The sequence below is a fragment of the Cydia fagiglandana genome, chromosome 1 (assembly GCF_963556715.1).
Source record: "Cydia fagiglandana chromosome 1, ilCydFagi1.1, whole genome shotgun sequence".
NCBI classification, from domain to species: Eukaryota; Metazoa; Arthropoda; class Insecta; order Lepidoptera; family Tortricidae; genus Cydia; species Cydia fagiglandana.
In genome coordinates, this window is record NC_085932.1 from 29459944 (window position 1) to 29748301 (window position 288358).

General features: G+C 37.8%; 4 protein-coding genes across 5 annotated transcripts; 2 read left to right on the forward strand and 2 right to left on the reverse strand.

Annotated features, from left to right (window-relative positions):
* Positions 1 to 2080: 2080 nt before the first annotated feature.
* Positions 2081 to 144649, reverse strand: LOC134669525 (hemicentin-2-like). The gene is made up of 17 exons (XM_063527125.1): positions 144497 to 144649; positions 64780 to 64927; positions 48785 to 48993; positions 46408 to 46518; positions 34896 to 35102; positions 30504 to 30649; positions 28567 to 28714; positions 27356 to 27486; positions 25387 to 25546; positions 24112 to 24273; positions 23636 to 23770; positions 11610 to 11783; positions 10560 to 10709; positions 9929 to 10034; positions 9499 to 9638; positions 4747 to 4850; positions 2081 to 4050 (listed from the first exon to the last, which is right to left on the reverse strand). Exons 1-17 carry the CDS (start codon positions 144609 to 144611, stop codon positions 4036 to 4038), a joined length of 2361 nt encoding a protein of 786 aa, XP_063383195.1. The 5' UTR covers positions 144612 to 144649; the 3' UTR covers positions 2081 to 4035.
* Positions 20232 to 21482, reverse strand: LOC134670054 (uncharacterized). Its single transcript, XM_063527723.1, has one exon. The coding sequence runs from the start codon at positions 21480 to 21482 to the stop codon at positions 20232 to 20234; it is 1251 nt and encodes a 416-aa protein (XP_063383793.1).
* Positions 144650 to 236112: 91463 nt separating the features above from the next.
* Positions 236113 to 249188, forward strand: LOC134668960 (Bardet-Biedl syndrome 5 protein homolog). Of its 2 annotated transcripts, XM_063526474.1 has the most exons (8): positions 236113 to 236257; positions 236940 to 237088; positions 237432 to 237528; positions 238648 to 238728; positions 245979 to 246069; positions 246951 to 247097; positions 248133 to 248321; positions 248828 to 249188. In XM_063526474.1, exons 1-8 carry the CDS (start codon positions 236193 to 236195, stop codon positions 249047 to 249049), a joined length of 1041 nt encoding a protein of 346 aa, XP_063382544.1. In that variant the 5' UTR covers positions 236113 to 236192; the 3' UTR covers positions 249050 to 249188. The 2 variants fall into 2 exon arrangements, with proteins under 2 accessions (XP_063382544.1, XP_063382552.1); XM_063526482.1 differs by lacking the exons at positions 236113 to 236257; positions 236940 to 237088 and adding an exon at positions 237286 to 237368.
* Positions 249189 to 270750: 21562 nt separating this feature from the next.
* Positions 270751 to 280292, forward strand: LOC134669542 (uncharacterized). Its single transcript, XM_063527149.1, has 8 exons — positions 270751 to 271340; positions 271952 to 272351; positions 273039 to 273208; positions 273618 to 273834; positions 274780 to 274917; positions 277085 to 277251; positions 278457 to 278939; positions 279839 to 280292. The coding sequence occupies exons 1-8, from the start codon at positions 271314 to 271316 to the stop codon at positions 280154 to 280156; spliced, it is 1920 nt and encodes a 639-aa protein (XP_063383219.1). The 5' UTR covers positions 270751 to 271313; the 3' UTR covers positions 280157 to 280292.
* Positions 280293 to 288358: the final 8066 nt, after the last annotated feature.

Genomic DNA, 288358 nt, shown 5'->3' on the forward strand with positions numbered 1-288358 from the left:
ACCGTTCGCGACGCGTCATCTTGAACCTTGTGGGAATGCACGAAGGTTGATATTCGGCTGTAGCCACGCATGTCAGTTGACGTCTTTGTTGATCAAAGGGTTAATTGTTTCTGTCTGTATTTAAATTGCTGCGGGTTCGTTAGAATGATTGCTTTCAAAAATGTTACATTGTGTACAAGATAATATCCTGCTCGCCTAGTAGCTCTGTTTTTATCCTGTGCCGGAGAATTAATAGGTACTGAAATTGTCTGTTTGCTTATGTAAAATATTCAGAGGTCTTGTTTTTGAAGAAAGTTAAGCTACATATTTATAGAAATTAGCTAAGTATTGCCTAAAATACTCAGAATCTTAAAGAGCACGACAGGTGGGGTAGCGTTTGTAATAAAGAAAAATGTTTGTTTTTTAACTAGTATTAGATAGGTTACCTTCATTCATTTATATATTTTCTAGTAGGTATCTTGTTTTTTTACGTTCGTCAGTTACGTTTGCGATAATTTCAAATTAATATTTTCTTACTTTTGTCTTTAAACCATCTATTTACACTTTTTTTAAGGGTTACCCCATTGTTGACTGGTAGAGAATTTTGATTAGCCCTCACTTCTCATGGACGCCATATTAGATCAAAACAGAATCAAAATTTAAGCCCCCTGCGAACAGGCCAGCCATCCATTATTTGTACATTTCTCCATTTTCTGCAATCAAGTTGAAGTAGGTAAATAAATAAGCAGGTCTAAATATGTAACACACCAATACTTTTAGGCCCTGTTTTATTCTGCCCTCCATAACGTATGGTCCGGTTCAATCATGGCAGGGCCCCAGAGGACCACAATTCAATACTCGAAGACGCGAGAGAATGCCAATAGGCCTATGGAATTATTTATTTGAAATGGACGGACAGATAGAAATGAGACGTGTAGAAATTGGACCATTTTTGGAATGATTCTTTTACTCGTAGGTGATAGTGGTATGATAAATGAGATCGTTTTGAACGCCGATAAAATGTTGCGTAACATTTGTCACTATCGCAGCTGGGTAAACTTAGGCAATTACGGACCGAAAAATGTGCCTTCTTTGCTTCGCACTGGGTAAAATTGTACTTCAACAGTTTTTTAATACATTAAAACTACAATCACAATTTCATTTAAAAGTATTAGAACATGATAATATATAGTGAGTGATAAATCGATATGATATACCTATAATAATCATCATCATCTTCTTCGCGTTGTCCCGGCATTTTGCCACGGCTCATGGGAGCCTGGGGTCCGCTTGGCAACTAATCCCATGAATTGGCGTAGGCACTAGTCTTTACGAAACCGACCTGCCATTTGACCTTTCAACCCAGAGGGTAAACTAGGCATTATTGGGATTAGTCCGGTTTCCTCACGATGTTTTCCTTCACCGAAAAGCGACTGGTAAATATCAAATGATATTTCGTACATAAGTTTCGAAAAACTCATTGGTACGAGCCGGAGTTCGAACCCGCGACCTCCAGATTGAAAGTCGCACGCTCTTACCGCTAGGCCACCAACGCTTTTTTATGATATACCTATAATAATATTACAGGTTTAGTGCTTAATTATTTTCCATCGTGTTTTCACGGAAACGCACGAACGTGTCTTGCTTTTTCAGTCAGTCTCGGTTCAAAAAGTACGACAATTACCTACGTACTGAGGTTGACTGAAGTAGAAGGACAATGCGAACGTTTCTGAGAAAATGCGATAGAAAACAATATTATTATGCGCTACATTTGTACATAACAATAATATTAACATTTTATTCGGATTTCATGGTGTAATAATCAATTAAATTCATTTCAATAGGCGACTATACTTAAAGCTTAGGTATATGGCAATTTTTGAGAAAGTTATGGATTTTTAAGATAACTTTGTTAGGTATTTTGCTATTATATACCTATACTTACTCATCTTAAAAAATACATCTGAAAACCAGATCACTTTGTAATTTTAATTTCTTAAAGTGATTTCTGCAATTCAACAACTTACTACGTTATTTACTCTATGATAAATGTTATTTAATATATACGTTAAATGAATTGTAAATAAAACGTCGATTTTATGAGTCAACATTTATTTCTATAATTACAATAATTTACATTAAATACTATGTCAATATTTAATATTCTTTTTAACTAGTTTAAATATCAATATTATATGGGGTCCATCCGAATTCGTCTGACTTATATTTAGTATAACGCATATCTTACTTTTATATTAGTAAAAAACCTATTTCTTACCGAATAAGTACATTTCCTTAGATATTGTTAGAGGGGTAAGTATTTTACAGTGACGGGGCCCAATAACATTTGTTAGAGCCAGAGTTTACCGCCCAATTCGGACAATGCTTATAAAATGTCATACGATACCGACCTGTAAGTGTCAAAAGTGACGTGTTTGGTTGAAGAAATGTCACTTTTGACTCTGTGACATCTTATAAGTATTTTTTGAATTGGGCCGAGAGTAAATTTACTCTGCTTTTTTAAATCCCAGTCGCAAAACATGGGGTGTTATAAGTTTGACCGCTACATGTGTGTCTATGTCTGTGGCATTAAACGCTCTCTGGTGGCTCTTAAACGGGTAAACCGATTTGGATGCGGTCTTTTGCAAAAAGCTGGTTTTCTAGTGGTGGTTACTAAATATGTTTTATTAAAAACAATTGATTGCTTTCTCCGTCTTCAGATTAGACAAGCGTTTAGTAATTGATTTTGTATGGACGCCCCACCACGGTAATTTTGGAAACACCATATAAAAGGGTGAATGCGGACGAAACCAATATTTACATATATTTCAAAAGAGTGGTCTCGTTAGGAAAGAGGCATGATAATTATTACATTAATAAATTTCAGAACCCTAATTTATACGAAAATGATACCAAACCTAACCTGATAGTTACAGGTGTGAGGAAATAGAGCGGTAACTGGACCTCCGGAACAAACTTTTCCCTCCTCCCTTTCTGCTGGGTGGTAACCACGAGTTAATCTCGTGGCTACGGCATTAGATCAGCTTATATTATGACCTAAGGCAGGATCTTTCTCATACATACAAAGTGCATACTCACTGCACTTACTTCCCCACTATGTCATTTATATATTTTTTTCTTATTGAAAACAATTTTACTCGTAACATGACATGTACTCTATACAATATTCTTCTTGTTGATATGACCACTCTGTTGAAATAATTAGAATATACGTATTACATGATATGGAAGAATTCTTTAAATACCTAAATACTAATGCTATGGCATGATATCATTTATAATATTTCTTTTTAAATGTTTGTCTCTATTTTTAGCGAATAATCTCAAGATTATACAACAAAGCTCACTTTGATAACTCAAAGAAATATTATTCAAAAGCAACCTTTGATTTTTTTAAAGAATAATATTTGTGCGTGACGCTAACGAGTCTAGAGGGACGGCGAAATTGTAAATAAGAGAAAGAAAAGTCTAGAATAAGAAATATTATAAAAATATGGCATGCTGGTCTCGCACCAATCCCACAATGGCCATTTTTTATACGTGAATATTTTGATACCAAACGAAAATTCATTTTGATCAGAAGCTAGATCTCGTATAGATATCGTGACCCGCTACACATACACTGTTAGTGCTTGAAAATAAAAATACGCAAGTTAAACCGTAAATTACCTTTATGTTAGTATGACTCACGACAGTTTAAATTCAATTAAAATTATATTTAAAATAAGCGATTTTGACTTTTTCACAGTGTTAGTGATAGTGCTTTAACTGTTCACAATTTTAGATACCTAATACATCAAACCGTCTTTGTGAATAACGCATTTACCTAACTGATTTGCAAGACCGAAGTGATCCGACTCCGTGAACAAAGTTTTGTACGGAGCTCTAAAAAATGACGATACCATACCGATACATGTCGCTTCGATGCGACACATAAAAACGATACCATGCCAAAGCCCCTAAATTACAATTGGCAATTTGGAATTTACAATAAACATTTTTCATTTATATTTACAAGTGCCGCTATTCCTTTTGTTATCTCTCCGGCATCTGTAAGGGAATAAATTTGAATTATTAATGCAATAATGGTATTTGAGGCGGAAATAAATGCGTCGGTGGACGGGTTGCGAATGTTGCGATATTGTTTCGGAGGAAGGGCGATAGGAATTCAATGGGGTCAAAAAGGTACTTAATGTTTTCAGGGTTCATGTAGAGTCAGACCGAGAAAAGTTTGCAGCGATTTTGATGGCCCTAGTGAAATTTTAAACGTCAAACTTCTATGAAATTATGATGTGTAAATAACTCTTGCACTGCGTGAGCTATCAATGTCGCTGCAGACTTTTTTTGGTCTAACTCTAGTATTGATTCAATTTGTCCTGAAAGTATGGACAGTCAGCACCAAAAGTAGCGGATTAAATTACGCGTCAAAAGACAGTATCTGCCATTCTCTAATAACTTAACAAAGGTTACCATTGCGTTACCATTGCGTTACCTTTGCGTTACCATTGCGTCGTGTGTGGTGGGCGCCGCGTATGCTCCCTGATAGTGTAGGATTATTTAAATTTCAATTTATTTTATTTCCTTCGAATACAATTTTAACATTACAGCACGTTGTTCGTAAGAGTAGGAAACGATTCCTCCGTATTAGTAAAAACTGTATGACGGCAGGGAGCATCGTCACCTCTCCCGGATATTTGTTTTGGACTCTGTCCACTATGTTACGTTTTGTCCACTGTGTTGCGTTACCATTTGATCGTGTGCGGTGGTCGTCGCGTATGCTACTTCCTGCTCTCTGATAGTGTAGCTCTTGTTGTCGCTTGATTCCAGGACTACACGAGGCGGCTCGCTTTCTGTTTAACAAAAAATATAAGATATAACGATGTCTTCCTTAATTATGTTTTCACCACACCAGCTCGGAAAGGCTTACTTTGCACTTCAAAAACTGATAGCAAAGTTGCATTTTATTCACATGTGAGGCAAAGTAATCAAATGCATGTTTTGAGTTCTTTTCTTATGTTTGCTGGTAGAATTGACTTTTAAATGATGATTTTGGATAATACATATTTAATTACATTCATTTGGATTTGATTTGGTTTGATTTTGTTTGATATTATACATTTAATATTTGCTTCGGGTTGGTGTGGTGAAAAATTTTGCGTTTCACTCGGGGGCAAATTTGTTTAACCCTCGTGCTTTGAAACCCTCGCAACGCTCAAGATTCCATTTTAAGAACCACTCGCTACGCTCGTGGTTCAATTTTGGAATCTTTCGCTTGCTCGGGTATCAATATTAACACGAGCGGTTAAACAACAACTTTGCCCCCTTGTAAAACAAATAACTATTATGTACCTAACTGTGGTCAACTCTGGCCAACGTAGAACTAGCTATCAATTTCGCAAAAAAATGTTAGTAATAAGAAATCGTCGAATCGAAACCAGACGTCTAAAACTGAGTTTCTTGAATCTTGTGTACGAAATATCATTAAATATTATACATATTCAGTCGCTTTTCAGTGAAGGAAAATATCGTGAGGGGACTGGACCTCATTCCAATAAGGCCTAGATTCCCTTTTGTGGTAAAAGGTTAGCGTAGAGATCATTGAATATTTTCCAAATCCCGTAACATTCAATTTAGGTACATCCCCTTAATTTTGATTACAATTTGAATTTCAAAAAATAGTTTCGTAGTAGAGCTTTATCACATAATGTTTCAAATTGAAGCTATATGATTGGTTCAATATAGAGTCTTTAAATAAATGAAAACGCTAATTGATTCGCAAATACAAAAAGAACGCTTTGTGTTAAAAACGTTCTGACCACACAATCTATATGGTGCACATTTTACCGAATTTAAATAGGTAGGTAGGTACCATTCGTTTGCGCTCGCGGACCGCAATATAAAAAACAGATGCCACAACATAACAACATAAATGATTGTTTCATTATACGTATTTGTACTTAGTGTACCTACTACCTACTTTATTGATAAATTAAAAACAAAAAACAAAGCATAACTAGGTCACGAGTTTATCAACTACGATGCAATTGATTTTACAGGGAAAAATAATTTATATAGAAAATTTTATAAAACTTCCTCCAACTTTCTTTCAACAGAATCCTTTTTAAGCTTCAAAGTTCCAGTAAATTAACGTGGAAAGTAATTTTGTGCAATGTACCCGAGGTAAGAGTAAACTTAAATATTGCCGAAGATTCATCGATGCCAATATGGAGGCTTAGCCCAAATATCGGGTATAGTAACAGCACCAGTCATGGGACATTTAAGAGGGAATTTGGAGTATTTGTGATATTTCCCTAATACATGTGAATGGTCTACCGCTTAGCGTATTGAAAGATGAAAGTCCTACCTGTCTTTCATGTTTCAGGCGTGTTGTATCAAAGATACTGCAATGAGTTTCCACATACTTAACAAATTAAAACTATGCTATTTTTCTCCAGTCATGGACACCAAAGCTCCAGTAATGGGCCCCCCAGTAATGGACACTACTCTATCAGTATAAAATATTGAAATAGGTCATCAGATCTGGTCCATGTTATCATAATATTGCATTATCATCCGATTTGCATATTTAATTACGAATACAAAATTTCAACTCAATCGGAAAACGGGAAAGTGGCTCAAACTCGGCTACCAAGATTTGACCCACACTAAAAAACGATATTAATTTATCCGAAGTCCGAGCATACCTCCTGGTTGACATATTTCGTAACTACATTTTACTTCTGTATTGTTTAAACATGAAATGATGGCATGGCAAGCATCATTATGTAAATTTCCCATTATAGGAGGTATGCAGTTTTACAGCTCCTATAATGGGATTGGGCCAAATACCACTATTTTTTTACATCTGTGGACTCACAACATAGTATGTTGTATACCTTATCTCATGGTAAATGCAATTAACAAAACACATTTTAGTTTTCATCAAGTATTAATTAATTAAAATTTAATAAATTAACTCACCTCTCTTAGCGAAGTTGTTAAGAATTCGTAGTGGTATTTTTTTTTCAGTGACACGACAACTTTTGGGTTGACGCCAATTTCTTAAAAAACAACCAAATTTAATAAAAATTCAAACTGAAACAGCTCTAGGACTCTTATTTATGATAATATACAGGCAGTGTTTATAAACTACTTTTAGACACTTATTTTACAGGATTTGTGGTTTTTTGTCCCATTACTGGTTCCACGCCCATCATAGGGTACACTACTATACCTACTTAGCAAACTTCACCTTTGACTAACAGTGTAAAATATTTAAGGGAAAATACCTTAAATTTATGTTTTACATTTCTACATTGGCGTTTCAAAGTTAAATTATTTGATATAGGTATTAACCTTTTAACCATTTGACATATTCCTTTCTAGCCATTCGATTTAGAACCGTAGTTCTTATAGTAGAGATGCGTTTTTGTTTTAAGTATGATGGCAAGTATGTTGCCGCTATGGACGGGTTAAATGATTCATTTGCTTTCCATGGTGGTGCGTAAATTAAATGCTCTCTTTGTTATGACACGAAAGACACGAAAATGACAATTAAGGCTGAATTAGACGGCGCGCGAACTCGTTTGCGATTTTAGTTACATTGCGGACTGTTAATTACGTCCAATTCAACCGACCGATCAAAAACAATGTAATGAAACTCGCATGCAACTACTCGCATCGTCTAACTGAGCCTTGACAATATTTTAAAAAGCTTTTCGTTTTGTCATGAAAGGTATTGTAGTGAAAATTATTTGGTTTTGATAAATAAATGTGTATTTTTAGGGTTCCGTACCTCAAAAGGAAAAAAACGGAACCCTTATACTTAGGATCACTCGTGCGTATGTCTGTCTGTCCGTCTGTCACAGCCCATTTTCTCGGAAACTACTAGACCAATGAAGTTGAAATTTGGTACACATATGTAAATTAATGAACCAAAGATGGACATGTTTTTTTTTCATAATTTTAAAATACGTATACATAGGTTTGAAGTTATTTAAGAAAATAACCGAAAAATTACCAAAATGACAAGCTCTCCCTTTATCTCCGAAACTATTGGGTCTAAAATTTTGAAAAAAATACACAAAATAGTTATTTTCCTATAGATGACCGAAAAACCTATTAGAAATGTGCAGTCAAGCGTGAGTCGGACTTAATGTACGGAACCCTTGGTACGCGAGTCCGATTCGCACTTGGCCGGTTTTTTTTTCAACAGGAGGCACTGTGTCTATTGGATAGTAATAATATTAACTAATTACCACTGCGTTACCAGTCTCCATGTTGGTTACACATAATTCAAAAGTGTTACGGTTAAATTTAGATTTCCCGCCTATAGTAAGTAGTACTAGTAATGTAAGATCTAATATAAAATCTGTTGAGAGAGTTTGGTATTTATTCATTTAATTACTTATTTAAACAGGACTAGTTTTGTGATTTTTTAAAGTTTTGTCTTTAAACTTTTATGATAATAAAATTTGTCTATTATGTTTTCTTTTCAAAACAGTCGTGTAAAAAGTAAAAGGATTGATCAGTTTATTCTTCGTCATTCTTTACTATTGGTAACGTGTCACAGGTTACTATTTAAACAATAGGTAGTCTTGTGATTTATGAGTTTTATGACTGAGACATTGAATGGTAAACAGAATCTTCAAAAATATTCAAAAGAAAAAAGAAAGAAGATGAAAAAAGAAGGAGAGAGCAGTTTTGGTTTTGGCAGGTTTCGGCATAAAAATCTTGTGCCGGTCGAACCTACTTAGATCACAACCGAATCTTCGGTTCCGGTCCAGGAAAACCTGGTTTTCGTCGGACATTGCTGCATGGCGATCTTCTAAATAATCTACTAGTATTGTTCCTATCTCATAGCTCTAGTCAACGTAACACAAATAGACACGCTAATAAATGGAGTGGACTCGCCACGGCGAGAAGCGTCAGTTTCAATAATTAACGAATGAATCTACATAGACAACACAGCGGGCGGTGGCGAGATGTATTTCACATGTTGTTTTGGTTCTAATTTATTTTGTGATATGATTTGACTCTTGTATGTACATTCCATATAATGTGTAGTCAGGAATGTGTGTTGTGTAGTTCAGGAATTCAAGAAAAGGGAAAGGAAATTTTATTTGAATTGATAATATCGATTTTACACAAAAAATATGGGAAATTTTTTGTGTAAAATCGATATTATCAATTCAAATAAAATTTCCTACCGATTTTTTCCAAGTGGAAATTTCACAATTTTGTTACTTTCCTGCACATCAGGAATTTAAAGTGTCCCTATCAGTATCTGGGGGTCCTTGTGACGTTAATATTGCTTTTGTCTCTGCGTCAATTTTCGTCATTCGAATTTGATTACTATTCCTGCGGCTTAGGGTTCAAGATGTCAGGTTTAGTTTCCAACTTGTCGGCTGGCGGGTACACGTTGAGGTACCGCTTGCCTTGTGCGTCTTGCACAACAAATTGGGGTACACATGCCATTGCAATGTGGACCGTACTCACCAGGCTTAGGGTTCAAGATGTCAGGTTTAGTTTCCAACTTGTCGGCTGGCGGGTACGCGATGAGGTACCGCCTGCCTTGTGCGTCCACTTGCACCACGGATTGGGAGGGGCGCTTGCTGCTTGATGTGTTCTCGTTTCGTCTGTGATCAAAATAATAAAAGTTAAGGGACTTTTTCCCTTCGATATGTTACTGAAGAGTTATTTGGTAAGTGTGCACACGCGTCTTTCCAACGCAGTTCTTATACCGATGCGGCGCTATGAATGGAAGCACCGGAGTTGCGTGCTAATCGGCATGACATTTAAAGATCACACCTGTCAAATACTTTATAAATCACCGACTTAGCATCGCTAGGTAAACGAGACTTTAAGTCAATAGCTCAGAAGTCAGATGTCAACTGTATCCGCAAGTGTTCCCGATAAGATAAGATACCTGCGTACAGCGAGCACCACGATAGCACCAATGGCTGTAACGAGCGCAGCTAGAGCGGCCAGCGCCGCTGCGGCAGGAAACCTCGTCGTGATGCGAGGCGTGGTTTCTACTGAAAACACAAATATTGCAGTATTTCAAGCCCCAGCTGACTCTGAGAAGTGAATGTGAACAACTTTCAATCATCCCCAAATAAGTCACGAAATAAATTTTAGTCTCGCGAATAAGTAAATGAATGAAATAGCCAATTTTTTTCTCGAGTTTGTGCTTAGTAGGTACTATGAATAAAAAAGTTTCCGTATGACCAATTATAGACTTGTAGAGTATAAAGCTAAGGATTGAAAAAAACACCCTTACCTATACCTACTATTCAACGTAGAGGTACAAATCAAGTCATTAAATTGGCTACACTGAATTAATAGAGTATAACGACGAATTTGAGAGACCCAAAACACTGGCGTCTCCCGAGCGTCGGTGTCTACTCAATTACAGGCTGCTGCTCGACGAAATGTTGACGCAACTGCGACGCTATTTTCTATAGCGCTAACTATTTAGACGCCGACGCTTAAAAGACGCTAGTGTAGGGTAACTGTACGGTAACGGTAGACATAGTTAATTTTATGCATAGCGTTACCAGTCCTCTTGGCTGCATCTCGGAAGACCAGCTCCCTCAGCAGCGCCGGTTCTGAAGCACCCTTGCTGTTCCTGGCCACCACGCCGAGGATCTCGTCTTCTGTGAGGGCATCTAAAGCTGACCAGCTGATGTTCAGCCACACCACCAAGTCTGGGAGACGAAAAGTTGGAATTTAATCTAAATACCTACTTATTGATAATATTCGGCTTCATAATAATAAGACTAAAGCAGGAGTTATTGCATCTGATCGTACAAAGAGGAATGATTTTTTTTTATAATAAATTTACGGTTTACACGGACGGTACGGTAAGATACGGTACGGTTTTACGGATGTATGGTTCACGATAATTGTTGTCATTATAGTCATAATTATCATCAGATTATTGTTGTCATGGGCCAAATTAGTGCTACAGCGATATACATACATGAGTGACACGCGATGCCTAAATATAAATAAGTAAGTAGGTAATAGGTGGTGTTGAATTCTGATTTATACTATACGGATGAACCCCTATTTCTGGTGGTTATAATTACACAACTAAATATAAAAAATGTCTTAAAATTGTCTATTTCTGAAGGCTGTGTTTTGGAGACCAAAGAAATCAAAAGTTTGCTGGCTTATTATGGACACTGTTTGATAGAAAAATGATTATGATTACCACATAAATCTTTTACAACCAATGTAGATTTGTGCCAAATGAGTTTCATCTTCTTGACAGAATCAGAGCATCCCCTACACTCTCCAATGCTCTGCGCATGTAACATGGTTGGGGCGTCTACCAACCGTATGGCTAAATACTATCTGTAGTATCTGTTAGCCGTAACGACGTTTTATTTTATGCCAGATGGATCCTTCTTATTCTTCTTCGTTACACTCTTGACAGAGTAGTCGTGGCCATTATATAGACTTTTGAGCGACCCGTTTAACGACACGTCGCCATTCCTCGCCATTCAAGCTCCTCAAGAATTGATGCGTTGGTCCGGAACTCAGTCCATGATATACCCAGCATTCGTCTCCAGCACCACATCTTCTACAATACGTGTACTTACCAAAGTTGGACGCTGTGGTGTTAGCCAGCGTCCTGATGTTGTCCCCAAGGGCGTCCAACGTGAATCTTTGACTCAGCCCACCGTCGTAGCCGGCCAGGCACCGCACTGACAGGAACGCTTCCCCGCTCTTGAGGACTCTGTTCGCCGTGCAATTGCGAGGCGGAGACGGGCGTGCTAGGCAAAAAGAAAATGTTTAAATACAATTTTAGTGGTAGGGCAAACTAATTACAATCAATCCTCAAATACATATATATGCAATATATACTCGTAGCTGACATTTTTAGAAAACGTTTCATTGTTTTATCGTTTTTGTACCTAGTTTATCTAGTACTGGAGTCAGTTATGTAACGCTGCCATACATGACCCAAAAAAATTTTATTAAGCTATGAGCTTCATCACATCTGATATTTGAGTAATTCTAAGCATTTCTAGCGTGAAGTGGGGGGGAGGGTGGGGTACAAAGACGGCCGCCATCCGTCATCTTTAAAAAAAATCTACTCTGATCCTGGTGGGTACTAGGGCAAGTTTGGTATCATTTTCGTATAAATCAAAGACGTAGAATTCATTGCTGATATTTGTTTTTTCAATTTCATAGTAATTTTACAAGAAAAACGTAAAAAGGTGAAAAATTTGGTTGGAGATTTTTGCTACGCGGAGCCGAAACTACAAAAGATAGAAAGTTGAAATTTGCACACTAGATTACATTTATAAAGTGTACAAGAGATAAGAAGCGATTTTGAGAAATTCAACCCCTAAGGGGGTTAAAAAGGGGATGAAAGTTTGTATGGGGTTCAAGTTTTATTTTAAGCTAGGAATTTGAAACTTCGTAAAACGATATATTATTAAAATACAAGAAAACTAATTTCAGTGTTTTTGAAAATTCATCCCCTAAGGTGGTGAAAAAGGAGTTGAAAGTTTGTATGGATATCAAAAAAATTTTCGAACGCGGGACTTGAATCTTTGTATTTGGGGATATTATTAAAAGACAGGAAAAGTAATTTCAGCGTTTTGTAAAATTCATCCCCTAACAGGGTTAAAAAGGGGTTGAAAGTTTGAATCCATTACAAATCCGAGTAGACACACATTTCTTATTGGCTCCCAGGCTTGAAATGCTTAGAATTACTCAAGGAACATATGTGATGAAGCTCATAGCTTAATAAAAAATTTTTGGGTCAACTTTATAACTGCTTCCGCTATAGTTAATGTTAGCGAATTAATGACCGGGGTTCGCTATACGTGCGTCACGCTTATTACTCATATAATATCTCGCTTTGTCTATCTAGAGTGAAACTTTATAAATAGGTACTAAGTACAATGTGTTGTTCGAGAGCAGAATGATTAATTGATAAATAACTATTAACATAATTGAAGTTAACGTTTCGAAAAATAATAAACACATGACGATATGAAACATTGCAAGAATTAAACTCGGCCGCACATAAATGCAGGCATTCATTAATTTTCAGTTAGCGATACCAGCCAAATTTAATTCGACGAATTCATTAAATCTGCGCTCCGATTAGTCAGGGCAAAGCGCGAAACAGGCCAGTGAAAAATACGGCAAGTGCGAATTGAAGTTCTGGGTAAATTGAGGAGAAAGTCAAATATACCAATTTATTTGCTTTTCGGATTCGAGACTATAAGATATTTAGATCTTTTGACAATAAATATGAGAAATAAATGATTACATTATGGATTTATAGCATAGACCGGATGAATTGACACAGAAAATTTGGACATAGGTACCGTCTTTATGCGACGATGGTGGATGTAGTCAGTACAAAAACTATTAGCTTAGCACCCCTGCATACATATTTGTATGATACAAATAGGGCTACTGAGCTAATAGTTTGGCTGACTGTACTTAAGTAAAATAACTGAAATACACTTTATTTTTGGATATCGCTTGAATTGATAAAGATTTCTTAGGTATCGACCCAGGAAATGTAAAATACCTTTTTTTCTATAAAAACTATGCTACTTTTTTAATTTTACAAAATACATCCAGCTCAACCGCCCCAACCTTTCTCACTCCGGTACCCTAAAAAAAACTACCGCTCCATTTTATCGCGACGCGTTCGCGCGGCCAAAATCAAAATGGCCGCCCGTAAAAATGGCGCTCAAAAACCGAATGGGCTAGTGCGAAGTTCCCCTATATAAGTTTCCTCGTTACTTCCATATTGGCGGGATTGCCGGCGAAGTTCGCTCGTATTTTAAACGTACAAATATTCGAATTTTGATTTCGGTATGTTTTAATTAGGTTGGATATTAATTTACCGTTATCTGATTTGTGATTCGATCTGATTGATGGTATTAATTTAAAACGATTTACTGAACGTAAGTTTAGTAGTTAACTTAAACATTAGTAAGCACTGGTAAAGGAAATACAGTTTAGTATTATATTTTTCCTACCGTTAGTTTTGTATTTATTAAACGAAGGTTTAAAACACTTCAGAAGTCATAAATTCAGTGTGGCTACTTTTTTGCAAACTTCCGTCTTTTACAAGAGGTTATTTTAATAAAAGGAAAGGATTATGGGTTATCCACATGAAAAGGTTAAATAAGAAATTTAACCTTTATGTCTGACGTGAACACAGTTTTTTGTTTGACCCTTTGGCTTCAAAGCCGTGATATGATATCAGCTATGCCATTGCTACAAGCGTAGCATAGACAAATTATACATTAGTATATATATTTGAAAAAATTATGACAAGTCACCATAAGTACTTCCACATCTAATAAACTGTAACATAATGCTGTTATGATTAAAGTGCAAAAGATGTAGCAATTTTAGAACTATGAACTAGGTACTCAACTATGCTTTTAAGGAAATTGGAAAATTGAAACGACCTGACTGGCTAGACGCTGTTATTTTGGTATATGGGTCTAAAACTTCGTTGCATTACTACATTATATACACGGGTTGTAAATTTGCACCGATTTGGCAGTGACAAATCACTACACATATTTAATTACACAAACGGGTCAACCGCGATATAATTTCATTGTTTTACCTTTAAATTCCTGTTGTTGGTGGAAAAACAGCTGGTGCAACTCAGCTGAAACGTCAGAATTTAAGGTAAAAACAATGAAATTATATCGCGGTAGACCCGTTTGTGTAATTAAATACCTATGTGTACAAAACACGAGAGATTGAAGTGTTAAATCACTAAACCTTATAAAACAATGTCCCTCGCCTCTATTTGTGTGTATGTAATATGTATGTTCGTGATAAACTCAAAAATTAAAAATTGAGCGCGCGAGAAGCGCTGGTGGCCTAGCGGTAAGAGCGTGCGACTTGCAATCCGGAGGTCGCGGGTTCAAACCCCGGCTCGTACCAATGAGTTTTTCGGAACTTATGTACGAAATATCATTTGATATTTACTAGTCGCTTTTCGGTGAAGGAAAACATCGTGAGGAAACCGGACTAATCCCAATAAGGCCTAGTTTCCCCTCTGGGTTGGAAGGTCAGATGGCAGTCGCTTTCGTAAAAACTAGTGCCTACGTCAAATCATGGGATTTATTTGTCAAGCGGACCCCAGGCTCCTATGTGAGCCGTGGCAAAATGCCGGGATAACGCGAGGAAGAGGAAGGTCAGTAAAACACAAAATTTATGAAACCTGCCCAATTTATTTATTATAACAAAAGGAACTGAAAAAAAAAAACAACTCACGCTCCATAACACAGCGTTACGCGAAGTACACCTGGCAACGTTTTTTCGTGCCCACGGCAACGTTATAAGCTTTTAACGTTAACGTTGACAAAAACTACGAAGTAACGGTACGCGGACTGTTTCCACGGAAATTCATTTAAAATTGTCACCGGCACGTTGGCATAATATATGTTGTAACAGTATTTTAACTGATACTAAACATTAAAATTGGCTTATATTCTTAAACCTACAATGATAGAGAATATGATACCAGTCAGTAGACAGCAATAAGTGCTAGACATAGTGCACTATATAATGAAGTAAATATAGTGGCAAGCGTAACTCCAGACTCTAAAGATGTCACAACCGCGTTGTCGTATGTGTTACGTAATCTATTGTAGGGACGGAAAGCTCTACCTTCATTGATGGAAACCATCGTTAAAAAAAACAGAGTAATCCTAATGTGACTTAGGGTAACTAAGACTGAGTTGGAAGGTCTAATGGCAGTCGGTTGCGAAAATAATTGTGCCTGTGACAATTCCCTAATAAACTATGTGCATGTGCATTGTGGTGCACCCAGTTAGATCACACGGGGCAATTAAGTAAATCGTGGAACTGACTTGTCAAACGGATTCCACATACTCTCTTAGCTTACCAGGAAAGTTCTACACGTGAGGCAGAGGTGTAGAAGTGAGTTTCTGTGTTTCATAAGACGCGCTAAGTTGTTAATCCTTGTTGTTTACGATAGAAGTCAACAACGTCTCTGTATTGTGGGAATACAGAGAAGTTGAGGACGCCACTAAGAGTAAGTATTCAAGCAATAATATACAGATTGTTCTTTCAATCCTTAGGTAAAGTTTGCAAGATGAATCATACCGAGAAAATTTGATTATGGGGCTTACCCCGAATTGGTTCAGCCAAAATGTATGAAACAGCCAACTTTGCGATTGGTCCCAAACTAAACGATGCTCAGTATAGACCACGATCTTCAATAAATATTTCAATTGCAAGTTTAATATGTATTTCAATTACCTATAATTATTATTCACTTCGCAATACATGGTTAAAAGTTAAAAAAACGGACAAGTGCGAGTCGGACTCGCCTACTTTTTAGTAGGTATTTGTTGTTATAATGGCAACAGAAATAGTTACATCATCTGTAAAAATTTCAAAGTTTATTTATAGTTTACTGTTATGTGCTGTGTGATCTCGTTTAGAAGAATCTTTAGAAGAAACTATTTTTATTGTTGTTGTATTTCTGATTTAATAGGTAAATAAATGGTGAAACTTCTAATTAGCCTAACACTCAATACTCGACGACCACTTAGTACGTAATTTAACCCGGTTAATTAATTAATTTTGACTTAATTAGTGAGATTCCTTGCTTAATGAGGGAATAATGAATGGTTATCATGTTAACCTAATGAACTCGTAGTGCACTAATACAATAATTATAGACCGGGAAGCCAATTCTGATTCTAATAAGTACAAGTTAAGAATTCTATCTAAATTTGTTATGGATATGATCTGTCTGTGTCAAAAGTGACGTTTTTGGCTGAAGAAATGTCATTTTTGAGAGTGATACATCCTGTAGAATCGTCCAGGCCAAGTGTTTTTTTAAATCTAAGCGCCAGTTGCACCATCTCACTAACCCGGGATTAACCGGTTAAACCGTTAATCCAGTGTCAAATTGTACTGGTAACCATGGTAACTCCAGGTTTAACCGGTTATCCCCCGGTTTCGTGAGTGGTGCAAGTGGCCTTAACTATGATATTTTTTATATCATTTGCAGTTTTCCTTCACAAAACGCAATCACTCAAAATTACGCTTTTTTTTATAAATAGCACATGTATGTATGATTATAAAGTATTTTTTCTAAATTTTTTTTCCAATTATCAATTAATAACAACATTAACCCTTATGACTTTCTATAAATTAGTAACTTTCATAATGTTAGAGTACTGATAACATTGTTTAAACCGCGCGTACACTCGACACTTGTCTCCACATTTTACCGCGAGACTGACTCGTTGCGACCCGAGTGTCACTCGTGTATAGTAAGCGACAGAATAGATTTGCACGATAAAAACTATATGTGAAAGGAAGTTTTTTACTGAAAAATTTTGTAGATATATGCAAAATTAGAAGGTATTTGCTTAAAACTGCAAAAAACCGGTCAAGTGCGAGTTGGACTCGCGTTCCAAGGGTTCCGTACATTACCCAATTTTTAACAATGTATTTTTTTATGTGGAACGTGAATGAAATGTCTTAAGAAAACCCGTATGGGTCGGATCAAAAACTAAGTAATTAAGTCCGACTTACGCTTGACTGCACATTTCTACAAACACACGTTTGAACTTCGGATTTGTCCCAACTAACCCCATTTTACGGTACCGCTAGGTCACCAGCGCTTGTTCTGTTCACAAACTATGAAAACGGGAACCTTAGTTATTTCCATACAGTGACCTATTTTGTTCTTTTTAAGTGCACATGTCCGATTTAAACAAAATAAAAATGATATAAAATTGAAGTCACTTGTTACCGTACGCGCGTTGAATAATTACCGGGTCACGAAATGTGGCCGAAAAATATTTTATGCCGCCGAAATTTAAATTTGAATGCAACTCGAGCGTAATAAAAATATTTATCAACCATTTTCATAACGTTATGCTTATGTAGGTACCTACGCCAGCATCAAATAGTGATGGCTAAAGTGGCCATATAATAATATATCAGTACCATACCATAGTGACAAATTTTAACCAGGTAAGTTACTTATAATTTATAATGCTACTGATTGAAACGAAGCTGTATTTTTTAGGAGCAAATTTTCTGAAAATATTGTACCTATATAGTAGTGGACCCTATAATGGACGTGGAACCAGTAATGGGACAAAAAAACATAATTCCTCTAAAATAAGTATCTAAAAGTAGTTTATAAACACTGGCTGTATATTATCATAAATAAGAGTCCTAGAGCTGTTTCAGTTTGAAGTTTTATTAAATTTGGTTGTTTTTTATGAAATTGGCGTCAACCTAAAAGTTGTCGTGTCACTGAAAAAAATACCACTACGAATTCTTAACAATTTCGCTAAGAGAGGTGAGTTAATTTATTAATTTTTAATTAATTAATACTTGATGAAAACTAGAATGTGTTTTGTTAATTGCATTTACCATGAGATAAGGTATACAACACACTATGTTGTGACTCCACAGATGTAAAAAAATAGTGGTATTTGGCCCAATCCCATTATAGGAGCTGTAAAACTGCGTACCTCCTATGATGGGACAAATGACAGAATGATGCTTGCTATGCCATAATTTCATGTTTAAACAATACAGAAATAAAATGTAGTTAAGAAATATGCCAATCAGGAGGAATTCTCGGACTTCGGATAAATTAATATCGTTTTTCCAAACTTTTATTTAACTTGCCCTGTAGTTAGTGTGGGTCCATTCTTGGTAGCTGAATTTGAGCCACTTTTCGATTTCCGATTCAGTTGAAATTTTGTGTAAGTACGTAATTAAGTATGCAAATCGGATGATAATGCATTATTATGATAACATGGACCTGATCTGATGATGGAGACAGGAGGTGGCCATGGGAACTTTATCGCATTAAACCCTAACTAAAGTAACTAATTGTGTTAGGGTATATTAGAATTGTCTCGATGGATCTAATACAATAATAATTGGCTGTGGAAAGAAAAATACATTCAGCGATAAAAGCTTATACCAAAAATTGTTTTATTTTGCCGTAATTTATTCCCCATTTCAATATTTTATACTGATAGAGCAATGTCCATTATAGGGGGCCCATTACTGGATCCACGTCCATTACCGGGGGCCCATTACTGGAACTTTGGTGTCCATGACTGGAGAAAAAAAGCATAGTTTTATTTTGTTAAATATGTGGAAACTAATTGCAGTATCTTTGATACAACACGCCTAAAACATGAAAGACGGATAGGACTTTCATCTTTTAACACGCTAAGCGGTAGACCATTTACATGTATAAGGGAAATATCATAAATACTCCAAATTTCCTCTTAAATGTCCCATGACTGGTGCTGTTACTATAGTTCGTTTTTTTTAGCATTAGAAAGAACTTGGAAGAAGGTAAGCGATCTTGACATGTCATTTAATTGAAAAATGCTTCTTAAAAATCAATAACTATTACTTATGAAAACAGAAGAATATAAATAAGAATAAGAATAAGAATAAGAATAATTTATTGAGAAAACCTTATTGCTAATGTTGCATTATGCGTGAACTTTTACATTTTACGTATATTGTTACGTGCGCCTGAACTAGGAATATCCTGTATCTCAGGCAAAGAGATAATATACTAATTTAAAGAACAATAAACAATGAAACAAAATAAAATCATGAACATAGAGACATAAAATAGGTATTGAATTATCTTACACTTAGTAACCAAGTATTGCTGTGTCAGTGTCTGTAATGTCTATAAAGTAGGTCAGTCGTGTTTATTTTATTATTAAATACGTTGTTATTAGTTTACCTTAAAAATAGTTACAAGGCAAGAATTGCATTTCGATAGGTTTACAGGTTAGTAGGGCAAGTTAAACATAAGGTTGATGGGTAAATAAAGCACTTATTGATGACAGTTTTATACAAGCATTAAATACTTAGGTATGAAAAACATTATCGATCTATACGTCGATTACTAATGATAATAACTACAAACCAACTAATTAGGTATACTTAGACAAACAATTAAAATTAACAGATAATCTTTTAACATGTAAGGTACTTGCACCTAATAAGGCCCAGTTTTAAAACTTGCTCAATTTCAAAATTTCATACTTTTATAAGGGTAAATGAGTTTAAATTTCTCGCTCATGTTTGGTTAGTACCATAGACATTATTGCAAGTTCATATCAAAAATGAAAAAAATAAAAAATAAAATTAAAAGTGGGCCTTATTAGGCGCAAGTACCTTACTTATTAGTCCTCCCCATAATCAATCGAGTTTATGTACCGTCGTTCGGCCATTTTCCTGACGGGACAGTCAGGGTCCCCAGTTATATGGCCATTGGGTTTTTTGAAGAGACTACATGATGCGCATTTGGGATGTTCTGATTTAAATAGGCAATCCTTGTCCGAGTGGCCTAGATTACTGCAATGTCCACAGGTGGGCTCCGATTGCTTGCATGTTTTGGCAGCATGGCCGTAAAGATGGCACTTGAAACACTTTGTAACAGTTGTGAAGTCTCTGACAGGACACGATGACCAATTGATGAAAGCTCGGTTCTGAGATATGAGAGCTCGTCGTATGTAGGCTGGAACTTCTACCACGTAGTTACAGGACTCTGCATCTTTCTTACCCGACTTATGGCTTAATTTGATAGACGCTAAGAAATTTTCCCGAGTTAGGTCTGGAAACTTGTCGGCTATATTCTGTTCATATATACAACTGTAGACCTCTTGTTCCCGTAGAGCCGATGGTACGCCTATTATTACAACTCTGGGCCTGCGCTTGAAGGGTTCATCGATGGTGAGATTCGGGGATGTGTTTTTAAATGTCAATTTCAATTTTTCTATGTCGTCCTTAGTATCAGTGCTGATGATAACACCGCCATTTTTAACTTTACGCAGCGCTCTTACGTGCAGTTTCATTTCTTCAGGATTAATAATTTTTTGTACTAGGTTTTTCGTTTCCTCGCTTGACTTCGACTGATCTTTAGGATAAATTGCGACTGAGCTCAAATTATTAGGACGAATTTCGTTTTTGTTACTAGTTTTCACCATATCGGCAAAAGAAAGTGCGTGTGTGGCCGGTCTGTTAGTGTTATCGATACTATCCTTTAGGGCTCGTAAACTGTCTGATAGGTCTTGTTTTCCTTGAAGCGTCTGAAGAGTGCAGTGGTTAACGAGTGCCTTTGCTTTAAGGCCTTGGTAAAGAACTGCCAAGTTTGCGGAACCGTGGGAAACCTTTCGGCAAAGATTGTGGATCCTGAGTTTTTGGTCGGAGTTCAATTTGCCTTCCGTCGATATGCTGCAGATTTCACTAAGAGATTTATCTATAGTGCTCATCCAGTTCTGAATTTCTGATGTTGGTACCGGGTCTAGACTAGTCTGGTCTTTTGCGCTCGTTGGTTGTGCATTTTCATTTCCGGTATTCGGTGGTATTGGTGTTGATGGCGGGGAACGCTGAATCTTGGAACTTCTTCCAAACGGGCTGTTATTAGCACTCATATTGATTGAAGTTGTTTAAACACTTTGACGTCATAACTACTTGCACTACACAAGCAAAGAACATCGCATGACACAGTTTGTCAGTATCGAGGTCAATGCATATTGCACACGATTTTAATTTGTATATTATTTAATTATAATTTCAACACGTCTGTTCGCATCGGCGGTCGAATGCTTCCTCAAATGATCGTATTAGATTCATAATTGGGTACTTTCCTCAACTCAACAATAAATTATTTCACACCGTGCACGAAACAGCCTTCTAAGAGGTCGCGAAACCCATGATAGGTCCTGGTTTCAAGACTTGGCCCGAAAACGGGCAATGAAACACATGCGCGATGAGGGTCGCCTCGATGCGGATCCTCAATGCACTTTTATTTGTCACAAATGTGGGCGACTGTGCCGTTCAAGGATCGGGTTATATAGCCACGAGCGACGCTGTCGCTAGTTAATAAGTCATAGATGCTGCTTAAATCATCTGTAAAGATGCACAAGGCCTAATGATGATGCACGAAATAAAGCACCAGATAATAATTAGAAAAACATAGACAGCAGTTATTTTTAAACACAATTTCTATTTAATAAATCGGATGGAAGTATAAAAAGTAGATGAGTTGACTGTGACGTCACTACACACGTTTTCATATAAATTCCATATTAGTAAATCGTTTTGACAGTTCTAAAAAAGAAGCTGATTTGACTAGTAGGAATGTAGCTAATTGTTACATAAGTATTTGCCGTAACTTATTTTTAAAATGTGTTTTTCAATTAAAACACACATCAAGATTGTTTACCTTATTTCTAATGCTAAAAAAAACGAACTAAACAGTAGGTACTGCCTACTTAGCCCAATCGCACCCCCAATCCCGTATTCCATGCAAGTGCAAGTGCAGTAACCTCGTGCACATCTTGTCATTTATTTCTATGAACCGCTCGGGAACGTCTGGCGCATAAGTATTAAGGGTAGTGCACAGTCATGGCAATATAATATATGTCATGGCAATATTTCGTGGACTACTTTATCTTTACCTATATTTGAAATGTCGATGTTGAAAGTCGTCCCTTATCAAATTTAAACTATTAATTGACCGGAGCGTTAGCGTCTCCATTTCTGCTAAGTCCCGTACTCCTGGCGAGAACTGACTGACTCTCACCAAATACCAATAATAATGATAAAAAAAAACTTGGGCAAAAATGCTTGCGTTTGTCCGAATGTTTTCCTCTACAGGTCGCAATAATGTTAGCTTTATTATTTATCACCAAATAGGTATAAGTAATACCTATAACTTTTCCTAGACCATTGAAGCATGAAGTTTCGTTTGATACTTATCAAAGTTTATTATGAAAGAGCACGCTGAGAACCCGCACTAAGAGCACATTTAGTCGTTGCAAGAACTCGCATGCGAGTTTCACGACAAAGACATTGCGTTATTAGATCGGTCAGCTGAATTGATGTAACCTTAATGGTCTGCAATGTAACTAAATTCGCCTGCGAGTTCGCGCGCAATTTAAATGAGCCCTAAGGCTATGAGTGTGCACCAGCCTTTACAATAACGTGCGCGAAGTAAATCTCTGCATATGATGTCACGTTTAACTGCCGCTGTTTCATAAATTTCGCAATATCCTTGCTCTTTCATCGTAGTCAGATTGTTAGAACTTTGTTCGCTGTTAAAGTTAACTGCTAATGTACTAGGTAGTAAAGGTGTGATATGATCCGTAAAAAATCATACCATTAAGGCTTTGATCACGTGTACCCAGTACAGTGGCGTGAGTCTGCCCTGGGTCGAGTGCTCAGTAATATCTTAGATGTTGTGCATAATTATTTTCCATCGTATATTCCATGTTTATTATTTTATGTAGTATTATACCATGTAGTAAAGCAGCCTTAAAACAGGCCCTTTTGCGACGCGTTGAATATATTTTTCTTTTCATGCACCTTCAAACGGCAATCTAATCATAAAATCTGACTAATAAAAGTTATAAGCTGTAATCATCATTCTTGTATTTTCGATGAAGATACGAACAAACATAAAAGTAGATAGCGCTGACGTGAAACGGTGCGGTGTCAGTAATAAAGGTGCCTATTAGTTTGTGAGTTGAAACGCCAGGGCCAAAATTATTTATCTTTTAAAAGCATTAAATGTAAGACTTACCTGCTGGCACTATTTGGAAGACACACGGCCTCTTCTGTCGGCCGACAGCGTTCGTCGCGCGACAAAGCAGCGCGCCGTAGTCGCGATCGCTTGCCGCGCGATAACGCAGCTCGCTCGCGGTGCCGCCAGTGGATACTGTTTGAAAAATGTACTTATTATAACGTTACAGATCTTTCCCAACTTTTGTGCTCAAACAGTGTGTTATTTTTTGGCAAAGATTACAGCGATACAGACATTATCTTAACTGACTCAGCGCGTGCTCTAACCTATAGGTACTATGTTATCGACACGCGCTGATAATATTTTGCTGACCGCCATAGACTGGATACATCTAAATAATAAATAATATCAACTGAATGGGGGGAGGAGTGCACCTATAATAGGTAATAACCAAATATGCATAATACATAGAAGTATCTTTTATAAATTTACTCTTGTGGTAGATAAACAATCTGAAGAACGAATACAAAACTCACCATATCTAGCTGGTGACACTTGAAAACTCTCCCCGCTATTATTAAACTGCCAGGAGAACGTCACGTCAGCTGGGTCTGCGCTCACTGTGCAGCGCACGCGCAGCGGCTCGTCTAATCGAGCACCAATCAGGAGGGGTGATAGCTGCGCGCACACTGGGGTATCTGCAAAACAAGTGGTCTGGTCAATGGAAGTTTAACGGTCTATTTGAACCTGGGACCTGCTTAGTAAGCAGGGTCACTACCGACCCAGCTATTGCTGCGTCTTACGTTAGCGAACAACACGCGAAAGCGACGCAACGCGGCGCGGCAGGCCCAAGGCGTTCGCGTTCGCAACAAGATCGCCCACGTAGGACACTTCTATAGGTGGGGTCCCTTTGTTTCCCATAAAGTTTTAAGTCATAAAGTATTGTTTGTCATATCATCGTTAGTCATAAAACTGAAACCGTTAATTTTTCAGGATTTTCGTAAGGTTATTCTGTAGATAGGTTCGGTTAGGTTAGGTTTGTTTTATGGCAATCCTGAAAAGTTACGCGTTTCTGAGAAAAACCAATTATGACTAACGAAAATTCGGACAAACAATACATTATGACTTAAAACTATTTGGGAAACAATAGAGACCCTTCTATAGGTATCAAAGGATTGATTCACCACAAGGATTGGTTCGTGTGTTGTTCGCCTACGTAGTACGCTGCGTATGAGGCCGTATTTGCTTGCTTAAATTACTTCTTCTCCCATTCATTAGGGCCGGCGTGCATGTACCTATTTTTTTCCATACCTCTCCATCCAGGTGCTTTTCTTTTCATATCATCTCTCACACAGACAGCCCATCCACCTTTTTATTGGTTTATCTTTCCTATTACGTCCCTCCGCATATCATTCTTAATCCCTTTATCGTCACACGTTCACATGACCATACCACGATAAGCGATAATTGTCTATGTAGGTACACTGGCATTCAAAAGTGCATGGAGATGTTTCAACCCTACTACTAAGGCATTACGGTCGACGTCTATCCATGCACTTTAAGTAGAACGCCACTGTACAATAGCGAGTAAAGTTGTGACAATGTTTGTTGCTTACATTACACCCTCAAGTACACCGCCTGGCTGGTCGCCTCCCCTATCTGGTTGGCGGCGCTGCAAGTGTATAACCCGCCGTCTCTCCTCGTGACGCCTTGCAGCACCAGTGACTTGGTGCTGAAGATGACGCAGGAAGACATGTTGCTGTCTGTGAGTTTGTCTGTCTTTGGGTAAGATAAGTAGAGAGTTTCCTTACATTGCACCCTCAGGTACACCGCCTGGCTGGTCGCCTCCCCTATCTGGTTGGCGGCGCTGCAAGTGTATAATCCACCGTCTCTCCTCGTGACGCCTTGCAGCACCAGCGACTTGGTGCTGAAGATGACGCCGGAAGACATGTTCTGGTTTATTTGCTGGTCCTGGACAGAAAAAGATCAATATATATTTATCTTACTTTACAGTAAAGGAAAATGGTAAGGTCACGCAAAAGGAAGTTTTTCGATAAGTTGCCATTTTTAAATAAAAATAGTAACGTGTTTGGTCGCGTCCCATTTAAAAAATACCTAGTAGTTTTGTATATCGTCACCTGAGAAATGGTTCACGCAGTCTTTCCACTGAAGCGGAGATGAGCGGAGGTGAGGGCGAGGTGCGGTAATCAACCAAGAGCACTGGTGTAATCCACATCTATTCTCCGCTGCACTGGATTACATTATTTGATTCCCGCATTTCTCCTGTTATATATCTGCTCATCTCCTCCTAGGTACCCTTACTTCATTTATAGGCAGCCAACCGACCGGCGGCAATAAGTGGAATAGCGAATGGCTATTCTCCCGTAAAATAATAGAATTTACCTACCTACTAATAGGTTCCGTGTAAATCAAATAATTTTCTATATTATTTCTTGATCACTGCCTGTCTTTACTGTCGACAAGTACTTTTTCTAATAGACAATTTTCTATTTTAAACTTTCGCGTTTTGAATACATATTAACTCACATTATACCACCTGTGTCGAAACGTCGGTAGATCAAGGTAATTGAATATAATTCGCGTTAGACCCGTCTATAATGTGAGGTAATATGTAGACAATTTTCTACCGCGAAGAAACGCACGTATCTATACTATACACTCACTTCAGGCTGGTTGCTGACGGTCGGGGAGTATATACCTAGCCATAAGTACTTAGGTAATATCTCTGGATGGCTCGACATAACCTCTACATAAGTCAAAAGTAAAATGAACCGCCATATTCACGTCGAAAGCTATAAAAACACCACTTTCTATATATCACATGTGATGCGGGTAACTGTACGCACTTGGGCGGCAAACTTTTTAAGGACGTTTTTAAGCACCAATTCGACCCTCCATTCTCCTCCCAACGTTTACGGGACGACGTAAATAATAAACATGTTACAGTATAATCGGAGACAAGTATGAAATAATGAATGCTAATGCGCCTGTGCTCAACAAAATCAACTTTCAGCCACGCTTGGCTCTTCAATGCTGGCAGGATTGTGTCTTATAAGTAACATGTATCGCGATATTGAAAGTTTCGGGGTCGGATTCTAATTTTAATAAACGTCAAAAATTAGATCTCGATACGATATGGATCGGATTAGTCAGTGTCAAAAGTTTAATTTTTGTTTGAAGAAACGTCACTTTTGATACTGAGAGATCCAATCCATATCATATCAAGATCAAATTTTTAAAGTTTATTAAATTTAGAATCAGGTTGTTTGGCACACAGATTTGTCACAACTGAAAAATCTAACTTAAGATTTCAGACTCAAGTAGACTAGGATGCTTAACTAAGTGACATAAAATATGCCGATACTTAAATAATGTATGGAAGCCTCTAGTCTATATAATATCGTCGGGTGGCAAGCAAAAGTCACTAAGTACTATCAAAAAATTAAAGTAACAATGCACTTTATTACACTTGTAACACGGTTTATTGTCCAATAATTTTAATGGTGTTAGTTAGTGACTTTTGCTTGTCACCCGACGATATAGTCTAGTCCCATTCTGGTACGTTTTTTTTTCCGTTGCCGTTTGTCGAATACAAAAAGAAAAAATGTGTCGGGATGACTGAAACCATAAATAGTCAAGTGACTATTTCCAAAGATAATTTAAGTTTCGATTGGCGTTTTCTATCAACGTTTCCCATCTTGATGGTCTCCAGTTTTTATTTCCCACTCGTCTCCATTATAACGTTCGTGACTCACTCACGTTATGGAACCACGTAATGCGGTGTTCCTTCGGGTTCGCTCTGATGTTGCATTCGAAGTACACGTCGTCCCCCTCCTTGATGTCGTTCGCGTTCAACGTGCTACCCAGCGACATGGCTAACACTGGCTTATCTGCAAAAAAAGACTTTATTACTTCAGAGAAAAAGTTCTTATTACATTAGCATTAATAGAAAGAAGGGTAAAAAGCAAAAATGCACTGACGGGAGAGAGCGTTAAAGTTCAGAAGAATTGGCTGATTGAGTTAGGGGGCTGGTTGATAAAAACTACTCACGTAAACTTGCGTAATATGGATCTTATTTTAAACGCTGCAAAGTTTAAAATTGATTAGAAAGTTGCAGCTAGTTTAAAAGCTACGGCGTTAATGTAAATTAGATCGTATTATTAATACTGTTGGGTGCAAATTGAATTGTAGAAGGAAGAGTAAGAAAGTTTATACGTGCTTAAGATATTATGGTGCCCTTTAGCTGATGTTTAGTGTTTTTTAGGGTTCCGTACCCAAAGGGTAAAACGGGACCCTATTACTAAGACTTCGCTGTCCGTCCGTCCGTCCGTCCGTCCGTCCGTCCGTCCGTCCGTCTGTCACCAGGCTGTATCTCACGAACCGTGATAGCTAGACAGTTGAAATTTTCACAGATGATGTATTTCTGTTGCCGCTATAACAACAAATACTAAAAACAGAATAAAATAAAGATTTAAATGGGGCTCCCATACAACAAACGTGATTTTTGACCAAAGTTAAGCAACGTCGGGAGGGGTCAGTACTTGGATGGGTGACCGTTTTTTTTTTTGCATTATGGTACGGAACCCTTCGTGCGCGAGTCCGACTCGCACTTGCCCGGTTTTTATTGTTTGTTTTAGTGTAAGTACCCATGTTTCTTTACGTAGTACAGGCGTTTATTATGTTTAGAATGTCCCCTAATAGTGAGTTATATGCGGACCAAATAAAAACGAGTAGGTACTTGCTTAAATTTAATTGTGTACACCTACACCTATACATAACCTGCCAATTTTACAAGGTTATCTTTTTTACATGATTGACTGAATAATTCGCTCGAGAGTGTGTAACTATTTTTGCAATAAAAGATATTAACATGAAAAGATTTTAGAAGCTAAAATACCTTAATGACTTGACGCTAACGCATATTTCATCACGCTATCGAATAAAATTTACACTGGGGGTTCTGAACTTACAAACGACGCTCATTTTGAAGGAGTCCTCCAGCGCTGTACGCAGTATGGCGTTGTCGGCGCGACACCGCATCACCGCGCCGTCGTCTTCCGGCTGTGGGACGATCGTCAGCCGACTGACCGATGTCGTGTCGTTGGAGAAGTCGTTGTGCTGGTGAAAATGAGGACTTATTACAATTTATGTGATTTTGTGACATAAAGTTACTGTTGAACTGACTAACTTAGACCATTTCCCCGCGCGATTGGCATCTTAGGGCCACTTGCACCATCCCACTAGCCCGGGGTTAAGTGGTTAAACCGTTAACCTAATGTCAAATTGTACTGGTAATCATGGCAACACCAGGTTTAACCGATTAACTCCGGGTTAGTGGTTTGGTGCAAGTGGCGCTTAGTGTTTTAAAACACCATGACACGAGCTTCCATTGGACCAATGCCCACTGAGGGCTCATTATTGTTACGGTCTACTAAAGATTTGTAATGAGGAAATCTCTGTTTAAAATTCATGTACCTACCTATCCCCAATACTGGAGTCAGTTATGTAACGCTGCCATACATGACCCAAAAAAATTGTATTAAGCTATGAGCTTCATCACATCTGATATTTGAGTAATTCTAAGCATTTCTAGCGTGAAGTGGGGGGGGAGGGTGGGGTACAAAGACGGCCGCCATCCGTCATCTTTAAAAAAAATCTACTCTGATCCTGGTGGGTACTAGGGCAAGTTTGGTATCATTTTCGTATAAACCAAAGACGTAGAATTCATTGCTGATATTTGTTTTTTCAATTTCATAGTAATTTTACAAGAAAAACGTAAAAAGGTGAAAAATTTGGTTGGAGATTTTTGCTACGCGGAGCCGAAACTACAAAAGATAGAAAGTTGAAATTTGCACACTAGATTACATTTATAAAGTGTATAAGAGATAAGAAGCGATTTTGAGAAATTCAACCCCTAAGGGGGTTAAAAAGGGGATGAAAGTTTGTATGGGGTTCAAGTTTTATTTTAAGCTAGGAATTTGAAACTTCGTAAAACGATATATTATTAAAATACAAGAAAACTAATTTCAGCGTTTTTGAAAATTCATCCCCTAAGGTGGTGAAAAAGGAGTTGAAAGTTTGTATGGATATCAAAAAAATTTTCGAACGCGGGACTTGAATCTTTGTATTTGGGGATATTATTAAAAGACAGGAAAAGTAATTTCAGCGTTTTGTAAAATTCATCCCCTAACAGGGTTAAAAAGGGGTTGAAAGTTTGAATCCATTACAAATCCGAGTAGACACACATTTCTTATTGGCTCCCAGGCTTGAAATGCTTAGAATTACTCAAGGAACATATGTGATGAAGCTCATAACTTAATAAAAAATTTTTGGGTCAACTTTATAACTGCTTCCGCTACAATCCGCAATGCATTATTGTAAAAAGGTTATTGCCATGTCTAACAATCTATTGATGGACTCGATTTCAATTCAATTAGTAGAATTTAAATGCCTAGTAGTGGAGATATTATTTAACGAAATACACGAAATCGAGTGGTCGAATTTCAAAAAATCCCTGAGTGACTTCGGTGTCTGCTGACATCTGCCTTTATTTGTCCATTATATCTAGATACTGAGTAGTTCAAGGGTTTCTTTGTCAGTGATGGCTACTGAGATTACGGAATGCATAGGTAAATTGTCTAAAATCGCTTTGAAATTCCTCTTAAACTCACCTTCCCCCTAGTATACCGCCTGTTTTCCCTAAACCACGTGATCTGAGCCGGCGGCCTGCTGCCGTGGCTGACGCAGACCAGAGTGACTTCGGTGTCTGCTGACCATCTGCCCTGATTTGTTCTTTATATCTAGGTACTGAGTAGTTCAAGGGTTTCTTTGTCAGTGATGGCTACTGAGATTACGCAATGCGTAGGTAAATTGTCTAAAATCGCTTCGAAATTCCTCTTAAACTCACCTTCCCCCTAGTATACCGCCTGTTCTCCCTAAACCACGTGATCTGAGCCGGCGGCCTGCTGCCGTGGCTGACGCAGACCAGAGTCACTTCGGTGTCTGCTGACATCTGCCCAGGTTTGTCCGTGATCGCCACTGAGGTTGGACGTACTGTGGACAAATATATTATATGCATCACACCTGGGTGGCTACCGCGAAAACCGAAATTCGCAAATTACGCGGATCTTTCTCTTTTACTCCAATGAAGGCGTAATTCGAGTGACAGAGAAAGATGCCCGCAATTTGCGAACTTCGATTTTCGCGGTTATAGCTGTGCACCGACGAGGCTGCGACACAATGCTGTAGCACCAACACAAACGTCATATTTTTTTAGTAATATGACGATTCTGGTGGTTCATTCTCTGTCGCTTGCCAAGTCAGTCAGTGAAGACTTAGAATTTTAAAGAATTTTAACAATTTTTAAGTAAATAAAAAACTATTGTTACCTTAGTTACCTTAGGCCCACTTGCACCACCCCACTAACCCGGGGGTTAATCGGTTAACCCGTGAACTTAGTGTCAAACTGTACTGGTAACCATGGTAACTCCAGGTTTAGCGTTAACTCCGGGTTAGAGGAATCGTGCAAGTGGGCCTTAGTATGATAACTTTTAACAACAAAAAAAAATCAACATCACAAAGCAGTAACTATGCTACAATTATATGGTATGCAATAGCAGTTCAAAACAAAATAAAAGCGACGAATTTAGAGGTCTATTATAATAAAATCTACTTTTGCGTGACTATGGTTTTGAGTAACACAAGTGTGCAAAACAGTTACTGAGTGAGTTATTTTTGGATTTAAATTATTCGCAATACTTAATATAACGAGAAATCACAAAGATACTTCAGACAGTTGACGCCAATCAAAATATTAATCAAAAGTTACATCACATTTATTACAGTCGCGATAATTACACCTAAATAAATCTATTAACTGTTTTGCTTCAACAGAAATACAGCCAGATAAATGGCTAGACATAATTAATCTATAAGGTTGTTCGTTGAGATAATTTGCCAGATAAATTGTTTCGAGGTGAAACTCGTTAGTTTTGGTTGTGTTTAAGTCTGGCGTTAGATATCATAAGACAATTTTAACTATAGTTAAAGGTAAGTAGTAGATAAAGTTAGATTCTGTTAAACATTTTTTAATAAAAAAATTGAGCCCGATTCTGAATTGCTGATTGCTGATTGGTGCAAGCACCAAGACGATCTTCAAAGTCATGTCAAAACCAGTACAAAACTATAACAACTTGTTAAATTAGGATCGAGTTTATTGATACTTCCCCGCCAATAAACGGTTGCTACCCCGTATACCTTACAGTTCGGCAACGGTGGCGGCGGCAACCATAGGTTGGAGCGACACACAGCGGTCGGACCTTTCGTTTCCTCCTATGATTGCCGCAGCCGCCGTGACCAGTCGCGGAATGTCGTGGCCGGGCCGTTAGGTCTTAATTGGACACTTAAACTTGACATGTATCTACACCCTACACCTCCCGCAAAAATACAAAGGAACTCCTGTGCCTACTGTTCATTGCACGCTCCCTAATCTCCCTATGGGTATTATAAAACCTCAACACGTGTTTCTCCTTCAGAATTGGGTTATATTTTATTACGTGTCCACAATCAAAGGGTCGGGGACTGAGTTATTTTTCTTTGTTCTTTTAAGTATCTGCAGAGAATGTTGATACTTAGGACAACCCTACAGATCACTCACCACTAGACGGGACATGGGACTAAGACGATTTGTGGTCAGCAGACTGGCGCGTCCATTTCCACACTAATTTAATTGGTACCCATAGATCGGACCCCTCATTCCTTGCACGTGTAGCATCTATAATTATCTAAATTACAAACATCGACAACAATTTAATTCTAGAGATAAACATGGCTGCAGCATACCGCATATAGTCGGGCCGCGCCGGAGCGCATTTTTAACGTGGCTATACATATATGTAGAAGCGATGGAGTCCGATCGAAGCCGTCCGCGTCCTCGAGCAGCCTATCGGCTTGCGGCCGAACAAATGTGAATGGCATAACTATCACGTTTGACTGTACGTGCAAGAGTCAGCGTCTGATCTCGGCTTACTTCAACTAGGTCTTCGGCCTCGCACAAAAACTTGCGATACTTCGAGTTTTCAGCTATAAAGATCGGCTGGTCGTCATTCTACTCAAATTACTCATTCTTTGGGCTTCAAAGCTCACCGTCGGGTCTACGGCCCACCGGTTCGTATTTTTAATGCACTTTGAGCTCTGTTATCCTGCAGCACACCTTTCTGCCTAGTATGAGAGCGCCTTTGAGCTCTGCTCTCCTGCAGCTCAGTTTCGGCCTCGCATAGCTTACTAGGACGCTTCCTAAAATTGAGTTAGACCATCGCTATACCCATCTGTTACGCTCTGTGTCCGTGCAGCTTCGTTTAAAATACGGCTGCACAAATCGAGTTAAGTCGTTATTCTGAGAGCGCCATAAATATGGCACGATTGTACGTTGCGACGTTATTGTTGCAAGAATGTATGGGTTTTAAAACTAAATACTTAATTTTATAGTGGACAGTCGCAATATATTCGCAAATAAACTTTAAATAAAACACATACACCAATGGGTAAGTGTGTTGAGGATATCGATTGTTTAGTAAAAGTCAAAGAGGTTAGTTTCTACTCACAAATCGATTTTATTTTGACAACATGCGCCTGTGAATCTCATTCAACATGTTACTCTATATTGGTGTCAGCGAAATGTTGTATGTTTTTGACATAAGTATTTGTAACATAATTTTAAACTTTGAACTAAGTAAACAAAGTTTCTAAAGAAATTAGGCGTTTAAACGCTAAGAATGGTATTTAAACCTGTAACTTAAAGCAAATACATCGTCTTACAACTTAACGGCATCACCAAAATCGTTCCTTTTCTTTGAATTATCTTAGAATGAGCACAGTAAACGTCTCGAAATCTGAGAACACATGCATAACCCAGATAATGGAACTTTTAATAGGAACACCTTAACCAAACAAATGTCACCCGTGAAACTTTAAACCCATTCCAAAACAGGTTTAAATCGTTATTCCTGAGAGCACCATAAATTCCCGCCATCGCGAGGCCACTTAAGAGATTTAAAACTCCCGTATATCGCGGAAACTACTGACTTTCAAAAGGATTTAACCGCCATATATGTCGCACGGACATGTAATCTTTTTAGACAATAATGATCGTTTGTTTGCTTTCTGTGTTAGTGATGTGAAATTGCAAGTCATTTCTCGGAATATGGCGATTAGTATCACAGCTTTTTGTTAGAAATGCTGAGGCCATCTTGAAAAACATATTTAAAAGTTAACGGATACTTGTTTACTCTGCGCCAGATTACTGCGACTTCAACATAAGTTCTGGCACTACAGCAAAATATGTATCAAAATATTTCGATTTCCTACAATCCCAAGACTTTCAATCTTGAATTTAACATTCATGAACCGTTGGTGAAATTGTCTTTGTCTAAGGATATATCTTGATACTCAATTGAGACACTAAACTTGTTTTTATCTACAAGATATCTTGGATCAAGATAGATACTAGGTACCTAAAGTACCTATATCAGTTGGGACATATCTGGTTCTTGTTTCAAAATTTGTAAGTAAGCATTGGTTTCCCGTTTTGATCGACATAACCAGCTGGCACTACAGCTGCATATCTCTGGGATTTTTTTTTAAATTTAACAACATACATGGGAAACCCCAGAAGGGGTTAACACATCACTACGTTTGTTTCGTATTCCGAACCATCGAGCCCTTTGTGCGAGTATCTGCGCCCAAATCTGCTGTTTACGCAAATGACGCGCGCTTTTAAATGACTACGCCGATGTGGTGTGAAGATTGGTGACTAATAATGTTGTGGGTTTGTTTATTTCAATGGGGAAATCCCAAGAATGAAAGGAGACGGGGCTGTTTCCCTTGAATTTGAATTAGAACTATTTTTTTGTTATTGATTGATAAAACAAGTTGATTAAATTCATAAAATTTTAAGGACCTGATATCTAAAGCCTATTTTTTGTTCGGTAGACTAGAATTACATTTCATACTATGAAAGGATATTTATTTTAGGTTCATACTAGGAAATGTCATTTTAGTCTACGGAATAAAAAAATAGGCTAGTCACTAACAAATGAATAAACATATTGAGACAGTCGTCGAAAGAGCCGCAACCAAAAGACGAGGGCTACAGAATAAGTTTGCGAAGATCCAAATGGTTTTACATATTAAGAGACATAAATAAAGGTAGGACTCACAATGCATTTAGAAACTCACAGTGTTGTTCAACCACTGGTTCTTGAGGTGAGTGTGGTAACATAAGACACAAAGTGGTACTTACAGTGCATCTCAACTCTGGCCGCTCTTTCATGCGGACTGAGTAAAGGAGTGTTAGCAGCTTGGCATCGCACTGTGTGGTTCAACCAGCTTCGCTCTGCACCACTGACTGTGATGCGGGAAACCATGACTTTCCCGTCGTTCTTGAGGAGGGTGTGGTCTTCCACTGGCTTGTTGTTGATCAGCCAGGTTAGGGTGGGTTGTGGGCGGCCTGGAACAAGGGTATTACTGTAAAAAGTTGGCCCTTAAATGGAGGCTATGTACTTTTTTTTGAGAAGGAATACAACAGATTCTAAGAACCTTAAAAATTCCGAACTTTTAATCCCGGTCAAGGCGCTTTTACGTGATGCGCACGAATACTCTCCTTGAGTAGTTTATTGTTTATTATCTTTGCTTCGAACTTTAACAACATTAAAAACTTTATTCAGTTTATGGCTAAATATTTCTTTATTTTCATTTAATTACTGGACGTTTAGTTGTAGTGAAAATGGCGTAGAATTATCTACAGTTTCAGTCAAAATGTTTGAAATAAAATTCATCAGTCAAATAAGGTCATGTACAAAATATTATGTATACACAGTCAGGTTAAAATATTATGATACATATCATCCGATATCATTGGCAAAAAATTCTAATCGACGTATTTTAATTTTTGTTCAATGGATTTACCTTGTATATATTTATTAAAATCTGTTTTATATTTTGCAGGTGTAACGAGACTAAATCTAATAAATTAATCTCTGCGGGGCAAATTTAATTTAAGTAATGTTATTTTACTGCGAGCCAAAGACACCAATGTTTGCCAGTAGAACTATTTTTATTTTATACCTATTTAAATTACTTAAATCTTTTACTAAATGTCAATTAAAATTAAAACAAAACGTAATATTATCTTCAAAATACTCTCATTTCGCTTTAATACACAAACGTAGACATCTGTTAAAATTATCAACAACATGCCGCATTATACTTACAAACAAATACTTTTGTCAACGTATTTTTATGCCATCCTGTGTTATACCTAATAGGTAATAGACTAATAGTAATTTGTGAATTAATACAAAATAAAATCTTCATTAAAGGAAAAAACAATATAAAATAAATATTTATAGTAAAGGATAAAACGTCTTTCATTTATCAAATTAAACACTCTAATTTTAATTTTAATTAAAATTCTTATTTAGACCTGTAGTAATTATTAAATTCAAACTTTTTATGACAAGCGATTTTTAACGACATTAACTCAAATATGCCCATTGGGTCGTTTTCGACCCATTGAATAAAACTCGCTTCGACTCATTAAAAGTAGCCTGTAACCTCAAGGAGTTCAGAGCGAAAATAAGTTTAGGTCATATATGGGTTAAATAATTAAATAATGACAGCCACTTGTGTATATCATAGCGTGCCTTTCTCATAAACCAGCAATTCCCGTTCCTCCATAGTTGATATCCTATCACAGAATACTTGGAGCGGTCAACTGCATATTTTCCTCCCGGAATGCATCGTCCACGTCCCTATAGGCTTCGAAACTAGTTTCCGACGTTCTTTGATCAAAGCTATTTATATTTCCGATAGTTGTATTTTACATCAAATGGGTTTTCATAAATTGACTTAGCTTTATGATTATTTATTTACCATATCAGTGATGTAATAAGGGTCCCCTAAGCCATACGGTAGTGGCCTACTAAGCAGGAGGACCCGGGTTCGAATCCCGGTAACAGCCCACCAATACCACCATACAAGAAAAATTTACAGTCAAATTTGAATCAATGGTAGGTTCCTATTAGAAAATAGAAATGAATTCAACTTGTTTTAAAATCTTACGAAATAATACAAAAGCGATTCTGTTCCGTTTAACAATGAAATGAAATGAAAATATTTAATTCAGGCAACTATTGGCCCCTAGATAAATATTTACCTTAAACTAGCATATAATATTATTATAAAATTGCTTAAAACTTAAAACACACAATAATGCCTGCGATGCAATTTGCAACCCCGCAGTGTCAGGGAGCCGGCCGCGGAACCGCCGAATAATGATTCAAATTTAAAATTATCTAGAATGAAAAAGGTTGAGATTAACCTCAAGAGGGTAAGTATGTTTGTATATAATAATATGTATCGTCACTCAGTTATCAAAACACAAGCCTTATTGAGGTTATTATGGGACTAAGTTGATTTTGTAAGATTGTCCCATATAATATTTAGGATTATTTATTCATAAGTATTATTATTAACGCTATTGATCTACCATATTACCAGTGACAAAGCTATTAGTAACCCATCGATAACACGCACTACCTGCAGCGAGCGTATAATTCAGACCTGTATAATGACGGGCCACATAATCCGCCACCGACCTGACAGCTTGATGCATCGCGCCATTTGCTGAACATGCGAACTGTCCAAATGGCGAACTGATTCAACTTGCGCATTGGACAATGATTATGGGAGACAATGGACGTGTTATTAATATGTTGCATTTTGTTTTAAAAAGATAATGTGTCGTGACGTGTTTTAGTATTAACTAAAACACGTTACATAATTTTTCAAATTGCGCCCCACGTTGGGCGCCATTTTAAATTATTCCAAAAGAAAAGGATTTGATAAAATTAAGAAAGTACGCAGACAATGTCATGAATATATTAACGGTTATCCATTTTACTTGATTATAGCAAAGTATATTCCTTTAGATTATGGTTCTTAATGGTTTTAGAAACGGAGGTACCTAATAAATTACAGTTCTTATGGTTTTAGCAACGGATGTAGGTAATAAGTACTAGATGTTTGTTTGTGTCATGTACCGCAACGCAACGCCAAAAGTACTGAGTCGATTTCACTTGTTGAAAAGATTATTATAAATTTAAAATGGCTGTTATTAAAGTAGCCAAAATCTGAACTACATTTTGATAATTGTAGAGGATCAAACGGACACAGAAAAAATAAGAGTACCTAAGTACCTATATTCTTTCACTTTCGAAAATTAATTGACGAAAGTTAGGGGGGTCAAAAAGAAAACTGTGTTCGCGTCTTTCCTGTAGACATACACAAGAGTTAAGGGCTATAAAGGTTGATTTTCTTAGTTAACCCTTATCCACGTGAAAAGGTCCTCCTTTTATTTATAGAACTATGATGAAATCATTACTTACATGCCCACAAGCTGTTAACTATTGCCCACAGGAGAGAAAACTAGCATGTTCGCGCGAACTGTACATTTTTCTCTTCTGTGGGCAATATTTAACAGCTTGTGGACATGTAAGTACTGATTTTAGCATAATTCCCTAAATAAAAGGAGGACCTTTTCACGTGGATAAGCGTTAAATAAGAGAATTAACCTTTATAGCCCTTAACTCTTGTGTATGTTAGCAAAGTTCTCAATATTTATTGGCAAAAAAGACAAATTAGAGAAACTTTAATCCGTATACTTTGAACTAAAACACATGACAATAACGTAAGAACAACATCACATATTCAAGCATAGATAAGAAAAAGTAAGTTATAAAAAACGTTTCTTTTTTGTCCTCGTACAAACGATAACACTATACAAAATAACACAGGATATTTTATACTAAACAATGCAAGATCAAACGCAAAGAAAAATTGTGTTCAGGCGTCAATTGTTTCTTCTTTGTGTGGCAAAACAATTGCGTTATGGGGTAAGCCTGCCTATTGTCAGCACCCTTCCAAGATAATAGCTATTCTGTGATATGTGTGTGTGTGTATGTAGTGGCGACGATGTGTTGTTCAATGTCTATACTTAAGTAAACCTTGATGTTTTGTTAATCTACGCATTACAAACGAAATGATTACCTTACATAAGTATACCTAACTAATGAAACCATATGAACATTTGTCCTTGGAAATTTGTTGCTGAATCACGCAAAAATGGTTGAATGTCATAGATCCTCGATTATAAAATAGAGCTCATGATATATCTAAGTTAAGTTGCGGTCATCTAACCACTCAATTAATCTCGGCGCTTTTATTCAAATGTGTCCACTATTACGATCTGTACTCGAGAACTTTCGATTGAATTTCAGAATAGTGAAGTCGTTTCGAGAATATTTTTTGTTTTTTGCTCCTTAATGTGGTCGGGCTGTTTATAAAAAAATGGAAAAGTAAGTTCTACTCGTCTCGTAGGTTAGTATTTTACAAACGAAATTTCACCAATGACTTGATGACCTCTAATGCGTCACCAATGTCACCATAATGCGGTATCTGTTATGTACCTATTCAAATCTTGTAGGTAGCTTTAATTTTACGAACTCCACAAGATAAAATTTACGTCTTACAACGAAACGTATAAATTGAAAATCAATATGAAAATAGCGTGAAATCACAGGCTAGCGCGCAATCACTAGGTTTCTGAGCAAAAAAAAATATTTTGTGACTTTTATCGGGTACAGTCGAAAGAAGAAATGCAGGCGAAGCGTTTACTGTAGCTATTTTGGTTGATAAAAATGTTTTAGAGTGGGTATAAAATAAGAAATCGAAATCGAGGACGAGTCGACGATATGGCGAAGTGGAAGCGAAAGACACGGAAAGCTGACCCCGTCACCATGCTGCATGCATATACAGCTCGGAAGAGAGAGAAAATAAGAAATGGATGTGTGAGTTTTCATCATGGCATTCAAGTATTTAGTCTACCAGATAAATAGATCATCGTTGACAAGTTGACACAGTCAATGACCCATGCGTAAAGGGTAATATAGTACTTAAGCGACAGGTGATGATGATGAAAGTCAAGTTTTTTGTCAGTATTTTGACGTGTATGCCTAAATACTGCATACCTCTTGGCTATGTGCCAATTTGAAGGTGAATTAACCGGTAAATATTTTCATACGACTTAGGTAGGTGCCTAAAAATTCATTTAAGGAAGCATTTCACTAGTCACTTTCCTAAGTGACTAGTGAAATCCTAAGTCCTCTTAGGCAAGATAATATCTCTTTAAAAGTTTTGAAGATGGATGATTTTTCGTTTAATCATGTGAAAGGCTTTAACATTATACAATCAAAAACCGCTTAAAAATAATACAATTCAAAACCAAAATTCGACTTTTATTCGAAAAAGGAAAAAGAGTATGGAGCTCAGAAAAACAAGTAAGCGAAGCTTTGGTGGAATGCTCCAATATATTAAAAATGGCGTCAGACTGTACTTCCGCATTAAGCCAATCGGCGAATATTTACGAGGTCTCGTTAAAATTTATTTCCCCTGTTTGTCGTGGTTCCACTGCCTGACGAATGTGACCCGACTTCTAGCTGAATGAATTAGAAACCCCACTAAAGTTTGTATATAAAGTTGTTTCTTTTCATTTTGATGTGGGATACGTCCACCCTGTATTTCATGACATGTCTATAGAGCTAGATCAAGAAAAGTCTGCAGCGATTTTAATAGCCCCCGCAGTGCAAGTGTAATTTTTAAGCGCCAAACTTTTACATAAAATAAATAACACTTGCAATGCGTGATCAAAATCGCTGCAGACTTTTTTCGGTCTAAATCAATTTTATTTTGTATCGTTTTTGCAAGGAAAACTTCTATGTCTGATAATAAAATATTAAGAGCAGATTTTAAAAATTCGAATGCTGTTCCAGCCTATACCTGTACAAGTGAACATGTCGTGAAACTTTTACAGAATTCCTAATGAATTTGACTTTGTTGAAATTAAACAGTTGGACTAGTGAGTTCGTATCGTTTCCGGTCAGTTTAGAGTTGATTAACCGAAAGCTGAGGTGGTAGCATAGTTGTAGTTTGATCGCCTGTCACTATGCCTGTCACTTTCGCACTAACATGCTTGTTAGAACATGACAGGCATGGTGACAGATGGTAAAAATGTGACCGTGCTACCTCCGCTGAGCATAGTAAATTAATGTACTTCATAATTTGGAAAAGCTTTCCAGGGTGGCTGATACGTTTGGTACGTTGTTTCATTAGCTACAAAATTTTGGTTAATGGTGAATGTACAAATAAAGTGAATGAAAAGCACAGGCGGCGTATAAAGTCGTTCTTTTTTACTTCTGTTAAATATGGGCGGCATAAATAAGTGCTACGCATTCACAGTATTCACACCGCCAATCGGCAGCGCTGTGGTGACACATTGACAAATAGGTCGAGACAAGTAACACGGTTTTTGTAACAACTTCATATAGGTCATCAATTCTACCGTGCGTGTAATATAAAACTGTTAAGTGTGAGAAATTGAAGGCTATTCATATATATAATTACAGTTATATGTATAAGTACCTACCTGCTTCATTCAAATTTTCAAGAACCATTTGTTTTTTTTTTAATTTCAATAACTACTTTTTTTCTCATTTTCGATAGGTAGGTATAATGTTTTTAAATGAATCAATACTGTGAAAAGAAATAACAGAAATTTGTTTTACGAATACGTAGTTCATTTTTGTGATTACTTCGGCTGTGGCATAATATCTAAACTAAAGTGTATATATTTCAAGAAGATATAAGTATTAGTAGACCATAATTCCCTAACAAACTATTCAGATGCCTCCAGAAACGTTCCGGAATCTCCAAGGACGCACAAATATCTAAGATAATCATTACATTTTTCGCCTTATCACAAAGGAGTAAGGTTCATTTTCTCCGTCGACTGAACAGAAACAGAGGTCCGACGTAGTGTTGGCAGGAACTCGAGTATCGAGTCTTTAGAGTCTTGAATATCTCGACTTGTTTTTACGAGACTGCGCTAAAAAATCTTCAGTTTTTTAAATTCCGAGACGAGACCTATATTGAGCTTTTTAAACGCAACTCAAAAAGAAGCGTCAAAAATTTTGTAGGTTTTATGTAAATACCTACTAGTAAAGAAAATAAGCATTATAATATTGTATGGTGTACCTAACCCCTGAATTTTACATGAAGATATTTTATATATTTTATTTGTATAAAAAATTGTCATTTCTGGAAAGGACCTAGGAGTCAATCGGGTCTCTAACAAGTCGAAAAGAACTCGAGTTTCGTCTTAAGTACCTAAATGAATCAGAAAACACAGTCGAGTCTTAAAGCAGAGGACTCGAAAGACTCGAGCCTTAACCAACACTAGTAACCTCCGTACCCTACGGGACACATCAGGAAGCTTTGGCTTATCGCTTAAGGAAGGTCATGGGCGAAACAACAACACGCACCACTTGGAATATACGCGACTTTACCTTATCTTGGATTTTGAGATGTTTCTGTACCCCTAGTGTAACTTTCATTCGATAGCGTGACGTACGCGTTTGCGTTAAGTGTCATTTCGTATAGGATTTTGAGTTTTCAAAACGTCCCGCTTGGCGCGCTGTTCACATTCCCATACGAAAATAGACACAACGTTCGTCACGCTATCGAATGATTCGCTGGGGGTTCTGTGGGTAGTCTTTATAATGTTGAAATTGATGTCTCGAAATATTTACCTACAAATTCCAGAAAAACAAAGATCGACGGCAACTTGTAACTAGCCATAAGCCTTAATTCTTATTTTTTGTAATAAATTTAGTTTTAAATTACATTATCTGTACTCCAATATAAATATCTAAGTATGTAAAAGTAGCTTTTCAGGCTACATTTTGGTGCCGTGACCAGGATGTTTAACTGAGTTACTATGATTTTTCAAGACATATATCTAAGTATGTAAAAGTAGCCTTTCAGGCTACAAAATTTATTGGCATCAAGACGATCTGTCTTTACGTAAAATTTTGAAGAGAACAGAAAGTACAGGCGGTGTAGGCGTATCAACATAGATTGATTACGGCGGGGGAATATCGTTGCCTGTAAGCCGATGTAAAATGTAGGTTTTATTTTAGTCCTTATCTCGGTATACGGGTAGGTTTAATACACGGTGGCTAAAAAATAACTACATTCCTGTTGCTATGGGTTTTACTACAGGACCAGCCCAGAAATCGATAATTTTCACAGACGATGTATTTCTGTTGCTGCTATGACAGCAAATACTAAAAAGTACGAAATTCTCGGTGGGCGAGTACGACTCACACTTGTTTGTTTTTGTCCCTTTGTTGTAACTACTCGTATTGTTTACGCCTAATGACGCTCTCAAGTGGAATCGGGCCATGGTAAATGAAATGGGGTACCATTAAGTATTTTATACTCTAATTTAATGTTCATTATCATAACGAATAGTTATTTATCAGCAAATTAAAATCTAGGTTTCGTTTATTTACCGATATCACTGCTCCTACCTTCAATAATTACATTACGGCTAAAATATATTCCGCTGATTTGAGCGTACATTGTTTATGGCAGGAAATTAATAAAAATAAGTTTACTCCTGATTCAATTATTTATTACAGTGAGAATGTTATTTATGCCGCTTAAACTAAGACAGCACCAAAATAATACCTTTGTAAAAGGAGCAACAACGAGCACAAATGAAAAAGTATGGAACCGAGCCGCACCATTAAACAATTTAACTTAATGCAGACGAATCATCTCGGGTGCTGTAAATCACCTGAATATGCGGCTTATATAGACCCAGAGGCACAGAATAAATAATAGTATTCTAGAGGCCTATTTGAAGACAAAAGATCTAAACTTTTTCTTAATGGATATGATACGAATATGACACGAAATAGCACTGTGAGCATTCATAGTCATATTAATATCAAATCGATCTGGTCCTTGCTCTAAGATCTGGTATTAAATATGACGATAGCGTCTAGTAATTACTCCTTATTTATTATTTATTTATCTATAGATCAAATAAAGATCAAGGTGAGTTGGAACGATCAAGATGTAGGTACCTTATCGATTAAGCCTCCAGAATCTTACTTTGTTTATTTAATTTTTTATATTATAAAGTCTGGGTAGGTACGGTTTCTATATGATTAGATTAGAATATTACTAATTATACTTTATTATACCAGTACATTATTAAAAATAACAATAATCTCATAGTATATCTTAAACAATTGTCGACGAGAAAGTTACTCCGTAGGTACCTACTTGTTATTTCAGAAAATAAATTATCTGTGTACAAAATTGGAGCATCAAACAGCCAAATATCCAACTATACAAACTTTCACATTTATAATATCAATGGAAGAACAGTGGAAGAAGCTGTCAGCGAGAAAAATGTTCCATACACAAACGTAATTTGTAACGCTAATAGTTTGCCGGTTATTTGCCGACAGAGTGCGCCTTTGTGCGCCTGTCGGGCTGACGGATGGGGTTTGATTCGAACATTATACTCGTATACCGAATTCCGAATTGAGGTATAGGTGTTGATATTGCGAAATAAAGGAACGACTTCACAAAACAGGTTAACATTTTATCATTTTATGATCTTCATCAACAGTGCTGTTCTACTTTATAATGTTTAAGGCGTTTCGGTTTACTAATGTAAGTAGATTTAAGGATGAATAGGTAGGTATATTATTTTCGTTGACATTATCCATTCAAAATTTGTTAGTTTATGACTAGGTATTTTAATTTTGTTTGTATTCACTTGAGGATATTTTTGTGTATTTCTGCTATTTTAAAGAAATTATTTAAATTTATATGTAAATTAATGAGAAATAAATATTATCTATCAATTTATCGCAAATCGTTAGTTCTTAAATACTTATCACATAGTCTGGGAGAATCGTTAAATGTTTGTAACTTCATTTCGCATTCATGTATTGTTCGCAAATGATTATTTAACATTAATTACTAAGTATAAGTACTAGCCTATTCACCGTACATAATATTTCGCCCATATGAACGTTAGTTTACGATCTAAACTCACCCTGTGATTATTTGGAAATGAAAAAATGTGATAATTGATAAAATTCGACAAAGTAGTTGTTAGTACGAGAGAAAACTTCCCTTAAAACAGCGAAAGTGCGTTTTGTACTAAATTCCTTTGAAAATACACGAATTTTGATACAAGCTAAAATAGTAATAGGAAATACTTTCGTGCAGTAACTACCAACAATAAAGTTGCATGTTTGACTTAGCGCTAACTTCACTTTATTATGCGTTTATACTAATTTTAAAACGACCTATCGACCATCTACTTAAGAGTGAGCTAAGCTAACGCAACATTACACGTCTTGATCAAGGGCAAATGCAAGGGCGAACTCCAACCGATACCTTACTAACAAGGAAAGGTACCCAACTGTCCTCTCCGATTTGATTTATTTTTATATATGTTATTAGTAAAATAACAGACACGTATTTTTTGGCTACCCAAACTCAACCTATCGGGAGAAACAAAGGAGGATAACCAAAGTACTGATTAGTGACCAAACCCTCTAACTTTTGTAGAGAGTTTTGTAGCAAATTGCTAGTTAATTACTGGTTTTATTATATGTTGGAGAACATGAAAGAATGAAAAATTAATGGACATGTGTTTTAACACATCAAAGCTTCATACTTCTCATCGTTTCATTCAACTCAAAAAATCACCAAAACATGGACATTTTTATTAAATTTCAAGTACCTGCCTATATCGTTACCGTGCATAACATAGCAGTTTATATGTATAGTATGAAATAACTAATGATAAAACCGAGCAACTTCACTACCAAAATTTTAAAGACTTAATTTTTCAGAGTAGTTATTGTATAAAGTTTGTAAGCTAGTACCTATATTCTTTTTATTTTGTATGCGTCTCGTCGCAAATTTCGCTCGGCACGCCATATCATTTTTAATTCCCTTCCAATTACCGTTGTTTTTTATTTATTTCTTTAGAAAACCATACAGGTATATTTCATTGTTGTTCCCATGGCTGCACCCTCTTAAAGAGACATACATCTATTCGGTTCTGCGCGTGAATTTCTAAAATTAATTTCGGTAGGGCACCGTGTCACTTCCATTGTTTAATGGAAGCAGATAGAGCTACCCTGTTTGTTTTCCTGTTAAAACACGCTCAACTAATTAGTTATGTTAATTGTTTGACTGTTTAGTATGTTATTTTACAAGGACGAAGAGTTTGGAACTATTTACATACTGTTCTAAGTAGTTTCCTGATATATAGAGCTTTGTATGACTATTCAATTCATTCTTGCATTTTGCGGTATAAAATCAATATTTCTTTATATAAATTATACATGTATAATTATATAAGGTCTTTGTCTATATTGGTGCAAAACATTTAAAGTTTTCGTTAGTAGGAAAAGGCGGAAAAAATAATAATATAATTAAAAACCGGACAAGTGCGAGTCGGACTCGCCCACCGAGGCTTCCGTACTTTTCAGTATTTGTTGTCAAAGCGGCAACAGAAATACATCATCCGTGAATATCAACTGTCTAGCTCATGAGATACAGCCTGGTGACAGAGAGACGGACAGTGGAGGCTTAGTAATAGGGTCCCGTTTTTAGAGTTCCGTACCGTAATGAGGCTTCAACCTTTGAAGGCCACTCTTATCATGTGCGACACGACATTGTGAATCTTGTCGCAATGCACAAAGGTTGATATTGGGTTGTAGCCGCGCGCGTCAGTTGATGTATTTCGCGGTCAAATGGTGAAACGACTATTTTATTATGTATCTATTTTGATATACATATATTATGTTCCAACTCACCCCCTCTAAGCTCGCAGAGAAGCGTGAAGTTTCCGCCCTCTTCTAAGGGCCCGACCACACCGGCGACGTCGCGGCCTTGCTCGTCGTACAGCAGCAGCTTGTGTGGAGGCACTGGAACAACGTAAACAATTATGTATGACACACACTATACACTGAAAAGTGCTCGAGTGGAGACCACAGACTAGCAAGCGTAGCATAGGACGTCCACCCACAAGATGGACGGACGACCTTGTTAAGGCCGCCGGTAGACGCTGGATGCGGGTCGCTTCCAACTGGTACGAATGGAGGTCCAAGGGGGAGGCCTATGTTCAGCAGTGGACGTGTTATGGCTGAGATGATGATACTATACATAGGTCATAAACATAACTAGGCAATTAGTTAAGTGTATCCATCTACATTTGAAGGGACTTCCCTCTGCCAACAAACTGTCCTGCAGTTTGGCAGAAGAATAAAAAGTAAAATTGGGTTTACTTCTCCTTGCGGTCACTTCTAGGAAATAAGCTCAGGACCGGGACAAGTGGCGTACTAGAAGAGAGGCCTATATTACCTACTCAGCAGTGGGTGATTAATGGCTGATAAGATGATGAAGATGATGAGGTTGCCGAAAAGGGGTCCTTTTTGAAAATCGCTAAACGAGGACTGCTGGACCACCCCAGGATTCAAGACACATCGGTGATCGATGCAACAAGAAATGCCGATCGGCCATTGGCCTATACAGTCATCGCAGTCGATGTAGGCTGTAGACTACCTCCTCAAAATACCTCTTTAGTCGCTGCAACTATCAATCACAAAGATGCTGTGGCCAATGGTGAAACGAGGACTTACCAACGACAGTGAGTCGTATCTGAAAGTTCCTCGTCGGCGAGTTCTTGAAGTCGACTCGACACCGATACACGCCCTCGTCGTCCAGCTGCACCGCGTGTCGACGCAGCGTCGCTGGTCGTCGGACCAGCGACGCTGGTCGAGACATGGTCACGAAGTAGGCCCGCCGGCCGAACTATGCCTTGTTGAAACTTGGAACTTTTGTAAGAAATATCATACAATATTTACCTGTTGCTTTTAGTGGAGCAAAACATCGTGATGAAACAAGAATCATCTTAATAATGCCTTGATTCCCACATGGGTTGAAGGGTCCAATGTCAGTCGCAATCGTAAAAATCTGTTGTTCAAATAACGTTTCTGGGGATCATGGAGTCGAACCAAGCTAACTCTGTATGGCATTTGCGATAATTAAGTGTGGGAATGTCATCATTAGTATAATTTGTTTAAGAAATTATGACGTATAATGCCACTACCTCACTTTAGTATATGCAAGTTGGTGCAAAGTTAGTTCAGACGGACTCTCGTTCTAACATAAAGCGCTAAAACGAGGACTTACCAACGACAGTGAGTCGTATCTGAAAGTTCCTCGTCGGCGAGTTCTTGAAGTCGACTCGACACCGATACACGCCCTCGTCGTCCAGCTGTACCGCGTCGACGACCAGCGACGCTGGTCGAGACATGGTCACGAAGTAGGCCCGCCGGCCGAACTGTGCCTTGTTGAAACTTGGTACTTTTGTAAGAAATATCATACGATATTTACCTGTTGCTCTTTGATGGAGGAAAACATCGTGATGAAACAAGAATCATCAGCCTTGATTCCCACATGGGTTGAAGGGTCTAATGTCAGTCGCAATCGTAAAAATGTGTGGTTCAAATAACGTTTCTTGGGATTTTGGAGTCGAACCAAGCTAACTCTGTATGGCATTTGCAATGACTAAGTGTGGCAATGTCACCATTAATATCATTTGTTTAAGAAATTATGACGTATAATGCCACTAGGTACCTCACTTTAGTATATGCAAGTGGGTGCCAAGTTAGTTCAGACGGATTCTCGTTCTAATATAAAGCGCTAAAACGAGGACTTACCAACGACAGTCACCGCGTCGACGACCAGCGACGCTGGTCGAGACATGGTCACGAAGTAGGCCCGCCGGCCGAACTGTGCCTTGTTGAAACTTGGAACTTTTGTAAGAAATATCATACGATATTTACCTGTTGCTCTTTGATGGAGGAAACCATCGTGATGAAACAAGAATCATCTTAATAATGCCTTGATTCCCACATGGGTCGAAGGGTCCAATGTCAGTCGCAATCGTAAAAATCTGTTGTTCAAATAACGTTTCTGGGAATCATGGAGTCGAACCAAGCTATTTATGGCATTTGCGATGACTAAGTGTGGGAATGTCATCATTAATATCATTTGTTTAAGAAATGTTGACGTATAATGCCACTACCTCACTTTGGTATATGCTCTTGTATAGGGAGTGGTTAGGGGGTGCAAAGTTAGTTAAGACGGACTGTCTTTCTAATATAAAGTGCTAAAACGAAGACTTACCAACGACAGTGAGTCGTATCTGAAAGTTCCTCGTCGGCGAGTTCTTGAAGTCGACTCGACACCGATATACGCCCTCGTCGTCCAGCTGCACCGCGTCGACGACCAGCGACGCTGGTCGAGACATGGTCACGAAGTAGGCCCGCCGGCCGAACGCCAGCGGGTCGGACCAGTGGAGGGCCTTGTTGAAACTGCGCCCGCGGACGTCAAAACTGGGGACAAAAAGTAAGATGCGATTTTTCAGTAACAATTTATAATCATGATACTTCTCGGAGTATTGAGTGCGGGAATGATTTTGTGTAGTTTATTGTTAAACAGCTACCGAACAGTAAGTTCAAAATGTTTCTGTTTTACAATTAAGTATACAGGGTGTGCCAAGACTATGGGACATCAAGGGAAAGTACCTTAAATATCGTAGATAGGATATTTTGCTGAAAGAATACATGTATTTAATTTAAAAAAACAATTTAAACTGCATTCATAGATTTTTAAATAATTAAATGGTTGAACCGGGAATCGAACCCGCTACAGGAGAAAAAAATCCACCCTGTACTTTTATCATACCAATCAAATAGCTTCATCATAAGGATTATTTTTTGCTAAATAACATAGTGTCAGAAATAAAAGAAGGACCATGAATTTTAACATTTGATGTGAAATTTTGCGAAATAATCAAAAGAATGCGACTTTTTGTATTCAACAGAATGGGACTCATTTTGATAATTTGATAAATTAAATTGATTAATTTTGAATTAAAATGTTAAAATTCGTGGTCTTCCTTTTATTTCTGACACTATGTTATTTAGCAAAAACTAATCCTTATGATGAATCCTTTCGATCGGTATGATAAAACTACAAGCTGATTATTTTTTCTCGTGTAGGTAGCGGGTTCGATTCCCGGTTCAACCATGCAACTATTTAAAATCTATGAATGCAGTTTAAATTATTTTTTAAATTAAAATAATGTTTTCTTTCAGCAAAATATCCTATCTACGATATTTAAGGTACTTTCCCTTGATGTCCCATAGTCTTGGGACGCCCTGTATATCATCATCAATAGCCACTGCATCCCTGACTGATTGTTGCAACGCTGTGTCAAGAGCGGTTGAGACGGCCAATGCATTTCCGCACTTGGCTATACAAGCCTATCGCTACACGGCACTTCTTAAGTACATTTCCAATTTGACATTGTGTACGGTGAGTTTTATCAGTAGTTGCTCTCATAGAGTACGTCTGAATGTCTGTCAAGTTAAACCAGTTTGACAGCACTGGCTTCCCTCGAATGCGGATGACCCAATAATCCCAATATAACTATAATATAATACAACATATAAGTACCTATTTTTTATTAAAATATTCCATTGAAGATTACTTACATTGATGTTCATTATGTTAACCGTAACCATTGGTTCTAAAGGGCTTTCAAATGTAGATTTATTTAGATCTAAGTACAAGCATACTTCCTAAAGTATATCCAATTGAGTCTCCATTGCGTTTTAATTAAGTTGAAAATCCCACGACGCCTCATTACTGTAGTGTAATTAAATACAGGCTGTTTGCTTCGCACATATCGTGTAGTCATATAGTCATTAACGTTGGAAACTGAGCCTCGTAGCACCGTAGCGTCTCCGTAGAGCGTCTACGAGCGTAGCGACACCACAGATAATTTTACTTACCAGAGGAAACTGCATCGAACCAAAAATTTTGGCCAGAAATTTAATTAGCAATCTTGAGGATGAGGTAAAATACCTATGCTAAAAGGGAAAACAGCGGACAGCGTGAAAAAATTGAGAGACGGGTTCCCTTTAGTGACAGAGCGCCAGCGAAGGTCTCCGATTCAGCTTGGGCAAAATTGCTTTCGTATGTTCGGATGTTCTCCTCTGTAGGTCGCATTTCTCAATCGATTCCCGTGAAACTTTGTGAGCAGGTTCAATAGTTAGATTTTTTTTTGATTTTTAGAATTTTGGGAAAAGTTTAAATGGACGAAATTAGTGTAAAAATTTTGTGAGTTCGCTGTGAAAATGTCTCATAGACATCGGTTACACGTTCTGGCGTCAGTTCAGTCCATCATTCTGGTTAAAATGACGCCAGAATTAGCGTGTAACCGATGTCATAGAAGTAAGTATTTTTAATTTTTTTAAGCTTATCAGAGGTCTACAGCTCACAGAACCACTTGACTAGTACTGCCGCGAGAAGCCACTGAACACATAAAAACAATGTTGATTGAATCTGAAACTCTGTTTGGTTCCATTCTCTGTGACCCTGCGCCGTGGGTCTAAACCAACACAGAACAGATTGTCTCGAATTTACTCATTTTCAAGTACACTTTGATTACTGCTCTGTTTTAAAGCTACTCTCGTCTTAGTTAGTAATGATGTGAAAAGTTTTCCTCAAAAAATTAACTTAACAAGTTTAAGTTGAGTCTCGCGTTTGTACTAACTAAATTTAGTTTAGATAGAGAAGAATTAGTTTAGAAAAGAACAATGTCAAAGTCGCTACATACCTAGAGTAATATACAAGTAATTGTATATTACATAGACATAGACATAGAACAATTTTATTCAACATCACATGAAATGACAGAGTTAACAAATAGTGTAACACATATTACAGATAAATCTTAAATTTACACTTAAAAACTAAGAAATTGAGTTGTACATCTAAGGGAGAAATATTCACGAGTGTTAAATAGGAGCTTGCCTCAGCATAATGTTGCAGTGTATTAACTACAACGCTGGTTTTCAGGCAGACCCTTGATACATTATCCCTTGCTTCTGTTAGTCGGAAACTAAATGGCTTAAAGTTATGTTAAATATGTACCTATGAGTGTAAGTAAACTACAAGTATTAGAATTTGGACAGAATAATTGCTAGTACCTATGGTGTAAGTAGAATTGAATAGAAAATAAAGAATAATAATATGGAAGGAAGTATATGATCTTATAAGATAGATTATGAGTGTAAATATAATTAATAAAGGTAAAAATAAATAAATAAATATTCGCGTGCTGTTTAATTTTTAAGTTATTAACATGTTTTTATTGTATTAGAGGACAAATGTCATCTAGTGATAAAAGCCTGAGCTACTTGGAAATAAAGCGTAACATATAGCGGGCGTTTCGAGCAATCATATTATTGAAACAAAATACATAGATATTTACTTTCGTTCCTGATAACAGTGATAACGAACGTAGGACTGACGTGAATAAAGAAATAATTATATTCTATGCTAGAATTCTATGCGACATAAAGTAGTAGAAATTAAATAAAATGGAACTGAAAAAATACACAAGTAGGTACTGAATTGTTGCCATGTTAAAGCATTTTACGTCCAAAATGTGACAGTTACATAAGGAAGCGGCGCCCTCAATAATTTTCTACAATTACTATAAATATTTGCGAATGCTGGCAATAAAACATTGTTCAATTTGTTCTTGTTGAAGTGTACCTCTCTCCGCATATTGTCAGAACTCTAATATAGAGTATATTTTCCGAGTAATGATATTTTATTTTTATTTATTTTATTTTTATTACATACATGGAAAACCAACAGCTATAAACATTTCTAAAAACTAAAATAGGTTCACAGAGCCAATTACAGGTTCTCACTTATAAAAATTAAGTAGGTAAATAAAGAACAAATATAATCACAAATCAGTTACACACACAAGTTAAGCAACAGCACAAGCCAAGGTTCCTGCGTACAACTAGCTGCAAAACTGCATAGGCACATTAGGAATGGAAAACATTCATAAAGTGGCCATGCACTTCCACCGCCGACTGTACAAAACTTCAAGAAAAAACCGAAATACAGAAAATACAAATATATATATATAAATACAAGTGTACCCATGTAGTACTCGTATAACTTCAGTAAGCCAAGCCCGAACCCGCGCTAGAAGTATCACCCATAAAAAATGCAATTAATTTATTTCTTATTACCGATATGCTATCATATATGAATAAACAGTTTCCCTGTAAAGAGAAATATTTGAACACTGTCTCTTCATTTATTCTAACGTAATAAGTACGTAGATTCGTAGAAAAATTTAAATATTACAAGCATGAATAAATTAAATGAATTCAGTAGATGAATCACTTCACGATATGGTTAGGTTAGGTTTGACCTTGTCTTGGTGGCAAACCGGTCATTACTTTAAAATGATTGCCATGAAATGATCAATTCTAAAATCTGACCGCGACATATGTATAATCGACGAGAATGATCCAAATTATCTGAAACGCTAGGGACAAACTAGAACTAAATAGCGTAAATTCGACTTTTTTTTTATAAGTTCTTTATTTAACATAATGTATTACAAGGTAATTACTAAATCTAGTGTACATTTGCATCCTAGACAGTAATATCAATAAATTAATATAGTTTAGTGGGCTATAGGCGCTCATTATAAACTTTTTAACAACTCAGTGTTTATGAAGTAAATTCGACTAATCCACATGACATGACATCTCCGTTGCCTCAAAACTGTTCATTAGTCAAGATTTCCAATACCCATTTGCAACTAGGAGCCATACTGTACCCTTACCATGAGTAATAGTATTTCATACTGAATAGGCAGGGTCCAATCCGACTTGAATGGAATACCTCACCATTCGGCAGCAGATTGTCTTTGACAGAATCTCATTTCGATTAACAGCGCGATGACGGAATGGACAAAATTCTAGTGTAGGTACTGTGCCATACCTATCTATACGGTTGCTTGTCAAATTTTCCTGGAACCACGCTGTCACGGTTACGCCAAAATATTTCTAAATGAGTAGGTACCCTAAGAGACCTACGGCCCGATCCGAACTTTAAGATACGTCTATGATATGGATAACTGTATTAGGTATGTCGTACGTTTCTTCATACAAAAACGTCACTTTTGACTGGCATATCTAATCCATATCGTATCTAGACGTCATTTTTGACGTATCTTAAATTTCGAATCGGGCCGTTAGAGCAGTCTCAGATTAGCGTATTTTTCTGCGCGTATATGGCCATTTGGCGTTACCAGCTTACACGCGCGTTCCATTTGCCTACATTTGGTTTTTACGTACGCTCGTATAAAACGCTTGTTCTTATACCGTTTAACATTGATGCTTATACAGACATGTCATTTCGTGGTCACACCTAGACATTAAAATATACATTATTACTTGAATGTTCATATGAAATTTCTTATTACCTACAGTCAACGGTAAAAATATAGATGTACATATCATTTCAAAAATATGTCCCATAACTCTTATGTCAGTGAATTAAGAACTATGGGACATATTTTTGAGTAAGTTGTCTAACACCCATATTTTTACCGTTGACTGTACCTATTTCATAATGTCGTTTTAAAATGAGAGCGTAATTTCGATTGTATGATTTGAGTGACAAACTCATGGTAAGAGCACTATTCATTAGTCTGTCAAGATTCCCAATACCCGTTTGCAGCGATTTCACGTGTCAATTACTATTCCATTGCTCAACGGATGACGTCTGTGCAACTGCAACAACAATCCTTAATTCAACAAGATCGTATGTCGATACGAAATTAATATGGAGAGAAAACTGAATGACTCAAGACGCTCTCAATTGAATGAAAATGGCGAAGATATAAGGCACCATTCCACTAGCCCGGGGTTAACCAGTTAAGCCTTTTTTTTCTCGTAGGGGTAAATACATCTAGGTACGTACGTATCTCACCCCCGGGCTGCGAAGGCCCGTTGGGGATGGGGTGGTATGTGGGACTCGCTCCTCCCGTATTTCCTATGTTACTCAGAGGGAGGGGAGGAGAATACCCACTAACTTCCCGTTTTTGGGGACCATCATGAGGTCACTAGTATTCTACCTACCACGATGCTCCCCCTAACCAGTTAAGCCTGAAGTTACCATGGTTACCAGTACAATTTGACACTGAGTTAACGATTTAACCGCTTAACCCCGGCTTAGTAAGAAGAGTAAGACTGGTTTGGGGCTATTCATAACTTACGTCATTTCAAATTAGGGGGGGAGTCTGGACATCGGATGATGGTAGCATGAAGTAGAAGGAAACGGGGTCATTCGAAACATGATTTTTGGATGATTTTAGGGGGGAGTCAAAAATCGCCAAAAAACGATGACGTAATTTATGGACAGCCCCTTTAGCACGGCTGCCCGTTCGTTAGGTGCAGAGTAACGAAGCATGATGTGTCTAGTCATCCCGGTTAATCTTACTCGATACTGTGCCATAGCTTAGTACTACGTACAGATTTCCCACTGTGATGTCACGTCACGAATAATGCTGTCTTTCTCTAACCCATAAATTTGAGACCTCTGGCCTTTCAGGAGTCTCAAGACCATATACTCACCATGGAGATAGATCGCATATGTACTATAAAATCTAAGTAGTACTTATATTTCGAATGCCCCAGGTTGTTTATTTACGAAAACCTAAACTCGGTTTTTATTTCAGGTGGCGTCTTTATTAAGTACGTAACGCAATTATCAATTTCCTCATAAAGTTTAAAGTATCTTATTTATCCTCTTTGCTCGCGAGGATTATCGCAAATCGGCTCAGCACGAGACGAGCAAGCGTAAATTGTGGGACAAGCCACAAGCGGTGAGCGGGAGCCGATAGCGATGATCGCGCGGCTACAGCCCAATATCAAGTAAGAGTATAGTATCAACCTTCATACATTCGTTAACCTAGTCACGATGACGCGATAGACAATAACGGTTTAGTCAGGAAATTAGGCTATATTAGCCTTTAACTTTGTGCACAGGAGAGACATGAACTTCGTTGTTGTGTATGACCCAAATACTTATAATTATTACCCATAGTAGTATCTAAAACTTGCGTTGACGAAAAGCGAACTATATATTTTATAAGAAAAAGTTCTGTTTATGTTTTATGGGGATAGTAACTGCTATCTGAAATTGACACAGCATCTGTTGCTGTTCTTTCCTGAATAAGGTGTCATGTGAAGTTAGTAAGCTAACTTCATATCTTACCTAATCCGATAAAATAAAACGCAATACGTCATCAATGACAGAGAATCTGCTCTGCTAATCACATAAATAACAATCGAATAAATCGGTTATGACTTGTCCACGATTTAACGCTACTTTAAATTTCATGCGAATCTTATTTTCCGACTTGGATTACCTACGCATTTTTGAGGAACGCTTTCGCTTATGGCTTACAGTGCCGCATTATTTAATGTCTTCGAGCTAACGAGCCGTACTTCATATGGAGTTTTACGCCTCAGACATAAACTCGATAGACATTTATCCGCATTTTATAGATTCGCTACCACGAGCCCTATGGCGAACATTAGGTGAAGTTTTTATGATACTGAAAAGTTTAGTAGTTTAGGTTATCTCCTTTTCAAAATGTGATTTAAATTAAATGTCTACAATTACTTACCATAATAAGGGGTCCAATTTCGTTATCTAAATCCATCTAGGCGGTTTTCTGTGGCAAAATACTTAAGAGCTAAAACTGCACGTTAGAACCGCTACCGCTTAAGACTGACACTGCAGCCTTAGTTTATGTCAGAGCCAACGATGCAGGCATCATTAGCTATGTACTTCTGATAAATATATACCTAGCTTAAAATAGCTTATGTTTAAGAATCGTTAAATTTGATAAAAGTGTTAGTTAATATCGTTAAGCTAACAATAAGCCAGGCGTCGTGACCTTTATGCTTTTGATAAACATAAATATTAAAAATACAACCTACTCCGCTACCGCTTATATCTTTCAACGCAGTGTTACTAAATGTCGCAGAGCAAACGAGCCGGGCGTCATGAGCAAATATTATTATTAAACTTCAGATAAATATTAAATATTCAAGATTAAATCAGCCTGCAATCGCTCGTTTAAGAAACGCTACCGCTTGTAACTTGCGACGCAGTGTTAGTGTATGCCGCATATGTAACGATCCGGGCGTCATGAGTCATGAGAAGCTTTGTGCTTCTGAACATAAGTATAAAACCTAAATTAGCTTACAATCGCTACCGCTCATGACTTGCGACGCGGTGTTAGTTAATGTCGCAGAGCTAACGAGCTGGGCGTCATGTGAAGCTTCGTGCTTCTGATAAATACGAGAGGGATTTAGCGGGGCCGATAACGGCGTGTTTTAAAAAGGCCACGGTCTAGGGTGCGGTCGGGAGGCAGCGATTTTCTTTTAAGGCGCTCCTTTTTATACATTTTTCATTCCATTTAAGCTGTGTACCGTATAACCATTGCGATGTCTTGCAAATTATTTGAGTCGATTTTCACCTACAACTAAATCAATGTCCAAAAGTTTATATACGATGTAACATTTGCCTTCTTTTGCATCTGTTACTATCATTTTTCGTGATCATTGAGCTTTAAACACTTAAAAAATGTGTTTACAGCAACGAGAGGCATCAACTAAATAATTACTGATAATGTATATTTTGATGTCAAACTATCTAGCAATGTAGCTGTACAGTTGAACCGATTTCAAATAATATTGAAACATACCTCAATCAGACTGCGAATACTGGTATTAGGATAAGCGATCATAATGCCTACGAATCGCCTCAAATATTCCTAGGTCTCAAAAGCCACGAAAGCTTTTCATCAGCATGAAAGCCGTATCTTTGCAACAAACGTTTCTACTGAATCGACATTTGATTCTCTATGCATATAAAAGCGCTTGTGAAAAAACGCTGCCTAAAAGGCCACAGCCTGATCCCACCGATAGCGTATTAACGACGCTGTTTGGAGAGCTCTGAAAAATCGCTGCACCGACTACGACCGACGCATTCGGGGAACCGCTAATTGGTCCCGAAAATCGCTTTGCCGAAAACCCCCTTTATTTTTGGGGTCGAACCTCACGATTTTTCAACTGGACGGCGTTATGTAAGAAGTAAACAAGCGGCATTGAGCTAGAAGTAAGAATGTGAACTATACATTTTATTTGGCTGTTATTTCCTAGCCTATTTGAGTGTCCCACTGCTGGACAAAGCCCAAAGGCCTCTCCTCTTGATTTCCACGACTCCTGTTTTGGTGTCTCCTCCGGCCAGTTGTTCAGGAAGCTGTCCAGGTCAACCCGCCATTTCCGTTTAGCTTGTTAATTGGTAACATTTAAAATAAGGGTTCCTTTTGTACCTTTTTGATACGGAACCCTAAAAAGTCAACTTATCAATTCTTGCCTTTTTCCCATTCTCAATTTTATTGAGGTCGAGTATCCTCGTACGTAGGCGCCAGGATCGTCTGTCCTGGGTTGTCGATGGCAAAATATTCAGGGCTTTGAGAGACCCTTTTTTATTCTGGTCGACCAGTTATATTCTCTTTCTTGACTACGAGGTCTTGTTGGGATATTTGATGCTGCCTTAACGACCTTTACGTATACAAGGAAGTAAAAATTATTTCAGAAACACATAAGTAGAAACTTATAAATTGTCTATATACTTGGTCAAGCAGATCTTGTCAGTAGAAAAAGGCGGTAAATTTGAAAAATGTAGGCACGAAGGGAAATCATCCCATAGAAAATTTGAATTTCGCGCCTTTTTTTACTGACAAGATTTGCTTGACCAGCTATAGTTTATCAATTATAAGACCTAGCATCGAATTGCATTAATTACTTATATTCGATTTTTTCCATTAATTTGTTAAATGTCACTTATTACATAACGCAATCCAATTTCGTGCTCTAGTTGGATGGAAGCGGAGCTTTTTAGAAGCTGTGAGGAAAAATGGTGAACGGTGTCAAAGATTGAAAACCTTTCGTATACACGGTGTCGCGTTCAATATTTTACAGAAGAGGGAACTCTATGCCTATATCCACCAAATTTAATAGAATTTTGGTGAAAACCATGTAATTAAATAAAAAACGGCCCACTGGCGACACCATTGATAACCATCAGAACAGTTTTCAGTACAGTTTGATTAAAATGTAGTAAATTCTGGTCTCTTGACCATTGTTTTCTTCAGGGGTCGGAAACCGGTATTTGCTCCATACAAAAATACCGGTATTTTTAAGTTCTTTTTCGTTCTTTGGTTTATTATTTAATTTTTAATTGGACAATCTTATATAATACAAAGTCGTTAGCTAAATTAATGATAGTCTTACGTAAAGAGCATAAAATAATTCAAAATATTGGTCTATTTGGGGGTTTTATAAAAATACCGGTTCCGAGCCCTGGTTTTCTTACGGCACTGGTATGATTAAAAATAACAAAATCTATGATTATGTTATGAGCTAGAATCTAGATGTACACCTTTAACTAATGATAAAAAAACGAATGACAGAGTAGTGATGACATCTATTGACGAACTCTAAAATGTTACTTTTCAAAATTTATTACGTAAAGTACCTACATCAAAAAAAGTTCAACTGGACGGCAAATGCTACTTTATAAATAATAATACTAGTACAACTGTGCAAAAACATTGTGAAATTACGCTCTAATTCTCTCTTATTAGGTGAGGAAAATATTATTAGCCGCCACTGTAGTACAAAGCAAATCCATTAGGAACAAAACTTTAAAGTTGCCAAGCGAAAATATGTGTTATGCCATAGTAATAAGCAAAGTTTCTAACGACTGTAACGGCCAATAAAACTTGACAGGTTTATTAAACTGTCGTCAACTTCACCTGCAAGAAAAACCGAACTAGGCTAACTTGGTAAAATTGCGAACAATCCGAGTGAAATTCGAAAATTCGAGCTAAATTGGGCCAGCGCTTGAAGCTGGGAGAGGTTGCTAGTGCTTGTATGTTGAGTCATTCAATCGTGCAAACCAGTTTAACCTCTTATTGGTGTAAGATAAGGATAGGTAGAGTCAGACCGTGAATAGTCTGCAGCGATTTTGATAGCCCACGCAGTGCAACTGTCATTTTAAACGTCAAACTTCTATGGAATTATGACGTATAAATAACACTTACACTGCGTGGGCTATCAAATCCCCTGCAGACTTTTGTTGGTGTGACTATATACTGACCGAATCATCCGTCTTCAATTTCATAGAAAGAGGAGGTTCTGTATTCGGTTTGGTGTTTTTTAATGTATGTTCAGTTCACCGATTATTCCGAGACCCGTGGTCCGATGTGAATAAAGTCTTTTTTTAACTATCTTTTCGCATTTTTCCGAGCACAATCTTTCTGCTCTATACAACAAAATTTACGACACGATTTTCGACCACGCAGATTATGAAAGGTTAAAAAGGTATCAATTTAAACTAAACTTTGCTCATATAAAGGCATCAGGGTGGGAGTGACTCTCTTCATACTATTGTATCTGTTAATGCAAATAAATCAAAATCGAGTTGCTGCTCGAATTTTTGACATTTTCTGCAGTAATGTCTCGTTGCAATACTGCTGCAGTAATGTTGATGTAGTCAGTATCAAAATGGTACCTAGGTAGGTACCTCAACTTTTATTTGAAACATTGCGATTAAATAGGTACCTACTCATAATTCCCACATCTTAGGTCCATCGTTCGACTCCTGCCTCCAATAGCAACGTGGAGCCCTAATTGCCTCGTTCGAACGGCGACATTCGGGTGCTATTGATTTATAAATTAACTTCCTTAGTGTGACATTGGCATAGCTAAGTAAGCTTGGTGCTAGGAGGCATCGTAATCAATGTACTCGTACTTAATCATGGACTGTATGGTGACCACACGACATCGCCCATGGATATATTTGTCACTCGTCTAATTATTAGTTAGGAGAAGTTGCTAATACGGTTTACTAACGAATGGGCCAAAATCGTTTCCCAAAGTATCACATCCCAAACTATGTTTCCCAAATTATCATTTCCCAAAAAAATGTTTGGCAAAACAACTTATCGCAAATTTTCAGTTAGCAATAGTCTTTTTTGGCAAGTTATTGTTTAGCAAATAATTACTTGGACAAGTTTCATTTTACCAAATATTATTTAGTCAAATGTATCATTAAGCATAACTTACATGTCCCAAAATATTGCATGGCATACAATTTACATACCAATAAAGTGGAGGCTGCAGAATTTTATTTGTCTAGTATTTAACTGATCATTACATATACATAGTAAAATGTAACGTCAAAAAAAAAAACATTCTTACTGCCAAAAATATGTAGTAAATGATCACTAAAATCAAAACTCCATTTTAATGTAAAATGACAACGAAATTTGTTACATCTTGCTATTCTATTAAAGCAAATAACACCAAAGTAATCATTGTAACCCAAAAATAGTAAATAACCACCAATATTCAAACCACATTTTAGTTTTAAATGTCATGTTATTTTTTTACATCTCGTTATTCTATTAAATTAATTCATCCACTTCGATGACCTTTTTTTAGTACATAGAATTTCGTTTCTGTAAGGACCGCAGTTCTAACCTAACCTAACCCACTTTTCTAATATCATTTCGATTCTGTGAGGGTGACAGTTCTAACCTAACCTAACCCACTTTTCTGATAGCGGTTCCGTTTTGTGAGGATCGCAGTTCAAACCTAACCCAACCCACCCAAATTACGTAGAATTTAACGTACCTATTACATATAACATAACAAAAAGTACTTTAAATAGAGATGCCTATTTGTCAAATTTGCGAAGTGACAATTTTGACCAAACATCTTTTTGGAATATAATATTAGACAATAAAAAACGTTTGCTAAATAAGTTTTTGTCCTAATAACATTTGACAAAGTAAAATCATGCCAAATGATAATTTGACCAAATAAATTATATGCGAAGTGTAACTTTGCTAAAGGTTCCTTTGGGAAATGAAACTATTGCGATAAGTTTGTTGGGAAGTGAAATTTGGCGAAATGTATTTGGCCGAAACGAAAGTACACCTGCTAATACTGATGATAGATGGCTGATTTGTATTTTGTAAAAATATACATTTGCCCTTTTAGGTAAGGAACGGAACGGAAGGAAAAAAATCTATGAAAATTTTTGTCAATTTTTTTCTATTTGGATCGAAAGGTCGTTATTCTAGAAATAACATAAAAATACCTAAATCTAGGAAAGCTTAGTGTACAACTTTTAAATAAAATTGCCTATTTACGTAATACTAGAAGACATCGTAATTTAGCTTGCCAAGTAAATTAGACCAAGGTCTAATTAGGGTTCCGTACCCAAAGGGTAAAACGGGACCCTATTACTAAGACTTCGCTGTCCGTCCGTCCGTCCGTCCGTCCGTCTGTCACCAGGCTGTATCTCACGAACCGTGATAGCTAGACAGTTGAAATTTTCACAGATGATGTATTTCTGTTGCCGCTATAACAACAAATACTAAAAACGGAATAAAATAAAGATTTAAGTGGGGCTCCCATAGAGCAAACGTGATTATTGACCAAAGTTAAGCAACGTCGGGCGTGGTCAGTACTTGGATGGGTGACCGTTTTCTTTTTGCATTTTTTCCGTTTTTTTTTTGCTTTATGGTACGGAACCCTTCGTGCGCGAGTCCGACTCGCACTTGCCCGGTTTTTATTTTTTTATCTCCGAAACATGTCACAATTAGTAATATTAAACCGTAGAATTCATATACTGTGATTATTATGATTACTAAAATAATTGTTTATGGCATACAACTTTTTATGAGATTTACAAACATTTTTGTAATCTTCTCAAAAACTTCGCATACAGATTTTGCGTTATAAATGTTATAATACTTATTCGTTCTCTCTACAGAAATAAGAAAAAAAACCGCCGAACGAAACGAGACAAACGAAAGCGAGTAACCCTCAACAAATTCCAATATAGGTGACACAACCTTACCAATTCACGTGCAATTTCCATCCGATCTTCCAAAGTCAAAGCTGGGTTTATTTCGGCAACGGCATAGTTAAGTTTGTAATCTAAGCTTTGTAAATGCAGGAATGTGACGGCGTAGGTTAAATGGTGTTGATTGAACAGGGCTGCTGTTCGTCTTGCTTGGAGACCTCGCCGCCTCGGCCGGCCGGTTAACTCGAAAATATTATATTGAAAACGACAATACGATTTTTAGAGTTTATAAGGAAAAAAACATTAAAGGATCACCTTGTGCGTCTATTATTGTATTATTTTAAACGGGTTGTCGCTAAAGAGGGAAGTACGGATCGCTGGTACTCCCCTGGCGATGGTGATCGGCACTAACGAACGGTGTGGAGGTCCCGGGAACCGAGCTTCACAGCTTGATGGCTCCTCTACACGATGGGCCAGCGCCGGCCACTCCAAGCAGACGTATTTATGCGTTAGAGGGAGCAAGTTATATTGCTATCTCATTCTACCGCATGGCTGCGTCCCTTGGAGTGGCCGGCGCTGGCCCATCGTATAGAGGAGCCATCACAGGGGGTGGGCGGCCGGCCGCCGAGTAGGGTGTGGAAACTCGTGCGGGGCGAGAGGCTCTAGATGAGTATGTACAGCCGACATTAGATCAAGACTCGCAAAGTTCCAATGTGCCTCATTTGTTTTTTGTGAGGTTCTAACCAATATTTGAGGCGATGAGCTTTGTGAACAATAGCAACAGATAGCCAGAGGTTGTGTAATTGTGTATGCCTGGCGGCTCCGCGGTCCGGACGCGGCGATGCGTACAAGTCTGTGATGTGTCTCTGTGATCCCTTTGAGCGGTCACCATAAACAGATGTAGGGGATCGAACCGCAAATACTGTGGTTTTTCGATAGCGTGAATATTACGGTGTCTGAGCGCTATTTCACCTGGATTTTTCGAATTTAAAGTGTTTTGTGATACTAACATCAAATTTTACGGTACCTTTTTAAGCGAGCTAGCTCTCTGAATGCTTGAAAATGGAGGCCTAGGCTCTCTAATACCTACATATAGTGCCACATCAAACTCCTGGCTATCATCCATATTCGAGAATACAATACTTTACATGTAGTGCGTAGTAAAAAAAAAAACTTTAGTTATACCGTAATTATAATATCATTTTATCGTGAATTTTCATATCCTCATATAATTTTTTTTCGTGAATTGTATGCTTTCAAGGAGTACTTTCAATAAAAAGTTAACGTTGCTTTAAAGACAGAGACGTTAAAAAAGGACTTAACACAATACCTTGTGTTTTACGCGTCCATACCTAATACGGTGACCACGTAATATCAGGACTATCAGGCAGGCCACCGAAAGATTTTTTATGTAACTGTTGTGATTCAATGCTCGATGAACCGCGAGCGAACAAACGAGCTACGACTTTGCAATGTCAAGATTCATTAGGTACCGTGAACCTGGGGTGTGAATTCATATCTAGAGGGATAGAAACTAGGAATTCAATTTACTTCATAATTTTGTTTAAAACCATTTATACAAATCGTATCGTGCGATTGAAAATTTTAGTAGATTTTAGATACTACAATTTGTATCGTTTTTAAAGAATATCAGGAAAATTGCGTTCCCGTTTTTTTATTACTATTTACCCCGCCGTCCCTGTTCACCCCAGTTGATAGTACCTTCGTAAATTGTTAACTTACTGCAAAGACATAAAGTCCACCGATCGACAAATAGTGCATTAGGACTTTATACATATAGCACTATTACCTCAAAAATTCCGGTATCGTATTATTATTTTATACCACTATATATCTCCGCCCAGTCCGCCCCACCACGGCCGCCACCTCGTCCATGTTATAATACTAACCTGTATAGAGGCTTCCCTCCAGAATGCCTGAACCACAGCACCATGTACACTCGGTATTCGTTGGTGTCCGGCTCTATGTCGCAGGGCAGGGAGGCGCTCCGCCCACCACGGCCGCCACCTCCACCATGTTATAATACTAACCTGTATAGAGGCTTCCCTCCAGAATGCCTGAACCACAGCACCATGTACACTCGGTCTTCGTTGGTGTCCGGCTCTATGTCGCAGGGCAGGGAGGTGCTCCGCCCACCACGGCCGCCACCTCCACCATGTTATAATACTAACCTGTACAGAGGCTTCCCTCCAGAATGCCTGAACCACAGCACCATGTACACTCGGTCTTCGTTGGTGTCCGGCTCTATGTCGCAGGGCAGGGAGGTGCTCCGCCCACCACGGCCGCCACCTCCACCATGTTATAATACTAACCTGTATAGAGGCTTCCCTCCAGAATGCCTAAACCACAGCACCATGTACACTCGGTCTTCGTTGGTGTCCGGCTCTATGTCGCAGGGCAGGGAGGCGCTCCGCCCCACAACGGCTTCCACCTCCATCGTGGACACTGGAACAAAGTCGACTGTATTTTAATTAGCTTGCCACTTTGCCAACAAATATACGGATTTTAAACTGAAATAAATGTCATATACTAAGAAAAAGTATTGATTGGCAGCGCCATCTCTCTCGCTAACTCGGTATCACCTGAGATGATCCAGTTAAAAGGTCCGAACCGTACTGTTCTACCTTAGGGATGGCCAGGGGGCGCCATAAGCCTTCAGTAAGAGATGCATATAGTCGGAAAAATTCGACCTATGCCGCTGTGTCCTGGTGGCCGGATGGCACAGGCACCTGCCGCGATAGCAGAGGACGCTGGTTCGATTCCAGCCTGGGGCACTGGAGGCCTTGGTCAATTTTTATTTATGACATTTATTTCAGTTTATAATTTATATAGTAGTGTTTCTACTCACAGACTAACCGCTAGGCGGTTTTCTGTGGTTTCTACTTGATTAAATTAAAACAAATTAAAATATTTTCTGAAAATAACTTCATTTGTTCTAATACCTAGTAAATATACGGATATCCGGAATTAGGAAGAGTACAATTAAAACAGCATTTTTTTTTATGCGGGCGTATATATGAAATACCTTTAAACGAGCAATTCTTAAGTACCGATATATATTTCGGGGATCTCGGAAACGGCTCTAACGATTTCGATTAAATTTGCTATATCGGGGTTTCCGGAGACGATAAATCGATCTAGCTAGTGTAACCGGCTAGTGTGCGCGGAATAAAATATTTTACTGCAAAACTAGCGCCTAAATTTGTAAAATGTACTGTATTAAAAAAAGTATCTCCTCTTGTATATGAACTTGCCGATTCTAATGGGCGTGCCCTGGGTAGATGGCACATTAAGGATCTGAAATTGTAAGTATTGTATAATATAGGAATTTTAAAGTTTTTTTTCTTTTTGGAATTTTCCTTCATGTTGTATTCTGGAAAATTCTCCTGGGCGCGAGGGGTACTGTAACATGGCAAACCTGCATGTATAGTCAATGAAATCGGCAAGTTCATATACAAGAGGAGATACTTTTTTTAATACAGTACATTTTACAAATTTAGGCGCTAGTTTTGCAGTAAAATATTTACCAGCATCACTATATCTGGGTCTTATCTCTGGGAAAACGCGCATTTTTGAGATTTTAAATGTTTTCCGAGCAAAGCTGGGTCTCCCAGATATTTTATGTGAAATTATGATTCAGAACATAAAGTACAACATTTGTAAAATAAATAACCTCAATAAATAAGCGCCATCAATTATCAGTTTACTCTGAAACGAGTATGAATGACTTCAGTTACACGAACGGGTCTGATTTCATTGTAATTAAATATGTGTACAGTACGTGAGATCTTAGAAGAACCTTCGTAATTTAGAAAAAGACTTCGGTTATCGGCGGTAACGTACGAAGGTGATACTGCTGTTCTGCTTTCTTAATAGCTGATAAAACTTTTTGAAGTTATCGTAAAAAGTTAAGTGGACAATTAGCATCAACATAAAATAAACCCTAATCTAAAGGCACTTAAATTAAATTTCGCTAGATAACTATATTGCGATTAGACTTATTGTCATAATTTAAATAAAATGGAATCAGAATTTGAATTTCGACCGGAGGTAAATTTGAAAACAGAATGTCATCTCACCATGTATCGCTTCTGGAAGAAATTATATAGAGCTGAGAATACCTATCGCATATTGGATTTTCTTCGACCATACAATCAGACGTGGCACGCACACGCATTAAAAGACGTGCTTGGAGTGTCGATGGACGAATGAGTAGAGGGCGTGCACCCAGAAGATGGACAGATGTGGTCCAAGACGTTATACCAGGACTTCACTCCAGGCAACTATACAAATGGCTGAAGATCGAACGGCCTGGAGAGCAGTGACAGAAAGAATAGCCCAATAAAGTCACGTCCCTCAGTCATGAGGTCACGACCAAGAAGAAGGAGAAGTAGATTTGAATTTATAATATAAAAGTAAAACTTCAAGATTAGAAAATTGCGTTAATATTACCATTTTTAATGCTAGGGTGTGAGCCTATCATCATCACTATCGGAGTCATGTGTATCAATTATAAATTGGTCACTGTAGTTATCAATTCTATTTTCGTATTTACGGAAATTTTCTTCACATTTAACTGCGTGCTGACAAACTTTTCGCCAGTCTTCCGGACCGATCATATTAACCTTTTCTTGGAGAAGATTCCTGATGCTTGTCATGTTCATATCAACATTACGCTGGGCTACATATTGTTTTATTTGAGCCCATATATTTTCAATAGGGTTAAAATCTGGGTGATACGGAGGTAACCGCAGAACAGAATGACCATGTTCAGCCATTATTTTATCTATTGAATATTGAATATGTTCTGGTTTGTGTTTTGAGATAATTTCGTAAATATCGGGTTTGTTTAGTCGGGTGTTTACTGGAATGTTGCGAGTTTTCAACCAATCTATCATATCTTGTTTCCGGGTATTAGAATTTGGCATCTTTTCGGTATGTTTGTTGTGATATGGGGCATTATCAACTACTAGCACGGAGTTTTGCGGCAAATTTGGAATGAGCTGATTTTTAAGCCATTTCTCGTAGTTTTCGCTGTTCATCTCCTTATGATAATCTCCCATTGTGTCCGTAGATTTGTACATAAGCAACGCACCAGGTATAAAACCATTTTCACTGCCGGCATGAGCTATAATAAGACGTTGCCCTTTGGAAATTGGTTTTTTAATCCCTGCGTTGCTCGAGTCTGACCAGCCTTTGCCATTAACGTGCGAGGTGTGTATGTACGATTCATCCATATACACTATTTCTTTTCCTTCTTCTCTACATTTTTTTATTTTAGATAAAAATTGTGTCCTTTTAAGTCGCACATCATGTTTTTCCATTAAAGTTTTTCGGTTATCTTTGGTTTTGCAATACCGAAATCCCAATTTTCGTAAAATTTTTCGTAGCGTGAACGTAGAACCCTTGAAATTTATCGCTTCTATTAATTTCAATCGCAAATTTTTCAAATTAGGGAGTTCTTTGAATCTATAATGAAAGTCATATACCATTCTCTTGATTACGTCGTAATCAAAACTATCTAAATTTAATAAATAATCTTTTTTCGGTCTCTTTCTCTGTGGCGTTTCAAAAGGCATAGATGGAGATTTTTGGTTGGCTTCGTTTAAAATTCTTTTTAAAGTACATTTGGAAATGCCTGTTGCTTCTATCACCCGGTCTTGAAGTTTATTAAAATATTTACAATTATCGCTCTTCTTGAAAGTTGCCGCTTCCTTCGCAAAATATTTATATACATTATATACAATTTCCCGCGATTGACTATTTACAGATATACCCTTTTTGAAACGTGTCTCCATTAAAATCAATTTTTTTAAATATCTAATGAAATAATAACGAATATATTATGGTGGTATTAACTGCTCTATATAGTTCAAGACGCGAAAAACGACTGCACTCTTTGGGTGTTGGACTGCCACTAATTCGTCAACCAAAGTAATTGAAACTGTCATTTTCTATTACACGATTACATCCGATTATAGCCGAGACCCGAAGGTTCTTCTAAGATCTCACGGACTGTACAAAACGCGAGAGTTTAAAATGTTATATACTTATATATATGAATAAATGGATATGAATAAATAAATAAAAATTATGGGTTTTGTGGAACATTTTCCTGTCAGTTGTCACTCATTGCGATGTATTAAGTAAGTACGTTCTCCTAGGTCACTGTTTAACCCATAGACTAGGAATCCTCTAGACCGAGGTTAGAGCAATTATTTCATGCAACCGATGGTGCCAAAAATGCGGTGGTGCGCAGGACGAGGTGAGTGAAGTCCCGTGCCATGATTGGTCCGTTCAAACACACGGACGTCACACAAAGACACTTTCGACTCGAACATGGAGTAAAATTACCGTATGCGTGGTAGAGGGGGTAGCGCGACTATGCTAAGTCTGGAGGAAGTATTGTTTGTGGTTTAACCATTTGCATTATTGTAAATAACTACAGTGATATACAGAACCCCTAGTTTAAATTTCATTTGGAATCGTGACGGACGTACACGTTTGCGTTAAGTCTCATTTTGTATGGGATTTTTAACAGCGCGCCAAGCTGCATGTTTTGGAAACTCAAAATCCCATATAAAATGAGACTTAACCTGAATCGCTTGTTACGCTATCGAATCAAAATGTACACTAACTAAGGGTACAGAATTAGAAAAACCGATACGAATGTGGTCGTTTCGGTTTTTCTAGAATTGTTAGTTTTCTGTGCAAAAATTAATGAAAAGGCGAGCCTTGAAAGTATACGGAACTTTAGGTCATAAAATAGTATACAATATCTACCGTTTTGAGATAGTCTCAATTAATATATGCTCGCAAATGTAAATTTTAATTTTCAATTCTGAATAAGTAAACGCAGTGTATTTTTGTGGCAGTTATAAGCCCTTACCAAAATAGGCAAGAAAACATTTTTCGGCACCTACTTTTTTATTTACAATTAAAATATTACGCGTTCATTACATAACATTATCCACAGACAGATTATTTACAGACGTTTTCTTGTATCATTCCAATTAACTATGATAAGATAGGAATATAATTTCTTACTAACCAGAATTACCTACATTCAATTTAAACCCGCAAACAGTTTCCAGATGCGAAATTAGTGTCTATTCTCGTAATGAACTAGTTTATTCTGTAGAAGCTCACAACACGGGCTCTTACAGAATTCGGAGTCTTTTAAGACCTCTAATTGGCAAGCTGTTTGCATTCAGGGAGGCTTTAGGCACGTTTGGCTCGTTAAACGGAAAAACCGGCCAAGTGCGAGTCGGGCTCGCGCACGAAGGGTTCCGTACGCAAAAAACGACAAACAATCACGTTATGTTGTATGGGTGCCCCACTTAAATATTGAATTTATTCTGTTTTGAGTACTTATTTGTTGTTATAGCGGCAACAGAAATACATCATCTGTGAAAATTTCAACTGTCTAGCTCTCACGGTTCATGAGACAAGCCTGGTAAGAGACAGACAGACAGACGGACAAACAGACAGAGATAGGAGTTTTAGTAATAGGGTGATAAGTATACATATAAATACCCTAACCGGGATTCGAACCCGAAACCTATTGCTTCATAGGCACTGACTAGGCTAGGTATGTACAGGGTGTTACTGACCATGGGGCTTTAAATCCAGGGCTCGATTCTACTCGCTAAACTGAGTTACTTTTATTATGGCACCAACCCCGAAATCACGAAAAAAATTTTTACTTTTTCATACATTTTGGCTGATCAGATGTCGACGTTTTCTATGGAAAAGCCAAAAAAAAACCCCGTTTTTAGGGTTGGTCCCATAGTAAAAGTAGCTCAGTTTAGCGAGTAAAATCAAGCCCTGGAATTAAAGCCCCATGGTCAAACACATACTGTATAATTGTTTATTATGCTCTGAGTAAAAGTGCGTACTTTAAAAACGGTTCTCAAGTATTTTTACCTTCTTTGGCAGAAACAAACTGCAGAAATACTCTTACTAAGCTATATTTCCGATGACTCTACAAGTTTCTTTGCTCTATCATTACTAATATCATAAAAGCTCAATCGTGGAAGCTTTTCCCGAGATATTGAGCTTTAAACCCCTTAAGCTCAGTAACGAGCACCTGTTCAGTTTCGAACTGAAGCCAATAAAAAGATTTAACAGTGTCCTACTTGTAGCAGAAGTAGTAGAGCGGACGAAGCGGTCAAAATTATGTGCACAAGTGCAGTATCTTAGTTTTTGGATACACAATTTACTGCCAACTGTAATTAAATTGAATTCAATGAATGAAACAGTAATTGATTACCGAGGAATCACGATTACACTTGTAGTTTGATATATCAATTCCATAGTAATTAATTACATATGCAATCATCGGGAATAATTACAGTATAATGGACAACTTTTATGTTTATCCTACTAAGACACAGTTCATAATATACATAATATGACTGTGTCTTATCCCACAACGGTTTTCTTTTTGGCAGAAAAAATATAAGTAGTTTTAATAACGAAACCTCGGTGAGACACAGACATATTACATATATTAAGCGTTCTTAACCGTATCCCGTAGTAACCCGTAGGTTACTCACTCATTTTAAGTCGAAGAACTCTCGATATATTTCTCTCCGTACCGAGGCGTAGTCTTAATATATGAAATATGTGTGTGATGTGTGTGTCGTACCGAGGAGTGTCAGCAACACAAGGACCTGATGACACTCCTCGGTACGGAGTGAAACATATCGAGCGTTTTTCGACTTAAAATACGTGAGTGACCCGTTTTAATATATTTAAAATTATAGTGTTTCACACAATTTAATTCCATCCATAACTAACATCAGCTACCGTCGACCTGGGGCCTGGTGAGATATGGCTGCGGTCGTTGATCGGCTCGCAGGTGTCGTGTCGGTGCGGGATTGAGATAACTTCCTACACATAGCTCGAGGCGATGGACAATAAATTTATTTATTTATTTATTTATTTATAAAAACTTCAACATTTATTCAACAAATAGGCCCCAAGGGCACTTTTACACGTCAACGTTGAATTTACATATAAGCAAAAATAACAATACATCGACAATTTAAAATACTGCAACTGCAACTGTCAATTCAAACTACTCGTATTACTTAGAGATGTATATATATGGTCTCTTAATGTCGAATTACTTACATAAAAAAAACTACTTATAATAATAATATAAAATAACCATACCATAACCATTATAATATATTCTACTTTTATACTCACATTGTAAAATCCTACTCGTAACCTATAAGACCCTAGTTGAATAAAGGGCATATAAAAAAATAAAGATACAAAAACACAAAAAAAAATCTATAATAGTTAGAAAGAAAACTGAAATATATGTCATATACGAAAGATAAAGTGACCAAGGCTGGAATCGAACTGTCGTCCTCTGCATTCGCGAAAGATTACTAGACCACTGGGCCACCTAGGTCATAGTGGCATGTGTTGAATTTTCTCAAGTACAGTGCGTCCTATACAACTAGGAAGACAAATCAAATTATTAGTCAACATATAAATTCTTCTTCTTCCTCGCGCTATCCCGACATTTTCCACGGCTCATGGGAGCCTGGCGTCCGCTTGACAAATAATTCCAAGAATTGACGTAGGCACATTTTTTTCTATTTGTCTATTTCATATTACATCTATTTCAGTTTATATGCAATCTCGTAGGACGTGTTTTTTTAGAGACAACACCAATTAAAATATTTACATAAAACAAATTGATTTATTTCCTAGTAATATAATCTGAGATGGATTGTTCTCAAACCCCGTATGTAGCGACCAAGACAAATTCCTGTAACCTCTCTTTTATTGGCGGGAATATCTAGCAACTATACCAGTGCACCATCTCAAATCTTTACACCCCGCGACATAGGATTCATTTTCCACCGACCAATGCAGAATTAAGTTTGCACAGTCCCGATGGGTTACGAGCGACTGGAATAGATTTCAAGGAATCAATTCTAGATTTTGTTGCAATCTTTTGCGGTTTAGAAGTTTCTGGAAATTGCATTACACTTCTAGATCGTTGTTTGTAAACGAAAGGTATTGGAGTTGTCTTGGATCTGTGTATAGGTCGGAAAATCCTAACGTTTTGTAATGGAGCGCAAGTACAATTTATAGCGAAACGAGAATTGCTTCTGCAGCCTTTTTACCTATAGATTTATGACGAAATAGATCTGTGGACAAAGTCGCCCTGAGAGTACTCAATTACCTTTCCAAATGTTCCAAAACAGCTCAATTAAAACAAGTATAGAAAAAAGTGTTATGAGTTAGGTATGTACGAAGAAGTTAGGTTATACGATATGAGATGATGATGTGGTGGTTCAAGCAATGTATTTTTCAAAATTAATGAATGTAAATTACCTATAAGATGTATTGTTTTGAAAATATGTCTCACGCTAAATTCAGCGGGACACATCTCCTCTCCGTCTCCCCTATTGGGATACCCTCTTCCAATGTACCAATCATTCTCTTGCCCTTGTCCCATTCACTTGGGGTCGGCGCAGCATGTCTCTTCCGCACCTCTCTGTCGCCCGTCATTTCATCATTCACTTGCGTTCGTTTCATATCATCTCTCACACAGTCTATCCACCTTTTCCTCGGTTTTCCTTTCCCCGTACTTCCCTCCACATTCATTCGTAATATATTATTATATTATATTATATCCATATTCATGTACGAATGTAGGAGGAATTTAATTATTTTCGGCCAGAGGTGTAGGGTTAGAGCCGGCGTTATCTTTATCTAAATATATTTTTTTCATCACACTTGCTCGAAAAAGATCTTATTTCAGTAACATCGTAGCATCTGTAACTAAATCATCTGTAACACTATAATTATAATTACCTCTATACCAGCTGCTTTCAATGCGGCCGCTTCTCACATAAATGCCTAGGTTCATTTCACAGAACAAAGCACTACACTACTAGCCTTTCTAGTGATGCTGACGGGCATATTTCCGATACCTATTCTACTCCCGAGCTCCCGACCTTAGCCTACATTCTCAATGCTCAAATGCTGTTACAGATGTACCTACTGTACTAATTATGTTACTCGTAACTGGTGTGGAAAAATCAAAACTGAGTCGGTTTTCAGGATAGTTTTGTGATGTTTTGAGATACATGCAGTGGCGGAATATGATTAAGGTATGCCTAGTCACATTTCTAGGGCGCGAGATTACTAAAAGCATTCAGTTCCGAGCGCCTTAATCATCATCATCATAATCAAAACCAGCTGAGGGATGCAGTTATTTTGACATCACGATAAAGTTGTCCTCCGGATTATGATCGCAGCAGTGTTGCTAATATTGCGTTGACGCGGTGCAATCCCAAGAATCAGAGTTTTTTTTATTAGCCTATAAGGCTCACTTGCACCATCCCACTAACCCGGGGTTAAGCGGTTAAACCGTTATCCTAGTGTCAAATTGTACTGGTACCCATGGTAACTCCAGGTTTAACCGGTTAACCCCAGGTTAGTGGAATGGTGCAAGTGGGCCTAAGTGTCCCACTGCTGGGCAAAAGCCTCCCTTCTTTCCCGCCTTTTGGTCCTACTATCTTATGTACACTCCCGCCACTCTTAACAATATGTATAGAGTTAATTAGACCAAGATAAGTCTTCGAAGATTTTGATAGCACACGCAGTGCAAGTGTTATTTATAGGTCATCATCATCATCATCATCATCATCATTAGGCCTTGTGCATCTTTACAGATGATTTAAGCAGCATCTATGACTTACTTATTATCTATCGAGTTATTTATAGGTAAGTACGTAGTACGTAGTAGTATAGGGATCACATCCGGAACACCACGCTGCGCTCTAAAACTCAAATAATAGATGTAGCTCGAAAAGCGGCCAAGTTAAAGTGGGACTGGGCTGGTCATGTCTGCCGCATGGCGAATGACTTATGGGCCAAGATAACCACGGAGTGGGTGCCCCATGAGTCGAACCGGAGATGCGGCAGACCTCGTCGGCGATGGCGGGATAACTTAGACTCCTTTTTGAGAGACTGGCCAGATGCAGCTCAAAATCGGGAAGAATGGAAGAAGAGGGGGGAGGCCTTTGCCCAGCAGTGGGACACAATGGGCTCGTAATAATAAGTACGACATAATTTCAAAGAAATTTGACGTTTAAAATAAGTAACACTTGCACTGCGTGTGCTATCAAAATCGATGCAAACTTTTCTTGGTCTAACTTTAAAAGGTTTTTCCGTAGAATTAGAGATATTTTATCGTATGCCTTTTTCTGTTACTCTACTTCAGAGATTTACAGTTTTTAAGTAGTACCGCTTCTGTGGTTAACGTGGTAAAATCCTCCACTTGCCCATGGTATTTGGTTAGAGGACAGTCAAATACCATGGGATACGGTCTGCTCGGCTGCTCCACACCGACGTACTGGTGATTCGCACCAGTTCCATTTGTGCCACAAATAAGCAGTTTCCAACTCCCGTCCTTATTCGATTCAGCATGCACCAAACGCGTCAGGGCTCCTCAGAATTAGAGTAATCATTAGTAATTACAAAGCAACTGTTATATACCTTTTGGTTACAACATTCCCTTTTCACAGAAATGTAAAACACCCCATAGAGTCCGTGTGGCTTAAAAACCTATAAAGTTTTGAATTGAACTTTAAATGGTATTTCGATTTGCCAGACAACGAACAGCCCATTAGCCTGGCTTCGTTTAAAATTCAACCCAAATGCATTTCATTTAAGTTTCATAAAGCGGTGGCTTGTATTTTTAGTTAGGCTTGTTTTGTTTTATTGAATAATGATAAAAGCTTGCTTGCTATTGAAATAACTTAAAAAAAATTTAATTAATAAATGACCTCTTCATTCATTAAACTTTCCAACCTCTTACATAGCAATTAACGATTAGGTAATAACGACTTGTTAAATTTGACAGACGTTTATGAATATAGTGCAACGAGGGGGAAACAATATTTTGTAAACGAGGTCTATGATTCAGCCTGGCGGGAATTAAAGACTCGAGTTTACAATATTCTTAATTTCTTACCCCCGGAGTCACATCCAATGTTTTCCATCATTCTTGCGAAGAAAAAACTAAATAGCGGTTACTTATTTACCAATACACAACAAAAAAAAACCTATAGGTAATTGCTGAATAATATCGTCGGGTGACAAGAAAAAGTCACTAACTAACACCATTGAAATTATTGGACAATAAACCGTGTTACAAGTGTAATAAACTGCATTGTTACTTTAAATGTTTGATAGTACTTAGTGACTTTTGCTTGTCACCCGACGATATTACTTAGTTTTACACCTTTCCCTGCCTAAACAAATTTTCGGTGACACGCAAATCACAATCTGTATTTTATTAGTACGAGCGTGCAGTAACGTTTACCGAACTTTTCCCCCTAGTGCACTAGCCGCCAAAAAGGCATTAGCAGTAAATTCAGGCATTTCCTTCGATTCCATGCATATGAGAGCTATTTGGACGATATCGGCGCGAATGCAACGTGATTTGGTAAAACGAGGCATATTTGCTTTTACAGTGAGCGCCATTTTTTAGCAATTGATGAGATATTTCAAGAGACTTCAAAATTTCGGATCGTTGGGGATCTTTGTTTAATTTTTATTCTATGATTTTTGATTTCCCGAAGATGGTTGATGAAATTATATGTTATTGTTTTTGTTTGAAAAGTATACGGAATTGTGTGATGAAGTTGATTGGTCTCGTTGTCTACATTTTCAAATTTCAGAAGGACTTTTCTTATACTATTAAAAATAAAATACACAATTACAGATAAACTATTTTAAAGTCCGTAGCTACTGTTATGTCATTGTCCAAATTATATTAACAAAATGTTATAAAACGTCAAATATAATAGATATAATAGGCCTTTCATCTGTGTCAGATATTTTAAGCAGCATCCCGGTAACGACACTTGCGTTCGTGGCTGTATAGCCCTATGCGGGAGAGGATTAGATAGGGAGAGGATAGCCCTTGTCCACACACGCGGCAGGTGTATGCTCCCCCAGATGGGTGGGGGTTGGAGGCCTGCTCGTGGCGCCTCAAGCGTTTTTCTTTTAAAGAGGAAAACCAGGCATCGTCGTGCATAACGTCAAATAAACACAACTTTTAAGCTATAGTGCGACATAAACTAATATAAATTAAATATAAATAGACCAAAAAAAATCATACTAAGTTTCCAAGTTAAGCATTTTACGTAAAAAATGTGACAGTTACGTAGTGGCGCCCTCAATAATTGTCTACAATTTCTGACTATACAAAAACGTTTCATTGCGTAGTCTATTAATAATTTCAAACCCCCCCCCCCCCCCGTAGGTATCGCTGGATCTGTCTCGAGTCCCTAAGGGCGCAATCAGGATGCTCTAATCGTCATAGCACGATTAAGGGCAGATAATGGCGGAGCGGCGATAAACGGGACAAGATTACACCTAATGTAACCACTTTGGAGAAGCTTTTAAACTGTTAGTGCGGTGCGGTAAAATTACCTGGTTTGAAATGGAAAAAAAAATCAGAGGGTGATTTTTTGTTTGAAAAAAAAACTATGTTGACGCTTTAAACTTATCTAGTCTAGACAGACAGTAAATTATCTTTCAACGCTGACGCAAAAAAAACAAAAACATAAATAAGAACAATACTTTGTTGATATAAATAGAAATAAACTTAGACTCCTTCATCAAAAACTGGACGAAAAAATCACAACAACGGGAGTTGTGCAAATCAAGGGGAGAGGCCTTTGGACACTATAACGGGCTAAGGAGAAATAGAAAAAGAAAAACCGACTTTAAAAAGGGTAAAATAAACTATTATCCCCTTCATATACGCTAGCAAGTGATATGTTTGAAGACGGCGTCAAGCAAAGTCTTAAAAGCGTCTACACACTGTCGAATCGAAAGCCAATCCTGGTGCGATTCTACAAGCAAGAAAGCAGTCTTAGTTGCTTGGAAATATTATTGGTCAGTATTATAACTACTTGGCTTGGCACCGACTTAAAACGTATCAGTCGCTAGCTGGCGCCTACATTCAGAGGCAAAATCGACTCATTAAAGTGACATCTGTGACATTGCTAACATTAGGTAGTTACCTACCTAATGTAATTTTAGTAAAGTACGCGTGTTTTACGGTAGCCAGATAGCTAACTAACTTTAAATTCAAATAATGTTATTATTTAATTTGCTACGAAATTATAATAATTTGTAGATATCGTCATTTAATTTGCAAGCCTTACCTCTATTTCCCAACAATATTAATGAATCCAGTTACATACAATTTCAAACTACTATACTATGTAAGGGGGGGGGGCTATGTTAAGGGGGAGGCCTATGTTCAGCAGTGGACGTCTTATGGCTGAGATGATGATGATGATGATGATACTATGTAAACGCATTACATACGCTAGTATTAAACTATGTAGTTTCCACCACATGAAACACAATGTATGGAATTTACAATACTTTTACCTCGTAACCTCACCACATACGCAAACTTCGTAAAAACACCGTCCGAAAACTCGTTTTTACGATTTAATGCATAAAACAAGTCATTTCGTCGTCAAAAAATACGCAATACTCATGAGTCTCGGTCGTGGTAGTCGCCATTTTGTTGAGTCGTAAAATGTTACGAGCAGTCGCAAATGACTGCGGCGGCGTAGTGTGCGCGCGCCCTAATGCTGGCGATATGAGTGGCTAGTTGTCAGGTTCATTAACTTGAACAAAGCGGAGTTCGAATTAAAAAAACCGGGCAAGTGCGAGTCGGACTCACCCGCCGATGGTTCCGTATAAATTTAACTATTTTTTTGACAGACGGGCAGACGGACAGACGGACGAACGACAACAGTGATCCTATAAGGGTTCCATTTTTCCGTTTGAGGCATGGAATGTTTGATCTCAATTGTCATCATCTGCTATCGCTCATTCGCAACAATATATATACATATATGCATATATATTTGTAGCGAAATACATCAAGTAAGGTTTACTGGGTTAACTTCGACAACAGGGTAATTTTGAAAAAAGCTGATATTTTCTAGAATGGAAGCACTTCATACTTTGACAACAATACTGTAGTAAACAAAAAGTAACTTGAAAATACCGGTATTTCTAATTCATACATCAGACACATTTCTTCAAATAAATTTCAACAAAATAGTGGCAACAAAGCCCCAAACCTCGAGCTATTCAGCATTTCACATTCCCAGAACCTAAAACCGATTCCATACCTAATGGTTTTAAATAACAATTTGTACAAACGACACATTTACACGGCAACCTCACACGACAGTGCTCTTACCACGAGATTACAACAATACAATATAAGTAGTAGTACTTACAAAATGTTTTAGGTAGGTACATCTTAAATAATAATTAGAATAATTAATAAATATTTTAAAACATTATTTCACAATTAACTTTTAATTTTAGCTAGTTCGATTCCTGGGTGAGGAAACTGTACCGATTTTTTAAATCTTTGAATGCAGTTTCATTTCTGCTCAAAAATAAAGGAATGTTTCTTTTCTTTAAGTGAAATTTGTTATCTCCATTATTTAGAGTACTTTCCCTCCAGGGGGCTGTTCATAAATTACGTCATCTATTTTTGACCCCCCTCCCCCTAAAATCATCCAAAAATCATGCTTCGAATGACCCCGTTTCCTCCTTCTACCCCCCCGAAGCCTTCTTACCCCGTTTCGCCATGCTACCATCATCCGATGTCCAGACCCCCCCCCCCCCAATTTAAAATGACGTAATTTAGAAAATCCCACCCTGTATTAGTTATTCTGTGCCTGTATACTTAGATTTCAATTAGAAGCCAAATAAAAGCTCGAGTGTTGGCACACTAGCCGCAATAAAGCTGAACAAGGAACTAATAGAGCTAATATGTCGTAATGGGAACGGCGGGCTCTTAATCGATGTGTATTAGTGGGCGATGCAATCTCGGATGGGGGGTTTTGTGGATATTAGTTGGCTTTGGTTTGATTATAATAAAACCCCATTATCAAGTGGTGGTCGAGTGGATATGACGTCCGACTTTCAATTCGGAGGTCGCAGGTTCAAATCCTGCCCAATGAGTTTTTCGGAACCTATGTACAAAATATAATTTAATATTTACTTTACTTGATGTATGGAGTCACACGTGAGAACGCAACTCATTCTAGCAGGTATTATTAAGGTCTCTAAAGCGTCAAGTTTTGTATTGACGCCATGTTGAATAGGTAAAGTACGCAAGTTTCTGGTTTTGGCGTCTGCTTCGTGAACAAGCTAGTTTCCGAGGAAATCGTACGATTTCCGTCAGCTAATACTAGGTACGCCACTGCTTTGAAATGTGTTCGCGAAGTCATGTGTTGATGAGTTGTAAGCAACGAACTAAAACAACTATAGAAATCTAAATAGAGCTCAAAAATGACGCGCGAGCCTAGCCTAGCCTAGTTGGTATAGTTACATCATTAAAAGTCTGCAGCGATTTTGATAGTCCACGCAATGGAAGTGTTATTTTAAACGTCGAACTTCTATGAAATTATGACGTATAAATGACACTTGCACTGCGTGGGCTATCAAATCCGCTGCAGACTTTTAATGGTGTAACTCTACTCAAGTTAGAGTTCCTGGGTTCGAATCCTTCTGAAGACATTTATTTGTGTGTTCAACTGTGTATTTATTCCGGAGTTAGAAATGATTTCTTAGTATTTAATTGTTTATCTAGGTACATAACATTATACATATCGACGTCTAGTACCTACCCACGTCGAGGTATATATCGACGTTTCGCGATTTCGGGGTTGGTCCCATAGTAAAAGTTGCTCAGTATAATCCTAAAATCTCCCTGGCCTTTGGAATGTAGTTATTTTTTAGCCATCGTGTACCTATATTAGAAACCTCACTACATATTATTTCTTAGGTCAAACACTTAGTTTTAAAAAACTAACCCCCCCCCCCCCCCAACCCCCCCAACTTCATCTTCACAGAACTTTATATGGTCTCAAGCTTGCGCTACGCCTGGTTGCCTAACATTCCCAGAATCAGCATCAACTTTATAACCATGAAAGTTCATAACGAAATCGTATGGATTCCTTCAGCTAACGGCTACTTGATTTGTTTAAAGTTAGTTATTTTTTATTTGTTTTTTTGTTTTATTTATACTTTATTGCAAAAAAAAGAAATAACTTCGTGTACAAAAGTCGAACATACTGCTATGAGGCATGAGGCATTTATGTTCTATGTATTTAGGGGAGGATGGGGAAATTGCGGACGCTGAAAGAAAATATGTAATGTACAATTAGTCTGACTTTATTAAATATTAAACTCCGGTTATACCAACCAACCAATTAGTTGTCAAGCGGACCCCAGGCTCTCATGAGCCGTGGCGAAATGCCGGGATAACGCGAGGAAGATGAAACTCCGGTTATACCAACATTAATTATTATACGAGATCAATCAACAATTATAAGATAAGTTTTAAATAAAAATCAAAATGTTGCCTGTCCGTAATTACCCGTAGGTTTCGGGGTAAACACGTCGGTGTTTACCCTTCCGTCGGGAAGCTGGGTTAATTACGGACAGCATGGGATATTTATTTATTTTTTGCACGGCATCCTCCTCTAAAATACACAATCATCGTGTCTTAATAAAACGCCATTATGAATTTCTTAGGTTTTGGTCCGATTGCATTAAACATATCTTTACTAAACAAACATCGCTAGACGCCGCCATGTTAAAATATTCAGAAAATATACATACAACTTTCGTCTTTATATTTATTTAGCAGTTCCTAGTACATACATTACGCCAAGTAGCTGTTTAACATTCAGATCCAAGGCATTTCCGAGCTAAAGAAATGCATCTAACGTTTACATTACTTGTACAGACCGCAAAACAACTGAATTTTGTCGTATAAATTAGTTATAACCTTTAGCCGCCCAGAAGCCTGTAGGGGGCAGCACAGGAGCCGCCAGATTTTTGGCGCGAGGCCACAGAATAAATAATAGTACTAAGTACAGAAGACTCACTCTCTAACAAAACGCGTCTGTTACGATAAGCACAGATATGGCCGCTAGGTGGCGACAGCGCCAAGCGACGAAATCGCGGAGTGAAACACGCCTGGCGAGGCGTAAATGTGAAGGTTAATATTACGCTTCCGATGGAGCTCACAAGATGGCAGAACGGTAGATGGTAGCACTTGCTTTGGCAATGTATGTAAAGGTTTATGTTTCCGATTCAGGCCACAGGATGGCAGACCCTCCAGCACGCACGGTCACTATAAAAAGTTCACCATTTCATTCTAATTTGAATCTTTATAATATAAGTTTAATTTGGTGTCAAGTAAGTTTTTCGTGTACCTAATATTTCAGTATCCAGCTCTTATCTAGTAACAGGGGCCTGTCGTCTCAGATCCCAGAGAGATGGCGTTTCGATGTGCCCTAGCCCTCTCCAAACACTCAAACTTGAAAACTCGGATCTGACATTAGCATTTGATCACTGTATTCACTATCAACATAGAAATAGAAACTAGTCTTAGGCAGGTGCCTTTAAAGGTTGAAACGTAGTGGCGGGAAAATTTAATTTACATATGTTTGCAGGAAATCCTAATTTCTACTCAATCTATGTTTAACTAAACTACTAAACCACTTCTAAAAATTTTGTGAACGCTCGACTGAATTTTTGTGTTCATTAATATTTAACACATTGAGTAGTTTTTAAGGACTTAGAAGTTTTTTCCGACCGTACATCTTAGCGTTGCTTAGGCCAAGTGAAATAAGAGGCTTTAAAAAGCCTGAGGAAAGGCAAATCGTACGATAGAGCTTTTTGCCAGGCTAAAGTAAGGTCGAGGCTACAAAGGAACTTGAAGTTTTAAGCGGGCCTTTTAAGTTCAAGAGTACGCAGAAAGTATCAAGAAGCATGTTGTAAAATTGTAATAAAGCGTTAAACATATTTAAATGGGTCACAAGGGTATGCCTCATTTTTTTTAACAAATAGCTACTACATTGAAGTCTTACAAGTATAATTATCTAGCTGCAGCATTTTGGTGGCATCAGCTATACCCACCTCTAGTTTTAATAAAAATCCCCACTAGTTACCATAAAAGTGAGTTGGTGGTAACTACTGGGAATCATTTTTCTTCGTTGTTACCACTGGGGACAGGCCGCGTAGCCAAGATGCCAATCGCTACGCTCCGTAGCGTAGCGATCGAAACGCAACTGTCAAAGTCGCGCTCATATGGAAGAGCGATAGAGAGACATAATGTTTTTCGTTGTCGAAGCGATAGCTATTGTAACCTTGGCTAGGCCGGCAGGAGAGAAATAAGAATAATTTGTCACCACTGGCAACAACTTGGAGGTAACACCCTTTGCAGTCGCTTGGCCAAACATGCTCCAAAATGCAAAACTAAGTTAGCCTTGTGTATGTATTTATTCATCACTTCGCCAGCCTTGAGGGCACATTATGCATTGCACTCTGATATAATGGCCGCTGCATCTGGGCAGCCATTTTCATTTGCATAAGTGATCTTCAGCGCGAGGACCAACTTAGGCTGTCTAGCTAGACAAATCAATTTGTTAGTTGAAAGATATGGTCATAATATTTTGCTAAAAATGTATACTCATATCAACGGGGATATGAACGCGTGATTACATTTTGTATTGTTCATATCCCGGTCGATACAAGTCTAATGAAAATAAACCATGAATCATTCAAAACTGTTATACCTAAGTTATTAGAAAGAAACTATACCTATTTAACTGATTTTAAAATGGGGAGTTCAGTTGTTAATCGAATTTAAACTGTTGTGAGACATACTAACATTGAATAAACATGAAACATGTCGCGCGAGTGTCTAAAAACAAGTGAGTCTAAACCGTAAAATTATTATAAGTTCAGTTGTTATTCACAAGAGTATATTTGCTACAAAATAATCTGCCAATTATAATCTGCCTACAAAAAAAAATCAAGAGCAGGTTTGAAATTGAGGACCAGGCCAAGATCGCAAAAGTAGCGTGGAATAAACACGGGTGTCCGCGGGCGGATATTGTGCGCGTCTCGGCTCGCCTTTGACACGTTTGACTGTTCTACCGGAAAAGGCTTAGGTATACTTACTTACCCTTGAGGATATATTAGTGGTCATTTTTCCATACAAACGTTCTCGACATTTTCCTCTCTGAATTTTGGCCCTAGCTGAATTATTTTTATAAGAGCTCAATATTACCAGTATCTGTGTCTGTACGTTTTGCTTTTTCTGATATTCATGTTTTTATAAGAACTAGGTTAGGTTAAGATAAAAGGGATGAAGTGTTAGTGTTTTTGGCCAGGCTGAAACGGAGACCATCGCTAACGCTCGGTCAATTATTAGTTAAATCTTAAGGTGATTAGTGAGTCTTAAGGTGATTTGTGTGATGAGCACAGATATTTGTTCTTGAGTCATGGTTGTTTTCTGTTTATTTTAAGTATTTAGATATTATATATTATCGTTGTCTGAGTACCCACGACACAAGCCTTCTTGAGGTTATCGTGGGGCTTAGTCAATTTGTGTAAAAAAGTCCTATTATATTTATTTTATTTAAGGTTAACTATTATTTTCACATGCAACCTAAGGCGATTAAAATATTTACCGCAGCACTGTATATTTACATATTTGTTAACCTTCATTGTGCACGCAAGTGTACTTCTAAGCTCTTTAACCCTTTACCAGGCTAAGGGATATATATTTCCCACATACGGCAATTCAAACATGCGTTCTATTTTCGATGAGTAAGACTGACATTCGATTGACATTTTTGATCTGTCAGCCTGGTAAAGGGTTAAGTAAAACTAATCGTGCATAACTTATCCTTTTGGTAAATAAAATTGGGGTTCCACAAAGAGTTTACAGTCTAGCGGTTCCCGACAAACTATACAAGTTTAAGCCCTCAGGTCAAAGACTTCAAATATTTCGATTTAGAACCTTATTAGAATGTAATAAGGTTTTTATTTCTATGGTAAGTTTGAGGAGTAAATATCCACTTTGTGGCTGTCTGGACTGACGCTTTTAGTTCAAAACAGTTCAAATGGATTATTTAATTACCTGACAGTAGGTACTTGGGTACAAATATTTTATAAACTGAGTACTTCAATTAAAAATTGATGGCGTGTTGTAGGTTAGTCGCATTTTGTACGATGCAATAGAAATATGTATGAAAAGTACACTTGATACTTATTAATAACAAATATTATCTTTTCTATAAATCCTAACATGAATGAAGCAAAAAAACAAATCGCAACTTATTAAATAATAGTCCGCATTTACAGCGGGTGTCACTCACGAATTTGAGCTAATCCATTTCCAACGACAGCAGCACTACCATTCATTTTACTATGGAATATACAATAACACCGACGCATTCGTACTATAATACTTATAGTAGTGCAGCTGCGGTCAGAAATGGAATGTTACCCTAACGCAACTTAGCTGCGACCAATCGTGCGCCTGATGCAGACTCATCAACCAATCGCGTTGTGTCAATGGTTAGGTACGCCCGTAGCGCGTAGCTCGCGCTGGCACTGAACGTGTTAAAGTGACAGCTACGGTGACACGATAAAGGACTAACCCATTTAAACAAGGAATTTATTTGCCATATCTGTATCCCTTAGCTTATCTTCCTAATTTCGTGTGCGGTATTAAATAGCTCCTGTTAACGCCTCAGCTGATTCGTCAACGTCCACACGCATTATCGCAATTATGAGCGCCATTACCCGTCGCAGTCGGCTAAAGTAATGCGGGCAAGTTCGATTCGGAGTCACTTATCGAAGGTTTTGTACCGAGACGATTAAAAAATGTTGGGAGTCCCTGATTTAAAGTCAGACGGAAACCACAAAAAAACACGCTTCCTTCAATAAATATGATAATGATAAGGCTTTATGAACCCTAGCTACGCTACGTCAAGGATGCGCGCCCGACTTTCAGTAAATAAATTAAATAAGTTGAAAAAACGTAATAAAGTATTTTTTGGAGGGGTAACTCACACTACCTATGTTTCATAATATTTTTAGTTAGGTATATCATGAAATTCATACGGCCAATTTGGGTAATCTGAATGTAGAGACGCACCCTGATATGATGAAATTTTGGGTTTTTTTTTCCAATTTAGGTACCCAAATACACCTTACGGCTTGATTCAGGAAATGAATTAGAGATTCACTAGATATGAAATATTAAAGATATGTGACGTTCCACGGCAAAAGGTATCATTGCCCCGGCTGAACATTGGAGCGATGTTAATAATAGCGTAAGCGCCAGCCGCCATAAGGTACTTTTTGTCGTGGAACGTCACATATCTTTTCTATTTCATATCTAGTGAATCTCTAATTCATTTCCCGAATCGCGCCGTTTCTAAGTTACGACTATAGTTAGTTAAATATTTACTATATTTCCCATTTTCAAGACAAAATAGTACATTTCGATGCTAGTGCGGAAGGTATGTCATTACTTCACGAGTACCGAGATATCTTGCCACGAGCCGCAGGCGAGTGGCAAGACTCGGGACGAGTGAAGAATGACATTTCCGCACGTGTATCGAACGACGTTTTTTAATACAGTTGCGAAAAAATAAGAAAAACATTGTTAATCGTACACTAAACAAAAGTGGTAACAGTGACAGCTCGGTTAGACGTCGTCTTTAAGTATATTATATCTATGGGCATTTGGCAGCTATTCCGTTCCATTCAGTCAACTTATTAAGAACGGAATTTTCAATATTGAATATTAAAAAATAAACGTGTTATAATGATGAAGAGGTAAGTATTTAAATATGAAATATGTAATATTTTTCGTATTCTTACATTAACGGTAGGTTTTTATGCTAATTACGACGTTTAAAGGAAACTAATATTAACACTCATCAATAAGTAGTCGTGAATTGGAACATGTATAAATTTAAAAAAATTGGAAAAGTAAAAAGCACTAGTTCGAGATAACCAACTTTCCGCACGCTAAACAGCTACGTAAAGTAGCACTTTTTGAGCAACTGTATTAAAAATATATTTACAGTACATATGGTCCTATTTTCCCGCACTAGTGCGTAAAATAGCACTTTTCGTGCGATGTCAAAAGTTTAAAGGGCCATATGTACTGTAAAACGTTGTACGATACACGTGCGAATAGGTAATTCGCAACCCGTGTCGATTTAAAACACTCCCTTCGGTCGTGTTTTAATTTATCGCCACTCGTTTCGAATTTCCTCTTTTCCGCACTTGTATCGTAAATAACTATTTTGAACGCCGAAGACACCTCAAAATTTACGTAATAAAAATGTTCATTTGCCGTTACGAAGTCATAATTTATCCCTGCCCAATGCCCATTCTAACTATCGTTATAAACCAACTTTCAAGCTAACCCAATTTCGATAAGAGTTTTCACGGGTACACCCTTGTAATTTCATGTAAAAGTGTAGTGACTACGGAACCCTAACTACGCTCAGTTACGGCACGCGAATATAACACTAACCCAGTTCTGGCTTCGGGGTGAAGTGATAAACCAACTAATAAAGCGTAGCGCTCCCATGAAATTTAACTTTGATATTGTCTATGAAAATATTTACCTAACCGACCGATTTTATATAAACCGACCGACGACCGGTCTGGCCTAGTGGGTAGTGACCCTGCCTATGAAGCCGATGGTCCCGGGTTCGAATCCTGGTAAGGGCATTTATTTGTATGATGATACAGATGTTTGTTCCTGAGTCATGGTTGTTTTCTATGTATTTAAATATTTATATATTTTATATATTTATATATCGTTGTCTGAGTACCCACAAAACAAGCTTTCTTGAGCTTACCGTGGGGCTTAGTCAATCTGTGTAATAAATGTCCTATAATATTTATTTATTTTTGCAATAAATGTCAAAATAAAATCAATGTGTGAACGAATGTTCTAGTGCAGTAGTCCAGAAAAATATTTGATATTGCCAAATTATATACTGTATGTGCGCGTAACATGCACCAGTGGAAATATATTATCAAAATTGGATTTTAAGTTCAAATTGCGCTCGTGTCTAGTTTATACATTAATTGCAAAGCAATTTCAGAGTAGGTACTTAGTCAAAATCCATTAAAAACACAAGTAAAGTGCTCTAGATATAATATTAAAACATTAATTAAATTTAGAATAGGTACATTGCATACTACGTGAATTTGTTTAACGGTTTGCATTAATTAAAAATACTTACGCAAAAACTCAAACGCTAAACGTTGCAAATTGGCTGAAATATATTAAAAACAAAATACACAAATAACACTCAAAACATATAGGTAAATCTAATAATCGACGTTTCACGTTTAAACATAAAACAAACTGTCTAGTGTTCATTTAATAATTTCAACCTACATACGTCCCACGGCTGGGCTCATACACGAGAGGGCTTGGGTTATAGTCTCTATACTAGCCCAATGCGGATTGGGGACTTCACATATCTTTGAATTTCTTCGCAGACGTATGCAGGTTTCCTCACGATGTTTTCCTTCACCGAAAAGCTAGTGGTAAACATCAAATGATATTTCGTACATAAGTTTCGAAAAACTCATTGGAAGCCAGTATTTGAACCCGCGACTTTCGGATTGAAAGTCAATGTTCATTGCATTTATTTATTTAGAAATTTAATTCAGGCAACAAGGCCCATATTACAAATACCTTACAGACTAACATACATAATGTATTTTATAAACTTAAAACTAAACACTATTTAGTCGACAAAACGGCGTGGCTCCGTTGCATCGGCTGCTCTTGTGTCGGATTCGGCAGTATGACATAACCTGTGACTCATGACTAAACCTGTTCAGTCCAATAACAGTATAATCCATCTTCAACACAATAAAGATAAATAACTAACAATGCAGGCGTGAAAAAGTATGCAATCCCGCCATTAAAACACCGGATCGATGCACTCTGTGAGAGTAATAAATCAAAGTTAGCGCCGAGGTAAATCGTTCCCGTAATAATGCGCGATATGACGTTGCCACGGAAATTGCTTTCCGGAAGTCTTTCGAAACTTTAGATACAATGTTATAAACACACATGTAAGATATGTACAAAAAAGTACTTGAAAAAGATTTTTTTTTATTCGGACTAACATTAAATTGAATAATATTTCAAAATGTTACTGTCAATAATGCCATAGTCAGCTACTGCTGCTATAGACAGTAGACAAGATGGCGCCGGTCGCCGCTGCAAAGGCTGCGTTCAGCTTATGATAGGGCCGCGTCGTACGGCTGCGATTGATTAATTGATTATCTCTTCTTCTTTAGTAGTGTGAAAAGTATGCATTTTTGTAATTATAACGCAGATAGAGATGCACTCTATGCGAGTAATAAATCAAAGTTAGCGCCGAGGTAAATCGGTGCCGTAATAATGCGCGATATGACGTTGCCACGGAAATTGCTTTCCGGAAGTCTTTCGAAACTTTAGATACATAGTTATAAACACACATGTAACAAGATATCCATAAAAAAGTACTTTTTTATTCTGACCAACAATACATCGAATAATATTTAAACCACTTTCTTAACTAACATAAAACGAATCAAACAACTAGTCACTAATATATAGTCGGTAAACATGATCCCATCAAAAACATTACATGTAAAAAGGTGCAAGTCTCGCAACACTTCTACTACAAAAAAGTTTTGAGATGTAATGTGAAACCAAGTCGGTTATTTTAATCAGTGCCAGGGGGTGTTAAAACAGTATCAATAAGATATCTTTAATTTGTAATACTATAATAATTTAATGCAGGTTAAAAGATAACTAGTTAAAATGTTGTTATGAAATGACAGACTAACTCAACATAAGTAAATATATCATTGTTGTATAAATGTATTCCGCTATAATAAGTATTTTGTATATTTTATTATCAATTTGTATGGCAGTGCGAAGTCACGTTCAGGTATAGTCTGTCCGTTTTTCTAAGATCAAGTACGCCATTGTAAATGTATGGTAAACTTGATCTTAGAATTCGGACTGGCTATACAGCTTGCAAAATTTACATGGGTACACGAATCGGGTCAAAAATATTTGAATAGGCGGAGTCACAATAAATCCCCACTTTCAGTTCCAATGGAAATATTTTATATAGCCGGTCAAGCAAGTTTGTCAGTAGAAAAAGGTGCAAAATTAAAATTTTGTATGGGACTACGCCCGTTCGCGCGCTTACATTTTCTAAATTTGCCGCTCTTTTCTACTGACGGAAATGGCTTGAGAGAGAACCTACATATATGTGACGGTAGAGGGTGGATTCGAATGATCAACATTTTCAGATAATGTGTGTATTTATTAAATTAATTCAGTGGAAGTGTATCTACATATAGGAGACCGGGTATGATTATCTCACGAGTTATATCTCATGAATAGAACATATTCTAGATATCTTTCCAGGCCTCCACTTAATTTCATGTCTCTCTAATTGGACAGCTTTTTTCCATAGTTCTCTGCGAATGGCATCTTGTGGGAATCTGAATGGAAAGTAATGTAAAATGATAATATCAAATTTGATTATTAATTTGAAATAATTAGGTAGTTTTTTTACAGCTCCATCTCATGAAATAAAAAAGGAAAATACAAATCTGTAAGAAAGAAATCATTACTACATTTATAATTATATAGAAAATACCTAAACCAAGCACAAGTTAATAAAATAGTCTACTTCATTTGGCATAACACCATCCCTATTATCCTCGCAATTTAAAAAGTCGTATGTTGTTATGAAAGTCGTATGCAGTTGTTACGTTTTAGCTTAGCACGGTAGTATTGAAAACAAATCGTCATGTTTATTCCAAATTTTACTGAAGTTATCTGTTTACTAGAAGTGAAAAGTGATTCCACTATCCTTGGTATGAACTAAAATAACTTCTTCACTACTTCACGACACATGAAGACATTTTTAATTACAAAAAAACGTTGTTTTTATAAATCAATTTAGCCATCCGTCACTGACTGTCATCTCGGACGAACTGATGTTGCGAATCGAATAGTTTGTAAGCACCGCCTACAATCGAATAGTTTACGTTGGGTCATAACTGAGCGGACAGAATACTTCCATGTATATCAGTTCGCTGCGTAAACATGATTATCCCGTTTCCTAGTAGTGTGAAAAGTATGCGAGTAATAAATCAAAGTTAGCACGAGGCGAATCGTTCCCGTGAATCCCTTAATTATACGTAATATGATGCGATGCAGGGAAATTGCTTTCCGTAAGTCTTTGGAAACTCTGTATACATGAGAAATACTAGTAAACAACTGAGGTAAGACCTTAATACTTAATACCTATATTATTTCCACAATTCAGAGAAAAATAATAAAGTAATGATATTTCACACGTTGAAATCCAACAACGAATTCTGGATTTAATGCCAAATAAACTCGAAAAACATTATATATTTTCACAATTTAGCTGTATTAAAAGTATGCATTTTCGCTATCTAAACTCCAATAGGTGCATTATGTGAGAGTAATAAATCAAAGTAAAAAGCTGAGCAGCGCGAGGTAAATCGTTCCCGTAATAATGCGCGATATGATGTTGCCACGGAAATTGCGTTGTGAATTGCCTATTTTTCGCACTTGTATCGTAAATACTTAAGTTATTTCAGATAATAATTATTCGTTTATTATGCATTCCCTCACTTCATGAGGTCAAAACCGTATCATTAAACGTTCCCTGTATGTATGGAATCCTAAAACTATTAGGTACTTAGATATCATTCGATACACGTCGTTTGAGTGAGGTCAAAATAGGCTTGTCTCGAAAGATTAGGCACAAACAGCAACGCTCTTAAATGTCCATTGGTGGACCTTAAGAGTGTGCCTTATGCCTTTTGTAACACGGGGCCCGATTTGGATTATGAAATAGACATCTATTAGACATCTTTTAGACATCACCAAGATACGATAACGATATGCTTAAGATCTAACCTGTCAAATGACATTTGCGCGATTCTGGAGATACTCTTGAACGATTTCCACAGGATATGACTTAGAGATCCAATTCACATCTAATAGATATCTTACTCTATCTAACGTAAAAGTGACATTGGTTGCCCGAATTGCGCTGCAAAAGAGAACTAGTTGATATCTAAAATATAACGTATTTAGAATGGATCTAGTACGTGTCGTCTCTTGTGAATATCTTGAAGTTCGAATACGGCAGTAGTTGATATCTAAACTATAACGTATCTAGAATGGATCTAGTACGTGTCGTCTCTTGTGAATATCTTGAAGTTCGAATACGGCGGAAGGTTAAGAGTGTGGGCGATGGTACGTATAAATAATCTTAAATACTTACAATGACTCCTGGATTTCTTAATATTGATACGGAAGGATTGCGAATTCTTACCTGAAATAAGGAAAATATAAAATTTATTAGTGTTATAAATTAACTCTCAATATGAAAATAAATAAACTACCAGGCAAGGAATGAATCGTCGTTGGCGAGAAACCTAAATTTGTACTTTAAGGCTCTAAGAGGAAAGGGATAACCGATTCTCAATACAAACGTGGTGCCCACTTTCCTCTCTGAATATTAACATTATAGAAAGTATGATTAAACATTTTAGGTATTTATTGTTCATAGTAACCATATTAGCTATGACCTTTCGTTGGATGCGTTTTCTGGCTCGGTTGACCTCCTGAGACCCAGAAGCATATGTTTTGTTTTTGAAATTGTAACCCTTAATTACACAATGAAAGTTCAAAATAGATTTTGGAATATGTACAAAAAATTTTACGCAGGGATTTAGGAGGTAGAGTCCCTAGCGAGCTCGGTTGTCCAGACAAACGTACGCTCTCATTTTAAAACAACTAGCTAGATTACTCTGAAACTATGTACTTACAATAGTATAAGGTATAGGTATCTAGTCCTGTAATTAGTTTATGTAGATTCAGATACCATAGTTAATAAAATACAGCGAATTTAAGTTCTTCATACAAAACTGGTTTTTGCTCTGTTTCGTTTGTTTTATATACTTACCTACTGGAAGTATATAAACTAATTACAAGACCAAATATACCTCATGTTTGTATGTGCAAAGTTTCATTACAATCCAACACGTAGTTTTAAAATGAGAAACTCCGTTTATATGGGAAGATGAAATTCTGCCGAGCTTGCTGCGGACTCTTTAAGCTAAATACCTACACGCAAACTCTGGTACTACTGGTAGTGAACCTAAATTAAAACGCCCCTTCATCATGAAGCGGCCAAATAACATGCCCTAAAACATATAAATGCACTCTGCGGGCCGGAAAATATGGAGAAATTCATATTTAAAAATGACCGGCGCATAAAATATGGAAATGTTCGTATCACGGGGTCCGGCGTGAGATAACCTCCTATGTTATTGTTGAAGCTTGACAGGCATTCGAACCAGGATCTAGTATAAAGGGCTGCGTACGGTGCAAGGATACCTAATGGATTGTATTAATTACACAAACGGGTCTACCGCGATATAATCTCACTGTTTTTTACCTTAACCAGGCCACTGACGAGCCTTCCAAATGGATGCCGTTACAATGAATTCATCCAAATGGACGGCATCCTAAGTAATATTAAACATTGGACGTTTTTGACATTCTCGGACCGATTTTGGATTGCAGCCACGCTATTTGGACTGTTGGAAGGCTCGTCAGTGGCCACCTTTAAATTCCGACGCACGTTTCAGCTGAGTTGCACCAGCTGAGGTCACGGAAAAACTGACGTCCCACTGCCTCCTGGCTGGCGAAAATGCACTGACATCAAAATGATGTCATTAGTCATTAAGTTGTCGTGCATTTTGCTCGTACTTGTCCGTACATAATTGACATCATTCACATATACCTAATTCTCATTTCAGTGTTGAAATTGGCCTGCTAGTCTAAGGCACTTAAAGGTTCTGACAAGCCTTCCAACAGTCCAAATAGCGTGGCTGCAGTCCAAAATCGGTCCGTGAATGTCAAAAACGTACAATGGTAATATTAGGATGCCGTCCATTTGGATGAATCCATTGTAACGGCATCCATTTGGAAGGCTCGTCAGTGGCCTGCTTTACATCTGCTTATTTAGACCCAAAAAAAATCGCGCACTGCCCGAAAAAAAAATACAGACTGTTCCATACATTTCTATCACAATTTAAGGCAGTATATATTGGCTGGCCTCAAAAGAAGGACCGTGCTACTAGGTGCATAAGCGATGTGAATACATGCCGGGGTCATTATTTACTGACGAGATACCCGTACCCCGATTATGACCAGTGTAATGGTCCCCGGGCTCGCCAGAATAACTTCCGTATTCATAAAGCATTAGAGTTCATATTCGTACGAAATATCAGGCATGTGACACTAATGTAGGGTTGCCATACGTCCCGGTACGCCGGGACATGTCCTGGTTTGAAGCATGATGTCCCGGTGTCCCGGCCCATAAGCAAATTGTCCCGGTTTATAAATCATAGTTATTTAGTAGGGGGCATTGAGACAGACAGACGGCCGGACGGTCAACAAAGTGATCCTATATGGGCTCCGTTTTTTTCCTTTTGAAGTACGAAATCCTAAAAATCTACCTACTATTATCTCGAAAAAATTTCGCGCTCGCTTCGCTCGCGTTTTCATTTAGGTACCTACATTATTTGTGATAGTTAAGTTGAAATTTGGTACACATATATTATGTCAATCTATAACCCGAAGACGGACATGTAACGTAAATAAAATGAATTTTAAACATAGGGGGCACTTATTGGGGGGTAAATTAGACAGTTAATAAACAAAGTTTAGCAAACTATATGGTGTTATACATCAAGTGATAGAGCTGTGGGAATCTCAAATATATTTTATTAATAATTTTAAGATTAATAGTTTAGAAGTAATTTAAGTAAATAGACAAAAAATGACCACTTCCCCTCTTTATCTCCGAAACTACTAAAATTAAAAGAAAAATACTAAATAGTTCCTTACCTATAGATGACAGAAAAACCTATTAGAAATATGCAGTGAAGCGTGCGTCGGACTTATTACTTAGTTTTTGATCGTCCCTTACGGGTCTTTTTTAAACATTTCACTCACGTTTCACATCAAAATATACATTGTTGAAAATTGTGTAATGTACGGAACCCTTGGAAGGCGAGTCCGACTCGCACTTGGCCGGTTTTTCCGCCACATTTGTAAATTTCAACTTAATTGGTCCAGTAGTTCCGGAGAAAAACGGCTGTGACAGAAGGACAGACAGACAGACAGCCAAACAGACGCACGAGTGATCCTATAAGGGTTCCGTTTTTTTCCTTTTGAGTTACGGAACCCTAAAAATGACGTGATGATTTACATGCATTATTAGAGTGTGGCTTTTTCTACAAACGGTGGCACATGGCCGCATATAAAAGTTAAAATGTGTCGAAGACTAGTCAAAGGTCCAAATTTGTCGCTTATCATAAGAACGAGATTTGCTTGTATCTTTATACGAATAACCTGTTAAAGCGTCCTTATGGCAAGCGAGAAAGTGGGACATTTGCTTGGAAACGACACAATTACTCGGTAGGTATAGACTGACTAATCGTAAATATTACAAGAAACGATGTTTGTAGCGAAATAATGGCTGTCTGTAAAGTCGGGTTATGGACGATAATTTTATTTTGCGTGATAACGTCATAAGAAAACATTACCATTACATTACGTAACGTTACCATGGAGATCTGTCCACAACGTTACCATGGAGATCCGTCCACAACGTGATACTTTTTCGTGCATACTACCGGTGTTCATCTATTTATAAGACGCTATCACGTCAAAAAGAATTTATCCTCAAACAAATATCATTCAAGTGAACGACTATTCTTGTTGACAGAATCGGCCACCGGAGGGTTTGGTCACTTTTTCCGCAAATGACATCTATTTCATTTTATAATCAGTAATAGTGTGTAAACTAGCTAAATATGTAACACGCTACGCTACCTCCAAAATGCCATCAGAGTTACCGATGCGTGAAAAGTTGTGTACAATGTACAAAATTAATTAACAAAATAAACAAAATTAAACAATGGTAATACTCGCCACTATTCTCAATTACGTTTACGTTCAGAATAATCCTAACACGGGAAACGTGATAATATTCCAACAAGCGAGCGAAACAATAAGCGTTGTGAAAATCGGCAAAGTTTGGACAATGCAACTGATACTCGTACTGCTCTACCGCTACCGCTAATTTTGGTATTTATTTACAAATGTTTCAACTGCTAGTATTAGATGAGAACACTTTTGTACTGCGTATATTTTAGATATGCCACATTATAGCACTTTCATATGTTCTACAAAAAAAATATGACTTTATTTTTATCAAAACGTCACACTTACTGAAACGGCATTTCAATAATCACAAGTGATGACTTTTATACGCAATTACTTCCATCACCGACATCATCATTGGCCTGTACATCAATAAAATGATGGTTGAAACAGCGTCCATAAGAGTGCGGCACTTCCGTAAATGACTAAGTCCAATGCGAGAGCGGCAACCGTGACCGCATAGCTGGCAGGAGAATGCAGTACTACTTGTCCCGTGACGAAGGTGGGAGAGCGGCGCGCTGGTGTCTCAGTTCTCACCTAGTGTGAAGAAGATTAAACCACGCTTCATCGTGTGTAACTACCCCTTCACCCAAGGTCTTCCTCCAGTGGTAGCGATCTTCAGACTCCCAGTTGGTGGGATCGATCTGGAAGGACACGTTTCGCTTTGCGCTATCCTTAAAACAAAGTATTGGTCGCCCAACCAGTCTTTTACCAAAACAAATACTTCCACAGCTACAACTATTAGGTAATCGATGTTTGCATTAACTTCTCAAAACCCGAACTCAAAGGTTCGTAAACATGCATGAACACACCGCTCAATCCATATCCGAACGCATCTGTACACAATCCAACAGTTACTCTTACAATCTATCCCAATACGGTGGAACCTCGATAACTCGAACCTCTTTAGGCTAAATCCTCGCTGACACTAAATATAATGCCCTTTCCATCAAAGCCCAAAACTAATATTAAGATGAAATAACCCTCTTCGTTTCGTGATTATACCTCCTTAACTCATCTCAGTTATTTATTAAAATTTGTAATTCGAAAACAAAAAGACCGTACACACTGTATAATGACCACTAAAAAATTTTCATAATTTGTGTTAGCTCTCTAAATCGAAGCCTCTTTAACATGAACAAAAACATGTAAGAACTTCTAAAAGTCTCTTTCTTATTTTCTAATAAGAGGTAATTCACTCATTGCGTCGAAATAGGGTTTAATACAGGCAGCTGTGTTGTTCATATTTGATATATGATACCTACCTACCCAAGTCCTGCTGTTGTTTTAGCTTAGTTGAGCGCAATGCCCACAAACTGTTTTACAGTTTGGCTAAAGTTTAAATATAGATAACACTGTACTTTGTATTTTATTAAATAAATTATTTAAAAAAAAACTCTTTCGATAAGACGAAAACTCCTTAATACGAACTTTTTGTAGTTTAAGTTCCAGCTATCGAGGTTTCCCTATATTTGGTATTCACGCCGCGCCACGGAGCCACGACGAGCGTGAAGAATGGAGTGGTTATTTATCGTCTTATTTATTTCACTGCGGCGTCGCCTCCATGAATATATTACGAGTTCGGTTCGTAGCTCTGTTGCGGTTTGCGGATGCCGATTATAAAATATAAGTATTATATTTAAAGTGGGTACAAATGTACATAATGCGTGTGGATACGTTTTTGAGCAGAGTCAGAGAGCAAGGGCAGTCTTTTCGCTTTAACTACGTAGGTACCTATCTCTCATCTTGGGGAACTTAGGGGCTTTTTATGTGTTTGAGCTCTTTTAAACTAGTAATTCTATGAGCTGTAGACCTCAAAAATCCCGCCAACCATCATTATTAAATAATTCCGAAACCTAAATTGACAAAACAAAAATCGAACCGGCGCACAATATTTGACAGTCAAAAAAGTCTGTACCTAGAAAAAACATCTGGACAGACTTATGAAATTATTTTTGTCCAAGCTAAAACGTAGACCTTTGCTTCGCTCGAACAATTACTTTCAGGCTACAAAATTACTTATTACACTCTAGAAATGATCTGATTAATGACTTCTTAGGTAATTAATGGCATTTGTATGGCAAAAAAGATATCACGAAGCTATATTTAATTTTTAAATTTGTAGAGGAAAACATTCCTATTATATTTATAAGTGCGAAATTTTTTAAGGTCCTAAGGTTGATGTGAACTATTTAGTTTAGGTACAGTTTAGGGACTAATAACTAAATAGTTTAGGATCTAAAAATTCGAGTCAAACTCCTAAATACACGTGAACTAAATAGTTCACATCAACCTTAGGACCTTAAAAATTTTCGCACTTTTCATTTCATTTATTCCTTGCTTAGTGTGTGTACAAAAGGTCTTATGTGTAAATCATTACATGTCTCATCACCACCCTGTGAGGGTATTGCAATACATTTATAATCTGTATCTTTATAATTTCTATCTTTCGGTATTTAAATAAAAGTAAACAAAATCTACCCTCAAATGGCTCGTTAAGACAGTTGAGGGTAGATGAAAACATTACACCATCAAATAATGTAGGTTAAAGCACAAAATAGATAAGTACAGAAGTCAATCACATGTATGTACTTTACTTTTCATACCTACGCTCGGCGGTCGCTCTAGGGTTGCGATTGTTGCAAACTATGACTTGTGCACAAACAACTATCGTGGTAGTGGCACTCGTATCTAATCATATCGTATCTCGTATTTAGTTGTTTGATTTATTGTTGAGAATGAAACGGGAAGAATGGAAATATAAATTAATAATAACATTAATAACTCAAATAGGTATTTTAATTTTAATGTCATTGTTATATTACAAATTTGCCACAGAAAATATCTTGCGATGATTCCGAGATTGGCGAAATACACGATTATTATATTTTTAAGTGTAATAAATTCGCATTCTCATGTACAATGTAATAAATTCGCATACGCATTCTCTCTGAAACCACTGGTAGCTTAAAAAACGACAATTCACCGTTTAATGTTGAATTTAAACAACCGTCCACTGTACAGTTATAATAACTTTTTGTTTTGTTTATCCATTATTGCACAAAAAAGTTCACAGACGCGTGTCTCAAGCGGATGGCACTCACGCTCGCAGTGGTCCCAACTGGTCCGAGATATCGTGTCCGTGAGCAGTGTCTATGTGTGCGTTGCTTACTAACTAAACGACCTGACTTGTGGTTAAAGTCAGGTCGTTTAGTGACTGATCCAGGCGGTTTTGTAATGGTCTGTTAACCAATAAATGTTATAACTACCCGAAAATATACAACTTGTGTGTTTACTTTTATTTAATTACCTAAAAATACTGACTATACATATCTCTTTCCGAACTAGTGCCGGAAGTTAGTACTTACCGTTTTACTATAGAACGACCTAGTTTCCGAACGATTGCCAAGTTAAATAACGACTCCCAAAGCAGCATTCAGATTTCAGAAGTCAGTTTTTTGATGTGATGTGGCATTACACTTACGTATTGCGCTCGCATCCATACTCGTAAATAAGGTTGAGTGAGATACAGTGACAGTGAGTCTTACAGGGACCTAAAGAACCTGGCCGAGGACCGCGAAAACTGGCGCATACTCAACCGACATAGAGCCATGCTCTTAAATTATGATGAGATACAGTAACCCGGGGACCACGACCCACACATTGAACGTCATATATTTATTTGTTTTAAGTTTAACCAATGTATAACACTCGGCGTCAGCGTCAAGCGTGCACGCTCAGAATAGCCTACCGCGAACACCGAAGCTCGCAAATTACGGGCATTTTTCTCTGTCTCTCTCATTACGCTTTAATTGGAGTAAAAGAGAAAGAAGCCCGCAATTTGCGATCATCAATGTGGTAGCCTCAGAGCGTGCGTTTCGTGGCCGAGACGTAAGAAAAACGTCATTTTTATATCAAATCGGTAACATATTTGTAAAATCTGAACGCCACTCCTGTTTCAATACCACAACTCGCAGATTCAAAGTTGCCGCAGATTCATTACGGCAGGATATCTCCAAGTTACATGTTAGTTCATTTCGTATTTCTAGGACAATGCAAAGAAAACACGGAACTAGAAGCAGTGTTAAGTAAATTTAATATAATTTCTACTAGCGACCTGCCCTGGCTTCGCATGGGTTACACAAAACCGTAACAAATTATATAGGTACCTACCTAAACCTTCCTCAAGAATTTTTCTATTGATAGGTGAAAATTGCATGAAAATCCGTTCAGTAGTTTTTAGGTTCATCGTAAACATACATACACACAAACAGACAGACGCAGCGGGGGGACATTGTTTTATAAGGTGTAGTGATAATAAAGCAAAGTATTCACATAAACCGTAAACTGGAGTGAGTTGGGGCCGGTGGGATGCTTTGATACGCGGGGTAACATTATAATCAATTTTTACAAGCTTTTATTTAGTTTCACCTGACCGTTGTCTGTCTGTCTGTAATCAAATCTTGCAAGTTAAATTTGATCCACTTCCCGGTTTCCGATTGAGCTGAAATTTTGCATGCATATATAAATCGGATGACAATGCAATATTATGGTACCATCGAGCTGATCTGATGATGGAGACAGGAGGTGGCCATAGGAACTCTGTGATGAAACAACGCAACCTAATTGTGTTAGAGGTTTTAAGAATTGTCTCGATATGTATTAGTTGTCTGTCGTAAGAAAAGTACAGTCAGCGATAAAAGCTTGTACCAAAAATGAATTTTTTGCCAAAAACTTATTTAAACTATAAGTAATACGTTTCTCAACGCTCTCATAATTTATTTATGTTAATGTTGCAAATGCAAACCCCAACAAAAATACTTAATCACGCGTTTTAAAAATCAGTGCAGTGCTTGGAAGCTTTCGGGTAGTTTCAAACTTTAAGATACGTCAAATATTTGCTAAAGATACGACGTTTCTACAAACAAAAACGTCGCTTTTGACGACACATCTATAGCAATTTTTTGACGTATCTTAAAGTTCGGATCAGGACTTAGAAAATATCGGTTCCGTTGGTTCGGATCAGGCCGTTTATCAACCATCGAGAATCTTGAGAATAAATTATACAATGTAAAAAAAACTGTTTTAAAACGATTTGCTCTTCACCGTACCGGCTATATGCAAATAGGAACGAATATGCTAATCCGCAGTACTGCTGTATGGAGATAACGGTCGAATCCGGTAGGTAGGTACTGTCGGGAACATTATCATGAGTAAAAAAACGAGATTGCCTAGTTTTTGAAATGGGCTTGATATACTTTGGGTTTTTTGCATTGTCTGGAAAATTATATGTACTAACTTTAATATAGTTTATCAACACATATAATTATATATGTATATCATACAGTATATGATGCGTTCAAAATCATTTCTTATCTCGTAATAATAACGTCAATATCGATATAATAATGAAATTCAAATTTCGAATATCAGTGAAAAACAAAGGAATTTGATTTGAAGACCTCATTTCTAGTATGTCGAGATGACGTTTTCTATAGCAGTGTATTGAACGGTACATATTTAGACATTAAGATACGAGTATGGGCTTATGAAACTCTCAGCTCGTGTTTTAATGCCTTTCATTATGAACCTATTAGCATCAGCAGCCACATAAACTACTAGGTACCAAAGAGGATTTGAAATAGAGAGTTACTGTCATGGTAAATTATGTAGCTACAGTTCATTTACTGCCATCATTCGACAGAAGATTAACACTGTTTGAACGCCATTTGACTTTGATCCTTATTCTTTAACTGATGTGTTAACTTATTAAATATTTATATTAACGCCATCTACTCGAGCATAGGCTGAAGGTTGTGGCGCCATCGCTCGAAAACATTGAACCATACCTTTGGCCAAAAAGAATAGATAGTATAGAGTGTAGAGGGGTCCTGTCATAGTAAATTTTGTAGTCACAGTAAATATACTACCATCTATCGACACAAGACTAAAACTCAAAATGAAAACGTATAAAATTATCAAAAAAATGTACTTATATATATGGATAAATTATTTTATTATTTTTATATCTATTTGACCCATGTTCATTCACTGATATCTATGTGTTAAAATTGTTAAATATGAAACGGTGTCGTCATGCCATCTAGCCGAGCATAGGCCAAAGGTGTGTGCGCCATCTATCCGAGAATGACTTTTTCTTAATTTCCGAGGCACGTCTTTTTCTTAGACTTTATTCATCTTATACGAAGTTACATATGTCTTTGCTATAATTAAATAGATCAAAAGTTATATCCAGTTAATCCAGTGCAATATCCAGCTCAAAAGAAACACACAATTCAATCAATTTACATATTGATCATGACTGCCTCTTTGTTCAGTATCGCTTTTCCGATATCAATGTTGTCGGAAGTTTAAAATTTTAAAGATGGAGATTTTTATTTGAATACGACGATAAAAAAAAGGATATGCTTATAAGAGTTAAGTTAGAAAAGTTAGTTCAGAAAGGCGAACCCAAAGTGAAGTTCTATACAGACAGGATGACCAAAAAATAAGTGCATTCCCGTTGCCAATTAGGTTTTGAGATTATACTGAGCAACTGCTCGTTTGCTGACTGTCACATAAAAAAAAACTTTTACTATGGGACCAACCCCGAAATCGCGAAAAAAAATTACCCTCCCATAGAAAATGATAGATTTTGGGGTTGGCCACAGTAAAAGTTGCTCAGTATAATCCCAAAATATTCCTGGCAACGGGAATACACAAATTTTTTACCACCCTGTATATTTTTTATCTTGACCCTTCAAAGTGGTTGATAATTTATTTAAATAAACTCACTTAGTTTTCTTTCTAGGGCCAGGTATTTCTCGAATAAAAGCTAATGGAAAAATGTATTTTATTTCGTATTTAGGTTCATTAGGGACTTGAAAAACTTTTATCCCATCAACTTATTTAAAAATAATGCCTATTCAATCCATCAATTTTTACTACATTAATAATCTATAATTTAATAGTCAGAAAGTAATAAATCATTTTCTTCTCAATTTCAATTTATTCTCAAACACACAAAGTGTAACTACAAATTTTTTTAAAGACTTAAATCGCTTTCAAATTCTTCGGGATTACTCTTCAGTTAATCATAAAGACACAGACAATGTTCAAAAAGGCGTATGTTTCTGACGACTCTTTATGAAATACGACATTGTGTAATTTTAAAAGCACTGGGGGCCGATTTTTGAAATTCGACCACTCGTTTTCGTGTATTTCGTTAAATGATATCTCCACTACTAGGCGTTTAAATTCTACTAATATAAATGAAATCGAGTGGCCAATACCACTAGATTACAAATTTCGATCACTTGTATTCCAAAAAATTTGCATTTCGCCGTTTTCCACCGATTTTCGAGCGATCGAAATTAAAAAATCGGCCCACTGGTCATGTTTGCACGCCCACAAAGCAACTCTTTCATGCCGATAACATCAAACAGAAACGGAGATAGGCTATTTGAGTGATTCACCTACCTACCAACCTGTTAATACCCAATTTCTACAAAACTAGAAGAAATCTGTATACTCTTATTTTGTTCGTTTTCGAGTCAACATTAAGTATTAAATTTAATACAATTATATTATGTAATACAAGATAGAACTACAAAAGCCATCTTGCAAATATGTGACTTACCTACTATTACAACTCGTATAAAAACTTATTATTCTTTGGGTCAGAAAGATAAAAGCAAAGGTAAAGTTAGAAATACACAGCAAAATCGCAAAAGCAACAAGCAAACAAATATCTACTCATTGGATACCAATACCGCCACCAATATCAGACCACCCTATCGGGATAAATTCTTTAAAAATCCACGGAAATTGCTTCAAATAAAATTTCCTCTGAGCCACTTTCATTTTTCCCTTCGTATCTCGACTTTGAAGTCGCTTTAGCATTCCGATCCTGTCCTTTAGTTCCCTTGGCTGTCCAAGCTGGCCAATTTAATTCAGGCCTTGAGATTGGCTATAAGTATTAGCAATGAGAGGTCAAGCTAAAAATGGTTTGTCCAAGCGTGCCTACAATTGGTATGCGATGGAATTAGCAATGCTGCGGTTAAGCCGCGAATCGAGTAATGTCGCACGAATCTAACCTTTTATGAACACATATGACATTTTTCTACTGAGGCTACCTTACTGTGTATTCCATTGGTCGCAATTCTGAGGCGACAAATGCAATGTGGCCTTTTCATTGGTTAATACATATTTAAACAATAAATTCTGTAAAAATATTTCACATAATGCCAATATCCAGAGAGGAAAATGGGGACTACGTTTGTTTGTAAAAGTAAGAACGTATATATCAGGATGACAGATGCTGCGAAAAGTCACTTGAGTATGTCTATAGATTATTTAGGTTTCTATTGGCGTTTTCTATTAGAGATTGTCACCTTTGGCTATAGGCTACCTGGCGGCCTAGCCGAGGTGACAATCGCTTGCGCTTCGCCATCGTATCGCTTTGTGTCTCTTTATCACTCTTCCATATTTGTGTGACACCGACAGTTGCGTTTCGTTCGCTATGGAGCGTTAGCGATTGGCATGTTGTCTATGGGGCCAGAGGGTCTACCGCGAACCACGTTCGACGTGTTGCCTCCCTGTAACACTTACCTACAAATTTACAAGTGCGACAGAGAGGCAACACATCAAACATGGTTCGCGGTATGTCCTCTGAACCCATCGCTCGCTTACGCTTCGTTAGCGATAAGAATATCGTAGATATCGAACTCAATTTTTATATAAATTAGTTGAGACATAAACAAGAAAGGAATTTGCCGGATTAACAATGTTTATCATAGTTTGGAATCCGCTTTCCGGTCATTTTGTAGAACAAAGGCGGTATTTGGAAATATTATGTGAATTACCATTCTCGACAAGATCAGAGAGAGAATCTGGAACGTTGGTGACCTCAATAAAATTGCAAGAATATTTATTGTAATTTGTCGCGATTGAGGCGGGGTTTCCACATTTTTTCGGAAACAACAACAACAACAACCATAAGAACACAACACAACTATTCCTTATTTTTATCTTAACTATCACAAAACTTCAGCAACACTCCTACACTTCGTTCTGTTCAAGTCAGTGCACAGTTAGCTTAGACGCTCAGTTTTTGATAGTTAGGCAAACCCAAACGGAACGCAATTGATTGTAGTTCTCCTAAGTAGCCTCAAGGTTTAGCATCAATTTTATAAAAACATTATATTCACCACATACCGAAACCTACGGACGACATATACTTAGGTCATCATCATTCGCTTGCCCTTATCCCATTAATTTGGGGTCGGCGTTCGTTTTCTTCCATACCTCTCTCGCGTCCGTCATCGTCATCTCATCATTCACTCGCGTTCGTTTCTATCATCTCTCACACAGTCCATTTCCCTCTCGCGTTACTTCCCTCCACATTCATTCGTAATACCTTTCTCGTCATATGCCTATCATCCCTCGGCATGACATGCCCGATTGCCCGTACCATCACGCTATGCGATACGCTCTTACTTTTTTTCTCCTATGGGTGCAACTTTCAGCCTTCCTCTTATATACTCATTCCTGTTTACCTACTCTAAAAACACCCAGAATGGAATCAGATCATTAATTACTTTCCATCATTAAAACTTTCCAGTTCAATGAGCCTAATGAGATTTAAGAGGTAGGTCGCAGCAAAATGTTGTCGCTAGAATGTGAAGCATCCCAACTGAGAAAGATCATGGTGGATTCTGGATTCTATGGGATACCACTAGACTAGCACAGTAGGTACAGATATATCTATGCACTATAGTGCCTAACTAATTATTTTCCATCCTATTTTCACGGAAACGTACGAACGTGTCTTGCTGTTTCAGTCAGTCTCGGTACAAAAAGTACTGAGGTTGACTGGAGTAGCATAACAAATACGAACGTTTCCGAGAAAATAGTTTAAATAGTCTTACAGATGAGTAACACTATTCTAACTATTTGCTCGAAGCGGTGATTTTGCTAAGTCTAGCCACCATGAGGTCTATAAAAGATTTTCAACTCCAATCTTATTTGAATAAATATTTTGACAAATCAAAATTGCATTCGACTTGGCATGTTTTGATGTACTTATAGAGGTTAAAACCTGTGTAGTGTATTGTATGACCCAAATTTACCGAAATTTATATAAAATATCCGGATTCCCGGAACCGTACTTAGTTTGATTAAAACGAACCATTTCCGTTAAATTAACAATTTTGAACCCTGGACATAAACAATTTTTCAAAGAGAATAACTATTGTAGTTTAAATATTTAAAATTTTCGCGTTTTGAACACTTATTAACTCACATTTATAGACGGGTTTGTTTTGACATTTTGCTGGGACATCAGTTAGCCGCGACAACGACCAGTGAAACCTGTGTCGAAACGTCGGTAAATAAAGGTACCTAATAAAATAAATTCGCGATAAACTCGTCTATAAATGTGAGTTAATATTGTAGTTTAGCTAATATTTTATATTTATATAGCAGTGCCTACAAAATTAAAGCTTGCTAGAACACGGTTCAAAAACAATTTAGGACGGTTGTACGGTTTTGAACTGTACGAATATGATGGTCGTTCTTGTCTACGTGACAGCGTGATAAAACTGTATCCGTCACTTTCATTCGCGCTCTGTTAAAAAGTGACTAATATATTCATATTCAATTACACAAACGGGTCTACCGCGATATAATTTCATTGTTTTTACCTTTAATTCCGACGTTTCAGCTGAGTTGCACCAGCTGTGGTCACGGAAAGACTGACGTCCCAACAAATGTCAACGGAGATATTAATAAAACAACACTAAACTACCCGAAATTAGTTTATAAAAATGTTCGGGGTAGACAAAGAAATTGCAGCTACCCGTTAAAGTTTAATGTTTATTGTCCACGGCACGACACACAACACTCACAGTATCCGTACACTGGTCCGAAGATATATCTGCTGGTTTCAACATTTGAATCACTGGTCCCCAAGTAGACGATAATTTGTAACCGTCCTCTCGATTGAAATTTTTAGGGTGTTTTTTGATTTCAATCGCCTCTCTCACGATCCGCGGATAATAGTGTCGCTCGTTGGAGAGGACTTTGGGTTTATGTAGCTCAATCCAGTGATTCGTTCCTGTTGTCAGCAAGTGCTCAGCTATTGCGGATTTGTTTACATGGCGATTTTTAACAGCTGCTATGTGTTCCTTTACCCTCTCTTGAATACTGCCCTTTGTTTGGCCAATGTACGCACTTCCACAACTGCATTCTATCTTGTAGACACCCGGATTCTGGTACGGAATGACATCCTTTGGGCTGCGTAAAAGACTTGCTACTTTAGATAACGGCGTGTATACAGTCTTAATGGAGAATTTCTTCAGTACTGATCCAACTTTGTCCGTTATCCCTTTCACATACGGCAAAAAGGCTGGTTGCCTACTAACCTCCGGATGTCTTTCTTTTTTCCTAGTCGTGCGTGGGATTTTCTGCAAGTACCCATTTTTCTTTAGCACTTCCTGAACATGGGCTAACTCATTATCTATGTGTTCCGCGTCACATAAGTCTCGTGCTCTGTTAACCAGGGATGTGACCACGGATTGTAGATGCCTCGGATGATGGTGGGAAGATGCTTGTAGGTACCTGTCAGTATGTGTGGGCTTCGTCGGCCATTTAAACTCCATCCACCCAAAGGTAAAGTTTACATTTGAAATGGAGTGCGATAGATCCTTACCCTTTCTGGATGTGAAGTTGAGAGTGAAACCAGATGGAACCCTGGCACACTCCGTGTACAGGAAGCCCACACATACTGACAGGTACCTACAAGCATCTTCCCACCATCATCCGAGGCATCTACAATCCGTGGTCACATCCCTGGTTAACAGAGCACGAGACTTATGTGACGCGGAACACATAGATAATGAGTTAGCCCATGTTCAGGAAGTGCTAAAGAAAAATGGGTACTTGCAGAAAATCCCACGCACGACTAGGAAAAAAGAAAGACATCCGGAGGTTAGTAGGCAACCAGCCTTTTTGCCGTATGTGAAAGGGATAACGGACAAAGTTGGATCAGTACTGAAGAAATTCTCCATTAAGACTGTATACACGCCGTTATCTAAAGTAGCAAGTCTTTTACGCAGCCCAAAGGATGTCATTCCGTACCAGAATCCGGGTGTCTACAAGATAGAATGCAGTTGTGGAAGTGCGTACATTGGCCAAACAAAGCGCAGTATTCAAGAGAGGGTAAAGGAACACATAGCAGCTGTTAAAAATCGCCATGTAAACAAATCCGCAATAGCTGAGCACTTGCTGACAACAGGAACGAATCACTGGATTGAGCTACATAAACCCAAAGTCCTCTCCAACGAGCGACACTATTATCCGCGGATCGTGAGAGAGGCGATTGAAATCAAAAAACACCCTAAAAATTTCAATCGAGAGGACGGTTACAAATTATCGTCTACTTGGGGACCAGTGATTCAAATGTTGAAACCAGCAGATATATCTTCGGACCAGTGTACGGATACTGTGAGTGTTGTGTGTCGTGCCGTGGACAATAAACATTAAACTTTAACGGGTAGCTGCAATTTCTTTGTCTACCCCGAACATTTTTATAAACTAATTTCGGGTAGTTTAGTGTTGTTTTATTAATATCTCCGTTGACATTTGTTGGGACGTCAGTCTTTCCGTGACCACAGCTGGTGCAACTCAGCTGAAACGTCGGAATTAAAGGTAAAAACAATGAAATTATATCGCGGTAGACCCGTTTGTGTAATTGAATATGTGTACAAAACGCGAGAGTTTAAAGTGTTATATTGACTAATATATTGACACGTGGATAAAGCCATCCATAATTGGCCTGCTGGTTTTGATACTACTTTGACGATGGTCTTGGTGATTATCGTTTATTTCGCATGCACCGAGTGTGAACGTTCTTCAAGTTTGTATAAAACCGGGCAAGTGCGAGTCGGACTCGCGCACGAAGGGTTCCGTACCATAAAGCAAAAAAAAACGGAAAAAAATGCAAAAAGAAAACGGTCACCCATCCAAGTACTGACCACGCCCGACGTTGCTTAACTTTGGTCAAAAATCACGTTTGCTGTATGGGAGCCCCACTTAAATCTTTATTTTATTCTGTTTTTAGTATTTGTTGTTATAGCGGCAACAGAAATACATCATCTGTGAAAATTTCAACTGTCTAGCTATCACGGTTCGTGAGATACAGCCTGGTGACAGACAGACGGACAGTTTCCCAGACATCAGGTCCCGTTTTACCCTTTGGGTACGGAACCCTAATAATCATGCCAAGTTACTAAAACTAAAGGTCGATTGCAGTTGCACCAAACCATCTGTCACCGTTAAAGCGTTCGCTAAATTTATTTGTATGGGAAATTTCATACTTTCCTGCTGTTTGACTTTAATCAGTCTGTTAAATATGGTTGGTGCAACTGGGCCTAAATCGGGCTCCTGTTTATTTTTTATTTGAATCATAGAAGCTGCATGTGATGTGTCTAGTAGGTGCATATTACTGATTTGTTGGGGCAGATCCCCGCAGCGAATACGGGTGGCATTGTCCTAAGTTTCCAGGTCTTCGCCAGGATTGGCGGTTCCAGGGTGTACCTAAGTCAGGTAAGCAATTTTATTAGGTCTTATTAGAGGTTTTTAAGGTGTACATTATTATATTTTGGGCTCCTAGGTTCGAATCCTGATATTAATGCGTTTGCAGTAGATACTCTACAACTCTCATTTTATTGGAAATAATGTTCTATCAATCAACAGCATACGGTTATAAAGTAAATTTAATACATTGGGTTAAGTGAAAAGATTCATGTAACTCTACTATTTACATATTACTACTTGTTATCAAACGTAAGTATAAAAGGTCTTAAAGTACTCAGGCAATTTTTTTCGAAAGGAAAACATAGTTACACAAGTTCTTTGCACAATTATCGTTATAAAAAATGAAGATAACTATCCCTCCATTTCCCCACTCGCCGCTCCGTAAACCTCTGTAAGTTTTACTGTAAACATAATACCCTATCATAACTCTTAGCACCTCGGGGTAATGAAAGTGCGCCGTCGCATTTATATCTGTTCTATTTGTTTATTACGTAGTTTTTAATTATTCATATCCTCTAACTTTTAAAGTTTTAAACCGGGCGTACAAATAAATACCTAACATAACATGTTATTCATATTTAATTGCTCGCAAAACTGATTATTGGCGAGATCGCTCTCACTTAAATTTATTAAAATAAAATATCTGCTTAACTTTTGAAATGTCTGTGTCTCACGGAAGTTATGTTTCTGAAATATTCATGCAATTGTTGTTCGATGCATTATTAAATTAGCCATATTTCTGTACCTACTTTAAACGCCTAGAAATTTCAAAGCTGTAAAATACTTAACACTAGAATTTAAAAAAATCTTCTTTTTGATAATTAATTTGAAAATACCAGACACATTTTGAACTATTTCGTCATATTCTCAAGGGTATCTAGGTAACGACTATTGCGTAGAAAATAATTAAAGCCGTATTACCCATCTAGGGTAGCAAACTTATGTTATTTATATTGTTTATTTTAATACGAAAGGGACAATGAGTTTCAAACTCCGTAGAAACACCCTTAACTCAGTAATAGTATTATCCACAGATATAAAGAAGATAGACGCCGCAGATGTTTGTCTGTATCTGTATTGCGTTCTTTAAAATTGATACCCATATATCTTAACAGCATACCTACCAATATTATAGCTTAAAATGGCCTGTTCTGATCCATAATACAATACTTATACTAGAATAGTCCTTAACGCATTCACTGCCAGGGGGCGTGGCCTAGGAACAAACTTGTATGACGGTGAACGCACATGTGCGTTGGGGGCAGTGAATGTGTTAAAACACCTTCAATTTTCTTTGCTTGCACCAAAATGTATGATGTAGTCTTCAATGTATTTATTTAATATAGGTCATGACCCTTGAGGTATTATTGCAACGGTTTGAAAAGACTATAAAATGAACTCGACCACCGACTAAATATAATCTGAACTCTGCGGCAGCTTTAAGCTCAAGATACTGACAATGAGTCAAGATTTTCCTATATTAACTAAATAATAATATTTTGAAGTGCAGTATATTGTGTTCTTCATATTATTTTCAACCGCTAAGTACGATAGGCGTCTACTTGGCTAGATACATACTTGACTTGTCTATCCATTCTTTATCTGTGGCAGTCACTTCAGGTACATCAAAATATCACTTTACACCCAGACCCCGAACTTCTGTCCCGGATTAAACCCTAGGACATTATCACGGGACAACGATCCCATCCAAAATGATATAACAACATTAGCATCATGCTACCAAAAATCAACCTTAACTTAGTGACCTAAAGTTCCATTTCGAGTGTCTTTCCTTTGTTTGTTGTTACATTTTAGGAAATTGAGGGTATTGTGGAAGTTTATTTCAAAATGTGGTTAAAGTTATTAGGGTAAGACGAAATCGATTGAGAAAATTGAGGCATTTGAGGTTCACCAAGGCGACTAATTCCGCTTATATGAAAACTAGATTTTGCCTGCACCTTCGTCTTCCATGATGATTGTGATGATGATGATTAATAAAAACAATCCTATGACCTTTCTCGGGTCTCCAACTAATATCTCCCTAGTAATGGTCCTTTTTATAGTTTTTCGTAAATATTTAGTAAACGGTCCATAGCAGAAAATATTCTTTTACATAAGTTATATACATATATACAATTGTCTACATAAAGACTCTGTACCTACACTTTTTCGCTAGGATCAATATTTCATGACGGTCATGACATATGGAGGGAAGCTGACCAGGCCACTATTTCACCAACGTGACAGATGCGACAATTCGACAAGTCTCATTGTTGCTGACGTCACAGGCATCCTTGGGCTACGGTTATCGCTTAACATCGGGCGGGCCGTATTCCTGTTTGTCACCATCATTGTGTTATTTAAAAAAACTTAATATATCGGCAAAAAACACCTATTTCTCTTGTGATGTTTATGATGATAATGATGACAATTGTCACAAGATTTCAAAGAACTTTCGGTAATTCTTGACAGCAAATGAGTTCTGTGTCGGAATTTCGTGACAATTGTCGTATTTCTTGTGACAATTGTCATTAGCTTCGCAAAATAAGTACTTATTTACTGGCGATATAGTGGAGTTTTTTTTTCAATTAACATGTTGGTGGCAAACAACCACACCGCCCGTCTGATGGTAAGCGGTTACCGTAGTCTATGGAGGCCTGTCTGTGGACGTCAGTAACAGTGAGGGCCCAGGTCATCCCGCCATGGCGCTTCCCTAATATCTGGTCGGAGAAAGCACTAAAGTTTCCCGTGACATCCGAACGTCACTTTAAACAAAACTTTTATATTTATGATTTTAATAGAATATCAAGTCAAATGCAATAAATTGAGTTAATTCCGCAAGCCAATGGCACCGCATTGCGACCACAAGCTATGATATACAGCCGAGATTAACTTTTCTCTCTCAAAGGAAAAAGTTAGCTCGGACGACGGTATACAAATACAAACTTCCCTATTTGTGGCTTCTTAGAAAATATAGGCAAATACGAGATTTCAAAGCTGAAAAGTGCCGTATACTCGTACATATACGCGAATACGAGCATATGCATAAAAGTTTTATCACTCGCTGCTGAGCATAGGGTTCCACTTGCGGACCTGGGCAAGTGGCGTACCCGAAGAGAGGCCTATGCTATGGGCTAATCTCATCCACTCGTCCACTCAATGAGTCCGTTGTCGCCAGCAAACATGGATTTAGACCTAATAGGGCCCCTAGGCACTTTGTATGGCACTTAGGCCCACTTGCACCATTCCACTAACCCGGGCTTAATAGGTTAAACTGTTAACACAGTGTCAAATTGTACTGGTAACCATGGTAACTCCATGGTTTAACCGGTTAACCCCGGGTTAGTGTTTGGTGCAAGTGGCCCTTAGAATTTAGAATGCCCATTCTTCATTCCAAACCCATTGCTAGGTTACCAGCCGGCCTAGCCAAGGTTACAATCGCTATCGCTTCGACATCGAAAAGCATTATGTCTCTCTATCACTCTTCCATATTAGCGCGACAGTGACAGTTGCGTTTCGATCGCTACGGAGCGTAAGCGATTGGCATCTTGGCTACGCGGCCTGGACCCCTATCAACGTCACGCAGGAAAGATCTGTGAAACTTCCAATAATAAAATTTAGCGAACGCTTTAACGGTAACAGATGGTTTGGTGCAACCTTAGAGAATATAACCAACGGAGTGGTCATTAACAGGCGTTCCCCTCTGTCGAAAATAGGCGGCCAATGGTCAACGACATGTCAACCACATGTATGGACTGACGTTTATCTGACATGGCTATGTTTACGTTACGTATACATTTGATTGCCCCTCCCCCGCAAAAAACGGCAGACTATTTTGTACCGAAAATTATAGACATGGCGATGGCGTCTCCGTTGGTTATATCCTCTAAGGGTGCAACCGAACCTAAGTGTAAAAATATTTTAATATTTGTATAACTCACGATAGTGTTTTGATTGGTGTCCATCCAATTTGGCTGCTCCACGCGGAACACAATATAGCCAATATGAAATCACAATTCCAAAAATTCGTATCAAGAAATAACGTCGAAACGCGTTTTTACAAACAACACAACGGAAATACCGTTTCGTTTTGATTCCGTTCCGTCGCGAGATAATGTGGAACAATGATATATGCTCCGGTGTTAAATGTCCCGAGGCGTTAGGAAACAGTAGTGTTGTGCTCAAATTTTAATTCGGTTTCAGCATAGTTATAAACAGCTGAAGTCCGTACTTCAGCTGTTTGTACGGAAATGGAGCAATCCACGAAATTGTACACAATTTTGTTTCGTTACACCGTTACAAATTTTCTGAACATTTGCAGGAAATTTTTTGTAGGGTTTTTAGGGGTAAAAACTAGACCCGATTACTAAGACTCCGCTGTCCGTCGGTCTGTCATGAACCGTGATAGCTAGGCAGTTGAGATTTTCACAAATGATGTATTTCTGTTGCCGCTATAACAAATATTACTAAAAACAGAATATAATAAATAGTGTGGCTCCCATACAAAAACGTGATTTTTTTGCCGCTTTTTGCGTAATGTTCCGGGACCCTTCGTGCGCGAGTCCGACTCGCACTTGGCCGATTTTATTTCGGGTGTGAAAACTGCTCAGTAAAATAATCACCATAACCGTGGAATCGATACAGTTACTAATTAACAGTGGCCATGAATTCAGTATCAAGTTTCAGTGAAACCCGGCAACGCCTTATATGCAAATCGAAGCAACTTCGCGAAGACAAAAGACCGAAACTCGGTATCTATTTAAATAGATAACCGAACGGAAGAGATATGGCGGTTTCACACTTTTGTTCGAAGAACGGAACGGGGTGTGTAATAGGGTTGTTGACACAATTGTTGAATTTTATAACTAAATCTAGTTAAATAGATGGAAAATGAGCAATCATAACACATTGGAATCTTAATAAATATAAATTTTGGACAGGGCTGCCAGATCGTATAATAGGCTACGAAATTCGTATAATGAAATTATTTTCGTATACATGTCGTATAGTTGGTCAATCGGTATAATTGGATACGAAAAAAACACCGATGTTAAACTACTGTCAATGCTTCAAAAAACAGTGTGCCAATACTGTTATACGATTTAATGGAACGGCAACTACTTAAATACACGTCAACGTGGGCTATAACCGCGAAAATCCAAGTGCGCAAATTGCGGGCATCTTTCTCTGTCACTCTTATTACGCTGTCATTGGAGTAAAAGAGAAAGATCCCCGCAATTTGGGGGCTTACCGCAAAAACCGAAATTCACCAGTTATTAAAAAATCGATTTAAAATAATAGTTTTTTTTTTGTACTCGTATAATGCAATCGAATTTCGTATAATTGCGGGCACAGGATCGCATAATCAAGATTTATGTACTGGCAGCCCTGATTTTGGAATACTAAAAAGATACTAAACCTCGAAGTTATAAAATTTAAACATTCTAAACGGAAAAAAAAATGGTTGGTACCATTCGATTCCTTACATTTTATATATAAAGAAATTGTATAGCAACTACAGAACAGAATAAGGGACTATTATGCACACGTGGAATTGTTTACGCCAACGCTCGGGAAACGCTAACTAGTGTGCGATGGCCCTAAAAAGCCATATATTGTAAGTATAAAATATATATTATGTATATTGTATATTTATTTGTGTATTAGGTTTTGTTGTAATAGTTATATAAGTAGTATGTAATGTGTGTTTATGTTTAATAGTTTCCATATTTCACTCCATGCACTACCTGTTGACTTTTGTTTGAGTTATACATTTCCTGCTACCCAAAGGTTGTCTGGAAAAGATCGCTTTTTAGCGACAAGATCGCCTGTTGTTACCGGGTTCTATTGTTCCACTAAAATTTCTTTGTAATTTTACATGTATGTAAGATGTATGATTATTGGTGCAATAAAGAATATTTACTTACTTACTTTTATTCCTTCCATTCGTAGTACAAACAGCGATACTCCTAACTGTACATCTCTGGACCTTATTACAAAAGGCATAAGGTCCACCGCTGTACAGTTAACAGTGTGGGCGATGGTATACCAGTATGGGTCTCGGCAAGGTCAGGCGTGGCTCACTCCGCGATTTCGTCGCTTTGCTACAGGTAGCTAAAAGTAGATCCGTCCGGCCCCAATTTTGGGGTTTGCCATAAGCCGCGCGTGGCGCTGTCGCCACCTAGCGGCCATATCTGTGCTGATCGTGACAGACGCGTTTTGTTAGAGAGTGAGTCTTCTGTACCTAGTACTATTATTTATCCTGTGGGAAGGTTTCTGCGAGCCCACCGACGCCTCATTATGCAAAGCGGCGTTAGGTCGGACACACATTATCTTCCGTATCTAGTGCGGGTTTGCATATATTTCGGAATAATTTATTCTCGCTCATACGTCATGTTATATACAGAATTGTTCGTTTACTTTGAAATAACATTAAGACATTTCAAATTCACATGAAGCAAAAGGACTCTGCTCTGGTGGAAAGCCACATATTAAGGGCTTAATCCGAATATCAAATCAAATGGTATCGTCTTGGGTCGTCCCATTCGTTTTTCGTCAAGTTCTTAAATTAGTCCTATTCTGCTTTCGTCACTCATTCTACATTGAAAGCCACCGACGATTGTGACGAATGTAGAATGAGTGACGAAAGCAGAATAGGACTAATTTAAGAACTTGACGAAAAACGAATGGGACGACCCAAGACGATACCAATCAAATAGGTAATTACTTGTCAGGCTACAAAGGCCCATAGATACCTTATAGAGAGAAGACCTTACAGATTATTCTACATTAACACGTTCGCGGACGCGGATTGCATAGCATCCGTTTTTGTACTCCTCCTGGTGACGCGCCTGCTATTGCATCCGTTATTCTTTTTAAATTTCTTCGTTGAAATGCTTATCAATCCGCTTAACCACAGTATAATATTATTCATCAACTTTTCCTCTACCAGGCACCAGAGTCAAATAATGCATACTGCCATATTACATAGTTTTATCGAAGTTAAAAATTATCCTGTGACGTCTCCAAATTGGCCCCCCTTTCTGTGACGCAGATGCTATAGCATTCGTCTTTGTATGGCAGCTCCCTTAGTAGCCCGGCAGGTGCGTCTGGGAGTGGACTCATGTAATTTGGGTCAATTTCGTGCGCGATAGCGATTTTGACGTATTTTTATAAAATCGTAATTAATGTTTTTCTTACAATTTCTTTAAGTTTTTCATTGTGTTTTAATAAACAAACGTGTTTACTTGCTGTTAATTACACTACAGTAAAATTTTGATAACGATTAATGTGAAAAAGTGAGGCATGAATGTGTATACCTATTATTGAAATAATTACGTTACTAGTCATAGTTTTGGTCATATAATTGTGAATTATAGCCTGTTGGCGCTCGATGATCACCTCCCACAAGGTAAGCACCTTATGACACGCATTTGTGGTATCATTCTGTGTATATTTCATGCCTTGTATTTGGTGCAGATGCATCCGAAAAAGAATATAAAGTCGGGTGAATCATCGCTTGGCAGGAAAAGTGGTGGACGCTTTACGTCCAGAACTTAACGCGGCGGTGCGTTACAGGGAACTGAAAAAGTGTAATGCGGTACATATTGACACTTTTGAGAAGTAGTGTTGGCGTAAAATGCTGCGTATACCTTGGACAGCTAGAAGAACAAACCTCTCATTTTAAGAGAGCTCAACATTGCAACTCGGCTCTCTACAACATGCTATGAGACCCATGACTGGGCCTTTAGATTAGAGCCGGTCTCCAACGCATAATTTGTAGGTAGTATCACATAATTTGAGGTCGAATGAACAGCGAACGTGCTTGGCATGGGGCATGTATGAGATGGACTCAATATTACAATGATAAGCAAATAGGGAACAAAACAGAAGAAGAAAATTGTTTGAAGAGGTCAGCAAATGAGTCTTTAGAGCAAAAATCGCGCCCTTAGGAAGTCAGAAGTCTCAGCCATCAAGTCCATCGAGCACGATGTATGAATGCTATAACATGCGATGTCATATAAAATCCCATCTTGACTACGTCATGTGACAGACATGCTTATGCATCCGAATTGTATAGCATTTGTTGTCACATAGCGTATAAAAAATATACTTCATATTGACGCGGATTGCATAGCATTCGCCTTGCATAGCATTACGCGTCATATACAAACCTAAAAGATATATTTGTAGTGACAGGAATGCTATAACAGTCCCAATATTTCCATACAAAATTTAGGTGTCCAACTGGTGTGACTGAGCGTCCGCGAACGTGTTAAGGTTGTGCTGCAGGGGGGCCATTTAGACTGTGGGGTAATTTAAACTCTCTTCCATGTTTATATTTTTAACTAGAGTCACACACACACTGAGAGAAAAGTACAACAAAAATACACTTAGAATTACAAAAATAAACTTAATCCGGGGACAAGGAGAGTTTACTAATAGGAACAAATTGACTTTTGCAATTTCTATTAGTTCTTGCAATTTCTATTATCTCAATTATCTGTTTATTGAGTATTTGGGATTACTCAGCTGTTTGTAGAAATAAATAAACTTTACAGAAATAGTGAAACGTCCATAATTATTACTAAAACTTCATTTTTTCCCCCAGCACAGAACTGTTTTTAGGGTTCCGTACCCAAAGGGTAAAACGGGACCCTATTACTAAGACTTCGCTGTCCGTCCGTCCGTCCGTCCGTCCGTCCGTCCGTCCGTCTGTCTGTCACCAGGCTGTATCTCACGAACCGTGATAGCTAGACAGTTGGAATTTTCACAGATGATGTATTTCTGTTGCCGCTATAACAACAAATACTAAAAACAGAATAAAATAAAGATTTAAGTGCCCTCCCATACAGCAAACGTGATTTTTGACCAAAGTTAAGCAACGTCGGGCGTGGTCAGTGCTTGGATGGGTGACCGTTCTTTTTTGCATTTTTTCCGTTTTTTTTTTTTTGCTTTATGGTACGGAACCCTTCGTGCGCGAGTCCGACTCGCACTTGCCCGGTTTTTTACTAGAGTCACACACAACACACACAACATATCTTTTTCATCACACTTGCTCGGAAAAGATGTATTTACACGTAGGGCTTGCGGGCGGGAAATTGAAATTTTCGCCCTAGGGCGGAAAAAATCTTTTCCGAGCAAGTGTGATGAAAAACACTTATTTACACGTAGGGCTTGCGGGCGGGAAATTGAAATTTTCGCCCTAGGGCGGAAAAGTGTTTTATACAGAAGTTTGTTTTTATTAATTCTCCTTTTTTTCCTTACAAGTGTGATGAAAAACATTGTGTGTGCCACGGGCGGTAAAGAAATTCCGAACTCGTGAACATTTTAAGCCCTCGCTTCGCGTCGGGCTTAAAATTGACACTCGTTCGTAATTTCTTATTTCCCGCCCTTAATACACAATGTACTATTTCGCCATCTGGAGATATGACACTCTAGTTAATAATGTAAAACATGGAAGATATTTCGATTAGTTTCAATTATCCCGCAGTCTCAATTGCCCCTCTGCACCTTACAACAATTATACTCTTGAGAACTAAAAATTATTGACGCAACAGTTTTTTTGCTGCGTATAACATAAAATGTCTCGATAACGTAAATTTACAACTTCAAAAATATACTTTTCAATTTCAACTGCATAAGTACAAGAGAAACATTATATATTGGTTAACTTCAATGGACCTGTGTCCCGATGCTCGGTGGCAGCTGATCGACTTTGAAAGTCATCCCAATCCCGGCGCACAGTGGAGCAGTTAGACTTGAAAATTAACACAAAAAAGTGAAATTTTTGGAAGATTTACATTATTTTTGGTAAAAAATCAAATACCGTTAAAGAAGAAAACGTTTTCTGGTATGAGAAAATCGTCCAAATAATACTGAAAAGATTGAAAGCATGAAAGTTATCATTGGGCATTTTATAGGTACAGTGAAGTAATAAAACAATTTCAAATAGCACGGTTTTTCCTCCCAGATAACTAAAAAATCTTACCACTGGATTTTTTATAATTTTTCTAATATAGTATCAATACCACTATAAAAAAAGAAGGCCGTGTTATAACACCTGGTCAGGCTAATGGCTTAATTACCTACTTACTTTACGTACTTACGTATTAAAAAAAAATCTTATTTTAAAAAGAAGCGCTGGTGGCCTAGCGGTGAGAGCGTGCGACTTGCAATCCGGAGGTCGCGGGTTCAAACCCCGGCTCGTACTAGGGCTCGCGGTCGGGTCCGGGTTTCGGGTACCCGTTGCCGGGGCCCCGTTCTCGTGCTACACGAAACCGGATTTGTGGCCCGTTCGGAACGGATAATTAGGATCCGTGTAATTAAGATCCGTGTACCCGTGTTACCCGTGTGTCCGGATCCGCGGATATTAATTACACACGGGTCCGGCCCGTTCTCGACGTATAGTGACGATGACGATCGATCGCGTTCTTTATAATAAAAGCAAAGAATCTTATACCTTTAAACGAGCAATTCCATTATATTCAAATACTAAATGTACTATTTAACTAAGCAGACTTGTAACCATTGTTACCAATAAACTTTCATTTTCATTTTATCATTTTCATTTTTTCAATTTCTATTTTCCGAGCATTTCGGAAATGGCTCTAACGGTTTCGATGAAATTTGCTGGTTCGCCCCCGAACAAAACGAAAAAAAAACAGAACGGCAACAACTAGGTATGACCAAATGAAAACAGCTGAACTAAGATTAGAAACTTTGACCGACTGAGTGGCAAACTAAAATCTTAAAAAATCCATTACTGAAAAAATCCAATTCTTGTTTGTAAAACAGCACGGCTACTTCTTTAACTTTCCAAACAAAAGGTATGCCGGGTAAAATACCTGTGTCAAAATTGCCACGGCTATTTTATTGCATGTGCCGCCCGCAAACCATTATTATCTTAATCTACACGTGTACATCTCTATGAACTTCGCACGAAATAAAAATTATCTAAGTAATAAGTGGGAACGTGAGAAAAAACTAGAGTTGGACAAAAAAAAGTCTTCAGCGGATTTGATAGCCCACGCAGTGCAAGTATCATTTATAGGTCATAATTTCATAGAAATTGTGATTGAAAAAAAATGTAGATTTAACCAAATCAATACGTTCATTTCATAAATTAACGTATTGATTTGGTTAAATCTTAAATCTACATTGTAAGCCTATGATTACAGTTCTTATTTAGGTATTTATTATTTTAAGTGTTAGTTGACTTTAAGATTATGTTTAGTTCAATTACCTACATGTTAGTAACGTGCAACGTTACATTACAAAGTATGACGTTTAAAATAACTCTTCCACTGCGTGGGCTATCAAATCCGCTGCAGACTATTCTTGATCTGACTCTAGTATCTTAATATTTATTATAAACCTACATGCTCATTATTTAATCATTTTTACAAGCAGTAACATTTAATATACAATTGGTGTTTCATTTACAACCACTAAATTCCGACTAAATTACATTTCAGCAACACCTTCATATTTCACAAAATAAAATATCAAGACATTATCCACCAGTAGAATACCACCTCTTAAATATTGTTTAAATTCGAACCGGCCGGGGGAGTCAGTCCGCCGGCGCCGTGTATTCAATACCCGAACGAAGCCGAAGTCCGCGGCTCCGGAGCCGAGCGTAGATCCGGAGCCGAACGCACTACACGGGAACGGATCTTGACGGGTTCGTGTAATTCGGAGGCTTAGCACCGCCGGGGCTAAGAACACGGATACACGGGTTGGCGTGTAGCACGGATATCGGGAGCCCTAGCTCGTACCAATGAGTTTTTCGGAACTTATGTACGAAATATCATTTAATATTTACCAGTCGCTTTTCGGTGAAGGAAAACATCGTGAGGAAACCGGACTAATCCCAATAAGGCCTTGTTTACCCTCTGGGTTGGAAGGTCAGATGGCAGTCGCTTTCGTAAAAACTAGTGCCTACGTCAATCCATGGGATTAGTTGTCAAGCGGACCCCAGGCTCTCATGAGCCGTGGCGAAATGCCGGGATAACGCGAGGAAGAAGGAAGAAGGGGGTATTTTAAAAAAATACCGGGATAGTTGCCGAACTGAAATTTCATATATTTCGGTGGAGTTTTTTGTATTTTCATATAAACGAAGTAAGTAGTTATGACTGTACACTATTAATCAATTCAGTAACCACAAACCACACCAACAATCATCCCCTCTAGTACTGTAGTGAAGTTTTACGTGAGTACTTAGTTATTTACCTATTTTGTTTACTTCCTTACGAACACTGCAAGTTTAATAAAAAAAATTTTTGTCCAGACATTACCGCCTCGGTGCCCTCTGTGGGCTCAGAATCGCTGACAAACGCCCACTCCGCGTGGAACGATTTGTCAACCCGCTGTTTTCATACCTTTCCTGACTATAGGGCACGACGTACTGCTAGCGTATTTGGGCCATTATTTAAAGTAGTAAATTTTGTTAATTCTGATTCTGATTCTAGATGTACAAAAATCTACCTGGCTTCTCTGCTTTACATTGTTTATTTTAACCTGTACCATTAACCTTTTGTATAATAAATTTGAATTTTTAAAGATTTTAACCTGAAATAGTAAACCCTATTTTTATTTGAATTGCGAACTTTTTAGGTCCTAAATAGGCGAAAAAAAAGTTTGCCATGATTTGTATTTCCGTTCTGTTAGCATTTTTAATAGACTTTCTATAACGGTAACGGAATAGACTCTTCCACTTCTACCACTTTCATATACCTTTTTTTAACCAGGATTCTTATAAAATGCCGATATCTCAAAACTATTAGATATTAAGGATAAATTTGCTTCAGCATCATCTGTTCTATAAGCCCTTTATGTCTTGGCGTTGGTTTTAGGGACAGCCTGTATTTAACACTACTGCCGCTCGCTAACGGTACGTATTGCCACAACTCACTTAATTTCCTATTCGCTGAGTGAATCTACTCCTAATAATCCTAAGGCTGATAATCATGTACAAAAAGAAAACTTCTAAAGAATACGACGTCGCTCGCTAACAGTGAGGCCGCACCCCACTCTCCTATCTGCTAAGTGAACCTAATCCTAAGGGACGCCCCCATAATATGCAGAAAATATCTGCGTTCGAATGTTTTCTAAAGAATATGCTTACTAAGTGTTTTCTACACAGATAGGGTGGGACTAGAAGTAGTCGTCACGCTTACTATTCAACAGGAAAATAAGAAAACCGGGCAAGTGCGAGTCGGACTCGCGCACGAAGGGTTCCGTACCATAATGCAAAAAAAAACAAAAAAAAAGCAAAAAAACGGTCACCCATCCAAGTACTGACCACTCCCGACGTTGCTTAACTTTGGTCAAAAATCACGTTTGTTGTATGGGAGCCCCATTAAAGTCTTTATTTTATTCTGTTTTTAGTATTTGTTGTTATAGCGGCAACAGAAATACATCATCTGTGAAAATTTCAACTGTCTAACTATCACCGTTCGTGAGATACAGCCTGGTGACAGACGGACGGACAGACGGACGGACGGACAGCGAAGTCTTAGTAATAGGGTCCCGTTTTACCCTTTGGGTACGGAACCCTAAAAAACTGAGAGTAGTATAATGGTGAGAAAGTTGCATTTTATCCATAAGAGTGGTTAGAGTCGCAAAGTAATTTGATGCAAAGTTTTATTGGTTACCTCAATTTCCTCTTGTTAGCTGATAGAAACGACTTTTAAGTAATTATCAATCAAAACTTCTGGAAATAAAAGTTTAGGTTGCCCAAAAATGCGTTAAAAAAAATAGGATTATTTTTCTTACTCACGAGTAAATTGCAAAGTGTCATTGAAAATATAATAATTGTCCTTCAATTTTGATACACAAACGCAAATGTTTGTTAAAATTATCAACAATATATCGCGGTAAACATTATTGTCAACGTATTTTCGAGCCATCCTGTATATTAGTGCTATTTGTTCGTAATTCTTAGAAACATGAAGATTGGTGATCCCTAGAACCAGAGCGCCTACCGCGAACCACGTTCGACGTGTTGCCTCCTCATCACACTTACGTACGTATTTATTAGTGCGACAGAGAGGCACCAGGCACCACGTCGAACGTGGTTCGCGGGAGGCCCTCTGAGGCCGAAATTCGCAAATTGCGGGGATCTTTCTCTTTTACTCCAATGAAGTCGTAATTAGAGTGACAGAGAAAAATGCCCGCAATTTGCGAACTTCGATGTTCGCGGTTATATATAGGCCTGGTTACGTAATACAAATAATAAGTATGCATATGCATAAGTAAAAATACTAAGAAATACTAATAAAGGTAAATGCACGGTTAATTAGGAATACTGAGTAGAGAAAACCACTTCAAAGAAGTGTTCATTACTAGTTGTTACTGAAATATGAAGTATAATTTTCACTACAATATTAATTATAATTACTTCGTATTCGTACTGATACGATCGTAATTATTACAGTAAATCTATATATGCAATGTAATTTTTTAAAGCTTATTTCGTTACCTACTTACTACTAAAAATAAATAATTAATCTAGTTTTCATTGCTAGAAATTGTAATAAATTAATTGTAATAAATGGTACCATTTACTTTTTTTCTAAAACCATCAACTTTGGGATATCTCATATTCATATCTCTTTTCTTTTGGGTGCTAGTACTAGTGTAAACAAAGATAGTATGATTCTCTCTGTCTATGTTTGAAATGAGTCGGTTCTTTGACAATATATAAATATAAGTCACTAGTAAATTCATCATTCTTTAACAATTACAATACAGCGGTTTGTTTACATAGCAACTTCCATAGAATGACACTTTACCTATACATAGATATAAATGCAACTCGTATGTTGATAAAAAGTAAGATTTTCTATTCGAATAAAAAACCCATCCGATAGCATTTTTTTTAGTTTTCTGTAACTAAAACTAAAAACTATTGAACCAGCTACACCGCTTAAGCTTTGTTAAATTGGATACCTGATTGGCGAGACGTTCCCATTTAACTTTTTGCCGTATCCTGAAAAGTGGTAGCCATTTTTAAAACTAACAGCGCCATTAATACCTGCCCACCTATATTCGTGGAAATGTAAAGGACAGTTTTCAATTAAAACCTTTGTAGTAAAAGGTTATCTCTTGATTGCCCACTGTAAGGAACTATTTTCGTTTCTTGTAAACTGACTTTTAATTTCATGTGTTTAAGGTTTTTATTTCTCTGTTATCAAGGATGGTATTTAATGGTGCCACCAAAATCTACAACGTGAATGTATTCGTATATTGTATAACGTAACGTACGTAACGTATATATGTCGGCGGCCGATCGTATTAAGATCAGGCAGATCGTAAAGTTCATGTGTATTGTTTTGAGGATAGTCAGTCACATTAAACCAATATATAGGTAAGATAGGTTCGTTAGGTTGCTTCAGATGCCCGAAGGGCAAACTGCCCACAAATAGCGTAGCGGGGCTCCGTCGACTCAGGGAACGAGTCAAAGATTTTCACGTTTCACGATATGCCTAGGAATTTCACGATATGCCTGATCTTACGATCGGCCGCATATTGTATGTATTTAAACCATTCGTTGGGAACCGACCACATTGACTGCCAGCACGAGCTACGCGCTATCGTAGTCAATAACACGGGAAAACTCGTATGTAGCTAAAGTGCCTACAAACAGAGAGCACGCCCAGCGGATCACGTAGTAAAAAAAATATACGCCGTATTCGAACTTCAAGATATGCACAAGAGACGACACGTACTAGATCCATTCTAGATACGTTATAGTTTAAATATCAACTAGTTCTCTTTTGCAGCGCAATTCGGGCAACCAATGTCACTTTTACGTTAGATAGAGTAAGATATCTATTAGATGTGAATTAGAAGTCATATCCTGTGGAAATCGTTCAAGAGTATCTCCAGAATCGCGCAAATGTCAAATTTAACAGGTTAGATCTTAAACATATCGTTATCGTATCTTGGTGATGTCTAAAAGATGTCTAACAGATGTCTATTTCATAATACGAATCGGGCCCTATGTAACGTAAGAAGACACCTTACCAAATTACTCTATAAATTGCTCTATATATCGCGAAATAACCTTCACTATCCCACTCAAATAACTCATCCACAGGATGATTCCATACTTACCAGCTAACGGCTCAATTCGCGTAAGTTATATTTCTACATTTACGTATTCAGCGCGTCTGCGGAACACCCTGTGAATATGTTAAACCTCGAGGGAGCTGTGGCCGATATTGTTTGAAATTCTACGGGAATCTAGATACAGGGTGAACGGTGGGGGAATCACAATTCAGTTTTTAGTGCTCGCGGGTGTGTGAAATTTTAAGCTTCTTTTAAGTTCAGGATACGTTTGATAACTTAACATACCTACACCAAGAGAACATTTTTTCATTTTTTGACAAGTAGACACTAGACAGTGATGGTGTGTTCTTTTCTATATTTATTTTGAGATTATGCAGTAAAGAGGTATTGTATTGTATGATTTCAATTGTATTTTGTTATAGTTCGTTTTTTTTAGCATTAGAAAGAACTCCACAGAAGAAAGCGTGCATTTTTTATCAGGCTCTTCAATTGTTAATAATTATTGAATTATCTAATGTAGCATGGTCAATACATATAATTTACTTCAAATTATTACCGCTAAAAGTGCCGGATTTGGAACCACAAGCTTACTTCTGCGAAGTTCTTTCTAATGCTAAAAAAAACGGACTATAATTTCTTGCCCCAGAATATAACCCCATATTCGAGCCTCAAGTAAACATGCACAAAGTAGGCATGTATAAACCTAAATATCTTTTTTATACCACATCGGTGGCAAACAAGCATATGACCTGCCTGATGGTAAGCAGTTACCGTAGCACATGGACGCCTGCAATTACCTAAACCTAATATGTGTGTGTCTTTATATATTGCCCATAATAATGTAAACAGTTTAAGCTTGTGCCAAGGACTGAAAAACCGCAAAAGACCGGTAACCTAAAATAAAGGTATCAATTGAGTAGGTATCCAACAGTAATGGTACCCGAACAAAACGGCAAAATACTAGTACTTAAAATAAAGGTATCAATTGAATAGGTATCCAACAGAAACGGTACCCGAATGAAACGGCAAAATAGCAGTACCTAAAAAAAAGGTATCAATAGAATAGGTATGTAACAGTAAGGGTACCCAAATAAAACGGCAAAATACCAGTATCTAATATAAAGGTATCAATTGAGAAGGTATCAAATAGTAACGGTACCCGAATAAATAAAATTCAAACGGTACCGTTAACGCTAACGGTCTTCAATAGGTAAAGGACCTTATGTCTTTTGTAATAAGGTCTTTGTTGTTTTATAGCTTTTCAGGACTGCGGACTTAGAAAATGATAACTGTTTTGGAATCCAACATGTCTGCCGTGTACTTTGACATAAAAGTCGACATAGGAGTGCCGAGTCATCATTTTTGAATTCTGCACGCCCTAAAACCTATAAAACGACACACATGATGACTTTTATATCAAAGTGCACGTCAGACATCTTGGATTCTAAAATTGTCATCATTTTTGAATTCTGCACTCCCTGAAACCTACAAAACGACACCCATGATGACTTTTATGTCAAAGTGCACGTCAGACATCTTGGATTCCAAAATTGTCATCATTTTTGAATTCTGCACTCCCTGAAACCTATAAAACGACACCCATGATGACTTTTATGTCAATGATGATGATGATGATGATGATGACAATATAATTCACAAACAATCACATTGGGAACCGTGTACCTAGTGAAAAGTGAGAGGGAGACACGCGTTACCTCCCGCTCTCGCGGGAGACCGCTTTGAATTGAGGTATCAGATCAAACGCTATAAGGTTTTTTTATTTAAGGGTACCGTTTGGACGGAAGCCTACATTTAACGGTACCGTATGGGCTAAAGCTTATTTGGATACCTAAAGTATTGATATCAATATGGAATGCTAGTTTAACGGTCGGGTACTTATAAAAAAAACACCCAAAGGTACTTTTATTTAACGGTACCGTTTGAACGGAAGCTTGTTTGGATACGGGTACCGATTGATATTGGTACCGAAATGCTACTTTTAACGGTCGGGTACCTTTAAAAAGACCGGTACCTTTTCAGTCCCTGGCTTGTGCGTTAAGTAGCATCTAATAAATAACCAGCTCTGCGCGCAATAGCCTGTGATGGCTAATCACTGCCTGTAGCCATCAGTCCGCGTCGCGCGCAACCGACGGCAGCAGCGGACAAAATGCATCGCGGAATAAGTGTCATTTGTTAGCGTAGGTATTGTTAGTAGGTAAGTTCCTATTGATACGCAAACTATTAGTGATATGCCTATAAAGCTTTTCCAAGTACACATCTTTATGCATCTGTATTTTGTTTCGTGCATCTTACTCCAAGACACGCATACTGCTGACCAATAACGGTGTAATATTACATAAAATAATAATAGCTGGTTAAAAAACCCCGTTTCGTAATTCTGTAACCACTTCTTGCCTACCTTTTCCCAATATTCCTTACGATACCATCGTAGGCTTTTATCCTTAAATAGTATAATAAGCGTGTATCTTGAATTTAAGGTGTAGGTATGATTGTATGAATTATTCCTTTGAAATTTGTCCTCTCTTGACTTTCGCAACAAATATAAGCAAGAAAACTACTGCAATATTATTTTTTCGCGGGTTTCATAAAGTAGCTACTTAACTGTATTTTTTGCGTTCTGAGGTTCTAAGTTCTAAACATCGATGTAGTATTTAATTATTATTATTTATTTATTATGTACCCTGTACCCACGCATCTCGAAAGACGCACAATATTTATTGTTACTACTACCTTATATTCGTAATATTGTTTCACTTTATTATAATTAAAACGGTAACAACCTATTTCTGAAATTAATATCACAAATAACAATTTCGTCAACTACTCGGGCAGTCGAAAACTCCGCGACGCTTCAATTAAATCTTAATTTTAATATCGAAATAATTCACGACATTTCGGTAACAGAATTTTGCTTAAAATACTATGAAATTCTCAAATACTTAGCTTCTGGAATAACTTCAATTTAGAATTTAAGATATCATTAATTTATTATAATTTTAATCGTAAATATAATCGTAAATAAATATTATCTGAGCATTGAAAATGAAAATGAAAATGTATTAATATTTTTTTTACAAATTAGGTTATAAGTCAAAGATTATATAAAATTTTAAATATCATTGTAGATATACTTATATGTACATTAGAAAGGAGTAAATTGTTTCATGAGTTATCTTTATTTTAACAAAGTTTTTTTTTATATATCAATACGATGGCAAACGAGAGTACGGCCCGCCTGAAGGTAACCAGCTACCGCCTATGGACGTTTGCTAATGGAGTTACACGCGCGTTGCTGACCCTGCAAGCTTACAAAGAATTTTGATTTGAACATACACCATATAAACTGATTTCCGTTGCAATTCCTAATATAATTTAGTTTAAGCGCGATCAGAAAGTAAAATTTTTGGCAAATGAGCAAACATTTTTCGAGTATGATAACAATCATCACTTATGATATTGAACTTAATTTTACTTTAATAGCAGTAGCTACACTTTCTAAATTAATACGATTTAACGATTCATACCGATTCTCGGTTTACGATTCATTTCAACTTATTGGAAGCAGTAATTAGTCAAAATTTACGATCCTACTTTACGGTGGAAATCTAAAGCACCTAGATACCTGTCAAAACTCAAGTCAACTTGATTTGGGTTACGTTTGAAATGTCTTTACCTTGATTTGTTCAACTCGAGAGGGATTCTAATAAGATGACTACAATAATTATTTGTCATAATTTCGAATTGATTAATAATTTTGTAAATTATTTTCAACTCAGTAACTAAATAACCATAATTTGTCGTCAAAACCGGTAAGTAAAATAACATTTTTCACACTGGTTCTGGAAAATATTAGTTTATTTATTGAATTTGGAAATAGAATATGTAATATGGGATAGGTCACCATATGAATATTTTTGCGAATATATTCGCAAAAATCTTCTTCTAAAATAAAACTAAATGACTCCAATACCGGAATTCCAATATTGTTCCTTTTCTATATCGTAAAAATAGGTCCGATATTCCAGTATTTCGGGAGTCCGAAATTCAGGTACGTATTCGTCCCCAAGCTCGATCCTCAAAAATAAGCGACAATTGAAAACGACGCGTCAGCATATTTCCCAGTACGAACAACAACAGTATCTTAACTGTCCATCGGTGGACCTTATGCCTTTTGTAATAAGGTTTACGATCAGTTAACAGTGTGGGCTATGGTACAATGAAAGAGCAAAAGCCTCCTTTGTCAATGTTTATTGATTAATTCATCACTAACTTACAAACTATTTTGGTACAAAGCCATTTCAATTGAAATCCATTTCGATGGCTGCATTCAATTTTCCTTTGGGGTTCTGTGACTAATGTAGTGTAAAACTCAATACGTAGGTAATATTTATAGGTAAGGGGTCATCCATTAATTACATCACACGTTTAGGGGGAGGGAGGGGGTCAAGAAAATGTGACATATTGTGACATGGGGGAGGGGGGAGACACAAACTTTGTGACGTCACTTTAACTTCATCAGTAACCGAAAATTTATTTTAATTATTTTATTCGCTGTACATTTAAATAACAAGTTTTTAAAACGATAATCGTTTTTTTTCGTTTAATTTTCTTTCCTAAGCAGTTTTGGGTTATAAAAATACTAATATTTATATCGTCAAAAATATTTTGATAAAATATTAATAATACTTAGGTACTTACTTAATTCGATTTGGCGATTTCGTAGAAAAAATGTGACGTCACACTAGGGGGGAGGGGTTTGCCAAATGTGACCAAGTGTGTGGAGGGGGGGAGGGGTCAAAAACCTAGAAATTCGTGTGACGTAATTAATGGATGACCCCTAAGATGCATTAGGATAACTTCGTAAGCTGGGAAATTTTGAAAATAGCAGATACCTACCAAACTATAAGCACTTTCTATTGTAGCAACAATAAGCAAGATGTCTTGGTAAGCGTTACAATACTCACTACCGCTTAATTTATTATTTTATCTGGTCTAGTTGAGCGTGCCTTTTATTTTTTGCCATTTTCATATAATGTGAACTTTTTTGCCACTTTTGTGTTATTTCTACTCAGAATCACGAGCTCTTTCGATCCTAATTGGATGAAGAAAATGTGCTTTTTTTCCTATTGTGTTACCATTTCCCCATATACTTTGTAGGGTGGTAACAAAAAGGAAAGTTTGTAAAATGTATGGAAATTTTAAGACACTTTTTCTCCTATAAGGATGAAAAGTGCTCGCGATCCTGACTAGAAATAACACAAAAGTGGCAAAAAAGGGCACAATGATAAAAAAATAAAACAAACGCTCAAGTTGCAGTTGCCCCTACGGACGCACTTGTCCCGTCTGAGTCATTCAAAAATCCTATTGCACTGACGCCGTCGATATTTTCCAATAAAAGTTCTCAAAACGAAATTCAATACATAAAAGAAAAGCACAATATACAACGCGAGAGGAATCATTTTGTCTCCAAGTCCTTTTGCCCGTTAAACTGTTCTCAAAGAACTCAAATTCCGAACGAACATAACTGCATTACGCGCGCCACTGACTTTCCTACTTCGCAAAACATTTCCCTCAAATATAACCTCATTCCCACTATAATTGGAACTCTAGACACGTAATAAATATGTAAAATTCAAGCATGAACTTATACTGGTCTTATTTGAAACGTTCTGAATACGAAGATATGCGGAAATATACGAAAACATCCGAAGACTTCAGGGAGACAGCTCCATCTAGCGGATTCTTGCATCAATTAGTTTCAAGTATTAGGAGAAATTGTTAGAATTGTTTTTGCCGAGTTGATTTAATGTTGGAATTAGGGAAATCCTTTTATACAATTAGAACGCAATTATACTTTGTGAACAACGGAAACACGGAATACAGTGAGTTTGATATTGTTTATTATGTTGTGTTTGTTTATTACGAACAAACTTTTTTAATTATTAGTTGTGTTCTAAATATGATGATACTACATATTATTTTATGGAGCATTTAAGAAGAAAATCAATGTCATGTCATAGTCAATAGTCATACGAAATTAGGAAAATTGTAAAAAAAAGTTTTGTTTGAAGATGTTGAGTTCGGATATTTAGATTGACATCACGATCTGCCGCGGCAAGCGAAGTGGAGCGACCAATTGAACAACTTATATGAAGGAAGTATTGCAAGTATGATAATATCAGTGAAATAACGTATGAAACTAGGGCTAAAACGCACCATGAATGTTTTTTAATTAATTTCCTTAAATACGCAATTTTATCCCCCAAATAAAAAAAAAGAGAAAAATAAAAAATAATAAAAACTTTTTACAAAAAAAAGAAAACCGACTTCAAAAAGGATGAAATAAAATATTATCCTTTTTAAGTCTATGCGTTACCAACTGATATGTTTGAAGTCGGTGCCAAGCCAACTTTTGAAGCATACCATGATTTTGGTGCGATTCGATAAAGATGTACCTACGTTGGATTGCCTTAGACGACGACAATGAACGTACTTTCTGTAGGTACAGTCGACGTTAAAAATATGTTTACACTTTTCGTCTTATAACAAAGGAGTAAGGTGCAAAAGTGTAAACATATTTTTGACGTCGACTGTACCTAAGAACACACGATCAAACCTTCTTGGCACAGTCCGTACCATGTTTGTCGGCACGCAAGCGTGGGATTGGGACTGAAGTTATTTCCCGTCCCTTATTCAGAGGACTACATTTCAAAATATAAAACGATTCAAGGAATTTACTTTCTTGCCAAATTTCACCTAAAGCGGTTCAGTTGTTTAGCCATGAAAAGGCGACAAAGAGGCAGACAGAATTACTTACACATTTATAATTAGTTATTAGTACAGTTCTAATGGGATTTATAGTCATAAAGCTGATTATTTTTGACGGGTATTGTTACTACTTGGCTTGGCACCGACTTCAAACATATCAGTTGGTAACGCATAGACTTAAAAAGGATAATATTTTATTTCATCCTTTTTGAAGTCGGTTTTCTTTTTTTTGTAAAAAGTTTTATTTTTCCATTTTTAGTTTTAACGCATTGTTAAGAGCGCGACGCATGAATGAAAAACGACATCATGATTAACACTAAATTCGTGTATCTACTTTAATAAATATGTAATCAGGAATTTTCTCGAGTCCGTCGGGGAAATTATAATTCCTGTCACTACACTAAATCCATCCTCCGCCCCGCCACTGACCCAATCCCTCAACCCCCCCGATCAACCCCTGATCCATGTACCCCTCGGCCCTGAACCAGCAGCCCTTCAACCACCATTACCCGACCCCTTAACTCCTAACCCTAACCCCCGATCAGTAGCCTTACCAGCTTACCAAGAGTTTGACATTGATTTATTCGCTAGCGTGTGTGTAACTTACTTTCTCTGCATCTCGCTCGTACTGGCATATTAGTGCGAGCGAGATGCATAAAAAGTAAGTTACGAAGACGTTAGCGTCGCTAACTTAGCGAATATGTCAATGTCAAACTCGTGGTAAGGCTACACTTGCACTACATCAAATTGGCGGTGTTCGGAAGCAAATGCTCGAGTTACTTTAGAAAACACCGAAATCACTTTACACGTGCCTTTAAAAACTGAGGAGTTCCCTCAATTCCTCATGGATTCCATCATCAGACCAGAACCAAAAATAATATGGAAACACCTAGGAGGCAACTTCTTCCAAACAAAAAAAGATTTACTCAAATCGGATCACAGGTGCCGGAGTAATCGCTGAACATACTACATTTAAAATCATCATCATTATCATCAAAACAATCATCATCATCAGGTCTACTTCATCAAAGTGGTGGTTTTCGGGAGAAAATGCTCGACTTGCTTAAGAAAACACCCAAATCACCATGCATGTGCCTTTAAAAATTGAGGAGTTCCCTCAATTCCTCATGGATCCCATCATCAGAACAGAGCCAAATTAAAATGGGACCAACTCGGAGGTAGCTCCTTTCAAACAAAAAAAGAATTACTCAAATCGGACTACGGATGTCGGAGTAATCGGTGAACGTACATAGAAAAAAAAAAATAGCCACAGCCGAATACAGAACCTCCTCCTTCTATGAAATGGAAGTCGGTTAAAAATAAAAAGCGGACCCTGGCGCTAGGCCGGGCCGGGAAAACGCTAGGTCGAAGAAGAAGAAATACGCAATTTTATCCGCGATCCCGGGACTCAAGTGAAAGAAGAACCTGACGGCCTACCGCGAACCACGTTTGACGTGTTGCCTCCCTGTCACACTTACGTACGAATTTACAAGTGTGACAGAGAGGCAACACGTCGAACGTGGTTCGCGGCAGGCCCTCTAAACTCACGGGCCTTATTCCTTGAACGACATATATTCCATCCTAAGGGTAACATTCCATTTCTATCCGCAGCTACACCACTGGTACTGAACTGGTACTGTTACTGTCAATTTCCATGGTATGGAATGGACGTGGTATGGACCATGGTAAAATGAACAGTAATGCAGCTGCGGTTAGAAATGGACTGTCACCTTAAGTTTTACTATTCTCAGCGTATTTTATACGACGACGATATATTCATTTGTGACAATACGTACAGAATTATACAACATTTATTAGACATGTTTGTAATGCTGTCCACGCTGGAATGGCCCTGGGGCCGACAAGGACAGTCGGGTCCAATTCTTTCGACGTACAACTTGTAGTTTTCCGGGCTTTCCCTATTGTTAATGTTGATGTTGTAATGCTTGTTCTTCCAATTTTGAATCTTAAGCAGCCCACTGACAAGCCTTCCAAATGGATACCGTTACAATGAATTCATCCAAATGGACGGCATCCTAATATTAAACATTGTACGTTTTTGACATTCACGGACCGATGTTGGATTGCAGCCACGCTATTTGGACTGTTGGAAGGCTCGTCAGTGGCCACATTTAAATGTACATACCACGTAAGTGCTTTGGTGCTATACTGCTAACTTATGGGTAAAGTTTTTAATAAATAAAATAAAATTGCCGCAAAATGAGTTCTGTAACTAGCCTAAGGGCGGTATTCCGCCTATCCAATTTCTTTGTCTAATGTGTATTGCTTCTCACATTTTGCTTAATAAGAGAGTGAGACGCCATGACATTGGACAGGTGGAATACCACCCTAAGCCAATTTTGGTAGGATATATTATATAGTAACTATTAGTCGTCTGTTCCAAAGTGTAAGAAAAGTTTATCAGACAAAAAAAAAACAACGGGTTGCACTCCGGGAGTGCCGACACAAGTGAAAACTCAATGACTCTAGTCCAAAATGTCTGCAGCGCTATGTATAATTGACCCATCCTCCTTTAATATTGAAAAACTTTAGTTCCGAAATTGCTGGCTAGTGAGCTTAAATTTGTAGCGTGAATTGTTTAAAATTCGAATAGGAATTGTAAAGTAACATTGCGGACCTCGAATCTAAATATATTTGGTCATGATATTTTGAGTTTTATTCACCAGTACTAGAGTTCACTTTTATTAGCGATTTCATCAAGATGTAGCTTTACTGAATTATATTTCAGTGATATAAAGTTAGAATGTAACTGTGAGATCCTCGTATTTCAGCCCGTACAAGATTAGAACATTGAGCTTTATAGCTTAACATAGAAGTCCAGTTTTAAATAATTGACCTGATTATAATACGTTATGACTAAAGTTCTTTGGTGAATAACATTGTCCGTGACACATGACGTCAGCGTTACGTTACGTGTTACGCTGAATCGAGTTTATCATTTTTCCCCACCTCAAAAAGTGCTCAGCGCCGCTAAAGAAGTTTTCACTTCAAAAAAGATTTTTTTAGGCATTCATAAAATACCTAAAAAAATCAGAGGAGACAAACGAGCACATCGACTGATAAAATGTGATAACTAAAAATTAAAGTACAATTTCATTACATTTGCCCATGGTTAAAACTGCAAATTGGCGTCAGGTCTTAATAATTACCAACACTAGGTATTACCACAGGGCGGACACGCCATACATCAAAACTCGTTTGCGTGTATATGTGTGAACGGCACGTCTGTACACGCGTCATTGTGTGAGTAAGTCGCTTAGGGCTACTATTTACATGTTTTTGAGTTCACGGAGCGTTATCGTTGTACTCGTAACGTAAATATCAAACATTTTTATTCCTAAAATTAAAGAAACAAACATAATTTACAAGATGGTATTTTCTCCTAGATCCTTGCTATAATAAACTGTTCTATTCACAGGTCACAGCTTATTTGAACGTATATATTAAGTAAAGGCCGTAAAATATTACGTAAAGTATGGTGCGGCAATAAATTACCAAAAATGTCATGTCGAATTGTCGATACACAATTAGCGTGGACTAAATATAAATAATTACAAAACGCTACTTTTTAATATATGTATAATAAAAATAAATGTTCTTTATTTCGTGAATTTTAAAAACAACCATACATCGCAAAATACATCGGCATTTTGAACGTTGCGTCATCGCGCCGCGGCGTTGCTAGCCGAACTGAGAGTATGTCAGGAGTCCGTCAGAACTCAGTCGCGGGGCGAGGTAATCCGAGTCGGGGCGGGGCGGTGCGTGTCCGTTCTGTATGATAATACTATTACTTATTCTGTGGTATTACCACAAAACATAGCGCCGTTAATACCCAATCTGATAATATTTAAACAGCCAAACTCGCATAGTAATTAAATTATCTATTAAACACGTCCATAAAGGCGCGGTAATCGTTTAACGCGGTTGCAGAGCGTACATAATTAAACGCGTGTAGTTTGCTCAGTTTATTCACAAAAAGCTCTGAAACCGTAGTGTAAATTCATTTCATTCGATAGCGTGACGAGCGTTCGCCTTTGCGTTATGTCTATTTTTGTATGGGATTTCTAACAGCACACCAAGCGGGACGTTAGGAAACTCAAAATCACATGCAAAATGACACTTAACGCCAACGCGTACCTACGTGATGTCACGCTATCGAATGACATTTACATTAGGGATAGATACTGCTTGTTAAGCAGGCCACTGACGAGCCTTCCAAGTGGATGCCGTTACAATGGATTCATCCAAATGGACGGCATCCTAATATTAAACATTGTACGTTTTTGACGGACCGATTTTGGATTGCAGCCACGGTATTTGGACTGTTGGAAGGCTCGTCAGTGGCCACCTTTAGGGATGCAAATATTTGGCTATTCGGTTAAAAACTAAATTATGTTTTTATTTCTACTCGTCGACTTCAATGGTTGAATTAAATCTTCGTATAGGTACCAACCTGAAATCGCATACTTTTTCTAATGGCTCCCGACTAATCTATAAGTAAATAAACTATAATGACTTATTTATTACGAAACGCTTTAATGTACTGTAATGAATTCGACTGTTCACGTGTCGCCTTTTCGTTTTGTGCCACTTTAGGTATTGAAACTACAAACTGTATGTAGATGTCATAATACTTACATATATTGAATATGTATTATAATGGTGCTTATTTTCGCATGAGAATTACTCAGGAGCGTAATAAAATAATTTATACATTTCATAACGATGCCTGCCGTTGTTATTAAATGTCAATTATGTAACATAATTATACGATTCTGAGTTGGTAATAAGTTTTTAACGAGGTGCTAACCCAACTAGAAGAAATCGTGCCGTATAATGTAAGTACGAGTAGGTAAATCATCATCATCATCATCTCAGCCATAAGACGTCCACTGCTGAACATAGGCCTCCCCCTTGGACCTCCATTCGTACCGGTTGGAAGCCACCCGCATCCAGCGTCTTCCGGCGCAGGTAAGTAAAAACGAAGTAGGTAAATAAAAACCTTATATTTTTAAATTACTCATTTGGTTTACTAGTTATCTTTGAGTAGTTATCAAGTGATTTTATTTTAAAATAATTTGTTTATCTACGCGGTTCAGTAAAGCGAAAATATTTTACGAATGATTTAATTTCACCAAGCTTTTAAAAGCTTTAAAAAAGTCTCAGTTCGTTCATTTAGAAATAATTAAAAATGTGCACATTTTGCTTACATTCTCATTTAAAATATCTCGCTTAAAATAGACGGACGAGTACTTAATTGGGTCAAAATTATTTTCGTTGTCTTGGGTCTGACCACTCTCTCATCTCACGCTTCTATTTTTGATTTTTATCAAATAAATAAAAATAGTTGAGTGCACGTCTTTTTAGCTGTAGATAATAATACTCTTGAGAAAAATAAAAATTAAAAGCTCCACTCCGTCACATTTCACGGGGACAAAAAACAAGACAACGCAAAAAAAATATACCCAATTAAGAAGTAACCCCTATATTTTATACCTTTTAGATAAAATCCCTCTAGACGAAGCTATAAAAAAAGTTCGGATTTAGACTATACCAGCATTACTTAAGATGACTTATATTTGATGAAAATATAGTTTAATACCTTACTCATTATTTATGTCTATTTTTTACCGAAATCATAACATTCATACAATGAATTCGCAAAGGAGTTTCGTACAAATATTCACAAACAATAACCTTTTGCTAAGTAACTTTTGCATATACATATGTATAATAAAACAGCTTTTAAAAGATAAGAAACTTATATTGTTCGTTTCAACTAAAATTAAAATTACATGATGGTCAAATTGCTATGGGATGACAGACGTTTCCAAGTGTTGTCACATTCAAATTAAATGAATAATGTGGCCAGTTTGAGACCTACTTTTCTATACAAACTGTGTGTTAAAAATGAACTTATGTTTAATATTATTGAACATAGTTGGCCAGGGCAAAGTATACTCACAAGCATGTAGAAGCGTAAATTAAATACATTAAACTATAAGAATATAACAGAAAAATGTAAACCTTCTTTTACATTATAACAATAAAACATTAATTGCTAACTGCTCGTTTAGCTCTTAAAATAATTAATTACTTATGTCTAGCCCTACGACAGAGTCTGAGTCTTGGGATCGGATATTAAGCCACATAAACATAAGTAAAACAGCTTATACAAGACAAGCTTAAATGGGCAATGGACAGATTTTTTGAAGTGATCTAGTGTATATTTTATTATTCATCTTCACCTCTACAACTCTGACCCTACCATCAGGTCCAGGGATTATCTTAATGACTCTCGCCATAGGCCAGTTTAAAGGTTTGATATTATTGTCTGTTCTAACAATTACAAGGTCACCTACTTTTAAATTGGGCTGAGCATGCTGCCATTTAGGGCGATTTTGAAGCTGTGTAAGGTAGTCCCTTGACCAGATCCGCCAGAAATCTTGTTTTATTTTTGTTAACATATTCCAAAACCTTAATCGATCAATACATTTATTCGACAAATCTATTTCAGGGTAGCTTGTCATAGATTTACCTATAAGAAAGTGTCCAGGCGACAAATATTCATAACTTGAAATGTCAGAATTCAAAGGCAATAATGGCCTAGAATTTAAAATCGCCTCAATTTCAGTCATCACTGTATACAAGCCTTCAAATGTCAAAGCAATATTACCTACAATTCGTTTAAAATGGTGTTTAAAGCTCTTCACTCCAGCCTCCCATAAACCACCAAACTCTGGAGCATAACTTGGAATAAACTTAAATTGAATGTAGTTTGGTAGGCAATAGTTCTCCACAGCATCTATGTGAGACTGGGATGTGAATAGTTCATGAAGCCTTTTTAATTCGTTGGAAGCACCTTTAAAGGTCTTCGCATTGTCACAAAAAATCTTAGTAGGCATACCCCGCCTGGAAATGAATCTTTTGAGGCATGCCAAAAATGCCTCTGTAGTGAGGTCGCTGACCAACTCCAAATGTAGGGCCTTGGTCGCAAAACAAACAAAGACAGCAATGTATCCTTTGGTAATTATTGGGTTCCTAATCCGTGCTACTTTAACATTAAATGGGCCACAGAAGTCTACGCCAACTATATGAAAAGGCCTAACTGCATCTAACCTCTCCTTTGGCAACGAACCCATCAATTGTTGAGCAGCCTTGAATTTCTTTTTTAGCACAAGTAATGCATTTGGTCACAATATTTTTAACTTGACATATGCCACTAATTATCCAGAACCTCTCTGAAAGTGAGCCTAGCACTGCCCTTGCCCCTGCATGCTTAAGTCGCAAATGCTCATTTTGGATGATTATAGTGGTCAAGTGACAGTGTTTGGGTAATATAGCAGGATGAATTTGACTATATGGAATGTCCTCTGCATTTTGTAACCTGCCTCTCACTCTCATAACATCATTTTTATCTAGAAAGGGATGCAAACCGGCTATGCCAGATTTTATGGGTAGACCATTTTTGAGTGCATTGACCTCTGAAGCAAAATACTTATTTTGAATGCATGATATGATGGCCGTTAGAGCATCATTGAGCTCTTTGGGCATAATAGAGCTTAATATTTTTTCATTATTATTCTGTATTCTGCAGTTATGGCAGAATCTCAAAATATATGCAACAACTCTTTGGAGTTTATTAAGGTCAGAGTACTTATTTATAACATCTAATATGCTGTTATGAGGGTCATCAGCAGGTTGAGTGATAATTATGTTCACACTTACATCACCACTGTGTATGTTAGAAATAGGAAGTTTAATTTCTGAAGGCACATGCTCATAATCAGCCCTGGACAAATCACTAGGTCCATGCCACCAAAGCTTGTTGACCATAAGCTTTTGTGGATCACACCCCCTAGAAAGAAGGTCTGCAGGGTTGTTAGATGTGGTGACATAGAGCCACTGAAAGTCCTTGGTTAGGGCTTGAATTTGTGAAATTCTATTTGCAACATATGTATTTGATTTGGCAGGGCCACTACTACCCTTGATCCATGCTAAGGTTATCTGGGAGTCACTGTGCAATAATACTTTCAAGTCAAATCTAGATTTTAAGATGTCATATACCCTATGTGCTAGTTTTGCTAGCAACAGCGCGCTATTTATTTCTAGTTTAGGTATAGTAATATTTTTATTTAACGGTGATATTTTTGATTTCGAACAGAGTAGATTTGTGTCTACTGTTTCATCTGAATTTATAATTCTTAAATATATACAGCAGCCAAATGCCTTTATAGATGCATCTGCATATCCAATTAATTGGGCATAAAGTTTATTGGAAGTGTTTACACATCTAGGTATAGCAAGAGTTCCCATGCCCTTCAGATTGTCTATAAAGGCATTCCACTTTCTAAGCTCTTCTTGGGGTAATATAGTGTCCCAATTTAAATTTTTAATTGACCATAGTCTTTGCATCAATAATTTAGCAACTACTATTATGGGACCTATCAAACCCAAAGGGTCAAACATCTGGCCAATATAACTCAACACCTTTCTTTTAGTGTTAATCTCAGTCTCATCCGATGCAGGACATTTAAATGTAAGCTCATCATTAAGAACGTCGCATTTCAAACCTAAGGTTTTGACAATATTATTTTGATTTATGTCTAGCTTTTCTAAACATTTATGCTCACTGGGAATTCCATCAAGAACTTGTGGGAGGTTAGAACACCATTTGTGGAGTATAAATCCCCCTTTTTTTAACATATCTATAAGCTGATCCTTCAGCTCAATCAATTGACTTTGTTCATCAGAACCTGTAATAACATCATCAACATAGGTGCTTTTGAACATTGCCCCAGCAGCCAATGGATATTTTTCCTTATACCTTTGACCTAACTCAATAAGGCACCTAGTCGCTAAATAATTTGAGGGCTTCAAACCATAGGTAACTGTCTGAAGCTGCAAACATTTAATGGGTTCGCGAGGAGTATCACGCCACAGTATGTTTTGAAGAGAAGCTTGCTCAGGATTCATACGAATGGCCCTAAACATTTTTGTAACGTCGCAGCTAAGTGTGTATATATAGGTTCTCCATAGAAGGAGAATGTCAAATAGTTCACTCTGGACCATAGGTCCATTTAAAAGGACATCATTTAAAGACACTCCAGACTTAGATTTCATACTTCCATTAAATACAACCCGGAGCTTAGTTGTCAAACTTTCCAAATTTATAACGGCATGGTGACTTAAAAAGTACACAGGGCCATTTTGAATATCATATTCACCAATATCGACAATTTTGGCATGCCCCAGAGAAAGATACTCTTCTATAAATTCTTTATATTTATCATAATAGGCTGGACACCTTTTAAATTTTCTCTCTAGTGTTAGAAATCTTTGCAAAGCCACTGAGAAAGAATCCCCGATTTGTAACTTATCCAAGTCCTCAGCAATGGGCAAGTTCACTTGAAACTGACTATCAACCAAAGTGGTTGTCTCTTGAAAATATTTTTCAGCCTTTTGAGACTCATTGCTTAAATTGTGTTTTTGCTCAGGAATACTTTCTGAAAGCCAGAATTGTTGCATTACATCCTCTAATTTATGGTCACTACATATAGCAAAATTATTGATTAAGCGCTGACCTTGATTTCCTTGACTACATTGATCGGTCATACCACCACCTACAATATATCCAAATAATGTATTTATCAATACTGGCCCACATGGAATTTTAATTTTGCCATCTAATATGGTTTTGAATAAAACCTCAGATCCCAAAAGCAATAATATTTCACCTGGGATATGGAACTCATCATCAGCCAAAACAATATTGTCCGGTATTTTCATTTTTGTTAAATCAATCGGTTCAAGAGGTAAATCAGGTGTGACAGTATTGACCACATGGCATTTGACTTGCACTTCAACATTGTTCACTAGAGAGTATACGCTAACATTGACATATTTATTCAACTTTTTGTTATTTTTACAAACTCCTATCAAGTTTGAATCTTCAGATATTGGTTTCAAATTTAACCTTTCTGCCAGAGATGTAGATATGAGGGAGCCCATTGCCCCACAATCCAGTAGCGCTCTGATAACTATTTCTTGGCCCCTTTTATCATATAGTTTAACCTTTACAGTGGGGAGCAAAACATCATCAGAGGATGTTTGCAGATGATTGTTAACTACAACATCACTTTGCATCTTTGTGTAACAAAGTATTGTGCTTCTGCTTACATGTCAGGCATGAAAAGTTAAACTTGCACTTACCTTCATGCTTTCTCAAACAATTGGTGCATAGTTTTTTGCTGCTTACAAAGCTGAGACGGTCTTCTATAGGAGCCATCTTAAATTTAGGGCAAGCATATATAGCATGACTTGATTGATCACAGTATAAACAACTATTGGTTGTGATTGTGGCAACATTGGTCACCTTTGGTGAGTTTGATGTAAACTTTTTATATTCTTTAAATTCAGGGGCATTGCCAGTGCTACTGTCTTCCAATGCAATTGCACGCTTTTCAAGAAATTCAATTAATTCAGCAACAGTTGGCAAGGCATCTGAATTCCTATCGAGCATATAGGCTCTATTGGTATATGCATCTAATTTTTTGGTTAATATAGATAACAAGAGCATATCCCATTGATCAACTGGTTGCTGTAAATTCTTTAAGGCATACAATTGCTGTTGCACACCTGATATGAATGTCCTTATAGAGGCTGATGTGCCCTTTTGCATAGCGGGCATATCTAGTACTACATTTATATGGCTTGATATTAGCCTAGCCTTGTTATCAAAACGTTTTTGTAACAAATCAAGTGCCTCTTTGTATGAGTCATTGACCAGAGGCAGATTAACAATAACTGACAATGCTTCATCTGCTAAAAATTTTCTTAAATAAAACAATTTCTGAACATCTGAGAGTGAGGCATTCTTGTCAACAACGGCTTTGAACAAATCCATAAATGGAGTATATTTTGTGAAGTCTTTGCCATTGAAAATTGGAATGTCAATACACGGCAACTTTGAATTATTTTTAGGACCGTTAGTGCTTGAAACACCGTTGCTGCTTGAAGCCTGACCCTCAGATGGTTTTAAGCTATTGATTTGAGCCGTTAACTTTGACAATACCGAATAGTAGCGAGACTCTACAACTTCAACGTTTTCATTGTCATTCTCGTCAATCGCTAAAATATCCACTTGAAGTGTTTCATACTCTCTAAACGTATTTATCAACTTTTCTTTCCGAGTCTCTAGCATTTCCCAAGACGCGGATGTTAACCTTTCACTATCATTAGTAAATAACTCCATTCTCGTCACAGTACCTTTTAGTAGGCCGCGGGCAAGCCGCAACCTTTTTAACTCATCCTCAGGTGGCATGATGGCGAAACGCAGCTCACCACAACGAACCGTAATCAAACAAAGCGAACGGATGCACAAATAGATTCACTTTTCACTATTGGATACACATATGGCACTTTTAGATACACTTTTAAACCACAAAAGCTTTTAATAGAATTTGGATTACACCGGCCGCCATATAAACAAATGCCAATCTGCACTATAGGGCAAATTGCATCTTGCATTTGTACGGTCTCCAGACCGGCCGCACTCCAGATTTCTTCACATTTTAATCACGAAGGACCACAAAAGCTGTATGTATAATAAAACAGCTTTTAAAAGATAAGAAACTTATATTGTTCGTTTCAACTAAAATTAAAATTACATGATGGTCAAATTGCTATGGGATGACAGACGTTTCCAAGTGTTGTCACATTCAAATTAAATGAATAATGTGGCCAGTTTGAGACCTACTTTTCTATACAAACTGTGTGTTAAAAATGAACTTATGTTTAATATTATTGAACAACATACATATTTATACAGTTCGATAACCAACCTAAATAACTTTTATTTTTTCCTATTTCATTTCCTTCTTCAAGACTTGCGAAACCCAGTAATTTCTCGCGAAAACACTACATACCTACTTGAAAACACATCCAGGTAGAAAGTTCACCCAGCTTTTATAACGTACATTATATTATTTTATTTACGTCTGCTTTGCCCGAGGATAATCCTGGCTTCTGAATAATGTACGCATTAGCTCGCTAAAACGAGTTTTATTTTATTTCTGCTGTAAACGCGTGTCATAGAAATATGTTTGCAAACTATGTAAGGTTCCAAACTTGTTATCACGTTTGTATGCAAGTTATTTAAAATATAAAACACTTATTTATTAATTATTGACTAAACGACTTGACAATTGAGAACACATTTAGGTAATATCAGCGTTGGCTGTATAGGTTCCAAAATTGGCGGGTCGTTGCCCATTGGCGGAAAACTTGAACATTAAAAATAGATGAGGAATAATAAAAAAACAAAGAAAGATGAGTGGGAGATTGTTGAGAGCGATCATTTAATTCTTTGATTTAAATGTTTAATATTTGTAACTGATAATAAATAGGTATAAGTTTGTGCTGCATTTGTTGGAGTTTTACTGACTATATCTTGTATACACTACACACTACCGGTATAATCACGGTACCTATATTAAATCACTTTATTGTCATTAAAATGAAACACTTACCCAAATCTTCCTCAAGTTTCGGATCGGAGAACCGTCCAGACTGCCCGATAGCAGTCTCCAGGATCACCGCGAACAGCAGCACACCCCACGCCATCTTGCCGAAAACGTCCGCCATTTTGTCTAGTCGGCCATCTTGGTTACGGCATCGCGCGCGCGTATGAGACTGGTAAATCTGGGAAAAGAAATTAGCGTTTAAACTTTTCTGATAAACACAGAGTTAATATAGTATGGCAAACCAATTTGTGTAAAAATCTAATATAAGATCGCCCCTTCGCGCCTACATTTATTAATTTGCCTTTTTCTAGATAGACAGGCAGTGTTTTGTCACCTAGTCAAAAGTATTAGCTCTCAGTTTTATACTTGGTCAAGCAAATATTGTCAGTAGAAAAAGGCTCGAATTTCAAATTTGGCGCCTTTTTGTACTGACAAGATTTACTTGACCAAGTATATATTAGGTATTAGTTTTATATTTAATACAAAAAAAACGAATTAATGAATACTTGACAGAATGCGTCCTCTTACTAAAATCATAGTAAGAAATACCTAGTCCCAATGGCGATTTATACCTAAATAGTAGCTGATTGAGCCTATACGACACCTATCGTGCTTATAATGGAAAACGCGTAGGTACGTAATATGATAAGAAAGCAGCATTTAATTCAAACTTTCGTTTCAAGCCATCCTTTGATTGAAGTTTGTCACATAGAATGTATATAAGAACGTAATTAATTACATATTACAAAAGGTTATATTTAGTAGTAACACGTGTAACTCATTGAAGTTACTGGCGCGTGCCAAATTTTAACTTTGGTTAACAACAGAGTACCCTACTCTCAGTAAACTCAAAGATTGAAATATAATTAAGTTAGTAACATACGGCCTGATTCGAACTTTAAGATACATCAAAATTTTGCTAAAGATACGATATTATGGATCGGATATGTCAGTGTCAAAAGTGACGTTTTTTTTTACGTATCTTAAAGTTCGAATAGGCCGATATAGCGTTCAGCCCGTAAATCCAAGTAATGTGTTTTTTTAAACACAATACAGTTGGCTTTTATTTTTAACCCTTTACCGCAAATTGACTCTTAATCCAGTCGGCCGTTAACCCTTTAATTGCCGGTTAATTCCCGCCTGTAATTACCGCAGCGAAAGCAAAAACGCTTTTAATGAGCTCATAATAACGGGATACAATGGTTTGCTGGTGACCCTCAGGGCGATTTCACATTGTCCGATCCCATATCGGCTGTTGGATACAACCACAAAAAAAACCGGCCAAGTGCGAGTCGTACTCGCGCACGAAGGGTTCCGTACCATTACACAAAAAACGGCAAAACAATCACGTTTGTTGTATGAGACCCCCACTTAAATATTTTTTTATTGTTTTTAGTATTTGTTGTTATAGCGGCAACAGAAATACATCATCTGTGTAAATTTCAACTGTCTAGCTATCACGATTCATGATAAACGACCGGCCTGATAACAGACAGTGGAGTTTTATATATTTATTTACGTATCTATAAATATTTATAGTTTAAAAGAAAGCTATTTATCTCCAAGGATTATCTAACAATCATAATTATCGGAACTTTATCTACGTCTACACCGGGTGTGGCCTGTAATATGAGCAAAAAATTTAACTGTAGGCTGTACTCCTCATAATGGCCAACATTTGTTCAGCGACTTTTAAAAATAACTTGTGGTTTGATTTTTAATACACTTGAAATTTTATTGCGAATTTTGTTATGATTAAGGCGTGACAAGCAACGTCAATCACAATGATATGGCGTGGCGATGGCGTCCATTGAAGATAATATTTATTTTGTACGAAAAATAGGGAGCCTAAATACTTCATAATTTTTAAAAGTTGTTGAACAAAAGTGTCACCGTTTGAGGAGTACAATCTATGTTTTAATTATTTGCTCGTGTTACAGGCCACACCCGGTATATGTAATGTACTTATTCCTTTAAAATGCTACGTCATTTCCATTCAAAATTTGAGTAAAACACCATAAATTTCCTTTATGATATCACTTTCCCTATCTTCAACATTTAAAGTGGTTTTATCATACCGTATAAAGCCGTGAGATATCTCTTGTGCCCGTACATGTAATTGTCACCCTAATTATAACGAAATGCGATCCCCCGGAGTGTCGTGTATCTGTGCCCTTTCCTCTTTACTTAATAATTCCGTGGTTCACCCAAAAACTGCCAAAACTTGTTATGTCCACTATACCCTCACAGGAAAAACCGGACCTTATTTCTTTGAAATTAAAACCAGTTAGGTCAAGTGGGGTAAGAGGAACTAGGGACACATGTGGCCTGTAGGTAAAATAAACAGAGATACTTAAAGATATTAAAAACAAAAAGTTAGCTAGGCAGAAAAGCTGCAAATAGAGAAGAGTTCCGGACTGTGGTAGCCGACATCCGTAGAGGATATGGCACGTAAAGAAGAAGAAGAAGAAGAAGAAAGATATTAAAAACGACATTAAATGATAAAACTACAAATAATGGTAATTCATAAATAAAACTATAGGTAACTTAAAAATATTTACGTAGGACTTTTCTCATACGGTTTCTCTTACTTACTTACTTACTTGGTTGGCGCGGTGACCCAAAATGAGTCTTGGCCTCCAACACAAGAGCACGCCACTTTGATCGGTCCAGAGCAGTCTCCCGCTAGCTTTCGCCGACGCCGAGCTCACGGATATCTGCCTCCACTCTATCTGCCCAACGGTATTTAGGACGACCAACAGGACGGTGCCCAGTTGGTTGACCCAAGTAGGCCCTTTTGGCTGGCCGATCTTCACCCATCCTTTCGAGATGTCCAAGCCAGCGGAGACGATGCGCTTTCTATGGCTTGTAAGGTTTCTTTTACCCCGAGAAAAATTAAGTATGATTCCCTTGCACCACCTGATCTTCCCAAATATAGATATACCTATATGTCCAAATTAATGTCACTTCAGAAATTCATTTTAAAATAAGAAGCTCTATTTTTAAAAGTGGAAAAAATACTGCCTTTGATTAGGTGAGACTCGAACTCACTGCCTCTGGAAGTCTCACCCAAGGCAGTAATCTTTCCACTTCAAATTTATTTTAAGCTTAATACCACCGTTCGCAAACGTTTATGCTTATTAAAAATTAAAGAAGCTCATTGTTTGGCGGCAACTAGTTTCATGTGACCATGAATCTAGTATATAACTGGATCAGGCATGAAGGGTGGGGGGAAATGACCGAACTATCCTTCTTATATGTACCGGTCTGCCACCTTGTGGTCTGAATCGGAAACATACACATATAGTCAAAGCAAGGCTATTATCTACCGTTTTCGTACTTTTTCTTGTGCATAGTAGGTGCTACCATCTTGTGGGCTACATCGGAACCATCCACTTCTAGTCCGGGAGCCGGCTGCATGAAACAAACCTCATCAAAAAATAGAATATACCTACCCTGTAGAGGTACCTGACATTTAGTAGATTCCAACGCACTTGGTCGGCCTAGGCTTAACCTGGCAGATTTTGTACAAATGGCAAAAACGTTGGACAAAAATTCATCAAAAAAAACCTCATCGAAAAATAGAATGAAACTTGTATGGTAGGATACCTGACCTTGAGGACAGTAAAAAAAAAGTGGTCGGCCTCACCTTAGCCTGGCAGTTTTTGCAGTCCGACCAGATTTATTGGGTCACGTGAGAGCTACAATTTACCTCATCGAAAAATAGAATGAAACAAACGGATTATAATAGCTAAAATAAGCCTGTCGACGTATGTCTTGGTCGGCCTCACCTTAACCTGGCAGTTTTTGCAGTCCGACCAGATTTATAAAAAAATCATCAAAATTTTTTTATCGAAAAATCGTATGAAACTTGTATGGTACGATAGCTGCCTTAGAGAACAGTAAAAAAAAAAGTGGTCGGCCAAATCCTGTGTTGGCAGGTTCCTGTGTCCGACCAATTTTGTGGTACCACGTAAGAGCTACAATTTACCTCATCGAAAAATAGAATGAAACAAACGGATTATAATAGCTAAAATAAGCCTGTTGACGTATGTCTTGGTCGGCCTCACCTTAACCTGGCAGTTTTTGCAGTCCGACCAAATTTATAAAAAAAACATCAAAAATTTTTATCGAAAAATCGTATGAAACTTGTATGGTAAGATAGCTGCCTTTGAGGACAGTAAAAAAAAGTGGTCGGCCAAATCCTTTGTTGGCAGGTTCCTGTGTCCGACCAATTTTGTGGTACCACGTGAGAGCTACAATTTACCTCAACGAAAAATAGAATGAAACAAACGGATAATAATAGCTAAAATAAGCCTGTTGACGTAGGTCTTGGTCGGCCTCACCTTAACCTGGCAGTTTTTGCAGTCCGACCAAATTTATAAAAAAATCATCAAAATTTTTTATCGAAAAATCGTATGAAACTTGTATGTTACGATAGCTGCCTTTGAGGACAGTAAAAAAAAAGTGGTCGGCCAAATCCTGTGTTGGCAGGTTCCTCTGTCCGACCAATTTTGTGGTACCACGTGAGAGCTACAATTTACCTCATCGAAAAATAGAATGAAACAAACGGATTATAATAGCTAAAATAAGCCTGTTGACGTATGTCTTGGTCGGCCTCACCTTAACCTGGCAGTTTTTGCAGTCCGACCAAATTTATGAAAAAATCATCAAAATTTTTTTATCGAAAAATCGTATGAAACTTGTATGGTACGATAGCTGCCTTTGAGGACAGTAATAAAAAAATGGTCGGCCAAATCCTGTGTTTGCAGGTTCCTGTGTCCGACCAATTTTGTGGTACCACGTGAGAGCTACAATTTACCTCATCGAAAAATAGAATGAAACAAACGGATTATAATACCTAAAATAAACCTGTTGACGTATGGCTTGGTCGGCCTCACCGTAGCCTGGCAGTTTTTGCAGTTCGACCAAATTTGTGATACCACGTGACAGCTAGAATAGGACCACACATGCTGTATTCCATACGCATCATGACTTTGTGTACCTATCTGATGGGCGGGCGTATATGAAACGCCTTCTTGTACGTGCAGGTGATCCAGGTATACGCCAAAGCTTAGTTTTCAATCGAACACTTGTAATATAAGAGGAAAAACTGCACGTGATCCTTCCAAAATTTAAATAAATGGTAAAATGTTCCTCCACGATGTTCTCAACGGGCATCTAGACTGCGTTGTATTGCTGTCACAGTTAGGGCTCCGCGCTCCCACGCGCCGAACTCGTCACACCACACTATTCCATATTCCCTGTCATCGTACCAATTATGGCCAAAATTCTATTCTATTAAATTCTGAGTAGAATCGCACGTACCTATAATAAATCGTTCCAAAACATTGACCCTTTCTTCTCCTCCAGACGTGTTTTCAAATCACAAATTGCAAAGCAACTTTCCTGGTAGTCACGCACTATCACACCCACTTACACACATACACCCACCCACCCACACACACAAACACACACACACACACACACACACACACACACACACACACACACACACACACACACACACACACACACACGCACACACACACACACACACACACACGAACACATAAATTCCAATCAATGTCCAGCCCACACTGCCACATTGAATTTATGAAAGCCGCCCGTAACAAGCCATACGTCAACAGGGTTATTTTAGCTATTATAATCCGTTTGTTTCATTCTATTTTTCGATGTGGTAAATTGTAACTCTCACGTGGTACCACAAAATTGGTCGGAGACAGGAACCTGCCAACACAGGATTTGGCCGACCATTTTTTTTTTTACTGTCCTCAAAGGCAGCTATCGTACCATACAAGTTTCATACGATTTTTCGATATAAATTTTTTGATGATTTTTTCATAAATTTGGTCGGACTGCAAAAACTGCCAGGTTAAGGTAAGGCCGACCAAGACATACGTCAACAGGCTTATTTTAGCTATTATAATCCGTTTGTTTCATTCTATTTTTCGATGAGGTAAATTGTAGCTCTCACGTGGTACCACAAAATTGGTCGGAAAGAGGAACCTGCCAACACAGGATTTGGCCGACCACTTTTTTTTTACTGTCCTCAAAGGCAGCTATCGTACCATACAAGTTTCATACGATTTTTCGATAAAAAAAATTTGATGATTTTTTTATAAATTTGGTCGGACTGCAAAAACTGCCAGGTTAAGGTGAGGCCGACCAAGACCTACGTCAACAGGCTTATTTTAGCTATTATAATCCGTTTGTTTCATTCTATTTTTCGATGAGGTAAATTGTAGCTCTTACGTGGTACCACAAAATTGGTCGGACACAGGAACCTGCCAACACAGGATTTGGCCGACCACTTTTTTTCTACTGTCCTCAAAGGCAGCTATCGTACCATACAAGTTTCATACGATTTTTCGATAAAAAATTTTTGATGATTTTTTTATAAATCTGGTCGGACTGCAAAAACTGCCAGGTTAAGGTGAGGCCGACCAAGACATACGTCAACAGGCTTATTTAAGCTATTATAATCCGTTTGTTTCATTCTATTTTTCGATGAGGTAAATTGTAGCTCTCACGTGGTACCACAAAATTGGTCGGACACAGGAACCTGCAAACACAGGATTTGGCCGACCATTTTTTTATTACTGTCCTCAAAGGCAGCTATCGTACCATACAAGTTTCATACGATTTTTCGATAAAAAAATTTTGATGATTTTTTCATAAATTTGGTCGGACTGCAAAAACTGCCAGGTTAAGGTGAGGCCGACCAAGACATACGTCAACAGGCTTATTTTAGCTATTATAATCCGTTTGTTTCATTCTATTTTTCGATGAGGTAAATTGTAGCTCTCACGTGGTACCACAAAATTGGTCGGACACAGGAACCTGCAAACACAGGATTTGGCCGACCATTTTATTTTTACTGTCCTGAAAGGCAGCTATCGTACCATACAAGTTTCATTCGATTTATCGATAAAAAAATTTTTATGATTTTTTTATAAATCTGGTCGGACTGCAAAAACTGCCAGGTTAAGGTGAGGCCGACCAAGACATACGTCAACAGGCTTATTTAAGCTATTATAATCCGTTTGTTTCATTCTATTTTTCGATGAGGTAAATTGTAGCTCTCACGTGGTACCACAAAATTGGTCGGACACAGGAACCTGCAAACAGGATTTGGCCGACCATTTTTTTATTACTGTCCTCAAAGGCAGCTATCGTACCATACAAGTTTCATACGATTTTTCGATAAAAAAATTTTGATGATTTTTTCATAAATTTGGTCGGACTGCAAAAACTGCCAGGTTAAGGTGAGGCCGACCAAGACATACGTCAACAGGCTTATTTTAGCTATTATAATCCGTTTGTTTCATTCTATTTTTCGATGAGGTAAATTGTAGCTCTCACGTGGTACCACAAAATTGGTCGGACACAGGAACCTGCAAACACAGGATTTGGCCAACCATTTTATTTTTACTGTCCTGAAAGGCAGCTATCGTATCATACAAGTTTAATTCGATTTATCGATAAAAAATTTTTTATGATTTTTTTATAAATCTGGTCGGACTGCAAAAACTGCCAGGTTAAGGTGAGGCCGACCAAGACATACGTCAACAGGCTTATTTAAGCTATTATAATCCGTTTGTTTCATTCTATTTTTCGATGAGGTAAATTGTAGCTCTCACGTGGTACCACAAAATTGGTCGGACACAGGAACCTGCAAACACAGGATTTGGCCGACCATTTTTTTATTACTGTCCTCAAAGGCAGCTATCGTACCATACAAGTTTCACACGATTATTCGATAAATTTTTTTTGATGATTTTTTTATAAATTTGGCCGGACTGCAAAATCTGCCAGGTTAAGGTGAGGCCGACCAAGACATACGTCAACAGGCTTGTTTAAGCTATTATAATCCGTTTGTTTCATTCTATTTTTCGATGAGGTAAATTGTAGCTCTCACGTGGTACCACAAAATTGGTCGGACACAGGAACCTGCAAACACAGGATTTGGCCGACCATTTTTTTTTTACTGTCCTCAAAGGCAGCTATCGTACCATACAAGTTTCATACGATTTATCGATAAAAATTTTTTGATGATTTTTTTATAAATCTGGTCGGACTGCAAAAACTGCCAGGTTAAGGTGAGGCCGACCAAGACATACGTCAACAGGCTTATTTTAGCTATTATAATCCGTTTGTTTCATTCTATTTTTCGATGAGGTAAATTGTAGCTCTCACGTGGTACCACAAAATTGGTCGGACACAGGAACCTGCAAACACAGGATTTGGCCGACCATTTTTTTATTACTGTCCTCAAAGGCAGCTATCGTACCATACAAGTTTCATACGATTTTTCGATAAAAAAATTTTGATGATTTTTTCATAAATTTGGTCGGACTGCAAAAACTGCCAGGTTAAGGTGAGGCCGACCAAGACATACGTCAACAGGCTTATTTTAGCTATTATAATCCGTTTGTTTCATTCTATTTTTCGATGAGGTAAATTGTAGCTCTCACGTGGTACCACAAAATTGGTCGGACACAGGAACCTGCAAACACAGGATTTGGCCGACCATTTTATTTTTACTGTCCTCAAAGGCAGCTATCGTACCATACAAGTTTCATTCGATTTATCGATAAAAAAAATTTTATGATTTTTTTATAAATCTGGTCGCACTGCAAAAACTGCCAGGTTAAGGTGAGGCCGACCAAGACATACGTCAACAGGCTTATTTAAGCTATTATAATCCGTTTGTTTCATTCTATTTTTCGATGAGGTAAATTGTAGCTCTCACGTGGTACCACAAAATTGGTCGGACACAGGAACCTGCAAACACAGGATTTGGCCGACCATTTTTTTATTACTGTCCTCAAAGGCAGCTATCGTACCATATAAGTTTCACACGATTATTCGATAAAAATTTTTTGATGATTTTTTTATAAATTTGGCCGGACTGCAAAATCTGCCAGGTTAAGGTGAGGCCGACCAAGACATACGTCAACAGGCTTGTTTAAGCTATTATAATCCGTTTGTTTCATTCTATTTTTCGATGAGGTAAATTGTAGCTCTCACGTGGTACCACAAAATTGGTCGGACACAGGAACCTGCAAACACAGGATTTGGCCGACCATTTTTTTTTTACTGTCCTCAAAGGCAGCTATCGTACCATACAAGTTTCATACGATTTATCGATAAAAATTTTTTGATGATTTTTTTATAAATCTGGTCGGACTGCAAAAACTGCCAGGTTAAGGTGAGGCCGACCAAGACATACGTCAACAGGCTTATTTTAGCTATTATAATCCGTTTGTTTCATTCTATTTTTCGATGAGGTAAATTGTAGCTCTCACGTGACCCAATAAATCTGGTCGGACTGCAAAAACTGCCAGGCTAAGGTGAGGCCGACCACTTTTTTTTTACTGTCCTCAAGGTCAGGTATCCTACCATACAAGTTTCATTCTATTTTTCGATGAGGTTTTTTTTGATGAATTTTTGTCCAACGTTTTTGCCATTTGTACAAAATCTGCCAGGTTAAGCCTAGGCCGACCAAGTGCGTTGGAATCTACTAAATGTCAGGTACCTCTCCAGGGTAGGTATATTCTATTTTTTGATGAGGTTTGTTTCATGCAGCCGGCTCCCGGACTATTCACGCCTCGCGCCAAAAACCTGACGGCTCATATACGCTGCCTCCTACAGTTCATGCGCGCTCCGTATATTTACTTTAACTATTATAAACTTTGTATGCCAGTATGAATTGGATTAGCGGACGGGCGATCGTATGTTAATGCGGCTATCTCGTCCGGCGAGGGGTGTATTTGCATTGTATCGTAATCGCTGTGTGTGGCGCCACTGCTAGCGGGTTTTGAAAACGTACAAGTACTTTAACAGAGTGAAGCGATATTATTAGTAAGGCGCTGTATGTGTCGCACCTGTAAAACTCTGTCAAGGCTGCTGCAGTGGTCTTGAAACAACAGAAGACCAGATAGGTGTTCCAGCTTCCATCGTGCTACTACGTCACTTCAACTACCTTGTATTGCGCGTGCCGCGACCGCTGCAGGTGACCATCGAGTTCGCCGACTTCTGACCGAAGGGTGTCGTGTTCCGGAGGTTCCGGGGCAAAGTGTCAAATCGGACAAGAGCAGACGATTCAACGGAGTCACGCCATACTGTCGCCAAAATAGTGTTTAGTTTTAAGTTAAAATTATAAAGGAAATTTTACTTGGAATTTTTTAAGCACTGAATCTCGTAAAACAAGTCGAACTCGTCAAATTTACTCAAGTTCTCATCAAAACTAATCATCATCATCATCATTGGCCACAGCATCTTTGCAGATGATAGTTGCAGCGACTAAAGAAGGTATTTTGAGGAGGTAATCTACAGCCTACATCGACTGCGATGACTGTATAGACCAATGGCCGATCGGCACTTCTTGCCGCACCGATCACAGACGTGTCTTGACTCCTGGGGTGAACCAGCAGCTCTGTGATTTCGTTTCTGCTTAAGTTGGCTGAGAGCTCGTCATGCATTGCCATGCCTTTCCGCAGGTTACGACGCCACTCCGGTCTCATCTTCGCGCGTTCCTTCTAACAAAACTAGTAGAGAAATTAAGAACATATTCACGCTAACACTGGCGCCACCCCTCCCCATATCTATCCCTCACTCGATACACCTTTTATTTTCGTATGTAAACGCGAGCTTATATTTATTGCCAGCTCCGCTCCCGATCCGCTTTTAATGGCCAACAAAGCTTGCTTTTTGAGCTGAAACAACTTTCCTGTGTTTTTTAGGAATCGTTTGAAATTCTATTTTTACAATTTGGCTGATTGAAAACGGCTAGTTTTTAGCTCGGTGACACAGTTTTGGTGGATAAAGAACAACCGGAACCTTAACTTTATTTCAAACTTATATTCGTAATCTATTCAAACCTGGAGATGTCATCGATGTCATTTTCTTTACGAAACAGTCTACTGATTTTTGCGGGGGAGGGGACGGCAAATGTATTGCTATTTCTACATGATTTGAACGTAACGTACAAATAGCCATGTCAGTCCATACAAAAGTTTGCACAATTGTGCTAGTTTTTCGGCAGAGGGGTAAGATCTTAAAGGCGACTCCAGTTATTAAATGCTCTAAGATTCAAACACTAGAAAAGGGAAACATTAAAACCTTCTTCTCGATGGGTGTGTAATGATCGATATAAAAATAATTAATATATTTTCTGTAGATATAACAACATTTAATATAATTTCAGAAAATATAATAACTCATTTTGTATAATATACATTTGGTATATTATTAAAATCTTTCATACCATTTTGTATAATTATCTTTTGATATAACTCTCATTTATTATAACGATCATGTGATATAATGCTCATTTATTATACAAGTATTATTATATAAGCATTATTCGGTATAATATTATAGTAAAGGTATTTTTATGACGACATATGTAAATGTTTAACGCAGATTAGGTAGTGGTTTGTTTTGTGTAATGGACGCAATTCTAACCTAACCTAACCTACTTTTCTGGTAGCGGTTGGTTTTATGTAGGGGTCGCAGTTCTTAACCTAACCTAACCTAGTATTCTGGTAGCGGTTGGTTTTGTGTAGGGGTCGCAGTTCTTAACCTAACCTAGTATTCTGGTAGCGGTTGGTTTTGTGTAGGGGTCGCAGTTCTTTACCTAACCTAACCTAGAATTCTGGTAGCGGTTGGTTTTGTGTAAGGGTCGCAGTTCTTAACCTTACCTACCTAGTTATAAATAGCAGTTCGTTATATGTAAAAATAGTCGTTTTTTGTAGTGTATAGTAAATGTGGAATTATATATCTAATACATTATATCAACAATTCTACTTTAGATTAAATAACTTTATATCATAAATTCAGTATAGAAAATATGCATTATACTTGAAGAATGTTATGCTAAATGTGATTAGATCAATTAATCTTTATATAAAATGATAATTTATGTCATATGAAAATATATTAAGTGTTGTTATATAATTTAATAATTATACTAAATAAGCGTTATTGTAACTGATATTATAATAAAAATGTTTATAGCCATCGATACGCATCCCTTCTCGATATATTAAATACGCAATACACATTAAGCTGGCATTGTTGCTTATTTTTACGATTTCTTCAGGTGAAACTCAGAGGCGAATAAACTTCTTACGAGAAGCCATAATAACATTCACATTCCGTCACAGCTAAACAACGATACGTAACCCGAAATACTTTTTATAATTATTTTAAACTATCAAGGAAGCAAACTTAAAATCGAAAACATTGTAAATACAATCTTAATATCACCGCTTACATTTTAAAATTAAAGTGATATTCCAGTGACTTACTACCTTTTGGTCCGTTATGTGTGATATTTTCGTAGCATGCTACGAATGTTTAACTGCTACGGGTAGCGCGAAAGGTTTCCGTTTCCGTGCGTTTACGGATCCGTAGCCGTGCTACGAGGCTTTCACACTTCACGCCGCATTTAAATTAAAATTTGATTAGAATAAATGATAAATGATGATTTACTATCGTTATAAGCACAACATCAAGATTAACAGACGTATTCGGGAAACGAGATAATTGCAAGATTAGAGACGAACTAGAGATTTTTGAGATCTACATTAGATATCGACTAGATGTGACTTGGATATCTATGTCATAACTTGTGGAAATCGTTCAAGAGGACGTCCAGAATCGCGGAACGTCAAATTTGACATAGCTACCTTACAAATATCTTTAAATTATCCATATCGTAACTTCTTGATATCTACTAGATATCTAATTCATTTTCCAAACCAAGCCGATATTTACTTTTTAAGTCTATTACGTTTTAAATTAAGTAGTAATTTTATGTACAAGGAGAAATAACTACATACTTAATTTATTTATAACTTTTAAGCGCTTGGGAAACTATAGTTCGTTTTTTTAGCATTAGAAATAAGGTAAACAATCTTGATGTGTCTTTTATTTGAATAACACATTTTAAAAATAAGTTTCGGCAAATATGTAACAATTATGAATGTAATACGATAATTTATATTCTTCTGCTTTCAAAAGTAATAGTTACTGATTTTTATAAAGCTTTTTTTCAATAAAAAGACATGTCAAGATCGCTTACCTTCTTGCAAGTTCTTTCTAATGCTAAAAAAAACGAACTATAGTGACTAAAATATTTTTTTTGTGATGAGCTTTCTGACTGAACGTCTAGCGGCCATCATCAAAAAGGACTGCCCGATTCGGACTATAGTATATGTCAAATATTACGACTAGATCTAGTCTCTTTTGACATTGGCACATCTAATCCATATCGTATAGATACGATATGGATTAGATGTGTGTTTTTGTTTCAAGAAACGTCACAAATCAATCACAAATAATGCAGAGTTGCATCGCAGTCATAATTTGTTTTGTATTTAGGGTTCTGTACCCAAAGGGTAAAACTGGACCCTATTACTAAGACTCCGCTGTCCTTCTGTCCGTCAGCCCGTTTGTCCGTCTGTCTGTCTGTTTGTCTATCTATCACCAGGCTGCATTTCATGAAACGTGATAGAGTCTGGCTACTGAAATTTTACCTAAATTATTGGCGGGAAATTCAAAAAATCTTGGGCTGGTCACACTTTGTGTAGTAGGAATTATAGTTTTGATACTAGACAATATCTTTGATATTCTGTGCACAAATAAGGTACCTAAGAAAATAAACGTTTAAGTGCACTCAAAGTCAGCTCACATAATTTCTACCACTATTTAAAGTACAGTCAACGACAAACACACATGTTTACGTTCCAATATTTAGATTTTATAGATATTTTTCAGAACTTTTAATTTATCCGTTTCTTTATACACTTGTCCTATTTATGAGATTCAGGCATTAATAAATTCACGTACTTAATCAAAGTAATCGGCAAATGTTAGAACTAGTACTTAAAGTATCAAAATATTTATAGAGCACCAACCTCGTATTTTGTTTACATTTGGTTAGAAGTTGTAAACATTGCACTTTTTCATTATACAACGCTACACGTCGACTTCGCACATTGTCGTAATTATTTACGAGCTTAAATAATAGTTTGTGAACCTCACTCAGCATAGAAATTATTAATATTATTTAAAATAAACCCCATAAAAACCGCAAACAATTTGAATGAATGACATAAATCGACAACTGACTTTTAGCTTTTTTTCAAATCATAGACAATTGGTGATACAACAACGAAATATCTGTCAACAATTTTTGGCTAGCCAGACTCTAGTTAGGCAGTTGAAATTTTCGCAGATGATGTATGTAATTCTGTTGCCATAGCGGTTTCTAAGTAGTTTAGCGTAAGAAATGTTTCTCATGGGGTCAAACAGATCACTGAGTTACGTTCTTTCCTGTAGACATACACAAGAGTTACGGGCTATAAAACTTAATTTTCTTATTTAACCCTTACCCACGTAAAAAGGTCCTCCTTTTATTTACAGAACTATGATAAAATCATTACTTACATGCCCACAAGCTGTTAACTATTGCCCACATTGAGAGAAAACTAGCGGGTTCGCGCGAACTGTACATTTTTCTCTCCTTTAAATTATCTAGTTCATATCTAAACAAAATAACTTCTTTAGTTCTTATCTACCGCTTTAGTTAAAAAGTATACTATGTAATTTGAGTGTGATATAACATGTGCCGCGGAATCCTTGCCGGCGTGTTATCGCGCCGGAAAACACACATTCACCTATTTTGCTGGCTCGTTAGCGACGGGAATATACATACCCAGGTCATTTGCTTTAGTTTTATTGCAAAGAAGCTACTTTGGCATATATCCTGTATTACATTTACAAATCGCTTGAAATTAGCATATCGCTGGCCCAATATTACAGGGTTTTATTTTATACTAGCTGTTGCCCGCGACTTCGTCCGCGTGGAATCTTATCTTCAACATTTTACATCTTTAGTACCTATAATTTTCATATCCAAGAAATGTTGAAATTAAGTACTTTTCTTTTTTAGCAAGTTGTATGAAGTTTTAAGTCAAGTGGATTTTGATGTTGGTTGCTGAAATTACTTTTCTTGTATTCTCATAATAGGTAGGTAACCTATGCCCTTATACAAAGATTCAAGTTCCGCATTCCGCACTCACAAAATATCTGATCTCCATACGAACTTTCAACCCCTTTCTCACCACCTTGGGGGGATGATTTTCAAAAATGCTTGAATTAGTTTTCATGTTTTTTAATTTATTACCTTTTTTCCAAAAAGTTAAAGTTCCTAGCTTAAAATTAAATATACACCCCAAGACGAATTTTCATCCCATTTTTGGGAATGAAGGGGTTGAATTTCCAAAAACGTTGCAATTACTTTTTTTTGTAATCGGCTATTATGTCTTTCTAAGAAGTTTCAAAGCATTTGTAATGGATCCAAACTTTGAACCCCATTTTAACCCTGTTAGGGGATGAATTTTACAAATCGCTGAAATCACTTTTATTGTCTTCTAATAATATACCCAAATAACCTAAATACAAAGATTCAAATCCCGCGCTCGAAAAAATGCATGATATCCATACAAACATTCAACCCCGTTTTCACCACCATAGAGGATGAATTTTCAAAAACGCTGAAATGAGTTTTCTTGTATTTTAATTTAAAACGTTTTTACAAGGTTTCAAGTTCCTTGCTTAAAATAAAATTTGCACCCGCAGACGAAATTCCATCCCCTTTTTAACCCCCTCAGGGGTTGAAATTCCAAAAACGTTGCAATAACTTTTTTTTGTAATCGGCTATTATGCCTTTCTAAGAAGTTTCAAAACCATTTGTAATGGATTCAAACTTTCCACCCCTTTTTAACCCTATTAGGGGATGAATTTTACAAAACGCTGAAATTACTTTTCCTGTCTTCTAATAATATCCCTAAATACAAAGATTCAAGTCCCACACTCGAAAAAATGTTTGATATCCATACAAACTTTCAACCCCTTTTTCACCACCTTAGGGATTGAATTTTCAAAAACGCTGAAATTAGTTTTCTTGTATTTTAATAATATATCTTTTAACGAAGTTTCAAATTCGTAGCTCAAAAGAAAACTTTAACCCCATACAAACTTTCATCCCCTTTTTAACCCTGTTAAGGGATGAATTTTACAAAACGTTGAAATTACTTTTATTGTCTTCTAATAATATCCCAAAATACAAAGATTCAAGTCCCACGCTCGAAAAATTTTTTGATATCCATACAAACTTTCAACCCCTTTTTCACCACCTTGGGGGATGAATTTTCTAAAACGCTGAAATTAGTTTTCTTGTCTTTGAATTTGATACTTTTTTACAAAGTTTCAAGTTCCTAATTAAAATAAAATTTGCACCCGAAGACGAACTTTCATCCCCTTTTTAATCCCCTTAGGGGTTGAATTTCCAAAAACGTTGCAATCACTTTTTTTTGTAATCGGCTATTATGCCTTTCTACGAAGTTTCAAAGCATTTGTAATGGATTAAAATTTTCAACCCCTTTTTAACCCTGTTAGGGGATGAATTTTACAAAACGCTGAAATTACTTTTCCTGTATTCTAATAATATCCCTAAATACAAAGATTCAAGTCCACCACTCGAAAAAAATTTTGATATCCATACAAACTTTCAACCCCTTTTTCACCACCTAAGGGGATGAATTTTCAAAAACGCTGAAATTAGTTTTCTTGTATTTTAATAATATATCTTTTTACGAAGTTTCAAATTCCTAGCTTAAAAGAAAACTTTAACCCCATACAAACTTTCATCCCCTTTTTAACCCCCTTAGGGGTTGAATTTCTCAACATCGCTTCTTATCTCTTGTACACTTTATAAATGCCATCTGGTGTGCAAATTTTAACTTTCTGGCTTTTGTAGTTTCGGCTCTGCGTTGATGAATCAGTCAGTCAGTCAGTCAGTCAGTCAGGACACTTGCATTTATATATATAGATAGATAGATTACATTTTCAAGATACTTATAGTCCGTTTTTTTTAGCATTAGAAAGAACTTCGCAGAAGTTCGCTTGTGGTTCTAAATCTGGCACTTTTGGCGGTAACAATTTGAAGTAAATTAAATGTGTTGACCATGCTACATTAGATAGTTCAATAATTATTAACAATTAACGAGCCTGTTAAAAACTGCACGCTTGCTTCTGCGGAGTTCTTTCTAATGCTAAAAAAAACGAACTGTAGTTGAAATTCCACTTAATGTCACTATGACAATGTTACAATTTCAGTTCGATAAAAGGGAAACATAGAACCCTGTAATATTGGGCCAGCGATATGTTAATCAAATTGTTTTACTGTTAGGGTTCCGTACCCAAAGGGTAAAACGGGACCCTATTACTAACACTCTACTGTCCGCCCGTCCGTCCGTCCGTCTGTCACCAGGCTGTATCTCCCGAACCGTGATAGCTAGACAGTTAAAATTTTCACAGATGATGTATTTCTGTTGCCGCTATAACAACAAATACTAAAAACAGAATAAAATAAAGATTTAAGTGGGACTCCCATACAACAAACGTAATTTTTGACCGAAGTTAAGCAACGTCGGGCTGGGTCAGTACTTGGATAGCTGACCGTTTTTTTTTGCCTTTTTTGCATTATGGTACGGAACCCTTCGTGCGCGAGTCCGACTCGCACTTGCCCGGTTTTTTTATAGTTTTTACAGTTCCGTCCCCAAAGGATTCCGTGCCCTATAAAAAAACTGGCACAATGGGAGGATGGCAATAATAAATTCATATTTGTAGCGAAAAACGTGTCAAACGGTTTTGTGAACATTGGAGGTAGGGCTGACAGACGGATAGCGTAGGCTCCACAGATCCCCTTTTGATAGTATATGCCTAAAAATATAGCTAGGCGGAGCACTATGAAACACTTTTTTACTTCTCCATAACGTGCCGCCTACGCTTCACTACACCTTTGATTCATAAAATTTAATCTATAAAACAAACGGCGCAATTCGGGAAATGAATTAGAGATTCACTAGATATGAAATAGTAAAGATATGTGACGTTCCATGGCAAAAGGTACCTTAGCACCGGGCAGCCGCAATAATATTGGAGCGGCGTGAATAATAGCGTAAGCGCCAACCGCCATAAGGTGCCTTTTATCGTGGAACGTCACATATTTATCTTTACTATTTCATATCTAGTGAATCTCTAATTCATTTCCCGAATCGCGCCGAAAGTCCCCCGCCGCGTCTGTCTATCTCTATGTTCGCGATAAACTTAAAAACTATAAAAAACCGGACAAGAGCTAGTCGGACTCGCCCACCGAGGGTTCCGCACTTTTTCGTATTTGTTGTTATAGCGGCAACATATACATCATCTATGAAAATTTCAACTGTCTAGCTGTCACGGTTCATGAGATACAGTCTGGTAACAGACAGACGGACGGACAGCGGAGTCTTATTAATAGGGTCCTAATACCCTTTGGGTGTATTTCAAAATTCAGCAGCATGTAGACACCTATGTGTGTGTACCTATGTCTTTTTTTTTTTTTTTTATTATGAATGGGCTTACTCATGGCCACAGACTAGCCGAGGCGTAGACGTGGCCTACGATGGAGCGAGCTTGCCCAGAAGGTGCCTGCTCCATGCCGAGGAGTTCCAGACTGTCGGCAATAGGTACAGATGCACCCCGGAAAGAAGGAGTCAGGTCGAATGGACTCCGTTTTGCGGAAAATAGACACGTCTGCGTTTTGGAGGCATTGAACGCGACCAGATTGTCATCACCCCACTGGGAAACGAGACTAAGGGTCAAGTTCATTCGCTCAACCATGGCCTCTCTCTGTGAACGTATATCCTCCCTGCTGTCCCCTGCACTAGCCAAATATCTTTCAACAACCGTACTGTCATCTGCATAACCTACAATGCTGGGTTGCAGCATGTCGTTAATGTGGAGCAGGAAAAGGGTTGCGGAGAGAACAGACCCCTGAGGAACACCAGCGTCCAATGGCCATGAGGTCCGAAGAGCAGCCATCAATAACTACTCTGATCGACCGTTCACTCAAGAAATCAGATAGCCAGCTACAAAAGTCAGCAGGGATGCCGTATGCAGGAAGCTTGCTAAGGAGACTTGCGTGCCAAACCCTGTCAAAGGCCTTCGAGATGTCCAGTGAAACAGCAAGCACTTCACCGTTCCTCTCGATGGCCTCGCCGCAGCAGTGCGTGACATACGCTAAAAGATCCCCAGTAGACCGACCTCGGCGAAAGCCATACTGACGGTCACTGAGCAGATCATTTGCTTCGAGGTATGCCAGCAGCTTGCCGTTAAGTACCCTTTCCATGACTTTACAGAGCATGGAGGTAATGGCGATTGGTCGGTAATTGCAGGGATCAGCACGACTACCCTTCTTGGGTACTGGCTGCACGTTTGCAAGCTTCCAGGATTTCGGCACCGTTCTTGTTTGGAGAGAGAGGCGGTACAGGCGTGTCAGTACAGGAGACAACTCAGGCGCACACTGCTTTAGTACACGTGCAGGTATACCGTCTGGTCCATTGGCCTTATTCACGTCAAGATTCTGCAGAGCTCGGCGTACCTCTTTTTGATGTATAGCAATTCTCTGCATAGAGGAACTGCATTGAGGTAGCGTAGGTGGAAGTTTTGAGCCTGCATCTAGACGTGAATTGCTCGCAAACAGAGAAGCAAACAAGTTAGCTTTCTCTGTCGCGGAGTGGGCCAGTGTCCCATCAGGTTTCTGCAGAGGTGGCAATGTGGGTCGGCAGAAGTTGGATTCGACCGCTTTCGACAGGGACCAGAACCGCTTGCTACCAGGAGGGTAGGAGGCGAGTTTGGCCCCTATTCGACTGACGTGGTCGAATCGAGCCTTTTGAAGCACCCGTTTGCAGGACTTGGCAGCTGAGTTAAAGGCTTTTTTCCTCGCGCGAACCCTCTGTGCTCCAGCTTTGGTATCGCGGGCTAATACCCAAGCCTGGTATGCAGACTGCTGCTGGTATGATGTCTGAGTGATTTCAACTCTGGTGCCAAATAAGAGTATACTTTGTATGAATTTTGAACACAACATGAAAGTATATTCTTGTGAAACAATTTATAGTAGATAAGCAGGTTATATAATTCGAGATGTCATCAGGAATACGCGACGTCATGAGATATCAATGTTCCGAATCGTAGCGCTGACCAATTTCGAATGATAGATGTGACAACAGTACTATACGAGTAAGGTGCTAACAAATTATTAGTCACGGATATTTTTACAGCTGATAGTACTCGGTTCTCGGAGTACATTTAAGTATGAAACATCATTGGTTATGTTATGTTTTTTTGGAGAAAACTAGGAAACAAATTTTCTACGTTAAAACACCATGTTAATAGGATAGTTAAATGAGACCTCTTTAGACATTCTAGAACTTCTTTAAACTATCATTTCCCCCCGAATCATAAAGACATTTAAGAAAAACAACTTTTGACGTGACATAACAGACAGTGTTAAACATCTTGACAGGTACATAATAGGGGTGATTGTTTAAAAAATCGGGCAAGTGCGAGTCGGACTCGCGCACGAAGGGTTCCGTACCATAATGAACTCCCGACGTTGCTTAACTTTGGTCAAAAATCACGTTTGTATGGGAGCCCCATTTAAATCTTTATTTTATTCTGTTTTTAGTATTTGTTGTTATAGCGGCAACAGAAATACATCATCTGTGAAAATTTCAACTGTCTAGCTATCACGGTTCGTGAGATACAGCCTGGTGACAGACGGACGGACGGACGGACGGACGGACAGCGAAGTCTTAGTAATAGGGTCCCGTTTTACCCTTTGGGTACGGAACCCTAAAAAATAATTATAATTTTTTTTTCGTTCGATAAATGAAAACTGAACAATGATATACAAAGGTTCCTTAATTACAGTTAAAAGTTAATTGTTTTAAATGTCCTATAAACTTTTTTGAAATTCGCCTAGTTTCAGAGATAATATTAATAAAAAAAAAGTTTTTATTGTTTCATATTGTAAAAGGCCTTTTTGATGGTGGTGTTGCTGCTATGGGACATAGTCTAAATTATATCCTTATTGATAGATGTCAAAAAGTGACAAGTAAAGCGTAGTATGCAAAAAGTAGGTTTTACGAAAAAAAATAAGTAAAAATCAATTTTAAGTGACAAGTTTATCAATAACATTTATTTTTTATTTACCAATACATTCAAAAAATTTAAAAAACAACAAAAAAAAATTTTTTTTTACTAAATTGACCTTAACTCATATTACATGTTTTCCTTCTTTTGACCTCAGAAATGTGTGGTTAAAATTATTCGGTTTCCTCATGTTACACCGTCTATAATTATGTGTCTATAAATAACTTCCGTGACTTCCGTCTACGTTTCTCTATTAATATTCTGGTGCTTTATTTCATGTGTGGAGTACCTATGTATTTTAAATACAGTGAAATACCCTATATTGGCCTATATGAACGTCGCTAGGTACCTGATACCTACTATGGTCGCTGTGACAAAGTACAAAATGGATAGGAAAATTAAATCCTTGTTTCTACAGGCTGTTGCGGTCTGGTCTTATCTCTAAAGAGCAACGTTCTTGAATATCTTCAATAAATTAACGTATAAAATTAATTTCGTTATCTTGAACCTTGAAATTAGGCGCATTTGTCCCGTGATTAGAAACTTGAATTAGATTATTATCGTTTGACGGTTTGAAATGATAATTTAGTTCAATATCATTTAACGGTGTAAGGTTTTCTTTTGTGCAACCAAGGTCTACATAGGCCTCTAGTTATTATAGTCGCACCAATAAAAGTCTGCAGAGGATTTGATAGCCCACGCAGAGTAAGTGTTATTTATACGTCATAATTTCATAGAAGTTTGACGTTTAAAATGACACTTGCACTGCGTGGGCTATTAAAATCGCTGCAGACTTTTTACGGTCTAACTCTATCAATATCACTACACCTTATAAAACAAAGTCCCCCGTCGCGTCTGTCTTGTTTGTGTGTATGTATGTTCGCGATAAACTCTAAACTACTGAACGGATTTTCATGGGGTTTTCACCTATCGAAAGACTGATTCTTGAGGAAGGTTTAGTTGTATAATTAGTTAACCCGTGCGAGCCCGGGTCGCTAGTATATAGGAATAAAATAGGCGGCTACTTAGGTTTTTTCTTGCTTTTTTTCTATGTCCCTTTTCCAAAACTTTAATATGAGTAATGATAAAAGCCAAACTCAATATGACTTCAAATCAAATACCATTCAATATTGAAATTATTACTCTTGATTATTTTATACAAAAGTTAGATAACCCGGCGGGTTCTCTGTTCCTAGTTGCTTTCCTCTACAATGCGGGAAAGCGCTAGGATCGGCTACGAGCGTAGCGCTACGAAAACTTTGGCAGTGAATGTATTAATCTTATTTGAATAATGTCATGCGGCGCGATTTGGGAAATGAATTAGAGACTAGATACGATATAGTAAAGATATGTGACGTCCCACGGGTAAAGGTACCTTACGGCGGTTGGCGCTTACGGTATTATTAATGCCGCTCCAATATTATTGCGGCGCTATGCGACGTAAGCGCCGGCCGCCATGAAGTACCTTTTTACGTGGAACGTCACATATCTTCTCTATTTCATATATAGTGAACCTCTAATTCATTTCCGGAATCACGACGCCAGCCGCCATAAGGTATTTTTTGTAGTGGAACGTCACATATCTTTACTTTTTCATATCTAGTGGGTCTCTAATTCATTTCACGAATCGAGCCGATAGTCAACAACTAAACTAATACAGCTTTTTATATAAAACGCACAGAAAAAAGCGGTACTTATTTGGTAGGTACAGTCAAGTCTAAAAATATGGATAGGTACACTCATCAATCTAATCATAAGTACTCAAAAATATGTCCAACACGTCATCAGCGAATTACGAACTATGGGAAATATTTTGAGTAAGATGTATGCACCCATATTTTTACACTTTACATTGTACCTTTTTTACGAATTTTCCAACTATTTTCAATTTCATTCAAAACTAATCATAATCACTCGTAACGAAACCTTAGTTATTTACATAAATTCAGTTTCTAAATATAAACTTTCTCATTATTTATTCGAGCCTGTTCCAAAACGAATAAAGCATTAAGTTTAGTTTTTAAACGCACCAAAAAAAAACAGTAGCTACCTTTTTTACCATCCCGATTTTTATTTTTTTGTTCCAAAAGTAATCATAATCAGTATAATCACTCACCCGTAATGCAGCCCTATTTACATAAAACTATAAGTATTCCAAATACCAACTTTCCCATATTTTTTCCACGTTCCAAAACTAATAATAAACTGATACTCACTTCACTACCTACATGTGGTTCACAACACGAAAGCCGACAAAAGTTAACCGACGGAGCGCGACCGCCCCCCGTGACCGACCGATGCGCACTGATCTCGGTCTGGTCTGGTCGGTCTCACCTCAGACTGAGACCACAGTAGAAATATACGGGAGAAATGGAGGCAATTATCTCCCGTAATTTTATATTTTCTGGTTTATTGTTTTAGTAGTTTTGCAAAGTGGCTCGTTATCCCTTTATTAAGTACCATAAAACCACCTAACCCAACTAAAAAAACTCCATACAACTATGGTCCTAAGAAATAAAACTATTGAAACGGATTATATCGCGTATATTGAATTCATACTACATCCCGACGTTTCGAACCCTGTACAGCGTTTGTGGTCAACGGGGGACTGAGGAAAAACTACCTACACTGTGCAAAAACTACCCACTTACAAAATAATGAACCATCATAAACAATAAATTTTAAGGCCAGTTACATACAAAATTGGTTCACAAGGCTAGTTCTACATTACAACTATTTTCAAGTAAAGACCATTTCCTGTAAAATTTTGCTCAAATTCCCAACAACTTTTCCAAGTTTTTGAAAAGTTTTCGTGACCCGCACATCTGTAGATAAATACGCCACTCTACATTACACCGTCATTGTAGTAAAAGAAAATGACGTTTTCTCTTGATATCACTTTCAAATTCAGCTGCCTTTCCACTGCTCATATTGACTTAAGTACTGCTCATTTTCTACTACGCAGCTACCGTAGTATAACCCTACCAAATGACACAGCGCCCGTACCTCTCCCGTCCGCTTTTCTCTCCCGCCTCCTAAACTTGTTCGTATTCGAACGCACGGAATTTTCGTATCACCCATCATAATTATATCGTATCGCGGCCTTAGCCTACTGCTTGAAAATACGACATTTCGAATTTGTCCGGGTTATTTTAAACTCTCCGCTTCGTTAGGTTGCTTTGAATCTGGAGGTCCTTTAGTTTTCTTTGGTTTTCTTTGAGAGCTTAATAAGATCGGTGTTTATATTACAAATCTCATGAAGTTTATAAGGCGAGGTTGCTTGGAGCGTCTAATTTGAAGACATGAGGGACCTCAATAGCTATAACTGTCTTTGAGAAAGACTGAAAAGATGCAAACTTCATAATTATATATCCTTTAACATCGCAGTTCAAATGCGCATTTTGCTGCGACTCGATTTTTTTCTAACTGCGCACTTTCAGTCAGAAATAGCTTTATACCTGCCTCAAAAACTGATGAGAAAGTTGCTTTTACACAAATTTGATGAAAATTTCTTCACGTTGGCTATAAAAATTACTTTTAAGTGATAATTTTGAGTGATAAATATTAAATAAACTAATTTAAATTAAGTATTGTCATCGCGTTGGTGTGGTGAAAAATTTTGTGTCTCACTTGGGGGCAAAGTTTGTATATCTCTCGTGCCCTGAAACCCCCGCAACGCTCAAGGTCCAACTTTTGGAATTTTTCGCCTGCTCGGGCTTCTACAGGTTGATTTTGAATGTCTGGATTTTCGCGTTTAGATTTTGGACAGCGCGCCAAGCGGGACGTTTTCGAAACTCAAGATCCCATAGAAAATGACACTTGACGCATACGCGTACGTCACGTCACGCTATCTAATCGAATTTTACACTAGGGGTACAGTATACGAGTAAATAGTTAGTTACTAACTAGCAGTAACTAACTGAAGCAGTTAATGTCTAAATTGGCGGTAGGTGGCTACCGTGGTAGTTAAGCCCGGAATTTTCAATGCAACGGGCCAATGCCCAGATTGAGCTATTTCCTTATACATTTAAAGCGCTAGTTTAGGGATGGGGTGGTCTCGTACCGATTTATATTATCGGTATTAAAAATGTATATTGACAAGTAATTCAAACCCACTGAACCGAATGTTTTTGGGTCATGCACATCAAATAAATAGATTCAGGTCTCTTCTGTGGACATGCCCAATGTTAAAAGCTATATTTGTTAATAATATAGTATAACAAGCGGTGTTAACCATTTCCCTAATAAGTTCATACTGTCTCGAATAGCTTTAGCTGTCATCTTCGCTTGACAGATATGTTATACGTTTCTCTTTGATTCTAGACACCGTTGGGTTGACATCGTTTCTCATAGCTAAGTAATAGATAAGCCTTAATCCTAAGCCATCCTTTATTTCAAGTGTTTGATATTGCTCTGGTTTAATAAATAAACTCTGTGCAACATCTATAAGCGTGTTCTGGATTTATTTTCTGTCTCATCATCCTGACGTCGAGCTGCAAGTGTGCATTTCTGCCAAGAGGTTATTGCCCCAGCACTACACGCCGCCATTGCAGTTGTAGTTTGAGCTTGCCAAAAACAGATCGGCAAAGCGGGCATGTCTGATGAGGAAAGAAGAAATCCCAGACAGAATGATGCACCTTCAGGCTCCGGTACGGTCGCCGCGCTGCCTCCGTCGCAACCTGGACCTTCGACTAGTGGTCATGGAAGTTCCGCGACCGGCGGTTACCACGTGGAGAAGCTGAATGGTCACCAAAACTTTAATGCTTGGAAATTTGTTATGCGGAATATTCTCATAATCGACGGCTTGTGGAAATGTGTTCTAGGAGAGGATCTTGACCCCACGCGCGACGAGCGGGCGCTCGCGCGAATATGTTTGTCAGTAGCCAGCACTTGTCACCAATATGTGCAGAATGCCAAAAGTAGTAAAGAAGCTTGGACCAACCTAGTAAAAGTATTTGAAGACTCCGGTTTAGCAAGAAAAGTTCTTCTACTAAGAAAATTACATAGAATGGAACTAAGCACATACAGCACAATGACTGAATATATTCAGGAAACGATGGCTTTAGTGCAGCAGTTGGCTGACATAAATAAAGTTATTGATGACAGTGAGGTCGCAGAAATATTACTCTCTGGACTACCGAAAGACTACGAAACACTGGTGACTAACCTGGAAACAGTGAGCATGACTTCAACACTTAGCAGCGAAATTGTGAGGACCAGACTTCTACAAGAAGAGGCAAGAAGAGCCGATGCAAGTCCCAGTAATGGAACGGCCTTCATGTCCAAACCTTCATCTGTTGCCAACTTAAGACGCTGTACATATTGTGGCAAAAATGGACATTTGAAAAAATCCTGCTTCAAACTCAAGAGGAAGAAGAAAGAAGATCAGGCAGCCTCCAAGGGCCTGCTTGCCTCTGCCTTCGCAGCCTCCAGCAGTGATTTTCTTATAGACTCGGGCTGCAGTCAAACAATGGTCCAGTGCAGCGAGCTTTTACAATCCATGAAGCCAGTCAATACCGAAGTCATTATTGCCAACAACTCCAAACTGAAATGTATTGGATCAGGAGAAGTCGAGCTACAGTTTAACAACAATGACAATGTTTTACAATTAAATAATGTACTGTTGGTTCCGGATCTCTCTGCCAATTTGCTTTCGGTAAGTTGTCTAGTTTCTCAGGGGTATAATTTAGTGTTTTCAAAGGAGGGATGTCTAGTTTATAATGCTAATTCTCTTAAAATCTCTGGCAAACCAATTTATAAAGTTGCTTGTACAAATGGGATCTATCGATTGCCCCTAAATATCTCCCCCGTGGTGCACTCTTCATCTCTCTTGCATAGGCAAAAGGCTCAGAGTGCTAAACCAATTGAGGTGTCAGCTGCAGAGTGGCACAGGAAATTGGGCCACTTAGGTACGTCTGGAATGATAAGTTTAAGAAATGGGATGGCATGCGGTGTTTGCTTTCAGGATACGGGTCTGCAGGAGTTGAAGGATTGTGCTACTTGCCTCAAGGGAAAGATGGCGAGCCAGCCTTACCCTTCGGCCTCCACACACCGTGCCAGTCAAGCGCTGCAGCTCATTCATTCTGATGTCATGGGACCCCTGCCAGTGGAGAGTTGGGGCGGCTCGCGCTATGTCGTCACATTCACTGACGACCACACGAGGATGACCCATGCCTACACTTTGAAGAGGAAAAATGAGGTACTTGCAACATTTATTAATTATAAAAATCTTGTTGAAAAACAATATGGTCTGCCAATAAGAACCTTACGTTCAGATGGAGGTGGGGAATACTGCAGCCATGCTTTTACTGATTATCTCACTAAACATGGGATCGTTCACCAGACTACTGTTCCATATTCACCTTCCCAGAATGGAGTCTCTGAACGCCTAAATCGCATTTTATTGGATAAAGTTAGATGCATGCTTTTTGAATCCGGCTTAGACAACCGTTTTTGGGCTGAGGCACTGATGACTGCGGTCTACCTAAAAAATAGGTCGCCTACATCAGCACTCTCTGGCCATACACCATTAGAGAAGCTGACTGGATTGAAGCCTAATCTCAGTCATTTGCATACTTTTGGTTGCATTGCATATGCTTTATTGCCTAAACATAAAAGGACTAAATTAGATCCAAAATGTAAAATGTATATTTTTGTGGGATATAGTGAAACTTCAAAAGGTTACAGGCTTGCAGACCCTCTTGACCCCAGAAAGGTCATTATATGTAGAAATGTAGCATTTATAGAGAATAAATTTTATACGAAAGACATGGATAAATTAAATTTTAGTAACAATGATTTTAGAAATGATTATATTTATTATGAATTTTTAGATACTGATAATGAAATTAATGAAGTCAATAATTTAAATTTATCTGATAAATCAATCAATTCTAGTCAAATTAATTGTAGTAAAGATTCTAGTCAATCTTTATGTGAGCAAAATGTAATCAGTTCGCCTTTGATTTCAGGAGATGACGAGCACTACTGCACCGGGAGTGAACACGATGACTCCGTGTCGTCACCTGACGAGGAGTCGCCGCAGCAGCGTATGACGTCATCCGACGTCGAGACGCCGCCGCAACGCGTTACGCCACCGTCGAGGGGGGTGACACATTCAGGGGAAGAGGAAGTCTCTGTTCCCGTTTCACCAGTGTCTTCACGCCGTCCCATTCGTAGCACTCGTAATAAGTTGCCAAATAGGTATGAAGATTATGATCTTAACTTTTCTCTCCTAACACAAGATGGCGCTGGGTTGCATGCGGATCCTCTAACATACGAGGAAGCCATTTCTAGCTCTGACTGTCTCCATTGGCAGACAGCTATGCAAAGTGAATATGACTCACTTATTGCCAACAAGGTATGGAAGTTAGTTGACCGCCCTAAAAATGAAAATGTTATAAAATGTAAATGGGTATTTAAAAGAAAATTTGATGCATCTGGTAAATTTGAAAAATATAAAGCTAGGTTGGTTGCCAGAGGTTTCACACAAGTTTTGGGGGTTGATTACAACGATACTTTCTCGCCTGTTGTTAGGCACAGTACATTAAGAATATTGTTTTCATTAGCAGCTGAGTTGGATTTAAATATTAATCATGTTGATGTCGCTACGGCATTTTTGCATGGTGAGCTGCAAGAAACCATATATATGGAGCAGCCTCCAGGTTTTAGTGATGGTAATAAAAGTAAAGTCTGTCTACTGTTAAAGGGGATATACGGCCTTAAGCAGGCTAGTAGGATTTGGAACTTAACAGTACATGATTTGTTATGTAAAAATGGTTTTAAGCAAAGTGATTGTGAACCATGTGTTTACACTAAAATTTCAGGTCAATCAATGACTATTTTAGCACTTTATGTAGATGACTTCTATATTTTCAGTAATAATACTAGTGATAATAAAGAGATATTATCTTTGCTTGAAACTCATTTTAATGTTAAAAACTTGGGAACACTTACCAGCTGTTTAGGTTTAAATATATGTATAAACAGAACTGAGCATTTTATAAAAGTGGACCAGTCTGATTATATTAAAAAATTATTAGTCAAGTTTGGCATGCAGAATTGCAAACCGGCCTCTACGCCTATGGCTACAAATTGTAAGTTGCAAAAGGCTGATGTGTGTCTAGATGATAATACTTATAGATATAGAGAGCTGTTAGGGTGTCTTATGTATCTGAGTGTGTGTACTAGACCGGACATTGCATTTTGTTGTAGCCAGCTGAGCCAATTTAGCCACGCGTACGATAAGTCACATTGGCAGGCAGCTAAACGTGTTCTGAGGTACTTGGCAGTGACACTAAATTATAGTCTATATTTTTATAGGTCTGGTAGTTTAGACTTAACTGCTTACTCAGACGCAGATTGGGCTAACGATACTGTCGATCGTAAGTCATACACAGGTTTCGTGGTTAAGCTGGGTCGTAACGTAATAAGTTGGGAGGCACGTAAACAGCGGTGCATAGCCCTTAGTACGGCCGAGGCCGAGTACCTTTCTATTGGAGATGTTTGTAAAGAACTCTGTTTCATAAAAAACTTTCTTACAGAGCTTTTAAATGTTAATTTTAATATTACTCTGTATAACGACAATCAAAGTGCTCATAGAATTGTAGAATCAAAAGAATTCTGTCACAAGCGTACCAAGCACATTGATTTGCGTTATCACTTTGTCAAAGATTTAGTACAGAAAGGATTTTTAAGTGTTAAGTATATGCCAACTGAAGAAATGGTAGCCGATGTGCTCACAAAGTCTCTAAGTGCTGAAAAACATAAGAAATTTGTTGATAAGTTGTGTTTAAAATAACTAAAATGTCTTGAATTTTTCTTTGTATTAGCATGTGGAGACTTGAATTTGTTTTTATACATTAGACTAAGCATGTAGAGCATGTAGAGTTTGCTTTATTATTTGTTTAGCTTGTTATCCTAAGGGGAAGTGTTAATAATATAGTATAACAAGCGGTGTTAACCATTTCCCTAATAAGTTCATACTGTCTCGAATAGCTTTAGCTGTCATCTTCGCTTGACAGATATGTTATACGTTTCTCTTTGATTCTAGACACCGTTGGGTTGACATCGTTTCTCATAGCTAAGTAATAGATAAGCCTTAATCCTAAGCCATCCTTTATTTCAAGTGTTTGATATTGCTCTGGTTTAATAAATAAACTCTGTGCAACATCTATAAGCGTGTTCTGGATTTATTTTCTGTCTCATCATCCTGACGTCGAGCTGCAAGTGTGCATTTCTGCCAAGAATATTTACCTTTACCTACTTTTGTTACCTTACCTGTGTTGTTGTACCTTTGTTCGCATAATGGAGAACTCTATTTTATTAGCTTGAGTGATAGAATCATTATTTTTATAGCTGTTATATATGTATATATTCCGGTGTGGCCTGTAACATGAGCAAATAATTAAAACATAGATTGTACTCCTCAAACGGTGACACATTATTTAGACTCCCTATTTTTCATACAAAATAAATATTATCTTCAATGGACGCCATCGCCACGCCATATCATTGTGATTGACGTTGCTTGTCACGTCAAACAAAACAAAATTCGCAATACATTGCGTCTTAGAATAAAATTTAATGTGTATTAAAAATCAAACCACAAGTTATTTTTAAAAGTCGCTGAACAAATGTTAGTCAGTATGAGGAGTACAGCCTACAGTTTAATTTTTTGCTCATATTACAGCCATTACAGGCCACACCCTATATATGTATATCCATATATTATAGCTGTGTCCGCAGTCCGCATCTATTGGTAGAGTACCTACTTAGAGTTAGACCAAGATAAGTCTGCAACGATTTTGATAGCACACGCAGTGCAAGTGTTATTTATACGTCGTAATTTCATAGAAGTTTGACATTTAAACTAACACGTGTACAGCGTGTGCTATCAAAATCGTTGCAGACTTATCTTGGTCTAAATCTACCTATACAGGGTGTGTCTGACCATGGGGCTTTAAATTCAGGGCTCAATTTTACTCGCTAAACTGAGCCACTTTTATTATGGCACCAACCCCGAAATCCCGAATTTTTTTTTACATTTTCATACATTTTGGCTGATCAGATGTCGACGTTTTCTATGGAAAAGCCAAAAAAAATTCCCCGATTTTAGGGTTGGTCCCATAGTAAAAGTAGCTCAGTTTAGCGAGTAAAATCAAGCCCTGGATTTAAAGCCCCATGGTCAGACACACCACGCATACGAATTGATTATCAGAATCACAGACGCCGCATATATCTGTACTGTATTTCTCGCGAAATAAATTTCGAATTAAAACTAGTTTTACAATGTTCTTAAAGTTGTTAAACATATCAGGAAAAAATACGACGAAAAGGAAATGTCTATAGTTATAGTTATGGACCACTACATAGTTATTGGCCACTAACAAATCAGAAAGAAAGAAGCGCTGGTGGCCTAGCGGTAAGAGCGTGCGACTTTCAATCCGGAGGTCGCGGGTTCAAACCCCGGCTCGTACCAATGAGTTTTTCGGAACTTATGTACGAAATATCATTTGATATTTGCCAGTCGCTTTTCGGTGAAGGAAAACATCGTGAGGAAACCGGACTAATCCCAATAAGGCCTAGTTTCCCCTCTGGGTTGGAAGGTCAGATGGCGGTCGCTTTCGTAAAAACTAGTGCCTACGTCAAATCATGGGATTAGTTGTCAAGCGGACCCTAGGCTCCCATGAGCCGTGGCAAAAATGCCGGGATAACGCCAGGAAGAAGGAAGGAACAAATCAGAAAGAAACACGCCATTTGAACCCTAATTGTTAAGAGTGCCCAATCACTATGAAGTGGCCAATAAGTATAGCACTCACCCTACTAATAGTATTCTGAATCACTTATAAATATTTTATTTTAATTACTAAAAAAACCGGGCAAGTGCGAGTCGGACTCGCGCACGAAGGGTTCCGTACCATAATGCAAAAAAAAAACAAAAAAAAACGGTCACCCATCCAAGTACTGACCACTCCCGACGTTTAGTGTAGTAAACGAAGCAAGTTGTTGTATGGAGACCCATGCATTAATTTCTCAGTCGATGAAATTTTGCTTGGTTATTGTATAGTATGAGCCGAAACTAACATATAAATATCCAAAAAAAAAACACTCCTAAGTTAGGTATTTATACGTAAAAATACAAATCTGTTTATATATTGAACCGAGTAATTCCTCCGTCCAAAATTATTTTACCAAATAAGTTAGTTAGTTATTTGTATCAGTATGTGATACTAGAAAAAAATCTAAAACTTTTGTCAAACATGAGAATATTTTTTTACGATAATTCCTTTTTTGGCGCTCATTTTCATCGGAAAATTGTTCTGCCATTTTTTCCTTCTTATATGATCTTAGAATATAATTTGGCGTAGTGGGTAAGAAAATCCAAAAAAAAATGCATACCCAAGTTTATGTATTTTAGAACTACAAAAAACTGAGAGTGGAAAATTTCTCAGCCTGATTTCTTTTTAAATATATACTAAGTAGCCACGTATATACTTAAATACAAAATATCCAAAAGAACTGTCATCCCTTGTACACCCCGCTCCCTACACTGCTCCCGATATGTTTAGTTTTGAATACGCTCGTTATTTTTTTGGATGTTTTTATAGTTGAATGGAAAGAAAACTGTGAACTTAATTCAATAAACAAAATGGATAGAGAAATTTTCCACAGCGAGTAAAAAGGCAATTTTTGAAAAAAAGTATAGTTACATGGTAATTTTTTTAGATTTTCAATTTGTATGTATAAATCGGCAATAAAATGGCATTCCAGTGAAATAATTAGACTGAGCAATTTTCCGGTCCAAGCCACGCCAAAAAATTATATTTTGTTAATATTGGTATTTCTGTGGGGATTTTTTTTGTGATATTTCATATATTGTTGCAATACGTTACATGAACATGTCCGGAGAAGAAAGTTTAAACGGAGCAATTTTCCGTAAAAAGATATTAACGATTTAAGACTTTAGGTATTTACTTAAATACTATTATTATTATTCTTTGGAAATTTATACAATACTTTTTATTTATTGATACTTTATCATACTGTAAAGCTTTTTCTGGCTGAGGAATTACTGCGGGGTCCACTACCTTTATTTACTACACTAGTTGCTTAACTTTGGTCAACAATCACGTTTGTTGTATGGGAGCCCCATTTAAATCTTTATTTTATTCTGTTTTTAGTATTTGTTGTTATAGCGGCAACAGAAATACATCATCTGTGAAAATTTCAACTGTCTAGCTATCACGGTTCGTGAGATACAGCCTGGTGACAGACGGACGGACGGACGGACGGACAGCGAAGTCTTAGTAATAGGGTCCCGTTTTACCCTTTGGGTACGGAACCCTAAAAAACGTTATTAGTAATGGATCAAACAAATCTGTTCCATCAATTTGTGACGTCTGTTTGAATAAATTAATTTGAAATAACTAAACAACCATTTATTATTCACGAAATTAAGCATTCAAATTCTAATTCAGCTATTTCTGATGACGTGACACGAATGTTGATATTGTTGATACTGATGTCTCCTAATTACTTAATTAGCTTACTAGGACACTTATTAAATTAGTTCTGTTATGACTACTATTTATTTTTGAACAATTACACAATTTATTCAGAAAGAAATTCCATGGAAAAATTACTTAAAAATAACAAGGACATACAAATATCAATGAAATTTACTATCACATTGCCCATTTCGCGATGCCGCAGCTGTTCAGAGGGCCTACCGCGAACCACGTTCGAAGTGTTGCCTCTCTGTCGCACTTGTAAATTCGTACGTAAGTGGGACAGGGAGGCAACACGTCGAACGTGTTTCGCGGTAAACCCTCAGGGGCGATATTTGAATTTCGATCGCTCGATTTTGTTACAGAAGATATTATAGAACGAAATACACGAAATCGAGCGGTCGAAATTCAAAAATCGGCCTCCTGCCATCCACCTGCATACTTGCAGCAGTAACACAGCTGCAGTCGCAATCCGAACGTCACCTTAACTCATCAAATCTCAAATGAGAAAAAATATGGTTGTCTGTAAAGTCGGTTTACGGACGATAATTTTGCGTGATAACCACATAAGAAAGCATTGATGAATAATTGCCGTAACGTTACCATGGAGATTTGGCCACAACGTTACCATGGAGATCTGTCTACAACGTGACACTTTTTCGTGCATACTACCGGTGATCATCAATTTATAAGACGTGCACCCCAAATGTCCTCCTTTATAAAACATATGGCAGAAACCATATCTCAGCGTTGGAACCGTTCTCTAAGCACCATACTGGGCTGGCTGAGATGTAGGATCAGTATCGCCGTACGCGCCACCAGCATGTGTAACTATCCGAGGCACACGCCACCGGTTTAAGTCCACCGCCAGGTGGCTTGGGTTGGATGACGGTGCCGCCCTTCCACACATCGACTGAAACCCCTTTTCTACCCTACCTACGTATGTCTTACCTAACCCTTTGCCTATGTATTACTTATTATTGTTGTAATAAATGATTTATAAGAAGTCAAAAATACCGGTATCGTCACCAGAGTCCCAGCCCTATGCCGTAAAGTATACAATGTGGGGGTCGTTATAAGTTAGGGCAGTTAAACTCTAAGGATGTTCTACATTGTCGCTGTCCTTTATAAATCGTTTTACGGCCTATAGAAAGGCTCAAATACAAAGTTGGAAATAATTAGCAATCAACAGGGATGGCGTGAAGTTTTCTTTTATGATGAGATATTATTAAGATGGCCACTGACGAGCCTTCCAACAGTCCAAATAGCGTGGCTGCAATCCATAATCGGTCCGTGAATGTCAAAAACGTACAATGTTTAATATTAGGATGCCGTCCATTTGGGTGAATCCATTGTAACGGCATCCATTTGGAAGGCTCGTCAGTGGCCTGAGCGACTTGAGCATTCAGACTTCGTCTGCGAGGAGTGATGATGATCGTTGATAAAAGCTACCTCCTTATCAAATTTTATCTTAATCGGGTCAGTGGTGTAAGCGTGAAGAGGTAGGTAACAGACAGAGGATCAAAATAGTTGTCGTTGTTTTTTTTCTGACCACTCTGTCACGGTCCTATTTTTGTCTTATATCAAATAAATAAATAATAATTAGTGCTATTGCATTTATTATTAAACATACAATAATAACATTTGGAACAATAGAAATTAATAAAAAAAAATACTATAAATTAACTTAGAATTAAAAATTAATAATAAATTAGTACCTACCTAGAATATTTACAGTATAAAAACTTAACCCAATCATAACAGATATGCCCCGTCTAACAGCTCGGACTGCGGCAAGGACCCCATTACACTGGCGGCGTTACCTCTCTGTACCGCTAGGGCGATTCGCTGAGAGAGGTACGCGCCAGCCCTACGGTCCCCTGTGGAATCGACCAGCCGCGCCGACAAAGCCTTCATGAATGCCTTCATGTCAGATGACCAAGGTCCCAGAGTCTCAACTGCGAGCGCCGCAAACTCATAATCGTTAACTAACGTCGAGTATTTGCGACGCTTGAGAATCTGGGCCTGGTCAGCCGCAGCACCAGCCTGGATGCGAGTCGCCCCGATGTGGGACTGTGCAAGCGTGTCAACGCACGTCGCGTCCCACACCAGGGCTCTTCCTAATTTCCACGGCACTAACGTGGCTCCGTCGGGACGCTTGCCGTCGTCTCTAGCCATGCCCACTGGTTCTAAAACTGCAGGCACAGAGACGGTGGCAAGCGCGCGACGGACCAAATCGTTGATAGTGCCGTGGCGATATACAGTATGTAAACTTACTAAAACCATTCCTCAAGCCCGTTAATGAATGGGTCACACTGAGCAACTTTTACTATGGCACCAACCCAGAAATCGAGAAAAAAAAATTGGCTCTCCCACAGAAAATTTCAATGCTAAACCAGCAAAATGTATGAAATAACCAAATTTTTTTTCGCGATTTCGGAGTCGGTGCCATAGTAAAAGTTGCTCAGTGTGACCCATTCATTAACGGGCTTTAGTAAATGGTTTTAGTAAGTTTACATACTGTATGCGGCCGGCGCTTTTTGCGCAAGATAGGCCATGTCGGCCCAGCTGGTCCACGCTCTTGCCACAGGCACATGTATGGGGAACACATATTCTGGACCCAAGCCTCAAGCCTATTGCTATTCTTAGGCTGCTTGGGTCCAGAACCGTGCCTATCGCCTTTGAAGGGAGGGCCTGTAACCAGTGGCCCGACTCGGGGGCCGAAACTGCCAGAATTCGCGCGTGATCATAGTCGTCCGGGCTGTTTTCTATGAGTGTGGCATGGACTACCTCTAGGCGAGGGGAGTCCCAAGCCCGTTGAACGTGCCTGGCGTCTGGGATGTCCGCACTCGGGCATGACTGACACCATGCTTCTCTGGCCTCCCTGAGGCTCGCTACCTCATCATCGAGTATCTGTGGAAGGTTTAGAATGACACCGATGAGAGACAGCGAGCCGTACACGGAAGACAGAAAAGCAGGTAAAGCCGAGCTGGCCGAAGTGCGAACTCCGAGCCCCCCAAACCTAATTGGGAGAACCGCCTGGGTCCATGACCTAGTATCAAACTGTATATTTAAAATTTTGGATAGCGTTGCCTGAAGGGAAGTGTCAATGGATGAAAGAATAGAGGGAAACTTCCAAATTGGGCAGCTGCAAAGCAGATACATAAATTTTGGGGTGAATAGACAGAAACGGATGATGAAGAGAGCTATATGCGGATTTATTTTGAAAAGTAACTCTGATGTACTGTTAAATAGATCTAGTTTGCAGTTAACAACAGATGCGATAGCTTCGCCAAAGATTGGTGAGCCCAAAAGAGTGAGAGATGATTCTGACTGAACTGAAATATTTGGTAAAACTTCGTTAAAATTTGTCAAAAAGTCATTTTTTATGTCCGAAGGGAGGTGTTCAGGGAAAAAAATTTCACATTTGGTATAATTTAGTGAGAGTCCGATTTCTGAGAACTTTTCTTCGATACATATTAAATCTTCTAAGACAGTTACAGCGTCACCTCCAAGGGATCCGTCGTCTAAATACCATATGTTGAATTTGGACTTTAAACCTGATATGATGGGGTGGATGACTAGACTAAAGATGGCTGGCCCAAGCGGGTCCCCTTGTTGGCAGCCCATGCTCGATGAAATGATGTTATCTCCAAATAGCAATTTTGACGGTGCTCCGTAACATTGCCAAATATATTTGTAGAGGTCTGGTAGTTCTTTTTTCACCACTGCAAGCAGAGCACCGCGATCGACCGAATTAAAAGCGTTTTTTACATCTATTTTTACAAAAATTTCGAAATCCGGACCACTTAAAAACGTGCGTGCAGCGTGCACTGCCGCCTCACATCCCCCTTTTACACCAAAACCCAGCTGCTTAGGCTTAAAGAGATGTGTAAGTTTATCATTAAATTTCTTACAACACAGCTTCGAGGCCAAACGTCTGTACGTGCATCCCACAGCAATCGGACGAATACCGCCATCCTTTTTTGCGAGAGCTACTAGGTTGGCGCCGTACAACAGTGGGGCTATCTCGGCGTGCACGAGTCCTGCAAGCATTAGATTGATAAGTCCTGTTATTTCTTTTACCAGGGCAGAACTCGTGTCACCTAATGGTGTATTGATTAGGTCCTTAAGGTGCTGGGGAGATAGCCCGTCCATCCCGCCGGCAGATCCGTTGGGAAATGACCATATTGCCGACTGAACTGCGTCCTCTGACACGATAACTGTGGGATCGTCGGTGGCGGGGGGATCTGGAAGAGTCGAGGTGGCAGCTGGGACTGGGTGTTTTTCCCTCAGGGCGGCATAAGTCTCGGGAGAGTGCGTAGCTAAGTCGTCGCACGAGAAAAGAAGTCGGGCAGCTCCCCCCACGTCTCCCTCCGAAAGTTTATTTTCGATGGACCTAACTTTAAAAGCTAGTGAACTCACAGGAGTGCGAGTGTTGATGTCACGACCTTGCGAAATGATAGGCAAGTCCGAAATAGAAAACGTATTACTTTTTATTTGAGAGGTGAGTGACGATTTGTTGGATCTATCTACATGTAAAACTTTGTAAGGAAACGTGAGTAGACGCTCCCAAGCCTGAAAAGAATTTTCAGCAACAACCTTAGCTACGCACTCGGTGAGGCTTCGTGCAACGGTAATGCGTGCACCACGAGGTATCCTCTTTATGACTGGGTTGTTAGTTTTCAAAAGCCCTAGTTTTTTGGCGAGAGACGTTGCATCCGTGGGTGAACTGGGTGACGTCGTTGATACTGTTGCTGTAGGGCCCCTAGCAAAGTTTGATGGTATGGGTTGAGACGCACTGGGCAGCGGGGTGTCAACAACCATACGAGTGCCATGACGGCGAGACGTATGGATGGCGAGACCCCGCGGTCCTTTGTATTGTTTATTATCATCACAAATGGGGCAATACAGCAAATCCCACCCGTTGATGCATGGTTGTGAGGGCATAAACTCGGGATATAAAATAAAAACTACTTAACTATAAACTTAAAAATTACATACGAACACAAGCGACGAATTATAAAATATGTACGACACAAAAACACAACAACAAATCACCAAAAGTTTGACACATGACATATTTCTTTCATATTCATTATTCTGGGTAATTGTATTTATTTTTTCATGAAATAAGTACTTGAGCAGTAGCTGGATTTACTCTGGAGTAGCGAAATCAATGGTAGATAGGCTATACGCTCCAGTCAGTAACGCAGTACCGCGGCCGCCGCTCACGGCTGCCTCCCTCCTGCCGCCACGGCCGGCGCCGCCTGGTGCACGGAGCTCTGCACTGCACGGATCCGTTACCACGCTACACGGAGCAACGGTTACTACGCTGTTGCTGTATCCCGGGCTTGAAGCCGTCCACGCTTAGATCGCTGCTCCTAGTCGGCCAGCTAACGGCGCGACTTCAGTCCAACTTCAGTCATTCGTGGATACGATTAATCTTCAACGACTACAGGAAATTTAGAAACTTTTAGAACCCTGAAATCTTAAAATTTAAGCAAGAAATTTTTTTGTCAACCGCTTGACGTGACAGTTCGTGACGTTTTTGCATGTTATTCTAGCTGTAGATTATAATATAATTTTCTTGTAAAAAATTAAAAACTATATTTCACCCCATACAAAAGCTCCACTCCGTCACATTTTTTGGGGAGAAAATACAAGATAACGAAAGTAATGTTGACCCGACAGACAGACTTACTTTCACATTTATATAATATTAATAGGGATTACTCACATTACATATTCGCGCTTACCGATAAAACCGGCCAAGAGCATGTCGGCCCATGCTCAGTAGGTACCAGTTCGTTACAATAGGCTGCCTAAAACAGGGGTTTTTAGTGGGTATCCTGTATATATCAAGCAATACTGCAAACTTTTATGTAACCTAAACTCAACACACAATAAATATTTCATTTCATTTCAAAATAGGGAGTAGATATATGAAACATGGAGCATAATAAGTAATTACAAGTAAAAGAAATTGCAAAGCCAAATTGAAAAATAAATGTATGATATAGTAAATAAATAAATGTGTGTGTAGTATATTCTCGTGGGAATAACATAAAACTTTTCAATTTGTACAAACTCAATTTATTTTATTAATTACCTATATGTTTTGGACACCAATTTAAATTAATTCCTATTTCGGTAACTGATTTATACTGAAATAATAGTTTTACAAATAGTCCGTCCCAGAAGTGAACCATCTTCAACACCCACGTATACTAAATACTTGAAAACGGTCAATAATAGACCTAATGAAAAAGCAACAAGGTTTATTTTTTATTACTTACATCTTAACCGGTATCATAGATAGATGTCGCACTATGGAGGATGTTATGCTTAAAAACAAGAGTAGGTAAATCAATTTGGTTTGAATATCTTTGCCTAGTAGTTAGCATTAAAATAAGTACAACAGATGTACTGTCTTCTTCTTCTTTGCTTGTTTCTAATGAAGTTGATTTAGATATCACTGACAGTAATTTAATTGACAAATAAAAGTGCTGGAGCACATAATAAATAATAGTACTAGGTATAGAAAACTCACTCCCTAAGGCGACCACTGACTAACAGGCGGCCGGACGATATCGGCCTGTCAGTTAGAACAAAAATCTGACAGTTCCGAACAACTGACCGGCGGATATCGTCCGGCGGACTGTTAGTCAGTGGTCGGCTTAACAAAACGCGTATGTTACGATCAGGACAGATATGGCCGCTAGGTGGCGATAGCGCTACGCGCAGCTTATGGCTATCCACCAAAATTGGGGTGGAACGGATGTACTTTCAGCTACCTGTAGCAAAGCGACGAAATCGCGGAGTGAGCCTGGCTGGAGTAGAAAAACTACCACAAGTAATTCCGATGTTATTACCTACACTGTATCTAGTGATGAAGCATTGATCTGTGGTATAGTTGGCAGGGGATCGTATTTCCCTCAGGCTTCGAGACGGAAAACTATGCAAAATTTCATGGAAATCAGCCTATCACTTTACTATCCTTACGTCGTATCTTCCCAGGCGAATCATTGTAAAAGCAACCTTTTAAATCTCAAGTTAAAGTTCACTTTTCAATGCAGCGTCGAGTAGTAAAACACGAATCGAAGTTAAAAATATCAAAGATGTGTAAGGAGTCAAAGGTTTGTCGTGAATATGAAAAGTGGACTTAAATACGTATGAAATTAGGTTCGTTTTGAATTGATATGAGTGAGTATATAAAGATTAAGAAGTCAAATCGCATGCAAGTCAAAGCTTAGTTAATATGACAATGTCGTATTGCCTTGAAAGTTGTTACAACAGGGACCTATTTCACTGGGGTAACAGAGAGATGACGTGCCTCTCATATTAGCTACCTTATGGCTACTTACATACATAGGAAGGTTCTTATCATCATCATCATTCCACGAAGAGAAAAAATTAAGCTTAGAGTGTTCTCTCCATACATGACTTTCCTTACTCATTAATAATAAGTTGTATAGGCGGTATGGTATAACTTTATAATTAATATCTAGGTTTTAATTCGTTTAATTCGTTCGATGTTTATTTTGGAAACCAACGGTCCAAAAGGATAAAAGATAGCTAACAGTATTCTTGACACACCATACCCCCATCACCCAAACAATGACAGAATTAGACATAACATAACAATACATCCCGATTACACCCAACTTCGAGAGTAAACAAACAAAATGTTACTTCAGAAACCTCTTAATTACTCCAACATATTCTAACAAAAGCAACCTTAAATATAAACAGATACGATTCAAACTCCAATAGAAATTTAAAGCTAGATATGAGAGATAAAAAGTCTTAGAAGTGCAAAGAATCGATGAAAACACGTTTGTAACAATGTATATTAAAAGGTAATATGTTACTGCCGGGAGTTTTCACTCAATTTTAAACCCAATGACAATGCCATACGGTCAACTTTTACTAGATTTTTATTACAGTAAAATGTTAGTACCAAAACTCATTGATCAAATTAAAACCTAATTGCAATAACATAAAGTTCAAAATACTTTTCGTAAGTTAGAATAACAATGTGAGATGCATATGTCAATTCGTTTCTCGCTTCCGTTTCGATACAGTTTATGGGTTTTCGGACGCTTGGGCGGTAAATTCCTTATTGCATCGCAGATCGTAACTCAATCGAGATAGTAAAATAAACTAGCTACGCTAAGAAATAATATTCTCATTTCATTGAAATGCTCTGTGGGAGCGATCAAAAATTTTATGTTCAATACACCAGCTCGTAAAAGCTTTCTTTATTCTTTAAAATTTGATAAAAAAGGTACATTTTATGCACAAGAGTGGTAAAATAATTTGGTACAGATTTTGAGTTGTTGTTTCATCGTGTTGACTGGTAGAATTGACTTTTAAAAGCTGATTTTGAATGATAAATATTTACTCGTATGCCTGACTTAGAATATTGGTACTAAAACGTGATTTCTTGGTAACTCTAGAGACGTTTTTAGTAACGCCAGAGACTTGAAAAGTGTCGGTTTAAAAGTTACAGTTTAAACATATTAACTGCCGTATTCGAACTTCAAGATATTCACAAGAGACGACCCATACTAGATCCATTCTAGATACGTTATAGTTTAGATATCAACTAGTTCTCTTTTGCAGCGCAATTCGGGCAACCAATGTCACTTTTACGTTAGATAGAGTAGAGTAACATATCTATTAGATGTGAATTGGATCTCTAAGTCATATCCCGTGGAAATCGTTCAAGAGTATCTCCAGAATCGCGCAAATGTCAAATTTGACAGGTTAGATCTTAAACATATCGTTATCGTATCTTGGTGATGTCTAAAAGATATCTAATAGATGTCTATCTCAAAATCCGAATCGGGCCCTAAGTTACAGGAACGTATGTTTTTTCTAACCGATTAGAGCGAAAGTAACCTCCCAATTTAAAATAACTTCTGCGAGACCTATTTCAAAACTAGAACGCCTAAACATTTTGAGGGAAAAACGATGATCAAAGCCAAACAATTCATTACAATTCGTAACTCGTCGTCAAGTCGGGCAAATTGATACGTAGGTGTGGAAATAAATTGTTCTGCAAGTCGTGCTGGCAAATTAAAGGTACGTGAACCACAAAGAAAGTTTTTTTAGACTTGAGTACCTTCTTCAAAGGGGGGCTTAAAGTCTGGTAAAACTTAATGAGGCTCAGGCATTTTTATTACTTAGTCCAAAAGAAGTTTATTGGTCTGTCTTCACACTGGGTGAACTATCGCAACCATGAAAAAAATTTTGTCCGATATTATGTTTGCCAAACTTTCACTGTTGAAAATTCGGGGTCAAAATGTAACTTAACAATGCATTTTTAAGGTTCCGTACCCAAAGGGTAAAACGGGACCCTATTACTAAGACTTCGCTGTCCGTCCGTCCGTCCGTCTGTCTGTCACCAGGCTGTATCTAACGAACCGTGATAGCTAGACAGTTGAAATTTTCACAGATGATGTATTGTGCCGCTATAACAACAAATACTAAAAACAGAATAAGATAAAGATTTAAGTGGGGCTCCCATACAGCAAACGTGATTTTTGACCAAAGTTAAGCAACGTCGGGCGTGGTCAGTACTTGGATGGGTGACCGTTTTCTTTTTGCATTTTTTTCCGTTTTGTTTTTGCTTTATGGTACGTAACCCTTCGTGCGCGAGTCCGACTCGCACTTGTCCGGTTTTTAAAATTATGAAAAAATAAATGCTTTATGAATAAAACGCATTTGGTCTAATGAAACATCGGACAAATATTTTTCGAAGTAGCGATAGATACATAAGTATAAATATTTACACTCGACCCGTACAGCCGCCATCATATATATCGGAGCGGCCAGGGTGCTCACAACTATCTGAATACGCCCCTATTGTGAAGGCGTTAGAGTGCGTGTTCAGATATTTTTGAGCAACTCGGCCGCCCTTGCTCGTGTACTTGTGAAATGAAGTAAAAAACGTGCGTGAGGGCTGTGAGCTGCGCGCCAACCAATCACTAAGACGATCGTTACGGTCGTATCAAAACCATCCAGATCAAATTCATAACCTATTAGAATCATATCACTTCGCTTAGACTTGTACATGTATAAGTGCGAGCGAGACACCCGCGCGAATGACAACTGATTGATATGATTCTAATATTACCTCCATTCAAATATCGTTTTAATGTTAGTTGCACACAGTGTTGCCAACTTGGCATAAATGATGCCAGATCTGGCATATTTTCACTCGCTTTGGCACCAAAATTTTCCATTTAGCATCTGGCATATTTTTTAGCATAATTTAGTCTAAGGCAAGTTTGCGCCAACTTGGCAGCAACAATATGCGCCATCGCCTTATGTGGTTCATATTTTCATATCAATTTTGACTTTTGTGGACGGATGGACGTCAACGGACTATATCAAGTTGGTCAAGCGGATCTTGTCAGTAGAAAAAGGCGGTTAATTTGAAAAAAGTATGTGTCTAATTTCAAGTGATATTTTAGCATTTTTTTAGCATAGGTGTTTAAAAAATCTTTGGCATAATTTTGGCCTAATCTAGACATTAGTCTAGCATTTTTTTTAAATCCGAGTTGGCAACACTGGTTGCACACTCAAATTGGCCTGTTAGTCATGACAATTGACATTGATTATGATATTAGTGGCCAGTGGACGTGGATTGCAATCGAAACGTGATCGGAAATGAGCTGTGCAATACCGGGCTAATTTAGGGCCAATAATTCAGTGTTAGGCTGACGCAGAGCGGGGTAAATGCAGCGATTACCGGCGGCCGAATGAGCGGATCGATTACCAAGTACAGGGGCCAAATTCGACATGTACAACTGTCAGATTTCGCATCCACGTCAAATCAACAGTTGATTTTATTCCATACTTAGTGTTGATTCCATCAACCTTGGATAATATCATTTGTTACAACGAAAACTCCACTCTAAACTAAGGGTGGTTCGGTTTGGTTTGCTTGTCACCCTAACTGTGGATTGTTAATGTCAAATTTTGACATTGTACGTATTCGAGAACTTATGATTTTTCCCACATCAACGGGAAATCAACACGATACGTCAAACGTCGCTTGTCGAATAGGGGTCCTGGTACACCCATGAGGGGCTATGTTCTACTTGGGCCTATTTTTATTTTGATGACGTATTTTTTCTGGTTTTCGATAACATTTGATGATAGATAGAGTTCCCTATTCAGTACAAAAGCGGAATTACACCATATATGTCCGTACACCATGTAATAGAAGAAGATTCATAGAGTTACTGAACAATCCTAACACGTGCGACATCAGGCTTCAAGATCGTACATATATGTTTTACTTTGCAAGAGCTGAAAAAGTGCTCGAAAATTACAGAAATCACAGGACACAATGGAAACTTTCATTTTGGACAATTTCAGTTCCCATGCAAAAACATGACATGTGGTCGAAATTTTTCCACGAGTAAATTACTCAGTTTCGAAAACTCCGATCGCTCATCAGTACCACATCCCCCTGCGCGTGTACACTTGTACAGGCAGGTGTGCAAGCTGGTTTATTTACGCCGTTTGTCTATCGCGCCGAACTAAACACGATACCAGTACCTACACGATACAGTAGGGCTGTACCAATCCATATATCACACGAATTTCATGCCATAATGAAAATTTGGAAAATAGTCAAATGCTGTCGAAAGAATGAAAACCGAGTAAAACAATTTAGGTACCTACTTGAATAATATCATCATCATCATCTCAGATAGCTGAGATGATCATGATGATATTAAGCTTGATGATATGATGATATTGCTGAAGATAGGCCTCCCCCTTGGACCTCCATACGTGCCGGTTGGAAGCGACCCGCATGCAGCGTCTTGCGGCGACCTTAACAAGGTCGTCTGTCCACCTTGTGGGTGGACGTCCTACGCTGCGCTTGCTAGTCCGTGGTCTCCACTCGAGCACTTTTCGACCCCATCGGCCATCTTCTCTGCGTGCAATGTGGCCTGCCCATTGCCACTTCAGCTTGCTAATCCGGTGGGCTATGTCTATGTGGATAATATATGGGTACAATAATATAATACAAATCAAACAAAACCTAACTGAAACAACTGGGGAGTATATACCTTCCTAAGGCGCAATAAGAAAGCCGATGTGTGTAATGGCCAAAGCACACGTATTTCATACGACCTTCTTCAATAAACTAGTGACTGTAGTGAGGAAAAATAATATTTATATATTAAATCAAAACTTATTTGTTCAAACAGTAAAAGTACAATTTGTACAAGCACACCAGCACCACACCACACTTTTTACATTAAGTAATCAAACTACAACATCATACTTCTACAGACATAATAATGGCAATTTTATTAGAAATAGGCAAGTTAATTATTACTATTTGACGTTACATGACGACCATGACGCATGGGCGACATCTACTCGTAATTGTATTGGCTTTCTAATCGCCACCAAAACGTGCTTGCGCCAACCCTGGGCCGAGAAAGCCGATGTGTGTAATGGCCAAAGCACACGTATTTCATACGACCTTCTTCAATAAACTAGTGACTGTAGTGAGGAAAAATAATATTTATATATTAAATCAAAACTTATTTGTTCAAACAGTAAAAGTACAATTTGTACAAGCACACCAGCACCACACCACACTTTTTACATTAAGTAATCAAACTACAACATCATACTTCTACAGACATAATAATGGCAATTTTATTAGAAATAGGCAAGTTAATTATTACTATTTGACGTTACATGACGACCATGACGCATGGGCGACATCTACTCGTAATTGTATTGGCTTTCTAATCGCCACCAAAACGTGCTTGCGCCAACCCTGGGCCTAAGCCATGCGTGTGGCTATTTTGGTTGGCCCATGATTAGAGGATGATTTAGTTTCTACATATGCCGAGTGGGGCATTGGAACTCGGTTCAAATCGTTACATATACATACAATATGCTGACTGAATAATTACCACTTCTAAACGATATCGATACTCGTCCTCGGGAAATGTACTATCTAAGTATAGATTAGCACGAGTGTGCCGCGACAGTATCTCGCGTGCGAGATAGATATACTACGTTAACTACTAAAATATAAAGCCGACCACTGACTAACAGTCCGCCGGACGATATCGGTCGGTCAGTTGTTCGGAACTGTCAAATTTTTGTTCTAACTGACAGGCCGATATCGTCCGGCGAAAGGTAAGACAGGCTAAATTTGTAACCTCGGCGGCGGCCTTAGGGGCTGTTCATAAATTACATCATCTATTTTTGAGGCTTTTTACCCCCCCCCCCCCCACCCCACCCCTCCCTAAATTCATCCAAAAATCATGCTTCGAATGACCCTGTTTCCTCCTACGTCATGCTACCATCATCCGATGTCAGACCCCCCCCATAATTATTACTATTTGACGTTACATTTACGTGACATTAATACTTACGAATATTCTACATAATAATATATCCCAAAAACTTTGGTGTAGGTTTTGGAATATAACAACAGGAAAGATTAAAAATTTCTATATTCACCCCGCGATTTGTATTGGCCCCATTTTACGGTAATACATTTGTAACCCAAACACACAATAAACGTTTTGATTGATTGATTTAATTGCCACTACCGTCGCAATTAAATACATTTTACATGGATTGGTGGAAATTAATGGTCGTTTCCAATAATAACATTTCCTCGGGGCCTCAATTACAAAGCCCCCGTGTTTTCAAACGACATATTTCTATCGTATATTCTCGGAATCGTTCGTATTTGTCGTGCTACTTCAGTCAACCTCAGTACTTTTTGTACCGAGACTAACTGAAATAGCAGGACATTCGTACGTTTCCGTTAAAATATAATAGAAAATAATTACGCACTACATCTGTACATTGTACATATATGTATGTATAATATAGGTCAGGATTAAGGTTCACGTTACTCCTGTGAACCACAACTTAATGCTAGAAGCCCCTTTTTTTTGGGAGGAAAATCCGTTATGTCGGACTTTCACCGACTAAAATTAATTTCGGATGGCTCTGGGATCTTCAATGAACGCGCCAGTGCCGTCCTAGCGCTATGCCCCTTTGTGGGTCCCCTCTTTTTTCAGTCGCAGTCCCTACGACAGGCAGGGGATACCGTAGCCGTATTCTTACGCCCGGGCTACAGGGCGCAATGCTGTAAGACCTAAGGTGCAGCGGTCCAATTTCAACTGCAGGATAATTTCAACTAATCGAAATATCTTCCATGTTTTACAAATGTACATTATTAACTAGAGTGCAATATATGTCCAGATAGCGAAAAAGATGTGTTGTGTGTGACTTTACTCAATCATGTTATATGGAAGATATATCGATTAGTAGAAATTATCCCGCAGTCTAAATTGCCCCGCTGCACCTTAATTATTTTATTGACCCCTTTGTACAAGATTTCTTTTTATAAAACATCTCGTGAAATATTAAAAAAATGTCGCAGGTCGTCTACACCGTATAAAACCACAATAAATCGGAAAAAATCTTGAAAACTCGATTATTCCCAAACGAAACTGATAGAAATCTACCTTTCATCAACTTAGTTTATGATTAAGCCCGCAACCTTCCGAACTAAAATTAAAAGTACATTTGTATTCAAGGCCCGCGTTTTACAGCCGGCCCCCGGCCCGATGTAAATCAATCTGAAGTTTGGGCTATAAACCGGAAGAATAAACAGACGAATCGATGGGGTTGGGTAATGGTGGATGAGGAAATTTGACGTCTAAGGGTAATATTCCATTTCCAACGACTACAGCTGCATTACGTCAATTTTACTATGGAAATTGACAATGACAGCAACGCGTTCAGTACCGGTAGTGCAGCTGCGGTTAGAAATGGAATGTTACCATAAAGTAGAAAAGAAGCATTTCACCGGGTGACAACAAAAACTTTCTAATTACTGTCACTGTCACAAGTTAACACATTCACTGCCCCCGACGCACATATGTTGCGTTCACCGCTATACAAGTTTGTTCCTAGGCCACGCCCCCTGGCAGTGAATGCGTTAAGAGCCATAGTGAACCGTGCTAGTACCAACACTTAGTAATTATTTTTAGGGTTCCTTTCCCAAAGGGTAAAAACGGGACCCTATTACTAAGACTCCGCTGTCCGCCTTTCCGCCTGTCCGTATGTCTGTCTGTCACCAGGCTGTATCTAATGAACCGTGATAGCTAGGCGGTTGAAATTTTCACCGATGTTGTATTTCTGTTGCCGCTATAACAACAAATACTAAAAACATAATAAAATAAATATTCAAGTGGGGCTCCCACACAACACCCGTGATTTTTTTGCCGTTTTTTGCGTAATGGTACAGAACTCTTCGTACGCGAGTTCGACTCGCACTTGAACGGTTTTTTTTGCATTTGTCTCATAGCTAGGCAAAGATAGGTATTTCCTCACTTTCTTAATCTACTATTATTTATTCTTTAGCACTGTTTGCTCTTAGCTCCCAAATGCTAGAGATTTCCCTTTTATGGCTCCTCTACACGATGGGCCAACGCCGGCCACTCCAAGGGCATTTATGCGTTAGAGGGAGCAAGTGATATTGCTATCTCATTCTACCGCATGGCTGCGTCCCTTGGAGTGGCCGGCGTTGGCCCATCGTGTAGAGGAGCCATTACCTGGGTTAGGCATTACACCCGATGAAACAGGAAAGCGCCACAAACGGAGTAAATTTCCGAGTACTAGCATTATACAAAATTCGGTAATAAACAATATTTATGAAGGCACCTTTGCACTGCAATTACTGCCGGCGTGCGCTGCCAATTTATATGCAAAGCGGGCAAACGTACCCGGATTTGGTTATTTACGATTGATTTTTCGGGGAATTATAAGTTACAGCGCGGCTTACATTTGAAGTTAATTAGTGCGGATATTTATCACTTTATTACGTATGAAAATCCTTCGCAAATCTTCAAAAATAGTGTGTACATTTTAATTTGTATGCAAAGCGGGCGAACATACCTGGGTTTGGTTATTTACGATTGATTTTTCAGGGAATAAGTAATAAGTTTGAACGCGGCTTACATTTAGAGTAAAATAATTAGTCCGCATATTAATCACTTCATTACAAATATATTTTTTTCCAGAAGCTTAAAAAAATCTAAATATTAGAACAGACCCAGTTATATAGATATTTTTACGAAATTATATAAAAAAAAATCGTTCTCAAGATAATCAATGTGAATACAATTTTTATTTCAATATCCGCATCAGAAATACATCATTTGTGAAAATTTCAACTGCCTTGCTAACTCGCTTCATGAGATACAGCCTGGTGACAGACAGAAAGACGGAATGTGGAGTGTGGAGTCTTATTGTTAGTAATAGGGTCCCGTTTTTAGGGTCCCAAAGGGTAAAACGGGACCCTATTACTAAGACTCTGCTGTCCGTCCGTCCGTCTGTCACCAGGATGTATCTCACGAACAGTGATAGCTAATAGACAGTTGAAATTTTCACAGATGATGTATTTCTGTTGCCGCTATAACAACAAATACTAAAAAGTATGGAACCCTCGGTGGGCGAGTCCGACTCGCACTTGTCCGGTTTTTACCCTATGAGTGCGGACTGAGCGATGGTCAAAGTAATGTCAAAACCAGACCAAAACCTTACCAAATTAAGTCAGACACGGCCACCATATCACTTTAACGCATATCTAATAGCGATCGCGTGCGTTCGACATATTCACAAACATAGATATTTATCATAAACACCAACTCATATCAATAGGTATGTAATACGCTGCACAATTTCATAGGCGACATACGCGAGCTCTATTATGTGCTGTAAGGCAATTCAATATCATATAGTCGTGGGAGGAAATTGAAGGTTCGTAAGCGAGGGTGTGGTTCAGTAATAGCGGGACTGAAAAAACGTCTGGAGCGTCATTCTAACTTTACAATTTGAAAAAGTTTTGATATTGTTATGATACGACCTTAGCGAGACCCGCATTGCAATTCACGCGCACCAATCAACGCGATAGTGTCATATCATTATCAAAACCAGACTTTAAGATCAGAAGATGCGAGCAGGCCTTCTAAACACAATACCTATCTGCAGAGTTCATTACCATCCCTGAGCAACAATTTACCTACTATTCCAGTTTTTATTCTAATATATATAAATAAATAAATATTTGGCGACAATCTTACACAGATCGACCTAACCCCAAACAAATAATAATAGCTTGTATAGTCTGTCTGGTTTCATATCAAGTTCGCCATACATTTACTATGGCATACTTGATCTTCGTAAAACGGACAGACCTATGGGTACTGGGCGACGATATACATGCGTGTATACATAGATACTCTTAAACACATTCTTATACACATAGAAAATACCCAAGACACTGGAAGAAATATCTGTGTTCATTACACAAATAAATGCCCTTACCGGGATTCGAACCCGGGACCATCGTTTCATAGGCAGGGCACTACCCACTAGGCTCAGACTAGTCGTCCAAAAAATTCCAAATATTTTCAACAATTGGTACTCTCACACTGGCACCACACAAATAGGCATTTGTTTGTACGAGTGTTGGACGGAAATGAAAAAGGAAAAGCGGCCAATAGCGGCCGAGCATTTAGTAGATCTACATAGGATTGGAATACTTGGTGGGGACCCTAAACTATTTCGTGAGACGAACCGATTGGTCGACTTTGAGGAAGGTCGGTTAAACACAGTATTCAAAACCGGGGGACATCTACCTTGCGTTTGCTAAATTGACGTTTCTTAGAGTCAGATCAAGCTAAATTGGCAGCGATTTTGATAGCGTAGACTGTGCAAGTTTTAAGTAAACGTCGTCATTTCATAGAAGTTGGACGTTTTGAAATAACACTACTGCACAACCGAGTTTTAACCAACGATTTTTGACCACTCCACACATTATGAAAGGTTAAGCGTGAAGAGGTAACAGACTGACTGGCAAACAGACAAGGTTTATTTAGTTATTTAAATATCCATATAAATATTACTAGGGATTTTTCTGAATTTAGGGCGATGACACCAGTAATGGACAAGAACCAATTATTGTCTTTTTTTTTTCTGTAAACGCTATTTTTAAGAAACATGCACTGTATTTTTAAACTAACGACACTACCTATGTTCAGCTAAATAAATTGATTACCATAATAACAAGTAAAGATCATAAAATGATGGGCTATTATAAGGTATTACACCTTCGGTGTCCATTACTGGGTAACGTGCTTAATATGTCCACGATTGGTGCCGTCACCTTACTTCAGCATCTTTAGATACTCCAAACCGTTCTCCAAGATCGTAAAAGCTCGTAAAAACAGAAACTCTTCCGATACCCTTAGCGTTTTAGCTATATTTAAGTGAAAAAACATGTTTATCTGAACCATCGTGCGTCGTATATCCACCAAAATTCCTTTCTCCCAATAAACCCCATCCTTCCGATATACACCCAAAATAATCTTTCGTTTTCTCGAATATTGAAAATCTATTAAGGAAAATGTAACCGAGGTTATTTGAGTTGGATATTTATTTGGTGGAAATGCGCCTTTGGTCGGTGTTTAAAGGATCGGGCTTAGTTATAGTGTAATGTCGGTTAGGCCCGTAAATGGGATCGTCCTACATGGAGGATTTCAAAAGAGTAAACACAAAAAAGTCAAGATGCCGTAAAGTGTCATTCTATGGAACTTGCTAACTATGTAAACAAACCGCCATATCGAAATTGTCTCTGAATGATGAATTTACTAGTGACTTTTGTTTACATACAAAACAAGTTCTATAGAATTACACTTAAGGTTCAGCCTGCAGAATCTTGAGGCCTTTTTCTAGTAACTTCATCGATTCAAAACCTGATTGTAACAATCTTTGCTTGAAAAAAATCACGAGCGTAAGTCTCAAACGCATTATTACAAATTTGTAATTCCATTTTGGATTTCACGGGCCTATAAATCCCCGTCTAAAAATGCGCAATGTTATTTTTTATCAAACTCATCGATTACCTAATTTATTGTTTAAAAAAAAAAGAATTCAATGTGAAGACGCTCTTATGGCGTCGGTCCCCCTCCCGAATGATGAAGACCGTAAGTTCGATTCCCGCTTTAGGCGCAGGAGACCTTCTTCCGTAAATTAACAGCTAGTTTAGAAAGAAACGCCAAATACCGTTTTTTCTATTAACACCCAAAACACAACAAAAAGAGAAACATTAGTCAACCCACTAATAAAGTACTCGAACAGCGTATAACGGAACGCGCAATTCATCCCCAACTTTTTCCCGCTTTAATTAAACTCATTTCTTCGCTAACAACCGTGGAACGGAACGTGAGAAATTAAAAATGGCGGCAAACTTCGGAATCCACCTTGCAATTACGTTTTTGAGCTAATTACGTGAAATAACATGTGCTTTTTACCCTTTCAGGGTTTTTTCAAGCCACTCTTGTTTTTTCTGCGAAATCTATTTAATTGTTACGAGCAGGTCAGTTGTTTGGGTAAATGCTTTTTTTCACCTTTTGCTTTTTTTGCCAAAACTATAATAGTTTTGTGCAATGACTTATTAAACTAGTTAAACTTTGTGTTAACTGGATCACTGATCCGACCTGCTAGCATGAGTTACGTTCTCGCGCGCGACTACATACATCATCTATCGCGACTTCAAATATGGACACGCGCGTGAAAACGCTGTGCTAGCCGGTCAGGAGATCAGTCGACAGTGTTTAAAATGGAAATGGGTGTCAAAATGTGGCCGCGGCCGCGGGTGCAGGCCGCTTTCAGGCACAAGGAGTGCCTGGCGTCCGTTGGCTCGTTGGATCTACAACATTCGGAAGATTGCGGACCTACTGGATGAGATTGGCCCAGGACCGGAATAAGTGGCGTACTCAAAAAGAGGCCTATGCTCAGCAGTGGGCGATAAAAGGCTGACGATGATGAGTAAGCCCCGGCCAGTAAACAAGAAAGCCTCAGATCACACGTACCTAATTGTCGGCCGAGGCGCAGTCCAATAATTTCTTATTTTACTGCCGGTAATATTAGTACTATATCATTTGAGAAGCAAAGCCGCTTTAAAAACACAAAACAGCTAAACAGCAAACAATTAAACTGGTCGTTGCGCGCCCCCGTTTACGCTTTTAAATATTTTCTTATACCTATATAACGCCGGTGGGTGAATAAATTTAAATTAATTTATATTGTGCATACAGCGACCGCGGCGTTTGCTGCCGCGAGCGGGCGGCGATGGGCCAAGTCATAAACTACGGAAAATTCGTTTTCTGTCCTCCGGCAGGAAAGCTTCAACTTTCAGTCCACTGCGGCAAAAGAAAGTTGCCGCTTTCTGGCTCGGTCGAGCACAAAAATAGTACACATACGGCCAGTAAATAAGAAAACCTCAAATCACATATGTTCGTATACAATATTTACTTTAATGCCCTAGGTATGTACGAGTAATATACCTACTATTTTAATAACCTTAATCACTTTAATCAGCAGGTCTACTTCACAGTCACGAAATATTTAACAGTTTTCGAGAACCCATGTGGCACTTTAAAAAAAAACTGATATCACTGTAGGTATCGCCATAAAACTAGAGGTGATTCTTCGATTTGTTCAGGGTCCCGTCATCACATTCTGATCACATTCCGACCATTTGAGGACCTTCCTTTTTATGAAGTCGGTAAAAACATTTATTGCCAAATGTAATAATAATCTACAGTCGGTAATAGATTCGAGAATCGAGTCTCGAGGGGTCCACTAGTAATAGGCATTCAACTCATATCATGTTAAATTTTACAACAAAATGTAGTTAGATTTAGATATATGTTAGAGGCCGATTGTAAGATCAGGCAGATGTAATGTGTTGACGGTATTCACATTATTAAACCAATAGATAGGCAGGATAGATTCGTTTGGTTACTTTAAATGCCCGAAGGGCTAACTGTGTAGAAATGAAGCCCCGCATAGCGGAACTCCGTCAACTCAAGACAAAAAAAAATTCTCAGACATATATATGTCTAGAAATTTCATCTGCCTGATCTTACGATCAGCCGCCGACAGATAAATGAGCAAAATCACAATATGTTAGATATAAAGAAAAAGGTTTCCTGAAACCTGTTTCGCGTATAACTTGCACCTCCCGTCAAGTGGGGCGCGTGATCGTCGCGGATCAGGCACGTTTGGGAAATCATCTGTTCGTCATCAGCTGCCGGCTGCTAATTACCTTCAGTTATGATGATTGCCGACGCGACATCCGTGTATTCTGACATAATGTACCTGCAATTAGAGTCGAACTTAGCTTCATGGCATTTGCAATGACAAAGTAAGCCACACCAGTGACACCAGAGATTAAATAATAGTACTAGGTACAGAAGACTCACTCTCTAACAAAACGCGTCTGGCACGATCAGCACAGATATGGCCGCTAGGTGGCCACAGCGCCACGCGCGGCTTATGGCGGTATCGTCTTGGGTCGTCCCATTCGTTTTTCGTCAAGTTCTTAAATTAGTCCTATTCTGCTTTCGTCACTCATGCTACATTCGTCACAATCGTCGGTGGCTTTCAATGTACCGTCAGGTCGGATACTCTATGGCAAACCTCAAAATTGGGGTGGAACGGATGTACTTTTAACTACCTGTAGCAAAGCGACGAAATCGCGGAGTGAGCCACGCCTGGCCACACTTTATTATCGTCGTCGTTATTAATGTCCAATTTTTATGAAAATAAGATAATCCTCTGATGATAATTAAGATAATGAACTCGTTTTGTTCTAAGTACTCGAGTCGCTGCATAGTTAACTTAGACGGACTCTGGACAGATAGGAAGGTACAGTAGATGCTTAAGAACATTTCCTTGACAAACTTTCTTCTTCGTCAACTTAATGATTCACACAAGGTATATAATTATATATATTATGTATGTAAGTCTATTTGTATTAAGTATATGTGTAAGTTTATCACCATAGTTTATATTCATATAGAGTCTTGTTTACAAACTCATTTACTTTAAAGACACTGCACCTACTTAATCTTTCTGGTTTGACCCATTGGTTGACTGGTAGAGAATGCCTTAAGGCATTAAGTCCGCCATTTGTACCTTCATGTATTGTGCAATAAAGATTAAAATAAATAAATAAATAAATAAGAACTCATCGCGCTCCTTGCTCTAAATTTATATATACAAAATCGAAAGGTCTAGAATCTAAGCTCAGCTGCCTGCTGCTAATTACCTTCAGTTATGATGATTGCCGTAACGACATTCTCTGATTGAATGTACCTGCTATTTGGTACAAGTTTGGGGCATAACAGGAAAGAGTAGTTAGTAGGATACATTGTTAACTCGTCTACCAAAATGTTTAATAATATACTAAGTATGTGACGATAAGTAAAAAATGAAAGTCGTCAATGTTTAGACAGGAAATGTGAGCCAACATTTCGAAGATATAAAGACGTAGTGATAGTGATGTCCGCTTAATTTTTTTGTTTCTTATGAATTATGAAATTAAGACTCGATTTGATGGCAGCTATTCATCGGTGGAAGCCAGAGTGTCTCTGTCTTTGTTCAGTTTCAATATTTGCTTGAAATATTTTACGTAAATTAAACTAGCAATTATTTAGAGACATAAAACCTGGAAATATAAAGATACATAAATAAAACTGACTTGAAAAACCACAGATAGACAAACAATAACAGAGTACCCTCAAACCGTCCGTCCGAGAGAAGCCCACAAACTGAAAACTGATGAAATCCTTACAAATCGTTTGTAACATCCTTTCATAAAGCCCGCCCTAAATAACAGGGCGGGTCGTAGGGGTGCCGCGTCGGGGGTTTGTGGAATTCTCTTAATAAACTGGTATATAAGTAAACTAGTTTGTTACCGAAGCGAAAAAAGGAGAGTAATTTTTTTCAAATGCATGCTTATCAGTTACATTATGTAACAATTATATTATTACGAGCCCATTGTGTCCCACTGCTGGGCAAAGGCCTCCCCCCTCTTCTTCCATTCTTCCCGATTTTGAGCTGCATCTGGCCAGTCTCTCAAAAAGGAGTCTAAGTTATCCCGCCATCGCCGACGAGGTCTGCCGCATCTCCGGTTCGACTCATGGGGCACCCATTCCGTGGTTATCTTGGCCCATAAGTCATTCGGCATGCGGCAGACATGACCAGCCCAGTCCCACTTTAACTTGGCCGCTTTTCGAGCCACATCTATTATTTGAGTTTTAGAGCGCAGCGTGGTGTTCCGGATGCGATCCCTTAGTTTCACACCTAATATACTGCGCTCCATAGCTCTCTGACAAACCCCGAGTTTGGACTTCTGAGCTTCCGTCAAAGACCAAGTTTGAGCACCATAGGTGAGGACTGGAAGTATACACATGTCCATGAGCCTACGTTTGAGAGACAGAGGTAGACAAAAAGAGGGTGTGTAACAATTGTAACACAGATATTTTTTCATACGTTTTACTATTGATTAATTGTAATATTGATATTAAAAAATCTGGATCGAATATTTATATACATTTTATCTAACCTAACCCTTAAAATGTTTCTACTAAGGTTTATTAATAAGGTAGATATACAAATATTAAAAATGAAAATAAACTAACTTATCTATAAAATAAAACTAAAAACTAATACTAAATAAAATAAGATAAAATTAAAATATATCTAAGTAATTGGGCCCCTTTGGCATGGTGCCGAGGACGCTGGCAGCATTTCCCCGCTGTATTGCTAAGCTAATACGTTGAACGAGAAAGCTGCCAGCTCTTCGGTCACCAGTGAAGTCTATAATCCTTTTCGAAAGCTCCTTAAAAAGTTTTACAGCATTAGGACCCCACGGGCCAACCTAACCCTAGTAATATTATAAATGCAAATGTAACTCTGTCTGTCTGTTACCTCTTCAGACTTAAACCGCTGAACCGATTTAGATGAAATTTGAATTTGAAGGCTGAGGAAAGACACAAGTGTCAAAAATGAAGTTTCTACAAACAAAAACGTCACTTTTGACTATCCAATCTATATCGTTTCCATATCTATTATTTGATGTATATCAAAGTTCGAATATGGCTGATAGAATAGTTTTATCCATCTTCGTCATCATCATCACACGCAGACGAAGTCGCGAGCAGAAGCTACAGTTCGTTTTTTTTAGCATTAGAAAGAACTTGCAAGAAGGTAAGCGATCTTGACATGTCTTTTAATTGAAAAACGCTTTTAAAAAATCAAAAACTATTACTTATGAAAGCAAAAGAATATAAATGATCGTATTAGATTCATAATTGTTATTTTTAAAATGTGTTTGTCAATTAAAAGACACATCAAGATTGTTTACGTAATTTCTAATGCTAAAAAAAACGAGGTATAGTTTGTTATATATTTTCATAATGCCAGTGATTACAAGGGCGGACCTCAAGGGTATTGCTTCGGGGGATGATTCCTTGTGGAATTCCGGGAAAGGAAACGTTCCTCGAGCGAATGTGGTTAATAAAACGGCATGTAAACTAGTAAACTAGGTAGTTCCGAGGAAGAGATGTATATTGTTTGTATGCTCTTTTTAGGGTTCCGTATCCAGATATCTCAAAAAAATACTAAGGCAGAACTTTTCGTCTGTTAGTAGTTGGGGGGCTGTTTTCTCAATAATACGTGGATAACTTATAAAGGGAGGCAACAACAATACCTTAGGTTTTTTCTTGTTTTTTAAAGTTCCCTACCCAAAGGGCAAAATCGGAATTATTACTAAGACTCCACTCCGTCCGTCCGTCTGTCTGTCACCAGGTTGTATCTCATGAACCGTGATAGCTGAAATTTTCAAAGATGATGTTTTTCTGTGGCCGCTATAACAACTATATATTTTGACCTGTGGACACAGCCCTAGCACGCGCTGACTGGGCCCAAATCCGGCCATACTCCTATCGGCCATCGCCGACACATATGCGGTGATAGATCCCCCAAACGAGCGGTCACACCGTCATAGGACCGCATAACTACTCTGGGATATCTAGTTTTTTCGTCATTTACTTAGATTTCCCACATAAAGCGTTTTATATAAAAGTTTTTCGCTATGAACCTATAGCCATGCTCCGCCTTAAAGATTCCTAAACGGCCTCATTCGAACTTTAAGATACGTCAAATATTAAGTCTAGATACGATATGGATTAGATATGTCAGTGCCAAAAGTCACGTTTTAGTTTGAAGAAACGTCACATTTGACAATGATCTAATCCATATCGTTCCCAGATCTATGAATTGACGTATCTTAAAGTTCGATTTAAGGTGCTTCTTAATCTCTCAAAGATTGCATAAATAACATAATTTTGATGATATTATTTTGTCCTCGTGTATAAACGGAATTCATGAATAAATTGGATATGAACCTTTACAGCTCGCTGTACAGTGAGCGAAATCGGATGGAGAAATTATGACTGATTTAATTAATAAAGTCGCCATCCACTTTTGCAGCCGATGATACATTTGAATTTGCCTCCAAGTTAGCGCACGTCCCGCGGTCACGTCGCGGCAAGATTAAAAGTTGCGCTTTAATCTCCGGGCCAAGATTTATTGTACATCGTCCACACTGTTAACTGACAGTTCGTAAACCTTATTACAAAAGGCATAAGGTCCACCGATAGTCAGTTATGAGTGTTGCTGTTTGTCCACACTGTTAACTGACAGTTCGTAAACCTTATTACAAAAGGCATAAGGTCCACCGATGGTCAGTTAAGAGTGCTGTTTGTACGCAGAACATAATTACTTGGCTGGATAACGACGGTGAGCGTGTGACTGTTTCAAGGACAAAATAAATTATGTCTCAGGCTTGTCTTAAAGCAGCTTACACACCATCGCACCGCACCAAGGTCATTGTGCGACGCACCCATAAGTAAGAGCGAGAAAGCGATATCTCTTTCTCGCTCTTACTTATCGGTACGTCGCATAATGACCTTGGTGCGGTGCGATGGTGTGTTACGGCTATAAAAGGCGCAAACATTTTGGGGCGTGTATAAAACCTAAAAGTTTAACGTCCAAGGCCAGTAGGTACAGACGGTCTTCAACCCGTCTGTATCGGCCCTAAAGGGGCCCACTGATTACCAGTTCACCGGACGATATCAGCCTGTCAGTTAAACGCAAAATTTGGCAGCTCCGGACAACTGACAGACTGATATCGTCCGGCGAACTGGTAGTCTGTGGGCCCCTTTAGCTAACATTGTACCGACGTACCTGTAGTATACCGGGTGTGGCCTGTAACATGCACAAATTATTGAAACACAGATTGTACTCCTCAAACGGTGACACGTTTGTTCAACAACTTTTAAAAATTATGAAGTATGTAGACTCCCTATTTTTCATACAAAATAAATATTATCTTCAATGGACGCCAACCGCCACGCCATTTCATTGTGATAACCGTTACTTGTCACGCCTTAAACATAAAAAATTCGCAATACATTGCGTCTTAGAATAAACTTTAAAGTGTATTTAAAATCAAACCACAAGTTATTTTAAAAGTCGCTGAACAAATGTTGGTCAGTATGAGGAGTACAGCCTACAGTTTAAATCTACAGCCTAGACTTAAGATATATTGAATGCCCTTACAGGGTGTCATGTACCTACTATCCACAAATTGTAACACCTAATGTAATTATGAACATGACTGCAATACAATAAAGAATAAAGAATAAATATTTGCTCATATTACAGGCCACACCCGGTATAATAGAACAAAGGACTTTCATTCGGTTTTCACCTATCAACAGAGAGATTTTTGACGAAAGTTTAATTATATAATTTGTTAAGGTTTACCCGTGCGAAGCCGGGGCGGGTCGCTACTCGCTAGTTAATTTGAAATCAACAACTAATTTTCATTTCTGAACAACGCGCCAGCCGGCCTAGCCAAGGTTAAAATCGCTATCGCTTCGACAACGAAAAACATTATGTCTCTCTATCACTCTTCCATATTAGTGCGACAGTGACAGTTGCGTTTCGATCGCTACGGAGCGTAAGCGATCGGCATCTTGGCTACGCGGCCTGATCAGAGTCAAATAGAAACTTAAGACGAAACAGGAGCTGAGTTTTAAATATTTTAGATAAATATACCCGTCTCGCTAACGGAAGCGGCTCCTAAAACTAGTGCAATAAGGACAAGGCGAAAAATTCTGCGTAAAAATCTCAAAAATCGAGGTTTCGTACTCAACTGTTTCCTCCTCCAAAACTTAACCAATCGTAACCAAGTTTGGAAATCTAAATGATTATGAAATTATCTGTGTCGAACCGTTTTGCTTTTTTTGGCTAATTGATATCAGTTTTGAATACTACGCTTCTCATTGGGGCATAGTCGATGAGGCCATTTTGGCTATTTTTGAAGCGTTCTAGCGCCTTAAAAAACAAAAAATAAAACGGTCCGACACAGATATTGACAATATTAATCTGTGTTGAAATAATCATTGCTCTAGCATCAAAACCCACGGTCGAAACAGTCGAGTACGTACGTTTGTATGGAAAAATGGCCACTCCTGTTGGCTCTTATACAACACAACTCTTTCTATTCTGCAAAATCAATAGATTTATTACGTGCTTATTACGATGTAGTTACTCTAGCTAGGTGTTTCGCTCAACAGCGTTCCAATTAGCAGTTAACACGTTGCAGCCCTCCGCGGGGCAGTTACCAGCCATGCCGGGTCTCTAGGCTATCCTAGTATTCGGATACGTAAAGACATACAAATTGGCGAGTCTAGAAACGTTCCCTGCGTCGTAAAAATACTTAAGTGCTTATTATGGCTCCTCTACACGATGGGCCAATGCCGGCCACTCCTAGGGATGCAGCCATGCGGTAGAATGAGATAGCAATATCACTTGCTCCCTCTAACGCATAAATGCGTCCCTTGGAGTGGCCCATCGTGTAGAGGAGCCATTAAATGAAATGTATAAGCAAATTAGAATTTAAACTATTTATTTAATTATAAGTTATAACAAACTAAATGGTCAAATAAATCCTTAAAAATTATAAATCTTAATGTAGGTATGAGTTTATTATATATGTATATGATATTTATCGATGTCTTAGTGTTATTGAGCACAAGCATTATTGAGCTTACTTTGGGACCAGGTGGATCCGTGTAAAATTGTCCTATAATATTTATTTATTTCTTTAAACTTTATTGCACAAAAGAAAACTTATCGTACAAAAAGTGGACTTAATGCCTACACGCATTCTTTACCCTTAAGGCAAAGCAGAGAGATTGTGGGTGGTGCTACTAATCACTATAGCTAATCTAAAATTTATGAATACTAATATTATTCATTTACTTATTAGTTTGAAGTTGGTTAAAAATAACCATCCCTTTACCTATAAATCTTGTAATCCTTTCTTTGTATTTGAGTAAAATAACTTTTAAAACAATCAATCCAGTCCGTACAAATATATACATGCACCCGATAATAACCCGAGCTGGTGTTTTTAGTACGTACTACTATCAGCACCGCACTGACCATAGTTAGACCTTATATCGACGCACTAGGGTTCACAATCAGTAACACCGATGATACGGTAACCATCAGATAGTGTGGGCCCCATACATTTCACTATTTTTCTCTTTCAGCACAGACTCTAGTACAAAAAAACGCTATTCCGTTTCCTTCAAAAGATTAACGAAACCTATTTTAACTGTCTTTAACTGACTCCGATAAAATTCGTATAAAATCTCTTGAAACAACCTACACTTGTACAAATGTACAAACAGCTACACTCTTAAATAAAGTTTACATAAGCCTTTTGTAATAAAGTTTACCGATAGACAGTTATCAATGTGGGCGATGGTACAATTAAACAAACAATTCGAAATAGACGATACTTACTTACAATGTAATTATAAAATTATATCGAATTTTGGAAACCTCCGCTTATAACAAGCGGCACAAGTAATTAATACCAAACGAAATAACAGATAATAAGTATAATAATTGCTGTGTCGATAATTTGTATCAACTGTGGCATTGAAAAAATATAAGACTATTGTTCCGTTTGTACTATTTCAGGATTTTCGAGAACATTCCCAGTAAGAAGGTTATAACTAAGGTTAACTACAATGAGTATGGAATTATAGGTCACGGGTACGAATGTCTGCACAACCGAATAAATAATATCTATAGTTGTAGCTGTGAACCTTTAGAATATATTAGTACATACAAGTATTTAGATATTAGGGTTGTACCGACTAGTCGCCGACTAGTCGGGAAAGCCGACTATCCGGCCACATTTGTAGTCGGCGATTAGTCGGCGACTAGTCGGCAAAAATGGCCGATTAGTCGGCACTTTATTAGTGAAAGAAAAACAGAAAAAATGAAACCAACAGTCAATATTTAGCATATTATGTCTATTTTACCAAAATAGCTATTCAGGGTGTGAAAACTTTTGTTCATATAATTGGCCGTTTGATCGTTATCGTATGGTGGTGGTGGCTGGTGTTTTATTCTACAGGTCGATCTCAACTGATTCTGGTGTAATTTCATGGCCAAGTTCTATACTTAAAGGATTTTATTATAATTCAGTTTTTATTAATGTTATTGCAAATTTTAGAGACTTATAATTCTTATAAACAGGGCACGTTGCTCGTAAAAACGCTGACCACAGGGGATAGGTTCTTAACTGGCGACTACGTACGAGAAATAGAGCCTTGGAAATACCTCCTACAAGTTGTACCTACTGACGATCTGCTCAGGATCGCAAAATAAAAGAAAGACAGAAATTGAACGAGGATTCCTGTAATAGGTCTTTGAACCTGTAGAGAACACCTTTTAGCCAAGCTAATATATGAATTACGCAACCAAAAGCAAAACTATTGTTTTTCACCTAAACTTATACGAAACTAATAATCTGGCCGACTAGCCGACTAGTCGGCCGACTAATCGGCCATTCGAGCGCCGATTAGTCGGCTAGTCGGCTAGTCGGCCAAATCAATAGTCGGTACATCATTATTAGATATGCATGTAGATAACAATTTTAACTGGAAAACACATGTTACTGCGGTTTGTTCTAAACTCCGTTCAGTCCTAAGTAAGTTATATCACTTAAATAGATTAATTAATAAGAAAACAATGCTCGTTGTTTATTACGCGTTAGTGGACTCAATCATTAATTATTATGGTCTAAGTGTTTATGGTCGAACTTTTCACACTTATTTAGACGAAATTAAAAAAATACAGTTAAGATCTATGAAATACCTAGTTAATAAAAAGATTAAAAATAGGCTTAAAGGGAATTACGACAAATTGTACAAGATATGTAAAATACTTCATATACATCAAAAGGTGTAGTATTTGATAGCAGTAGAAAATTGTTTTGATGATAAATTTAAGGTGTTGAAACAAAGTAGATATAGAACAAAGAGCATAAGGCTTATAAAATACTGCTAAAAACTATTATGGCAGAAGAACTAATTTGTTTTTGATACCAAAATTGTATAACGAAATTAACTACCTAAGAGAAGAAAATAAATGTAGTAGGCCTAAATTTAAAAATGAGTTAGTAGTTATAAAAAATACGTTATTGGAATGGAAAATATACCCTAACATTTAAACTGTACTTACACATACCTTTACCTGAATTTAGTTGTTAAAATAGTTTCAAATGATATGACCTACTTTTATATTTTTTGATTTGTCAACATTTAGTTATAAGGATAATTGCCATACCCTACCAGGGTGCCATGCGACCCATTTCCATTGTAACATCTATTGTATTATACCATGGTTTGCAATAAACGATACTATACTATAATCGCCATGCATGTTCGCTTTTCGGATAGTATGTATTTATTAAGTTAAGTTTAGTATTTAGTGCATAGTTTTATTATTTTAAATTTAATGGAATTTAGTTACGATATGGATTCTATGGTCCGAAATAAATGAATTTTATTTTATTTATTATAGTGCACTAATATGTATGTTTGAACGTGAAGATGAGCGCGATCTCGCCAACAAACTGCATTTGCAGTTTGGCGAGGAATATGTATAATGTGTTATAAAATTGTTGTGTACTTTATGATAAATAAATAAATAAAAAGGTGGATGACATTGTTCGAGCCGATATAGTTTGATGTCCTAATTTCACCAGAGATAGCGCTGCTACAAACACAAAGTAGGTAGGTAACGGTAGTTCATCGTACAATATACATATATAACTGTCAATGTTTAAAAAAATATATTTAAAAAAAGAGATTAAACGATTGGCATTGGTAACTTAGCAGCTTATTTAAACAGACATGCTGTTCAATTCTATTTTACAAAGACAATGATCCCGTTTTAGATTTAGAAACTTGTGTTGTTAGTTTTGATCTTATTTTGATACGAATTTTTGATGCACCTTACTTCCATTTTTTTCTTAAACTATTAACTTTTTAAATTCTCGCGTATTGTACACGTATTTAATTACACAAACCGGTCTACCGCGATATAATTTCATTGTTTTTACCTTAATATCCAACGTTAAGTTTTTCTAAAACTGTCCAAGATTGTAATAGGTACTTAAATACCTTTCATTTCTCACAAGTCGAGTTTTGTCCATAGCGTACTTTCCTCGTTTGTCTGTGACAGATAAGAATTACGATTAGCGTGGGCAGTTAATTTGCGGAACAAGGAAAGTAATTGCGGATGTCAGCGCCCGCAAGATTTCGGGAAAGTACAACTCGTTACGATTAGGGTTACCAGATACAAATTTAGAATTTCCTGACAAAAGTCCTGATTTCCGAAGATTGAGCCGATAGCCGCGTGTTATTAATTTAAGTTTTATTAAATTTATTATTTCTATTAATTTAAGTAAATAAAAAGGTACTTTATAAAAAAGTCTATCAATTCAAAAAAGTCCCGACATTTTCGCGTTCTGTCCCCATTCCTGACAAAAGGCCAAAATTCCTGATAGGAAAATTCCGGTCATCTGGTAACCCTAGTTACGATGATTACATTATCTGTAGTGATGTACCGACTATTGATTTGGCCGACTAGCCGACTAGCCGACTAATCGGCGCTCGAATGGCCGATTAGTCGGCCGACTAGTCGGCTAGTCGGCCAGATCATTAGTTTAGTAAAAGTTCAGGTGATAAACAATAGTTTTGCTCCTTTGGTTGTGCTGTTCATCATACTGAGTTAGCTAAAAGGTGTTCTTTACAGGTTCAAATACCTATTACAAGAATCCTCGTTCAATTTCTGTCTTTTTTTTAATTTTGCGCCCTGCGAGCAACGTGCCCTATCTACCTCTCTAAATTTTGCAATAACATTAATAGATCCCCATGGCTCCACCGTGAAAAAAAAAAACAAAACTAAATAATAATAACATTATTAACAGGGCAGCTTGTGGCGAGCTGTTGGGGAGTAACGACCCCACGGACCCGAGTGCTCCCGAGAGTCAGTCAGGGTCTCCGTCTCCGGCGTGTCTTCGTCGGTCGGAGTGGACCCCAAGGGGACCCGCAGGACTCTCAGCTCTGGCTTGCCTTCATTGGCCGTCCAGAGAGGAGTCGCTAGAGCTATATGCTCCAGGGGTGGAAGTGAAAGATGCATAAGACGCGAGTTGGCACAGTGGCTGTTAACAGTCACTGGGTAGAAAGCGGCGCACACCTCTCGACACCCCTGAACCGCTCACACCGATGTTGCTCCTGGTCGTCTTCGCGACGGCAGTTTCAGGGGCCCATCTAGTCAGCGGCGAGTCACCGCCTGCCTCGATAACGTGTGTTAGCATTGTTATGGCAGGTGTCCGAACTCTTTACAATAGCCCAGTCTCATTGTCCACCCAAACTTCAATCCATAGACCGGTATACTATTCACTTTTGCTACAATAGTCCCAATGCCTGCTGAGACCGGTTCATGGGTGTCTATTGTTGCACCTGTGAACGGGTTCCAGCAGGCGTTCTACATGACATTAAAGCTCTCCAAGGGGCCTCTACGTGTTGGATCTGTGTCCCCACGCAAGCCTATAAAAAAAACCGGGATTATAGGCCCGTGATATCGAAGGAGATACAAATAACATTATTTAACTATTGCACTTGCACATGAAATTACACGAGAATCAGTTGAGATTGACCTGTAGAGGAAAACACCAGCCCACCAAAATACGGTAACGATCAAACATGATTGATGAGAACATGGTCAATTATATGAACCAAAGTTTTCGTATGCACCCTGAATAGGTACTTATTTTATTAAAATAGACATCTAACATAAGGTAAATATTTACTGTTGTTTTTTTATTTGTTTTTCTTTCACTAATAAAGTGCCGACTAATCGGCCATTTATGCCGACTAGTCGCCGACTAATCGCCGACTACAAATGTGGCCGGATAGTCGGCTTTCCCGACTAGTCGGTACATCCCTAATTATCTGTTCTTTATTTAACAATGTGTAGTGAGTAGTGACGGCCGATTTTTTTGTAGTTTTTTTTTGTCAGAATTCGATACATGTTGATGGATAGGTATAATTATAGAGCAAGTAAGTAGTAAGTAAATTGAGGAACACGTAGGTATTAGCTGTCCCAGTAATCTTAGTAGAGGTACCATAAAGCAATCTGTGGTCTGTTTATGCTTGCTCGGTATTATGCTGCGTACACACCTGCGCTGATACGCGCCCGCTGCTGGGTATACACTGTGTAGCGACAGCGCTCACAACACCCAAGCGGATTAGAATTTATAGGTTAGCTTAAGGAAATTTAACGAAAAATTGAATCCGCGAACGCGTGAGCATTAAAGGCTAATCTTAAGATGAAATTATAAATATAGAAAATATTCTACCTCCCCACCACCACCACCATTCAGCCTATATACGTCCCACTGCTGGGCACAGGCCTCCTCTCATGCGCGAGAGGGCTTGGGCTATAGTCCCCACGCTGGCCCAATGCGGATTGGGGACTTCACATACACCATTTGAATTTCTTCGCAGATGTATGCAGGTTTCCTCACGATGTTTTCCTACCGATGTATTCTACCCACTTATATATATTTTAATTCTCTTGAATCCCTCAGTTTTCGCTGAGCATATTTTAGATATTTTAAGTATTGGTTTTAATTAACAGTATTTCAGTAAAATATAAGACTATATACGAACAATGAAGTGTTTTTATTTTATTTTATTTTAATGATTGTGTTTTAGCTATAACTAATAACACAGGTTTTAGCTGTACTTAAACAAAAAAAATGGTTGGGACCATGTAATGAGATAAAAAAAAACTGTACGTGACAAGCATGGTATATATATACCAATTTAGGGGATTTTTCAATTTTTATAGATGATGTCACCAAAAAGCGATTTTGCGTCTGTTACCTCTAAATGACAACAAAAGAATTAATAAACGTGTATCAGGTGTACCTATGTGTAGAAATAACGCAAAACAGTACATCGCAGCTGATTACAAAATGTTGATATTAAAAAAAATCGCGCAACATTATAAGCAATAATACACACGTTGAAATATTAAGCCACGTCTACACCTGCGTTCAATACAATGATAACGTGATTGTTTGGGCGCGGTGACAATGAAAGCGTTTTTAAAACATAAAGTATAGCACACATGTTGGTTGTTGAGATATTAAACCACGTCCACACCTGAGCGTAAAACACAACCATAACGTTATTGTTATGGCGTGGCCACATTTAAAGCGTTCTTAAGGGTAACATTTCATTTCTAACCGCAGCTGCATTACTGTCAATTTTACTATGGAAATTGATAATGACAGCGACGCGTTCAGTACTGGTAGTGCAGCTGCGGTTAGAAATGGAATGTTACCATAAGAAGAGCGTTAGAGTCTGTTCGGAATAGTGTTGGTTAGGACTCAAGTCCTTTGAGTCCTCTGTTACAAGACTCGACTCAGTTTTTAAACTCGTTAGAGTGCGTGTTCAGATATTGTGAACATCTTGGCCGCTCCGATATATCTGATGGCCACTGCACCTACTATGTTATTAAAAAACTACTTGATCGCGTTCACTTGTACCACCATACGTATACAATGTGGAAATATAGCGACGTTTCTAACAGCTTCAATTTGTATGGCGGCTTTAAAATGTCTTTATAAAATGTGATATTACTATGACGACTGCTTTATCTTCTTTAGGAACTTTATTTGTATGATAAAGATAAAAAGATAAAGATAAAAAATAGTTTATTCAAGTAGGCATATTACAATGCGCTTATGAACGTCAAATAACCTTTACCGGCTCCAACCGTACACCTCTGCCCCGAGAAGATTTAAATCCCAATTGGAGGAGGGTATCCCAATATGGGACCGGCAACAAACTCGGCGGGACACATCTTTTCAAAACATTATTACATCTTATAATTAACATGCATTACGAGTAATTAAGAAAAATACAATTTAAATTACTATAGAATTCATGCAATTATACTCAGTGAGTACATAACTTTATAGAATTTGATATAAAAAATAAACATATATGTAAATGAAATCACAAATACGTAGCTCTTTCAGAAAACATATCAAATCTTACAAAAGGAGTTTATGAGTTTTATGATATAGGATTATACGAGGCAAACGAGCAGACGAATTGCCTAATGCGAAGCGGTCGCCGTCGCCCATTCCACATTCTGCGCGTTCTGGGAAGAAACGAGCGAGATGCTGTTCATACTCAAATGAATTGAAATGAATATTATGACATTCATAGAAAGCTAAAAACTCGAGATAAAAACCGCTGAAAGGAAATAATCTTATTCACCAATAAATAGGGTTGTCCGTATTTGCCTATCGATAAACTTCGCCAGTGATCGATCGCCAACACGGACGGCTCATTTAAATATTTGTCAACAGAGACAAATCGAGAGAGCCCTAAGGTTGCGCCGTGACGATACTCTGATCCAATTATTTATATTAGGTACTTGAAATATTTTTAGGACCTTGTTTATAAAATTAGGTTCGACCTTCAGATTTTATCTGGGACTTGGACAGATTTAAGAGACTAACTGTAAATATTAGCGCCACTTGCACCATCCCACTAACCCGAGGTTAACCTGTTGAACCATTAACCCAGTGTAAAATTGTACTGGTAATCATGATAACTACAGGTTTAACCGGTTAACTTCGGGTTAGTGGACTGATGCAAGTGGAGCTTAGAAACTAAATTAATTGCGATCCTAGTCTAGAGCTAGAATATGTCCTGGATGCTCTTTGTGTCATTTCATAATAAAGACGACGTATATGTCCAAATAGCATAGATGTGTACTAGAAACTTAGTTTAAAAACCCATGAACTATCACTACACCTTATAATACAAAGCCACCGCCGCGTCTGTCTGTTTGTGTGTTTGCATGTTCGCGATAAACTCAAAAACTACTGAACGCATTTTCATGCGGTTTTCACCTGTCGATACAGTGATTCTTGAGGAAGCTTTAGTACACCTAAAGCTTCCTCAAGCTTGTTAACCCGTGCGAAGTCGGCGCGGGTCGCAAGTATATATAACTAGCTTCTGGCCGCGACTTCCTCTGCGTGTAATGATGATGATGATTGACATCCTTCCTATATCCTTTACCGGGCCTCAAACTTTCTCCATACCATTTGTCTAAATCGGTTCAGCAGTTTAACCTCTTGTTTGTATTCAAGGCAAGTGTGATGAAAATAAACATGAATTATCGAAACACTGATTTAAACTTTCACGACATTTTCAAGGCCAAGTGCGGGTAGTTCGAAAAACTCGCGCGCCTAGAAGATGTTGATGTCAACTTTAGCCAGTCTTCTCCGAGACTACGGGGACAACGCCGTCCTCGAAACGTCGGAGTTTAATTTAAAACTAAATTTTACGCGATTAAGTACCGTCGTTGTGAATCATCGATTGACGCAATATTCGGAACAACACTAGTGCGGATTCATTTGAAACCAATCCATTTGCTGCATATTGTTTTTAGTATGAATGAAGGATTACGATCTCCTGTGTTTGTGTTTCTGGATATATTTCATAAATAATGGTTTTAACTAACAATCTATAATGACATAATGTTATAATGATGAACTTATCTCACTATTTACATTTATGTAATGGCTCCTCTACACGATGGGCCAACGCCGGCCGCGTTTATACGTTAGAGGGAGCAAGTGATATTGCTATCTCATTCTACCGCATGGCTACGGCCCTTGGAGTGACCGGCGTTGGCCCATCGTGTAGAGGAGCCATAATCCATAATACCAGCAATAGCTTAGCTATTTTAAGAGTCCGCAGCAAGCTCGGTTTTCCCTACAAACGCAGTTCCGCTCTCATTTTAAAACGACTAGCTAACTTTGTACTTACAATACGATAGGGTATATCTATGTCTGAAATTTGTTTATGTAGCTTCAGATACGGTAGTTAAAAAATACAGCGGCTTCAAGTTTTCCATACAAAACTTGTTTTTGCTCTATTTCGTTTGTTTTACAAGCTAGAGCTATATAAACTTATTACAGGCATAGATATATCTCATGTCATTCTATGTGCAAAGTTTCATTACAATCCAACACGTAGTTTTAAAATGAGAACGAAACTTCGTTTGTATGGGAAGGTGAAATTCGGCCGAGCTTACTGCGGACTCTTAAGTACCTACATCGACACCCTAAAAACAAATTCTAAACTTGTCACGACTACTTCCAATGCAGAATTGTACATTAAAGATGGCGGACTTTTCGGCCAACTTTGGAATCCGGATCAATCGTAGATATATATTTTTTATCATAGTAGACCACGCAATGCACCAACTTTGCTTTTTTGAGCACATGTTTTAGGGTAAATCCAAATTTCAACGTTGCCGTCGTTGAATTAAGAATTGTTTGGAGCCCCGATGCAAATTATTTCGTCTAGTTCCACGCAACAATTTTGTTTATTTTAATAAATTTTACACATGAACATAAAATGACCCAGTAATGGGAACCATAATAGCAATGTTTAATGTAGTTTATTTTGATCGTATAATAAAATTGCATGAGACTTTTATTGCTGAAAAAAAGGACTTTTCAAAAACGTTGTCCAAATCATATTTTCCTCTTCTACAGCACTGATGCATGCATGGGCTCGAAACAAAATTGTCAGTACATTGGCAGAGCCCTATTGCTTTCCCTAGTAATAGCCCTTTTCACATATGTTGTAATCCTACCCGTCAATAAAAAAATAAAAAATCATTATTTTTTTTATTTCAGTACAAACGGTATTTCTTGTATTTGAATTTTGTTATTGCAGAGTATTACCATATAAAATTAAATTACATTAGTATAAGCATTAAATATTAGTAATTTTTAAACAAAAACATTATTTTTGAACAAACGCGAGAACCTCAAAAAATGGTCTCACTAGACGAAAACATGTGCATCGGGGCTCGTACATACCTACCTAAGTTTAGTATTTCTATGTCATTATTTATTTCTGACTTAGTTTGACGAGGACTGATCTTTAAACCTTAGTTACCTACAAATTACAAGAAACTAAAATAAGCTGAATAATTAACAACGGTGAATCAATTATATGTCTATAATAGTACCCTCATTAGGTACCATCTCTGAAGCCCCTGTAACGGACATATTAGGCATCCTCCAAATAAATCTATCTAACTAACAAAAATACATATTAATAATAATAATAATATATTTTACTTTTATATACATATTATAAAAACCTAGCCTAAGAAAAATGATGAATAAAGGAAATAATAATAAAATCATTTATTTCAGGCAAAGCCCATAAAAGTGTTAGTATCTGTACAAAGCAAGACTTAAGACTATTGTTAATAAAATACAGAGTCACAAAACACACACACAACCGGATGAGCATAAATTCATTAAAACAGTCAACAAAATACATGTAAAAATATGTAATTAGGTACTGTTTCAAACATTTTTTCCAATCAGATCTCGGAGTTTTCTATGGAACAACCATTTTCTTAATTTGCTACAGTAGATAATTGAAAGTTATCTAACTAACCCTTTGTATTTGTGTGGCATACTAAAATCATGGATTCAAACCTCGAGGTTTGAATTTGTTGATTGTAGATAGATCTACATAATTATATATCTATAAACATATAATTTTACGGCTGAGTATGAGTATCGTGATTCGTGCCGTATAAAGCTGAAAAAAAAGTTCTCGATAAAAATGCTAAAGATGACTAAAAAATATTTTGTTCTGACAGATAGATGTCTACTTTAGTTAAATATCTGTGGGATTAACATTTGCAGCCGAGTGAAAAGGTTTGAAAAACTACTTCCTGGCATCCGTTTCCGCCGCGGTTTTTTCACCGGAAGTTGTATTTTCAACTTCCAACCGCTCGTGTTGACTGCTTAGTTGGGTTGGGTTTTAATGTTAGCTAGTTTGGTATGCACCAATATACATTACCCACCCACTTGTAATGGCTCCTCTACACGATGCGCCAACGTCGCATATTTTAATTAACGGGGTCTGATACCAGATATCGTGCATTTCGGTCCCACTTGTTAGTACATGTCTTGGAGCTGGAAAGACGCACGATAATTAAATAACAAGTTTAAAATATCATTTTGATGTTAGTGTACGTTCGAATTGGCGTTAGGCTAAGCGCGCACCACGATTTTAATTTTTGCGACACGATTTTAGAATCGCGCTGTAATTTATCGCAGAAAATTCACTGCGCGCACTGCGATGAAAAGTCGACGATTTGTTCATTCTCGACATGGATTTCGTACCAGTCGCTTGTAAACAATATGCAATCGCTGTATGACTTTGAGTATTTATACCACAAAGGTGATCTCCTTCTATTTCTATAATTAAACGGTCAACATCTAGCGTCTCATCTTGTAATTCCATTGGAGAAGCAGGTTCCGATATGTTGACGCTTGGAGAGCGCAATGCCGACTAAGGTCCGGGGTGCGATTTTATTATCGCAGTGCGCGCGGGGCTATACAACTCCGTATGCTGCAATTCACTTTGCGACAATCGCGTCGCGAGCAGTCGCGGAAAAATGAGACAAATCACAATTTTAAAATCGCTGCGATTTTTTTGTCGCATATGCGCGTACTGCCATATAAACACATACGTTACATTTCTGCGACTAAATTATCGCGCGACAAAAAGTCGTGGTGCGCGCTTGGCCTTACTCTTCGAAGTCAAACAAGATCAGGCTTTTGAAGTCCGAACATGCCTCCAGGAGTTGCGTGTAAACTAGGGCGCAAGTAATTTTAAGAATACGCCGCAAAGTATGATAATTAAGTTTAGGCCCATCAATCAAACGCGCCATCTGTCGGCCGGTAAACGCACCATATCTAATATGTCTAAATTATCTATAGGCTTTAATGATTACGGAAAAAATACAGTAGAAATGCGTATATTTTTAGGGTTCCGTATCCAAAAGGTAAAGACGGGACCCTTTTACTAAGACTCCGCTGTCCGTCTGTCTTTCACCAGGCTGTAACCCATGAAGCTTGATAGCTTGACGGTTTTTTCACAGATGATGTATTTCCCTTGCCGCTATAACAACAAATACTAAAAACGAAATAAAATAAATATTTAAGTGGGACTCCCTTACAACAAACGTGATTATTATTCCGTTTTTTACGTTATGGTACGAAACCCTTCGTGCGCGAGTCCGACTCGAACTTGGCCGGTTTTTACAAGTTGGCTACATAAGTTCGAATTAGGGTGGTATTCCAACTATCCAATTTCTTAGTCCAATATGTATTTGCATCTAACATTTTGCTCAATGAGAGAGTGAGATGCAATGTCATTGGACAGGTGGAATACCATCCCTAATAGCAAAAAGAATAGATAGTATAGAGGGGTCCTGTCATAGTAAATTTTGTAGTCACAGGAAATTTACTGCCATCTATCGACACACGACTAAAACTCAAAACGAAAACTTATAAAATTACCATAAAAATGTATATGTCGCAGTCAAAAGTGTGAACTGGTCAAAAGAACTTTTAACCGACAAAAACAGGCAAAACTGCTTTTGACTGAGCATGTTGGTCAAAAGTAGTTTTACCTGAAAATAATAGATATGCTACTCGTAAGGCTTGCTACGATGCTACGGGCTACGGCGTCGTAGCGATTGTAGCAAATTTTTGTCATTTAACATCTTAACAAAACTTACCAAAAAAGCGACTTCACGAAACAGTTTAAAATACCAGTCTTAAATCACGAGTTATTATAAAAAAAATCCACAGGCAACTAATCAAAACAATTCTAAAAGCCCCAAACACAATTAGGTTTCGTTGTTTCATCACAGAGTTCCTATGGCCACCTCCGTCATCAGATCAGCTCGATGGTATCATAATATTGCATTGTCACAGGACTTAAATATGTATGCAAATTTTCAGCTTCATTGAAAGCCAGAAAGTGGGTCAAATTTAATTTGAAAGATTTGACCCTTACAAAGTACAATAGGTATTTAATTTACTTACATTAGGTACATTGCAAATTAGAGTTAGACGGCAGTGCAGTTAGCACACGCAGTGCAAGTGTTATTTTAAACGTCAAACTTCTATGAAATTATGGCGTATAAATAACACATGCACTGCGTATGCTATCAAAATCGCTGTAGACTTTTCTTGACTCTAACAAAAAGCTTGTAACAAGTAAGATCCCTATGAATTGAGAACCTACTACAAAACGGTCGGTTAAAAATAAAACCACGGACTATACAGTGTGGAAAGATAAGTCGGGCCCTGGAGGGAAACTACCTTAAATCCTTAAGCTGGCTCATTTTACCTTTATTATTCAAAGTTTTTCTAAAACTCGTTTGCCTCGCCCGGGACTCGAACCAACTAAAAATTCCAAAAAATAAACACTCGCAATTTTATTCTACTAGTCGATACAGTTAATGTTACTGATAACATTTCTCCATAAACATTAGGTCTTACACTCGTCTGTCGTATAAAATATCCATAAAATCTAATATTTAGTACTAAAGATTTTTTAGACAAGCCAAATTGAAGAAAAGTTTATTTTTATAAATAAAGGAATGTCTCCTTTAAGTAAAATGAGCCAGCTTAACGATTTAAGGTAGTTTCCCTCCAGGGCCCGCCTTATCTTTACACACTGTATATACATAGCTCCCCCCCACCTTTACCGGAACTCACAAAACGAGTGGGCTGATGTATTCATCTAATTGATTATTCCTGCGGAATCAGGTTATTCCTGGTCGAAAACAATGTTCCCTATAAATATTTACTCGCCCGTCTTCCTTGGGGCTATTTATACATTTATCTTACCTTTTTTGGAGCTAGTCGCTGCCCGCATATTTATGACAAATAATGCAATCTGGCTACTTTTAAAGGTCCCAGTACACAGTGGTCAATGATGGTCCATGACCCATGACAAGGCATCGCCATTGGTAATATACAATGGCGGACGATTGGACATCAGTTGTCTATCGTGGTGAGCGATCAGAAAAAAGTCGGTTTCTTTGACACTTCAAAGGAACGTGGCCTGTGGTATTCACACAGTCGCCCAGTTGCGTTTCGTTCGCTACGTAGCGCTAGCGAACGAAATGCAATCGCTAGCGATTGGCATGTTATCTACGGAGCATGAGTAGCGTTCTCGCGCGTGAATCTATACTTGAAGTCGCGCTAGATGTACCTATGTCGCGCGCGAGAACGCAACTCATGCTAGCCGGTTCGTAAGGAACACTCGGGTGGAATTCTCTTTTACAACGACATTTACTATTTTCTTTCTTTCTACCATTAATGCTGAAAATATCACCAAATCAATACACCTTATAAAACAAAGTCCCTCACCGCGTCTGTCTGTTGTCTGTATGTTCGCGATAAACTCAAAAACTACTGAACGGATTTTCATGTGGTTTTCACGTATCAATAGAGTGATTCTTGAGGAAATGTGTTTCAATTAGGCACTTTTTATTTATCTCGTAAGTGAGTGCTTTGTATATGTAGTATCTAAGTTATAACATAACACTTTATTTTGTTCTTAGTTTTTCATTTTTTTTTTCTTTGTTTTTACACTATTTAATTGGTGTCCTGTCACCGGTAGTAGGCTTTGATTATGTAAGTGAATGTTGTTAGTTTTGGTTTGAGTCTTATCTCTTTCATGTGTGCGATGTGTGTGTGTGTGTGTGTGTGTGTGTGTGTGTGTGTGTGTGTGTGTGATGCGTGTTACTTAAGTATATGTTTTTACTACATATCTATTTGCGAGTTCCTGTAATTGGCTCTATATATCTATTATGATTCCATTGTCATTTAGTTAGCTGTTGGATCTCCTTATGTAAATAAATAAATAAATAAATATATAAATATTGTCATCTCGCTTATTTCTTTACCCCGTTTACAGTAAGTGGAACAGCAAAAATGCTCCAAGTCTCCACCGTCTTTTATAAGTGAAATTAATCGCGTAATTATGTTAAACAGAAAAATATTGTTGCTTAACGGGCAAGGGGTGAGCATTCGTCTAAATTAACCGGGGAAATATGTCTGAATAAAAAATATATTCATTAAAAAGGGCGAGATTCAGAATAATTAAAATGAAACGATTGAACTAAATGGGGTCTTATTTATATACTAGCGACCAGCCCCGGCTTCGCACGGGTTAACAAATTATACACCCTAAACCTTCCTCAAGAATCACTCTATTGATACGTGAAAACCACATGAAAATCCGTTCAGTAGTTTTTGAGTTTATCGCGAACATACAGACAACAGACAGACGCGGTGAGGGACTTTGTTTTATAAGGTGTATTGATTTGGTGATATTTTCAGCATTAATGGTAGAAAGAAAGAAAATAGTAAATGTCGTTGTAAAAGAGAATTCCACCCGAGTGTTCCTTACGAACCGGCTAGCATGAGTTGCGTTCTCGCGCGCGACATAGGTACATCTAGCGCGACTTCAAGTATAGATTCACGCGCGAGAACGCTACTCATGCTCCGTAGATAACATGCCAATCGCTAGCGATTGCATTTCGTTCGCTAGCGCTACGTAGCGAACGAAACGCAACTGGGCGACTGTGTGAATACCACAGGCCACGTTCCTTTGAAGTGTCAAAGAAACCGACTTTTTTCTGATCGCTCACCACGATAGACAACTGATGTCCAATCATCCGCCATTGTATATTACCAATGGCGATGCCTTGTCATGGGTCATGGACCATCATTGACCACTGTGTACTGGGACCTTTAAAAGTAGCCAGATTGCATTATTTGTCATAAATATGCGGGCAGCGACTAGCTCCAAAAAAGGTAAGATAAATGTATAAATAGCCCCAAGGAAGACGGGCGAGTAAATATTTATAGGGAACATTGTTTTCGACCAGGAATAACCTGATTCCGCAGGAATAATCAATTAGATGAATACATCAGCCCACTCGTTTTGTGAGTTCCGGTAAAGGTGGGGGGGAGCTATGTATATACAGTGTGTAAAGATAAGGCGGGCCCTGGAGGGAGGCGGGGAGGCGGTCTGTGTACACCTCCCGTTTAAAAATCAAAAACTACAGGAAAGATGGTTGTTAGTACAGTGAATGGGTGTCACAACACATCATATAATAAAAACAAACCGCTTGATATTACATTTCACGCGTAAGTATCGAGTTTAATGTGATATTTTTACATAATCGTAAATACAAAAATCCAAATTTTCGTCAGCCGCCATTTCTTCTAAATGTTGCCAGTGTAGTGAATATTTTTTCCTCCAAATAGGACATGACGTCTACATTCTAAAATAAATACGCTCAATGAAATTTCATTGTATAATTATAGAAAATTATAATTAAGTTAATTATTTAGGTAAGTATTTACTTTTTTCTTATTTTTATTTTGTGTCATGTTCGTTTCAGTTTTCTGACTGACCACTTCTGTCTGCGAGATGGAAGGAAAGAAATAGACTAAATCGGAATGACGCAATATGAAAACATTGGAAACGGACTAAACACAGTCGAATATGCTCTGTCCTATTTAAATTTATTGGCGATTGAGAATTCTCGTGGCGAAACGATCACTGAAATTGATAGGATCTCTGAAACTTGGAAAGAATACTGCCAGTCACTATTTCAAGACCCTCAGTCTCAAAGTTTCGTTTCCACTGAACCCACGGACGAAGAACTGGAGCCGAACATTCTCAAAGAGGAAGTAAGAGCAGCGATCGCGCACCTCAAGAATAAAAAGGCCACAGGAAAGGACTCCATTCCCATCGAAACCATCAAAGCGTTGGGAGAGTATGGCGTCCAAATCTTTCAAACCCTCTGCAATAAAATCTGGCAAACTGGGACATGGCCAAAGGAATGGGCTCATACTGTGTTTGTTCCGTTGCACAAGAAAGGCTCTACAAAGATGTGTAGTAATTACCGACTTATTGCTCTAATATCACACGCCAGCAAAATATTACTACACATTCTGAACGAACGTCTCAAAAGCTTCCTGTCTCGGGAGATAGCGCCGGAACAAGCTGGCTTCGTAAAAGGGAAAGGCACCCGCGAGCAAATTCTGACGGTACGCCAAATAATCGAAAAGGCCCGGGAATTCAACAAGCCGACTTATATTTGCTTCGTGGACTTCTCAAAGGCGTTCGATTCCGTTAAATGGCCGATGCTTTGGAAGACTCTTCTGGAAATGGGTACACCAAAACATCTTGTACACCTTCTTCGTAGGCTTTATGAAGATGGAACAGCATCGGTGAGAACGGACGGTGTCCTGTCGAGTCACTTCCACCCTAGTGCGGGTGTCAGACAGGGGTGTATCATATCTCCACTCCTGTTTAACATCTACACGGAGCTCATCATGAGAACTGCCCTTGAAGACTGGACCGACGGAGTTGCAATCGGAGGACTAAAGATCTCAAACCTCCGTTACGCGGATGATACCACCTTATTCGCTACTGGTGCTGGCTATATGGAGGATCTGCTACGCAGAATGGAGAGGGTTAGCCTGGAATTTGGTTTAAAGATCAACCGCAGTAAGACCAAGATAATGATTATCGATCGTGTCAACGACAATTCGCCCGAAGTCACACACATAGCGAATTGTGACGTTGTAAAATCATATGTATATCTGGGAGCTCTGATTTCCAACAACGGAGGATGTGTAGACGAGATCAAACGTCGTATGGCAATTACTAGAAGCGCTATGGACAAGTTACGAAAAATATGGCGGAATCGTAACATCACAAAATCCACAAAAATCCGGCTCGTTAGAGCACTCGTATTCCCCATATTTCTCTACGCCGCTGAGACGTGGACCCTGCGGGAGAGTGAGAGGAAGAGGGTGGATGCCCTGGAAATGTGGTGCTGGCGAAGAATGCTTGGAGTATCGTGGACCGAACACCGCACCAACGTCTCCATACTCCAAGAGCTCGGCATCAAGCAGCGTCTATCCTCCATCGTTCAAGCTCGCATCCTCACTTTCTTTGGACACGTTTCTCGACGTGGAGATGTGTCCATAGAGCGACTGGTAGTGCAGGGCAGAGTAGAAGGTACCCGAGCGCGAGGAAGGTCGCCCATGAGGTGGACGGACCAAATAAAGGCAGCAATGGACGACCCCTTGCACGAATGCGCTAAACGCGCAGCCGTCAGGGAGGAGTGGAGGCGAGCCGTCAAACGTGTCACAAAGGGAGACTTCCAATGATGACCACGACCGCTCTGTCAAGAGTGTCCCCATCAAGAAGAAGAAGATTTAAATTTATTCTTATTATTTTATTATGCACATTTGTTAAATAAATAAAAATAGTAAAAACTTATCAGCTATTTATTTAATACTTATTTCACAAAGTACAGAAATGCAATAAATCCTAAAATAAACAAAAAGCTTTTGCTACAAAATCGAATCTACACACTTCCAAATTATTAATAACCAAGTGTGGATGTTGTTAAAATTCCCCTACTTTGAGAGAAGTATATGAATACTGGCAACATATTTTGTATGTATGTGTGTGTTTGCTGAGCGTAAAACACGAGCGTTCCACGCACACATCGATCGTGTTTCGGCTTCACTTTTGGCAGGTTAGCCGTATGGAGACTATCTGTCTATGCGTTATTAGTTTAAGGGTATTTAAATAAAAGGAAACAAAATCTACCCCCAAATGGCTCCTTAATCCAGTTGAGGGTAGATAAAAACATTACATGATCAAATAATGTAGTTCAGTGACAGATACAGGTGGTTTTGTATTTCGTTGGTTAATCAATAAATGTTACAACTACCCTAAAATGTACAAACTGTTTACTTTTATTTAAATACCTAAAGATACAGAGTATACTTACATCAAAATCAAAGCCCGTTTCAAAGATTTTGAAGGGACCATGTGAAATGCATTACTTAATCGGGAAAGCATATTAATTTCTTCGCATCCGTATAGTAACTTCATACAAAAAGGTTTACCAAATATCACGCTAGATGGCGCTGAGCCGGCCCCGTCGAATCGTACATCTTACTAACGAAATTCCTATAAGGGTCGGGAATTTCGTGTTGATTTTGCGAAAAATATTACATTAATAATAAAAATTACGATTCGTGTTGAACTAGTTTTGTGTCTACTATACTACTAATGTTACAAAATTCATCATGTGTCCCCAACCCAATCCTAACACTCCTTTCTCGAAGTCAAAAACTAATCAAACTTAGTAACCTCGGTCCAAAACTCTGATAAAAACTTTCAACCTCCCTCCTTGCTGCTCATAATGGCCCCCAAAGACGTCAATAAATTATCATTAAGGGATCGCAGGCCGATTGTCTGAAGACTCATTTATCGGACAATGAGCCCCGAAAAGTCAACCCGAAGGGGTAGGAAGTGAACTAATGACGGGTAAAGTGGTACTGATTGGTGTGACAGGCGACCGGTCTGGCCTAGTGGGTAGTGACCCTGCCTGCGAAGCCGATGGTCCTGGCTTCGAATCCCAGTAAGGGCACTTATTTGTATGATGATACAGATATTTGTTCCTGTCATGGGTGTTTTCTATGTATTTAAGTATTTGTATATTTTATATATCGTTGTCTGAGTACCCACACCACAAGCCTTCTTGAGCTTACTGTGGGACTTAGTCAATCTGTGTAAGAATGTCCTATAATATTTATTTATTTTATTTATTATTTATGTCCTATAATATTTATAGGCCTTTTAGGTAAGCAACTGTCTTGGCAATCGAGACCTTGGTAAGATAGAAGTACTAGTGCTCGACGCTGCACTAGTATTCGACAAGGGCACTTTATGTCAAAGTGACAAGGATTAAATTTAAATACAGAAAAATTTTCGCCGTTCAAATTTATCCTATATTACTTTGACATAAAGTGCCCAATTAAAAACAAAATATTACTTTGCTAATCCGCGTAAAAACGTTTTTACGCAGATTAGGAAAGTAATATTTTTGTTTTAATTAATATGGATTTCCGCAAAGTAACGCCTGATTCTATTCACTATAAAGTGCCCATGTCGAATACTAGTGCAGCGTCAAGCACTAGGACTTCTACCTTACTGCAATTACCGTGAAATAAAAAAAAACGGACAAGTGCGAGTCGAGTTCGCCCACCGAGGGTTCCTTTACGTGGGTACTTTTTAGTATTTGTTGTTATAGCGGCAACAAATAATCTGTGAAAATTTCAAATACAAAGTGTCTGTCTTTCACGGTTCATGTCATGAGATACAGCCTGGTGACAGACAGACGGACAGTGGAGTTTAAGTAACAGGGTCCCGTTTTTACGCTTTGGGTACGGAACCCTAAAAAGAAGAGGTATGGTACGGCAGGGAAATGAACAATTTCATAGATAAACCGTACAGCATGTAAAGACGCCATCGAATATATAGGAGCGTCCAGGGTGTTCACAAGTATCTGAACATAGCTTCTATGTCGTCCCTGTCACGCGGTGTTATATAACGTTATATAACAGCCAGTGTGGGACCACCATAATGGCACCAATATAAACTCGTAACTACGAAGATAGAGGAGAAAATATTTTTTATGAATTAAGCTAAACATGAGTACAATACCTATTTTCGATCCATGTATGTATTTGATTTCTAACGAAAGTAAAAAGATAAAACATCTATATTTTTTATTAACAACTGAACAATAAATAAATAAATAAATAGATGTCTAATTAGCCAAATACAAAGGCGAAATAAAAAACGGCGAACGATCACGGCTTATTTACTGCTAACCATCCCGTGTCCCAACTTCTTTTATTAAAACACGGAAATTTTAACAAGAAAATTTGAATAGCCTCACGCCATCTGGCTTGAACTTCGCCCCTTAGGGGAGTCGATTTTTTTAGGGATCCGTAGGGGTCTTTAGGGACCTTCCGACTAATCTAAGGCAATCATCACATTGGATGAGAAACAGTAGCACACCGCTCCGAAAGGTCCCTATAATGTGACTTATCTAAGGCGTTAAATTGCGAATCCTCAATTCATCACGCCGCACTGCTCAGATGGGCGAGCGAGACCCATTATATACGTACACAGCGGTGTCTTGCTCACACACAGCGTGCGGATCCGCAATCCGCAATAGAGTGATAATTGCGTAAAGGCCAGTTCGGACAATTTTTCGCCCAATCTGATTAAATTGTCTATTTAATCATGTGGTGTGGACGCAAAAATGTAATAGAAGGAATATGGATTTGCGTATTCTACAATGAAATTACGTACCTATGTGTGGACGCTAGATGAGATTGACACCAAGGCAACCAAGTATATATGCAAAATAATATTTGATCATTAAGGGGCCCACTGATTAAACAGTCCGCCGGACGGTATCGGCCTGTCAGTTAGAACAAAATTTTGACAGTTCCGAACAACTGACAGGCCGATACCGTCTGGCGGACTGTTAATCAGTGGACCCCTTTAGGTAAGCCATATTTTTCTCCGAACTGAACCCTGAAGCTTTCCAACCAACGCGCTTTCCCTCGTTTCTTACGGAAAAATTACGAGCACCTTATAACGTTGTTAGATATTGTAAGGGACGCCTAATGACAGTTTAAACGGGAGCGAGAGAGACAGCTATTGCACTCGTAACTCGTTCGGCGGTCAAGAATAATTTATTAGTTCGATTCGAGTTGGGATTCGATTCCCAGCTTAAAGCTTGTTTTTCGGTCCAGTGGTGGCGCATCACTTAAGCAAACCTTGTTAGGAAACTTGACTTTCTAAGTTTGCACCGAAGAGGGTAACGTTTTCGATTTATATTATTTTAGTGAATGTGTCTTTTGTATTTAGCTCAAAACTACTAGTGTTTACTTTCAATACTCTAATTTAAATCGAAATCAATTCTACAAGTAATAAACCCAAATTGAACGAGGTTGCGTTATTTTCACCACTTATTTAAAAGTAGTTAGCAAAACTATTAGCTTACATTCAGTTCAGCGCGAAGAAGAAGAAGAACAGACAGTCCCATTGCCAATTATGAGTTCTCCAAAGACTCAAATTACTAACGGCCCGATTCGAATTTCAAACTTTAAGATACGTCATACATTTGACGTATTATACGATATGAATCGGATATGTCCGTGTCAAAAGTGACATTTCTTCAAACAAAAACGTCACTTTTGACACTGACATATCTAATCCATATCGTATCTATTGCGAATATAGATCCAATCGGGCCGTAAAAGGTTTGCTACACGGTCGCCGACAAGCCCCCAGACCGCGTGGCCTTGGCCGGTCCCGGACCGTGTAGACAGTTGTTACCAACAAAATTTGACCAAAACTGACCAAGGACAGATCAAGGTCAGACGGTTAGAAGGCTTGTCGGCGACCGTGTAGCAAGCCTTTAATTCCGACAAATCTGAACATAATCACACCGAAATTCGTCCATCATAAATAAATAACCCCATCCCAACTTCGGATCAAAACTCGAATGTTTCAATTAATTCCAACACTCACAATAAGAAAAGCCAGTTGAAGTCAAATTAACTAAATGATAACTACTTACCAACTCAACCCATTCACTTCAACACCACCTTATTTTAAACGCCACAAGACTTATTTCAGATTAAATAAGTTTCTACGTAAGTTGGTACAATGCGTTAATCGTTCTATTATTAAGTAGGTGAAGCGCCAGATGTTGGGAATAGTCTAATTAAAGATTTTTGGAGATAATTTAATTTGCATTTATAACTTTTGTTGGGTCGGAGTTGGAGGCCTGATTTTCTGCTCAATAATGATATAAATTAGACAGTGCGCTGCTCTGCGACTTTCCTTTGTTCATTTTTAAGAGCCAACAGGAGTGGTCATTTCTACATACAAACGTACTCGACTGTTTCCTCCGTGGGTTTTGATGCTAGAGCAATTATTTTTTTCAACACAAATTAATATTGTCAATATCTGTGTCGGACTGTTTTGCTTTTTTTGATAATTTTGTTTTTTAAGTTTCAATTTTATTAAGATAAAAAAATTAAAATATGGTTTGTATTGGATTTATCATACATACAATACATACAATTTCCGTTCTGATATTTAATTCCCCATTCCATAAATAACGATACTTTTACCTAAATTGTTAATTGAAAGTACCCTCAAGAAAGTAAGAGTGTTTAACTCGGGTGTAAGGCATCATTTCACCCTTGGTTAACAATGTAGGTACTATTAGGTATCTACTTACTTATTAGTACTAAATAGTGCCTGTAAAAGTTGGTAAAGAGCTGTCCGAACTAGGCCAGCCAAGCCGGGGGATCAGCGTGTCCGACAGACGGACAGACTAACCCCCCCGTAATAACTTTACAACTAAACTAACTTTTTGGGGTTCACTTACATAAATACTTACTCGAACTAAATATTTTGTTATTGGTATACCGGGTGTGGCATGTAACACGAGCAAATATTTAAAACATAGATTATACTCCTCATACGGTGACACTTTTGTTCAACAACTTTTAAAAATTATGAAGTATTTAGACTCCCTATTTTTCATACAAAATAAAAATTATCTTCAATGGACGCCATCGCCACGCCATATCATTGTGATTGACGTTGCTTGTCACGCCTTAAACATAACAAAATTTGCAATACATTGCGTCTTAGAATAAGTTTTGAGGTGTATTAAAAATCAAACCACAAGTAATTTTAAAAGTCGCTGAACAAATGTTAGTCAGTATGAGGAGTACAGCCTACAGTTACATTTTTTGCTCATATTACAGGCCACACCCGGTATGACCTTATCTTACGTGGACCTTAACACATTCACTGCCAGAGACCCGCTGGGCGGGATATCTCTTCGTAGGCGCTTTTCGCTACATACGGTTTTTCCTGTGTTATCGGCTACGTTCGTAGCGCGTAGCTCGCGCTGGCACTGAATGTGTTACTTAAGTAACACTGCCGTATTCAAACTTCAAGATATTCACAAGAGACGACACGTACTAGATCCATTCTAGATACGTTATGGTTAAGATATCAACTAGTTCTCTTTTGCAGCGCAGTTCGGGCAACAAATGTCACTTTTACGTTAGATAGAGTAAGATATCTATTAGATGTGAATTGGATCTCTAAGTCATATCCTGTGGAAATCGTTCAAGAGTATCTCCAGAATCGCGCAAATGTCAGATTTGACAGGTTAGATCTTAAACATATCGTTATCGTATCTTCGTGATGTCTAATAGATGTTTATTCAAAATCCGAATCGAGCCCACAGTAACTTGTAGTAATAAGTACCATCACGCTCCTCGATTTTTGCGCCATTTAAGGGCTAGGACCCTAAATGGCTTGGTTGTACAATACTTACATTACTTACAACCCCCTTTAACATGCTCTACCCAACAACATTATTAACTGGGTTAAGGAGCCATTTGAGGGTAGATTTTGTTTACTTTTATTTAAATTACTAAAGATACAGACTAAAGTATTTAGAATTACGCTGCTGAAAACCACCGAAGCCACACGCAAAATTGTGGAGAATCGCCCATAAGTACATAGAATCAATATGTCTATTTAATTACCGCAATGGCGCTGTGTCCACTTCCGGGGCCCCGACGGCAATTTCCGATACAGCTTTGTCCGTTCCAAGTCAAAACTCTTCAATTATGTACGTTATTGGCCAAGATTTGGGTTCATTCAGCAAAGCCGAGGGATTTGTGAAGTAATATCCGGTTTTTTGGAATGTTTTTATTCAATACTTGAAGGTTGGAGGTCGGGTTTGGGATTTACGGGGGCATTTCTATACACCATTTTATATAAAGTAAAGTAAAGTAAAGTATTTATTAATTGTTAATCGTGTACATAAAAAATAAATAAAACCACCGACTGAAAATAAATAGCGACCAAATGGACACCACAGATCACCCGAGGCAGAGAGACCAAAAATGAAATTGCGAAACGGGACTCATTCTGAGGTGACTGGCGGGAGCACAAAGTCGTGACGAGAGGCGAAAGACAGGGGAGGTCGATGCCCAGCAGTGGGATACATGTGGGCTACTAAAAAAAACTGTTACAAAAGATGTCATAACATAGGAGATATCGAATCAACAGTTGCCCATTTCGAGCATACAATATGATCTTAAAATTACCTGCTGACTAAACTAGCTTACTGACTCACTTATACTTAGTGCCAGAAGTAAGAAGTGCCACAAAATATAAACAAAAGTTTAATGCTAAAGTAACTCTATCTGTCTGTTACCGCTTAACGCTTAAGCCGATCGATAAAATTTGGTATGAAGATACATAGTTTGAGGCCCGAGGTCGGATATAGAATGATTTCAATCAGCGTCATCAAAAAAGCGTGTAAAAATATTTTTGCTAATCTGTCGGTATATCTGTTTTACGTTTCACAGATATGCTACTGAACCGATATTAGTTATTTACGATACAAGTGTGAAGTTTGCAGCGAGTGGCAAATTTTAGAATACGACGGGTTGCGAATTACCTATTCGCACGTGTATCGTACAACGTTTTACAGTAAGTACTTACCTACATATGGCCCTTTAAAATGGACGCAGTTACGTAATGTGCTTATTATAGCACAGGGTGTCGTAATGGAGTAACAGATGTACTTAATGTAAACTTTTTTACATGTCTACGTAGTTTTAAATAATCTTGACTTGTAAGTACATCAATTCGCTACTTAATATTTTTGGCTTCATCGGAGACCTTCGTTTTAGGATCCTCTTGAAAATCTTGTTAAAATATCAAATGTCGTCTTTCCTGACTGAAGAGTCAAGTTCAAGATGTCCACTAATTTACATTAACTGAGACTTAATGCCAAAATTACTTCCAAATTGAAGCAAAATTTTAATCAACAAAGTCTGCATCCATTTTCCTTAAGGCTTGTTCACACTACATGGATACCTTTTGCTAAATTATCGCATTATTTTTATATGTCTCGTCATCTTCTTTTTTTAAGACTCTTTATTGTTTTAAATTGCAATGACGTTTTAAGACAGCTATAGGCACTTGCGTACCTATACAATGCAATGTCATCCTTCGTCTTAATCTTAATCTAAATTATGCTTTTAATAAGCGCTAAAATGGAAATAATTTGATGATGGAAGCGGAAGGTAAGTAGATACAGTCAGCCAAGAAAGTGGTCTACCACTTTTCGACTCTATCATCTGATTAATCGAGTCGAAAAGTGGTAGACCACTTTCTTGGCTGACCGTACCTATCCAACTGAACTCTGCGATTGAATAACGGTAAAATATCGAGTTTAGACTCATCAGAAAGGTCTCATGATGTTCTTGATAGACATGCAAATGACAAAAAGTACAGTCAGCAATAAAAGTGTGTGTCGCATAAAATATTTTACAGTAACGTGTTTAAATCGAAAGTTTTAGCAGATGATTCTTCCATATTCAGGTTAAGTACTATAATTCTACCTATTCAGTGCATTTTGAAAAAAAAAAATGAGTTGATAAAATTTAATTTTCTACAGTTTGTGCACAACCAACCTTACTTCCATCATTAAGTAATCTGCCTTTTGACAGGCCTCTTAAAACACCCGCCCAAACAGGCGTTATGGCGGACATAACCTCGTTACGATAGAGATTAAAAGCTAAGTGCTCGCAGATAATTGGTGAATTCATGACGAAAACATCTCGGCGGCTTACCTACCGTAAATAAAATTGGTCAAGCAAATCCTGTCAGTACAAAAGGCGGCAAATTTAAAAAATATAGGCGCGAAGGGTTATCGTCCCATAGAAAATTTGAAATTGAGGCCTTTTTGGCTACTGACAAGATTTGCTTGACCAAGTATATATATAATAAGATCCAGCGATGGTAAGGTTACCACACGAAATAATGGATTATCCTGACTATAGTGCGACATAAAATAGTAGAAATAAAATAAAATGGAACAATCCCATATTAAATTCCTGCCTGTTTATTTAAGCATTTTACGTCAAAAATGTAACAGTTACGTAGAAAGTGGCGACCTCAATCATTTTCTACAATTTCTTTCGCTTACTCGTGTATCGATATTAGCAACGAGAATCAGAAGAGAGAGGTTTAAACAACAACTTTTTCCGCTTGTAAAACAAATAACTGACAAATAAATCATCGGCTTAATGAAAGTAATTGAAAAGGTCGCATCTGCGTCTAACTTCCTACTTTCCATTAAGATAATCGACTTAAAATCAAAGGATGGCTAGTGGCTGGCATTTGACGTTGTCACGTCAGTCTCGAAGCGGATTCCATAATAGGGTACTGGACTGTATTTAAAATAAATTATTTTATACCGTGCACGAAATAGGGGAGAGCGGGATAAACGTGCCGGAGGTAAGTTGATCCGATGGGAATAGGAACGCAAGTAAACCATGGAGCGATTCGTATGATGTTTGTCGCGAAAAGTCAGACCACTGTGCGGTTGCAGGAGCCGTTTTCGTTGCTTCCATCATAGTAGAATAGTAGTTATGGAAAATAAATCAAAAACGAGGGCACAACGAATCCCACGGATAATCACATTTTTGCTTTGGATTTTTTTTACTATCTGTTAATAGTACACAACAAATTATCATATATTTCGACGAACTGCAAAATACTCTTTTAGCGTGTGTGAACTGAGATTTAAATATTTGACGGATAAGTTATAAATTTTAGCAACGGAACAACCCGCCTAAAAAAACTCTTTAACGATGCATAAAATAATATCGCTACTCAGAAACGCAAATAATCATTATTTAATATAGCGCAACCCACATACCTTATTCACACTGTTTTCATAGATCAAATTTGTATTTTATGAAAATCGGCACGTTTAACCCCGCTCTCCCCTAAAGCAAAACGTTAGACAGCAGTTTTGGACACAATTCCTATTTTAAATCCGTATAAAACTATAAAGAGTAGGTAATTTTATTGTGACGTCACATGCTATATACATAGAGTTTCATATAAATTCCATACTTAGTAGCAAAATCGTTTTGACAGTTCGAAAAAAGAAACTGATTTGAGTAGTAGTCAAATATCCTATTGCTACTTAATATTTTACGTTAGCTTGCTATTTTAGAATAAAGTGTAAACCGAATTACTAAGTAGTGTAGTAGTACTACCACGAGCTACTAGTTATTTGATTTAAATTTTCATACCAAATAATACCAATTTTTTGCACATTACCAGACTTCATTTACCTAGAGTTTTTAAAGATTTCTTTACTACACATAAAGTTAAAAGCAATTTATTTTAATACAATGCTTATAAAAACGTGCCGTGAATAGGTATGTGAAGGTTTGGCTCTGTCATCCATTGTCGTTCAACAAAGCATGCTTCAGCCTGCTACAACTAAACAATGAAAAATACTTCAACATGAATAAAAACCGGGCAAGTGCGAGTCGGATTCGCGCGCGAAGGGTTCCGTACCATAACGCAAAAAAAGCCAAAAATAAACGGTCACCCATCCAAGTACTGACCCCTCCCGACGTTGCTTAACTTCGGTCAAAAACCACGTTTGTTGTATAGGAGCGCCACTTAAATCTTTATTTTATTTTGTTTTTAGTACTTGTTGTTATAGCGGCAACAGAAATACATCATCTGTGAAAATTTCAACTGTCTAGCTATCACGGTTCATAAGATACAGCCTGGTGACAGACGGACGGACGGACGGACAGCGAAGTCTTAGTAATAGGGTCCCGTTTTACCCTTTAGGTACGGAACCCTAAAAAGCTTGAATAGCATGCGTTAGGTTTTTATGATGAAAAACTATGCGAGTACGTAATGTAAATATGTATTAAGGTCAACCGGGAAATGCGTCTCTTGTGTTAAATGCGGCTATTGAAGATAGGTTTCTTCTAAACGCAACATATTATATAAACTATGATAGCCATTTATATTAAAAGTTCAGTTACTACAATTCGAACACAGAGGGTTTCTAGTTTCGGCCTAATGTTCGGTTTCGGCCGAAACATGATTTTTATGCCTTAACCTGCAAAAACCGAAAAAATACAATTTGTAAATTGTTTTTTAGCCCAAACCGACTGAACCCAAGGCCGAAACATAATTTTCGTGCCGAAACCAATACCTACGTAGGTACTTCGATCGGACACGTATTAAAAATGAAATTCTTAGACAAGGTAAGTTGCACCGCTTTTTAACTTATCGGCCCGATTTTTTCTTAAATTACATCTCTACCACAATCCATAACTCTTTACTATAACATAACAAGCACCACGCACCAAACTGAGCCTAAATAGGTACTTAGGTATTGTTAATAAATAGCAATCACAGTCAAATGTAAGATTCACAATAATACCTCCTAACGAAAATAATGCTTATTTCGTTTCAAAACACACAAACCCCCACATCCAGTGTTGCCAACTTGGCATAAATGATGCCAGATCTGGCATATTTTCACTCACTTTGGCACCAAAATTTTCCATTTAGCATCTGGCATATTTTTAGCATAATTCAATCGTAAGCCAAGTTTACACCAATTTGGCAGCAACAATGTGTGCCATCGCCTTACCTATGTGGTTCATATTTTCTTATCAATTTTGACTTTTGGGGACGGATGGACGACTGGACGTCGACGGTCTATATAAAGTTGGTCAAGCAGATCTTGTCACTAGAAAAAGGCGGCAAATTTGAAAAATTGATGTGTTTTAAGTGTCTAATTTCAAGTGATACTTTAGCATTTTTTTAGCATATTTCAAAAATATTAGGCATAATTTTGGCATAATCTAGACATTAGTCTAGCATTTTTTCAAAATCCGAGTTGGCAACACTGCCCACATCACAGAAAACGCTAACTCAAACAGCGCGTTGCCACGGCAACGGATAACGAAACAAACGAATATTATTTAACCTTAACAGTGTTATTAATTTACTAGTTTTTTTTGTCACTAATTAACCATGAGTAAAACTAAGAGCGGGGCTCTGTGGGAGGATAGGGAAGTGTTATTCGATTTGCCTTTTGCGTAAGTCTCTTTGTATGGTTTGTTTGTTCCGTGTTGAAGGCTGTATTATTAGATATGTGACCAAAATAAACTTACTACATATTTCAAAAGCTGACTTACATGTATTTTCCAAAATGTCATTATAATTTAAACTACTTACTGCCCGATTCGAACTTTAATTGCTCTAAGATACGCTAAAATACGTCTAGATACGATATGGATTAGATATGATTATGTCAGTGTGACGTTTTTGGTCAACGTAAGTTCGAATATTACAATGATTTCATTAAAACAAAACGTATTTTTGGGCCAACCTGTATTACTTTTTCCACAGAATAAATAATAGTTTTCTGAGGTTTTATTTTGAGAAGGGAACCAGACAAGAACAGAAGTTCAGAATCGTCGTTATTGTATGGACAAAACTTTAGCTCACTTTTCAAACTATTCGATATAACACTAACCCTTGTTTCCAAGTTTCGCCTCTGGGTATTGTTTGCCAAATTGATACAAATTATCAATTGTTCCTGATAATATCTAAGATTCCTGTAGTTTGGTTGCGTAATAATTTATACTAAATAGTTTAGACAGATATACGAAAATCTTATTTTTTTATACGATTATTTAGGTATTATAAGACTAAAAAATCCCTAGGCTTTTAATTTGTAAAACGAGGTTTTAAATATTACTTATCTTTGCGTTGCAGCTACCTAAAACTGCGTTCGGGCGAGAAGATCTTCGACAGAATTGAGCCAGTAGAAGACACAAAAGGCAACACAGGCACCAAGGGTCGTATGGTGGTTACCAATCTACGACTCATTTGGCATTCTTTGTCATCCCCGAGGATCAATTTGTGTAAGTATTAACTGATAATATGAAGATTTTTGGCAGAATCGAGTTATGATGCCAAAAGGCAACACAGACAACAAGGGCCGTATGGTGATCACTAAGCTACGGCTCATTTGGCATTCTTTACCCTAGGATCAATTTTGTATATGTATTAACTGATAATATGGAGATTTTTGGCAGAATCGAGTTATGATGCGAAAAGGCAACACAGATAACAAGGGCCGTATGGTGGTCACTAATCTACGACTCATTTGGCATTCTTTATCATCCCCGAGGATCAATTTGTGTATTGCGTTGCCGGCCTTTAAAATGGGAGCCTCTATATTGTTCATGTGTGTATTGGTTTCAGCTGTCGGCCTAAACTGCATAATCTCCACCAGCACTAAAGTGGTAAACTCTGGTCTCCGCGGCACCACACAAGCCCTTTATCTACTCGCTGCATACAGGTAGTGTAAGAGTGTCTTTAGGATTCAAGGACATACTCTATAGTTCGTTTTTTTCAGCATTAGAAAGAACTTGAAAGAAGGTAAGCGATCTTGGCATGTCTTTTAATTGAAAAACGCTTTTTAAAAATCAATAACTATTACTTATGAAAGTAGAAGAATATAAATGATCGTATTAGATTCATAATTGTTACATATTTGCCGTAATTTATTTTCAAAATGTGTTTTTCAATTAAAAGACACATCAAGATTGTTTACCTAATTTCTAATGCTAAAAAAACGAAGTATAGAGTAGATCTAAGCCTACTTTGCACCGAGTTGGCAGTGAAAAAGTGCACTTAGGTCTAATGGTATACGGCGAAACCGTGGCTACGCGCTACGAGTGTAAAACGTAGCAATTAATGGCCATGAATGTGTTAAACTTAAGACGAAACAGGAGCTGAGTTTTAAATATTTTAGCTAAATATAGTGCCTCGCTAACGGAAGCGGCTCCTAAGACTAGTGCGATAAGGACAAGGCGAAAATCTTGCGTAAAAATCTCAAAAATCGAGGTTTCGTACTCGACTGTTTCCTCCTCCAAAGCTTAACCAATCGTAACCAAATTTGGAAATCTAAATGATTATGAAATTATCTGTGTCGGATCGTTTTGCTTTTTTGGCTAATTGATATCAGTTTTGAATACTACGCCTCTCATTGCGGCATAGTCAATGAGGCCATTTTGGCCCTTTTTGAAGGGTTCTAGCGCCTTAAAAACAAAAATATCAAAAAAAAGCAAAACGGTCCAACACAGATATTGACAATATTAATCTGTGTTAAAAAAATCATTGCTCTAGCATCAAAACCCACGGAGGAAACAGTCGAGTACGTTTGTATGGAGAAATGACCGCTCCTGTTGGGACTTAAGGTTGCATAACTTTGGCAAAAGATTTTTAGATAGGTAGGTATATTGCGAACCTTAAAATTTCATGACATGTCCGTATTAACTTGACGTGCGCCGCAAAAATACTCGAAAACAGACTCGACTCACGACTCAAAAGATTGAAGTTTTTAAAAGCGCAGTGTGCTACGATTGAGTCGCGTTCACAGACTAAAAACTTATAAAAATTATACTATCCTATACAGGTCGAGCCGTTACGAGTTCATCTTCACCAACTTGGCTCCGAACTGCGTAAGGCACTACACATCCGTCGCGGGTGTACACAAGTAAGGCCTTCCTCCTCCTAATTACTCCTTTTTTAACCGACTTCCAAAAACCAGTATTGCAACTAAGTGGATTGGCACCGACTTCAATCGTATCAGTACAGTTTAACACATATAAAACAGCATAATATATTATTTTATCCTTTTTAAGTCGGTTTTTTAACTTTTAAATTGACTTTTTTAGCTCTGCTAATCCGCAGTTCGGCCTTTGGCTGCCACAAAAGCGTACCTCGGTGAAACGCTATGCGTCTTCGGTTTTTAGAGGAACTTAACTAATATGAATTTTATCTAAAATTAAATTAAATGCACAAAAACGGACATTGTGACAATAAAACTAAACTCTACGGTTGCTGTGGAACATACTATCACATCGTTGATTTTTCAGATATTTTTGTCCACCTTTAGGTACCTAAGTATGGTTGTGTTCCCTAGTTATTAATTTAAAAAGTTCGTATAGATCTTCAAAAGGCTCGTGATAAAATCCACAAGGAAAATATTCCCAAAAAAGACACAAAAGACGTTGAAATTGGAATCGGCATTATCGCTAAGGACGAGTGAAAACGACGTTCTTCAGATATTCTTTGAGTAGTGAAGTCAAACAAACAATCTGCCAAAAGCAGAGCTGTAGGTACGTAAGTCTCGGCTTTTGTGAGTTTTGTGGCCTACTCACAGGAACCTTTTTTAGGTATTTACATAAAGAATTTCATGTTACATTACTCAAATCAAAAGAAAACATGTATGGGATGACAGATACTACGAAAAGTCACGTGGCTATTTCTATACAATTTATTTAAATCAATTGAAGTTTTCTATCAACGATTGCTGTCTTGGATAGCTATAATACCACATGTGTAGTTACAAACACGAATAGTAGGCGATGTAGGTACTGTTCATTTTACTATATGTTTAATTGGACGTAGTTACGCGAAAACGTTCCAACCCACAGCGACCCCATTTTGAGATAAACGCAATTTTGTGTTTTAGCGGTACACTTTTTCCCTGTAATTATTTCAGGCAAATACTATTGGTTTTACTGTGGAATGCCAAACTGGTTATTGAATGATATGCATATTTTTTGTAAATACATAATACAAGGGGCATATAAATAGGTAAAACGAGTTTGAAACGTTTTCGCTAAATTTAATTTTGTATGAAACTTGTTAAATAGCAATTATGCATAAACGTTCCAAAACGAATTTAAGTGTATGTAATGAATTTAAATTGACCTAAAGCATATAACATTATTTTCTTCTTTTTGGTTATTTAAGTTTGATTGGTTAAGTTTTGGAGGAGGAAACAGTCGAGTACGAAACCTCGATTTTTGAGATTTTTACGCAGGATGTTTCGCCTGTCCTCTAGGCTCTGAGCAGCCCTACGGACATCCGCCTCGTTTTCCCCCAGGAGGGCTAGGTCGTCTGCATACCCAATAATTCGGTGGCTACCGTTCAACTCTACTCCGCCACCAGAGGCTATAACTTTCTTGGTGACATATTCGAGCACCAAGTTGAAAAGTATGGGAGAGAGAGCATCCCCTTGCTTGAGACCCGTACCGACATCAAACTGGTCTGTTAGGCAGACTCCCGTTTTCACCGTCATTTTGCTCGTTGAGGAAGAGGCAGTGAAGGTTGACCTACGAATTAGTCGGGAGAAAACTGAGTACCTTCATATGAAGCGATACAGAAATAACTCTATTCGTAGGAAAGATCTCACTATAGGACAAACCTCTTACAAAGGTGTAGAGAAATTTAAATATCTTGGGTGTATCGTCACAGACAGCAATCGGAGGGAAGAGGAGATCCAAACCCGAATTCAGAACGCGCTCCGGTGCACAGCTGCTCTTCTTAAAGTGTTGGTGTCCAGGCTAATGACCAGAAAGACGAAACTCCGTATATACAAGACTATAATCAGACCGATCTTGATGTACGGATGCGAAGCCTGGACCCTAACACAAAGAGAGGAATACGCACTGCTGGTGGCTGAACGGAGGATCTACCAGAAGATACTTGGACCCACTCGCGGAGAAGATGGCTCATGGAGGATACCTACGCAGGAACCAGGAAATCGAAGATCTAGTGGCCGAGCCCAATATAGTCGGAGAAACGAAAGCCTCAAGACTCCGATGGCTCGGGCACGTGGTCCGTATGGGTGAAGATCGAGCGGTTTGGAGAGCGTACTCGGGCCGTCCGGAGGGTCGACGACCGGTTGGGCGTCCTAGGTATCGCTGGAGCGATGAGGTCGTGAAAGATCTGAACGAGCTCGGTGCCGTCGATTGGACAGAAACGGCGCATGACAGAGAAGCATGGCGTTCCTTAGTGTCAGAGGCCAAGATCCACTTCGGGTCACTGCGCCACGGCAGTAAGTAAGTAAGTATGTTTCGCCTGTGCTGCAGTTGTACTTATCGCACTAATTTTAAGGGCGGAGTCAAGTTTCTAAATAAGTACACAGACAGAAAAGTGATGGGCATTCGTCGACATTTAATGTCGATAATCTAGTGATGTAAGAAGCGCTGGTGGCCTAGCGGTGGAGCGTGCGACTTGCAATCCGGAGGTCGCGGGTTCAAACCCCGGCTCGTACCAATGAGTTTATCGGAACTTATGTACGAAATATCATTTGATATTTACCAGTCTCTTTTCGGTGAAGGAAAACATCGTGAGGAAACCGGACTAATCCCAATAAGGCCTAGTTTATAAACTAGGCCTTATTGGGGTTAGAAGGTCAGATGGCAGTCGCTTACTTAAAAACTAGTTCCTACGTCAAATCATGGGATTAGTTGTCAAGTGGACCCCAGGTTCTCATGAGCCGTGGCGAAATGCCGGGATAACGCGAGGAAGAAGAATCTAGTGATGTAAGAAGTTATCGATAAACCGTCTTGTGTGAAAATATCTAGATCATCCTGAGAGACAAGGGGTTTTGGGTTGAGAGGGAACACATTTTTGAAGTTATGTACCTATAAAATCTATTTTGAACTTTTTGATTCTAATATTTCAAAATTGAAATTGATATGAAATTTATTTTATTGCATGGTCATGGGTTTACAAAATTCTTTAGGTACAAGATTGGCGATTCGAAATCTCGCACGAAATATCCGAATAGAGATTGGGTATAATATTTTAATTTTTTGTTTTTTTTAGGTTGGGTGTTTCGAGATCTCGAGAGTCACACTTTCGAGATCGAGATTAATATCTCGACGAGATCGAATTTGACAAAGTAACTAAAAATGAGTTATTTTAATCAAAAATCTCTAAGAATTCCATATTCATAAATATGTCGGCGGCACATCGGCATATTTTTTTTTCAGATTCCTGCTACTCTTTTTTTTTTTTAATTGTAATTATAATAAATGTAAAATACGTTATTTAGTCTTTTCTACTTTACTCACTTTTTTGTTCGAAAGGGCATTTTTTGTTCTAAAAATAGATTCCTTGTCCTTAATTTATCCGAAAATAATATATTACATGCCCTAATAGGTATAGTTTTAGAGAAATGCAGCTCCAAGTGAAGCGCGGCAGTGTTGAACTTCCCCCCCCCCCCCCCCCCCACTAATTGAGAGGTGGCTCTCGATGTCTCCCCGGTCTGTATCTGCTCAAGACCAGCTAAGAATCAACTGTGCCAAGTTTCAGCGCATAGTCACAAAGTGCAAGGTCCCCAAACCAGCTCCGCGTAGGTCCGCGGCGGCGTTTCGTTTCACATGTGCGTTTCGTTGGTGCTGTCATTTTACGGGAGCAAAGGGTAATAATGTTGCCACCTTTATTGTAAATAGTCCATTGATTGTTTTGACTAAATACATAAACTTAAATATACCATAGTTATTTATTTTGGTAAAAAATTTTTTTTTCTCTCGAACATATTTAATAGCAAAAATGGATCAAGTATATGTGGATCGTTTATAGCAAAAAATTAGAAAATAATATATTATAATAAAATGTTCCAATTTATTTAGAACAGTCTTCGCAGCTTAAAAAAAACAGTATGGATTAATCTAAAAGGTTTCAAATTACATGGAACATTTTTGCAGAAATAAAAAATGTATAAAGATTTTGCAAAAACGTTCCAACCTACATGGATCATTTAAGAAAAAATTAAATGTGCGTTTTATGAATTTAGTATAATGTTTCAAGACAAGTGGAACATTATAACGATATGTTATTCTATAAGGAGTTTTTAACAATATGTTTCAGTATGCATGTAATGTTTTTACTTTATTTTGAGTACACGTCCTTGGTATAATGGTGGGTTGGAACATTTGGGTCAAACTTTATTGATGAAACTAACCTAAAAATACTAGCATCTTTGTGTGCACATGATGTAATATGTCAAAAATAGTACCCTGGTTATGGTAACTCATTTTCGAGTGACTTGTGGGTTGGAACGTTTTCGCGTAACTACGTCCAATTGTATGTATTAATATGATATTTTGTCTTGCGAACTTGGCTGACATACTGTCGTGTGTCTAGATTATATATATACTTTTTTTTTGCAAATTTATACTTGATACAGCGTCACGACAACTCCTTTTATTTTAACTTTATTTAGCTCAAACCCACAGCAAACCCTATTAAACTACCTTAAGAAGTTAAAGTTAGCTTAGGTACCTACATAAAATAAAACAACACACCCGAAGAGAAATTACGACGCCTACACAAAACTTCATAGCATTTACTTAGGAAGCAACACAACAGGCGCTTGTGTCGTGTAATAGTGAAGAGAGAAAAGTATGTTTGCGTCAAGCCAGAAAGCCTTACTTAGCTTCACTTGCACTATCCCATTAAACCAGACCGGTTAAACCGTTAACCCAGTGTCAAATTGTACTAGTAATCATGGTTTAACAGGTTATCTCGGGTTAGTACGATGGTGCAAGTGGCCGTTAGTGATTATTTTTTATAACTTTTACCTGCATTAGGGGTCATCCATTAATTACGTCACACGTTTAGGGGGAGGGAGGGGGTCAAGAAAATGTGACATATTGTGACATGGGGGAGGGGGGAGACACAAACTTTGTGACGTCACTTTAACTTCATCAATAACCGAAAATTTATTTAAATTATTTTATTCGCTGTACATTTAAATAACAAGTTTTTAAAACGAAAATAGTTTTTAATCGTTTCATTTTCTTTCCTAAGCAGTTTTGGGTTATAAAATTACTAATATTTATATCGTCAAAAATATTTTGATAAAATATTAATAATACTTAGGTACTAACTTAATTCGATTTGGCGATTTCGTAGAAAAAATGTGACGTCACACTAGGGGGGGAGGGGTGTGCCAAATGTGACCAAGTGTGACAAGGGGGTGGGGGGGGTCAAAAAACCTAGAAATTGGTGTGACGTAATTAATGGATGACCCCTTATTATCCACAAATCAGTATTTTTAAACTGCTTGCGTATCAATAGACTATGTACAGCAAGCTGCAGAGATACCTGACCCCCTGCATAGATACTTGTTTGTAGGGGGTCAGTTATTTCAGCATCTGACAATCAGATGCATAAAGTACTTACCTATGTCAGTTTGCATATGTATGTGCCGTATATGGCTTATTAGACATAATCATTGGACTATTTGAGGTGATTTCAATTGTAACGATACTTTCTCTCAGAATCTAGAATTCTAGATCTAGGTTATATGTAAGCTAAAACTGACTGGAGCACTTTCTAGTTGATATATTAAGGATATATTAGTTGATATATCTATTAGCCTGACTTTTAAGCAAATGCTTAAAAAGGTTGGTTTACTTTACTCTATTAACTATGTTAATATTCCATTACTTTCAAAGTTACGTTGTAACTTGTTACGTGGATCATTTTGTACCTTATACACTGCTTCAGATATTGGAATAGCGCTGAATTTCCTTATAACAGTTATAACTATGTATCATGTTGCCCCACATCGCTGTCGCTGCGGTGACCCAGTGGACCGGTTGGGCCACCATGGTCTATCCTGCGGCAGAAGCGCTGGGCGTGCCCCCCGCCATGCCAGCCTTAATGATGTCATCCGTCGGGCCTTAGCCAGTGCGGGAGCACCGGCCGTTTTAGAACCTACTGGCCTCGCCCGCGATGACGGTAAAAGACCCGACGGTATGACCCTAGTGCCGTGGAAGATGGGACGGCCGCTGGTTTGGGACACAACCTGTGCCGATACCCTAGCGCTGTCCCATCTCCACGGCACTGCAGTGAAGGCTGGCTCGGCTGCCAATTCGGCCGAGCTTCTCAAGCGGCGCAAGTATGCAACCATAAATAGTGGTTGCATATTTGAGCCGTTTGGGGTTGAGACTATGGGGCCTTGGGGTAGCGCCCACAGAGTTTTCAACGAATGTAGCCGCAGGTTAGTCGAGTTGACGCGTGACCAGAGGGCTGGGTCATATCTAGCGCAGCGGATCAGCATTGCCATACAACGTGGCAATGCTGCCAGCCTTCTGGGCACGCTGCCAATAGACGGCGATTTGGGGCAAATTTTCTATTTATAGTTTATAGTTTATTTTTAAGCTTAGTTTTTAATTTTAGTTTATATTTTCTATTTTAAGGCTTTTTATTGTTTAATAAATCATAGAGTTATTTATGTGAATTGATTGAGTTATTTCACGATATTGTATACCGTGTCTCCTCCCTGTCACACTTACGTACAAATTTACAAGTGCGACAGAAAGGCAACACGCCGAACGTGGTGCGCGGTAGGCCCTCAGATTCTAGGGGGCAAATTTTGCCTTCGTCTCCAAAATAGTACTAGAATATACCTACTGCCGTATTCGAACTTAAAGATATTCACAGAGACGACACGTACTAGATCCATTCTAGATACGTTTTAGTTTAGATATCAACTAGTTCTCTTTTGCAGCGCAATTCGGGCAACCAATGTCACTTTTACGTTAGATAGAGTAAGATACCTATTAGATGTGAATTGAATCTCTAAGTCATATCTTGTGGAAATCGTTCAAGAGTATCTCCAGAATCGCGGAAATGTCAAATTTGACAGGTTTAGATCTTAATCATATCGTTATCGTATCTTGGTTATGTCTAAAAGATATCTAATAAATGTCTATTTCAAAATCCGAATCGGGCCCCTACTCACTTACAAACATAACTTTTAGTTAATCGATAATTCGATATAGGAATTATACCTGTCATTTAATTTTGCCCCCTGAATCCAATGTCTGCTTATGGGATGCTTGAAGATTAATATGAATAATAAACAGTGCGCATTTATGGCCGTCTGACGGTGAAAGGGTTAAAGGTTCTTGATATATAAAGGGTTTTTTGCAGGGCGTATGTAGCTTCAAGACCTTACCGCGACCTGAAACTGCGCAGTGCCATCATCCACAATAAACAGCTCAGCATACTGCCGTTAGAGCGGGTAAGTACATTTCATCATCATCAGATTATATAATACTCGTATATACTCTGGCAAACCCACTTTGACAATAGAAAAAAAGAGCGAAATTGAAATTTTCTATGGTAGGAATACCATTCGCTATTACATTTATTAAATTCACCGCCTTTTTCTACTATAACACTTTAAACTCTCACGTTTTCGTCACGTCAACGGGTCTACCGCGATATAATTTCATCGTTTTTACCTTAAATTCCGACGTGCAACTCAGCAGAAACGCCTTTTTCTACTGACGGAAATGTCTTGCCAAATAATAAGTCCCACTCTAAAAAGTGTTAGGTATCATCATCATCACATTTGGTTTAATTTGAACCAAGTGTCCCCTAAGGATCAATCCTTCCCCGATTCGCCTAAGTAAGTAGTTCTCGAGATATTTAGCGATTTTGATAACGAACAGACGAACAGTCGTACCATAATGGTTCCTTTTTAGGGTTCCGTACCCAAAGGATAAAACGGGACCCTATTACTAAGACTTCGCTGTCCGTCCGTCCGTCTGTCACCAGGCTGTATCTCATGAACCGTGATAGCTAGACAGTTGAAATTTTCACAGATGATGTATTTCTGTTGCCGCTATAACAACAAATACTAAAAACAGAATAAAATAAAGATTTAAAGGGGGCTCCCATACAACAAACGTGATTTTTGACCAAAGTTAAGCAACGTCGGGAGTGGTCAGTACTTGGATGGGTAACCGTTTTTTTTCTGCTTTTTTTTGTTTTTTTTTTTGCATTATGGTACGGAACCCTTCGTGCGCGAGTCCGAGTCGCACTTGCCCGGTTTTTTACCATTTTGGTTGTCTTATTCGTATCAAACATTCAATGTTTGTCAAAAATATTCTTTTTCAGATTTGCCTGAACGAGCACAGCATCTGGAACCTGTCCAGCGAGTCCGGAAACCTCGGTACTATGGTGGTCACCAACGTGAGGGTGGTGTGGTACGCGGACATAAACGATTCCTTCAACGTATCCTTACCCTACTTAACCATTGATAGCGTGAGTATAAGAGTAGACACGCACAAGCAACTTTATCTCCGCAACTTTGTGTTTTGTCTCTGTCGCACTCAAGTGTCGAAGTCAAGTGCGACAGGCACAAAACACAAAGTTGAGGAGACAAAGTTGGTCGTGCGCGCATAACCTTAGGTGGTTATCACACATTGGCTATTTAAAGCTAAATTTCATAATCTGTACACTTCATTACAGCGGTTGCTTTAGATAGCAGAAGGTGTTGCAAAAATTAAATACCTACCTAACCGGGACTGGAACCTCAGGTGGCATGAACTTTCTCTGCCAAAAATGTGGGAGGTCGTCCCGCTCACGCCTCGGCCTCCACAGTCACCAAACCCGTTGTCTAAACAGCAAATGCATAAATCGTCTGCAATAGACGGAAAGGCCTGTGATGATGTGAATGACACTTCGGTCCAGGCATTCATTATATTTATAAACCTTCACGAATTTTACACATTATTAAATTGTACGAGATTAAGTCCGCTGTACAATTTAATAATGCATAGGTATATTTTCCGTCGTATATATATTATAATATAAGAAGATGAACTTACTTGCAACTTGCAACAGCGTTAATGTCTGAAGTCTAGGTACCACATCGCACACATTTCACATTACACTTAAATAGTACCTGCGCAATTTTCCCACACCACGCCGGAAATATTTATTTGAAAACTTGCAGTGTTTGTTATATTTTGTTTGTTAAAAACATGCCACTAAACTAAAACTAAAATATCACCAAATCAGAATTTGACTCATTTACTGACAGTCAACCAACGATGCACGATGCTACTAAATTAATATTTTCTTAATAAGACGACAAAGAGGTTGAGGATGTAACTTATAGATAACAACATATCGGCAAGTCAACCATTCATGGTTAATCTGAATCGAATATTTATTTATTTAGTTAACTTCGAGTCGCTCGCAGGATGCTCTGACAAGAGCATTGAAATGGGTTAATTCCAAGAAAAGTTTATTATTTTGGCTTACTCACACATAAAACTTCAGCTCTCATTTCAGATCTCAACTCGCGACTCAAAATTTGGCGAGGCTCTTGTAATATCGGCGCGTCCAAGTAGCGGCGGTTACGTTCTGGGCTTCCGGGCAGACCCGAAGGAAAGACTATACTCTTTGAGAGACGAGCTGAAGGAACTACACCGAGCTTACAGTGAGAGACCTGTTTTTGGAGTCGAGATGAACTGGAATGAGGTGAGTTGATCTTTTCCTTGTCGTTCCACTCTTTTGGCAAGGTGTTTAACACATCGCCATCCTTCTCCGATGGATGCATTCCTTTTGAATTCGTCTAAGGAGCCGTCTACTGAAGCACAGCTGTTTTCCTGTGTATTTTATTTTCGTATGTACCCACATTAATTATAGTCAGACCGTAAAAAGTCTGCAGCGATTTTAATAGCCCACGCAGTGCAAGTGTCATTTTAAACATCAAACTTCTATGAAATTATGACGTATACATAACACTTACACTGCGTGGGCTATCAAATCCGCTGCAGACTTTGTTTGGTGCAACTATAACTTCCAAAAAGAGGGATGTAATAGTCCGTTTAAGGTTTTCTCTCGCAGGTTTTACAAAACTAACCTAACTCACCCAATACCACCTTCTACGATCACGCCAAAAATTCACCATCACAAGATTCAAACCATAAAATCACCTGCCATAATCTCTGGTCTGGATCATCAGGATCATGTATTGTTTGCAGCAACCCTCAGAACCGCCAAAAGACGATATAGAAGAGCTGCAGGAAATCGGCGAGCCGCGTGGCGAGATGGGCCCCAACCTCTACCTCGCGTCGCAGCTGGCCCAGAACAAGCCTGATGATGAAATACGGCCGGTGTACAGCGCGTATCTCGGGCTGGCCATTGAGCCTTTGAAGGAGGGGTTCACGCTGAAGAGTCTATTTGAAGTGCAGACCTCTTCATAGAACTGTTCAATTTTGTCGGTTATGTTAGGAACTTAGGATACCTACTTTGAATGGCTTCGTTATATAAATTAGTAAAAATGTGATTTAATATTTATTGATGATAATACGTAAAAATGAATAATTACATATATGGACTTATTATTACGTTGTGTTTTTTCATACAATAGTTATTTGTTTTACAAGGGGGCAAAGTAGTTGTTTAACCGCTCGTGCTAATATTGATACCCGAGCAAGCGAAAGATTCCAAAATTGAACCACGAGCGTAGCGAGTGGTTCGAAAAATGGAATCTTGAGCGTTGCGAGGGTTTCAAAGTACGAGAGTTAAACAAAATTTGCCCCCGAGTGAAACACAAAATTTTTCACCACACCAACCCCAGCAAATATTAAATGTAAAATATCAAACAACTTCAAATCCAAATGAATGTTATCAAATATTTATCATCCAAAATCATCATTTAAAAGTGAATTCTACCAGCAAACATAAGAAAACAACAGACTCAAACATTTGCATTTGATTACTTTGCCTCACATGTGAATAAAATGCAACTTTGCTATCAGTTTTTGAAGTGCAAAGTAAGCCTTTCCGAGTTGGTGTGGTGAAAAATTAATTATTTTCCAGTTTAGAACATTAAAATAATACGTTCGTATATACATCAAGGCCTGTTCACTTCCTAAGAAAGTTATGTCCCCAAATAATTGCGCATGTGTGCGCCTGAAGCTTCTATGTGTGCGTTGGCCTCAGAGAAAAAGTTGCGAGTAATAAAAATAAAAACATTTTTCTACAGCAACATTGCTCCCAACTCTGATTTAAATTATCACGAATTTTATACATTATTAATCATAAAACGGGACTTAAAACGCTTAAAACTTAATTATACGCGATTCAGTTTTAAAATTGATTATTTGCTTCCAACCAAGGCCTGTTCACTTCCTAAGAAAGTTATGTCCCCAAATAATTGCGCATGTATGCGCCTTAAGCTTCTATGTGTGCGTTGGCCTCCGGGAAAAAGTTGCGAGTAATAAAAATAAAATCATTTTTCTACAGCAACATTGCTCCCAACTCTGATTTAAATTATCACGAATTTTATACAATATTAATCATAAAACGGGACTTACGCTCATATCAATCATAAAACGCTTAAAACTTAATTACATGCGATTAAGTTTTATAATGAATATTTGCTTCCAACTGTCTTTATCAAAGTTCATAAAATATATGGAGGGTAGGTACGTCTACCCACCATAATAAAAAATATATTTGTCAATGACTCTGTCCAACTGCTGTGGTTGCCAAAAGTTCATAACGAAAATTTTATTTATTAACTCTTTAAATAATACATACAACGTGTACCGCTACGTACCACTTAAGACTGTAAGTCTGTACCTACATGGATTACAGCAATGCACATAGAAAATGTGCTAAATGCGGAGCAACGGCTGTTGAAGCAGCCAGAGTGAAATTTACAACTTTAGTGGGTTCAGAAGGAACCGAGTCATAACGCATCTGGAAAGCGTATTAATTAACCGTGAAGAAATGTATGAATACAAGTTGGAAATCTGTGTAAAATGCCGTGTGTAAAGTGTAGTGTATCTGTGTGTAAAGTGTAATAGGTAGGCATGCCTAATGTTATTTGTATAAAAGGTACTGAAAACTTTGTGAATGCGCTTTATTAATGTAAATTTTCTTTATTAAGTTGCCAGTTGCCAGTTTTCTGTGTATATTTTTATATGTAAAACATTTTTGAATAAATAATATATATAATGTTATAAACATAAACATGCCTTTTATTTAAATCAATTGATAATACCACAAACAAGGGGTAATATTTGCATCTTGCATATATTTCGTGATATGAAGATAACAAATATGTTTATCAACAGAATTACTACCTACCAATACCCGCCAGGCTAAACCGGTTGTCAACTTTAGTTCCATTGGTACACAAAGACGGCGCCACTAGTATAAACGTATAAACGGTTGGGGACATTTTTTTGTATGGAGTTACCGTTCTTCTCCTAGTGAGTATTATATTCTTTGCTTCCAACTGTCTTTATCAATGTCCATAAAATATATGGAGGGTAGGTACGTCTACCCACCATAATAAAAAATATATTTGTATAAAAAATATATGTGACTCTGTCCAACTGCTATGGTTAAAGTTATAACGAAAATTTTATTTATTCAATCTTTAAATAATAAATACAACGTAGCGGTACTACCACTTAAGACTGTAAGGCCCACTTGCACCATTCCACTAACCTAGGGTTAACCGGTTAAACCTGAAGTTGCCGTGGTTACCCATGTAATAGGCGGAGCGCCGGGGTGGAAGGGACGATTCAGTAAACACAGTATACCGGTTGACAGATGTAATACCTTCCAGCTTGTACACTCTAATCTCCTAATACTTGTTATACTCACATTATATATACTTATTCTACGTGATCGAAGAGGAAATCCCTTATCGAGTGGAGGCGCAAGATCTACATTAAATGTGCTGATCACTCAATATGCACAGACGTGCCAATATGAGTGTCTGCCTATCGCACCTCCCCTGAAAAGGTAGGGGGTTCCCTCCCCTGAAAAGAAGACTATTGGTGAAACCACTTTACTCTATTCTTATGTACTAAATAATCTGTATTATTTTTAATTACCTTTAAATTTGACCCTATCATTTATTTTATTTAATATGGTCCTAAATATAGGTCATTTAATTTATTGTAACATTCATTCTTAACTAATACTAAATCACCTATCTTAAAATTAACAATGTTTGACTTATAATATAATATTTCATATGTTTGATTAAAAAAAAACTATTTCTAATACAAACATTGCATTTCACAATTAATATTTCACATTTCAAAGTTATAATATACTTGTCTTACATCCTGCAGAATACAGAATACAGATTTTTATTGGTAAAAATACAAGTACATTTTACAAGTCAGAATAAAATACAAATTATACAAGTGATAAAACAATTATAGTTCAATATAAAATAACAATAACAAACAATCATAATTTTCGTTTCACAGTGTTGGGTCTGCTTTATCCAAGTCCAAGTAATCTAAAAAAAATGCTTCGCAAAAGATGTTGTAGCTGTGATAGGTAGCTATAATTATAGAAAGATTATCTCTCGACAAACGTCTACAGCTAAAATCCTGCTTATGAGAATCTATACTTCGTTTTATATAATGTAGTTTTTCCAATAATACTCGTACTCCTAGATACCGTCAATCCGTTTAGTACTACCAGCATGTCCACTAGTTAGTAACAATAATAATCCTTTAGTATAACTTCAATCATTTCCCGATCGGTAATTTTCGTTAACAACGAAATAATTCATACATAACCTAGGTAATTCATCTTGTCCCGCGCGAAAAACCTTACTTAGTTCACCTAGTAACATACTTTTTATTTGAGCTCATTTTTAATATATAACAACTCTACTACATTTAACCTTTTCCACAATGAGCCATAACCCTAATGTCTGCATTGGGACCTTCCCATAACATAATCAAGTCTCGTAACGATACGTCTAAGCGTGCCTTCGTTCATGGAGAATCTTGATTTATATAAATTGTAGAGTTCACACCAACACCATTATCAGTATCATTTTTACCGGTTCGCTATTACGCATCTTCCATCAATCTCGTCATTATTTACTCGCGCAAATTATTAATTCTGTATCTTCCTGTGTCCTATTTATGATATCTACTACTCTAGGCTGGCCAAGCTTTAAAGACGTAGTACCAGAGTGTCGTGTCCAGTTTATTTGTTTAAGTTTAATCCTTCAGAATCCTAAACTAGCAACTCTTAACTCATATCCGATAAATTCCTTATTTGAACAAGTTACCACTACGTGATTACTAGTATTATAAGACCACATATTTACATAATCTTCGTCAGACACGAAAAAAAAAACAAATTAATTACGTTTGTCATCTAAGTCACGTGCTGAATAACATTGACATTACACTATCCATGTTACCTACAGCAACTGTTTGATTTCTGCCTACTCGCGCAAATACACCCGTCCTCGACCTTGCTGATTCGCACTAATCGTACCGCGATTATAGTTTGAGTGTGCAAAAATAAATTCGTTACAATCATTTTCAGAATGCAAAGACGTCTTTAAATAAAAATCGGTAATTAATTATCCGACCATACTATTACCCTGAATCTCCAAGAGTAAATACTCAAATCTTTCTACCGTTTTAAACGCGATTTTTTAAAATCCACAGCTGCAACTTCTTTACACCAACCTTTAACTAATAAATTCACTTATCTCCTTTAAAACACGTAATACTTCTAATAAATCCTTAAAGTTAACTAAGTAGAAAAATAATTCACACAGATAAAAAAAACACAAAACACGCAAAATTTTATACCCTTAAAAATGTCCACCTCGCTCGACGCGACGCTCCCAGCACCCGGCAGCAATGCGTAACCAGACCCAGATGCGTAGCCGACGACATACATCTCGGACCTCCGTCAAATCCAAACCCGCTGAAGCCAATGAAGCGATGTTGATACTGGCCACGGTCACTATTATGACCACATTCTTCAGTTTATGAACTCTCATTTTGGTACTGTTGATTACCAATTAACAAGACAAATCACTGGATAAGTTCGACGCCGCCGCCTCGTCCTCAAAGTCCTCTTCACTGTCGTCGTCCATGATGATCTTATACTCGCAGTATCCTCACGCAAAGTCCTCACGTGTCACGGTCGCCATGTAATAGGCGGAGCGCCGGGGTGGAAGGGACGATTCAGTAAACACAGTATACCGGTTGACAGATGTAATACCTTCCAGCTTGTACACTCTAATCTCCTAATACTTGTTATACTCACATTATATATACTTATTCTACGTGATCGAAGAGGAAATCCCTTATCGAGTGGAGGCGCAAGATCTACATTAAATGTGCTGATCACTCAATATGCACAGACGTGCCAATATGAGTGTCTGCCTATCGCACCCATACAATTTGACACTAGGTTAACGGTTTAACCGCTTAACTCCGGGTTAGTGGGATGGTGCAAGTGGGCCTTAGTCTGTACCTACATGGATTACAGCAATGCACATAGAAAATGTGCTAAATGCGGAGCAACGGCTGTTGAAGCAGCCAGAGTGAAATTCACAGTTTTAGTGGGTTCAGAAGGAACCGAGTCATAATGCATCTGGAAAGCGTATTAATTAACCGTGAAGAAATGTATGAATACAAGTTGGAAATCTGTGTAAAATGCCGTGTGTAAAGTGTAGTGTATCTGTGTGTAAAGTGTAATAGGTAGGCATGCCTAATGTTATTTGTATTACACTGGAAACTTTGTGAATGCTTTATTAATGTCAATTTTTTTATTAAATTGTCAGGGCTTAATTTTCAGTGTATATTTCTATATGTAAAACATATTTTTAATAAATAAAATTATACAATATTATAAACATAAATATGCCTTTTATTTAAATCAATTGATAATACCAAAAACAAGGGGTAATATTTGCATTTTTCATATATTTCGTGATATGAAGATAACAAATATGTTTATCAATAGAATTACTACCTACCAATACCCGCCAGGCTAAACCGGTTGTCAACTTTAGTTCTTGGTACACAACGCGGCGCTACTAGTATAAACGTATAAACGTTTGGGGACATTTTTTTGTATGGAGTTATCGTTCTTCTACTAGTGAGTATTATATTCTTTGGTAGAGTCTGTGCGGAAAGAGAAGAGTCGTGGGATTTGAGGGCGCGCCAGTGCTATTTTATGGTTTTTGCTATGCTGACAACACTGGTCACGTGATTATAGTACGACAGTAAAGGTCATGATACTTGTATCCCTTTTGTTCCGGTTTTTTACCACGGCTTACTAAACGGAGCCTGGTGGTGGTGTCGGCTCGTCAAATCAATCCTCTGATTTAGCGCAGGCACTAGTTTTCTTTTTAAAACACACTCTTGTGGACCATTCAATATTATTAAAAAAGTGTGAACATTATGGTATTCGTGGAAACGCTTCTGAATGGATCAAGTCATATTTATCTAATCGTAGGCAATGTGTCGAAATAAGTAGACTAAATTGTAACAATGAATTAACTCAATACAGGTCGTCGTTTCAAACTACTATGAGAGGCGTGCCCCAAGGTAGCGTTCTAGGACCGCTACTTTTCGTTCTCTACGTTAACGATATTCCTCACGCAACAACACATCAAGTTGTTATGTATGCAGATGACCTATCAATCATTATACCAGACTTAGACATGACTAATACATTTGAAAATTTGATAAACAATGCTGTTTATGACATCGATAACTGGTTAATTAATAATAATTTAACAATGAATGTAAATAAGACAAACTGGGTGCAATTTTCAAATTATAAAACGCAACGAGCCTCACTAAAAATAGACTGTAAAGGTCAACTTATAAACGGCTGCGACCAGGTACATTTTTTGGGGATCACTATTGATAGGTATTTAAATTGGAAGCAACAAGTAGCATCTATCTGCAACAGGTAGAGATGGGTAGGGGTGAGTAAATACTGAGTATTTACTCGGTATTTACTCAAAGCACCCGATAAATACCCGTATTTACTCATTTAGGTGGGTAAAAACGATTGCTTATAAAATATTCAAAAAGTGAGATTAAAGAACAAAATTGTCTTTTGTTGAAGAGTGCTAACGTGTATTAACAATATCTATAAAATAAAAAGCATAGAGGACGCTTAATTTAGGAAAAAAAGGTAATTATTAGTGAGAGGAAAATTTTGTTAACAATTATGTTTTAAATAAGACAAGACAAGACACACAAGACAAGACGCGCCACACCCAGCCGGGGACATGCCCGCTCCGGTCAAACCGGCATACCAGGGGACGAAATTTGTGAGGAGTGACACGCTCTGGGATGGGAGAGGGATAGAATCAGCCGGCTATGCAGCCTCAAGCCAATATTGGAAATTAGGAGGGGTAGGTTATGTCGTCGAAGGAGAGCGTTGGTGACAAGCTGCTCGTCGTTTCCGCTTCGGTCTTCGAGATATCTTGTATCAAGTAGAGTCGATGTCGTCTTGAGGTGCCGTTTGCTCGTCGATTCGAGGTGTTGGTTCTTCTTCGTCTGATTCGCTGTCGGTTTCGTCCAGTTGATACGTGATCGTTGAGTTGATTTCTCTTGTTGCTTTGATGAGTTCGTCTTGGTCGTAATGGTCGTCTGCCATGTTGATCCACTTAGAGGGATGCCTGGTGTAATACTCCATGTCCTGTGTCAGTGAGTTTTTCCAAGTGCATTTAATCCTTTTGGTTATTATTTTGCCGTTCAATATATTGCAAACCTTATCGGATCACGGCGTTGTTCCTGACATTTACTAACCGTATCCGATATTTAGTGACCATCTGTTTTATTATGTTCACGCTGGCGTCCTACAGATAGAGACAATGGCAGGCAAACAACCCTTGCGTCCTATGGTCTTGCTCGCTGTATCGCTGTTAATGACCGTATTTTGTAGAAATACTATGAATGGTGCCAGATGTGGTGGTGGTGGATGGGGTGCTCTTTTACAAGTAAATTGCGTTGGTATTCTTTAAAATAATTTATCTTGATAAGGTACTGGGGAGATAGTTTCAAAGACAAAAGCCCCTTTTATTGAGAGGCGGATGCGGATATTTCGGGTATTTCCAGGGAGCGATATGCCTTCGGGTTGTGAGTTGGTAAAGTAGGTAGTTACCTACCAAAGATCGTTATTGTTGTGTGTCAGTTATAATATAATATAATGTATTTTACTAGAAGTATTTGAACAAATTAAAAAAGAACCTTGCATCCATAGAGCCGTGCGTAATGGACAATGGTTTATGGTTTCCGTATGTTTGCCAGATGCATGTAACCTTTAAAACAATTACGTCAGGATGTTTTCCTAAGTAACCTCTGACTTTGTTCGTTTTCTTTTTTGGAAGAAATGAAATGCTCAATGAAATAAATGAACAATACTTTTATGTTAACGGAAACGTTAAGATAACCTCAACTGAACGAAATCTTGCAAGGTTGTGACCGGTTTCTTTCTTTCTTTTTTCTTTCTTTCCCATGGTATTTATAGTAAGTATGTAATAGACTAATATTTATGCCTATAATGCGAGTGAGCAAAAAAAACTATGACCAATTCTCCTCGCTAATGACCATACGGACACCAAACAATACCTGGACCTTATACTTTCATACCTCGTACTCCTTAATAATGCCCTTATTTTGTGTATTCTAGAAAACTAGTGAAACAGCAAAATTAACTTGTCAAGTATATTGATTACTTACATTAGTACTTACATTACATTACAAAGTAAGTACCTAAATAAGTGGGGTAAATGAAGGTCTCACTGTAGATATGTATATCTAGTTTTCAGCTACTTATTGACTTTTTGGCCTTAAATATTGTAAATATTCTATCGTCTTCCTTATAATTATAATTGAGTAAAATAAATATATGAATTATTAACTTAATTTTGACTAGATTAGGGTCGCTACTTATTCGCTATTTTCTTTATTCTAAATATTCTAGTGTTTTCCTATGTGTTATTTTCAGATAAGTTCAGTTTATTATATAATTTATATATATGAAATAGGTAGTAAAAGCGTGAATCTAGACTCAGCTACTTATATTCGCTTTTTGGCCTTATTTTCAATATAGGTACCTTTTCTGGAGGTTTCAAGGATAGATAGGACTTGTAGCCGGTGTATAAATATATCCTATCTTAATTATTCAATCTGGTGGTGACCAGTAGTTACCTATGCTGTAACTATTTAGCTACTTGATTACTATTTGGCTTATTCTAGGGTTTTCCCATGTGTGCCTAGACTGCCTAATAAACCTAGTTGCTATTAGATAATATTTATGCTCAGATTATAAATTAGTGTCTTAGTAACTTAGTGGTTTAATGAGGTTGGGGTCGTATTATATTCAGCTAGGTACTTAGTCGTTACTTGGCCTAATTTAAGGTCCTACTGTTTACCTGCGTGTGATTGCGGGGTGGATATCTACGTTCAATATATGACTCCGTAACTTATGAGTTACATTGAGGTCACACTTTATTCCGCTACTTAGTCGCTAATTTGTCTTATTCTAAATATTCTAGTCTTCCTACATGTAATTGCAAGATGCATTTAAAAGTAATGAGGTTCGTTAAGGTTATACTGTAAACCTATTCAGATACTTAGGTTGCCTACTTACATAATATGTCGCGTAGGAACTTAGGATTAGGGCTTGAGCACGTCTAGTGCTTAAGAATAACAGAGTAGGAACGGTCTCACCAAATTTGACTGTGATGATAGCCGCGATCATGCGCTCGTCGCGGTTGGCATGGACACGGCTCGCACTCACTTAGTTTGACGCACTGGTACGCGGAAATATATATATGACCGGGTTGCACTGATATATGTAATATAAACTTATAAGCACTGTCACGAAAGGTTGGAGTTGAATAAGAACGCGTCGCGAGAGCTTTGGTTAGCGCGCGTCGGTACTTAGATGTTTGTGCCGCGATTGCACTAGCATCTGGCGATGGGTGACTATTGTTCGATGGGATTTTAACGCGTTTATGACTCCTTTGTTTCTCCCGGGCACGACCGTCCACCACCACATCCCAAACGAGACTCTTGTTAACAATTATGTTTTAAATAAGAAGGTATTTACTTTAAAAATATGAGTACTTAAATTCTACCTATGTTCTAGTTAAGTGCATGTCGCGCAAAAGTGCGTGTTTACGCGGCACTTACGACCTTTTATTAAGGGTTTTTTAAAGAAAACTCAAAAATGGCTCAACCGATGATGTTCAAAATATTGCTTTTTGTACTCTATTATGCGGCTAATCTCCCGATATGTTTTCATATTTTTTCTGAACTTTGGTTCTAAAGTTATAGAGAGGGAAACATTATTTTGGCCTTTCGAAAGGGTTTTTTTCCAAAAAAAAAATATTCAATTTATCCAAAAATGTTCTTAGAAACATTCCAGTTATTTTTAAAGACCCATTTAATGATGTGCAAAATGTTGGTGGTTTCTGAGATTTTTTTTTGTGACAATTAGTTACATGTATGGAGTGCCCCTCTTAAAAATACATTTCTTACAATTTTGAGTACGTAATCCAGTAGCGGCTTACAAAATATACCTATATTTCAAATTTATATGCCCCTTTCAGCACTCTAAATAGTTTATACCCACCAATTTGGGTATAAACGAGTAAATACGGGTAAATTGAGTAAATACTGAGTATTTACTCGGTATTTATCCGTGAGTATTTACTCACTACCCATCTCTAGCAACAGGCTGAGTCGATTTGTATTTGCTCTAAAAAGATTGAGGAGGGTAGCAGACGAATCCACTGCTCTAACAGCCTACCATGGTTATGTCGCATCTGTTCTTCGATACGGTATTATTATTTGGGGAAACTCTACAGATGTCGATCAGGTGTTTCTAACGCAAAAAAAATGTATACGTGCTATTCGAGGTGTCGGGTCATTAGCGTCTTGTAGACCTCTTTTTAAAAAGTTTAATGCCCTGACCTTGCCTTGTATTTATATTTACGAGCAAGCGAAATTCGTAATAAGCAATCCTGAGCTGTTTGAAAAACGATCCCAAAATCCAAGACTCAGGGATAGAGATGTATGTCGAGTGAAACAGCAGTTTGTTAATTCAGCCCTGTACAACAAAAACTGTTTCATGATGTCAGGGAAAGTATATAACAATATCCCTTTAGAGTTAAGACTGTTACCTAAAAATCTGTTTTTACGTAAACTTCGACATTGGCTGATGGATAAATGTTTTTATAACTTAAACGATTTTTTTAATAATTAACTTAGTTTGGTATTAATTGACATGTATGTGACACTGAATAGTTGTAAATTCTAATAATGTATCATAATTTATACGTACTGATCTTGTAATTTATTTATTTTAACTTGTAATAGAACTATTTGACATTCGAAAATTATTTCTTAACATTGAATTTATTTATATTTTGTGTTGGCAATTGTAGCATATTGTTGTAATTGTAAATATGTATATAGGTAATCTTAAAATGCTAGATTGTAAGTAATATTTGCATGCCTACACTCTCGGCGAGATGTGATGTTCGATTTAAGATGAATGTTACCACCTAATTTATGTACCACATTTCTGGCAAATAAACGATATTTCTATTTCTTGTTTTTATGTCTCAGATACTAAAAAGTGACAGTGCGATTGACAAAACTGCTAAAACTAGTTAAGAATCTGCCCAATACAACTGTAATTTTAGTACCAAACAAGATAGAGTCTCATTTATGTACTACCTAATCTGTGCAGTCCAACAGTTATATTAATATAAAACCGGGTAGATCGGGTAGAAATTGGGCATTAGAACTGTAATTTTACTATCTGGGATATATTTCACCCATTGTAAACTTGACTTGTAATGTATGTGTACATTATTAATAATAAATATGAATATGAATAAAAATAGTGCATAAGTAGGTAGGCCTTATTGGGATATGTCCGGTTCTCTCATCTCACGATATTTTACTTCACCGAAAAGTCTGCTAAATATGAAATACTCATAATTTCGTAACTAACAGAACCTAGTAAACGAACTTACAAATAAAGAAATATTTTTATGAAAAAGTTTTATTCTTTGTAATCGAAGTCTGAATTAAAATATTCAATGTCACTTATGTTTGAGCTAGCTTCAGAACAACCAGGGACTGATGTGAGGAACTGGATGTGCTTGAATCCGGCACGTAGATTACGAATTCTTGCATATCACCTACTTAGCGGTCTTTTATTCGAGATACCGTAGGTACTTTTACACAATCCTGAAAAAAAATTACATATAAATATGCATAAAATGGCAAGTATCAAGACTATTTGTCAGTTATTTTAAAGATCATGAATGACCTGCATATTTATGAAAATTAATATATTTTGAATGAATATACTTACCGATTATGTACCGGAGACAAGTTACTTAGGGGGGTTATTAAATAGGTAATTATTTAACATTAAATACAACATCAATACCCGTGAATAGCGGAAACACGTTCCGCGACTTTTTGTAAGTCGATAGTCGGCTTTTAGCCGTTTTCTTCCCCCTGACAAAACCGAACAATGTTAAATATAATTTTTCTTATGGTTTTATGTACGGTTTCATCGTGTTTTGAAAATATTTTATAAATAAAACTTGCGGTTTTTTTTTTTATGGCTTTCCCCTCTTATTTTGGCAGGAGGGATTTTGCCAATGACGACGTTTTAAGACGTACCACGCACGATAAGAATGTTCGGTGAATAATTTTGATTTGGTATAGGAATGTGCTGGGAACCTAAAACAAAAACATTTATTGTTATGGACATCACAGACAACACATGACATATGTACAGTTTATTAGAAAAAAAAGAACGGGAAGGGCGATAGTTTTGACAGTTAGGAAGCATGCCAACATAAGGAGAAAAATAAGAAATGGACAATAGATGTAAGATGACAAGTATTATAGAAAAAGTAGAGCCGTTACAGTTTTATATTATTTTCTTGAATATGTTTAAGAATAATTCCAGTGATGGGAGGATCCATGAGAACCAGAAGCGTATGAAAATTGATAGGCCGCGGAATATTTTTCGGTAAGACATCATATAACGAGTGGTTAAGTCTGTTGCAAGAAAAGAAAATGTGCTCCGTCGTTCCTTCGTCAAGACCGCATTCGCATAAAGAAGTATCCCGCACCCTAATTTTTGCAAGGAATACTGGTGTGCAGACGTGACCCAAACGAAGCCGGCAAAGTGTATTTACATGCAGAGCGAAAACGGAAGAACCATGGTTTATTAGGTATAACTGGCTGTATGTTTCCATAGTGTTTTCCTACATGTCGTCTAGAGGAATCCCATAATTGTTGCCAATCGTCCCTTAAGTCACGGCGAGCTTTAATCATTAAATCAGATGCAAGAACCATGTTGTGAGTCTCCGATCCATTGAGAGTGGCCTGCTTAGCCCACATGTCAGCATCCTCATTGCCGTTAATCCCACAGTGACCCGGAATCCAGACTAATGTTACCTGTAAGCCTATTTCTTCACATCTGTATAGTAATTGTTTAAGTTTCAGGATGAAAGGGGAAATCATTTTCATTTTGAGCTGGTTACCAGATACAGCTTGGAGGCAGCTTTTGGCGTCGGAGAAAATGATAACTTTGGGAATTTTGTGAGACTCAACGTATGCAACTGCTTCCATTAAGGCAATTGATTCTCCGGTGAAGACGGAGGACTGTGAAGGACATTTGTAAGATAAAAGAATATGGTACCTAGGGATCCAAATTGCTGCTCCCACACAGCTATTGGGGTTTAATTTTGATGCATCAGTGTTAATTGGTAAGTAATCTTGCCATTTTTCTAATTCTTTGTTTAATTTAATATTAGCTCCTAGATCATTTTTATTGATATTAAAATCTAAAATTACATTTGGGCGGAAAGTTAAACAATTATATTCAAATATAAATATTGGATTTTTGTCGGTGCTATAAAGTGAGGAAGGGAGGTTTTAAATTTTTCTGAAGCTATTAATGAATCTTGGTGTTTGTTTATGACTCCAATATGCATTTACAGATACCACAGATGAGAGAGCCTGTAAGCGAGGAATGAGGGGGTGATTCGATATTGAACATGCCCTCAAAACATATCGGTCTGCAAGGAGCACCAAGGATTATTCGAAGACATTTGGCTTGGATAGCATCTAGTTTCTTGAGAGCTACTTTATTGCATGGTTCTAGTACAAATGAACCATAGTCCATTTGGCTACGAATTAAGGCATTGTAGACAAGTTTTTGGCAGTAGGGATGAGCACCCCACCAGACCCCAGAAAGGGATCGGAGCACATTAATGCCTTTTTCACATTTGTCAATGACATGCTTTAAATGTGGAACACCAGTCATTTTGGAGTCAAAAATAACACCCAGAAATTTTACACTGCTGTTGTTGGGAATAATCTGGTCTTCGTACTGAAGAACAACATTAGGAATGGTATGGCGGCGTGTAAAAGTGACTGTGCAACATTTGGAGGGTGAAAGTGAAAGGCCATGCTCATCCAACCAGTCTTTGAGGTACACCAGGGCCTCATTTAATCTAGAAGATGCTTCATCTAAATTGTGGACTGCGGTATAGACAACCAAGTCATCGGCATATTGCAGGATGTTGCAGAAGGGGAGGACAGATTGCTCAACATCAAATGTATACAAGTTATATAGAAGAGGGCTGAGGACGGAGCCTTGGGGGAGGCCTTTCCATACTGTTAAAGGTGGATGGAAGGTATTCCCAGTTCTAATTTTAATGGTTCTTCCCATGAACAGTCTGCAGATAATTTGAACAATTCTCGCAGGTATGCTCAGCTGTAGCAGTTTTGCTCTGAGCAGAGGGAGTTGCACATTGTCGTAAGCAGATGAGATATCTAGGAAGCATCCAACAAGTTGTTGCTTATTAGAGAGGGCCAGTCTAATATCTGAAGTTAAAATGGTTAAGCTGTCCAAGGTACTTCGTCCCTTGCGGAATCCAAATTGGGTATTAGCTAGGATTCCTTTATTCTCAACCAACCATTCTAATCTGTTCTTCACCAAATGTTCAAAAATCTTTCCTATCGTTGCAGATAATGCGATAGGACGGTAGGAAGATGCTTGGCGAGGATCTTTGCCTGGCTTCAAGATTGGGATTACTATTTGGGACTTCCAATCCTCAGGGACCTCGCCGGACATGAAGAACAAATTGAGCAGTTTTAGAAGGTGGTTTTTGGAAGGGGGGCTCAATTTTTGGATGAAGCAATATGGAATTCCATCTTCTCCAGGTGAGCTGTTACGGAGACCGGTTAGAACCATGTCAAGTTCTGAGATAGAAAAGGGGTTGTCTAGTGGAACTAGATGTGAAGCGGCAACTGGATTTAGACAGCACTCTTCTGGGACAGATGGAGGGGCCAGTTTGTTTGCAAATTCTTCCAGCCAGGTAGAAGGATCGCAAGATGATGAGGGATCTGACTTAAAAGATCCTCGAAATTTTTTGATATTTCTCCAAACCAGTGAAGATGGGGTTCTAGGATTAAGGCTTTCGCAATATCCTTTCCATCCCTTCTTTTTTGTTTTGTTAAGAAGGCGTTTGGTTTGGGCAGAGATTTTTTTAAATAAAGTAAAATCTGCAGAGAGTCCAGTCTCATTATATCTCCGTTCTGCATCGTCTCTCTCCTTAACTGCCGCAGTGCAGTCCGAATTCCACCAAGGTGGGGATGGTAATTTAGAACTAGAAGATTTTTTCTTAGGTATATGATTATCAGCTGCTTCAAGAATTATAGATTTAAACAAGGAATACTTTTCAAGGGGACTGATTATACTATCTAATATTTTTAATTTATCATCAACTTGAGCTGAATAATTTGGCCAATCAGCCTTATCAAGTTTATATTTTAAAAGAGGTTCCGGAGATGGGAGAGGAGATACTGAAGATGGCTTAGAAATTATTATAGGAAAGTGATCACTTCCAAAAGACTGATTTAGAACTTGATAGGAGAGCAGGCTAGAAAGGTTAGGAGAGCAAGCAGACAGATCTAAGACCGACTTGGGGTTCTGACCAGGGTATACTCGATGAGTGGGAGTACCATCATTAATTATTAATACATTGATATCATCGAACAGGTCAATGAGAAATGAGGAGAAAATATCACTGTGTGAAGAACCCCAAGAGATGTTATGGCAGTTAAAATCGCCTAGAATCAGAAGGGGATGAGGGACAGAAAAAAAGAGAGTAGAGAGATCAGGAATTAAATTTAAGTTTGGATGAGGAATGTAAACAGATATAATATTTATTCCCATGACGTTAGCGGCGACAGCGTTAATTTCATGGGAGTGGGGGGGAAGATGAATTTGTGTGAAGGGATATTTCCTATTAATCAATAATGCACTACCTGGGCCCAGTTTTATAAAGTTACAAGTTACAGGTTACAAGAGTACAGGCTACAGGCACCTGTAATGCACTGTGAACGGCTACAGGTGTTTTATAAATACACATAGATAATTACAGTTGTAAAGAACCACGGTCAATCTCGATTACATGTGAAATCTACAGGTGTGAAGGGCATCACTATTTAAAAAAATATTTCTGTCATAGATACTCGGTGCTCTATTAAATGCTGTGTTATTGTTTGCTGTAAAATATTAATTACTGGAAAAATGGCCAGATTTGAAGGAAAAATTGAGTGGTTGAGAGCGGTTTTCGATGCCAAGGATATACTTATTGGGCCGTTTTTAGATTCAGATTAAGTTAGATTTAATGAAATATTTACCTAATAAGTAAATAAGTACTGTTTCACATTACATTAAAATGTATCGTTTCGGTAGTGGCTCAAAGATAAGTACACTGTGTATCGAAAATTATGAATAGTACACTTTACCATAATGTGAATGCACTATACTTAAATAAAGAGACGAATGCTAATAAATCAACGACAAATATCGGCACCAATCCCTTTCCGTTTCCTAGTAGATAAAATAAAACGAATCATCAATAAAATCAATATCAAACATATTGTCACTTTATTTCCTATTTACTATATATTTCAGATACATTAACAAAAACTTATAAGGTCAGTGCATGGAAAAGTATGCATGCCCTGGCACAATCGTTGGCGTTGGTGCCTAACAATAAAGAGTAAAGTTTAAAATCTCTCAGAAAACGAATAATCTTAATTAAAATTAAGAATTACGAGCGAAAGAGCGAATCAGAGACACTACATGTAGCTGCTGTTGTGCTGTTACAGGACTCAAGACGTATGTAAGTTTTTGTTACAAGTGTACCAATCTACACTTGTAATTTATAGTGTCCGACCGAAACATGTTTTTTTGCCGAAACCGAAACCGAAACCGAATGTTCGGCTTTGGCTCTAGTTTCGGCCGAAACCGAAACCGAAACCGAAACTTTTGTAGACTTGTTAAAATCGTTGAAAAAATGTCATAAAACCCCTTTTATACTCATATTATGGGGCTGTCAACACCCAATATCCTTGAGACCTTTTCCAGCAGTTTTTTAAGACCAAGATAATTCTGCAAAGATTTTGATAACACACGCAGTGCAAGTGTTATTTTAAACGTCAAAACTTCTATGAAATTATGACGTATAAATAACATTTGCACTAGTTGCACTGCGTATGCTATCAAAATCATTGCAGAATTTTCTTGGTCTAACTCTATTCATTCACCAGTCAAGTTAACATGTAGACACAGGGTCAACCAAAAAACCAACCAAAAACGCGAGCGCGAAATTTTTTGTTGACAACATCGCAAGGCCGGGTACCAATCTTCACCTGGGCCTAAAAGTCCGAAGTGCCCCGTGCTTCAGGCTTCAGGATAAGTAGTTGAGCACAGACTCCAACCAATGTCCATTGTATTAAAAAGCGAGACCGGAGGCCGAGCATGGCGCAGCGAGGACAAAGGCTAAGCTGAAGTAGAGGACATGTGGAACACAAACCAATAGTAAATTGAGGTAAAATCACTCATTCACTCCGAAACAATTAGACAGTGTGTGCGTTATAGGTATTGACAGCCTCTTAAGACTGCGTCGACCGTCCAGTGGCGCCCTCATTAGTGGAATTGTGTTTTATAATAAATAAACCAGTTAATTTCTGTACCTATACATGAATCAGTATAATATGTAGGTATTAATATTGTTGTCCTACTTATTCCCCAACTTTTGGTCTTATTCCGAAGTACCATTTAGTAAGTTTCGGCCCGGCCGAAAGGTTCGGCCGTTTTTTGGCCGAAACCGAAACTACAGCCGAAACATGATTTTTTGGCCGAAACTGGCCGAAACCGAAACCGAAACCGAACCTTCGGTCGGACACTAGTAATTTACAATATTTTTATAAAACGCTTGTTCGATTATGAGTTTAAAACTATTAAACTCCCATATTTTCGTCTATGGTTGAGCTACAGGCACTTGTACCTGTAACCTGTAAAATTGTAGCACAGTACTTTTATAAAACGCAAATTGTAAAAAACGGAGCAAGTGTTGCCAGTAAACGCCTGTAAACTTGTAACTTGTAATTTTATAAAACTGGGCCCTGCACGACCGTCATTGCGGTCATCCCGGAGGCATGAGAACCCAGAGATCTTAAAACGAGATCCGGGTCTCAGCCATGTCTCCGAGATGGCCGCAACCGTCACAGAGTGCTCGTTGATTAAGTTGATCAAATCAGATTTTTTTTGATTTACACTACGACTATTCCACTGTAGGATATTGGCCATAGGGACCTTTGATTGAAGCTAGTTCTTTTCTGATGGCAGCAAGATGATGGGCAACGTTGTTCGGTATACAGTCGCTAATCATGGCGACCCAGTTCTGCATTAGAGCTAACATAAGTGACACACTGTTGTCATTAGAGGGCTCGGTATCAAAGGGGGGAAGTGAAAGAGCGTGTCCATTTGGCAGTTGAGAAGAGGGAGTAGAAATTATATTTTGGTGTGCAACGCGGTCATAACCGGGGGACAGAGGAGTCCTTGGTCGAACGGGTCGGTATATAGTCTGGCGGCGGGATTGAGAAGCAATGGGTGCGGCTTGTGAACCAGAGGGAGCCATATCGGAAGAGAGAGAGTGACGAGGGGCTTCTGGAACTACAGGGCTGAACATGGTGTTTGTAACATCAGAGTATGTTTTCCGAACGGTAGGAGTACGTGCCGCAGCCTCCTGATAAGAAATATTTTGCTCTGACATTAACAGTTTAATCGCCTTTTGTCTACCAAATTCTGGGCAGTTTTTATCTGTGGCAAGGTGGCGACCTGTGCAGAAAAGGCAGGAAATATGTTCCGGAGCAATGTTGCAGGTGTCACCGGGGTGTTTTTTGACACATTTGTAGCACCGCGCGTCAGATCTGCATTGTGTTTGAATGTGACCAAATCGCAGGCATTTCCGGCACTGAATAGTTGGCAGCACATATACTTCCACATTTAGTGATGTGTAGAACGCATAAATCTTAGACGGCAAATTTTGTCCTTCGACTGTGACAACCACAGATTGGGTCCCGGACCCATGATGGTGAACTGCCTTCTTTGAGGACCTTGCGCTGAAGGCGGCGAGCTTTTAGAATTTTGCCAGTTCCCTCTTTTAAATCAGTAGCCGAGACGAACTCCTCCATTGACCATTCTACTGGGACTCCGCGAACAAGACCCATGCGGGACACGTGGTATGACGGGATCGACGCTGTTAAGTTATTGCGAGCTAGCGAGAAAACAGGGGTTTTCAGTTAGCTTATTGGCAGCATCTGCCGATTTGCATTCGACCGCAACGCGATTACGGCCAAGAGACTTGATGCCATCTTTTTTGATGTCCGGAACACTGTCCTTTGCGAAAATTTGTCCTATTCTGATGGGTTGGAGAGAGGACCCCGCATTAGGAGATTCAGTTACTCGTGAGATATGCACTATAAATGGGCCACTATCTTTGCTGTCGTACTTACGTGTTTCGTTTTCAAGGTCGGGGTGTTTATATAAAGTGGAAATAGATGCATTGCTGATGTCACCCTGTGTTGGTCTTTTTTCATGTGGTTCACGGGACAAGTCGGTTGGTGTCAATTCCAGAGATTTAGCGTTTCTTTTCCTTGTTTGAGTGTCAATATCCATTGCTACAGAATCGTTCGTCAAATCCGTGGAATTGCCACCACCGGGGTCCGGCGGCTTCTCCTTCTCATTCCCTGACATCACTGTTTTATTGACTCTCAGGCCAGGAGAGTATGTATTACAGTCTAGAAATAACTAATGTTGTTAATAAACCGTCACCAAGTATACGTAAGGAAGGAAAGTTTTATTTATAAGGATAATAACCTAAAAACCGTACAGACTCACTCAATGCGCTTCTGTCCAAAGAGCATATAATCACTACGTTTTAAGAGTCGGCACTCTCGAACAATCCTCGAACCGAATTATGAACGTACATATCCCAACACACCAAATACAGGCTTAAAGATCTCGCATCCAGGCCATAATTGTTAAAAAAAAAAACCACACACAATACTACCAACACAAAAAAAACAACGCTAGGGCTCGACACTTCCAGTACCTACTGTTTATCGATATCGATAAATGTGCGATACGTGCTGCTGTATTTACCTACTGTACTACTGTAACAGTACATTTTGAGAATCACGTGGATTAATAAAATAAAAGAACATTATATATATAAACAATTTTATTTTACATGATAAAAATAACATAGTTTATTATTCAAGTAGGCATATTACAATATGCTGAATTCGCGCGCATTCTTTTTTAATCTGGTCCCTTTTTATTGAAGGCACTGGATGGAGAATGATTTCCACAAATGAACTTGTTTCCATTCAGCTTTTGAATAGGTAAATAAATACGCCAAATCCTCATTTCCTTTTCCTCAGCTTTGCCCATAATCGACATCTGAAATAAAGAGAGTATCGATAAAATTGGTCGTACACTATTCGTGTCATAGGTTACTTAGACTTTTTTACTTAAAAATACTTTATTCACAAAATATTTTCGTTTTAATCATGGATTGTACACGACTAAAACTAATTAAATTAGTAACTGTTAACGACTCAAAGTAAAAAATGAAAATATTGCATACAAACATCAGTTTACCGACCTGTTCGGATCAAGTTGGAAATTTGGCCAAAAATGCGTCAGTAGTTAGTCTTCTTACACACCCACTACAAACTTCACATTTCCTTAAAGATTTGGCCCCCATTTAAATAACAGCTAAAGTTATTTTACCAATTACAATAAAAAATAACCACGTATTTCCACGTTCACGACAATTCAAATGACGTTTGACGTTTTACTACTTTTACTACCAATCATACCAACCTAAAGAAAAGTAAGTATAATACGTTTATGTTAAAAGCAAGTATGGTATGTGCCACGAAAATGCAACAGCAGTCATTTTAATTCGATAAGATTATTTCTATGCCTCAATGTTGGTAACAAGTGCTTTCTTAATTTATCAAAGTATGGGGTGTCGATGGGCTGCTTCTGTCAATCGTAAAACTCGCCCTTGCGGTTTTTGTTAATAAAAATATACAATGACAGAAGTTTGTTTACTTTTTACAAGACAGGTGTCAAAGGTTTGATTGCCATATAAAATTTAAAATGTTAGTTCCCGTTTCTGCCACGACTCTTCTCTTTCCGCACAGACTCTATTATAGTGCGTCAAGCAAATCTTGTCAGTAGCAATGTAAAGCAAACTAAAGTAGGGCAACACTCAAAGAGTAGTATTGCGCTAAGAAAAGCAGCAATGTACAATGTACATCGAACCAAAACTTTTTTTTCCGCTGAGCGCGCCTTGTCACGTACGTCAATTCAAATTGTCACTCGCGGATTATCTATTGAAAATGTTTGAAATTGTTATTAATACGTATGGACGGACAATTTAAAAGCGGTGTGTGATGTTGATAAAATTGATTAACTAATTTGGAGATCTCAAAATAAAATTGTAAGTGGACTATACCGTTAAACAAGAATGTATGAATAAAATCATTGCTTCAGCAGGTATATGTCATACTGGATTTTCATATTTTATTAGATTTCTCAGTTGGCACTGTAGGCATTGTAGGCACCTTAGCTTTAATTAAGCACAGTCTTGTTTAATATATTGGTATTTAATGGTGACACAGCAGAAATATCTCTTGAAATAGAATGTAAACATTGTAAACCATTTGTAAACAAACAAGATGATGGCTGTCATTCACGATCCACATTCCACAGATAAAACACAGATGACACGCGGTTTTCGAATTATTCGAACACAGTGTTGCTAACCCGCGATTTTTCAAATTTGCCGCCGTTTGCTACTGACAAGATTTGCTTGACCCAGTATATATTCTTTGATATACATTCACCTTGCGCGAGTACGCAAGTCCATTAAAGGGCAGTTTCAGATTTTATACATGGCAACTAAAATTGACATTTTGAGTTTTTGACATTTGACTGACAAGTTGAAACCAGTCAGCTTGTTTTGATTGAGATTGACTCTGAAAAGTCTAAAACAAATCCTAAAACATTTTGTTCTACTTGCTAGTCTTATATCATTAATTTGTTTTTACTCGAATTGTGAAGTGCATCATTAAATTACTATGGATCTGTAAAACTGCTTATTTGCTAGTGTTTCTATGTACGACTTTCTCAATGTAAATTTCCACTTTCATGACTGATTCGTTTTACTTACAAAGAACTATAAAATAACTTGTGTGTTTGTGGTTAATAAGGTAATAAAATACCACAATGAATAATAGAAGTGCAGCAGGACTGGTAAGTTTTCAAACGTATACAAAATTATTGTTATTCTTCAGACTTGGGAGCTTCATTACATTATAACTTTAATATTTCAAACATTTGCATGTTGCAGAGAGAAAACGCTATTGCTGGTGAAAGTTTTTGCACTCTGCATGTGTGGGTTCAAGGATGCTGTTAGGGAAGCAACATGATGTATGAAATATAATTTATTATAAATTATTTAAATGCATGTTTACTATCTTGCTTTTACATACCTTCCTATATTAACTCGAGTAACAGATACTCAAAACAACATGTGTTTTTTAACAAGTTTTTTTTAGAGTGCCTTACCCAAAGGGAAAAAACGGGACCCTATTACTTAGACTCCAATGTCCTCCTGTCGGTCACCAGGCTGTATGTCATGAACCGTGATAGCTAGACAGTTGAAATTTTCACAGATAATGTATTTCTGTTGTCGCTATAACAACAAATACTAAAAAGTATGGAACCCTCGGTGAATGAGTCCAACTCGCACTTGTCTGGTTTTTAATATCTAATCTTACAATGTTTAAAGTACAAATTTGCCATGACTTTTTGTATTTGCAGTTGATTTGTGTAAAATATTTATTTAATATTTCATCTTCCAGCGTCGTTCAGCCATAGCGGCGCGTATACGCATAAGAGAAGAATGGTCCGAGCTGAAAGGCCCCGAGGAGCCCACAAAACAACTCAATCGAATCCCTGAAATAATACGAAAACAACAGAAGCCAGTGACAAGCGCCAGCAAGCTCGTAGCCCAGAAAGTTAAACTCACAAAAAGCAAAATCAATCCTAAAGTTTTAAAGAAACGGAATGAAAATATTCCATATTTACCAATATCAGACAGGAATATGGATGTGAGTACGGATGCGCTCGCAGGGGTGGTGGCGCTAGTTGATGTGGGGACGGAGACTCGGGCACTGGCTCTTAGGGCGGCTCTGATGGCGCTGGGAGCCACGGTTGTGCCGGCTTGGAGCCCCTTTGTGACGCATCTTGTGTGGACTCAGAGCAAGTATAATTTGTGTAAATGCTTAAAAGAGCTTATGGTCATATTGAACTGACAATCTAACCTTCTTTGTTAAAATCATAAATAGCTATGGTTTTATATCAAACTTGACATTTAACTTCAAAGTGTTAGAAAATGAAATATTGAGGGTTATATTGAATTAAAGCTAGGTGTTTTAACTGATTAATAAAATAGATGTGTAGAAGATAGATGGTTGAAAAGTGTAGTGAGAAAAGTATAAGTTTAAGAGCAACTTTATTAAGATAATATATTTGGAATTTTAAATCAAGGTGTCACTCATTTAATCGCCATTGTCATTTCAAAGCACAGGTAAATCTCAATAGAATTATCAAAAAGGCATAGTTTAAGCACTTTGAACATAAATACACAAATAAAACTATGAACTTTTTTTTTTAAGGGGTTCTGTCACGCAGTAACGATGTCACCCCCGTAATGAGATCTAATAGTAATAATGATGTAGTAGTGAAGTATTACCTACACCACTACATCACATTTAAGTATAGTTTCCACATCAACCTGGCCTCGTCTGATAGTGGCGATGCCAGAACTATGTACTCACAAATGGCATTTTTTCCATGGAATACCTCCAAAATCCACAGGTTTATAAAGGACACACTAAAACTCTTATTTTAAATCCATCAATTTAATGTAGTAACCAATATTTGAAGGTGGTTGCCGTGACACTCGCGCCAAAGCCCGCGCGTTGGCCTGTCGCCTGGTATCACCGCTGTGGGTAGAGGCCTGTGCTTCTTGCGGACGTCGGGTCACCGAATCTGCCTTTCCTGCTGCTGCGAGGCCTAGTGATCTACCCTCTCCTAGAGCATTAAGGATTATGCTGGTATGTATCTTTATATGGTTACTATTACATTATGATCTAATAAAACCAGGTATCCTATCAAAAACATTACATGTAAAAAGATGCAAGTCTCGCAATGCAATTATTCTACTACATAAAAGTTTTGAGATATAATGTGAAACCAAGTCGGTTATTGTAGTCAGTGCCAGGAGGTGTTAAACCGTTTCAATAAGATATCTTTAATTTTTAATATGTGTAATGACTTGGCCATGCCCCCAGATCTACAACCTGTGCCTTAGCCTGTCAACTAGTATCTCCGCTGTAGGTGAAGGCCTGCGCTTCTAGTAGACGTAGTGTTACGAAAGATGCCAGCAGATCATATAAAATTTAATCTCGTAATTTACCATAACTCAATATTACATTGATCCACATAAATCCATTATCATTTCAGAAACGAGCCGAAGCAGAGAACATCCCTCTAGCAGACCTACTCAACAAGGAACCAAACCCCAAAGAGCAAAGACTAAGGATATCCAGTGAAACGGAGCACGACACTACAGCAGACACGTCTACTGATCGCGACACGTCCACCGACAAGGACACGTCTACTGATCGCGACACGTCCACCGACAAGGACACGTCGCATGAACGCTCCAAGGACAGCACAGGTAATTATAGTCGGACTAAGCTAGCCTAAGAAGCCTAGCTTTATATACCTGGGCACAGAATAAGTAATAGTACTACCGGTGCCGGTTTGTGCAAAACCGAAGTTTGACAGCAATTCAGCGAATCATGATATCCCTTTCTAACGTACGGCACTATCCCTTTCGACTATTTAGGGTTGTCAAAATTCAAGTAATTACCTGTGGTCGTGCACGCCAAGGGACGTCAAGTTGTGTCAACCCTAATAATTGCTCGGAGCAATGCTGAGCCGAACGGAGTCAAGTTTGCCCGAAGTCAGGAGTGTCTCTCCACTGACCTGGGTTCACAAATTAACAGTGCTGGAAGTTGAGTCCCAGAGATCAAGTGCCGAATTGCCATGACCCGCCTCCAAACCAGCTGGAGTTGTGTGTCGACAAAGTAACATCCCTAGTGCACAAAGCGCTTAAGTTGATAAACAAGACCAAGTGCGGGTAGTTCGACAAACGCGCGCCTATAGACAAATTCGATATTAACTTTAGCCAGTCTTCTCCGAGACCACGGGTACAACGCCGTCCTCGAGACGTAGGAGGTAAATCTTAAAACTTAAATACGCGATTAAGTCCCGTTTTACTATTTAATAACCTAACCTGGGCCAAGTTAACCACAGAGTGGGTCCCTACGAGTCTAACCGGGGATCAGGCAGACCTCGTCGGCGATGGCGGGACAACTTGGACTCCTTTTTGAGAGACTGGCCAGATGTTGCTCAAAACCGGGACGAGTGGAAGAAGAGGGGGGAGGCCTTTGCCCAGCAGTGGGACAACAGGCTCATAATAATAAATAAATAACCTAACCTTCACAAAAGGCGCAAGGGAACTCGGCGGGACTTATTGTTTTAGAACCTATACCGGACCGGTCCCTGGTCTGTCAACGGTATATTCTCATGTGTTAATATTTTTGTGCTAATATTTCAGACCCGACGATCCGTGTGAACACGTTGCCCCGCGGCGGGGCAGCCAAGATGGCGGCCGAGACGCCGGCGCAGCCGCCCAGGTCAAGGCGGAAACTGTTCACGCACAAGGAGGCGCAGGACCTTACTGATGATGACGAGGGTAAGGAAAACTCTTACCCCCTTAGGCCCACTTGCACCATTCCGCTAACCTGGGATTAATCAGTTAAACCGTTAACCTAATGTCAAATTGTACTGGTAACCATGATAACGCCAGGTTTAACCGGTTAACCCCGGGTTAGTGGAATGGTGCAAGTGGGCCTTATTTATGTAACTTTACGGATCTGATTTAGTTAAATGGGTGAATTAACATTTTCTTGTCACTAGTTGCCATGGTTACGGTCTCCTGGGTCACTCTTTAAATACTAGTTATTTCGTATTTAAATGAACCAAACTTGACTTTTTTGGTGCTTATAAGACTTTTCCATAATGGGACATCTACTAAGCACGTTTGTAGAACATGGTACAGCAGCTCTTCTAAGAAACTATGCTACTATTGTCTCCTGGCTGATGGAACAGAATAACAAGAAGAAATAATTGATCGGCCCAAATTATGTTTTATCTTATCTTATACCTAAATACATAAGTCAAAATGACAAATAAGGACAAACGATTATTAGCTAGTTGAGGTTTGTGGCGCGTTTATGAATAAGGAGGTTTGAAAATAAAAACTATAGGGTACTTAATCGAATTTAAACTGTTGTGAGACATACGAAACGTGAGACGCGCGAGTGACTTAGAACAAGTGAGTCTAAACTGTAAAATTATTCAATATAGGGTACTTTCCGGTAAATGCATTTATTTATGTCTATAGCGAATATTTATTCCTGCGTTATCGAACTCTTTTATGTATTATGTAGGCTATCTATTACGGTATGTATATAGTCGTTGGTTATCTGTATGTAGGGCTTGCATTATCCGTCCATTTTTTGTATCCGGATATTTCGAATATCTATAATTTTACTATCCGGATAAAACGGATAATTCGAATACTTGCTTTTTATTTAACAAAACTCGCATGAACTTTATAAAAAATGTAATAGAATCAAAATGTACGTATAAAAGGGTGCGTAACAGCAAATGCTAAGGTATTTTTAGGAGATCTACCTTTTCGTCGAAATTTTATCGTCCGAATTTCACTTGGTAAATTTTTTGTCTGAAGCTTTACTGTGACTTGACTGTCAATCTTTAGCAAATTTTATTTTTTTACAATATATAGTTTATGGAAATACTTCAACCCTCCGCTTAATATTGGCAGCCTTCGCTGTGAAATTCATTTCTTAATTGACTTCAGATGATCAGAATCAGAATCAGAATTTTATTGGTAAAAGTCATAGAATTTTACATGTCAGGCATAAAAATATATTATAACTAATATGTCACATTTTTAAATTATATATCTTTCATTATCATAAGATATTTGGCATTATTTCAATTAACATTTTACAACCATGAATTATTCTGGTCAAACTTTACTTCAGTTAAGAAATTGGCGTCTTATTGACATATTATGGTACTGGCCATGGTTTTGATGATATTTAGTGAATCGAATAATTACGTCTTCTAACTGATGAGATAGTCTCTTTTTGTTGAGATATTACATTTCATTTAAGGTCAATCAAGGTTTTTATTACATGTTTATTCTATCTACTAAACAGCTAGTGCATCTCGTTCGGCAGTTCAATATCAACCGAAGTTCTCCTCCGTTGGATTGGACCCATTTTAGTTCTGTTCGCACGTTAGTAATAATGTATTGAGACGCTAACAATAATGCAGCGCAGCGCGTTTAAAAGGAACACGGTACAAAGTACATTAAAAGTTACTTTGTGCGTTTTTCGGAGCTAGGTTTAGGATCTGCATAAGATTGTTCCCAAATATTCAAAAAATAAGGGAATAGACGACAATTAAGGAGAAATACCTTAAATAATCAGTTTTATACCGTAAAAATGTATCCAAATAAATAAATAAATCAACAGACATCGTTTATGTTATAATATTCAACGTTTTTGAAAGAGTTTTCATAAAATTTTGAATGATATTTTTGTCATAAATGGTATTCGAATTATTCGTTTTATCCGGATATCAACCTCATCTAAATCCGGATAGTAAATTGGACGGATATCCGGATTGCAAGCCCTATCTGTGTGCATATATTTTAATTAGTTTGGAGCCAAGCTGATCTGTGTAAAACTGTCCTGTCCCATATTTATAGTAATATTAGATGTTAAACTTTTTAATGACTGTTTATATTTATATTGTGGTAATCCCAGACACCCCCGCCGCCCCAAAGCGCACCCCGTCCAAGCTAACCGTGCGCGAGCGCAAGGACCTCGCCCGCGCCGAGCGCATGGCGCGGCGCATGCTCGGCAACACCACACACACGCCTGCTAAAACCATCACTCAGCAGATATTGTCTCAGACCGAGGCTCCAAGAATTGTAAGTATAAGTACTTTTAGCTGTCGAAAAGAAGCTAGAGAGTATGGATCACAAGGTACTTTCAAATGAACTCTTTCCGGAGCCGAAACAGTTGTTTCTAGAGTTAGAGCAAGATAAGTCTGCAACGGTCTAGATAACACGCAGTGCAAATGTTAATTTAAACGTCAAACTTCTATGAAATTATGACGTATAAAACCCTTGCACTACGTATGCTATGAAAATCTTTACAGAGGTATCGTCTTGGGTCGTCCCATTCGTTATTCGTCAAGTTCTTAAATTAGTCCTATTCTGCTTTCGTCACTCATTCTACATTCGTCACCATCGTCGGTGGTTTTCAATGTAGAATGAGTGACGAAAGCAGAATAGGACTAATTTAAGAACTTGACAAAAAACTAATGGGACGACCCAAGACGATACCTTTACAGACTTGTCTGGGTTTAATTTAACTCTAACTATTTTGTGAAGCTCGCTTTAAAACTAACTCTCGGTGAGAGTAAAAATGTCGCCCGCGCTGATCATATGGCGCGGCGTATGCTGGGCTGCCACACTTGCCAAAACAATTACGCTTCAGATATTGTCTCAGATCGAGGCTCCAAGAATTGTAAGTACTGTAAAAGGATAGACGTGTATCATTCATGAGATAAATCTCTTAGAATAGAGCTTTCAGATTTTTATTTTGTTTAGACAGGCGGCGAGCATGCGAGCATGGTATGTGATTAAAAACACGTGTTTTAATTCGATTTTCTAAAAGCTGGCGGCGGGCGTGACTCCTAAGTACAGATTTAAAATTGATGTTCTCTCACTACCCCATTTGGACGATAGTAGCTAAAGCGAACAGCAAAATTGCACGGGCACATTATGAATGGAATCCATTATCCATCACTAGTTGCTTATGCCAAAGAGAATTTGAAATATAGGAATATTGTCAAAGTAAAATATGTAGTCGGTACATTACTGCCATCTTTCGACACATATGATTAAAACTTTTGACTTTGATCCTTATTTTTTCACTGATATGTGTTTAATTTGGTCATGCCAAAAAGTATCGCCAATCTACTCGAGTGTATGCCAAAGGTATCCACGAGTAGATGGCGATACTTTTTGACATTTAACAAATTAAACACATATCAGTGAACAAATCAGTTTGAACGTTGACAATATTGCTCTAGTCTAAATTCTCTTTGCTTATGCTATGCTATTTTCAGGTACTGACAGGAATGTCACGCACCGAGCGTCAAGCCATACAAACCGCCATCAAATCCCTCAACGGACGAGTCCAGAAACAAGTCAACCCGCGCACCACCCACGTCGTACTAGGTTCCTGCATCTCCGACCGAAACGACCACACCGGCATACAACCTCTGGACCAAAGTCATTGTTCCAAAACAACAAATACTAGGTGTCAAATACCAAGTATAAATACTAGGTCAGAAATACCTAGTACAAATACTAGGTCAGAAATACCAAATACAAATACTAGGTCAGAAATACCAAGTACTAATAGGTATGGAATACCGAGTATGACTCAGAGGTGCGGGGTGGAAAAGGCGCGTACTTTGAATGCGTTACTAGGGGCGGGGAGGGGGTGTAGGGTGCTGTACTCGCAATGGGTGACGGATTCGGTGGGGGTGAAGAAATGGCTGCACCATCATGGGTACGAGGTGTCGCATCTGAGGAAGATTTCACAGGTAATTTTTAGGGTTCTGTACCCAAAGGGTAAAACGGGACCCTAGTACTAAGACTCCGCTGTCTGTCCGTCCGTCCATCCGTCCGTCTGTCACCAGGCTGTATTTCACGAACCGTGATAGCTAGACAGTTGAAATTTTCACAGATGATGTATATCTGTTGCCGCTATAACAAAAAATACTAAAAAGTACGGAACCCTCGGTGGGCGAGTCCGACTCGCACTTGTCCGGTTTTTTTTATTTTATGTATGTTTCGAAGTCTAGTCAAAGGTCCCATTTTGTCGCTTACCATAAGGACGAGATTTGCTTGTATCTTTATACGAATAACCTGTCAAGGCGTCTTTACGGGAAGCGAGAAAGTCAGACGTTTTGCGGACACATCTATTTTATATTATTATAGGTACCTATGTAATTTTTCGTCTAATCTTTCAAATGTCATTATCATAGGCGCTATTTTAACATTTTGCATTTAAAAAATTCACTTTACCGCCATTTATATGTAATTACGAAATGTAAAGTTGGACTTGCCTGGCCGTTGTCAGAGTCCCAGAACTAAAGAAAGGACGCGTAGACGAGGAATTTCGTACATTGACCTGCCTATTCCTATCTCTATCGCACGCGCGTAATTATATTGCTGTCTCGCCCATTGTGTCATGGTCAATTACACTGTGTGAACGGGACAGCTTTATATAAAATTCCTCGTGCCTTCTTTATATAAAAACAATTTTAATTAATGGCGCCCTGCAGCGAACTCTCTGTGATGGATAAAAACTTAGACAATGACGATGCTCGCGGCGTTGTATGGAATTGTAAGCCTCTTCTACTTACTTGTCTCTGGTCTCTAGCAAGACGCACTCGGATGATAATCATACATTACCTAATCAGTCAAATATTCTTTCCAGAAAGCCCGCGTGGAACGCTCCGCGCTCGGACGAACATGTTCCGACTACGCTTACGACGTTTTCCGAGGCATGCGAGTCCGTGTATCCCCCCACACTGAACAAAAAGACGCAGCCATACAACTGTTAACACTCTGTGGTGGTGTTGTACAAGATGGCGCCGGTTTACAAGATGGCGGAACGCAAACAGCTGACTTCGACGTTTGTGTGGGGAATGGGGAGGGCGAAGTGAGCTCCAAATGGGTGTTTGATAGTGTAGCGGCCGGTAGAATGAGGACTACTAGGAGATATGTGAATCTCGGTGTCGAAAATGCGAGATAAAGAAGTTAAGTTGCGGGTGGTTGCGGTTTTTGTGTGTTAGTTCTATGTAACAAAGTTATAAATGATAAAAATGTTCATGTTATGATGTCTGACGAGGCATTCGAACGAATCCGTATGTGATATTGAATAAAAAGACGCAGGCATACAACTGTTAACACTGTGGTGGTGTTGTACAAGATGGTGGACAATTCCAAGATGGCGGAACGCAAACAGCTGACTTTGACGTTTGCGTGGGGAATGGGGAGGGCGAAGTGAGCTCGAAGTGGGTGTTTGATAGTGTATCGGCCGGTAGAATGAGTACTACTAGGAGATACATATGTGAATCTCGGTGTCGAAAATACGAGATAAAGAAGTTAACGAACTACTGTTAACTCTCTGTGGTAGCGTGGTTCAAGAAAGATGGTGGACAATGGGCTTCGCCGGTCGAATTATTTAGGAGATGGCGCCATCATAGCTTGCCCTGTCAATCCCTAGAATTGTGTCTAATTTTTGTTTTTTTTTAATGCCCTGGATGCCAGCCCTTTAAGCCAAATCTCATAGAAAAAGAGGCAAGCTATGATGGCGCCATCTATGCAAACCGTTGACGGTTGCCAACTCCATTCCAAGATGGCGGAACATAAACACAACATTAAAGTTGAGGAATAGTGAGCGTGTGTATATCATTTAGAAGAATTTCTGTTGTGAAGTGTTCTAAATTAGAACACCCTGGTTCTCTTAGCTTCTGCCACTGACCTTTGCCAATAATAATTGTATCTCAAATATTGTAACAATAACATCTTAGAGCGGTAGGTGATAATGATAAATCTTGATTTTGTTCCATTTATTTTCAAGATCTTTTTTTCATATTATGAGTAATAAGCATTATTACATTTGTAACCTTATTTAAAAGTAGTCAATAACTTATTTATTTTGTAAATACAACAAAGACTATTTTTGTTTAATCAAGTATGATGAAATTCTGTAACTTTAGAGGAGACAAGCTCGTCTTGTTTTTATTATTTGTTTTTTATTTATTATAAAGTGAAATTGGCATGATAAATTATGGTTTTACTTTACCTTATCTTTCATCCCGATCCCGACATAAGTAACCATAGTATCTTTAAATGTGGATTTCCACCACAGGGTCATTATGGAAGGTCCTTTTTATCTGGAATTCCATACAATTTTTATATTTTATAGTAGTTACCACTGATAAAAGGTGGGATTTTTTTCCCAGAGCTTACCACCAAAATTTTGCTAGCGGATTTATCAGTAGGTACTCCTATATAGTGGACAATAGATGTCGTGACGAACGAAAAGTCTATTGCTCAACACGTTTCAGCTAATATTATAACCGGAACTCTTCAACTCTACTTGTAATATTAGTTGCAAATTGTTTGATTCGTCAGTCGCGATACTCGTAAACATCTAGTGTGAAACAGTGATACTTACTGACTATGCCTATAGGTAATTCTTCGTAGTTGAAAAAAAAAACAGGCTCTTGCAAATAAGTACAATATGTTAAAATGAATGCTTGTTTTGTGACAAACATTGTACGCGTCATTGACTTTCAAAGGGGTTAAAATTACGCCCACGGAAATAAGGACACATTTGAACTCACAAAATGCCCCCATAAACTTAGCACCTTAACGAAATAAAAAACAAAATTCGGTTAATAAATTTTATTACTTCTTACGCAATGCACCTGCGTCTTCCGTCCCTGTCTAACAGGAAGGGGGGAAAGGGTGGGGAGACGTAAGTGGCACGGGTGATATGCAGGTGGCTTCGTTGGGTCTTGCGAAGAATTAGCACCGAGAAAAGTCAAATATAGTGTAGGTATTTTAAAATAAAATACTTAATTTTTGGTTTCTGCTAAACTAAAAATAAAATTACTTAGATACTTAAAATTTCTGACCTCCGAATTCAAACCGTTTATTTTACACGTGTACCTAAAGATCAAAATACAATAGTCCATAAATTGCGCAGTTCGACAAAATAGCAGGGGAGTAAATTCAACATAAAATTGCATATGTATATAATATTATGATATAACCAACCCCAATGACATTGAAATTTTAAATGAGTTACGCGCTCCACTCTCCTAATTCAAAAATATCGTATCGTCAATAAGTTACGTGCTCCACTACCCTAATTCAATTATGTCGTATCTTCTTACGAATGTTTTATCTAACAAGTTTTTGTTAGGATTGCAGCAATATTTTACAAAGATTTCTACACAATAAACCAATAAAATACCAACGTTATTTTCTATACACGAAGATTGAAATTGTAATGTCAGTTTTTGTAAATTTTCATCTCAAATAATTTCAATGGCACCTAAGACTGCGAATGTAGGTACCCTATTATTAAACTAAAACGTCATGTCTCCATACAAGTCTCTCACTTACTTACTTACTTAGGCCCTTTCGATTTTCATGGTGGTCTAAAGGGTGGCCATCTGTAGGGGTGAATTCAAGGCCATGGTATTTTAATCATTCAATTCGTCAATGCCAAGAAATTGAATAGTACCTATATATAAACATCCCGTTTGGGAGCGCGCGTGGATTCATTTAAATTTGAGAAATAAATGGCCTTATTATTGCAATTTCTCGCGTCAAAGTGTTTCATACATCATTGAATAGGTAATGCAAAAACAGTAATGATTGTCACATAACACTAAAATTTGAGACTGTGGCGGTGTGTGAAGGATTTATGGTCTGGTCTGGGGCATCTAGCCCTGGATTGAGGACCAGTCGGTATCTAAAGTGTCGTCAACTAGCCAACTTTGCCTGGATTTTTCTGAATCACACGATTTTGTAAAAAAAATTATGAAAGGCTAAGATTTTTTCTTGCCTGTTACATATCCATTGTGATAGATAATACTTACATAGGTATGATTTTATTTGAAAAAAAAATCTCTTTTCTATACAAGTCGCATACTTACAGCATTTTCAAAAGTGTTAGGGGGTGGATTTCAGCACAAATAATTTCACCATACAAAAAATTATTATTTTTAAATGTTTAATTTAACACGATTCTAGCTGGGTAAAATAATGGGGGCTGTATATTGAGGATATGTATGGTATTTATACAATCATTTGTGGCTTATATTTGAAGTTATCGCTTTCGGAAAATAAAAACGCAAGATGGTGATGACAACCATGGTATGGTAATGACTCTTTTATAGACGGTAATGACACTGCATGTACGGTAATGACGATTTCGGAACTAATTTACATATGTATTAAAAACGTATTAAAAAAACAAAAACTTTTTTTAATTGTAATACTTTAGAACTTTAATAAACATTACAAATAACATGTGGGGCATTTCACGCCAAGCGGGCAGCGAAAAAAGTGTCAGGTCATAGAATTTGCTGAAATTTGGAATAATTATACTACTCGATATTTTAAAAATACGCATTCGCTTATTTTTTTTTATTTGGCACCGTTTCCGGTTTGGAAGCATTTAAAAAATGGACGAAATTTGAGGAGAGCATTTTACAAAAGCTGATGCAGCTATTATTTAATAAACTGAAAAATAAGTTTAATATTGGTTTGTATACAATTTTAATTGCTTTATCTTGCAGTTATAACAATTTTGATATTTTTTAATTTTTTCATACAAAAAACCGGAAATGAAAATTTCAAGTCGAATTTATATAAAGTTCGGTATTTTTGAAAAAAAATATTTTTGCCTCAAAATGTAGCTTATAGTCCATCAAAAATACATGGAAAGTTTGAGAATGGGATCTGCATTAGTTTCGGAGATACATGAACTAAAGTGCAAACGTGCCGGTCTGAGAGTCGTACTGGCGATTCCTTAGTTACCCAGTCAAATAAAGGTTTTGACCCTGGAATGACAAATAATAAGCTGGAAACTCGTATAACTACACCTTCGTTTCGGCGGTCTATAAATTACGTTAAAAGTCACAGAAAACCTCGTGTTCGCGCGGGAGTTTATTCAAGGTCAAAGGTCACAAAAATTGCTTTATCTCGAATATCAAGGTTTCCATAGCTCTAATGATGTTTACATATAAATGAAGATTGTAGAGCATACAATTTGAGACAAATCATGTTCAGGGCATTTTTTCCGATCCTCAACCGTTTTGTAGGAATTGTCGGATAATTCGGATATAGACGGCGCAAAACGCGTAGCGGTCAGCCATACGCTCCGTAATGCAAGTTCACCGTGAATTCCGGTTAATAATAACTTCTATGAAGTTATTTATTTCATAAGATGCTATTTACGGATCATACGCTGATTTTAGAACAAAAGTTGTCTCTCCTGTGGACAATAGTTAACAGCTTTTGTGCATTTATGCAATCATTTTATGAAATAGGCTAATATGTAAAAGAAGTACCCCTTCAAGGATTAATTAGAAAATTAGGGTTTGTTGCCTCTAATGTCCACAGAAAAGAGGTAAAGTTGAAGTACAAATAATACAAGTAAACATTTCCACATTATTTTATTTAACTGGCGATGGAAATATGTATCTTTTCGATCTGTCTTCAACATTTGCAAACGTTGACTATTTGTTGGTTTTACATTGAGTTAAAATTTGGCATATTTATGAAAAACCAATGACCATGCAATATTTTAATGACATTACTACATAGGTTAAAACAAAGTCGCTTCCCGATGTTTGTCCCTGTGTATTTTAAATAGGCAGAGTGATTCAAGAGGACGGTTTATGTATAATTTTGTTAACCCGTGTGAAGCGGGTCGTTTTTAATGTATAAGAATATATTATGACATCAGCGCATCATCATGGCCATAAAATATATTCGCAGAATTGTGCACATAAGCTTGAATAAACGGTCAAAGGTCACAAAAATTGCTTTATCTCGAATATCAAGGTTTCCATAGCTCTAATGATGTTTACATATAAATGAAGATTGTAGAGCATACAATTTGAGACAAATCATGTTCAGGGCATTTTTTCCGATCCTCAACCGTTTTGTAGGAATTGTCGGATAATTCGGATATAGACGGCGCAAAACGCGTAGCGGTCAGCCATACGCTCCGTAATGCAAGTTCACCGTGAATTCCGGTTAATAATAACTTCTATGAAGTTATTTATTTCATAAGATGCTATTTACGGATCATACGCTGATTTTAGAACAAAAGTTGTCTCTCCTGTGGACAATAGTTAACAGCTTTTGTGCATTTATGCAATCATTTTATGAAATAGGCTAATATGTAAAAGAAGTACCCCTTCAAGGATTAATTAGAAAATTAGGGTTTGTTGCCTCTAATGTCCACAGAAAAGAGGTAAAGTTGAAGTACAAATAATACAAGTAAACATTTCCACATTATTTTATTTAACTGGCGATGGAAATATGTATCTTTTCGATCTGTCTTCAACATTTGCAAACGTTGACTATTTGTTGGTTTTACATTGAGTTAAAATTTGGCATATTTATGAAAAACCAATGACCATGCAATATTTTAATGACATTACTACATAGGTTAAAACAAAGTCGCTTCCCGATGTTTGTCCCTGTGTATTTTAAATAGGCAGAGTGATTCAAGAGGACGGTTTATGTATAATTTTGTTAACCCGTGTGAAGCGGGTCGTTTTTAATGTATAAGAATATATTATGACATCAGCGCATCATCATGGCCATAAAATATATTCGCAGAATTGTGCACATAAGCTTGAATAAACGGTCAAAGGTCACAAAAATTGCTTTATCTCGAATATCAAGGTTTCCATAGCTCTAATGATGTTTACATATAAATGAAGATTGTAGAGCATACAATTTGAGACAAATCATGTTCAGGGCATTTTTTCCGATCCTCAACCGTTTTGTAGGAATTGTCGGATAATTCGGATATAGACGGCGCAAAACGCGTAGCGGTCAGCCATACGCTCCGTAATGCAAGTTCACCGTGAATTCCGGTTAATAATAACTTCTATGAAGTTATTTATTTCATAAGATGCTATTTACGGATCATACGCTGATTTTAGAACAAAAGTTGTCTCTCCTGTGGACAATAGTTAACAGCTTGTGTGATTTGATTTGATTTTGATGAAGATTTTGTCGCCGACTGAACTTTTTTTTCAGTTATGTGCACAATTCTGCGAATATATTTTATGGCCATGATGATGCGCTGATGTCATAATATATTCTTATACATTAAAAACGACCCGCTTCACACGGGTTAACAAAATTATACATAAACCGTCCTCTTGAATCACTCTGCCTATTTAAAATACACAGGGACAAACATCGGGAAGCGACTTTGTTTTAACCTATGTAGTAATGTCATTAAAATATTGCATGGTCATTGGTTTTTCATAAATATGCCAAATTTTAACTCAATGTAAAACCAACAAATAGTCAACGTTTGCAAATGTTGAAGACAGATCGAAAAGATACATATTTCCATCGCCAGTTAAATAAAATAATGTGGAAATGTTTACTTGTATTATTTGTACTTCAACTTTACCTCTTTTCTGTGGACATTAGAGGCAACAAACCCTAATTTTCTAATTAATCCTTGAAGGGGTACTTCTTTTACATATTAGCCTATTTCATAAAATGATTGCATAAATGCACAAAAGCTGTTAACTATTGTCCACAGGAGAGACAACTTTTGTTCTAAAATCAGCGTATGATCCGTAAATAGCATCTTATGAAATAAATAACTTCATAGAAGTTATTATTAACCGGAATTCACGGTGAACTTGCATTACGGAGCGTATGGCTGACCGCTACGCGTTTTGCGCCGTCTATATCCGAATTATCCGACAATTCCTACAAAACGGTTGAGGATCGGGAAAAATGCCCTGAACATGATTTGTGTCAAATTGTATGCTCTACAATCTTCATTTATATGTAAACATCATTAGAGCTATGGAAACCTTGATATTCGAGATAAAGCAATTTTTGTGACCTTTGACCTTGAATAAACTCCCGCGCGAACACGAGGTTTTCTGTGACTTTTAACGTAATTTATAGACCGCCGAAACGAAGGTGTAGTTATACGAGTTTCCAGCTTATTATTTGTCATTCCAGGGTTAAAACCTTTATTTGACTGGGTAACTAAGGAATCGCCAGTACGACGCTCAGACCGGCACGTTTGCACTTTAGTTCATGTATCTCCGAAACTAATGCAGATCCCATTCTCAAACTTTCCATGTATTTTTGATGGACTATATGCTACATTTTCAGGAAAAAATATTTTTTTTCAAAAATACCGAACTTTATATAAATTCGACTTGAAATTTTCATTTCCGGTTTTTTGTATGAAAAAATTAAAAAATATCAAAATTGTTATAACTGCAAGATAAAGCAATTAAAATTGTATACAAACCAATATTAAACTTATTTTTCAGTTTATTAAATAATAGCTGCATCAGCTTTTGTAAAATGCTCTCCTCAAATTTCGTCCATTTTTTAAATGCTTCCAAACCGGAAACGGTGCCAAATAAAAAAAAATAAACGAATGCGTATTTTTAAAATATCGAGTAGTATAATTATTCCAAATTTCAGCAAATTCTATGACCTGACACTTTTTTCGCTGCCCGCTTGGCGTGAAATGCCCCATGTTTTTGAACATAAGACTAGCTACATAAATTATTATTAGAAAATTATAAAAAATACATTTTTTTCATATAAATAAATATATAACAAGTATTATTATTGTATAATTTTAAATAATTTATGTTCCGTAATAGGCAATTTATGTATTCATTTATTTTTTTGGATTTTTTCAATGTTAAATCATATTAACAATATTGTACTCTTATTATCAGTTTAAACCCGCATCTTCTTTTATCTACTGCATAACTTGGTATTTATGTCATATTATAAAATTACTGGCTTACCAATGAGCTTAATTTTTATGATATATTACTTTTTTTTGATAGTTTGATTCATTGCACAAGTTTGTATTTTTGTTGTTTTATTAATTAACTTTAAAAATAGCTATAATGATTTAAATCCATATATATGTTGTTTAATAGCTAAACATTAATATATAATCAGTGTTTTATAAGTTGCAAGACCCCTACTTGTAATGCATGTCATAAGTTACAAAATGTTAGGTATTGGGTCCGGTGACTACCCAATGGTATAATTATTAATTGCTGTAATTATATACATCAATTAATATAATATTATCAAAAAACATAAAGCCATCACGATAGTGAGCCAGTACCGTAGCCTATGGTCACTTAAAACTTAATATATGTTGCTTGTTTAAATACTTTGT

What these genes read in the sequence shown, in the direction of transcription:
- LOC134668960 (XM_063526474.1), top strand. Translation starts at nt 236,193, where the DNA reads ATGAGTAAAACTAAGAGCGGGGCTCTGTGGGAGGATAGGGAAGTGTTA. An exon ending in TCCGTCGCGGGTGTACACAA is followed by an intron (nt 238,729 to 245,978) that starts GTAAGGCCTTCC and finishes GGTTTTTTGCAG; the next exon opens with GGCGTATGTAGCTTCAAGAC. An exon ending in CCTACTTAACCATTGATAGC is followed by an intron (nt 247,098 to 248,132) that starts GTGAGTATAAGA and finishes CTCTCATTTCAG; the next exon opens with ATCTCAACTCGCGACTCAAA.
- LOC134669525 (XM_063527125.1), bottom strand. Translation starts at nt 144,611, where the DNA reads ATGGCGGACGTTTTCGGCAAGATGGCGTGGGGTGTGCTGCTGTTCGCG. An exon ending in GGAGGGAAGCCTCTATACAG is followed by an intron (nt 48,994 to 64,779) that starts GTTAGTATTATA and finishes TTTTGTCCCCAG; the next exon opens with TTTTGACGTCCGCGGGCGCA. An exon ending in GATACGACTCACTGTCGTTG is followed by an intron (nt 46,519 to 48,784) that starts GTAAGTCTTCGT and finishes ACGTTGTTCCAG; the next exon opens with TGCCTCCACACAAGCTGCTG.
- LOC134670054 (XM_063527723.1), bottom strand. Translation starts at nt 21,482, where the DNA reads ATGAGTGCTAATAACAGCCCGTTTGGAAGAAGTTCCAAGATTCAGCGT.
- LOC134669542 (XM_063527149.1), top strand. Translation starts at nt 271,314, where the DNA reads ATGAATAATAGAAGTGCAGCAGGACTG. An exon ending in AGACCGAGGCTCCAAGAATT is followed by an intron (nt 277,252 to 278,456) that starts GTAAGTATAAGT and finishes TGCTATTTTCAG; the next exon opens with GTACTGACAGGAATGTCACG. An exon ending in ATCTGAGGAAGATTTCACAG is followed by an intron (nt 278,940 to 279,838) that starts GTAATTTTTAGG and finishes TATTCTTTCCAG; the next exon opens with AAAGCCCGCGTGGAACGCTC.